General features: G+C 39.5%; 3 protein-coding genes across 6 annotated transcripts in view; 2 read left to right on the top strand and 1 right to left on the bottom strand.

Annotated features, from left to right (window-relative positions):
* The window catches only part of NPHP3 (nephrocystin 3), a 25,941-nt gene extending 15,992 nt beyond the window's left edge, over positions 1-9,949 (bottom strand). Inside the window, exons 1-10 of the mRNA XM_039708180.1 lie at positions 9,220-9,949; positions 8,548-8,673; positions 7,168-7,318; positions 6,252-6,404; positions 4,791-4,924; positions 4,379-4,539; positions 2,817-2,964; positions 2,210-2,284; positions 1,513-1,692; positions 35-138 (exon numbers count right to left, since the gene is read on the bottom strand). Coding sequence (XP_039564114.1) covers positions 35-138; positions 1,513-1,692; positions 2,210-2,284; positions 2,817-2,964; positions 4,379-4,539; positions 4,791-4,924; positions 6,252-6,404; positions 7,168-7,318; positions 8,548-8,673; positions 9,220-9,567 — 1,580 coding nt within the window. The 5' untranslated portion in view covers positions 9,568-9,949. The remainder of the gene's footprint in view (positions 1-34; positions 139-1,512; positions 1,693-2,209; positions 2,285-2,816; positions 2,965-4,378; positions 4,540-4,790; positions 4,925-6,251; positions 6,405-7,167; positions 7,319-8,547; positions 8,674-9,219) is intronic.
* Positions 9,950-93,439: 83,490 nt separating this feature from the next.
* TMEM108 (transmembrane protein 108) lies at positions 93,440-258,377 on the top strand. 4 transcript variants are annotated; one of them, XM_039713503.1, is made up of 6 exons: positions 93,440-93,544; positions 101,246-101,376; positions 172,742-172,823; positions 247,040-248,152; positions 256,471-256,625; positions 258,032-258,375. In XM_039713503.1, the coding sequence occupies exons 3-6, from the start codon at positions 172,784-172,786 to the stop codon at positions 258,152-258,154; spliced, it is 1,431 nt and encodes a 476-aa protein (XP_039569437.1). In that variant the 5' UTR covers positions 93,440-93,544; positions 101,246-101,376; positions 172,742-172,783; the 3' UTR covers positions 258,155-258,375. The 4 variants fall into 4 exon arrangements, with proteins under 4 accessions (XP_039569437.1, XP_039569419.1, XP_039569428.1 ...); XM_039713485.1 differs by lacking the exon at positions 93,440-93,544 and adding an exon at positions 93,566-93,636 and having other exon boundaries at positions 258,032-258,377; XM_039713494.1 differs by lacking the exon at positions 93,440-93,544 and adding an exon at positions 93,663-93,893.
* A 2,993-nt stretch (positions 258,378-261,370) lies between these two features.
* BFSP2 (beaded filament structural protein 2) lies at positions 261,371-282,186 on the top strand. Its single transcript, XM_039709783.1, has 6 exons — positions 261,371-261,886; positions 269,383-269,465; positions 271,338-271,494; positions 275,166-275,327; positions 280,631-280,762; positions 281,240-282,186. The coding sequence occupies exons 1-6, from the start codon at positions 261,431-261,433 to the stop codon at positions 281,567-281,569; spliced, it is 1,320 nt and encodes a 439-aa protein (XP_039565717.1). The 5' UTR covers positions 261,371-261,430; the 3' UTR covers positions 281,570-282,186.
* The last annotated feature ends 6,172 nt before the right edge of the window (positions 282,187-288,358 follow it).

Below are 288,358 nucleotides of genomic sequence, written 5' to 3'. Positions count from 1 at the left end.
ATTAACATTAAAAAAAAAATAAAAATTTAACTACCATTTAGATAGAAGAAGAGATTTCCCAGAGCCTGGTCCTCCTGATACAAGCAATGGTGGAATTGGTGCTGGTGCTGCTACTAGGTCATTCAGACGTTCAAAATACTATAAAAAAGAAGCAATCATTATAAACAGTCCAGTGTTTAAGGAAGAAATATAGTGCCTGGTATTGTAAACCATGTCAATTCCAAATGCAAGTACCAATTTATTCAGGTAAAGGAGAAACTGCTGAAATACAATACAAGTGTAAATAGATCGCAAGGAAACACTTAAACCACAGAATTCATTATCTCTTTTTTAAAAAGTGTAAAATTAATTAACACTTTCTTCAAAATTCTATTTAAAATGGAATCTTCAGTGCTAATAAATGGAATGAGTGTTATTACAGTAAAGCAACAGTGTTCTGTTTTTGTTCAGGCTTCCTTGCCCTTCCTTTCCCCAAACTACTCCACTGCACTGGATATGGCTGCCAGGAAGAAGTTGGCATCTGTCATGAATGACTATTTTGAGCATACAAAAATAAACTAAAGAAGGCTTTCTTACAGCATATGAATGTCCAAAACTATTGCAGCAGATGACAAAATAAACCAAAGCAACACACCCTTCACCTTCTTGGGAGAAATATTTTATCTTCAAAGTAAGAGGTGCCTTTAGATATACATTTGTATTTTTTCTTTAATGTTCTATTATTCTATTGCTCTAGATTGTAGTAACGATGGTACAACCCTCCAAACCATTACCAATATAGGAGTGGTGAAGTAAAAGAATATATTGTGCTACTAAAATAGGGGTACTAAGAATTTAAATGCAGTAACACAAAATGCATGCTTATGTTACATTGCCAAAATAAACTACTGCACCACATTCTGTGATGACTTTAATGTTTATCTTCCTACATTCATTGTATTTTCCCAACATATTCCTGACACTCACAACTTGAAGAGTTTTAAAAAATTATTTCCAGTAATGAGTAAGTACTGAGGTATTCAGCAGCTTTCCACTATAAAGTTTCCTTTGTTCTTCCTTTACAGCTGCATGATGAGATGAAATCTTTTCATTAACCATCTCCTAAAGACCTAACTCCAGGTGTCAAGAAAGAGATTGGATTTCCCCAGGGAAAAATAAAAGAGAAATTTAAAAAATAGTAGAAGAAAAAATAGATACTCAGAGTGTTTTCTATTGATGACCAAAGTCTAAGAGGACGCTCTGCTTCTGGCACACTGTTATATTGCTTTTCTCCAGTGCAGGCAAAACAACTACTTCTTCATCAATGCCATTCAACAACACATCAACTGGCATCTCTCCCAGAAAATAAATATGCCACCTATATCAGACATATGTCTTCTTCCAGCATAAGGAGTGATAGCCTAAAGGATGCTCTCATACACAGCTTCTTCTGTAGAAATGCATCTTGCCCAACAAGGGATGAAAGTAAGTGATGACTTTCACTTGATCCATATACTTTTATAAGGTACTCACTTTCTCAAATCCCAGCTCACATGTTGAATTAGAGGCCTGCTGAAAAGCTTCCATCTGTTCTTGTTCATCATGTGCATCCCACAATACATCACCAAAAACTTCTTCTTCAGGAGCAGTGGAGTCTTCCTTATTACCCAAATCCTTGCCTTCTAGGTCTGTCATTTCACATCCCAATATATCCTAAGTAAAAAGAAATTACATGGAGAAAACTGCAACTGTAGTGCAAGCACATGTGATCTTAGTCTCAGCATGAGTGTGGCTCCACTAACACCAATATGCTCATTTCCTTGCAGGGTAGCAAAGATCTAAGCAATAAGTAAATAAGCAATTAAATGAAACTAAGTTAACTCTGAATGCACAGGTCTCAAGACACTGATTTTAAATACCTCACAGTAGAAACAACTCACCACAAGAACAAGAAGAGGACATATCTATGATATGGAGAAAGACAAATTAAAAGGTAATTTTGGCCCATAAATAGAACCCTTTCCCATGGTCCAGTGCTTCTGTCCATAAAAGCACTGCTCAGTTTGGGGTTTTATTTTCCACCTGCACATTCCTTGTTTGCCAGATACTACCAATAAAACAAAGAGACACTTTGAATCACACTTACGTACCACATAGTAATCACACTGACATCATTTAAGATCATAAATCAACATGTAAATAAAAATCTAAAATGCATGATGTAATTTACCTGTTTAATTATTTTTTCCACACAGTTATAGATTTCATATGCTCCTTCCTCCATACCTCCAACATGGTCAATCATCTGAAAAAGTAAATGGAAAAGCAGGACACAACTCTGAATCCAACTGAGAACAATATTTAGGATTTCCAACAAAACCATTCTGGAACACATTTAAATTCCATTCTGTTGCCTTCCTTAGGTAAGATTCACTTTGCCTAAGAACTTTAAAAGTTGGGCATCTAGTTTCAGCTGTTCTCAACCATTGTCTCTGTAGAGGAAAATACATCATAACTGATCAATTTTTAGGCAGCAGGAATCTTTCTAGAGGTACACTTCACTCCCTTCAGAGGGACCTCAGACAAACAACTTTGCCATTTGAATGCCTAAATACAGGTAAGAAATTCTAACCTTACAGCATAGCCATTTTTTTTAGTGAAAATAAGGTGGTTTTTTTTCTCCCCTGCTAATGAAAATTTCATAATATTCATAAATTTCAGCTTCATCAATGTGCTCACAGAATGAGCAGCCAGAGCAATGAGTGCAATGCAATTTCTTCTAAAATCTGGGACTATTAGCATGCAGTGTTGTTTATAGCAATTTGTAAATGCCATACCTTTGCTTTGTTCATGCAAGAAATTTGCTCAATTAACTGTTGCACTGAGACTGAACTGACTTTGCCGTCCTCCCTTCTGTGGTAAATTAACCGGGGTTTTTCTTCTGGATTTCTCAAGAAGGCTTCTTTGCAGTCCTCCAACAAACAACTAGATTGGAAATCAGCATTCTTGTGCTATATTACACTGCTGTAGTAAACAGTTCAATCAACACAAGCTCCGAAGATGGGTTTCACTGCAAAATCTAATTCAAAAGTCATATCTATTTATAGCAAAAAGCAATCAAATACTTCAACAGAGAATTTGAGAAAAATTCTGAAGCAAGAAAATGCTAAGAGAGAGATTTATGCTACTTGTACCAAAACCAGTAAAACCATGTATTAATTTTTATGATTATTGATTTGTAAATTTAAAGCTGTTTTTCCTGTCATAGCAGTATGCAGAGTGAAAGCTAATTGCCTTGCATGGAAAGAACATGGTTTCACATATGATTAATAAGCATCATATATATGCTTTGCTATCAGTTATCTGAGGGCTCTGTTCTATCTTTCATCTTTTTAGGAAGAATCCCTAAGTATTTGTCAGATGTCTTGGGTGACAGTCTTTCAATTTATAGTGTTTAAAAAGGAGAATTTGACACCTAGAAATTCAAAAGCACTTTGCATTTATATATGTGAATGATATCCATGGATATCTATTGCTGTTCCAGAGAAGGAACTATACTGCTTGGGGACGCTGACAGGATTGCTCAAACATTACCATGCTTACACAAGAACTACTATTTTCATCAGAGTTTTTCTAAGACAAATTCTCTAAATTAATACTTTTGGGGTTTTTTTTCCCCTGAATATTTTGTTCTTACACATTTTTGCTCCACATACATAAAACTGGGTTATTTGGCAACAGCATACAATGCATAACAGTAACATTCCTAACACAACTCAAAAGTATCCCTCTTTTGGTATATTTTCTTTAGTGAATCATGCTTCTTCTTCTAGAAGGTTAAGAAATTACTCACTGAACAAACAGACCACATTCCATCACTATTTGTCATGAAACATCATGACTTCACTAAATCAAAGCTGTCAAAAGACAGCATACAGTAACACACAGGAGAGCCATGAAATTAGTCTGAAAGACAGCCAAAACCAGGAACTTATATGTGATAGAATAAACCCCAAATACTATGGACAGGTGTAAGGCTAGATAAGCAAATGAAGAATACTGAGGACATTCACATCAGCCATCTTTAATTCTTAAAAGACATAGCCACATGCACAACAGAGAGCTGCTCTTGGAAAGCAAAACATTTCTGTATGTTACTAAGGCATTGTTCAAGCTGTATTTTAAGAGAATTTGTAGCTACAAGAAAAAGAAAATGGTACAAAGCTGATATATTCTTTTAAGTGTCTGCACTAGCAAACCTAAAGTTTGAAGGAGTATCACTTTGAAGTTGCTAGCTTAGGAAACATACTGAGCAAAGCATCCCATACATTTTAATAAGATATGCACTCAGCATAAATTACCAGTTGCCATTTGTTTCACTAGCCTGGAAAATACTCACCTTGGCAAAGTTAAATGCAGGAGCAAAATTACTAATGAACTTTTTTCAATTTCCCATTTTCTTACATGCTGAAGAGGCCTTTCATTCTCTGTTGAAAAATTAACAACTTGAAAGAAGTACCCCATTGTTTCACAGACTCTCTGAAGTTTTGGGGAGTAGCTCTGAAAGCAAATGTGAGCAACAGTGCTTTATTACTAACCATGCATAGCACTAAGGATCTACCAAACAAATCTCAGTTTCTCTTATCCAAGCAGTTTTGTTCCCCTGAAGCCATTGACAATACTTTCACTGATTTCACTGAAATCAGACTACTCCTACTAAAGCTTTCAAGAAGCATTAGACAAATTTCTGAACCAGATTCACATTGGAAACAAGACAGCACATAAGTGAGCACAGGCTTGGGGGTACTCACTCTAATGAAGATGGTCACTTCTGGCTGAGTCTCATCAGTACTGATAATATAACATCTTACTGTGTTACTCCACAGAGAGTGGGAAAACAGAGGAGTAACCTGCAATAAACTGGCAACAGCAGCATCCCAATCATCTGCCAATGGAAAAAAACCCCAAAATGAAGTCTTAGACATCTTCACATGTTACCACACAGCATAACAGTTAAGTCATCACCTCTTAACATCATGAATACTACATTTTATTTAGAACAGTAGCAGTGTTTTTACTCAATTATTTAAATTTTAGAAAATTAGAGAACTTATACCATTTGATAATGTCACACAATTTGATAATATGGCACAATAAAAGTGTTAAATATATTATTATCACAATGACATCTCCTTTAAAGAGGATGGATGAAATGTTTCCACAAGATGAAGCTTATAGTTGTAAAATAAGCACCAATATGCAGGAGTAATAAATTCACTCATAACCAAACACTTTTTTTTCCCTTCAGATCAACAGGTATTTCAATTAGACCATGTGAATAAATGACAGCAAAACACTGTGGGAACCTCCTCTTTTGGAGAAAAAAAAAATCTATTGTTTTCTGTAGCATTGCATGTTTATTCCCTACAGAAACAATGAGTTTTAAAACTTTGATTCTTCATTTTGTGGCTGGCCATTCTTCCAAGACAGGATTAAGTTCTCTTCTCAGGACCACACAGGTTGATGAAAAGCTTAGTGTATGAAGCTGGAGCCATCACAGGGAAGGTCCACTCCCCCCACTTTGCAGGCACAGATTTCTGATTTAGACAGAGCCTGAAGGATTGAACTAAAAAGGGAGAAACTGCCAGCAAAGTCAACTATATGCAGGAGAGGTTCCAGAGCCAGGACAACAGTGAAGGAAACCAGAGTATCAGAAGCCAATTTACAAGAGGCCACTTGTGAAACAAAGTTCAAATGCAGTAACTATTGACAAGAAAATATCAAGCACTGATTTACATAACAACTGTGCATCCTGGTCTTACAATCAGATTTCCATAAGTGTTCTCCTAGGCAAAGTCAAAATCCATGCAAAATCAATGAACAAAACAGCAGTATAATTTATTCTAATACAAATGTGATGCTCATACTCAGGAAGTAGAGAATCTGAATACAAATGGAAAAAAAGAACACCAGCAGATGTTGAAAGAAGGAGCCACTATCTTCCATTGTCAACACAAGGAGCATACTCACAACAAAGCACTGGTAACTGCTGTTTGGTAAAATCACTGCTGCACATACCACAGTCATCACATATATTAAACATAACTTAGCTACATTTCCTTCTATTTTTACAAAGAATTCCAAATATTCCTTTAGTCAAATTACCCAAAAGTGGACAGAAAAGGACCTAAGAAGGAACACAATTACTTTAGCATAGCTGAAAAAGTTCCATAGACCCCTACAATCCCAGCAAATTAATTACCATTACTTACCTCTGTTTATATTTGCAAATGGTCCCTCAACATCTATGGAGCTATGTGCAAATTCAGGCCCTCTGAAAGACTGCTGAAGTTGCATCATACTACCCATGGATGGCTCACTTCCCAACACTCCTCCGTTCCAGTATTCAGATTGTGCCCCAGCAGCTAAGAATTGGACAACAACAGAAAACCCTCTTCTTTGTCACTACACAAGGTAAATTGTCAGTCCTAAATACTCTAGCCACATGCCACTGACCATAATTTTTTTTTTTCCTTCAGCAGATTTCCTCACGCCTTTGTGTGCTGTAGTTCTAAATGGTTGCTTGTCCAAAATTAACGAGAATCCATGACACCAAAGGCTGAGGGTATTTCCTAATATTTGCTATTACATAGATTGCTCACATACCCATCAGAACCCTTTCCATGTTAGTAAATTCCTCATATAGCATATACAAGGTTTTGTACCTACATTTTCTTTGTTAAAGATCTAACTCTGCTGTTCTGGAACACACAGCAGCTGACACTGGCATATGCCATCATCCAAAGTGTCTAAGACTCCCTCTAGTTTCTGGTGTGATTTTTGGATATGCTGGAGCATCATCTCTCAGATACAGAATAAGAGAACACAGAAAAGACTAGAAAGCTCAGAACAGCTAATGGAACAACTTTTAAAAAGTGTTCAAGTAACTGTGTCTAGACAGTACTCTGTCTTCATTCATTCACTTGTAACACCAGAAATGTGAGGTTCCCACAATCTAAACCAAGTTTGGAAGATTTGTTTCTTTTACCCTTCAAACTACTTTAAGTTGCTTCTCATCTGGATTAATAAAACTTTTTTTTCAAAACAACATAAATATCTGTCTTCTGCTTTACTATTTGGAGACTTCAGTCAGGGTCCAACACAAAGTGTTGGGAATTAAATTCTCACCTGTAACATCTGTACAATTATCATCAGAATCAGACTCTTCAGGATCAAACACTTGGATTCCCTGGGCCTGCAGTCTCTGGAGTTTTGCTTCCAGCTCTCGTTTGGCCCTCAGTAAGTCCTGAATCTCATTTTCTTTAGTTTCTCTAAAAATCTATCAGCAGGAAGGAAAAAAATATCAGTATCTTTTCCTCAGATCATGTTATCCACTTTCAATAGGAAAAGTAAGTTTTTAACATCCATTTACCAGGCAAAGGCGTGAAAATGTGAATCTGAAGCCATCATGAGTCAGAAATGAGCAGGAAACCAGAGTTTAAAATTATCTGGTTTTAAAATTTTACCATTATAAACCTTAGCGTACCATTCTGAAAGATGTCTGCATTAACATTTTCATTAAAAATTAAAACAACTATTTTTATTTTTAACTTTGTCTTCTAAAATTGCTACATGTAACAATTCTTTTAAAGGTTCCTTTTTATTCTCCCATGTATTTATTTATAATTATACATGATCTTGTATTTACATTTTATTGTTGCAGAAATTTAAATCTCCTATGACAAAAATTGATCAAGCATCTCCAGCTGTCCTGTCTGTAACTCATTACCGTCATGTGGGAAAGAAAACATGAATCTAGTTTTAAATTCAAATAAATGAAGTAGTCTTCAAGTCTCATTTTCTTAATTAAGCCAGAACCAATCCTCTTTTTATATATCTGACAAACATGAACGACATGTACCTACAGACAACTAAAACTAAGGACATGAAGAATCTTGAAAATAGGGAAAAACTAGGACCTACTGCCCTGTTTTGGGTGGCAAAAGTATCATCTGCAGCAAAGGAAAAGCAGAAACATCTGCCTAGCCTTTCAAGTCATCCCTGCAAACTGTCTCCAACTACCATATTTTTGCAGCAAAAGAGATGCACCAACACACAGTTTTAAAAAAAATGTAAGGTAGAGGTGTTACACCATACAATACAAGATATAAAATTTATTCAGAAAGAATGGAACTCTGTGTTTATACATTCATTAGGCATGTGTCAATTTACAGCTCATGTTTTCTTGTCATTCTCAAATATTAATTTGAATATGAACACAATATCCTGTGTTCAAATTCAATGCAGGAATTTAGTTTATGATGTATCACTTCATATTCTCCTTTTAATAATTACAAATTTATTTCATATTTTTTTCCTCTTAGTCTTACAAAGAGGTTTCTGTAGGATTATTTTAATGGATATGGGCAGCTACAGCTATGACACTCTAAGGTTAAGAAGGAGAGGCTCGCATGCAAGCTATTGGAGAAGGGTTAATTTGGGGAATGTGAACAAGTGACATCCATCTTTTCTGGTCATCTTCCCAAGAATAGAAAAGTCAAATCATACCTTGAATTGCCTTTTGACCTTGTCTCGATCATGTTCAAAAGTAGCAGCTCTCTCCATGGCTTGGTATTTAGCTTCTAATGCACTTTCTTTCTCTCTAAGTATTTTCTGGTATGTTTTCTGAAGTGCCTGAAAACATTTAGTATTTCATATTTTATTGCCCATAAGAGGTTTTAGATTACTTTTCAGGTCTGACTACAGTATTATCTCAACACCCCACATCTCTCCTTACTGTAGCGCAGCCAGAATCAGAGAATATCCTGAGTTGCAGGGGAACCACAAGGACCATCGAGTCCAGATGCTGGTCCTGCACAGACACTCACTCCAACAATCACACCATGTGCCCGACAGCACTGTCCAAACACTTCTTGAACTCTGTCAGGCCTGTGGTGTGACCTCTTCCCTGAGGAGCCTTTTCCAGTGCCCAACAGCCTCTGAATGAGGAACCTTTATTAATATCCTGCCTAAGGTCGCCACAGCCGCGCAGGGCGCGGTCCCCATCCCCAGACGCGCACTTTGAGGGCATCCCGGTGGCTCAGCAGGAGAGCACCGGGGCACCGCTTCCCCAGCACCCTGCCTTCCCTCGCACCCATCACCTCCCTGCCACAGCTTTCCCCAGGAAGCGGGACGAGTCCTTGGCAGCCCCAGCTCAGTGCCCTCACCCGCGGGCGCTACCTGCAGCTCGGCGCGCAGCCGCTTGTTCTCCCTGTCCAGCTTGGCCTCCTTCTTCACCATGGAGGCCACCTCGTTGTTCTTGCTGACGCGGAAGATCTCGTACTCCTTCCTCAGGCGCTCGTACTCGGCCACGCACTCCAGCTCCTGCACCGAGGCCGTCGACTTGAAGCTGGCCCCGATGAGGCCGCCGGGCCGGGAGCCGCCGACGCGCCGCAGGGACCCGCGCAGCAGCCGCGCCTTGGGCTTCACCTCCACCGGGATCTCGCAGGCCTCGCCGCCGCCGTACGTGTCCTCGATCACCTCCCCGACCGCGCCCGCCGGGCTCACCAGCGACGACGCCGTGCCCATGGCCCCGCGCCCGCCCGGGCGAGGCTCTAACGCCGAGCCCAGGGCCCGGTGCCCCCGGGGGGACCTGGCGGCGGGGCCGTGCCCGGCGCGGAGCCTTCCCGGCGGCGGCTGCGGGCCATGGTCCGCTCCTTGCGGCCGCCGGACGAGGAAGGGAGAGCGGGAGGAAGCGGCCCCGCGGGCCGCCTCTCTCCCTCCCTCTCCCTGCCGCTCCCGCCCCGTCCCGGCCCGTCCCGCGGCGGCTCCCGGCTCGGGAGGGGGAGTGCCAGCCGCCGCTGCAGGCTGGGGAAAAGCCCAGAGGGAGAGCCGGGGGGCTGGCGGCGAGAATCTGCCGCTCTCAGCTAAAAGTGACTGCGTTTTAGGGTTTTGCTGCTAAAAAGGAGCCGATGTGAGGTCATGGCAAACTTTCCCATTCCCGCTTCCTCCATCTCAGCCTGACCGGGGATGCTTTATCAAAAAGAAAAAAAAAGTGCCCATTTTCTCTTCGCCGCGCCTATTTCTCCTCAAGTGTCCATTTCTACTCTCTCTGTCACCTGCCCCGGAGCCCTCAGGTTGCACCGCATCGCTGGCTGGTTTACACGATTATATCGCACTGTTCTCCTTGGCCAAACAGGGGCACGCAGGTTGTGCCACCAGCTTTGGTGTTGAGGAGACCTTGGAGGGGGAATTGGGGGAATTACCCCTCACTGGTCAGCAGCTGTGACCTCTGAGACCAGCTGGCACTCTGCAGGAAAAACTGAGAAGAGCCACTGATGGCACCAGCAAGAAATGAGCGCTGGGCAACGGTGCCATGTCGTGCCCGAGGTCAGTGCTTGCACCTTGTGCGCCTCATATGAAATTGGGAATTCCGTTTGAAGATTTTCCCTGCCAAGAATAAGAAAACCGTGGATTATCGGCCCTGTAAATTATCCTCATGACATTTCCTTCTCTGTCTCTCAAAAAAACCCTGTTTTGTTCCTTCACTTGTCATAGGGAATTCAGTGTAACAGATCCCCATAGCTGAGGAGAACATCCATTTGTTCCCACATCTCAGAACCTGCCCTACCTTTGGCGTAAATGACAAAAACGTCACTACTTCAAAACAGATTTTGCCTCCTGTATGTGACAGGTTTGTTAGCCATGACCAAGGAGCCATTTCTTCTTAAAAATTACGAAAAAAATAATCTTAGAGATGTCTTTCCAATGAGACAATCCTGATTTCAAAATCTACCGGAGGGGGAAGTTACTTTTGTGTACAGTAGTAGAAATAGAACAAAAGATGTTGCTTTATTTCCCTGAGTAAAAACTTTGGGTTTGGAGAACATGTGCATTTTCCCCCTCCTAATTGTACCTAATTGTTTTCATGAGGAAAAACGACCTCATTGTCTGAATATAATTTAAGGATCAGTCACATTGGTGACGTATTTCACTTAAACCCTGCTTCACTAAAAGAGACATACAAAATATGTGACAATTGAGGGAAGAGGAAGGGTGCTGCTATGTTTTCTCTAATATTGACAGTAACATAGCTTGCACAGTATTAGGTGATTCAGCAAGTCTGCAGTTCTGTAACAAAGCAAAGCTCTTGGTTTCATTTGTGTGTTGGTATCCGGCAGTTTCTCCACTTCACTGCTGTCTGAGCTCTGGGAACAATTGAAAATACATTCATGCTGGTGCTTGAGCTGAATTATTTTCATATTCTGGGGTTTTGAATATCAAAATCTGCAAGCTTTAAGCCTAGAATAAAAAGTGTGGTATTGTAAGAGCTCTTGGATTCCTTCTAATAATCCACTTGACATTAACAAATAGATTGGAATAACTGTAAATGCTGTTTCTCTAATGCTGCCCCTGGGTGCATTATGGAATTTTCATGGATAATAAAGATCATATTAACACAGCCCTTTCTAAATGGAAAAATTACACTGCTTCCCTATTGCTTCATGAATTGGTTTTCCTAATGTTTAGAGATTAGAAAAGCTTACTTCAATATCTAATTTGTAAACTAACAAAGTTTGTTTTAAATCACTGATTAGGACTATTCAGAAAGCAATCCAACTATTCATTGCACAAATGTTGGAAACAGTGTCTGAAGATGAGCTGTCTTAGCTTTCAGAAATTAATTGCCCCACAAAATCATTTGCTGGAGAAAACACCTTATCAAGTTCTTAAAAAATTTCACTTCATGTTATGCTACTTTTTAAAGTGTCAATTGGACCAGCCGAATCTTTATTGTGTCATAAAGTTCTTCACTGGTCAGTGTAGATATTTGGGGTAATTGAGAAGCTTCCTATTTACCATTTCCATTATTTACATAATTTAGACAGTTTATGAAAACATTCATTATTATTGAAACATGATATGCCATTATTATTAAAACATGAAATGTGCTGGGTTAACTTTGGCCAGCTCTTATTACTACATGATGTATTTTTTATGTTTCTTACTACTGACTTAATTTCATTTTAGGAGTTGTTGGTGACTGTTGACACGCAAGTTCTATGGATCTAAGGATCTGTCCCATAAAGAAAAGTACAACTGCAGGAATTAGACCTTTGCAAGAAGGTTTGGTTTTATATATGTATTATTAAGTTCAGCTCCGAGTTAGCAGATGTTCATTTTATAAAATAATTTACCTGATATCTATGCATTCCAGTAAAATTTAGTGTATAAGGTCAAGATATGACAAAATAAGGGGAAGATTAGGAAGGCTGAAGATGGTGAGTTGCCACAGATTGATTAACCCCTAAAAATGAGAGTTGGTTTGTTTAGAACGAATGGTGATCATGACCTGAAAACAGAAGGTGCTTTAAAGGAAAGACAAATGACCAAACTTCTTCTCAATTTCCTTTCTGTTAACTCAGAGGCTGGACTGACTTTTAAGGCTGTATACTACAGGCATAAGCAAAGTGTGTTAAAAATCCTTCACAAATCAATATTAAAGTGTTTTTGCCTACACTGAAGGGAGTTGAAAATATTTCAATATCTTATTCATTCTTCAAAAATGTCTGTGTCTGATGGAACATGATAAGGGAATTCTAGTGAGGACATAGAGTTAAAATATGTAGAATGTAATTAAAAGGTTGTTGTTGTCCTGGATTATACAGGCTTTTTACAAGGGCATGGAGTGATAGTACATGGGATAATGACTTTAAACTGAATGTGGGTATATTTGGATTAGATACAACAAAGTATCTCCCTTTACTGTGAGGGTGGTATGGCACTGAAAGAGGTTGCCCAGAGAAGTTGTGGATGGCCCATCCCTGGCGGTGTTCAAGGCCAAGATGGATGGGGCTTTGAGCAACCAGATCTAATGGAAAGTGTCCCTGCCCATGGTGGGGGGGTTGGAATTAGATAATTTTTAAGGTCCCTTCCAACCTAAACCCTTTCATGAGTCTATGGTTCTATGGTATAAGCTCTAAAAGGAGACTCTAAAAGTCTGAATAAGCCAAATGTCTGATCTGCTTACTCAGCTTCTTTGTTTTATATAACGAGGCCTGATGATTTTCAATTGAGAAGATCCCTTTTGAATCTGGTACACTAGTTGTTCCATAAAAGCCTGAAACTGCCCAATCTTAGAATTACTTGTTGGTTTTTTGCCCTGTTGTAACATCTGCATTTTGTTCATCTGCATGAAAGACATCTGGACATCTGTCTCTGTCCTCCTTGGAGACCTTCATGCTAAGCATCTGCAGTTCCATGATTCACCAGCCACTTTGGCTGAGATGTAGGGTTCTGGAGCCGTGTGCAGCTGAGCTGATGGCTGCTGGATGGTGGAGAGGTAGATGTCTTCTTCCCTTTTTCATGTGTCACAGCATGGCTGAGGCTACGTCCATCCTTATGACCAGCTTACACCTTGCAGTCTTTCTGTGACCCGACATGAAATTGCATAACTGGGATTTGAGTCATTTGAGGTGTTACGAGTCTAGAAGACAGGGTTACTAAGAAATTGAGAGCAGTTCATCATTAGCTCAACAAGTTAGAAATTAACATTCATAAGCAAGGCTTTGTCATAAATTTTTTAGAAGTAGTACTGTACAATTGAAGTCTGAAGAAATGTGCTGAAAATCCCATCTAAAGTCTTAAGACAATTTATTTCAATAGGCATGTTTATAAGAGTCTCTAATACATCTGCTTTTTATTTTCAAACTAAAAGTAATTAAACATACCTGTGGTTAATTGTAGGCTGCTTAACAAATTCAAACTTGGGGCATAGTTCTAAGTTCAAATAGCTACTGAACTTGCTGTGTTTCACTCAGTAACTTTTTTACAGTCTGGCAAGTTGAAATCATCAGCTTCTTTCAAGAACCCATTTGCTGGGAGTCCTGAAAGTTACCTGGAGCAGAGATGATGAAAATCATAATGAAGGAGAGGACATCTGCTTTCAAATGCTCCCACAACTTTTACAAGTCATAGCCCTTTGCCACTAGAGGACAGCAAGACCTCAGGAAAAGGGGGTTGTGTGAGGAGGTGAGAGAAAAGGAGAGAAACTGCTTACACAAAAGTTAAGAAATCCTTAGTTCAGAAGTTACGTGCTTCTAAGTATAATCAATCTTGTTAAAGGTTGAGTCCATTTTGGAAGATATTTCAAGACAAAATATGGAGGAGGCAGATAAAAGGTGAAGTTTTAATGTAGTGCTTTGTCTATCAGTTATAGATAATGTTATTTGAAAAGTACAATACTAATTAGCTTTAAGAGCTGTATGCTGTTTCCATTTAATTAATATATAGTTTTGTATTGATTTCAGCCAGAATAGAGCTTTGCTTTGAAATCTTAAATAACCTGTAGGTGTTCTGATTTTTGATGAATGAATTAGATACCCTTATGTAGAAAGGTTCTTACAGTCTGTTATTTAGAATGAAAATAATAGACTGAACACACCAAAAAGGAATCTTCTGTCTCTACACTTTTAACCATATTTATATCTGTGACTTCTAATGCAAAGATCCATTAAAGTTTTCAACATAAACTATAGGAAATGCATTCAGAACAGTGCAATTCATAACCAAAATCAAACTTTTCACTTTCATGACTTTAGAATGTCAGACAAGAAAAACTTTTTTAATCTTTATGGTAAGTCACTTGGTGATATTTCTCCATTAAGGGTTCAAAAGCCTCTTTGAAGTGACCTTCGTTTGTCATAAATCTGAATTGAGTTTTAACTGAAAATTACACAATGAGTTATAGTCCTAGAAAGAAGAGCTCTTGAACATCTATTTTATCATCACTGAATCATCACTGAACTGAGAAGGACATACCAGATTTTGCAGTCTCATGGTCATGCTATTCCAGGCCAATTGGATTAATGTATATGATCACAAGGCTGAAGAACAACTAATCTTGTTCACCAGAAAGATGGGGTGAAAGTGAAGGAAATATCCAAACAAACAGCAAAACAAAGACACACTAATGACAAGCAATTGCTGTTGCCATGCTCTTTATTGCTTCAGCTTAGAGCCAGAAAACAACTCTGGTGCATGGTGCATAACAAGGAATGAATACAGAGAAATATGCTGAAAATTGCACCTAATAATTTTGATGATCACTTAGGAGTGCTCTTTAAAAAATCTTCTTGTGTTAGTGGGAATGTGAAATTCAATAGGACCCATGTGAAATTTTGTGAGTACTTCCTTGCTGCATGGTTCATCCCCAGAACATCTGCCTTCTTGGCAGAGCTGAGTGTCCCAATAATTTATCCTGTTCTGGATTTGCAAATTAGGTATCTTAAATCTGAACAAATTTTTTCTTTGCAAACACATGGAAATGGCACTGCCAATAGGAAAGTTTGGTACCTGAGTGAGTTTTTTAGCTTTTTTAGCCTGGAGCAATTAGATTCTGCATCTTTTGTTTCCCAGAAGGTTCCCTTGACCAAGGAGCTGTAGGCAGGACTGGGCTCAGACTTTGTGCAGCTGTGTGGGGAGAACTAGTATGTCATACAGCAGAGAGTGCATGTTTTATGGAACCGGAATGAACTATAGGAGTCATGATTCTCTAGATGCCTCTTCTCTTCCATCAAGACAAAATAAGATGTATTCTCTCTCCAGATGTACTCAGCTATACCCAGATGAGAATGAAATGAACTCTTGCTTCATTTTAGATGCCTCATTTTGGGAAGCACCAGAGATCTCAAGAGTGATCAGGTATAAACCACAGTCATTCTTCATCATTCCTATAGGTCGCTATTGTCTTTGTCATTCTGTATTCTGTCTGTCATCAAGTGTGACTCTGCCCTTGTAGTCTCTAGAGAAGTCAGACATTTAAAGCTACAGAGTGCACTGTCAGGGCAAGAGGCTTAAAATTTGGTGTTACAGTGCTAGAAGATGTCATATTTAACTCTCTTTCTAAGGTACCAATTTAGCAGTGTCCTTAATCATGCCTAATCTGTAATCATGTCAGTATTTACTTTGAAATCCAAGGGGCTAATTCCTTCCTGACATTTTTTCCTGCAGTTGGTGTCATCCTTATCTTCAACAGAAGCAATTTTGGTTTTAGGAGTCATAAGGACAGCCACAGAGATTTTTTTTTTCCAACTTGATCAAATGTAAAAGAAATTATGTTGAAATACTGTGAGAAGTTTCTTCAGAAATCCCTGCATTGTTAGGCTAGGGTAGAAATACCAGCAGAGGCATGGCATGTGGAATGTTGAATCCATCTTTTAAGAAAATAAATACTAGAAAGCTGCCCAGAAGTTCTTAGTGCATTTGAAACTTTGATCTCAGGTCTGAATGAGGCCCATCAAAGGATTATGTGCTCTGAACTTCCAGAGGCAGGTCCTTTCTGTGTAGCTGGAAATTAAATAATAAGTTCCTTTAGTTTTTCATTGATCCCCCCAGTTTTAATTATGTAGAGTGAAGTGCTTATTACAGGGGTGCTGCTATATTTTATTATGTGTACTGCTAAACAGGATACAATTTCAAGAAATTAATTGGATAGTGTGGAAATTGCTGAAATTAATGAAGAGTGTTAGATATTTTCCATGGAGTTCATGTTATTAGCTAGAAAATGTAGTTACTTGTGTGCTACATTAGTTCTACATTTATGAGCTGAAACTGGCAACTGCATGATGTAGAATTTTCTCTCCAAACCATTATGTGGCGTATTTTTGAGTCAGTTTATGTAGTTTCCTAAAAATTTTCTCATGCTACTGGGATAGCAGTTCTTTTTAGTACTTCATTTTCTATTGTGTTTAAATTCTCTATATGAGACCTGTATTGAAACCAAATTACGTTTCTCTTTTTATAACTGCAGCAGATTCTGAATATCCTGAGGCTATACCTGACTGGCATACAGAAAGATTAGAAAACCATTGCATAATAGGAGTGGCTGGAGAACACTGGAGCTTCAAATACTCTTTTAAACATATGGAATTTTAAAAATGTGACTCAAATGAAGAAGGGTTTCGGTGTCAGATACATTAAGTTAAAGCTTATGCCTTGAAGACATCAAAAGAAAGGACATACAACTTCATTTATAGAAAGTTATTTGCCCAGTTGTCCTCTACAAACTTATTTTTTCTCCCTTCCAGTCTTCATTCCCATGTCACCTTTCACCATCTTTCAGTACATGCTGGAGGAATAGTCAGACAACCAGACAGACACTAGTAGGGCCTCTTCACTCCTGATACTCAAGTATGAGTGCTGCAATGGCCAGACACTTCTCTTCACTCTTTTAGGTATTGCTCTGCACCACGAATATGATTTCATCCCATCAGATCCTAATTTATTATTTTAAAAAAAAAAAAAAAAAAACCAAAAAAAAACCCAAAAAAAACCACCAAAAAAACCCACCTTCAACAACTGCTGTTTGAAGAGGCATCACATGATGAAGGAAAGGGAAAAATATGAGAGGTATCTTTTTGATTTGGGGTCAACATAGATGAAAGCATATTCTGGCAACCAGTAGACTGCAGTTCCTTCCTACCCTCTCAGTGGTGGGAAGCAGAGCACAGGTGTTTCAAATAATGGAGAAAAGGCCAAGTGCTTGGTGTGAGATACCATCTTTAATACTTGTTAGTATCTCAAGTGCATTAGAAAACAATCTTTGCAGTCATGAGGACTAAACTTCTTTTTGAAAGTTTCTGCTCTGCACAAAGAAAATAAGCAGTAATGAGAAGAGAGACCTAACTCCCCAGGGCAGTTTCTAAGAACAAACAAAGCAGACTTTTTCTATGTGTTTTAAAGACTTCTTAATGTCCATTTAAGACCTTTAAAGACCCTAATTAATTGCAAGGGAAACCAGGCTATAAAACATCTTTTCAATGTATTTATAAACAGTAAAATATCCTTTTATTCTCAAGCAAAGTAAATAAAGCCATGAAATACGTAGCTCAGACCTGTCAAAAACATACTGCCTTTGAATCAGAAGAAGTATTTCCCAGTATATCTTCAGAATAATTTCAAAACTTTGTCTGGCAATGAGACTAGTCTTCAAAACAGTAACCCTACCTAGCTTTAAACTGTTAAATGTCAGAGCTGAGCTTATGTTCACAATGGAACTAAATGATGAACAGCACCAATTGAATGACCTTTATTGAGTAAACAATTTGTTGCAGTCTCTGGTGAAGCCTTTCCATCGACATGCCTTTAGAGTAGAGGATACGTTAGAATAAACAGTACTGATAGCTAACAGTAAAGGAAACGTTCAAAATACTATTTTATTTCCCCATCCTCCCTAAAGCCTGTCACTTCATTCTCATGTACCTGCTAAAGAAATGCCCAAGGCTGCTTGAAACATCCAGATTTCTTTGAAAATTAAGCTGCATGGAAAGGAAATTGAGAGCAAGGGCAACCTTCTTCCTGCTACACAGGTGATGGGAAATAACTGTAATTTTTGGGTCAAGGGCCATCTTGTGTCAGAAAGTCATGTAGCAATGAGCTTTTCTTTTCCCTCACAACACTGGAATAGCTTGGAAATTAACTGGGCACAAGTGAAGTACCTTTGCTTTGAGGTATCATGGCAGTGTTTCCTCAGGGAATCAGGAGTACCAGGGTGGAACATTCATATCTAGTAAATAGCAAATTCGTGTGCTGGGTTTCTGAACCAAACATCTCCAAAGTCCTTCTGCTGGCAATGTTGCAATGCCTTTTTGGAATTGCATTCCAGAGTCCGTTCCCTGCAGAATGTGCTATGAAAATAAGGTCATGTCTCTGTACTCTGCTTGTTGCAGTTTAGTGCATGGTATTAACAGAGTAATGTCACAGAATTACAGAATAGGCTGAGTTGGAAGGAAACCACAAGGATTATTGAGCCCATGTCCTGGCTCTGCACAGGACCCTCCCCAAGAGTCATACCTTGTGCCTGAGAGGATTCTCCAAATGCTTCTTGAACTCTGTCAGGCTTGGTGTTGTGACCACTTCCCAGGGGAGCCTGTTCCAATGCCCAAACACCCTCAGGGTGAAGAACCTTTTTCTAGTGTTTAACCTAAACCTCTCCTGAATCAGCTTCAGGCCATTCCCTCGTGTCCTGTCACTGATCAACAGAGAGAAGAGATCAGTGCCTGCCCCTCCTCCTCCCTTCATGAAGAGGTTGCAACTGCCATGAGGTCTCCCCTCAATCTCCTCTACTCCAGGCTGAACAAACCAAGTGGCCTCAGCCACTCCTCGCCAGGCTTCCCTTCCAGACCCTTCAAGTTCCTTTTTACCTTCCTCTGGGCACTCTCTAATAATGTCTTTATGTTGTGTAATCTCCTCTACTCCAGGCTGAACAAACCAAGTGGCCTCAGCCACTCCTCGCCAGGCTTCCAGACCCTTCAAGTTCCTTTTTGCCTTCCTCTGGGCACCCTCTAATAATGTCTTTATGTTGTGTCTCGCAAAACCGCCCCCAGCACTTGAGGTGAGGCTGCCCCAGCACAGAGCAGAGCAGGACAGGACAATCCCCTCCCTTGCCTGGCTGCTGATGCTGTCCCTGATGCCCTTCAGGACACACTTGGCCCTCCTGGCTGTCAGGGCACTGCTGACTCATGTTCAACTTGTCATTGACCAGGACCTACCCTGGAGAGGATATTGCAGTGTTTGGATACAGCTTTTCAAAGGCCAATGTGTGCCTTTGGTTGGCCTGAAACATAGAATGGTATTTAAGTGATTATGGTTTGTTTTTCTGAGCACAGGCAAATACATGTTCCATATGAAGTGTCTCCTTAGGCACCAGGCACTTTTCAGAAGAGTGTGAAAGCAGAATACCAGGCTAAGAACGCAGCTCACAGACAAATGTTGAGAGCACAGATGGGTTGCCGTGCCTGAAGCCCACAGGGAATGAGCAACAGAGTTGAGCATGTGTTTTCTTCTGTGATGGTTGGGTAGAGACTGTATTTGATTGTGGGTTCTGATTTTGTATTTCAGTGCAGTCATGAATTTACATGAGGTTCAAGAAGATACCTATTCAGTTAGTCACACTGTAGGGAAATTTTGCTGAATGTATGAGTATCTTGCTTTCTTATAGCATGTTGTCATTGGGGGAGAAGAATTGGGGTCTTCTTTTGTCAGTTATTTAAAACAAATTGGTGAAAAACAAGTGTAATAAGGAATCAGGTCAGTGCTAAAAAGTTCCCTCTCCAATTCTGTGCTAATTAATGAGGAATTAACTTAGATCTGTGGCAAATTCAACTAAGAAAGTAATCAGTCTTTCTGTATGATAAATAAATTATTTGTCAACTTGAAACCTACCAGTAAGTTCATCAGGTAAAGACAATTGTTCTGTGCGTGTTCATGCTTCTGATATTAATTCAGCTGTTCATCTCCTTTTGTGTGTTTTCTTCTCATTAGCTGTCACATGCATAATTTATGGTTTAATTTTTCATAGCATAGATTTCTGTACATTGGTTCCTATATATCTTCTTGTAAAGTTTGGCTGTCAAAAACTTAAAAACTAGAGTATCATATCATGTTAATGTATAAACCTGTTCAGAGTGACTGAAAGAAGCAGCATATATCCCCTGCAAACTGATATTGTCTCTTTGCAGAGTTCCAGCTATATGGAAAGGACATGAAACTGTTTGATTGATTTTTTCCAGTAAGTTATGCATGTATATTTGATTACCTGAGACATCTAAAGTTCATCTAAAACAAGTTGTGCAGAATTTGGAGTATTTGGTAGGGTGCTTGGCAGTGTTCAAGGTCATGTGGCTGAGTGACCTGCAAGAGCTCTTGGAACAGCTGAGGTATTACAGCAGGACAAAAGGATGGGAAGAGTAGGAGGCTGCAGGGGTGCAAAGGTGGAAGCAGGAGCCTGCCCCAGGGCAACACGTTTGGATGTAAGTGGGGAGGTGAGAAGTGGATATTAACAGAGCTACAAGCAGCTACCCTTCCATATGGTTAAACAGCTGTGTTCTTGCTGCTCTCAAAAACATGTTTTCCTATTACAGCTTGGAGCTGATTAATTCAGAGACACACTCCAGACCATAGCATAATGAGGCAGAGCCTTGCTTTCTATCTGGGTTATGATATTTAATTAAATACCAGGTAAAATATTAAAAAGACCTCTAGGTGACTTAGAAATCTAACTTTTTCATCAGATTGGTGTTGAATTGGTCTTAAACTCCGTTTGAACCACTGTAAAAATGAAGCCTAAATGCCAGTGTCTAATGTGCGTCCGTAATTATTTACTTTAAAGAATCTTAGTGTTTATTAGGAAATGTAGAAAATTAGAAATATTATTGTTGCACTTTTCCTTTAAATCACTTAGGCCAGATTGTGAGAATGAAGAGTAAGCAGTGATATTGGCACAACAAAGTGACAATTTTACTAAAAATGTAAAGGAAAAACCAAAGGTGAAAGAAATTGAGTGCCCTGAAGAATTGTTTTTCTTATTACATGATTCTTTTCTAGACCAATAACACCTCTGAACAGATTATTCTATTCTTAATTTTTGTATCTTAAAAGTCTACATTATTATTTATTCAGACTGTGGAACTTTGCATTTTAAAACTTCACTAATGTCTGTTGTAAATACCATGTTTGCATTGATGAAAGAAATTATCTTTTGGGGGAGGTAATCTTTTTCTTCAATCCCTCTTGCTTAACTGTGTTAAAATTCTTTAGGTAAGTATTTTAAATAATACATATTAAAGAGAACTGAGATATGGAATAAATTTGGAAGATTTTAGGAAGGTAGCAAAATCTTAAATGCAGTTGAGATATTTGCTGACACATCTTTGTGACAAAATATACTGTATAACAAAGCTATAAAGAATGGTTGGATTGCATAATATTTGGATTTGAGTTGTTCCTCTGGGCTTTTGGTCCTGAAATAAAGTACGTCTATTTCAGATGTAGTTTCAACAGCTCTTGTTTTTGTCCATTTTTAGTGCAAATATTACTGAAGCATCTGTGTACAGGCATAGGTAAGAGTCACTCATCCATGTCTTTTCTGCAAAGCTGGTGCAGTTAACAGGGCTGCCAATCCACAGCCTTCACTCTTTAGATCTTCATTCTTCTTCCTGTAGAAGTAATTCCTGCAGATCCAAATTAGCCTGAAATCAGTGAAGACAGAACAGAACCCAAACAGTTCCATAAATTACATATCATCTTGAGGTGAGGCTGTGACAGGAAAGAACTTTCTTCAGTTTGTTTCTATTTCTGCAGAGGAAAAGTTCAGCCTGGATGTAAAAGTTCAGTTTACATATTCTGTGGCCTGATGAAAATTGTAGTATAGTGTCACATGGCACCATTTTCATCACATTCCATAGTTTTGTAGAAAACCGCCTACTTTATTTGTCCACTTCTTTGAAGAAAAACTGTGTTAAAATACTTGAATTGTGATAGCTCAATGTCCATATTGCTTATTCATATTTTGACTCAAGCCCCCTGAACTTTATGGAAAAATAGGTACTGCATTCCATTTTTAAACTACCTATTCATGGAGCCCCATATCCAAAAGAAGTTGACTCTTAAAGAAGTGACTCCTAAGTGTTCCTCTCAAATACATACCCACTTTGCAAGCAAATATGTGCTTCTGAACAAAACAGATTAAAAACTTAAAGGTGCTTGGGAAAAACTAGAGCTTTTCACAAAAACATAAAGAATCACTAGCAACATCACTGAATATGATAAAATATGTAGACAGAGAACTGCTTTCCCTTAAAAACAGAAGTGAAAGATTCTCTCCTAAGAAAACCTTCAAAAAGAAAAAGTAGGATTATTTCAATTACAAGAAAGTTCATGTCATAAATTTTCTAAAGAAAGTGTAATCCTGTTAATGCAGCTTCTTTAACGTGAATGTACAAGGTTGTGTTTGAACCCAAAAACCTCTTCAGGAGTTTTATTATCTCTCTGAAAACTCTAGAAAAAGAGTGAGATTCTACAAATGAGACATTGCACTAGTTATTTTAAGTCTTTCAAAATGAGATTTTGCAATTTTTATACATCAGTGGGGTTATTTTTTTTTTGTGTTTGCAGAAGCTCAGTCTTTTAATATGTCTTTCTTTTTTTCATCACTTTGAGCATATAGGGTTATAAATCTCTTTTAGAGTGACTAATGATAAAATTCTTGCAAACACAAATGTAAATACATCAGAACTGTATTTTCTCAGGTGGCAATTCTGCATCACTCTGAATTTTTCAGTCAGCATTAGATTTCTTTAAATCAATTAATTTCCTTCAACTACAATGTTCAACTAGATTCAAGGACTGAACGAACACTTTCTTTTTTTTTTTTTAAATCTTGGTGTCAGGTGACATGATTGTTAAATCTTTTTGTGGATATAGGATCTTGAAAAGGGGGAGGGGATTGAGAAGGCAGCGTGGGCATGGAAGTTAAAAACCACTAAATGAAGGCAGAGGACAAAATGGCATGAAAGGAGAAAAGTCTAAAATAAATGAGATAAAGAAGGATATAGATGAGAATTCACTTTCAGAAAGTCAGAAGAATGTATCTGACAGACCACAAAAGCAAGTGCAAGGGGCAGAGTTGATTGAAAAAGAATTTGCTACATTGCACATTCTCATCAGAACCAAGCTTTGCACTTAGTTGCCCAAGCCTTCAACTTCTCAGGTACACTGGTTCCATCAAATGGAGCTGAATTGATCCCATCTTTCTTTTGCCTGATACCAATCAAAATACAAGAAAATGAAGAAATTCCTAGGGCCCAGCAGGCTATGAAATGCATTTTGAATAATGCAGCTACTTCTACAATAGCAAATTAAATTTATCAGCTTAGTTACTATGCCAATTAGCTATAAATAGATCTTGTCATTAGATAACACAACAGCTGTATATTTGATATGATTTACTTTGCTTCTGATGGCAAACACTGCTACATCGTAGTGCCAGATTGATTTTCTTAAAGGGATTTCTAGCTGATATAAAATATCTTCATTCCACTGGCTTAAATCCATCCAAGTCTCAGTTTAGGTTGGGTCTTTGGCCAAGTATTTAATAGCTGATGCCAAGAAAGGTAACAGTAACGCAGCAGAAAAAAAAAAAGTGAGCAATGAGAGATCTTCATTTTACAAAAAGCTTATCTGATTTCTGACTGAAAAAGTTATGAATTATAGCTGCAAGCTCCCTTCTTACTGAGCAGCTCATTTACTTTTATGTATGCTGATCATGGAGTCCTGTAAACAGAACATATGACTGCATGCCTTAATTCTACCAGGGGAAAAAATACTTTTACACACTCATTTGCTTTGTTTTACATCAAAGAATGGCAATTAATTTAATTGTCCAGTGAATGAGAACAACAATATGCTGGCTTGTTTTGTAATATTGACAATTTTACAATATTCAATTACTCAGATTCCCATCCTATTGTAAAAGATATGTATTAATTTAATAGAGAGACGTTATTTGAACTTATTATTTTGGATCCATATCAACTTGTTTTTTCTCAAAGTTTCTAGTAAATTGGAATCCGATGTTTGTATGATTTCTAGATAGTATCAAAAGGCTTTTGATTATTTGTGCTGCAATTGGATATGAATTTCTCCAGACATTTCTGAGGTTGGAATCAAATCCTCCTTGGAGAGGATCTATGAACTATCACTGATCATAAAAGAATTAACAGACTGAAATGAGTTAAACTGCTACAAAGTATATCAGATTTGCAATGAATGCCCTGGGTTACTACATTGGCTAAGAAGAATGGCATAGTCCTAAAATTGCATGAATAGTGAGAGCTTTTCTTTACTGATAAAGTAGATGCAATGAATGCCCTGGGTTACTACATTGGCTAAGAAGAATGGTATAAAGTCCTAAAATTGCATGAATGGTGAGAGCTTTTCTTTACTGATAAAGTAGGTAAAAATGCAGTTTCCTGATTTGCATTTACTCTTAAAATTAATGGTGTCCACAGAACCAAGTGCTAGCAATTTAAAAAAAAAACAATCCCAAGCCCAAAACCCCACGTATGTTTGAGGTTTCCTCTTTACAAATTTACGATTAATTGTGTTTGACTATATCAACTTCAGTGTGATTTTCAAACCTTGCTAATTTTACTTAAAGGAATATTGAAACATTTCCATGGATTCTAATTTATATTTATGCCTAACCATATCAGAGTTTTGACAGTTGCATTTTTCCCCTGCTGATTTTATGCATTTTGAAAAATTTCCCCTCCATCACGTCTGTACAGAACAAAAGCAATCTCTGGGGCTGATTGTCATGGTACTTTATTTCCATACTTTTAACTGAGTGAAAAGAAAGAGTCCAGCTACATAAAGCTTTCCAGAGCAAAGTCACTCAGTGAACTTGTTCAATAGTAAGCATTTAACAGAAGGGACAAGGGCACTGTTACACTTTGGGCTTACATAGGCACATAAATAACTCCCCAGCAGGCAGAAACAGTTGAAGCATAGATTGTTCATAGTGTCTAAAATGAAATATATGCAGTAAGCCTTTGAAGGAAAAAGGCCTAATTTCACTGGTTTTTAATGTCAGTGAAGAAGAACCCAACCTAATGTTTTAGACAGCTGTCACCTCCTTAAATGCCATACATCAGTGGATAATGCAAAATTAAAAGCACTTTTGTTTAAAGGCAAAAATAACAGAAAGCTGTGCCCTATTAAGTGTTCTGCAGACCTCTGTATGTTCTAAAATGCAATGAACTTTGCTGATGCTATCTTCAAACGGAAAAGTGAATTTGAGTGGTTCACAGAACATCAAACGTATAGTGCTGTTTATGAGAAGATGTTGAAAGACTTTGGGGAACTTTTACAACTCTTACAATGACCCATCTTCTGTTTGAGTACTTTGCTGTGAAAGTTGTGGCACTGTACAGTGAGAAAGATGTGAATGCCAAATAATGTTTACTGAAATAAAAATTCTTATGCATTCCATCATGCTAAATCTTTTTACACAGTTTTAAATTATTGTGCTGCATGTACTGAAGCAGTGTGTTTAGATATGACAGTGATATTTCACTACACAGTATTTTAGTTAAATAATTTAACACTTAAACAGTGTTATTTAATACTTTAAGCAGTATTTTCTAAATATGGAAAAGGACACTATGTTATATATGTCTCCTTGATATATGGATATGAAGTATTTAAATAAAGTACCTTTTTAATTAAATAAAGAAGAAATATCAGCTTTAAAATATTTAAAAATTCTGAGTTCTTTTCAATAGTGGTATAAATTAGATGGAGTAACAACCATTTCATTGTAGTGCCTTCAGTTTTCTTAAAAATAATTTGATTTCAGGAGGGAGCCTCAATACATGTAGAGCACAGGAGAGAGAAAATAAACCCTTTTCAGTGCCTTTCCAGTAAGTCGAGTAATGTTCATGCACAGTTTGTTCAGCATCCCAATGGAATTCCAGCAGTGAGGCCTTGACCCTCCACTGGGATGTGATAGCTCAGATTTCTGTATCTATGAAGAATCCTTTTTAAGTCATTGGTGTACACCTGAGTGGTTTTTTTTTCACAGTTTATCATCTGTTCTATTTGTTTTAGAAGACCACAAGTACCTAACTATATAAAAATAGGCTTAATATGATTCAAAAAGATAGGGGAAGCTTAAGAAAAGGTTGATACCATAAAAATTGCCCTTTTAACAAAATAAGGTCAGTGTCAAACAGAGTTTTAAATCTTGTTTCAGGAAGTAATGAAATGAAAACAATGCTGTTCTTGATTTCAGGTTCACCATTCATAACACGGCTTTTTCTCCTTGAAGAAAGAGAGGGGGAAAAAATAATCCTTATCACACTCTCTCTTCATCATCATAAGTAGGCAATTGCACCTGCAGGCAGATGAAATCTACCAGCTGTAACTGGTAAAACCAGATTTTCATCACTTTTCTTTGAAGGAAGACATTGGCCACTTTGCTATATGCCTACAAAAAAGGGGGTTTTTTGGCTTTTCTGTGCTCAGGTAGTTCAGCCAGGTGTCTTGTTTATCTATGCTTGCTTTTTATGTCCTTATGAAAAAGGTCTGCAAATAGCTTAAGTAACTCATCAATGAGCTACAATACCAAAGCTTAAAGAAACATTGAATTACCTTTGTTGAACACCATAACTTGTACAGAAGATTGTAATTGTCTGCAAAGGGGAGATGGAGAGTCCGTAGCTTCCGCATTTAGAAAGGACCATTTAAGAAATCATTTGCCTTATGTTTATTGTATGACGTTAAATGCTAGGAAAAGCAACAATAGATTTTTCAGATCCACATCCTCAGATGGAAAAGTATGTTTGAGAAACGAGATTCTAATAGCAAGAGTGTTGTTATGCTATGGGTCTCAATTTGTTGAGAACTGTGCACATACAAAAAAAATTGCTTTTAGCCTATAAATTAAATCTTAAATATAAGTCTACATATTATAAAATATGTGTAAATGAAGACCAAAAAGGGCGGACAAGGTTTCAGTGGGCTAGTTTTGCTCAATCTGATAGTCCATTGTGTTAGCACACCAGCACAGCAAAGAGAGATGAAAGGAGAATAACAGGGCAGCTATGCAGATGTGAAGGTTAACATATACCCAAAGTATCATTGACAAGAGGAAGGAAAGCATAAATTATGTTGCTGTTCACTTTCTTACCCGTTCATTTAGTTAGCCTAAAATGAATTCGGCATTGATATGTGAAGGTTAACATATACCCAAAGTATCATTGACAAGAGGAAGGAAAGCATAAATTATGTTACTGTTTATTTCTTGCCCGTTCATTTAGTAAGCCTAAAATGAATTCTGCATTGACAGATCACCATGTTAGTAAATTTGTTTGATAGGTAGAGATACATGTACACACTCTGAAAATGCATACCAGGCTTTTCTGATTTCTTGTAATAAGAGAGCCAGTGAAAGGATGCAAAGACACAGCAGTTAAAATATGAACTAGGAAAATTACTTTTTCAGCATCTTTCTGGATATGTATGAGCAGAGCCAGCTTGCACTGATCAGGACCAAGAGAAAGGAGCTTGCAGTACTTCAAGGTAATGAGATGCAGATCCTATGGTTTGATAGCATGCACAGAATCTTAGAGGCAGAGTGGAAGTTTCTAACTTTATTGAGATTCAGATGCAATGTGGGTGTGAGGATTTTAGAGGGAAGTCTAACTCCAAAGTAGTGATCAGCTGCTGTAATGAATACTGATGAGAGAGATTTGGTGACTGGCAAAGGAAATAGCAGGGAGAGATTAAAAGAAAATGTAAGAATGTCTTATGTCTGATGTTGATGAATCTGTGAGACGGGAGACAGTTGAGTCATTCAGTTTTACTCATATTAGTGACTCTTACTGGGTGAGTACATGGCTGTCCAATATATTCTTAAACACTCCAAAGTTGTGGCTTCTGCAACTTATCTACTTCTGCTACTTGCCTATCTTTTAGTGATTCATTTCCCTTATCACTAAAATATTGTTTCTAATGCCTAATCTAAATTGATTTTGCTGCAGGTTGTGTGTCTCCTTCAGCCCTTTTTTTGCCATATTAACTATCTTTCATATTCCTCATGCAAAAATAGCATAGTCACTTCATTTGGTTCTTAAGTTCCTGAGGTTCGGTTTCAGTGTATATTCACATTTCTTCTTTCCCTTCTGAGAACCAAGAACACTGCCATTTCATGTAGGATCATAGAATCAAGGAAAGGATAAAACTTGTATGGAACTTTTGGATGACCTCCCTGGTTCAAACCCTAGTTCAAAACAATGCCATCCAAGATCAGGTTGCTAGCAGCTTTGTCCAGTCTTTAATATCTCAAAGAATTGAGATGTTACAGTCTCTTTGAACATCTTTTAGTAGTTGACTGTCTTCATGGGAACAATTTTTTTTCTCTATAAGTTCCTATGAAGTCATTGAAGACCAAGATGCATCTACTTCAGTGTTCTCCAGTAGCTGCTTTTTATTATCAGAAATAAATATTGAGGAATATTTGTGCATAGTTCTTTTTGACCAGTGCATTTCAAGAGCTGACTAGACAAAACATTTTCCTTCCCCATGAGATATCTGAGCAAGTTAACACTTCTATTCCCACCACTCAAGTTTATTTTGAATTATTTTGCAAAAGGCCTGCAGAAATTTTGGTTTATCTGATTTTGATGATTTGGCTTCATGAGTTACCTTTCCAAAACAGATCCCCTCCTTTTTTTTTTTTTTTCCTTTTTCCTTTTTGTTCTTATGCTTGCAATGAGTTCATCCACATTCCAGCCTTCAGAGCAAATTCTTTATGTGCAAGCTAATGTCACCGTCTCTTTCTCTCTCCTGTCTTCCTGAAACAAACTGGGTTAAATGTGAGGCAACTGAGTTACACATTTGCATCTCTTATTTCACACCTCTGGTCTTCTGCCACCTGATTTTTACCACCTTGTATTTTTTTCTTTAGTATACAGACATCTAAGTTGATCAGTGATTTGCAACAACTCTTCCTTTTGTCCTTCTCATTTCATCTTCAGCCATTTGCTCAGACAATATTTCTTTGGCCCATAATATTGGATTACTATTAGTCAAACTGGATTACAATCGAATTTTGAAAATTGAAATAAAGCAACTCTTTTCTCACAGTAATGTGTAGAAAACAAACTGTTTCCACAGAGTGGGCTTTCTTCTGAAGTTACCTGTAAGCACATCAAGTGCTGACTCTGTAATGTAAAGAAAGACTACAAGAGAAGTTAAGTGTAACTTAATGGAAAGTGTAAGTTAATGGAAAGTCATGGTGAAAACTGATATCTTATGTTCTGAAAGGATGATCACAAAGAATACAACACTTTTAAGATCTTATTACTCTATAAACTACACCCAGAATTTTAAATGAAGGGCTATAATCCTGTGAGATTGCAACATATAGGATGGGTAAATTGAGTTTATATATATTTCCAAACATAACGTAAGCAATAAAACAGTTAATATGTGCTATGCAGTAAGAATTGCACTAGCATTTTTATTACATAGTTAAGGGCAAGAAACATGCCAAAGGAAGGAAAATAGCATAACTTTTCAGTTTAAAATAACTTCTAGAAGCAGGGGAAGTAGTCTAAACCAAAAAAATCCTTACTTTGCAAAGTATTCTTTTCTATGAATAAATGTGCTAAATGTGAAGGTCAACTGACTGTGTGGCCTCAACTTTTGTTTTGTAGTGTAATGTGGGCTTTGTTGGCTCTGATATGCAAGGTTTCTGTGATCAGAAAACATAATTATAGAAAAACAGAATTTGGGTATTGAAGGTTAATGACCTTAGTGTATTCAATTTCATGCTGTCCAAAGACAATTACACTGAGTTTATTATAAGGCTATTTTTAATCAGTCCTGGACGTTTTCCATTTAAGAGAGCACTTCCTGTACTTATAGAGCATGAGAAACCTAAACAGCTTTAAGAAAGTTAACCCTTTTTATTGCATCTGAGTTCATTGCTGATTAAATAATCTGACTCCTAGATGTCAAAGTTATGTGAAGTTTGTCAGGAAACAAATCCCTGTGGGTGCAGTGAACAGGCTGCTGAGGTGTCTGTGCTCTCATTGAACTCCAGTAGGAGGATGTTCTTATCATGACTAAGAAACCTCTGGACAAAGTATTCAGTGAGTGTTTTTAGGCCATTGCAGCACAAGGTGTCTGTTTTCTGACTCACCTTTCCTTCTGCAAAGAAAGTGCTCTTCAGATGAGATTTCAGATTAACCTTCATTTTTGCTTTCATTCAAATCTACAATAACAGTATTCTAGATAAATAATGCCCTTGTAGTTAATGTTATTGACTATATTCAGGAACCTTGGTATATACTAATGATACTAATTAAATGGCTCAAGGCATCTGTCAATGACTGTCAAGGAAAACTCCATCCTTGTTACTCCCCTTGACTTTCACATTCTTAATGCTTTTCCTGATGGTCTTCTACTGAGTTTGACTATCCTGTATTCCTGTATAGGGCAACTTACATATATATATATATATATATATATATATATATATATATATATACACACCCCTAATTAGGCTTCACAATGGAAAAACACTTTCTTATTTTAATAGTTTAAGAAAGACAATTTGTTCTCCTTCAACTGCAGAAGTAGTCTTTTTAGTTCTAGCTTCTTATTTGATTCTCTATAAATATTTTCTGAACTGTTCTAGATTAATCACACATCTTTCTTTCAGCTACCAATACCCATTAATCACAGATCTATGAGTCTTCTAATTTCGGTGGGAAGACAGAGTGGTGGCTGTTGTCTATCTGTGCAGAATGCATGTCTTGTGAGAGCATCGCTCCCTTACAGTCAGTCCTTCAGGTTCTCTGCTGTTGTTTTTCCCCAAGTTTAGTGATGAACAAAATTCTGCAGCAGCAGCAAATTATTTCCTGAAGAATTCAGTGGATTGCTAGCATCAGATCCTAATATAATACTGTAATATTTCCTATAAATAAAGTGTCCATGTCTTTCAATGTCTACAACACCTACCAAGTGTTCTTTTTTTTGCATCTTACATATCTTACATCTTTTGATCTGACATCCTGATTGCTCATTTAACTGTAACTGACAGTAAGTTCTAACAGATATATAAATGTACTATACCTGTCCTGTAATTGGTATTCCATTACCTTATTTGTTTGCAACAAATCTAATTTTACATATTTGTTATATATATTCTTTCTTTTCCCCCATGTATTTATAGATATGGTGATGTAGTTCAAATGTTTTAGGGAAAAAGCAAATGGGTTAGAAATATAATGTGATATACCAGTGTCATAAAAAGAGTTTATTTACCTTGGCAAACTATTTATTTCTTGTCATTCCTGTATATTCTTACACAGTAACTAATGGAATAAAGGAAATACTAGGTTTGCCTTACTTTGGATTTTTGGAGTGTTTTGCCTTTCAGCTTTACTTTTGTTCTTCCTCGTTCCACCTCATCTTTCCAGTTTGGGGCAATATTTGGTCTTTGTGGCCTAAGACACTATATTTTCTTGAAAGATTGTATCTATAAGGCAGTAGCTTGGAAGGATGTAGTTCCTCACACAGCTGTCCATTTTTCACACGCATATTAATATATGTGACCCTTTATGTTTCCTGTGAGCAAGGGAATTAATTGCTTTATTTCTAGTTTCAGAGTTACATTGGTAAAGGACAGGAAAGTTTTCCTTTTTTCTGTAAGATGTCAGGAAATCATTTGTATGGTCATTTCAGTTTTACTACAAAATGAATCATTTGAGATAAAAGGTTTCACTCTTCTTATAATTAGTATAATTGGATGTGAGTAAGAGACTGTAACTTCATTGACTTGGGAAGTTGCAATGCTGATCCTGTGTCTGACAGTGATCCATAACTGCTGTATGCTCAATTATTTATAGAAAATTTTCTGTGTTAGGTCAGTTTATTCCTCAGTTTAATTCCAGGCCTTTCAAAGGCAATTTAAATAATGACACTGTTTACAGGCAGAATCCTGTGTTCTGGTTCCTGGTCCAACTATACACTTGATTTAATTCTCTCATGGAATGGCAGTTTTCACTTACACAGTAATTGTGTTTGGGCAGTCTGCAGCTTTACAAACACAGTGGATGCAAGGCCTTGTTTTTCAGGGTGTGGCAAATCATCACTGGATTGTAAATTTATGGTGGGTGCTGCCATCAATGTCAGCTGCTTCCCTGGTTACCAATCTGCAGCAACAATGTAAAGGGGAAAAATTAGATCCTAATGACAACAGTTAAATTAAAGTAGTCTATTAATTACAAGGGAAAACCCCCTCAGCTTTGTTAGTTTTTTCTTGTGGGGTGGAAAGGTCAATATCACTTCTCATTTATGAGACTTCTTACAAGCATAGAAAAATGAATCCTCTACGTCACTTTGGTTTATATTATATTTCTAGGCTGACTCCTATTTGCTCCTTTAAATATTGTGAATGCAAACCCATTATTGCTTTGTTTCTGCAACTCTGTTCATCACCATTTTGTTTCTTGAAAGGAAGCAGACACAAAAATAATTTTCCAGAAGCTTGTGACTTTCTAATTTTAACACTTTGAGATTTAAAAATCAAATCTCTCAGCAAGAAAGCAGAATAGGAAAATTTAGTTTCTACTTTCCATCAGTTAATGCTCTAAAACAGACTTCATTACTGAGCACTAAAACCAAAATTGCTTGTTGTAGTCTGAATAAACAAGCTATTCTTCTAAACAAGAATATATTTTGGAAGTGAGTGCAACTTTGAAGACAATAGAGACAAATTCAGTAAAACAAATTCTGACCATCTGCAGGTAAGATGAGTAAAAAATAACCATGCATATTTCAGAGTGACCTTAGAAATATAGTAGTCTAGATATGGGCTATAGCTATGGCTCAAGTATTGCATTGTAAAATTTAAGACATTAACATGAGCTAAAACTTTAATTTTGAATTCCTATTTAACTCATTATATACTTTATGGCTGCAGTAATTGAATTCTAGAATAAATTAAACCTGTAATTTTTTCTGATGATCTTTAGATGAGTCTTTGCAATTCTCCCAGTTTATGGAAATAAATTACTTACGACAGACCATGGGATGAAATACAAAATGCTTTTTCCCTTCTCATTTGTAGGTAGATGTTAGGCAGGACAACAGCTAATAACTTTATTTTCAGCAATATTTTGACTCATATAATTTTTGAAAGGTGAGTTAAAAGTCTTAACTGTGCATGGGTCTAAGTAGCAATTATTTTTAACCTAGGGTGATTGAATATTAATAGTAAGATGCTTCTTTGCTTGAAGAAAAGTTAATGCAAGAAGAAACTGCCATGAATAAAATTAGATGGTATAAAGCACCATTTGTTTTCATATCTTCAAATCAATTGGTACACCTCAGGGCTTCCACAATGCAAATAATGGGGAATGTAGAAATTATTACTTCACTTGCTTTTAACTGAAAAAATTATTAGATTCACATTCAGAAATGTTTTTGCAATATTTTTATTAATTAATGGCTGTTAAGAAGAACTCAGAGACTTAAAAGTATGAGATAAATCTAGTCACCATGTAATTACTTTTAAATTAGATTAGCAATAAAGACTTCATTAAAATTTTTGTGATATAAACCGACACAAAATATTTAGATATTTAAGAGCTCAGTCTCTAAAATTATTTAGATCTCACTTATAAGATTAGAGCCTTTAGCTTCTCTCTGTTTGAGATAAACTCTTCTTCTGTCTACTTTGAAATAAATCTCTGTAAGTTGGAAATCTTGAAATTATTCTGCTGGAACTTGCTTGATTGCCATTAAAATATATAGAGGGTAATTTTCTTTGTATCCCACTCACTTGTACCAGTAACTGTAATTTTACATTGTAATTCCACTCTGTCTCCTAGTACGGGCATCTCTTTACTTTGTGTGAAACATTATTCTGCATACTTATTCTACTTATTCTGTGTACTTAGTGTTAATACAGGAAATAGTGTTAACAGAGGAAATTAGTGTGTATTAGCTATTGAATTTCAAATTCGCCTGTTAACTTCCTCATCTAAACAGGGCTATAGAGGAACAAAGCACCATATTCAGGCTCATTTTAAAATAGAATTTACTAGTCAATAGAGTCTTGCATCTCCTTCCCATAATTCCATGCATTTTTACATAAATAAAGGCAAGGGTGGATACTCCCATTAAATCACCTCTGTTCATGCAAACGTTATTATTATATTGAAAGTTCTGACCATTTTCACATACATTATATACCATATACACCAACACCATATCTATAGGGCATATAAATATGCACCAGTACATGACTTTATATGTACCTAAAGTATGATCTATAACAAGAAGATCTGTTTTAAAACTTTATGTTTGCTCCTGAATCTCAAAATGTAAAAAGACCTTCTGCCTACTCATTATTACAAAATCCATTATACTCTACATGCATACATAGCTGTTACTGAATTTTTAATTTCAAAGCTAACTTCACTTATCTTCATTCTCTCACAAAAATGGTTGCAAAAACAGGCTGGTCTAAACTGCTATCAATGTCTAGCTGTTTAAAAATCCAATAGGATTTTTAAATGCATCATGCATCTTCAATCTAATCTTGTTTCTAGTGTGCCCTGGATTACAGTTTTCAGTAATCCATAACAAATTCTTCTCCAGGAATGTTTATTGAGTTGACAATAGAAAAATGTGAAGTCTCTCATAAATGTGTGTTTGCCTTGTACTCACCTGAAATTATTATTGGAAAAATTCTGGTTTTTGAAGAAAAGGCTGTGGGTTTTAAAGTCTTGTCTTTACTGACATACTGAATATCTAAAGCATAAAAATGACAATCTCTATTATGTATATTCTACACAATACAGAAGTTCTATTTTTTCTGCTTCCACCCATATCTTGATTATTTCTTTTATAAGAGCAATCAAGAGTGAGTGTGCTATGGAAGGGTATAAAACAACTGCAGTCCATTCATCACTCTTACTGTTTTGATTTTGATAATTCATGTACTCTTTCAGAAAGAAAAGACAAAGGGTAAGAATAAAACTTTTTGTTTGTGTTTTTTTAGAACAAAGAATGTTTTTATCTCTTTGCAACAGAAATAAAGAATGGAGGATTCTCTACTTCTTGCAGCCCCGGCAGCTGCTTCAGGTTGAGGTGACAGGAGGGCTTACAGAGGATGGTGATGGTGGCATGAAGTTTAGTGGGGGTTTGCACTGCTCCTTCAGAGGGGAAGCAGTAGCTCACACTGAGACAATGTGTGCCATATGCGCTCATGAACATACAAAGTAAAATGCAGCAGTATGTGAAGTCCTGTTGAGTCTATAACACCTTCTGTTCATCCAGCCCATTAGTTTAATTTATAAAACTGACTGAAGGACAATGTCAGGAGTTAACAAATACAGCTCTATTCAGAAAAGGAAATGCAGTTTTAGCTGTGTTTACTGAAGCACAATGGCAATCTTATAGAAAGATCTGCATAAGGAGCTGTTGTTTGTACACCAAATTAGGCAGATCATGGCATACAAAGCTGCTTTGTTTCAAAGTGATACAAAAAAAGCTCTGCCTGTTTTCATATTGCCCTTATGAATGTTGGTACTTAGCTATTTTTCATTCATTCCCCTTTAGTTCAGAGGAGTTCCTAAAATATAAAAGGACTGCTCAGAAAAGGAGAATATGCTCTAAACAGAGTTATAACAGGAGGAAGCCTGGTGCATAAAATCCTAGTAATTAATAGAAAATAATTGGTAAATGCCTTAGGCAAGGAGATATCCTGAACTCCTCCTGGAAAAGAAGAAAATTATCTTATTCTGTTGTATTTCACTCTTCTGAAACCTCTGTAGAACTTGAGAAATCTCCTGAAATTAAAATGCATCAGTCAGAATCCAAATGCTTCAATATTAAGCTTGAGAGCCATGAGTCTATGTGGTCCTTAGTGAATACCAATAGGTAGAGATACAATTAGAAAATATAATATTCAAAGTATATGAAAGGCACAATGTATATAATATATAGCTATATACAATATATAGATCTACAATCTTTAATTGTAAATATGGAATTAGCTGAACCCAGCAGTGTGATTTTAGGTCTCAGCTGAATTCTCTTCATTCAAAGAGATTGTGAAGGGGGTGAGATATGCCTCTTTCCTCATATCTGTGGAAACAATGTACTCACTTCAGGCAAGAGCCATTTGTACTAATTTCTGTGCCTCTGTGTTCACTGAGTGATCCCTTCCTTTCAGTCATGCCCCTTCTCCCGTGGTTTCATGAAAACCTTGCTGCCAATTTGCATGGAACTTGTAGCTGCATGGGAAAAGGACCTGGATGGAAGAACTACACTTATATTGAAAATAGACATCATCACAGCTACAGCTGGAACAGAGCACATCACCATCCTTAAAGGGCCTGGACCCTGGTACCATGGTCAGTATCTCAGGCAGGGCTATTCTAGGATCATAGTTGTTGCCAACTGCTCTAAAAAATTGTCAGAGGATTTACCTGTTCTGGTGTTAGGCTAGAAGGACAGAGTTAGACACATGCTCTGTGGCAGTTAGGCTTGACTATTCAAAGCTTAAGGTGCAAAGTTGACAGTTTGGATCAGAAACTGTTAAGAATTTCCTTAGTATGTATCAAAGTATTTAAAAGGAGTGGCTAATTTTGCATCGATTGCAAGCAAAATGCCAAGTAAAACACAAAATAATTGCTTTGGGAATTGGAGACCAAACTGTATTGTCAAATGGGAGTTTTGACCCAGGAAGAGCTATGATTCTGTGCCCAAGTACTTAAGTAAATAAATTGGTTTTTTTCTTTATTTCCTTTAGTTTTGGATTTTTAATACACAGAAAAGGCCAGTATAGTGCTTTTGAAAGTAACCAAACTTCAGAGCAATATTTTTTTTGCTGTGGGAAATATTACACAATTTTCTGCTCCGTTTGGGGAATATTACACTGAAAAACTGAGGATTAAAACAACTTAATGGAGAACAATCTAGGTCTACTGGTGGGTGATGGGTAGGGGTAGAATATTTTGCAGATTTCTTCTTTACCTGGGATCATGAAGGCTGGTAAACACAGGATTGAAGAGGGAATGGTAGAAGAAAGTACAAAAAATTATAATCTAACATGCTTGGGTGCAAAAACAAAACTTAGGAGGGTAAAGAGATGATGCTGAAGATGTTTTGTTTGTTTTCAAAACAGAGAGGATAAGAATGGTGGCAGGTGAGTAGAAGAGATTGTGTGTGGCCCACAAATCCAGAAGACTTAAAAAAATTAATATAATTGAGCAATTTAAAAAGTTCTTATCTAAAAAATAAATAATCTACATTGAGTATCCTCTGTTTGCTGGGGAAATTAATCCATGACTCTCAGGGCATATAATAAATCCAAATGTTGTCCATGAAACCGGCTGTTGCATCTGGGTTCCAGTCTGACTGACAGATATGTAAAATCTCATGAAGACAGACAGCTCCCCACTGGCTCTGCATCTGAGGAAGGTTCCTGTGCAATGTTTTAATTAAGGTTATTTATTTCTTTATTATAATGATTGCATTTTAATTGCTCATGAAGCACCCCAGGGGTGGAGGTGGAGGTGCCTTATAAATATTATATGACAGTATGTAAGGGAAAGTGTTGCAGATTTAGAAAATACTTCTGATGCAATCTAAGAGCAGAAATGCTTCTTTAAACCCTTTCATAGATTTTGAATAAATAACATTAACTTATTATTCTTCTCCATTTAACACAACTTATTATTCTTCTCCATTTAACACAGGTTACTGGCAATGTAACTCATAGTTGTGTCCAAGTCATAGCTACATGAAAGATCTCTTATGTACATCTCCACTTCCAGAACTCAGTGGGACCTTTTGGACAGGGTCAGGGTAGATATTTATATTTCCAGTGAAAGCGCTGCCTGAATAAATCTCTACTGGGGCAGTAGAATGGGAAAAATAGCAAAAGAAGGAAAAAAGTCCTCTTTTATGACTAGTCCATGACCTTTTCCAGGCAGTCGGGGTACAGCTTCGTACCAGGTTAATCAGTCTAAACAACTATCACCAGAGTCTAATTAAGAAATCACTCTTCAGTAAACAATTTCTATAACACATTCTACATGTGCTAAACAACAGGAGTAGTGAGTAGAGATAAGAATTGTTTTCTCTTCTCTCCTTGAGCTTTCTCACTGCCTTCTCCAGGAAAAATCTTGGTAGAGAGGATTATGTCTCTCTGTGTTCAAAGAGTATGTGAATACCACACTGGTCTCTTAGTTGTTTCCTCTTCAAGTGTTGCTTGGGACTGTGTTTCACAGATGGACAAGGTGGAGGTGAGATTCACATTGTACAAAGGTATGCTCTGCTTCTGTGACTTTTTAAAAGCCTTAGGATTTCTTTGTCTCATCCAAGGAATGGTTTTGAGTTCAGGAATTAAAGCTCCTTGTTTATATTTCTATATACTGCTCTTCACATTCATAGATTCTTGCAGTTACAAGTTTGTGGTAGAAGCTTGTGTTATACATTGAAAAATATTTGCACCCATCTGAAGCTGGGTGTTGTTTTTTTTCTCTTAGCTATTTGTACAATTTAATTCTTGAGTCATAAAAGTGCTTATGCATGGACAAAGGTATTTTTTCCTTCTACCCCATATTTATTTTCAGTGTATAATTTATAAATTCAGAAAGTGGTATTTTTCAAGATGTTTTTTTTATCCAGCCAAACTAAAATGCCTTCTTTTTGCCTTCTTTCAATGCTGAAAATTGTTCCTTACAGAAAAAATTAAATCTGAAGTGTTTCATTAGTCTTGAATTATTTGACGTTGTACAACAATTTGGAATTTATTTGAGCATTTCAGGCTTGAATATACACTTTAATTAGGAAGAGATTTGGGATTTTTTTCACACAAACACTGAAATAGATATCTCACTGGGTTTATAAACAAGAACTCTAGTACTATCTATCAAAGGATACTTTTATTCAGCAGTAAACACAAGATCATATGTATATCTCTCATTTTCTCCATCTTATTATTTAAAAATTGTCATATACAATAAAGCACAAGAGCCTGGTGTACTGTCCAAATTGAAGTTTGTGTACCAGGACAGTAGAGGTTAAAGAGTTCTGGTGCTTTTCACACCTCTTCAGCCACGTAAAACGTTGATTTAAACAATGGTTATCTTCAGGAATAAGGTATCCTAATTTGTGGCTGGATAGTTCCATGTAGTATCTGTATTTATCAATAATACTGTGGGTTGATATTAATCCCCTTAGAAACTGGATGCTTTATAACTGCTACTTTTCCAGAGTTAATTCCCTTATCTCAAATAAAATAGAATTCTGCATGTGAGAATGTCCTGTTGTAGCCTTGCTGCTAAAAATAGTAACACTATTAATAATGGCTAAAGCTTGCTGTACATACGTGGGTGGTTTTCATGTGCAGAAATCAAAACTACAACTTCTGAAACATTCTTTAGATCTTCTCTGTCTTTATTTCATCTGCCTCTGCTTTATTTTGCTGGCAGTATGTCAGAAAGGATGTTTTGCTGGTCCTTTGACAGTAAAGAAACATGTCAGTCTCTAAAGAAAATAAAAATACGGTGGTGAGGGATATTTTATGTGCCAAATATCCATGCTAATGATTCAGTTGCCAGAAATGCATACACTGATGTCCCTTCCTTAGCCACTCACTATTACATGAAGTTGTGGTAAGCCAGCTCTTCACCACTGGGAATTTCCTTCTGTAGGTTCTGTCCTTTGAGGGCTACAGGGTCAGGGTAGCAGAGCCTTCGTAAATAATTTCTCTATCACATTGTGGTAATTTGATCATTGCACACAAATCATTTGCATATGAAATCTGACAAAAATTGCTCAGTTGTTCCCTCTTTACTTTCTTTGCTCTCCCTTACCTGCTTCCCTTTTTGTCTTTATACCCCTCAGTTTATTTCTGCCTTTCCTCAGGTCTCTCTTCATTTTCCGTTTCCTCCTACCAGTTCCATTTCCATCCCAAACAATGCTATCTGATGCACACAGCTACAGCACACATAGACATACATGAGCCAGCTTTGTACTTACTCATTTTGATATTGATAGCACACTTTCTATTTTTGTCTAAAATTCCAAATATGTGCCTCTGCACATGCAGCCCCTGTTGGTGTCTGAACAAATTCCCAAATGTGCAGGCACAGTGACAGCATTTTAGGTACACCCTGAGAGTAAGGCACAAAAGGTTCAGTGCATTCACTGCCTCTAGTTTTCAGCTGCTTAGTTATTGTTTAGAGTAAAAAAGGCATCTAATTTATTGGGGAGCTACTGGCTTTAATCACTTACATATATGCAAGACCTGTTTATTCTGCAGGAAGCTGGTCTTAAACTCTACAGAAACCATGGCATCTGCAAGGCCCTGTCTATGCTTTTCTCCATTGTCTGAATATTTTTAAAGTGTGTTAGAAGCATCAGAAAGGGTACAACTAGAGATTTTTTTAAGGAGATTTGAGGGTTTTTTATTGATTGATAATTTATGAAAATTATTTCTGAGCCTGAAAAAAATTAATTCCCTAATTATTTTAGATTTATCAGAGATTTAATTTTTTTTTTTCATTATCACCTCTCTTGCATCTCAAGCTGAGTTAAATATTAAAGCATCTTTATTTGATTTATTGGTTTGTGCACCTGCATCATCAAAAGCTTCAAAATCTCTTTGAGAAGAATGTTCTGTGTTTGCTGAATACACAGGACGAAGGCATTGCTTAGGTCAAATCTACAACAGACTACATTTTAATGGGACTAGATGACATGAGTGAAAAAGTCAACCAGTCAACCACTTTACAAATCTGGAATAAACTGACTCAAAGCAGGCAAGGACAGAGGTTGTACCTAAAAGAATTTATGCAATTACTTTACATAATGATGATGTGGACACAATCATCCAGAGCAGTGGCTTACTCATGACTCTAGACAAAGAATGCAAGATGCTTAGAGAAAAAAGCCTCTAAAAAAGTGTTGTGGTTGATCAGGACATTTCCCTTCAATCATGTTAATCTCCTTGCAGCTGTATGTTCCACGTACAGCAGTGTGTCATTCCCTTGCTTATTAGCAAATCTCTGACTAAGGATGGCTTAGTTATGTCAATGAATGCATTTCTCTTTCTTCCTGGTCTTGGCTGCTTCCACATGATTGGAATAGTTTAAGAATTCAGAACATGCAGAGGATAGTACAGCATATAAAATATATGGATTGCCAAATGTCTGAAAGTTTTTTTTTTCCCAAGAAGGCAATTTTAAATGAGTTATGTAAGACTAGGTTTGTGAGATATTAAGCTCTGTAGCACTCTGGGACAGTGCCAGGTTCCTTAAGCCTGGTACCATTTGTTAGCTACATGTCATTTGTGTCTGTCTCTGCTTGGATGGAAGTGCTGTCTCTGTTTTGTCTTAGCCAGTATCCCACTCAGGTTTTCAGGATTTTTTACAACTGTATTTTTATTAATTGCTGTAATTATTTCATTGCATTGGTAGTAAATCTATTTCATGTTGGAATTCAAGTAACGTGTATTGTAATATATTAGAAATGCCATGGTAAACCACATTAGCTCCTAGTGCATTTAGCAAATGATGATATAGTCTGACTTCAGAAAGACCTTGAAGGGTCAGATGCATTCAACATATATACTCAAGGCTGAAATTCTCTTAAAAAAACATATTTAACCCAGTTTAACAGCAGTTCAGCTCAAAAAGAATATAAAAGGCATATTCTGTATGTGGAATGAGTACAGATTATATCTGATTTTTTGTTATCATTCTAGGTTTTTTAGAAATCTATCTGCAGCCGTCCATTCAGTGCTCTGGGCACTCTATATGATGGATTAAGAATTACAATATGAGCTTTGACAATACTTGATACAACTGTATCTCCATTTTCTGAAAACTTCCTCAAAAGCTGTAGAAAACAAGGCGAAAAATAGGGGCTGGGAGAAAATTAGTCCATTTGGTGTCCAGGAAGTAGTAGCCAAGAAGGTAACTGCTCACAGTTACCATGATCCTGTTGAAATAGTGCCATTATAACTGAAATACTCTTAGATGGAAGGTCAGAGCCTGTCTATGTTTTGACGGAAGAGGCTTGTTATGAACAATTTAAATGGCATAACAAAACATCCAAAGATGCTTGGTATAATTTGTTCAGACTGTCTGAAAAAAATTTTTTGAAAGATCTTCTGAGGCCTGATAGAATATTACATTTTTTCCATAATCTACACTGAGTTACCTACTTCAGTGGAGAATCTGAAGATTCTTCTACAGAGATACACTTAAAACAGAGGTTTCCAGCTGTGTGTATCTTTAAGCTGTGGAACCTTTGTTACTGCTTTTCAATCATAATATTTGAAATATGAAGAAATACTTTAAATCTTTATGGGTACAAATACCTAGTCTTCAGCTTTCATACTTCAATCATAGTATGACTGTTAACAGAAACAAATTTTGCGAATGTCAGAACAGCTTTATTTCTTGGACACACATTTCACTTTGTTCTTAAATGCTGCATTTAAATCGTCTAAAGTCCATTTTATCTCATCCATTTTCTTAGCATATTAACATGTTTGTTTAAAGAGAGCAGAATCTATTTTAGTTCAATGCATTTAGTTCAATATTATTTTGGGCTAGGCTTCTTTTTGCCTAGTTTTTTCTTTGTGTGCTATTGTCCTGTTTAGTAATGTCTTTACAAAAGATATTATTCTGTTTATGCAGTCTTCAAGTCTCTCATTGATATAACTGACTATTTTAAATGCAAGGCAACAAGAAAGCCTGCTCTTTCTTAGATTCCAGTTCCCAAAGCTAAAAGATTTTCCTTCTTTGTTTCTCAAGCTAAAAGACTTTCCTTTTTATGTTTTGTATCTTTCTAATATCCATAGGCTGAAAATTCAGCCTATGGATGTTAGAAGGAGATGACGGGAAGGAAGATTTTGTAACTACTGATTTGATGATCAGAAAGGTCTTTTCCAGTCTAAATGATTCTGTGATCCTACTCAGAACATTCTATTCCAAGGTGCAGGAGACCTATTTCTAATATCTTTTTAATTGCCCCAGTCAGGGATTGTTTATGATTGACACAACTCACACCACACAAAAACATAAAAGTCTTTCAGGGTCCACAGATGTTCCTTTCTAAACATTTGATAAGTAGGTGCAACACATACCCAAGTCATCATGAAATAATGTCAATGGGGGGATGAACATGAAGAATGCCAGCTACTCATTAACTCTCAAAGAATTTGTAGGAAACCAGATATGAATATACTGCCATCATGGTATTCATTTTCATTTCTGTGCATTGTTTCTCCAAGTAGTTTCTTGGCTGGAAAACCAAGACAGTTTTGAGTTTCCCCACTCTTTGTTCCAGAAAAGTCAGATACTTAAAATATCTTGTGCATCATCTTGCCATCTATATTTTCATAAGCCTGAAGGTATAATTTTATTTCTAGATGAAATTAGCTGTAATTCTTTTTTATTGGTTCACAATTATTTTATTTAGCAGGCTTTGCTGAAGAATATTGTCAGGGGGAAAACCTGTGTATCTTTTCATTTAGCCTTTATTTAGATGAGATCACTTTTGACTGATTAAACTAAAGACCCTGCCAGGTGAAGATGTAGTTGAGATTTCTTGAAAAGTTTGACAATGAAGCTTGTTTGAGGTTTTGTCTTTTCCAGCTCTCCTTGCTTCTGCATTGCAATTTGCTTTGGGGAAATCAGATTTCTTTGAGCCAGACAAGTTGTTTTTAGTTTTTGTGCAACTGGCTTGAGGGTATTTTCAGTTTCTGTCTTCTGTGTGAGACTGTCATTTTAATTTTCTGATGTTGGACTAATCTGAAGGTGTTTTGCTTTTTATGGTTTCTGTTATATCCTCCCAGTATCTGCTTTCCAAAAATAAAATTTATGAACAGAGATTTATGATTGCTATATACTTAGAATTGCTGTAACAGACTGCTGAAGTTCTTTAGTTGATTTCTGCAGCTCCTGCTCGTCTTCAAATGCAGAGATGTTTTCCAAAATACTGAAAATTATAGTAGGTGTTGTAGCTGAGATATACTGTCATTCTGAGACATGATCAAGTGGTAGAAGTCTACTTAAAGTTATTTATTTATATTAGCCATCACAGAACTGGTATTTAGTAAGAAAACTGGATCTCCTTGAATGTTGAAAACATTAGCTGTATTTTAATTGTGAAAGATTCAATGTTTGTATGCTTTTTCAATTCAGTCTAACTTGGCCAGCTGGTTATATATTCTTTCCAAAATCAAATGTATAGCTATTGATATATGTCTTTATGAACCAGCCAAATATATGACACACTAAGTATTACCAGTATTTTAAAATTTCTGTAAGGGGCCTGAAGATTTTGGCCTATATTTTCCATAACTTCTATTTTACTGTTTAAAAAATAAGAACTATATGGCTATATTCAAAACATAATCTTCTTATGTGAATGTTTTTGAAATGTGAGAAGTGCAATCTATGTACCTGAAATAACAGCAAATTTGCCTCTCACGACTGTTGGGTAAGAAGATGACACTTTGAAGATTGTAATAATTTTACCAGAAGCTATTCTGTTGAGAAACATCACAGTGTATGGAAATGCTACATGCTGTTATGTGGTGGTGTTAATTTGCATTAACAATGAATGCATTATAAACCTCTTACATTCTTTTTAAGTACAGTCATGCTATGTTTTTGGTGGTGGATGTATTTAGAAGTTTAAATAGACAAGCTTTGAAGAACTTCAAAGTGCTTTTGGATTGAACCCCATCTAACAATGATGTGTAACTTACCTGAATTAAATTAGCAACCAAGAAAATAGCTTTTCCATCCTGCCTTCATTAGATAGTTCTATTAGAATTATTTTTGAAGTAGCATTTGCCCACGGTTGTTTTGGGGAGAAGGAGGGATGCACGCTAAGTAATAAGGATGATAATTTTCTTATTCATTTCTACAAATCACTTTTTAGAGTCCTATTGGTGTTGATAGTTTTTATTCTGCCTGGCTCTTCTGCCATGCAGGATTGGTCTCTGGTGAAATCCACATTGCGCAGAATGGATCACACAGTATAAATTCATACTTGCATGTTGCTCTTTATATTGACTTTTTATAACTTTACCTCTTAATACAGAAAAATATCATTAGTAGAAGCCATGTGTCCTATATAACACATAGCTAAAGTGTTATACAGTATCCCAATGCTAGAAGCAAGGCTTTGATGGAATTATTATAAATAAGAGCATATGCTTATGCAAATTCTGACAATGGTGACTGCTTAATTCCATCAGTTGTCTATCAGTTCCAAAATATAGTATGTACAAAATACATGTTCTAAAGGATTTTAAAAAAGAAAACTTTAAAGGAAATGTATGTGTGTGTAAAAAAAAAGTCTTATTTACAGTTCGAGTTGAAGGTGTTATACAAAGCAGCTTCCTTTCAATTCATTGTAAACAAAGGAACATTTAATTCACTTTTGTTCAGCCATAGCAAAAATAGGAAAAGCACAACACAGGGCCAGGTAAGAGTGAACAGAAACCGTTTTGGCTAATGCCTTTTCTTGGGAAATGATAAAACATGCAGGATGTAGGGTTGACGGGAGAAAGGAGAGAAGGAAAAGGAATGCAGACAAATTAAAACCAAAGAAGCTGAAGTCACAATGACCTTTAAAAATATAAGGGAGATGCAGTGTTGGGCTGAGTACTGACTGCAGTAAGGCATGGAATTACTCCCTAGGCTTCAGGGAAACAGGAGTTTACACTCCTTTGGATACAAATAAGGATAGCACTAAAGCTGCTTGTGCTTCCATTATCAGTTATTCCTCCCCAAGGAATAAATTTGAAAGATGCCAAATTCTGGTGACCAAGTAGGTATTCCAAGACAGTCTTCTATTAGTAGCTCAGCTAGTCTGGTCATCAAGAATATCAAAGCATAAGCATAATAAGAATAATAAGAATACTAAAGCATAAGAAGACATTTGAAAATTACATGCAAGGGTGTATTGGAAATACATGTAACTACTTGTTGGCTTGCTTCCAGGATTGGCTGCTTAGACTGTGGAATCAAAATGAGCATTTGGATGATCTAATAGTTCTTACTGCAGAGCACAGATAATAAATCTGCAATTAGTAATTTGCTCACTAAATACATTCAGGATGCCAGATATTTGTAGTTATAACTCGTAATGGCAGGGAACTTCTCATATCTCTAGGCTTCTCTGCATTTATTCAGCAAGCAAGGGGTGGGGAAATCAACCCAGTCTTAATTTTCTAGCCTTGTTTTTCAGCTGTCAGAAGAAGTTATAGTTTTCTCCTACAAACTGAAAAATGCTGACAATAGAAATGGATGGATCAGATTTGCTATTCTTGTAAGTGGGTACAATTCCATTGCAATTAATAAAGTGCCATTGAATTTGCATGAAAGTACCATTATACTCCTAAGGTTTTGATATGGAGTTCAGAAATATGATATTACCATTAGGTTCATGTGCATGGTCACTTTTATTTGCATCTCTTCCAGCTTTTTGCCACTTCATTCTTGTAACTGCAACTGAATCTGTCTATAAAAATATTTGTATGTCTAAGATGGCAATTTACCAGCTTGAGGAAAGCTTATTGCAGTTAAACTAATTAAAGTTGAGTGAAGATTTTTTTTTTATCCTATGCTAGCCAACACTCAGAATTTTAATACCTTGAAAAATAATGATGCTAGAAGATTGAGGCAGTCATTGATTGATAGCAAAACCATGGTTGCAATAGCATCAGTTTCCCACAGAAACAAAGGGAAAGGGGTTTTGAAAATATGTTCCAGCTTAGCCTTTCAAGTCAGCTTTCCTGTCAACACAGATGACTGACTGCTTTCTGAGCTAATCCTGATGTTTCTTTCCCTGGTCAGCCAAGTAGTAGAGCTATTGAAAGTCCTCTTTGGCTTCACACAGATCAAATGTACTCTGTAAGTTTTGACATAATAGAAGTTGAGGAGAGCATTCTCTGTCAGCATTATACTAGCCTAGAGGCAAGCACAAACGATTTGCTAGCAATGCCAGGTTGACAGCAAATAAGAATTAAGATAGTTTTTTTGGGAAATATTGAAAGCTGTATTATTAAATACCAAGAGGCTGCTTTGTCAAAATAAATGGACTGTATAAAGCAAAATTTAAACTTCAGGGATGTTGTTTTCACTTCTCCACACAGTACTATTTTACTTTCTTTACCTCTTCAAGTTATGATTTCAGGAAAACTTGAGATAAAGTGACTTGATGAAAGGTTCCCAAAAGTAAATGTGTGCAAAGTAGAAAGAAATCAACAGATGCTATCTATGTGACATCTGCATCTTTCAGAGGCAGCTTCCCCTAGATGCTGTTTCTGCCCTGGCAATAGAATAAGGATAGTGCCACCACAGTTAATATTTTCTTTGTTTATGGTTTCTTTTGCCTGTATGAACTTTGGTTCTTATGTTCCCTCGTTTATTCATATTTACTTCAGTGAAGTAGATCCTTTTGAACATGAAACCTGCAAACAAAGGAAATGAGAGAATGAAGAATCCTGGGAAAATAATTATAAAGTAGTAGTTGTAGTAGTAGTAGTAATAGTAGTAGCAATTGAAGTACAGAAGTGGCTGGAGCCCCAAGCTGCAATTCTCAGAAATCCATTGATGCAAGACCATAATTGCAACAGAGGAGAGGTCGTGCATAATTTTCCCAGCAAACATTTCTTATTGTGGTTGTTGTGTTTGGAGTTTTTAAAATCCAATATTGATAAAATTTGCATGAGTCTGACATTTGCTGCTTATTTTTCCTTATAAACCAGATCAACTACCCATCTGTCTACATAGGAAGGAAATATTGTACCAACTGTGAGTCTGTATCCAGACAGGAAAATAATCACATCCTTTCATCTTCAGTGTATGCAGAGATGTCTGGAGTTGAAACAGACACAGAAGAAAAGAGACAGTGACTAAGTAATTCCTGCCTTTCTATTGTTAGGATTCAGACAGCTTGGTCAGCAGTCAAAACAAATAAATTCCAGAAGGGAATTACAATCAAGACACTCATGGTCTCCCATACAGCCCAAAAGAACATGGAACACTGTTACTTCCAAGATGTTACTGCAGAAATGACCGGTAACAGAAATGAAGAACCATAATAAAGAAGTCAAGATGAGAATAACTAGCTGCATCTACCTTTATTTTCAAATCTCAGTTTTGTTTATAAAACGGTACTGGTTGTGATCTGTTATAATTCTGTTGTTTTCTTTGGAAGGGATTGAGCAGAAATTATTTTTATCGCTTTCTTTAGGTGATTGTGAAAATAATTCATGATAGAAAAGGACCTATTTTTGGTTAGTCTAATCTTCTGAGGCTTTTATGATGTACCTGTCACTGTAGTTTCTTAAGAGTGCCTCAAAAAGTGAGTATGGAAATTTCACTCTTGGATAGAATTTTTTTTACTGGCTCTGAAGCATGCTACAGTGCATACTGAAACATGCTGTGTTTTATTTCCTGTAATGTGTTGCTTTGCCTAGGAAGAAGATGCCATTTGTGTGAGAAGTGGCTTGTGGGACAGGATGTACTGATCCAAAGTAGTGCAGAAGTTGCTGTTCCTAATTACTTATTGGTTCACCATGGTTGTTTTCTAAAGCTTTGCAGGACTCTGCTTTTGCAGTATCTTGTAGTGCTAGTTAACATTGTATACAAGTTTTTAAAATATTGGGAAGTACCTGCTATTTATTTGGACATTGTGCAGTACACTAACTGGACCTTTTTCTAAGGTTTGATAACTTAATACACTGCCTGTGGTCAAATTTTATCTGAATGTCATGGGTTTTAGATGCCCAAATCATGGCCTTACCCAAAGGCGTTGGATTCTGCAGAACTAGGAGCATGGAATCTTCTCTCTTTGTTGGCTTTGGTGGGAGGGCTGAACATCTCTGGCCTAAATCACCACTGGCATCATGTTAATGCACTGGGATAGCAGTACAGTACAAGTCTTGGGCAAGGATGAAATATAGACCATCATTTTAGGGGCTGAGGAATGGATTCAGTATTTTTTGATTTTTAAGATCTGAGGGGTAGCCTAGAAGGTCTGATGACGTTCCTTCATGTGTGTTTTTCTGGCATAGTCTCTTATATGGTTTTTTTCCTCCCTACGCAGGTTCTTAACACATAATGATGTGTGTTAAGACACCTCTTTGGTTTTTTATTGTGTGTTAGGAATGGTGCTCCCCAATTCAGTGCCCCCACCAAGACTTTTCAAAACCACATTGCTGCTTTCTCTCAGTCCCATGTTTCCTGCCCCCGTACACTGCAGTGGGATGCAGTTGAGAACTGGAGGCACAAAAGGCAAAGATCACAGGTTGAATTTACTGGAAATAGCAATGAGATAAGAAAATGAACAGTAAGAGCCACAATATTAATAATAAAAATGTACAGAAGAGAAAGTGTTTCACATGCAAAATTCTCCATGAGCCCAACCTGACCCAGCTACACCCAGAGCCACTCCACTGCTCTCTCCAGCTGGGACAGCACCCTGCTAACCCGATCCCCCCATCTATCCATGACTTTCTTGACTGGAAGGAACCCCTTCTACCTGGAAGAGAGTTCCTTCCCCCCACCCCCAGCAATGACATGAGGTGGTATAGAATAGTCTCAGTGTCCTAGTCATGGCTCACTCCTGGCTACTGTAAATTTAACCATGCCAATTCACCCAGAATCAAACACTTCCATTCTAATATTCCTATAAATCTTGGGAAACACTTTGGAAACAGTCTTATTTTTCTCTACCTCTACTTTTATTTTCTTTTTAAGTTCTTACTTTTGAGAAAGGTCCTGTGACAGTCTTTACCTCTCTATGAGGCATAGTAATTTTTTTTTTAAAAATTCTCTTTCTAGTATATTGGGGTTTTTGGGGATGATATTCTACACCTTCATGTAATATTAGAAGTAAGGATACACCAGTGATTTTGATATTAACATTGCATCTTTAAATCTGTATTTCCTTCCTAAAGTAACCTAATGTGATAGCATGATTTTTAGGTACTGACTGAATACTGAACAAATGTACTCAGTTCTCCTTGATGACTCCTTTTTTCTTTTTTTTTTTCCACCAGTATCTTATGACTAATTCAGAAGTTATCAGTGCATATGAGTAGTTTAAATTGTTCTTTCCAAGGTGCACCGCCGTGCACTTTTTCTGCCTTCAATTTAATATTATCATCATAACATCCAATTGCTTTGGTATAATAGGTCCTGGTGGAGCTCTTCAGAATGGCTCACTCAAAGGTTCCTGAGCATTTTATCCTGCTGCCTTCTTTGGCAGTACAGCAGCATGCAGCACTTTGGCAGGAGTTAGGAGATCAATATGATACCCCAACGGGGAAGCCTTGTGCAAGCTAACAGAAATAAAACCTCCACATACGTTATTATTGAAAGCGTGTTTCTCTTATTAAAAATTGACCTTTTTTTCCCCTATGGGCTTTTAAATTATGCCTAATGTAACCCTTTATTTTTAGATGAACTTTAGTTGGAAATGCAAGAGGATAAGATACCATGGAAAATTAATGTTTTTCTAAATGGCATTGTAAAAATCTCTTCCATAAGGGGAAGCACTAAAATATAATGATGTATTTGAATAACAAGATGTACTTTCAAGGAGAAAATAAATGATAAAATGTTCATAAATTTTAGAAAGCCCCTTTAAATAGGCCCTATAAATAGAGAGAAACAGACACAAAACATTCCTAAAATATGATAGTATTGCATGATTTCTGGCTTAGTGGATGCCATTTTAATCTTGAGTCATTTGCAGTATATGTGTACCCCTACATTTGAAATATCTTTAGTACTGTACCAAATCCTTTATTGACCTTGGCAATTTGATGGTTTTCTAACTAAAACTGGAAGACTACAGTTAGGAAACCTGACCTTTTAAAATTTTACTTATTTGCACTTACTAGGCTTTTAATTAATGATATAAAAATATTCTATTTTGAAGTTTTGAATAAAATAATTTCCCAAGGTATTGGGGTTTTTTCTCCAGGCAAGTGTTTGGTTTTCATTGTAAATTGAATCTGATCCTCTTTTTTTGTACTTCCTTATCCCATATTTCAATCTGTTTGTTGATATATTCAGGAGGATCTTGAAAAGTTATTAAACAATTCCTGAAAATAATGTATGTCGCTATATTCAGGGTAAATTATTCTGACATGAAAAATAAAATTCACCCAAACTAAAGGTTATATTGAAATACTGGTTTTAAGTTAAGATTCCAGTAAATTTACTTCTTTCCATGCAAGACCAACTATAGTTTAATAAAATTATCACCTAGTAAACTGGTTAGATGAATGCTGGATTAATGAACTTTCTGGGATTTTGTGGTCATGGGACCTCCATGTGTCAATAAGGCTATTGTTACTCTTTCCCTTCTTGTGCATCTAACGTTAGATTAGTAATGAAATTTTATGCTTGATTTTAGTAATATTTTCATTACCTAATTATACATAAAATCAAATCTCAGAGGATTTTTTGTCTATGGAGTCATGAACCTCCCATCACATCCATATTTATCATTTTCATGAGAAGATTAAGTTCAAATGCTTGTGTGGTACATGTTGCATATGTAAGAAGGAATAGAAGAAGCTAGAAATTAAATCAAAATGGTGTTAATTGCTAATAAATGCAGGATGCACAGCTGGAATGAAATTTTGTTGTTGTAGGTAGAGTCAAGATTCATGTTATTTAGGTGTTTAGCAGTATCTGGAAACTTGGTCTCCTTTATATATTTATTCTATTTTCAGTGTTTCAAAATGTGGACTTGGAAAATGAGAAATCCACACTCATGCCCAATCCTCCCTATCCTCACTCTGGAGATAGCAATAACATAAACCTCTGGGAGAATACTGTATTTGACAGAAAATTGCTGTTTATATAAGCCATTCATTTGCTTCCATTACATGTGAGGGATATTATATGGAAAGGTTCTTTCTTTCTTACTCCAAATACTCAATATTTCCTTACAAATAATACCAAGATATAGACTCAGAACAATATAATTTTTCAGATTATTATAAATATGAGGATTTCACAGGGCACAAATACACTCCCTCTCAAAAAACCATGCAAAATGCAAGTCAGTTCCTTCAATAAAATAAACATCTGCTTTCCTGTTGTAAACAAAGCACCAAGCCATATTTCACAATTGCATAATAGATGGAAATATTTTTCTTTAGTATTTTAAATAACAGCCCCACGAGAACTCCATTCTGTCTTTCACGATTAAAACATTTCTACAGAGGGAGTTAGAGATTAAAATCTATTCATTATGGAAACTATTTTCATGTTGTTGGAGCTTTTATGAAAGATTCCAAGTTTCCACACCATTTATTAGGCAATAACATCACAAGAGAGAACCCCCAGGAATATTTTAGATTGGAGAAAATCTAATAAGGACTTTCAGAACTGGGTGAACATGATTTGAAAATATTTCAAAGAAATCTTATCATTGCTTCAGTGATATGGAATCACCTCCCTGCCCCACCCTCCCATACTATCCATTTGGACCAAAGTCATATCTTTGCAATTAAATCCAAGTTATTATGAGTCATATGGTGACTTTTCATTCAGTAATGGCAAACAAGGATGTTGGAGCAATAGTCATCAAAAGGATTCACTGAACTGGAAAATGCAGTTTTGACGATAAAATCCAAATAATTTAAAACCTATGGAGATGTGATGATGGGCTTTGCTGGCTTTTTATGGAGAAACATTTAAAACTGTCATCTGTTTAACAGTAATTTTGCTGGAGAATACAGCAACTGAACATTGTAAAAACATCCAAGGGGAAAAAGAGATAAAAGTCTGGTTTTGTATTTGATTGCCCTGTAAAAAGGTCAGATGTAGACCTGTGACCCACAGGGTGAAAGCCCACCTCTCTCCAGGGGAAAGTTATGGATTTTTCTTTGTATTACTAACATACCAAAATCCAGAAAGATAGCTGTGCTCTTCTTTTTCTTTTTATCTGGAAGTTTTTCGAGGGTTTTGTGGATTTTTTCTTATACTATAACCTTAGAACTTACAGAAGAAAAGAACTGGAAATCTTTTGTGCCCAGAACCAATGCAGCATAGGACTGCTGTTTTGACCATTATAATGCACTTTAGTTTGAGTCTCAGTATGCTTGTGAAACATGCCAGATAGAAGGGATTTTCTGATGGTAGCAGCTGTCTATGCAGAACTAGTGCAAGACAACAAATTCCCTGTAACTGCTCAATGTACAAAAGAGGTACTGATGTAACCTTAATACATGGTGAATACAGCATCCTTAGCTGTGTTACTACAGCTGCCTTGTCCAAGCAGGTGTTGTTTCTTTATCAGTTTTATTTGTTCTATTTTAATCTATTACTTTAAAATATTGTTCAGTTCTGGCCCTGTAGGACACCCCAAGAATCACACCATGTGCCTGACAGCACTGCCCAAATGCTGCTGGAACTCTGCCAGATTTGGTGCTGTGACCGCTTCCCTGGGGATCCTGTTCCAATGCCCAACACCCTCTGGGTGAGGAACCTTTTCCTAATATCTAACCTAAACCTCCCCTGACTCAGCTTCAGACCATTCCCTCCGATCCTGTCACCGATCAGCAGAGAGAAGACATCACTGCCTGCCCCTCTTCCTCCCCACAGAAAGAAGTAACTGCAGTGAGGTCTCGCCTCAGTGTCCTCTTCTCCAAGCTGAACAGACCAAGTGACCTCAGCAGCTCCTCATGTGGATTCCCCTCAAGGCCCTTCACCATCTTTGTAGCCCTCCTCTGGACACTTTTGAAAAAAATATTTCATTTTATTTTAATGCTATTTTTAAACAGTTACTGTTTAAAGGCTTCAGATTTTCAAGGACACAGTAAGAAAGCACCAGCACTTCTTTAATCTATTACCTTTGGCTTTACCTCCTGGAGCTGCTAATCTATATTTATTTGCTTTTATATTTAGCATGTGGTCAGAAAGATCTCTGTGAAATGATTTTGAAAAGCTTTTCATGTGTGAGTGTGTATATGTCTTTGCACATGTGTCTATATAGGGGAGCATACAATGGGTCATTATTAATCCATACATTACAATTTCATTTCTCTTCTGTGGTATTTTTCTTTCAGTATACATTCATCCTGCTCTGGATGCTTTTATCCTTATTACAGTCTCACATAAGTAATAAATTTCAGAGTCATCTGGAAACTGTAGTGTGTGATAAAAAGATTCAGCATTTGTCCAGGCCAGAAGGCTGCAGCTATCCAGCAACACTGTGCAGGGATATCTGCACTAAAATACTAGAAATTATGTAGTTGTATTTACCTAAAAGATGAGTTGTCCTAATTGCCATTGTTGAGAACACATCTCTAGCATGAGGCCAATAAAAATGTCAATAGAAGCTGCTGCAAAATTAATCCAGTCAGGAGCCTGCCATTAGCAGCCAGAGTTCCCCTTCTATGGAAACTGGTAAGTTCCTGGAATTGATCAGTAATTACACAAATTGACAATCTGTTTCTTCATAAGACAAAACAGTGCAAGACAGTCTCAAAGATAATGAAGAGACCTATTCTTTCAGTGTGCATCTTTTTGTGTCATAGAAATCATACTTCTTACTTCAATATTTCCTAGCACTATATTTTTGTAGCATTGTTTATTTTCATTTCACCATATTTTTTTTTATGCTTTCTCAAATAATATAAATTATACTTCAGAAAAGGAGAATAATTTACTTGGATCATTCTCTGACATGAGACAGAGGTGGAAATACCTTATTGGATGAGCCAGTTTACGCCTTTCCAGACACAAATATTTTTTATGATATATAATGGCTGCAACCAGTATTTTAATTTGAATTACTTATTACTTTTATCTTTTTGCTGGATAAACTATTCCATGCTCTGGGAGAGCCCATGAACTAAATGTATGTTCACTTCAGGGCAGACAAGCCTGGACATACAGCAGGATGGTCATTAATTGAAAGCTGTGTCAAAGTAAGATTTGTGAGATTATGATTTTGATTTGGATGTAGAAAAATTTAAATTCACTGAGCTGAATGGAGTTACTAGGTATTCATAACAATGAAGAAGAGGAAAAAACCCAGAAAAATAAAGGGAAAATACAGGATGAAAAAAAAAAAAAAGTAAGGGAGGAGGGTTTTAAAACAGATTTTGCAACTGTTAATATCTGGGCCCAGGTAGAGATCATATACAGACAAATTATAAAGAGGAGGTCATTAAACCCAGTAAACATCTAGGAGTTTGTAGATCCAGAAATAAAAATCAAGGTGAATTGTAGAATGTGTAACAAGTTTCATAGTGCTCCCTACTGTAATGGCTTTTGAACATTGGACAGAGTCCAGCTACTTAGTGCCTGATGGTTCAGAATGTTCTTCAAAACTTGATAATAAAACTGTAGAAAACATGGCCATAAGTAAATGAAAACAAAAGCCAGGGCATAGAGAGAACATTTTCTTGCAAAACCCTTTAATTCTGAAACCCATCAGAGGCTGAGATGAGCTGGAAAGTTGACAGAAAGCTCAAAGCAACATAAATTATGCTCTTCATAATTAAGAATTAAAACTCTGCAGCTTCTTCTTCAAGGAAGAGACCAAATAGTTCTAAATAGGTAATTTTATTCCACATTAAGTCAGCAAGCACCCTTCTGACTAGTCTTTCCCCCACTGACAACAGTGAGTGTTCAAGCCAGGAGCTCTGATTGCAACTCCTTTGTAGTTCCTTAGCTGCTTCTGTAGTAACTTTCCAAGAATGTTCTAGGTCAGAGACTGCTTTCATCTTGAACACCTAATTCTGATGTTGTTCTTCCCAGTGGGGCACACAAAGAGTTTGGGAAAGTCAGTAAGAGTTTTTAAACCAGAACCAAATTTATAGCTTAGGGTGCAGGGCTTAAAAGAATGGAATATTTCATTTTTAGAATATTGTGTTATGGCCCAGTTACATTAACTGGGAAGATCCATGCTGCTTCTCTAGCTTCTTAAGTCCTTCTGAAATGGGAACAATCTGTTTATAAAATGCAGGCTTCATTTAGAGAAATGACTCTTTGTGAAGTTGTTTCCTAGACATCAGCAACTTCTCTGTAGCGGTTTAATTATGGAACAGCATTCTTTATATATTCTAGTTATAACTAATTTCTTATTTAAGAATGAGGTCAGAGAATAAAGTCACAATAAAATAAAGATAACCTGAACCTGGCTCATTTTGTTCACAAGGGATAAAAATTCACAGTCTAACTAATAAATTTTATTAGAAATTCATTTTTTATTGCTAGAAAAGACAAAGTACTGCAAATGACTAACAGGAAAGTAGCATGTTGAGTTATTTGTCTCCATAGCACAAACCACATTTAAATATGCAGTCTTTCAGCAAAGCCCTCAATGAGCTAAATTATAATGCCTTATGCTGTAGGTGGACAGAAAGACCAGAAATTAAATTAGGGTTTTCTCATGGAAGAGCAGAATTTGCAAATACGCTCAGTGCCCTCATCCCCTAAACTCAAAACAGGTGAATATACTCATGTCTTTCTGAAGAGCTGGTCTGCCCTCTAAGCTATGAATTCAGTTCCAGTTAGAAATTCATAGTGACTTTCCAAAAGTCTTTGTGTGCCCCATTGGGAAGATAAAGAGCAGAATAAGGGATTCAAGACAGAAGCAGTCTCCAACCTAGAACATTCACAGAAAGTTACCAGAGAAGTAGCTGAGGATGTACAAACTATTTACATTCAGGCCTCCGGGCTTTTAAAATAGGTACATCATTAGTTACTGCTCTGTGGTAGGGTTAGTCAGAGTCAGTTGTAATCTTCCACTGTCATCTCTGAGTCTTCCCAGATGCATCAATTAATAGATCATAATTGGCTTAAAGCCAGGCATTTTGTTTTTCTGAAATTCTATTTTCAAGCAGGAGCCAGAGAGACAGATCTGTCATCACTAATCCACAGAATACAAGAATCTATGAAGAACCTTTTCCCTTCCCCTTTGGATGGTACCTTGTAATCATGGGTGATGCAGTTCTCAGAACACTGTGATGGTAATTGATGATTTAAGTTTTAGTTGCAGAGTAGACACTACAGAGAACTGACAGCTAAGTGAAATTTGGCCCAAAATCCCAATGGAAAATAAGTGTATACCAATGGTTTCAAATTGATTATTTGCGATTAGACATATAGGTTTTCTTCCTTTTAATGATATAATTCTGAAATCCAAGTATGTCCAAATGAGTTCCAAACATAGACTTTCATTTTCTGAGACTTAGAATTCTGTATCTAAATTCTGCTGCTGAGCCCATTTCTAGTGCAGACCCTGATCACCTCTCAGTTGCCTTTCTGAGTGCTTAGAAACGTAACTTCCAGGCATTAAATGTTGATATCCTGGAGGTTTTTTATGTGTCACTGTATCTAGTAGCATGTTGTTTTCTGTCAGAACTTGGCTGGCCTTAAAATAAAATCCTAAAATATTTACTGTTAGAAGAGTCTGGGAGGGCATCTGGTCCAACACATCCCACACCAACAGCTTTCTTAAAGCTGGGGGTGACTTGCTAACAGAAAAGACCTTGGGTGAAAAACAGTTTATATAGAAAATTTTTATTTAAAAAAAACATTTTGGGAACAGCCCTTAAGAAAAAACAGTGCTCAGCATTTTATACCTTTGTATCTAGAACTGTTACAGAAAGTGAAATTTATTTCAGGTGCACATGTTCACAATATCCCAGGGAAAGTGACTTTGCTCTTACATTCAAAATGTCATTGTTTTCTGTCAATCTTTGATGCTGGGTTTCAAATAAATATTATAAAAATAAACCAGTAAGCCTGGCAGTCAAGCACATCTTGTGAATATACATAAAAGAGATCCCTAATTTTTAAATCTGTCATTATATTTTAAAAATTGTGTATCTGCAAGTTTCTGAGCTACAGATTAATTAAATAAAATATAAATATGAACAAGAACAATTATCCAGCATAAAAAAATATTAGCTATTTCATTTTCTCCCTTTGATATGTTTATTAAAATTATCCAAGATGCAGAAATTGCTGCTGTGTAACACTAAAATTCTCAGCAAGATATCAGTATTTTGTTATTAGTTCATTAAATCTTTATGCAGTTCATTTTTAAAATGTTTTAAAATAGAATACAAATAAACCCTGATTCCAGTTCCCCTTTCTAGACTTTCAGAAAACTCAATAATGGCCCCAAACCAAAAAGTTGATACAAATGGAAAAGACTATTCATGGTATTATCACATGAGCAGATTGGGAGTTCAGGGTCTTCACATTTTCATTAGAACTGGAAGAGAGTGAGTTGTTTAAAAAAACATAAACCTGTTTATAAGAAAAACCTGTACAAGGTCTATTTTACCCTCAGATTATATCTCAAATTAGGCAGCCAAACACAAAACTATTTTCCCTCCCCTCTCTGCACCAGCATGAATCTTGGGGTAGCTTAAATACCTAAGATGAAGTTAAAATCTTGGCTATAGAGCTAGCTGGGCCCCTAGAAGGGAGTGCTTGCTCAGATGCAGATTTCTTACCAGCATGAACTTTTGCTAAATGCACACAGAACTTGAAGTGTCCATAACATTCTGCTTGCTTGCTCAGGTGGGCATTTACCATGCAGAAGTTGTGTGGGTTTTGTTGCAGCAGTGATGGTCTTGTGAACACAATGAAATTAGTCGTAAATTATATAGTTTAGCTGTTGCTTCCAGGCTCAACACAGAATGACCCTTTAGGCCTTTATTTCACATCCTGGGTGCTTTTTGTGACACCAAATGAGCTCCATGTCATTACAGCTTTGCTATTTGAAATTTCCTATGCAGCTTAAAGTTAACAAACTGATTAAACTGTAATTTAATTACATACCTAAGCTGTCATCACTGTCATGGCAGTGCAGACACGTCCTCCTGCTTTTACACAGAGCTTCCTTTGATGGGTTGATGAGATGGTGCAGAGACCTTGATATAATCTAGAATCATGCCATGGGGTTTCCTAGGAGTTATTTGCCCCAACACTTGGCTCATTCTGTACTGCACAGAGGCCTGGCTTTGAAGTAGGCAGAGTGGAACACGTGCCTTTGATTTTGAGGGTACTTAAACATTTTGATTAATGATGCTGTGGATCTATATCCCTTTCTGGGAGCTGTGTCTGGGAAAGTGTTCTTCCCTGAATAGATCTTATCCAGCAGAGGGTTATTGTGAAATAAGTCTTCTGTAAAGTTGCAGAAATCTCACCTTTTGGTACTGTTTTGCAGATCTGAAGATCACCTGGGGATATTACATTTTATTCTAGATGGGTTATGAGGTTTTCACCATTGTGTGCAATCCTGCCTGTCTAAATTACATATTCAGATAAGAAAGAAATTATCTTTCTTTTCTCCTTGGTAAAAACTATCATAAAATGGGTTTTGGATGTAGGAAATGTTCTCACATTAATATTTTAAGCCTAAGAAAATTACTGCAAAACATTGGTTAAGCAGTAGGGATTCAAAACGTGCTTGACTGCAACTCTAAGTGATTGATTCACAGAAAAATTGATAGTGGTTTTTGAAAATTTCAGAGTTGCTCTTATGTTAATAATCTTTCTATCTGAATTTTCAAAGTGTAATTCTTTTCAAAGTCTTTACATGAAGAGTGGAAAGTGACTTCTGATATAATTTTAAGAGAATTATATCAGAAAGTCATTAAGTAGCATTTAAAACCTATAGTTCAGACTGCAGTGCTATACATCTCAAAATTTAATATGGTTCTAATTAGGGTTTTATTTTCAGAACATACATAATTCTTTTTTGCAAATTAGTCATTATTAGTGAATCATTCTAGACATGGTATGCATTATAAATCCTGATTTTTGAGAATGGGTGATCTTGACTTTCTGGCTGCAATTTTTCCACCTTCCACTGTGTTTGCTTATTCCTGTGGGATGCTGAGAACTCTCAGCTCTCTCTGTCTTTCACACAACCAAGCTCTGAGCCTACTTAGATCCTTTGATTAAAAGTTTGTTCCTTCGTTTGCTTTGTGCTCCCAAAGGCTTTTCTTCCAGGCAGCCCACATTCATTAAAGACTCTGTGGAAAACACATGGGACATACTTAATTGAGCACTGACAGTCCAGAATAGCAATGCATGTTCAGTGAGAACAAGGTGCAAGACAGTTGGCACCTTGGGAATTGTAAACCATCACCAAGGTCTTCAGAGACAGGTGCGTTTGCTGGAGACAGCGCAGTGTGTGTCAGGGGATATTGCATCTCTCTTCTGTAGAAACAGGGATTTTAAAGGTTACTGTGTATTTTTCCCCATTACCAAATATCAGACTACTCTTGAACTATATAAAGATTACACTGTAGTCTTCATCCCATTTCTTATTCCAGATAGTTTGGGGGATTTTTTTCTATTGTATGTAGCAGAAATGGACTTTAGTCATGTTTCTGCATTTAGTGAGATACATGAAGCATGCCATCCACTTAAGCAGAGGCCAGATTGAATTAAAAAACTCCAACACTGTGTTACTTGGTGTATTGAGTAGTCTGTGTACTACCTTCAGTATTAAAACCTCATTGATAGCTAGCAAGTACTTTTACATGTAAATTAGGAATGAAGTATAATGCAAATTATTATTCTCTGATCTAAAATATTTACATTCTTAATTGAAATACAAGTGTGATTTGCAAAGTTACCATAAATAATACTTAATTTAAAAAAATACCAAGTAGACATGGTTTCCCAATAAGGTGATTCAGCAAAGAATATTTGATCATGGTGAAACAAATCCTGCATCTATTTCCCAAGTGACTTTAAGGAACTACAGAATTAGGATATTTATTTTTAAACATAAATGTTATTAAAGTTCTGGGTTTTCCCCTAAGGACTAGAATTTTTTCCCATTGTCAAAAAGTAATAGAACATGACATATTTTATAAAAATGATGTTCTAAGTAGTTACAGTAGAAACTGCAAAGCTATTTTTTATGAACATAGCTTTTTATGAACATAGCATACGTTAAAAACATACACAATATACATAAAAAAGGGGAAATTAGACGTCCATATACAGATGTGTCAGATTTTGATGCATCTTTTCTGTGTTTCCAGATAAAGAGATTTTTGCAGTTTGTGTAGGAGTCCAGACTCATGAGGCAACCATCAGCAAATAGAACCCCAAGTCAAAGAAAAGATTGAAGCATCCTGAATGCAAAATAATCCTCCTGATAATCACCTGTGCTACTGGGGATGCAGTCAGGTCACTGGTTTTTTTCCTAGATATATTTTTACCTGTTTTCTGAAAAAAGGTGAATTGAGAGACTGCTTTTCCTTTTTCCCACAGAAAGGAGAGGTGATGGGAAAGGTTGTTTGCAGCTGTTTTTGAAAGAGAAGAAACTAAAGTTTGATGTGTTTTAGACCAAAAGGATGAAGTATGAAGCTAAAGGCCCTTATGGAGCCAAAAGGTCTTGTTTAATTTTTCATCTTATGATATGTGTTCAACATTTAAAAAAAACCCTATTAGATAGTGCTCTCCCGACTACATAAGCTCATCTTTGGAAATTCCAGCATCTACACAAAAATGAAAATTAGCAATTAAAAGCACAATTATCACACCATTTCTATTTTGTAAAGCGTTTCAGTATCTGTAGGAGCCATCTCTCCTCCTGATATTATTGAATGAGTCACTGATATTTGGTGGGTTAGGCATATTCTGAAGCTTTTTCCTGCTGCTTTACTTGTAAATCTTGCTTGTAAGCCTATTCTATTTTTTAACTGGATTCCACAGTCATTAAAGCAATTTTTTTTGTATTTAATTGGATGTTGTATCACCATTCTGGTGGTTTTTAAGAACAGAAATAGCAAAAGCTTGATTGGGTGGCCGTGCTTGAGAAGGATCCAAACCCAATCTTTGTGAAGGCAGTGCTGGATGAGTTTGGTTGCAGGTAAAGAATGAATATGCCACTGAGCATTTCACTTTTAACTCCTTATTCTACTATCATGAGCCCAAAACTTCAGAAATAGGTCACAGAAATTTTTTATGTGTTGTCAGTGAAACTGACACTGTGCTGCCTCGCAGGAATGATTGGTATGGCAAATTAAATCATGGCATGTTATATGCAGCTGATATTTTTGAAATATTTCTGTGCAGTCCCACATTTTTCCTGTTTTGAAGAACAAACTTATAACTCCCATGTTCTTGGACATGATATAAATAAAAGGAGAGAGTGAGATTGTAGGGGGAGTTGAAAGTAAACCAAATAAGTTTGCAATGTATCCTACATGGAAAAATCGCACAGAATTTTAGACAGGTGAAGACATTAATAATCTTAGTGTTTAATTGTTTCATTCATTTCTGAGTGTTGAATGACAGACTTTGAATAAATCACCAACAAATCTTTTTCTTGGATGCAAAGCAAGAATATAACTTTTCACTAGGGAAATGTCAGAACCTTCAGAATTTACAGTTTCTTTGATCAACACGCGTACAATTTAAGAATATATTTTCATCAAAAGTACCCTTAGTAGCAAGGCAGAGTAAGATTTATGTACCTTACAGCTCAATCATTTAATAGCCTTCTCAGAGCTATTATTTAATATGGAAGAGAGTACATCAGGAGTCCTAAAAACCTGCTTTTAACAGTTGGTTGTTCTCTACATTATTAATTTCTTTTAGAAATTTCACATGGTTTTGCCATTCAATTGTGTTTGAGGATGAGAACTTACTGTGTTCTGTGGGCATAACTTGCCTAAGTGAAAGGTTCTTCTTCCATGCCAGGAACCTGTTTTTAATCATAGAATCACAGAATGGATTGAGCTGGAAATTAAGATAATGTTTGATTTTGTTGAGTCCCAATGTCAGGATATACCAGAGGCCAGTAGTCTGATGGAAATCCTTATGCAGAGTGTAGGTTATAAAGCAGTACACAGAAATGTTTCTGCAGCACAAGTGTGTTGTTGGATACTTCAATGACCAAATCTTCAATCTTTCTGGCCAAAGATTCACTCTGTTGAAAGTTTCCAAATGCAGTTGGATTGTAATTGCCATCTACATTTGCTGTTTTCTCATCTTTCAACATCTGTTCTGCTAGAAAAGCATTGTCTTCTCTGAAAGCATTGACTTCAGTCTCCCATGGCTGGTCATTTGATGAAACAGGTTTATTATGTGGGTTTCTGAGTGAGAAAACAAAAACAGCAATAAAAAGAAAGCAGATTGGCAGTTGCTATGGCAATTCCATCCTTTGCTAGGGCTTGATATAAGTCTTAGGAGCTAGGGGATATGCTCAGAAATGATAATTATTCTTTTTTCAAGGGAATGTAATTTTCGATTGTGAACAAAGATTATAAAGTCAACAATTTAACTGGTGCAACTGGACTCTAAATTTTATATTATCCATTTCTTAAGGAGGGACAAGGGACATTTTCTTTAAAATAGTTATATTGTTACCTGCATTTCCAATTATGTACTGTCAAATTCTAGTTCAGATTATTGGGTTTTTTTACAAGTGTATATTGGTGACAATGGTTAATAATGTTTCTTTAAAATAGTTATATTGTTACCTGCATTTCCAATTATGTACTGTCAAATTCTGTTTCAGATTATTGGTTTTTTTTTACAAGTGTATGTTGGTGATAATAGTTAATAATATTTGAGCAAACACAAACCCAGTAAAGTGTGCTATTTGTTGCAAAGAGATTCATTAATTTTGATATAAAACATGGTGCTAAAATAACTTTGTTTTTTCCCAGAACCTGAGAGGAAATCATTAAGTGAGTTTTGGGACATAACTTTGAGGGATGATCTCTGTGGATTTCCTGAAAATGATATAAACTTGCAATTATGTGGTATTTATCCATATTGTACATTTAGTAGATTACAAAAGACTTCCAGATTGGAAGTTTGATACCAACCCATTTTTTTCCAGAGAAGAAAATTCTAGTGACAATGTACATACTACTGCTACTAAACTTATGAAATAACTCTGGGGTAAGGATAGACTAAAAGAATATACAATAATACTCTTCCCCATTTATCATTCCATTTCCACAGACATCTAAAGGCTCTTATTTATATATTGCTTTCTTATTCTGAGACTCTCCTTATATTAGTATTTATTAAATATTTTGCAGGGATGGATTTTTTATATTTCTAAGGATGGATATTGAATTAGTTTAGTGGTTATTTTGGAAGTATAATTCTCAAAATTCTCTGTAGGAACTGCAGCACAACCACAGGATATCAGTTGTGTATCTTTTGATATTTATTTACAACAGAGTTGAATTTGTAAGACATAATATTTGTTGTCACGAAGAACAATTGATTCCTACTCTCTCTTTTTAAATCAGTGTACTTATAAGAAAAATTAAACTTTTATCTTTTGGGAATAGTTGTATCCAATACCCTGTATTTTATAACACAGATGTAACACAGGGGAACATACAATTAAATGTTCTCTGGAAAGACAAAGGAGACATTCTAGGAAAATGAGCTAAGAATGGAGAAGAAGTCGTTCAAAATAACAACAGATGAAAATATGGAGTCTAGCTAACAGCTGAGTCACTGTATATGCTGAAATAAGTCTGTAAATTCAACCAAGTAATTGTCTGGGGTTCCTTTTTTTCTCTCGGGTTTTCTGCAAGGAGATTTTTCCTCAAAGTACATTGGCAAGGCAAGATATTAGTAATTTTTAGAGCTTCATTTTATTTAAATTGTCATTGCATTTTAAAAGATGTTTTTTTAAGTATATGACAGCAGAACACAGTCAGATTTTGAATTCTGTTTCCCACCAGAAGTTGTATTTTAAAAAGAGCTTCAAAGGAGGGGGGATACTATAAGTCACTATTTTCCTATTTTGATCCAAGAGATTATGATTTACAAAACAAAATAAAACGAAACCAACAATCAAACCACAACACAAAAGGGGTGAATTAATTGCAAGGAGGAACACTTCAAAGGCTGAACATGATGTCTTTCTCTCTGGTTAGTACTAGCTGCTTCTGATGCACACAAATGAAAGAAAAAGCAACATTCTTGTGTGCTTCAGCTCTGAGGTACACAGGAGTGTTGGACACCTCTGTGGAGAGAAGACTCTTCATGCATATGGATGCATTCTACCTCTGAGAACATCTGCTCCTCAGTGTCACCAAGTGTATAAGGAGTCCTTTAAGTGAAATTATTTTTAAAAAGCAGGGTAAATAACCTCTGTGTACTTCAGAAAGATGTATTTCAGAAATTAAGGGATATTATCCTAAAATCTTTATATACTTGCAGTATCTTGGGAGGTTTTTAGAGCTGACTAAATAACATTCTTGGGACAGCTGGTACTCACTTTTTATTTGTTATAGGACATGAATTAGCTTTGGAGATGACCCAAAGTTGTGCATAACCTACCTGCACAAATTTTCATACCCTGGTGTGCTCTGTAGGGAATGCCCAGGCATGACTGAGGGCTGCACTTGTCCAGTAAGTGACCCCAAATGTAAAAGATCAGATTAATGCCCTCCTAGGAACTGTGGGCTGGCAGCAACAAAGGTGCTACATAGCACTTTGCAGCTCTGAGAATCCATTAGGAGATCCCACAAAGAATATTTTCCCAAGAGAGATCATCTGACCAGAAGCTTGCAGAAGAGCTCTTAGAGGGGAATTACTTTGCATGCTAATATTTCTAGGCTTTTTGAATAATTTGTGTTGTAGAGAGCTGCTCCAAAAAGAGACCAGGAAAGTATTTTCTCAGGACTCTGAGAAGGGAAGTTAATTAAATTGTGCTGATTAGCATTTTATATTTTCTTGTATTACCATCCAGGCTGGAATTTCCTGTTGGTTTTATGCCATAATCCAATGAAACAGTTTAATACAGTGAAGCACACAAGGGCCGGTGCTGGTGAGAGCACTTTGTCCTCTGGCTGTCTGCATTACAGATTCCTCAACAATGGGAATACACATACAATAATTTGTATATATATTCCCATTGTTTTCTTTCCCTGTAATGGTCACAGACATGGATGTGCTGGACAGAGTTGGAAAAGGTCTGCAATATTCAAGACAGACACAGAAGGGCATCTCTAAGTCTATACAGTTGTTGCAGTGTTCTTTGTCATCTGTGTCACCTGGAGATGCAGAGGTGAGGGAGGCTGGACTGTTCTAACAAGAAGGTTATACAAGTAACTGTAATATTGGAGAGTGATTCCACTTCTGCAGGCTCTGGCTCTACACAGAGATGACCCTGAGCACTAACACGGAGCCCAGTGCTCTGCAGAGGTACTCTGGTTGAGGTCTTAAGAAAGTGTTGAGTCTTCTCAGTCAATTGCAATTGGCTGCAGAGGTGTGGAACAATTATTCCAATCAGAAACACAGCACACACATTGTCTCCTTTCTTCTCAGTCAATTGCAATTGGCTGCAGAGGTGTGAAACACAGCACACACATTGTCTCCTTCCCTAGCATCCTAAAATCTGGCAAAGCAAAGATTGCTCGAGCTCACCCTTGTGTGCCGTGCCTAGGGAGGGAAACATTTTGAGTTGTAGCCTGCATAAGCAAAGAGGCTCAAATCCTTAGGCACCCTCTGTAATGAAGAAAGAGAAGTAACAGTGGGGGAAGTGAAAAAGCCAGTAAGTGGAAGAAAACAAAGCAGTGGGAGGTGTTCTGGAGCCTCTAATATCTGGGTGCAAGAGCACCAGCTCAATGGCGTTATCTTTCCTGCCTTGGGGAATGGAGGTTGCCAAAGTGAAGCATGGATTCTAGCAGCTTTGGGAGAAATGCAGTAGGAATAGGAAGGATTTGCACACAGGCAGATACTTTCTGAGCAATTAAATCTTTTTTTGTTCTGCAGGTTTCTCCGTGGTAATGTAATTCTGATACACTTTTACAATGTGATAAGCTTGAAGAGAACAGATATTTCACAGTAAATGGAGGTACAGTGAAAGTGTCTTGTAAGGTTCACACCCCATATATCAATGTATTTAAAAACCCAAGTAATTTTGTATGATATCTTACATTTTAATGTATTAAAGTATGGTTCATGGTCTAAAATTAAACAGCCTAGGGTGATCATATGGTAATGGATAAAATATTCATCTCATTATAATTACAGAACTTAAATATAAAATATTTAAACCTAGTGAGGTTGCATTTTGAAAAAATATTGTATTGCAATTCTGGGATATTTCGTGAGCAACATCCACTCTAGGATTTTAAAATATTATTTTCTAGCTTTAATAAATGCATTTTCTGTAGGATTCAACTTCTTTCCTCTGTAAAACAAGCAAATTAACATTGTTCTTTGCACTAAGTGGCATAGAGAATCATGGTACAGAGAATTTCCATATCAAAATGTATATTTGCGATAATACCACATAAGTAATGGAAGCAACGGCTTCCCTCCCTGCCAAAAATATACACACAGCAGAAAAATCTCCTTGAAGTCTGCACAAGGAGGATGTGAAAAATAGCCTAGAGAAGAGTAATCAGAGGCAATACCAGTTTTCACACAGGAAAAAGGTTGTTTAAGAAGAGATATTCTGGGTCCATCCACTCTGTTATTCTAAATGTAGCACCCTCAGAGGACATAAAAAGGCAGTAATTTGGACCAAGGAACAGCAATCCACCTTCATTATGTACTCCCTCCCCTGCTTATTGGACATCTTAGGCACAGCAATTATGGCGAGACTACATGGCTGGGAGCTATCATGGAAAAAACATTGTTATGAGAGAATTAGAGAACCTGCTTAACTTGAAATGAGGACAGCTCCCATTCCAGCTGTGATTTACTATTAACTGCAATGACACCAAGGTTTCCTGACTCAATAGCTTTTGAAGCACAACTTTCTGGCCTCTCTATGGTCATAAAGTCATAACAACATTATAATGGGATTTTAGATTGGAGAAAGGGATACAGGATGCAAATTCAAATAGTACTGGGCAGGTTTGTCATAAAAATATATGGCTACAGACAAAATATCAGCAAATCAAAATATTTGTAGTTATAAACTTAACTCAGATGTCAAAAAATGCTTGTAAAGGATACAGTTAGATACACATGATGAAAACTATTGCCATCACCTCGGCCTTTTGCTACTTTTTCAAAGTCCACAAGGAATGGTTTAAGCAACAGGTCCAGTAAATAAATGCAAATTATACATGGTATTAGATGTATATCCTTTTCCTCATTTTATCTTTGGCTTATTGCAGATAGATGCTGTTCACCTGGAGCATGCTTGTGTAATTGTGCAGCATTTATGATTCTTCCTTTGAGTTTTTTTTTTTCATGTGAGCAACTCCTTCAGTAAGAACATAAGCTTCTGGCTCTGTTTTATAACCCTGAATCTCATTAAGCAAGTGACACATAGCTGTCTGGGAGGTCCAGATCAGTGCCCACTCATTAATGTCTCATTATTTTAATGGTTCTTTCACTTTGCAGTGCTGTTGTTTCATGGTTATAACACCCAGCAGTGCTAAAGAGCAGCCAAGAACAAGGCCCTGTCAGGGAGAGGTATCTTTTTTAAAAAAAGGCAAAAGAGTACACTTTTTTTTTCAGTTTTTTGAATGTTTGATATTGACTGTCAATCAGGTTATTGTCAAATATAGTCAAACATGATGATCTTTCCTTCAGTCTTGTCAACAAAGGAAATGCCATTCTGTTCTTCATTGTTTCTCTAGTTTTCTGTTCAAAATGCTGTACATTTCATGAAATTGAACATATTCATTTTATCAAGACTGATTTTTTCTGTTTTTGTAATTGGATACTTGATAAGCCTCCAGCACTTTGACTCTATTCTCCTTTTCTCCCTTTATAAATTAGCAGAATTAAATGGAAACTTATAATTGTGTCACAGGCTGGTATTGAAGTTTCTAAGCTGTGCTTTTCTGGTGTCATGAGGATGGGAGAGTTTGAGCAGCTCTTTCCTAAGATAAATAATAATTCTTCTGGCAATAGATTGCTTGCTAGATAAGGTTAAGTGAGCATGCTCTGACCCGACTACCCGTTCATTTTGTGCAAAAGATTTAAACTATTTGCATTTTTTGAAATCAGAAAAAAGTATTAATTGCACAGAGCAACTTGTGTATGGCGGATTTCTGGAGCATATGTGCAGATGTGTCAATATTCCCCCTTCACAGCCTCCTCCATAACAGTTGAGGTAAAACTTTGATCTTCTGTACAAGTAAAGACATTTTGACCAAAAAAATGGCATTCTCAGGGCTGCATCCAAAGCTGTAGCAACAGCAGCAAGAAGAGGGGAAAGACTATAATCTCTATTTATGAACAGTCCTTTGGCTTTCTCCCATCCACATACCAAAGTGAGTAAACTGCTGTTAATCTTAACATCAGCAATCTGAACCGGAAATTAGACCATGTCCATTATTTATGAGGAGGGGTGGAAAGTAAATAATATTTTTTAGCATTATATTGCAAATTTGGAGAGATATATGCAGGTTTTGGGTGATATGACACAGAGAAATAAATCTTACTGCTCTCCCAATGTAACACATCAGATTCTAAAGACATAAAAGTGCAGCTTTTATTTGCTGCATCCTATTTGACTGCTTCCTTCTTTTTGTCCTACATCTTAATGCATTTACTCTGTTGTTTTGCAAGAGACCAAAGCGTAAAGCTTGGGTATACTATCAAGATGGAATAAGGAAAGTATGGGACCTAAGCCTCCTTTCAATTACACCAATGTAAAGGAAAAATTTAATTGAAATTACATTTCCTTGGTGCAAGACCTGCTGACATCAATATTCCCACTACTATGAATCCAGTAAAGTAAAAAATAGTTGATGGATTTGTTGTTCATTGTGGGCAATGGCAGCACCTGCTTTTCCATTGACCACACCTGAACATCAGGCTACAATAAAATTTTGCTGCTTGTTAATCTGTCATTGCAAATCTGGTGCTTTGATATAAAGGAGAAAACAAAATAGTACAATAAAGTTGCTGTTTGCCAGTGGCAAGTTTTAAGGAGTTCTTATTTAACAGGAAGAGACATTCTTTCCCCATTCCTTCATGGTGGTTGTTTTTCCCTCCTACACCCAGTGTTCCCTTTAAAGTCTTGTTTCTTGAGTGATGGTGGAAAAATAAATCCTTTTGCAAAGAAATAATGACAACTTCTTTTAATTCTGTTCCAGGTTGTTTTCTTTGTTGCTGTCACTCTGCAGCCACTTGGTATGAAACAGTCTGTATTTACAATCCAGAAAGGTAACTTTTGGAATGTGTTGGAGGCCATTGACCCTACAAAAATAAGCTAGTATTTCCATTTAACTTCTGCCCTGAAGCTTCTCACTTGCATGCTATGATTCATTGTCTACACCGAAAATCAAGCTTAAAAAAACAAGCAAAAGGGCTGGATACACAAGTGTAGAGCAAAAGAATTTCTTCCATATCACAGCATTTCTTGCATATCTCAAAGTGCTTTCTGGGGATGCTGATGTAAATTCAAACAGAAAGTGCAATTTTCTTAATGTCAGGGATATAGCAAACTCCTAGCTATGCCTTCAATTTTTGTAAGTAATGTTGTTTTTCTTCTCCCTCCACCACCCCCTTCCTACTGCCATCCCTCCCACCCCCTTGCTGTTTTCTGTCCTGCCATATTTACTCTTGATTCGTTAGCTTTTTAACTCAGTATTTTCCCTTCTAACTTTCCTCGAGGAAGATACACTCAAGAGTGTAGCCTGGAGTCATTTAGTTCTTCTTTGCAAGATGTTGCCTGTTAGAGTATATTACTATCAGGCAGATATTTTTCTACTCCATTGAGTGCTTTTCCCTATGCACTCCTTGCATTATGGAAGAATTCATTAGCAGATTGACTTCTATCTCTTCCCCCACAGTGGCTGGTAATGTTATCTATGAGCATTCCATTTAAATCCCAGTGCAACTCAATGCTGTGTGGTCATGAAAGAGCAGGGTAAGGCTGTGTCTGTACTGAAGGATAGTGAGATCAAGCAGGAGAAAACTGGGTCTTTGTACAGCAACTACAAATTCCTTATGTGCAGCACTATGTCCTTTTGAGAAAAGAAGTTTACATCTTCCTCACACATGCAATAGGGCTTATCTTCTGGTAATGGAAATGGACATGGATCCACTGACATTACCAGAGCTATTTGGATCAAAAACAATTAAGGACTTGCCACCCTAATCCTGCTTTCCCATGCTTTTTCCCCAGGAGAGGTTTCCAATTAGAACACACCAGCAGCAGTGATGGTTTATCATCACTGTTCAAAATGGAGACATCTCTGTGAGGAGCACCAAAGAGAGCAGGGCACACCTGAGCTGCAAAGACCATTGTTATGGGCTTGAGCAGCCTCACTGCACATGTGCATCAGCTTAGACATAGCACAGGGCCAGGTTAAGCCGCTGTGTGTTTTCAGAAGTCAGCTCCTATGTCCACATGAGGCTGGAGCATATGGAACTGCCATCCCAGTTGGAGTTGTTGTGGGAAACAGTCAGACTAGGGGTTTACATGGCTGAGATCTATTCTGCTGCTATCTAGCACTGAAGTATGGTGGAGGTGCATCAAGGAGGGAGTTGTCTTTGCTGGTGTCATCTGACTGCTGCTCTGAAGCAGCAATGAAAAAATACCTGGTAAGAGGATTTTTTAGGCAAACTGCATTTAATTTCTCATATAAATAACGGTGATTTCATTAGTCCTTCAAAGACATGAGGATGAAAGGACAGATTAAAAGTAAATAATGCAGATTTCTTAGGACTAAGCTTTTTCTGCATCCTTTGCAGTGTTCTGCCCTCTAAAGACAACTAGGAGTGCCATACAGAAGGAAAGGTAAGGCTCAGTTGCTTGCTCAGCAGGAACGTTTGTTTGACTCCATTCTAGTGGGATTTTTTTGCCCCATGGCTTGGGACTCTTCACCAATAAAATCTCTGAAGTTCCAGAAATGCGATTGCCACATTCATCTTCTATCCAGTCTTCCAGGATCAATAAAAGATTTGCATTTGAAATGTTAGTAAATTCTTAGTTCATCTGTTCATCTGTATAATTTTAGACTGGCTGTAAGGTTACCAACAGGAACCTTTGGTCAGCATTTGGGCATCAGACCTATGTTGTCAGTGTCATTCCTTCTCCAGATGTATGCAAGCTACTTTACTTAAATATTTCCATCAATTTAATAACAAAAACCAGGTTTTATGTGGCTATCATAGATTTGCAGATGATGACACAGAAAATATTAGCTGAACCCTTGTTTATATCTACTGTTTACCAAATATATTTTGCTGCAGATTGGAAATGTCCTTTTAGTGTAACCAGAACAGATATTGGCAGATAAACATAAAAGGCAGGCTGCAGGATGTTAAAAGGTCTTGAAATAAATTCGGGCACATAAAATTATGTCACAACTATCACAAATAAGATGCCATGCATCCATTTTTTACTCAACTAGCTTGAGTTTCATGCTTATAATGTTGTGTAGATAAAAGTTTTGAAAGAAAAAGCCTAAAATCTGACACGTACAACTGTATTCAAGCACATAAATAGAAGTCCATGGCTAAATTGATAATAAAGGTACCTGGCTTGCTATTTCTTTTAGACTTGCAGCTTACGTGATGACCGGTGATTTTGTAAATAACATTTCTTGCACAGAAGAGCTACAACAGGTCAGACCAGAAGGTGACCTTCCCTGGCATCTTTGGCAATGTCCAACAGCAGATGCTTTAGAGAGAAGATTGAAAATTACAAACATACAGTGACATATCTATCAGTATGTCCTCCTAACTTCTGTCTATTTTAAACAGACATCTCTTAGAGGCCCCTCTTAGATTGGAGTTTGCATCCATAATTGCAATCTATAATACTATTTGATTCCCATTTAAGGGTTGTTCTTGCATGAATTTGCCTAGCAATCTTTTGAATCTCCTAATACATTTGTTCTACTCTGGCCATTAGTTCCGCTGGTGAATTATTTTCATTTGTTAAATTGTTCTTCTCTTTTGTTTCTTATTTATGTCCCTGCATTTAAAAATAGTGTGGCAAGCTCAGTCTCTTCTGGTCTCTAATTATTGCTTCAATATTTTAAGAATTATTTGAAAGCACAATTTTCACTTGTTCCTCACGGTTCTCTTGTTTTTAGTGTTCTTTGGTGTTAACTAGGCTAAACTTTCCTCTCATGTAGATAGTCTCTGCTAGTTTCCAGGAGGCAGACAATGACAGTACCATATGTCAGTTTGTGATGTTCCCAGGTGGTAGGCAAGTGATTTCCAAACACGGGAACAGATTGGTGATGTTTTAGACTCCTCTCTCTCTAAGGAAAAACACTCCAATATATCTCACTGTTGTAAAAGCAAATACATTTCTTCAAATATTCTTAAACATTCTAAAATTAGCACACACCTGAACATTTCCAATAAATCAGAATAAAGAGATGAATTCCCAGTAGGAGAATGTGTTGTGGAACCTCATAGATCTCTTCCCTTTCTAACTTATGTTATACTGTCATTCACATTTTTAAAAATTTATGTTTCTGACAAACAGAAACCCTCTGGAACCTATTAGAGAGATGTAAGCAGCCTCTTAAAATGAGGGTGGTGTTCACTAATGGTACACCAGTACCTCTGAATGTTTGCAAAGATTACCTGTCCAATATGCCCAGCAAATCTGAGGGCTAGGTGAGAAATACATTTGCTGCTGAACATAGGGTGCCAAATGTACTATTTATTCCTCCCTAATGCATCTCCTTCACATTTCTGCTACTATTTCAAACTGGTTGTTAAGAAAAAGATGGCACAAGTATGACCTAAAATTCTGACTTTTTGAGAAAGAAACAGTGAAATAGAAATGTACCAAATTTGATAGAAAATATTAGAAGTTTTTTGGATTCAGGATACAGACTGCTGAAAAAGGGCCATATGAGGAAAAGAAAGATTCCCAGAGCAGCTAATAGCCACTAACCAAGACATTAATTTGGGTTAAAAATAGATCTGGTCAAATCAGTATGTTGAATATGGAGCAAGGGCTCAAACAAGTGCCATTGTATCTGATGAATGCCTTACACTAAAATTATTGGCTTTTCCAGGATGGAAGTCTCTCAGACTCTTTGGATTCAGTTCCTGTGCTTTGTGTAAGAACTCCACCTCTCTTGGCAGCAGAGAAATTAACCCTTGTAATGGATGGTTAGCTGTCTCTACTGTCTAGAATATGGGAGATTCAAGAAAGGCAGGACAGTGGACCTGTGCCTCTCGTGTGTAAGGAGTTCTTGGTTGCCTTGATTTAAATAATCTCTGTTCAGCATGTCTCTCATTATTCCCGAGAAAATATTGGCAATTCTTTATAAAAAGAGCAGCCAATGACTGAAATCTCGGAATTTTTAATGCATTCTCATTTTCCAACAAATTGTACAAAAGCATTCATCAAAGGTCCTAAATTACAGCTCCTTTGTAAGGGCAGTAGGTCTTAATTATACAGTACTTTTAAGAATGTGTAAAACACTAGCTTCCAGCAGTTTGTTGGAGAATAAGACTCGAGCCTTGTCCTCATAGTTACTGCTCCATCTAGCTAGAAATGCTTTACTCCCAAAAAAAGGTTTCTAAACAATTCATTGAACATATAGAAATATTTTCTGTAAATTATGTGGCATATGGAATATGCAGCATGGTATAGATGTTCAAGTGGTTCAGTATGGGATGATACTCATGACTTCAGCACCCCAAGGTAACTAATCCTTCCACTGTTCCTTCTGCTTCTTGTCTCATTGCCAAACACATATTCTTTCTTCTGTGAGGGCAATACACTAAGACTTTTTATCTTTTTCTATCATTCTCCTTCAAACAGAATATAAACTCAAGGCAGTTAGTCACATTTTCAATCCATTTTATTATTGGGTTACAATTGCTCAGCACAGACTCTGCTTCTTTCTCCATAACTGAAAATAATTCTTAAGGGAAATCCAGAATAAATTTGTATCTTCTGTAGAATGCCAGTCATGTCTGCACAATGATACCACAAGAAATTTAAAAACATTATACATAATAGTCTTCTAAAAGCAGCACTTGGCATTGCTCAAAATTAACTGCTGACTGTTCAGGTCTCATAATTTTTAGTGGGTACAGTAGTGGAGGTCATTGCATTTTTCACTGGTGTCTGCATGGCCATGAGAAGAGAGATGTGTAATTTAGCATCATTTCATCAGAAGGATGTCTGTTCTGGCTTACAGCTATTATTTCTGTCTTGTGATATATTTTTGAGCTTTAATGTAATCAGATTTTACTCACCATGTAGACTAAGGGAAAACTGGCAACCTATAGGCAGTACATGAAACACTTGTCACATACTGAGAAAGAAGTAAAAATCAATCTAATTTTTTCACTGCTAGTCTGCAGATGAAATAATTTTTTAAGTATTTCTGTGTAATAAAATTCTGAGATTCTATTTGATTATTTATCTTTATTATTTTACTTATAATGCATGTGAGACTTAGTCTGTATAGATAGTTAAAATAGGTAAAATGAATGAAGTTTTACCAGCCATGCACTGGGGTTTGGGCTGAGTCAAAAAATCTGAATCTGGTTTCACATTTAACTCTCCTTGTGAGCCAAAGACATATGACAGCACTGAAATCACGAATTCTGGAACAGCAAACTCTGTAAATAAAAGGCAAGTATGGATATGCATGTCAAATTTAGATTCGGAGTTCAGATCTGATATTTTGGTTTGAGTTAAGCTCCCTTTATCTCTTTCAGCTTTCAATTCAAAAAGGTAGACATTGTCTACCCTGTTGTTAGATTCCCAGAAACTAGTCAGTGCCTGCCAGCTGCATTCCATTTTTTCATGCTGTGCTTCCCATCATCATTTTCAATAAATCTGCTATGCAAACTGACCTTGATATTTAATGAAGGGATAAACTTGTTGCTACCGAGATATTGAATTTATAGCATGGGAAATCATGTAGTCTCACTTCAGTGCATTTTGTCACTGACGGTGTCTCTCAGTTTACTCCTTAAAATCTGGTGGTTGCTAAAAGCTGGATCAGAACCTCAAGTCACTTCTCTTTTTCATCCTTACCTAGGCAACCTTTTCTGGAAAAAAAAAGTGACGTGTAGTACCAAAAGGCTGTGCTGGTTTCTCTTAGCTGGTCCTGGCAAAGCTACTCCAAGGGATGACACATCTCTGTTATTCTCATGCAAAGCCAGTGGAAATGCTGTATGTTGGATAAAGCAGTGAAGAGATAGATGATAACAGAACTGCAAAATAAAGAAGTAGGCCAGGTGCTGAGAAAATAGTCTGGTTTTGCTCCATTTGAGGATAAATCTGACTGAGTTTAATCATTTCACTTGTGCTAGGAATTAATTAGGACCTTAAGGCTTGACCAGTACAAAATAATCACTCTAATAATCTAGCATGTGCAACCTATTTATGTCATGGAAAGGGCAGGGATAATTACAGGTTATAAATAACTTGGTAGACAAAACATGAAGGCAGAAACCTTTCATTGTGGTTTTATATGAAATCAGTACCTTTTGATCCCTTTTCCCTTTGATTTCTTATTGAAGAAAAGATAGTAATCTCACATTGAAATGCTACTTTTCACCTCAAAGCACATCAAAAAGGTATACACACATAGTAGCACACATGTGTAATGTCTTACATAAATATGAGGCCTCCTATTTGATAGGAAATACCAAGGAGATGGAGACTTAGAACAAGGAGTGGGAATATAACCCAAATAACCACTTAAAATTTTTTGGCCACTTAAGTCTCCAGAACAGACTTATCCAAGTTGGTCTGATTCTGGGAAAGGGATTCCTGAACTTTTTAGGCCTTGTAGCATCCAGCATTTCAGGTTCATCAATGCACAAAACCACCAGCTTCATGACCATATGGCTGCACAAATTTAACACAAATCACTGACCTCCATGACACCAAAAGTGTTGCATATAGGTAAATACTTTCTACAATTAAGGGCCTTGTTACCTTTGTAAAATCCTGGCTCAGGCCTGCTACTTCAGCTAAGTAGAAGAGGACTATGGGAAAGTGACTCAGCTGGATTAGAGGTAGAAAACCAAGTTAAATAACCATTAGCTGTTTACATCATAGTGTAGGGTGGTTGGTTGGATTACATTTGTTATGATTTAAAACTATATAACTGATAAAGCCCTGACTGTTTCAAAAGGCCTGGCTTTTGCAATAAAGGGGCTCTCCTTTGCACCTGCCTGGGGACTCTGCGTCACTATGGACCCTCACCCACATGAAATCAATTTCATGAAAGCAGTTGAGAATTTCAGTGATTTGCAAAGGTCAAAAGGATTAGTTTTGTTTCATCATGTGGATTACAGTCATGCCCATGGCTGTGGTGATGAAGGACTGTGTAGGTGCTGATTTGGTGCAGTAACTGTTGACAGTCCTCTGGCTTTAGGCTAATGCTGGCCTGATCCTCCTGAACTTTGGGAAACAAAAGTCATAGCCTCAGGTTTTCCATAGGAGAGTGAGCTAGAGAATGAATCTTCGTCCCTCCCTAGAGCTGGTTGCTCTGTGGCAGAGGACATAACATTTAGGAACAATTTTTTCATTCCTTAGCTGCAGTAAGATCTACATGGGCCAACCAAAGTAGAGGAGGATCAGCTCAGTATGACTGCTCTGAGAAACACAGGCTAATGGACAGGAAAAAAACAGCATTTGTGTTCCTCATGGTCAGAATAGAAGCAACAGTGTATGATCACTTTAATAAACACATCAGAATACAGAAACGTTGTGTCGTATATATTAGGTTTCATTCTTAATTTTCTTTGTGTATCAGAAACACATGGAAAGGAGGCAGTCATGTGGGAATGATATATGGAGAACTTGCAAATGTCAATGCATAGAGTTAGCAACTAAATTTAGTAATGGAAGATCATGGAGTCACATATTGTGTTGTGATGCAGGGTTAGGCAGGAAAGGGACCTTAAAAGTCATCTAGTTCCAACTCTCTGCACCATGGACAGGGACACTTTCACTGTCCCATTCAGCCTGGCCTTGAATACTCCCAGGGATGGGACATTCACACCTTTGTGCAACCTCTGCCAGTGTCTCACCACCAAGACAGCAAAGAATTTCTTCTTAATATCTAATCTAACCTTTCTTTCAGTTTAAAGCCACCACCCTTTCTCCTATCACTACATGCCTGTGTAAAAAGTCTCTCTCCAGCTCTCCTGTAAGATTCTGTGTAAAAAGTCTCTCTCCAGCTCTCCTGCAGGATCCTCCAGGTACTGAATGATGCAATATGGTCACCCTGGAACCTTCTCTTTTCCAGGCTCATCAACCCAACCCCCAATTCTCTCAACCCTTCCTCGTAAGGTTCTAATGATGTAGCAGAATCTTAGGCAAAAGGAAGAAGGCAGAGTATGAGTATGCTTTGGAAACAATGGAAGAAACACCTTTCAGGCTCTGCTCAGAACCTGTAGGAGTGATTTGAAAGCAGCACTGGCATGTATGGAAACATAGGCAGGAAGTTTACATTTTGATGAAATCTGTCCAAGCCTTTCTTCCCCCTCAGTACTTCAAACAAACCACCATGTGTTACTCTAATGAATAATGGGGCCAGAAATGTAAGCAGTAAATAGCATTTTCTATTGTCCCATAGAGTAAATTATGCTTTACATATCCTTTTAATCTTGGCACTGTCCACAGCATTATTGTGGTATGGTATAAGTCCTGCTAATGTTAGCCTTGGTTAAAAAAGCATTGAATTTCTCAGATGTGCTATTTCCTTTTGGAACAGCAACAGTTGAGACAGACTGGTTTCCCCAGGGCCCAGAGTAACTTTTCTTTGAAGTACTTTTTCCAGTTGATAATTTGGCCTGATCCTATGATTATAATAGCCAAGTTGTTTGGAGTTTTTTCATTGTTCTTTTTTGTTTTGCTTTGTTTTTTTACCATTAGCAGCATGAGTATCTCTCTCTGTTCTATAATGCCATCAGCCTGAGACCTACTTTGGAATCACCAGTTCAGTGGCACAGCAACTTAATGGTCAGTCATAGTCTGCTGTATACCAATTTTCTTCTTCTTTTGGTAGAACCTCTGCTTTAATCTCCATGGTAGACATAATATTGATATAGCACACACTCTGCCTCAGACTGACACATAAAAAAACCCACTTCACTGTATTGTCACTTACTTGGACAAGTATTTCTTGATTACACCAAGATAAATCATTATCAAAAGCAATAGTCTTTAGCAGTGACAACTTCTGTGATGACTGTCAGGGTAAGGACATAATAAACAAATTTCTTGATTTTTTTACTAGTCAGATTCCTCTGTTGATGGTAAATCATGGGGATTGAGATCCTAGTCAGGGGCAAAAAACTGTGGGGAAATATCTGCAGAAGCCATCTGTAGCACTTATTTTCATTCTGTGTTCCCAAATACTTGTGTGATTTCATTCAGATGTGATATGCTGCATTAAATTTTGCCTTTGCATAGTTACATATCATTTCTTGGCTGGTTGCTCCAATGTGACACTTTTCTTTGTCAGAAAGAACCTTGGATTTTGTCCTCTTCTTACAGGTGTTTCCTTTTCCCAGACTAGTTTCTTAACATTTCCAACACTTCCCCTTTATTTCTCCCCAGCTGTCACGCCATACCAATAAATTAATGCAGTAAACATCTCAACCACAGAATAACCCAATAGAATGTAAATCAGCACAGAGCAGCTCAAAATCTGGCATGATACAAATTTATGAAGCTTAGAGGTCTATAGAGTTGAACCTCAATCACAGTTATCTCACAAAGAAATTTGCAGCCAGTTGTGTGCACCAATACCTATTCTATAATAATCTTCATAAGCAATAAAATCTATTGTTCAGTTTCAGGGGAGTTCAATCTTCTCTCTTAACTCTTTATCTTACATATTTTCCTCCCCTCCTTTTCCTTGACAAAATCTGGAAATCAGGCCTTATCAATAACCCCTCCTTTGAAATTAATGTGCAAGGCACAAATAAGTAGCCTGTGTGTGTGATGTTTGTGAGTGTGTGCATGACAAAGAGACAAAGCTTATGAAGAATGGCATTAAACCAGCTGATACAGTTGAGACACACAATTAGGCTTCAGATGCTTGTGCCTGGAAACATGTCCATTTTTCCTGCCTGAATCATTTGAACTAGTAAGAGGATGTGCCCATCCTACAAACCTTGCTTTATCAGATCTGTAACAATAGTTTTTTATGCATCATAGCTTCCTCAACTCATGACTTGATAGCAAAGCAAAGTCATATACAGTAATTAATCTGGCCCTGCAATCCTGTCAGCACAGGATAAATCTGAGTGAGGGATCAAACACTGAAACATCCAAAAGGTTCACTGAAAACTAAATGAAGGTTTAAGAATACACCTGTTCATCAACCCTGAGACAGCAATGAATAAATGTGTTTCAATAATGATCCAAAGAAACAACAAGGCATAGCCCTCTATTACTGGGACTGACAGGAATAACAGCATGGGAAAAGTATTAATTGTTTGCTGTCTGTATTGGATTAAGAAGTGAGTTATCCAAACAAAGATGGAGAACATAAAGTGAACTGATATTTCTTTTTATGCCTGATGGGGTAAAATCTGCATGCTTGACTTAAGCTGAGGACAACCTATTTATAACCATGCTCCTGCAGACTTAGTGGAATTTTTCCTGCAATCAGATGTTCGTTGCAGCATCAATGAACCTTCAGTCAGGACCATGCTTTTCTGTTCTTCAGCAGAGCAGCACCTGCAGATGGGTACTTGCAATGGGAATAAATGTGTCAGAATCGTCATCTTTTATTTTTAGCAAAGTGGATAAAAAATTAGGAATTGAGCTATAGCAACCTCTTTCTCTCTGAAATATTTTGTGCAGTTGGAGGTCATTATAGTTGCTCTCCAATTTTATAAAGGCTTACGTAAATTAAAATTAGGATTACATAATTCTCTGCATTGAAATCCACTACTACTGTTTTCATGCTGGACAGCTAGCAAATTGATAATAGCACTGTGTATGCAGTAATTAATTCAGAATTACTATCACATTCAATGACTGATATCACTATCTTCCTTCTTAATACAAATTCCTGAAAATTATTTCCCTTTAAAAATATCAATTCTTTTTGTAGAATTACTCATTCCCATTTCTCTATATTATTACTAATATTTTCCTCCAGACCTTTTAAAGATATGACAAATAGGCAGCATTCTCAGAAGCAAATTTTAAATCAAGCAAATTATTTCTGAGGAACAGTTTTTAAACAATGCAAACAAGGCAGAATGGAGGGGCAGAATTGTATTTTAACAACCAGGATACAGAGGTTGACAAAGTTAAAATGAGATAGATGGACTTGCACTGCTTCTGGCTAGTGAAGTGAATGGTAACTGACCTGTACTTTTCTGTTAAAGAAATGCATGGAGAATGCCTCACCTTATCAGCATATTGATGCTATTTCCAGTGGCATTTACTGTACATTCAATTAGGCAGCACATCACAAAGAAACTCTGAGCTTCTAGACTCCCCTGTGTTGTCTTACTGTACCACACACAGCCTTCAAAATTTACTTCATTCATATCAAATTTGTAAACTTTTTTTCACATTTTGAACAAACTTAGGTTTGTTTTTAAATTGTATCTTCCCTCACATTTTCCATTCAAACAAGAGTAGTGTGCAGAAAATTACAAGTGTACTCATTCATATTTTAGTGAACTTGGGCAGCTCTTTCAGTGAACGAGCAGAATCTTTCTAGCAGAAACTGTAGCTTGCTGAACAGGAAATCCCTCCCAGGTCATCCCCTTGAATCATCCCAGTTGCTAAAAAGAGTGGTGATAAGACCAGGAAACTTAGTATGACTTGTGCCTTATCTATTTTCTTTTGTAATCAAGGGTGTTTGATGAAAATGAATAAGCATTGCCAGACCATATTCTAGGTGTGTTTTCTTAAGCAACTTCTTTTTCACTAAAATTGACTATACACAAAGATTCACGTTTTAATATTTCACAATCATTTGCTGCTTTAGAAATCATTCTTGAAAGTAAAATTTGATTTTAAACAAAATGCAAGGAAAATTAATTCTGCAAGAAGAAACTGTCTGCTTCAAAGCCAGTACCAAAACCACTACACAAACACACAGGGGTTTTTGCAAGGGCATAATGTCCTTCCAGACGAAAAAAGTCTGATACCTTACAAAACATTTGGGAATTTGCATCTTATAAAGGAATTATTTCTTACTCTTTCTGTACAACATTTAGCACTTTTGTTGGTCCCATGACTGACTGGCGCAGTTTCCTGCTATTTTTAGTATTTCCATAGACCTTCATTGCTCAGTACTCTTTAATTTTTTTCACATTATGGACAAAAATATCCCCTTACTATTTGTCTGCTATAAAGTTATTAACCAAGAATGTTTGTGTCAGGCAAACAGATTTCATTTCAAAGTGAGATGTAGGTTGCTTGTAGGATTTCACTTGCTTTTAATTCTTATGTCATTCCTAACCTTCAGTCACAAAGCTGACCAATTACAATTACACTTCAGAGAGATTATCCTGAACAGATTTTGAACTAATGCAAAAGATTTCTCCATTTTCTTTTCATTTCCCCTTGTATTCAGGGGCATTAGTTATTTATAACCTGGTAATTATTTTTAGTCATTCAACTGAACAAGATAGGAAGAAAGCAACAGGTAAAGAGAAGGTAAAACCACTTTTGAAGCTAGCAAAAAATACATTGTTTCAAAAGCAAAATCCTGACTTGCATCTAAAATAAAGTTTTTTATCCTTGGAGTCAACTGCAGGGCTTATATTGACATCAGCTGGACAGTACCACTGCCAGTCTTGTGATGCCACTACAAATGTGCAAAAGGATGAGAGAGCCAGTAGCAGTAATTGAAGTACAAAAGTAGGTAGGTCAGCATTATGTAAACCATGACTGTATATTTAACTTTTCAATTTTTCTTTAATAATTTCTGGTGTTGTTCAGGCAGACTTATAAGCAAGTTTGTCTCTTTAGACTATATTTTCTTTTGCCTGGGTGTATTGTGTTCCCCATATGATCTTTCTTGCCATGGCTAGGACAGAAAGGAAATAAAAATCAAGATGAAATAAGAGAATCAGTTCTAGTTTGCTTTAATAGTGATGGAGTCAAAGCTGATATTAATATAGATAATGTAAGAACACCAACTTTTCCTGGCAGACAGAGAAACTTTCGTGATTGGAAAAACCTGTAGTGAACAATAAAAAAAAAATATATGTATATATATGTGCTTATAACTATGTGCATGCAGCTGACAAAGAAAAACAGGTTGTTCACTGCTTACTTTGAGAAATGGAGAATTACAACTCTCCATTAGGTAAAGCCTTTCCTGGAAGAGATAAATAAGTGAGTCCCTAGCAAGACATTGGTGAAGGTTGAATAGGGCTGAGATGAGGCAGATGCCACACTAAATGACATTATAAATCAAAAGGCACCAAATAAATAAAACCACTGGCTGGAAGAAGTTGATTATGGATTGTCTGAAGTTTGATTTGAGTCTGTGGTGATGCTGGAGGGGTAAAGGAAGAATGAGTTTAGAGATTTCTTATTGAAGGAGGATAACTCTGAAGATTTAGCTGTCTGACACAGGTGCTAAATAATTAAAGCTGTAAGTTGTCTAGGATAAAAATGGTTACATCAAAGCTGAATTGTGGCCACTGTCTCCCGAAAAAAAAAATCAGAGAAAGAGAAATTTAAATGTTTGTTTGAATTCAAACATATGTTGCATGAGTGCTAAAATTTCACAGTCAAATTATATTAGTTTTACAAATGCCCTTTGTTTCCTGTTAATTTCTTCATTTTTTCCTTTCATCATTCCAACAATAACTGTTGTGGGAAAAAACTACTCATGGTCCTCCTCTAAGACAAAACAAATTAAAAAAAAAAAACAGCACTAAAACATACTCATTCTTTTTGACAGAATACAGAGTTGCCTTTACATTTTCTCTAATTAATTTTATCTTTGAAGGGCAGCTTAGGAAAAATAAATTATACACTGAGGTACTACTCACACAAGTGCAAAATTCAGTAAACTGTTAATATTGTAAATCTGTTACAATTTTCTCTGGTCCATTACATGCGCATGACTTAAGTTGAAGCTCAGCACATTTGAAAACTCGGACCTAATTTTGAGTCCTGAGGGAGCAAGGCTTAATAAGTACTCACACTTCTTCCCACTTCATTATTACTAGATTATTGCTTTCTTATTCCACTACCTTAACTTGTATGACTTGACTGTTCAAATAGAAACTCATTGACTTGAAAATGAGCCCTCTTGAGTTGGCTCTATAACTTTTGCCTTAGAGAAGAATTTTTAATGATGTAAACGTTGTGAAACTGCAGATACTTGCATAGGAAGAGAAAAAAATGAGGCAAATATTTCCACTTTGTCTTCAAGAGAGAAAGGGGTATGCAGAGAACATTGTATTTTTTGTTCCTGCGTCTGCATTTCTTAACCAAGAGCCTGAACATTTTGGAACTCCTTATTCAAGCAAAATTATTAACTTCAAAGTCTCAGAATATGGCCACGGGCCTGTAAAACCATTAGGATCATCTTGGTTGATGTGCATTGGACCGTGAGCTGCTAGAGGGTTAATAACAAAGTTGGATTAAGCAAACAGAACCAGACAGAGAGATTGGAAACCTCCATTTTCCATGTACAGTGAGGAAATTACAGGACAGATAGAAGAAATGTAAATTTTTCAATGGCTTAAGAAAACTCCTTTGCTTTTGAGCTGAAAAGCTTGATGCTAATGCTGATAAAACAGTTTATTTGGGAACATTGATGAAAGAGGACATGGATGCTGTGTTGGAATTGAGCTGCAAACCACAACATTTATTTACTGCAGCACACATATGCACATTCACTCTCAGACATAGTTTGCTGTCTATTCTGTGAATTTAGAGCATGGCATGACAGCCCTAGTGAGGGATTCCCAAATCCCCTTGGGCTGGTTGTTTCAGATGAAAGAAGCCCTACAACAACTCAGCAGCTACCAGCCTAATTCCTTACACTGCTTCCAAGGGCTGGGTGAATTACTACAAATTTCACAGGTGAAATACACCGTGGAAATCCCTCCCTGCAGATCCCCCTCATGGGGAGACTCTAAAAAGTTCTGATCCAGGATTGATTGAGATGAGCTGGACTTTCAGTTTTTCAGTCTTCAGCTAGTTGTTTATTTTTCTTATCAAAAGTTCAGCCCACTGTCTACATAGCAGACTTAGTGTAGAAAGAGAAGGCACCAAAAGTTACAAGACAGGTTCAAGGTCTTTTAAAGCTATTTTGGCCAATTAACTCTTAGAACTTACTTTATTTCCACCTTTCTACCAATAACTAATTGTCTGTCTGTCCACACAACATCTGCATTGCAGTTCTTTCTAACCAAGCACTCTGTGCCACCAACACTGCAGAAAATGGAGTAGATGAAGAACAAGGCGATCAGACAATGCCCAAAATCCTCCATCTTGCCTTCTATCTACCTCCATACTAAAAACCCCAAACCTCTAAGTTTTTCACCCTGTGACAAACTATACTACTATCTATTTAAAACACTCATAGAGATTCCAATTCATCCCAAAGTCTTGGAAGTTTTCTCCATGGGCAAAGGTTAAAAGCAGTATTCTCCTAGGGATCAGGACTTCTCAGGATAGGCAGAGAAATGTTCCCTGTGCCCTGGGTTCCAACAGTACAGCTATTTTCTTTCCAAGGATTGGCCTGTTGGTACACCAATGCATTGGATACTGTTCATTTCAGAGTGTGACCAATGCTCAGCCAAACACCTTGAAGTGTGACACGTCATGAACAAATTCACCCACATTTGGGACCCTCGTTTTTACTGAACGTAAGTAAGAAGCCAAAATGTTTGCTGACCCATCCTTTCCAGGGAAATCCCTACATGATCCATGCAAATATCAGCAATTGTGCTACCTGTACTGAGTAACTTGTAATTGCTTTAAAACCTAGACAAAGTGGATGGTGTGCTTGCTTTATTGGCTGTTCAGAGATGATTGAGCTTGCCAATAGACTAAAGACCTGCTTACAGACAGCTGCAGACCTGTCAGTCTCTGGCTGCATCTGGTTGACAGTGGGAGGGTTATTATGAGTCCCTGAGGAATGTCCTGACAGTGCATCACCTGAGCCCAGCACTCTCCCCAAAAGGAAACTAGGGAATGGCACTCTTTAAGACTCATCTCTCCGATTGTAGTGCTGTGTCTGACAATTAATGTCAAAGTTGATTAATATAGCTAATTCACATTGTGAGATAAATATCCAAAGAATATCATCAGGTCTGATGTGGCAAATGTAGAATTTGGAGATTTGTACTGCAAAAACATTGTGAGATAAATATCCAAAGAATATCATCAGATCTCCAAATGTAGAATTTGGAGATTTGTATTGCAAAGCTATAGGCTGGTCTTTCCAGAATTTTGGAAGAATCAAACACCTAAATCCACAGGAAATTAATGCACAGAGATTTTTTAAAATGTTGGCCCTATGAAAATGACTGAGAACCTTTTACAAACAGGGATGAAGGCAACAAATGGTAGAAATGGTAGGCACAAGGAGGATGGCAATGTGGGAAGAAAACAAAGCATTTTTTTTGCCCTGGCATATACTAAAAGAAAGGAGAGCATTCTCTGAAAATAATTTTATTTTTCCTGCCTGTCAAGTAAACAAAAATACCACACTCTGAATAAAAACAATGAAAAGAAATCAATATACTAGAACAGAATTCACCAGTTTTCCATGTAATACATATTTTTACTATTTTATTTTTTATTTTTTCACAGAAAACAGCCATATTTTATTTGTTTTGTCAACGCTCTACATTTATTTTAATAATAAACAAAAGGCAGATACTTGGCTATATCTTCTATTTGGCTGAAATACTTTCACACTTTCATTGGAAGTCGTATTTAGACAAAATACCTTCTTTTTCTTGAGAAAGTGATAAAAAATACTGTTTTCAGAACATGGATGCTGTTTTAGAACCCATCTGGAAAGCTGCACTGACTGGGGCATTTCCAGGAGTCACACCATCAGACAAGTAATGCACCACTGAATCAAAATCCAGCAGCATGTTTTGTGTCCAAATGCACTAAAAATCTCTACAAAATGCTAATAATTACATGGCTAAATTAATAGCCCCTGAAAAAGACTTATAAAACTGTTTTGGTAATGCAGTTGCTCAATTGCTTTCATCCAGCTATAAAGAAGAGATCCACTAGGCTTTATATGGTTATATTTTCAAAAAACCCAGAAGTAACAGTGTCATGATGGCAGAGGGATAGTTTTCAAATTGGATCAGGGACAGTGCAAACAATTTTAATCAGACATCTGTTTCGGAGGTCTCGTTTCCTAGACTTGTAAGTTATGTGACAATTAATTTTCAGTATAAAGTATCCCAAACCTTGAGGTTAGAAACATGAATTTTCTATTCTTTATCTAGTCCTTCTCTCCTTGAATGCACAGAAGAATGTCAGAAAAAGACAAATAGCTCATCTTATTTTAGTCTTCTCAATTTGGAGAACTGTAATAATGAATTAATCCAACACCTTGCTAATTGGAATGTAATCATAGTTTTAGAGATTTTTACATTTAGGAATAAGAACTGCACTGTCTTTTCAGGGGCACTTTCAGCTTAATATAATCCTTTGCAACTTACTTAAAGTCCTTACTGTATATATAATATCTGCTTCTCAAAAGTTATTTTGCAAATAAATGCATCCAATTGCTGGTGATACTATAAATCTGGACACAACAACTCCATAGGAAAAAAAGATGCAATTTAGGAAGAAATAGCAAGGAAAATTTTACTTTACCTGTGTTTGCATGACAGATGGTGAGCACAATCTTGAATAATTTGTTAATCCTTGTGACTGAAATCAATTAAGTTTAGAAAATCTATTTATTGCCAAGGAGATTAAAAAGTAATTAGCAATCATAAAGAAATCTGTAAAGGTCCTAATTATAATGAAGCAATGAATTTAGTTTCTGAACAGGAGAGAGGTTCTAAATACACAGGAAATTTGTATTTTATCTGTTGTTCATTAAGAGAATAGCGAGCCAAATCTTTTTCGTGTTTTGTTGATGATGTCTGGAAAGGCCACTTGATTTTTTTTTATCACAATGCTGACACAATAGCAACATCCTTAATACCAGTATATTAAAATCCAACAGCAGGATTAAGTACTTAGTTAAGAGCATTTTGCAACAGATAGGAAAATAATCTTAGAATTTTTTTTTTAAAATTTTCATATTCTTTCATCTTTTCCTGCAGTTGCTTTTAGTTTTATTTAGCCTTTCACTTGCACCATTAAAACTATATATTTTTTTCTTTTTCTAAGAGCTGGGCATAAGAAGAATAATTTAATTTCCACAATAAGTTTCCATGGGATGTACATCACCTGAGGTTTTTGCTGGAAAAAACCATATCAAACCCCAGCCTAAAGTTGGTGGTGGAACATTTCTGTTGACCATACAGACATGAACTGGGGAAACACCTGAAATGAAGAGAAAATCAGCAACAACAAATCCCTGGAGTTTAACGGACATGTGAAGATATGTGGTTTGTTGAAGAGACTTAGGTATGCTGTGGGGGGAGGTCTTATTGGTCACCTGCTGTCCAGATTGCCTCAGCTTCTTCCCTGCTGTGCCCCTGTTGTTAATACTGACTCTGACAGACACATGGCAAAATGGAACTTAAGCCTCCACTGCTCTGCTTTGGTGTGGTGACCTTTCAGGAACACAGCTCCCACCAGTAGTGATTGTTCAAGCACTGCTAGGAATTCTCTGTGGGTGAGGCAACTTTAAACTAGTTTTCTTTGTTGATGTGTTTTTAAAATTTCTTTTATGTTTGTGAATTACTCTTTTTGCTCTGAACAAAAAAAAAAAGAAAAAGAAAAACCACCCCAAGTTTGCCTTTGAATTTCTTTTTTTGCCCTAAAAAAAAAAAAAAAAAAAAAAAGAAAAACCACCCCAAGTTTGCATTCAGCTACCAGTGCTCTTCCTCAAAAGCATGTTTCATTAAGGTATGGGTGAGTTATACACACATCCTCAACACCTCTGGTTTGAAGAGTATATTCAGCACATTTACAAGAGAAGCATCCCCATTCCAAAGCCTGATATGTAATATTTAGATACAGATCTAAAACAATTGTGGAAAGCTTTGAAAATGCTGTATTTTAGTTTACTCTTTTCAGTGATATACTCCATGCTCTTCTGCAAAATCCCTAAACAGCTACAATCCTACTCAATGAAAAGAACCCTCAAAGTCTTTTGAATTCTCCTATAAACCCTAAGGCTTTTCCTTCGCTCTAGGAGAACTTTTAAAGCATTAGTAGGTTTTTTCATTTTGTTGAAGATTTTGTATTTTTAGTATATTGCTTCTTTTCCATCTTGCTTAATTAACTGCTTGGAGACTTCTGTTATGTTCATGCAACCAGTACAAGAACAACTTTCCCCTAGTAACAGCTGCCTTTTTGAGAGCCCATGTTAATCAATATGCATCAAACCGAAATCTCTGAGCACTTTCCTGAAACATTCAATATATGAGCATGCCTTATGTGTAAATGACTTTGGCATTCATAGCTGACCATCTTTTCCTTCTTCAGTCCTTTCCTTTCTCTTTACAAATTCTGGGGAGCTATGTGATGCTTCTGAGAAACAAAAGAGGATAGAAAACCACAGATATGAAATTTAAGGTTTTTGAAGTCTGTAGGCTTAACCTTGGATTTCCAGGACCATGCATAAACATTTAATAAAACAGTGCTCATTCCTAGAGCTGCGAGGTATTTATAGCTTCTATAGGCAGGTAGACATTTAAGATGCCTGAAAACCAGACTACGTAATTAAATATTTTATCATGGATTCAGGGACCCAGTGTTAAGTGTAGACATAAATACAAAATTACAGTACTAAAAGAACACTCCACTGCCTGCTGTTATCTGAATTCACAATCAAAATTAATCCAGTGGATGGAAAATTAGTAACATTATTTTTAAAGCTTGCTAAAATGGCTCAGACCAATATTGTGGTCCTGAATGAATGAAACTCCAATATTTTCCTTACTCTTCCCAATATTTTTATCATTACTTTTATCGAATCTTTGTGAGGTTTTTTCCTTCTTTCATTCTAACTCATCGTTCTTAGCACATGCATAATTTCATGACTTTCTAAAGATCTAGAGATGAATTAAATTTGAGATGAAAGGAAAAGAGATTAATAGTAAAAAGGAAAAAGCTTTCTTCTTTAAAAAAGTGACTCAAATACTACAGATTCGCTGCCAGTGCTTTTCTGAGAAGTACTTATGATCACAGATGTTTATAAGCCAAGTCATTTTTGTAAAAAAACCTGCATATTTCAGGGATAGTTTTATGTATTTAAGGAACATATTCTTAACAACTCATCTCCAGGTTTTATTTTTAGAGCAGTGCCACAATATTTTAGTATGATTTATTAAAAATGTATTATGCTGTTAGCTCTCAAGTTGTAAATGAAGCTTGTAGGAGGAGAAGGATTACTACTGTACAGCTTCTACAACTGGGAATAATTATAGTCCTTCTAGAATAAGAAGGGGGTGGAAAAATATTGTGTAATAAGTTGTGTATAGTTTTTCCTTTCAGTTACAGACAGATTCATTTTTAAAATCTGCAAATCTCTCAGCTCCTGCTGGGTGTTGGTTACCCACCATGCGACTGACCTACAGAGAGAAGAAATGGATATGGTCAGAGGACTCACCTGGTGCTCCTCATGGCTGTAGCTCTGAGAGCTGACAGCCCAGTGTTGCTTGTGCACCTCATCCTGATCCTTTGAGGCTGATGGGCATCTATCAGGCTTCAGTTCTCTTGAGTGCTAAGGAATTCTTCAAGGACAAAGAATTCTTGTATAGACCCTTCCTTGTTCAGCCTGTTTTACGACTTCCATTCATTTTGCAAAGATAAATTTTACTTTATATCTAAATCAGTTCAATTTTGATTCTCTATACACCAAAAATTTACATTCATTTTGGTTTGACACTCCTTTTTTTTTATTTTTCATTAGGTAGAAGATGAATAATGTCATGTGTTTTTACAAGTCCCATGAGGATTTTGAAAATTTCTTGTAACTATAGTTATAACATCAAAAATAATTTTGTTCCAATGAGAAAAGGATTTTGAAAATTTCTTGTAACTATAGTTACAGCATCAAAATAATTTTGTTCCAGTGAGAAGGAATCTCCAATCTTTTTCATTTGTCCTTTATAATTACTTATTAATTACAGTCCCTCAAAGGAGCCAAGCTTCCTGGCTTTTGACCAGAGACAAGTCATAACCTCTCTTCAAAGCATAGATCTCTGAAGTGGCTGAACTTTAGTTTTCTTCAGAAAACATCTTTTAACCTGTAAATATCTATTGCTGGCTAGCTAAATAAACTGCCTTAAAATGGTTAACCTCGGTATGTAAAACATAGGCAGACAAGTGATTTCTCTGGAACATGGTTTCTATATGTGGTTTGTGTGAACCCTAGGATAATGTTTTCTTAGCAGCTGAAATTTCCTCCCAAACTGTGCTAAACAACTATGGAAGAAAAAGCTTTTACAGAAAAAAAATATTTTTAAAGTTTAGCAGAGTTGATGAACATTCTGCCAAACAAACCCTCTCTGTATGGAGCAAAGGGGTCTATTTAACTTCAGGCTGTTACTTTATTCTGTAAAAGGCAGCAGGGAGACAAGGCAGACTGATGCTCCTTCTCTCTTTGGCTATGAACCAGAGTATCCACAGACTGGCAGACATAACTGAGGCTGCAAACCTGGGGAACTCTCCCCATATCTATTTGCTCATCATACAGGAAGGTGAAAATCTTACATTTCCTAGTCACCAATAGGTTACTCTGTTATTGCAGCTTCATTAGCATATTTAGCCTATTTATTTAATATTTGTACTCTGATTGGAAACAACTAACAGCAGATGTTGTTAGTTGTTGGTGTATGACATGGACTCAGCCATTCCGGCAGCAACTTGAAGTATTGGGCAAAAGAAGAAATGAGAAAGGAAAGCCAGAAAAACATGGCAGTGGTTGGTTTTGCACTGACAAAGTAAAATCTCACTGAATAATCCATAGTTTCAATGTTGCTGATATTTCACCAGCAGCAACTCTTTTCTTTAATTGGAAGGAAGTCAGCAAAGATTGTAAAGCCTGTTGAATGAAGTGCTAAGCAACTAGGCAGATGGGGAGATCTTGTTTGGCCTTTAGTGTCTAAAAGGGGGCTTATAAGAAAGATAAGAACAAAGTTTTTAATCGGGCCAGTTGGGATAGGACAAGGTGTAGTGTTTTTAATTTAAAAGAGGGTAGGTTCAGAGGGTGGTAAAACACTGACACAGGTCCCCCAGAGAGGTGCTGGACATCCCATTCCTGGTAACATTCAAGGCTGGGCTGGACAGAGCTTGGAACAACCTGATCTATTTGAAGTTGTCCCTGATCATTGCATGGAGGTTGGACTAAAGGACCTTTAAAGGTCCTTTCCAACCCAAACCATTCTGTGATTGTTCTATACACCAGAAGCTTTGTGTACCACTTTGCACTCTTAAGTCCTAAATTCCTGATACACCCAACATTTCCATGGAAGTAATAAGAAATAAAAAGATAGCCTACACTGTCAGAAGACAAATATAGCAGGTTTGTATTGGCTGATAATAATTATGTAGCAATAGAATATCTAAGGAAAAAAGAGCCTTTGGTTACAAAAAAAGGTAGGGTTTTCCTCTCTATTGGTTAACACAGAAAAATGCTAACTAATGGTGATTGTGGCTAATGAGGGGAGAGGAAGGATGGCTTAAAATTTTGAGGAAGAAGCAGTGCTTTGGGTGAGACATTGAACTGGAACAGCCCCGGGCTTGGAGCTGCCGCTGTTTCTAGATCTGCAGTTCCGAGGCTCAGGTTCCCTTGGAGCAGCCACACCAACGTCCCTACACACGTTCCCTTGCCTACGGGATAAATCCTAACTCATCACAAGCAAATTTCCTCTGGAGGTCTCTTCCAGCCAGGCTCAAACCTGTAAGAGTTGCTCTGACAGCACACGAGCCCCGGTGTAAATGAGCGGTAAAACACTGCCAGAATGTCGAACAACCCAGTGCTCGCAGCGGAAGGGGCTGTGTGGAGCGAAGCGCTGCGGCCGCCACCTGTAATGTCACCGTAACACCGTATTGCTGCCAACAGCTCCTGCCGTACATTTAACCTCTCCAGCCCGGGCCGGGCTTCCCAGTCGGCGCAATGACGGCTACCCCCCCGGTAAGACCCTGCCCCTCATCCGGGTGCCCGGCAGCAGCAGCAGCAGCAGCAGCAGCGGCGGCGGCGGCGCTCGCTCCGCAGCGCAAGGGGAGGTGAGCGGCAGCGGGAAGCGGCTCCTGCTCGCCGGGGCGGGGGCTGCGCGGCTCGGCTCGGCTCGGCTCCGCTCCGCTCCGGAGTGAGGGGTGCGAGAGGGATGGGGCTCCGCTTGTGAGACGCGCTCGCTCCTCGGTTTGTCTTCTTGATGGTCTGAAGTGGCGGCTGGCTGATAGTTTAAGGAGCATTGCGCTGTGACTGTCCTTCTGCGGCGCGGTGGGCTCGGTTGTATGTGAATAAGCAGTTTCAGGGGCAGGTAGGTAGTGAAAATAGCGTGTGGATTATTCCCACTCTTTTCGAATGGGTGGGAGCTGCGGGGGAAGGTGACATTAGTATCTATCATTGCGTGAAAAGCATCATATCTCGGGTAGAAGGCAGGATTTTTTTTTATTATTATTATTTTTTAAATTTTTATTTTTGCTTTTCAAAGACGAATGACCAGGTGCTTGTCACGACCAGTTTGCAGAGATGTGTATTGGTAATATTCAGCCGAAGGCACGAGACTGCTCCACAGAAAAATGAACTGGGAGCCTGTGGCTTGCATGTTATATTTAAAGTAGAACACTGCATGTTAGACGGCATCCTTTTTTAAAGATGTCTCGGAGTGTAACCACAGAAAAAGCCTGTTGTAGTAGTGATAGTCAGTTTACTAGAGATAGCCTTCATATATTTATCTCATATAGTAGGAGGGGCCAGGCGACTGTTTCAGTAAAATATTTTAAAGCACAGATTGCATGGATGGTTGTAACAGAGATAAAACAACTATGAGTAAGTAATTAAGGATTGAATGCACTTATACGGGAAAAACTGGGAAGGAAATTGAACTGTGCTATGAATAAATGGCCATACTTGTGCAGCAGTACTACAAAATATATACTGTATCAGAGAAAATTCACCTCTGTTAACTGCAGAAAGCAGTCAGGCATTCAAGGTCTGTGGAGGGAGTCCTTTATATGGAGAGGCTGCTGTGGAAAAAGCTGCTAATTAAAGCAAGTAGGATCAGTTCGTCTTTATCCTATTGACAATTTAATGTTTAAAAATGACCCTTTGACTGCCTGGGAAGGTAAATCAGCAATGAGAACGTGCTTTTGATGAATGAGGGTGTCGTTTTACACCTGGCCTTTATTTTTGGGGGGGATGGGGGAAGAAGGGAAAATGTGCAAATGAGTAGATTGAGAATGCAATTCAAAAGAAAAAGAAAATTTAAGCAAACATTTTCTACTAATGCTTTGCAGCACTACCCCTGGAAGGCAGATTCAACTGTTCAAATCTATGTTATGTTTGTCAGAGTGAGCTCTGATGTTTGCAGAGTGATTTTAACCAGATAATTTGTAGGAATAGATAATACTATAGTAAGAGTGGCACTACCTGTCTCTGAAGATATTCTAGAGACTTAAAAACTTAACTAGACAAAAAAAACTACACATGCAAGCAATTGGCTGTTGCTTACTATGTTGTTGTCCCAGAGTGACCTATTCCCCTCAGTTTATGCCAGACTTACTGCAAGTCAGAACCATAAAGTAATATTTCAAGCAGATGCAGTGAAATTATTCTGCTAAATTTCTTACCAGCTATTCTGGTTGTGGTGGACCATGCTAATCAACTGTGTGCACAGCAGTTATTCCTTTTAAAAGAATGTGTTACTTCTGAGGCTTTGAAAACTGCAGAAACACCTTTAATCCTATTAGAACTGATGGAATTTGCTCTACCCTTCTAAACTGATGTTCTCTAGACTAATGCCAGGTATGGAATAGTTTGAACTTTTGTCTTTCCACTGAAGAGATTAAAGAAAGAGGGAAGCCAATTACAGGTGTTACAATGGTAGAGATGCAATTATGAGATTGCACCCAAGATCTGCAGTTACAACAGCCTAATGCAGAATAAAACAAAACACAAGGTTATTATTGACAAAATCTTTTATTTCTAATTGATAATAAAATAAAATGGATGTGTCAGTATAGTGCTGACATATCTGCAATTTTGTGCATACATTAAAGAGATTTTATGTGTTGTCACTGCCTTTAAAAGTTTGAAAACACTGGGCAATCTTTCCTCTCCTGGCAACAGCAGGCAATATTCCTAAGTGCTTATGCCATAGCATCTCCTCTGGTGCTGCCTTCCACTGGAGGTCTTGCCAGGGCTGAGTTTTGCCTTAGCAGATAAGCTGAATCAGCACAGATTACATTTCTTCACAGCCTGCAGTTCCCCCAAAGCAAGAGTTCAGCTGAGCTGAACCTCTCGGTGGCCATGCAACGGATCTCAGTTGCATCAATGAAAACCAACCAACTCATGCTCCAGTCTAGCTCATTGGATTATAGGTAGACCATAAGTTTTGGCCATGCTATAGATTGGAATAATTGACTGCCAGGTAAATAGGGGCAATTAATTGAATAAATTCTAGTGTATGTGTTTGCAAATTATATATTCTTGTCAAAGTTAGTGGATAAGTGTAGAAAACTTTCCCTGACTTGTTCCCTGACATCCTTGCTTGAGCAAAATATGAACTGGTATGCTTAGCTGTGCTTACTAAATTGATTAATAAGCAACCTATGATTTTTTATGAATAGGTATTAAGTTTTTGTATCCAAAGCTCAGCTGTGTTGTGGAGCACAACTAAAGACAATATGGTGTCTACGACAGATCTCCTTTGAGCAATAGGGAGCAATTTTATGACTATGATACTGAAGATATTTAAAGTTTATAATCAGTAGAAATTAAAGTGAACCAAAAATCTTGTTATTCCCTGATTTATTTCAAGGAAACCATTAGGCACAGTTACTGTGGGGTAACTACGAGTGACTTATCTGGAGGCATGTGCTGGCCACACTAAATACACAAAATAGGAAGAAGGAAAATCTCTGTTAAGTTTTTGACTTAACATCCACAAAGAGAAAGCTTCATTGTCAGCTCTCCTGTCCGATGGAAGACTGAGTTATTCTTCAAAAGAAACAGGAGTGAGCCCAGGTTATACCTTTGGATCTGCTTTGGAGTCTGTTAGAAATAAAGCTTTTCAGACTTTAGATACTAGGACTCAGAATGGTGAGATTAGAGATGTTACCAACAGATCGTTAGTAACAGGAGTGTGGTAACTGTTGAAATAAGGAGTGATGGGTGTAGGAAGAATGACCTATCTCTTACTCCTGGCTGATGGAAGAAATGAATTATGCAGAACACTTAGCCACCTCTTTGGGCAAGAACATGATATATCTCTTCTTGGTACTGAGTAATCCTTGCCACTGATGATGATATATGTAATCCATAGGTAAAACCTTCATTATGACCTTTGCTTTGCTGATAGCATTACCTGAAAAGCTGAGAATGGCTTGCCAGTTTTCCTTTGAAAAACTCTCTGGAGCTGGGTAAGGGTCCAACTTGTTCTTTATTATGGCAATGAGTTCTCTATGCTTTCTCTTCATTCTTCTACATAAGAAAAGCAGGTTTTATTCAGTGGGCTGGGAGGCTGAGGGAAAGATTTGCTAAAAATTGCCTCAGCAGTCGCCATTTGGGAGCATGATATAAAGGGGAGACATAAATGTAATTTTACAAGTGGCTAATGCATTAAATGCTGAAAGTAGGAGTACTGATCTTGCTGCAGGCAGCAGTGACCACTGGAGCTTTTCTCCTCAGAGAAGCATAAAAGGAGCCACATGATTCTTAGAGCAAGAAGCATCTCTAACATCTGGGTACATTTTCAAAGTCATTTTTGCATCAGTCCATTCCCTCTGTGAAATGCAGAGACCTCAACTGAAATTCTTGTACCACTGTTCAGGATCAACTTTGCAATTTGTCCAGGTCAAAACATACTATGATGAACCTGTTTTAAAAAAAAGAGTTAAGTAAATTTGGGAACAGGGCTCTGTTTACAGGGTCGTAGAACTGCTGAGTTTGCAGGGGCCTCTGGAGGTTGTGTAGCCAACCCTTTGCTCAAAACATCTAGAGCAGGTTGCACAGGACAGTGTGCAGCTGAGTTTTGAATGTCTCCAGTCTCTGCGGTTGGAGACTCCACTGCCTCTTTGCGTCACCCGTATGTGTGTTGGACTAACCTCACAGAGAGAGTTTTCTTCTGTTTAAATGCAGTTTCTTGTGTTTTCAGTTGTGCCTGTTTCATATTGTTCTTTCAGTGAGCCCCTGAGGAGAGCTTGGCTTCCTCTTCTTTGCTGTCCCTTCTTTGTCACATGGGCATGCTCCTTGCCTGTGGTCAGCTTGTCCACTGAGAGTCCCAGGTCTGCTCTGCAAATCCATTTTGCTAGCCAGTTGCCCTTCAGCCTCTGCTAGCACAAAAGGAAAGGGAGAGCTAAACAGAAAGGCGGGAAGAAGAGAAAATGACAAAGGGAAAAGAGTAGGAGATGCGATGGGAGGTGGGTGGGAGCATGCACAGGAATGCAGGCATCTGGAGACATTATGCTCTTTGCAGCAGGCTGGTTTACCTCGGCCCCATTATAGTGTTATTGAGGCAAGACCACATGTCAATCCACAAGTGCTTTTATGCCTGGTAATTGAAGCAGGATTTAATGCATCCTGTCGTTGTAAACAATGACATTAGTATGAATCAACAAGGATGTTGATTTTTTCCTCTGAGGTTGGTACATACGCTTCCAGGGCAGCAAGGAATTTCCAACAGTCTTTGCAATGGCATAAATTCAGGCAGTTTTGGTGTGATTTAATAAAAGGTTTGGCTGGGCAGCTCACTTTGCCTTATTAAGCTTATTAAGGCAGACTTTTCCAGGAATGGCCTTTCAGTAAAACATCATGATTCCTAAAGGAATAGCAATAGTTTTATGACAAACCACCGGTACCTTATGTTAGTTACGGAAGACATGGGTGAGATAAGCCTTCTGTGGTCACTTAAAGAATCACTGGCATTCATATTTTAATCCAGTGGGAGTCCTCTAGTGTAGATGGTGCAGGACTAGATTTAGGAGTCCTTTACATTGGCTATAAAATGGAGGTTGTGCAATAAGGTTGATTCTGGTGTTTCATAACACATGTACACTGGAGCGTAGAATATCTTGGTGTTTGGAAATCACACAGGCATACTGGGAGTCTTTCCTAGCTCAGAAGCAGTTGCAGCTTGGACTTATCATCAGTACATATGCACATCCACTATAAATAGGTGACTCAAAGTCAATGGAGCAGTATCTGTCTACCCTTTGTACTTTTTTTTTTCCTCCAGAAGACTGAAAATTACCCCAGAAACAAAAAATATGGTTTTCCTTTTCAAAGTCACCACAGAGCACATGCCAAAGCCTGTGTCACAGGTGTCCCTTTTCTTAACCTGCTGCCTCTTTCTGCCAAGTCAAGTTGTCCTAGTCCATGTTTCAGTGAAGCTCCTCTTTGACCCGCCATTCAGAGGACAGCAGCCACTCATCTCTGTCTGAACCCTGCTTGCTTTAGGACTCCTTGGTGTTACAGGGAAATAGAGATTGATCACAAAAAAATTGCTGGCTACCTCTCCTGACCTACCCTGGTCCATCCAGCAGGTCTGAGATGGCAGGAGGGTGTCATGTGCTAAGACTAGATTTACTTATTTGAAGTACAAAGTATAAGTATTAAGTACAGGTATTTACTTATATTGTATTTGACATTATGTTGGATTTGTATTCTGAAAGAGTAACACAGTATTATGCCAAAATCCCAGCACATGCATGCTGCAGCAATTGTAATATATAGTGAAATTGCAATGCAAGCTGCTTCCTCATGCCCAGTCTCTGCATGATCCACTGCCATGAAGAAGGTGGATTTCTTCTAATTAGAGAGGTCCAAAACCACGGGTTGAATACAAATATAGCCTGCAAGTGTTCAGATAACCTGAATAGTATGGCATTTTCAGGTTTTTTTCTTAGCAGTTTGCATTGTGGTGTTTAATTTGCAAGAGTGTGTCTTGTATTTTTTCCCCATGTTAGGTCATGGCTGTTATTTTATCCAGTACTTCTGAAGGACAAACCTTTTACTTCACAGGAACCAAGTCCTGAAACTTGTTGGGAGTGAAATGTTGTGTAATGTTGTTATTTTTTGGAGATTGAAAATCAAGGATTCTCTGGTAATTGTGTGTGACCTTTCCAATCTGAGATCCGTCTGCGTCAAGGCAGAGGCCCAGATCCCTTGAAACATGTCCCAGAATCAAGGCTTTTTCTGGCTCCATCAAGAGTTTCAGGTTTGAATAGCAATCAAACCAGATGTAACATGTGCCATCAGTGTGTGACGTGGAGGGACAGTGTGGCTTTGTGTGCCACCCTTCATGGTAAGAATTTACATCAGTCTGTAAGGCTACAAGTGGTTCATATAGTATAAAGTGTCACCACTTAGATTTTTAGTCATTCTGACTGAAGTGAATTAATTTTCAATTTTCCATAATAAAAAAGGGAGGGAGAGAGCAGCCTACAGAGGATGTGTATACTGCAAACCTCATATACACAAGGCTATACTAACCTTTGAAATATTCATAAACAATTTCTGTGGAGAGCAGGGACAGCTTCTAAGCAGCAGGAGCCAAAATGTGGAAAGCAGCAAATATGCATCCCATTTTCTGTGCCATGATGCTGGAGCCAGGGGTGTCTGGTGAAATCTCATAATGAAACAGTTGTTTGAGCAGTTGAATACAGCCCAGCAAAGCAGCTCTTGAACTAACACAGGCTGCCTGTCTGCCAGTAAACAGATAATTACACTCCGTTGTTTAACTGATCTTTCATGAAAACTGCAATATGTTTTTTTGTAAAATCCACCATGAAAATGTGTCTTGCTTGTGGATCCTGCATATAGGGATCAAGATGTTGGGGAAGGGTGTCAGGTACAGAGGTAGTGCTCTATATGCTGAACAATCTGCTGTGGGGAGTCAAGCATATATAAGTGACTCCTTCATTGCTTTCACAGAGGAAAACTGTATGAGCAGAGAACCTGTTGCTTGGTTTTCACAAGTTCATTTGATTCAGATGACCAAATTTAAATACCTGGAAGGTACTGCAGCTCTGGATACATTTGAGGAATTTCACTGTGACTCCCTGAGTAGTAAAAAAAAATAAATGTTTGACTGAATTTTCCTACTGCTCCACTAATTCATTTTGTTCCTAAGAACCATTGAACACTGGCCAGGGTCACTTCTTGTGAAGGTTTTTTCTTTTTTATTACCTTGATTGATGAATATAAATCTTGTCCACTCTGCCAATCTCCAGTTTCTCAGATTAGTAGCATTCTTATTCTGAAACTAGTATTTAAATTTAATTTAGTCTCTTTCCACAAGAATAAACCTTTAACAGATAAATTAACAAAGAAATTGACGATTCAGAGATGCAAGTTGTGTCATTTGTTTTTGTTAAGTGTTTGAATTTCATAAAATAAGGAGCATGTTGGGAAATCTGTAGGATATACACATATGGAATGTGACAGTCTGGAAAGTCTGAGTCTGCAAAGAAATCCTAAACAGTCTGCTACTTATACACCCAAAAATCAATAACCTACAGAAACAATGTGGTCTGTAATCCATTACATTGAAAGCTCTGGAGAGCAATAGGAGCCACATGGCACAGAGCCATATGTATTTAAATTGAATGCCTTATAAAATGAGATGAATAAACACCTTGGAATAACACACCCACTTCTGTAAATTTATAGGTTGCACCAGCTGGCAGATTAAAAAATAAGGAAGCAAGAAGCTGGAAGAATTTTGATCACTGGTAAGATCTGGACCAATGGACTGTATGGATATAGATATGTTTGAAAGCATCTGCTCTTCCCGTTACAAGGTAAGGCACAAATGGATTTCTGTTCTGCTTTGTGTCTCTTCAGTGTGGTGCAGCTCCCTTTTGTGGCACTCCCCAAGATGGTAGTGGAGTTGTTCTCCAAAGCTTGTTCAACCTAGTAGCTGACTACTAATAACTGTGGCTAGTTATTAATAACATAAATGGATGATATACAGACCCAAAAAAGCCTAATGTTTTAAAACCCAATGATAAATTTGGATCCTTGGGTCCTGTAAAATTCAAAGTTTTATTATAGGAAGTACCTGCTCAGATAGCTCTACAGGTTGTCTATTTTAGCATGTGCCAATAGAAGACCTTCCTGCTCACCTAAGGCATCTTTTTTATGTGCTCATTAATTGCTGTAGATTGAAGTAGACTTGAAACATGTACATAGTGTAGCAGCTAATCAGGAGAAAAGTCTCTAAACTGGATGCCAGAGAATGTCTCTGACTGGAGACGCAAGCTGTGCCATTTTCTTTATACAGTTTTAGTGTTTCACTTTCAGGATTGTTATGTGGTTTGTTTACAGAACCTGCTTAATTTTCCTTTTTCTCCCTACCGGTAAAAATAGTCACTTACTAGTCTAAGCTGAAGGTGGTGGAGAGCTTGATAGATTTGCTGGGCATCTTTTCCTGATGCCCAGATATACTCTCATTTACTCTGAATGTTTCCTTTACTGAGCTGTTTTCAAGGAAGGTACAAAACACAGAATTTCAAAAAGCTACTTGAAGCCATTAGAAACACTTGAGAAATACGTGAACTGAACTTGTTTTGAAGTAAAATTTCTAATTTTTGAGATGATGTAGTTCTGCACGTCTGGGGAGCGGCTATGTGGGACTTAATATTTTTACAGTTTGGATCAACACAAGTTTGCTACAAAGCCAATGCAAAACCATACCAGCTCTGTGTTACTCAAGAGCTCAAATCAGGCAGCTGAGCAGTTGGAAAAAGGCATCTGCAATTTGGCTTAGCTGGTCTCTGCTTTAACCCAGAGAGGCTGAAGAGAGGACTTAAGTGCAACACTTAATTTCTCCATTTTCCCCAGCCATTTTACTCTGAATGTTTCCTTTACTGAGCTGTTTTCAAGGAAGGTACAAAACACAGAATTTCAAAAAGCTACTTGAAGCCAGTAGAAACACTTGAGAAATACGTGAACTGAACTTGTTTTGAAGTAAAATTTCTAATTTTTGAGATGATGTAGTTCTGCACGTCTGGGGAGCGGCTATGTGGGACTTAATATTTTTACAGTTTGGATCAACACAAGTTTGCTACAAAGCCAATGCAAAACCATACCAGCTCTGTGTTACTCAAGAGCTCAAATCAGGCAGCTGAGCAGTTGGAAAAAGGCATCTGCAATTTGGCTTAGCTGGTCTCTGCTTTAACCCAGAGAGGCTGAAGAGAGGACTTTCAGCTCAAGTCAGTGCAACACTTAATTTCTCCATTTCCCCCAGCCAGTGTTACATGATAAAGGAACAATCCTGTGCAGTGCTCTGCCATTGCTTCTAGACTGTATATGACCACCAGTGTTATCAGTCTGCCATTTCCACAAGTGTGAGATAACCAATCTCCTTCTTTTGTGGAAGAATTAAATTGAAGAGATCCTTAGGTGGGGAATGTAACAGACTGTGGCACTGCATCCTGTAGATATGGGTGGGGGGGACTCCCTTGTATGCTGAAATAACAGGAATGACATGTATAAAGTATTCAGAAATGCAAAGATAAGCATTAGTAGATACAACTTAAAAGGAAAAGCACATTCAAACTCCTGAGCTCTTGGGACATTCCAGTAATTTTCCACAACTCTTGTTAGGAAGGAATGCACATGGATCATAAAAAACTGTAGGATCTTGTCTAGATACCAGGCATTTCTCTAGAGAGTTTTGTTTCATCTACCAGATGGTTGTGTAACCTCTGGTGTCCACACTCAAGTGCCCCAGTGGAATCTGTTCTGCCACCAGTTGTTGCCAGCTCCCAGAAGTACAAATGCCTGCTGGTCTGTGCTTTCTTGTTTGAACACCTTTACACAAGGTGTATGCAGGGGGCGGGGAGTGGCAGCTTTGGTTCTGCCTATGTGAAGGGACAATGCCACTTCCTGCGCCACCTTGCCTGCTCTAATCAGGTTCTTCTCTGGATCAGAGCTTCCTGAGTTTGCTTCTTGGCACAGCAGGGAGCCCAGCCTTGGACAGGGCCTCTGGCTGTTGCGTGGCAAGTAATCCTTCCAAATAGGATTTGCATTCTTGCAGCAGGCATTCTGGGGATAGGGGCTGAATACATGGAGGCAAATTGTGCTTACACAGACATAGCTCAAGCCCAGCCATTCAGAACACCAGTCAATGACAGAGTTACACACAAATTGAGTATCTGAAGAGAACTTGTACTAGTGGCTAAGAAAAATGTACGGGGTCAGAGTATTCTGCAGTGTCTTAGTTAACTGGATTTGTTGGTGCTGCTTCACAGCAGAAATGTTGTTAGAGCCCCAGAGTTGCTTTGTTACTTTCCATTTGCCAAAGGCTGTTGTTCCTGCTGTGCTGCTGTGTGGAAATGTGAGCTTGCAGCTCTGTGGACCATCTTGGTCTTCACCTAAAACTTCATTGCTCTTTGAGTGCTGCGCATGTCCTGCTCTAAAGCACCTGAGATGATCTACTACAGTGACTCTTGGAAATGGTATAGTGTATATAGTATAGTTTATATAGTATGTGTTGTATAGTGATTCTTGATGGTAGCCTGCAGCTGTTGTATAGAAAACTTAACTGGATGTAATAGTGGCTTAAATTGAAGCCAGACTTTGAATTCCTGAGCTTTTAAATTGTGATTTATTCATGGTCATTATTCTTGATGGCCTTTTGGCCGTGTTTATACAGTTTTGGCTGAGAAATGATTGAAAAACCAGGCAAAGCTTAGGAACTGAAGGAACAAATGACTTTCTGGTTTATACCCAATACAGATACTCCAATATTACAAGAAGCTATGTGATTTTCAGTTAATATTCATGTCATGAAAATGAAGGCCTGAAAACCTCTGAAAACCCTAGATTAGAAAAGTTAAAAATGGAATAAACATTTTCTTCAACTCATCCAAATGTTTTGTAGCTCTAGTTTTGTTGTGGGTTTTTTGTTTGTTTGTTTATTTCCTCTGTAGAACATAAGGACATGTTTTTTTCTCCATATTGAAGCACTAGCAATTTTTAATTGAAACATTTATTTTTAAACTAAGGATAACTGAATCAAAATGAGTTCACTTTGCTAGGAGTTTGCAGTCCAGCGAAAGACTTCCTTATACTTTAATTAAAAAAAAAAAGGTTTTGCTAATGACTTAGTCCTGTCTTTCTCCTTTCTGGTGCACTGAATTTTATGTTCCACTTTTCTAGTAATGCCCAGGCCTTGATAAGGATCCAGTTGTTCTGCATACCGTGTTGGGTCTCACATAAATTGCAAATGCATCTTTCTGCAAAGAATATATGATCAAAGAGACAAGAAAGATTAGAATGGGTATGAGCCAGGAGCATGGGGACAGTGAGACATTTTTCATTGGTACAGTAAGCAGTGCCTTGAGGAACTTGCAGGCAGCCATTTACATATACAACTCCATAGCCTTGAGGTGACGGTGTTTTAAGGTGGTGGAGAATCAAAGCCTTTCATCCATGGAAGTGGGGAAGGATCTGAAGAACTGCACATCATGTCACTGTAGTACTCCATCTATGACTGTAGTACTCCATCTATGATGTTTTGATTTGAATAAGAACAATTTGATTTAAATCAACTTGGAAATGGGAGCAGGTTCTTGGCAGTGGGGGGAAGCCTTTTCGTTTTGCAAGTGAATGTGACATACAGCTCGCCTGTCCTGCTGTGTAATTTGTCCTGACATTTGCTGGCACAGTAAGTTCTTACTAACTGCAGTGACATTTGTCCCGTGTGATGTAATTCAGAACACTTTTTCATAATGCTTCCACTTGAAATGAAAGCAGCCAAACTGTCTTTTCTAATTTCAGCCCTCTTGATCCTTCATCCGCAGTGATAAATTCTGCCTTGCAGTGTTTCCCATTGCTGCCTGAAGTAAAAAAAAAAATGAGATAGCAGCTAGCAGCACCAGGTTTTTCCCTTGTTGTTACTCTAGAGCATGCTAGAAGTCACTGATCCTTTATGACCTAAATCCTGAAGGAGTTAGCTTCACAAGTCAGCCCTCCCAAAGCAGACATTAAGACACAGAAGTAACAACTGAGCCACCTAATAATCAGGTGTGTTTGTTCTTGCCTCTATTACTACTAACACTGGTCACTAGTCACAGAATATTATATTCAAAACCCATCAAAAGGAAAATGGTATGAACAAAGGTCACAGTCTAAACATGCAGAAATAATTATTTTTTTGTGATGGGGAATTGTTTCAACTTTGTTTTCAATTTGTTTCTAAAATAAAAGTATTCAGTATTCTTTTGTAAAGAATACCAAAACACTTATTGCTACTTATTTATCTACTCAAGCTGTGTGTGAGATGCAGCATTTATTTCTTGATGATTAGGTGGAAAATAAAGTTGTTTTGATAGCATTTTGTTCATGTTGGTGACATTGAATGTACATAATTCACTCCACTTTGTGATCTGGCCCTGACAAGTTTGATTACTATTTCTATCACTAGTAAGTGATAGTGTATCTTTTGGGGTGGTAGGAGACAGTGGGGATGAAAAGTCTTCTGGGTGCAGTTAAATGTTGTCAGGTGTGGTGGGGAATTCCCAATTAAGTGGAGGCAGTTTGGGATTATGGTCTCTTGCTCAGTATCTGGTATAGAAAATACACTGGTATATTGTGTAAAATCAGACTGTGAAATCTGATAAAAAAATAAACTTGCTATGAGACTAATCTAAGAGGGCCCATCAGTACTGGCAGAAACAAAGAAGCAGGAACCTGACTGTGCAGGATGTCATAGTGCTCGCTCTGGTTTCTCACCAAGCATAGAATTGAAAGCTGGGAGACTTTTAGGTATTTAATTATTTAGCCTCAGGTTCCTCACAATCCATAATGAGCCATAGTTTTGAGGACAACCTTGTATCAGCTCTGTGGGGTGGGGAAATGCCCTTATCCCACCTCCTCCATACAGATGGCCACTGAGATTAGCCCAGGATCATGCAAAACAGAGAACTAAATTCCACTTCTAAAACTGAACACCAGACCTGGCTATACTCTTAGATCCATAGGCTGATCTTTCTGCAGAATGAGTGGGCCATACCATACATGTCCTCAGATTAAGGATCAGTCTGTTAAATTTCATCCGTGCATTTCTAGGTCAGATTTAAAGTGAGTAAAAAGGTCACATTCAGTTCTTTGCTCTTCAGGAAGAGAACTGAAAATAGTAAATGGAGTACAGAGAGCTACAGAAATTCAAGAGACTCAGTTTTTAAGAAGCAGGCCACACTGAACTTTTATACTCTAATCTGTCTGCAAAGGTGAAATTGCAGCTGAGATAGAAGCATCACTTTGTGCTAAAGAGGTCCCTGTAAATGAAGATCCTCATACAAGAAATTAAATTGGTATAGAAAATCTATACAGGGTGACTTGTGTATTTGTTTCTGTATCTGTGCTATTAATTGCATGTTAGATTACCAGAAGTGAATTTTTAATACTCTGTTTGTGATTTAACTTTTTCTTTTTTGTTTATGTTTTCCTCTTGTTTTTTATTCCTCCTTTGTGATTTAACTTTTTCTTTTTTGTTTATGTTTTCCTCTTGTTTTTTATCCCTCATATGGAGCATGTGGTGATTGCTTAGATTTAGTTAGATATTAAACTGCTTAAAAACAAGCCTTTGCAAAAGCAAATGCAAAGTAACATTCTTTTTAAAAACCTGTCTTTCGGCACTTAGCGTGCCAACAGCAGTGCTGAGAAGTCAAGGGAATGCCTGTAAGTAGGAAGGGAAAAGCACTTGAAGTGAAATTTCACAAGTGAAAGCCAGCATCATCTTTTGCAACTAGTTGGGGATGTTTATGGCTGTGAAAAGCTTGCTGACTGCCGAGTTGTTGAATCAAAGTGCTTAAAAAGTCGGGAAAGATTTTGACTTCTAAATTTTCTGTAAAAGCCTGTTTTCATGCATTTCAGTGTGGGATTCAAAGCTAAAGTGTTGCCTTCTTTCTAAATGTGTACAGACATGGGAAACTGATAGATACGATACACTATGTCAGAAGAAAGCACAGTGGTGGTTTTTTGCCAGAAAGTGAGATGAAAGATGATCTGAACATGGTCTTACCTGCAGGATCTGATTGGGGTTTTTTGGCCTGTCTTCACCTAATTTCCTAATTATCCACTTTAAATATTTCCTTTGATTGAATGGAGTAATAGCTTGACTTTGGGAATGAAATGAGGGGGTGGATATATATGTGCAGTTGCTGAAGCTCCAGATTGTTAAAAATGCAGACTGCTGGTATAATACAACTTTGGTCTCATTTGAACAACGTGATCACCAGGCAGAATTGTCTAGGCATCCTAGTGAACTACCAAATAAGTATTTAATTCCCTAAATCCTCTATTGTGGTTGTCTTTTGTATGAATCGATGTCATAACTTATGTTCTCTTTTATAGCTATTCAAAGAAAAGGCTGGTCCTTTTTTTAAAATTATGTTCTTTGTCCTAATCCTTTTTTGGGAATACTCTGAAGAATTGTACTTCTTGCTCATTTAGCTGCATCCAGTGCTGACTTTCCTTGCTCAGCTTAGTCAAATTTTGGAGATAGGATATATTGTCTATAAACTTGAGATAGTTCAGCTGCTCTGCCTTTTATGTTGAATCTTTTTTAATTTTCCACACCATTGTCTGGAAGAGACTTTCAAAGCTAAGAATGAGATCAGAGAGTCACCTTGTTCTGTTCTTTCTGATTTGGTGTTATTAGCTGCTTATGCCTTATCTTACGGTAAAGTCAACTCCAAAAATGATGCATGTAAAGTCTTATTCTCAGAGCTTTTCTTTAAATTGAAAGATGTTTTACCTATCATTATAAAGATGCTAACTTGCAATTGTTTCTTTCTCTTTTGAAATGTCATCTTCATGCCCTTGAGTACAATCTCTCTTAACATGATGTCTTATGCAGACAATATTTATTTTATTTCCTCATTCTGTCACACAACTTAATAGCTTTCAGAATGGAAGCTGTCAGGTACCAATTGGCAGGAACCACCACACTTTAACTTTGTACTTTCTTTGGCAATTTAATAATACTGTATTCTTCAGTTTTCTGTTTCTCAGTAGTAGTCTGCATCTTTCTTCATCTTTCATTAAGGCAAGGCATCATTTATGTCTTGCCTTGACTTTCCCCTTTTGGAGGATGTGGGATGTGACATCTTTCTTCCTTCCTCTTAGGCTGTTAAAATTCTTCTTTGATCTTCTTGCACCTTTCCAGGTTAATTTTAGTTGTCTGCTTACAGGTGATCAATCTGTTTTTATCCAGCTTTACACTAAGTGCAATCTTCTTTGTGTTTCCCTCCTGGGACTGTCTCATCCCTTGAACTTTTGCTCTGTGGAAAAGTAGAAATATTCTGCTTCTCGATCACAAAAATATCAAACACATTTTCATGCTAGTAGGTAGGAGCTTTTTTGTGTCTTACTTAGGTAAGATACATATCAAAGAGAAAGAAATTCACATGGTGTTTCTTAATCTAATGCTAACATTGCTACAGTCCTGTGTTAAACTTACTAGGCATGGCTAACATCATGTCTGTCTCTTGCAGCATCAATTTTATGTGTATATGTATATGAAACCTGTGCTTTGCACACTTCACACACTTGTATAAAACTTCCCAGTGAATTTCAGCTGGGTATCTGCTGAGTTTCCAGTCTTGTTCCATACAGAATCTTTTCTAATTTAATGTTGCGGATCTCATGGTTCAAATTGCAGAACACCTGACTTCCAGGCTTGGAAGAGTGAAGGAAACCTGGAATTTATAAAAAAAAAATTGGCAAGAAGGGGAGGTGGTAATTTTTAACAACCCAGCCAGAAACAGATTGAGAAAACTTAATGCCTGGTTTCTCTCTGATGTAACTGGTACCATGTATTTTAAAGTAAGCTCAGAAATAAAAGACCGAAATTCATATGCTGTACACATGGCAGATCAGAGCAAAACAGTCCTAATGAAATAGCAGTCCTTTCTTCACATTAACAGCTGCTGGGACAGAAGTGCTGTGATTTTCTCCTGCACAGGTAGAAAAGGCACAGAAAAGTGATGTAAGGGAAATATTCCTGAAAAATTTCCCTAGAGTGTTTGCTTTCAAGTACAAAAACTGTCTAGACTGATCAGTAGATCAGTTCATGCATAGAATAAGCCATTCCGCAGATCTTTCCCTGCAAAACTGCAGAAAATTTCTAACTACCTGAGATATTAGAGGCACCAGATCATCTAAGGTGTGCATCTGTTTCAGTGAAGCAAAAATGAAATAATTGGCTACTTTCCCAAATGTGTGTTTAGTTTTTAAGCACCATAGGGTACAGAGTAGCAGCAGAGCTCCCTACGAATTAGGTTTGGCTAGATGGCTGCTAGCAGTGACTTCTTAAAAGGAAAGGTGATTTTAGTTATCAGCAGCTAATAGTACAAAACCAGTCTAGCACTCAGTCTGATAGCACAGCCGTGGAAGTTTGGTGCCGAGGCGGGAGCTTGGGAGAAACAGTCAGGGAAGGCGTTGAGGGGGTGGGAAGATAATTTTCACACTCTGCACAAGTAACATAAGCTCTGTGTTTAATCTAATATCCTGAAATCTGACATGGATATCCCTCGGGGGATATTCACAGACTAATTGTAAGTTCTTCTTTGACGAGAGGAGAACTCACTGAAACATTGCAGGAAGGATAGCTGTGAAAATTTTTTCCACACACTTTTTTTTTAGTGCTTCTTATCTCCAGTTTAACCCTTTGTGCTACTGAATTGCCTTCATTATCCCTGTCTGATATAGAATACATTAGTGGGTTATGACAAATACTCAGACCCAATGCAACAATACGATCTTCAGTCTTCCAGTAATATTGTTCAGTGGCTGTGGCACACAACCTTGCAGTGATCCAGTGACCTAGCCTCAGGCTTTCCCAGTGTTTTGTGTGCAATAATTAAACTTTGCAATACCCTTCTGAGGCAGGATCTGTGACAGCCTACCTGTGTTAGGCAGTGCTTGGTGAGTCGTTATATTGTAATTATTTTAGCTGTTAATGAGTGGAAATATGGTGTTGGGTGAAATCATGGAAGCTGGCCCTGTCACACACCGTACACCCTCTTCCCAAGGTCTTAATACTATGATGACAGGAGTGACAAAAATAGAAACTATGAGTCTCAACTCCTGGGAGAGTGATCTCATCATTGGGCAGTGTCTCCTCCCTTAGGACCGTCTGTGTATATGCTTTAACCCACCTTCTTTCTACCTTTGTTGCAAAGTAGTCTGACTCTAAATAAAATGTTAAATCAAGTTACTTGCAATAATACATCTCTTCCATGGGGGGTTGCATTGTCTTTCTTTTTAAGTTAGATATATTAGGAGTTATAATGAACTCCTTGCTGTGTAGTCAATACTACATGAAAATTGAAAACATTCAAGCACCTTTTTGGAATGGAATGCCCTTACTGATGTTGCAAAGCAATTGAGTTATGTTAGTTTTGTTTGTTGAAAATCAACCAAAACACAACACCATTTTTTGTTTCCCTCATCCCTGTGTCACAACCCTCAAATTTTTTTATAGATGTTAGAAGCTAAGATTCTCATTCTTTGGAGAGCCTGCACAACTTCACTCCACTATCATTTAGATTATCGCGTGAGGTGTAACCAGATTTTTTTATACTGTATAATAATTATTACATCCTAAATGCAACAAAACTTGCAAAACATGATCACCAAAGGACTGTTAAAGCTGATTTCTTGTCACTGGAGCTTACAAGCTGTAGCTGACAGCTGGGAATACATGTAACTAGGTAAAGGTCAGAAGTAATCCACCTCTTTGCATTCTGGCACTGCAGACCCATTCTAAATACAGTAACTAGCTGCAGAAGTGGGCTCTGTTCAGATCTCCCTCCTGGCATGCACAATGTGATGAGAAAAGGAGCTAATGGAAGCTTAAGTTTTTCATTTGAGATTCCTTTTACTAAGGACCACGCTGCCCACTGGCTTGCTTTAACATCACCATCATCCAAAATAACATGCTGACTACTCCAGAATAATACACTGACCACAAATCCTGGTCAGGAACAGTAAAAGTAGCTGATACCATAGTGCTGAATGGGAAGGGCAGGAGCTGTTACAGCTGTAATTTATTTATTTAGTTTTGAGTTGTAATTTGGTTTTGGTTTTGTTTGATTTGGAGAGTTTTTTGGGGGTTTTTTTTGGTGGTTTTTTTTTTTTTTTTTTTTTTTATTTATTTCTGTTTGGTTTGCTTTTTTAACTTGGTATTGGAGATGCCACCTCAAGGGGATCCTCCACAGGGGCATTTTCTCAATTTTGCAGCATTTTCTATCTTCTATTTTGAAGATAATCAAGTCCCTACTTAGTATGAGGCAATCTCTAGTAATTTATGCCTGTATCTTGGCTGCAGATTACAGACTACATCATGCATATTTTTGGAAAAGTACAGGAGATCTCTTATGGAAATTAAAAGTAAACTTAACATTGACTTAATGGTTAAAATTAGCTTTGGTGGTTTTGTGCAGTTGTTTTCAATGATTTTGACAGGACTAATAATAGGAGAATGATGGAGATCTAACAAGAAGAAAATAGGGTCAATTAGGAACTGTGGGGTGCTGCAATGACCCTAGAGATCACTGAAGTAGGCATGACTTTTGTTGAACATGAGACTGATATCTTGTCTCCATAACAGTTACAACCCAAAGTGTGGATGAAGCTTTTGTAAAATGTGCTTCTCCAGAAGGTGTCATTCATTGAGATAAAGAAAGTTATTTTTTGTTTGTTTCTGTTTTGGAACTATTTAAATAGACATGAATCAGTTACTCTTTCTCCCATTGACTTATGAGTCAATATGAGGGATTTTGAACCTATGCTATTAATGTTCATAGTTTTAACTGCAATGTTTTTATGCAGTGCTTTTAGTTGGACTCCTCTCAGTGTTTATTTTTGTTACTTTATGTACTACAGTATTGCTTAGCACATTTCAAAATTATTTTTTGCTCAAACTCAGAATTTCTTCTGTCATTTTGCAGTAAAATAATGTTATGTTGCCATATTTTAAAACCTTCGTAAGAACACCATCACTTGAGTCCAGTATCATTTCTGTTTATTTAAAAGACTGATACATTATAGTTTACTTCAGATCAGAAAAGTTAATTAACACTCCAAGAACATCAGGGATGATGAGTATTAGTTAGTCAACTCCACAGCTTTTCTCTTTACTCCTTTTCCTTCATAGGAAGGAAAAATTCAACTATTAATATTTTTATTCTTCTTTTTTCAGTGACGTTATAATTCAAAATGTATTAATAGCTAACTGCAGAGTGCCATGGAAGTCTAATAAGATAACAAATTACCTTAAAAACTAGGCAGCTTTCTGTACTTACTCTTGATTCTGGACCATGTACTTTCAAGGCTATGTACTTAAGCCATTGTTGTCTCAGATAATCTCTCCCAGTTATTAAAGAAGGTCATTGTTTGGTATGAACAGGAGTATGGACTCAGGTTTCAAAATAATTTATCTATTCTGATCTGTGAAATGAAATACCAGTAGTTTAATGTATTCTTTAAATTAATAATTACTGTGTATTTATACTGTCTTTCAATTTACATAATTCAACAGGAGATGATGAAAAAGATCATAGATAACTTGATTTGTTGTTGTGCCAAAGCAGGATTGTTCCTGGTGTCATATTTTCCATTGCATTGCCTAGTACACTTTTTGGTAACTTTTTGGTAACTTGAAAGACAGATTGCCCCTAATTTCCTCCTCCTGTCTAGGTAAGGTTGAGATTCTTAAATGAGTTTCATTAAGAGGCTCATTCTTTGTTGCAGTCAGAAGTTCATCAATGTAAAATGACATTTGCTGAGATGAATCCATGGTCCATTGTGGTTTGGACTGGTTTATAAACCTTAATGACTGGATGGTGCAACTGGAAGAGAAAGCATGTGACCCCTTGACTTCGAAGGGTCTGAAAAGGTAGAAGTGTTGCTTCTTGAAGGTCTCCTCACATGGTTTATTAAGTGATTGGTTTATAGACTCTGCATTAAACATTGGGCTTTTATTCCAGCCTTTTGGGAGAATTCAGTGGCAAGTAGGTTTTCTAGTTAGCCAGGAAAAGTTGGGAATTCAGTCTGTCATCATAGAAATGCATGTATTTCTTAAACAGAATTAATTACCTTGTAATCTAGAGGGAGAGACTGATCTGTAGTATGAGTCTTTTCCCATTTTGTAACTATCTATGTGAAAGATTGGCAGTCCCTCCTACTCATATAAAGTCACCTTAACCCAGGTAAAACTTTTTTTCTCCTCTCTTCTTTACCACAGCCCACCAGACTTACTCCTCAACTAAACCTTTAGTTGTATTTAAAAAATTGCTTTAAAAATGTTTCCTTAACTTTTTGCAAAATAACACTCAGTCTCTTCCAGAAATAATTTCCAGTGTGAAACTGCTTTAAGTGAGCCCTTTCTTCAAGCAGAAAGTTTTTGTACTGTCTTCTTTTATTTACTAGAGGAAAACATTGAAGAAGCTATAAAACTTGAACCTCTGTGGCTTGTGTTGTCACTTAAACCAGCTACCATAAGTGATGGCTGAAGGATGTACAGTCCAGAATTTATCTTGCTTGATGCAGATCCATCCACTGAATTTTGTTCTTACTGACACTGAGGCTGTGAAGCTGCTTGCCCAGCCTTCTCAATTCTGTCCAGCTAATTATCTCTGTAGGATTAAATGCAAACAAACCAAAAAAGGCAGGCATGCAAAAAACATGGTTTATGCTTGGTTTTGAAAAGAGACGTTAGATATTCATCCCTATTTGTTCTCATTGTTAAGGAATTGTGCTGACAAAAGCACTTTGCTCATGAAATAAGAGGAATGGAAGGAGAGGGCAAGGCAACATTAATTTGACTGAGGGATGTGCATGTGACTTGGCAAATTGAGCAAGTGGAAAAAGTGGGGTCAGGGTTCCTGACTTCTTAGCTGATAGACTGATTTTCTCAGTTTAACTGATTTACTCTGTGACACAGAGTACCTTGGCTCTTCAGTACGCCCATCCATAAGAAGGTTATGTTACTTGATTTAATAAAGGGTTCTGCAGATTAGTTTGTAAAATGCTTCAGGAAATTTGAATGAGAAGATTTATAGCTAGATAGGTACAGATGTAGAAATAAATACAGATATGCATCTTAGCCTACTGCAGTTACAGAGCACAGCATTACAGCCACCAGAGGGGAAAGGACTGAAAGAAATCCTCTGGAAGCAGTTAAGTAATTCCTTGACTCTTTTCGTACATGTACTAGATGTTGCTTTTGTTTAGCAACCACTGTGTGGTGATATGCAACTTAGTGCATGGATAGAGGCAGAAGTGTGGGGAGAAAGGATCATTTGTTGAGGTTTTTAAATTCCTTTGTAACTTGTCATTAGAGCCATAATTCATTCTTTCTCTCCTCTAGAGCTCTAGAGTGTTAAGTCACTGGCATTTAAAATGAAAGAATTTCAATACCAAGAATTATATCCTGAGGAGAAATAAAAAGGCTTTTTCAAAAAAGCTTTTCTTGAAGAGAGGGTACTCGGTAGATGGTTCCCTGCTCACTTCAGGATGACAATTTTTACATGATTATAGCAGCTCTTCTCTGAACACTTGCTTCTCCTATGGCTCATCAGTTCCATTTGCAAATCACTCAATTTTTAAACCATTTAACTGGTAAACACATTTTAAGACTCTGTCTTTAAAACTATTTAAAGCTGTAGTGATCTGCCAAAAATAATACCAACCTGTTCTTCTACAGAACGGTAGGATTCATTCCCATTGCTTTGTATCTTCCATGTATTTTTCCTTTAGATTCCTCTTCCTCTTTCTTCGGTTTCTGCTGTCCTTGTGGCAGCGGTGTTCAGATGGAGTAGAAAGCAAGAAGGGAGAGCTCCCTGAAAGCAATTTTGCTACACCATTGAGAGAGAAGCCTATTGGTGTGTGTCAGCAGGGACACAGGCAAGATGTAACAAACAGGTGGCATGAAAGGAAAGGTAAGAAGCCATGAAGGTACAAGGGAACAGCAGTTGTCAAAGACAGAAAGTAATGTCAAAGCAATGTGCAGGGAAAGGAGACAGCTGGGGACCTAAGGCAAAGGTGGTCAGAGCTTGAAAGTGGACAAATACCATTCTTCCCAGACAGAGCCTTTTGGTGAATGAGTGGCCCATGGTGACCTGCTGACTACTGGGGAAAAAGCTTTGGCCTCTTCACACTGAGCTGAAAGACCCTGGTTTTTTTAGATCAAAGGGCAAACAGACCTCTCAAGTACTTTGGTTTATGTTCCTTCTTGAAAGTGTCCTGTGCCATGACTACATGGGTACAGACTGAAAGAGGGGAAATGTAGGTTCAATATTAGGAAGAAATTCTTTACCGTGAGGGTGGTGAGACTGGAACAGGTTGCTTAGGGAAGTTGTGGATGCCCCAACCTTGGAATTGTTCAAGGCCAGATTAGACAAGGCTGTGAGCAACCCGGAAGGTGTCTCTGCCCATCTTGGGATTAGATATCTTTAAGGTCCCTTCCAATCCCTTAACATTCTGTGATTCTATGATTAAGCCATGCAGTAAGGGAAAAAGCTGCAGGGCTGCAGCTGGGAAATGTTTATTTTGCCTAACCCATATGGCTGTATCAACTTTAATAAATGTGGCCAGCATACCCAGGGTCACTCAAGCCCTGAACACAGCTAGCTACATGCAGCTCAGCTCTATATAATCAAACATGTTTTTTAGTTTTTAGATGATAGCCACCTGTAAACCTCTTGCTTGGTGTAGTATCTGTAGATTGCTGACTCCCAAAGTGTGTCTGGGAATTGTCAAATCCAGGACAGTGACCCTTTGAGTGATCTAACAGCATTGGTGATTGATTTCCAGCACCCATGGTGCCATAGGTTGGCTTTTTCTGAAGAGTATAGAAGGGGGTGGAAAACTGATATTATAATAATAATGGAAGGTCAGAGATGGGCAGTGAGGTTGCACAATGAATCACATTGATCTTGACATTCTTGACAAGCCGAAGCATTTTGGGGTTGACTTTACTCCACCTTCAGGAAGTTAGAGAAGATTTTGAACAAGTTTTGCTTTTGAATGTCTGAAGTTCATTTGAGCCTGAGGAGCTCAGTTGGAAAAGTGAACAGGGACAGATTGCAAGTTTTCTTCCACAGAACTGCTTCAGTTTTTTTTCAGAACTCCCTGCACAAAGAGAACAAGATTATTGGGACTTTATTCTGTGAGGACCAACTATGAAACAAGGCTAAAAAAGGCATTCCTTGTTGACTGCACAAGGAATTACACTTGCCAATGCCGTTATGTGGATGTCATCCTAATGCCCATTTGCAGCAATGCTGTAAGCAAACTTATACCATGGTTTATTTCTAACTAATTAAAGTCTTAGGAATGAGTAATCTGTACACCAGAATGATTTATTTATTTAAAATCAGAGAGGCAGGCATTTCATACTGAGGTCTACTGCCTCTGTAGTGCAACTTATTATCCCAAAAATGATCTGGAGTAATCTGTACACCAGAATGATTTATTTATTTAAAATCAGAGAGGCAGGCATTTCAAATGAGGTCTGCTGCCTCTGTAGTGCAACTTGTTATCCCAAAAATGATCTGGGGTTGCTTCTCTCTGAATTCAAGCATCTGTGACGTTAATGTTACTGCATTTTATAATTGGTACTTGATAGTTTAAGTGGATAATCAGCTAAGACATAAATGCAGCTTACCAGGAAACAATTGAGAATTTAGGATAATAAGACTGATTAGACACTGTGTTATGCCAGTCTCATGCTAAGATAATTCTACTGAGTTGAAGTTGTACAAATAATGCTGAAAGATGCACAGTGGTCAGGCAGACCCCCTTCACATATGCTTAACTGCCTATCTTTGAGCAGACACTGTCTAAAAGGTAGTAAGCTCTTGTTAGTGAGAAAGATTATATGCTCCTCAAATCTAGGATCATAGCCATTGCTTTCCTATGATCTTTTGCCACTTCTTTCACAGAGGAGTTTGAAAAACAGTTAATAACATCTCAAAGCAGTCATCATTTCAAATACTTTTGTCCTGTTATCTAGGCTCTTTATTTTAGACTAAAATATAAAGGGAGAAGTGTCTTGTCTGGCATTACATAAGCCTGGTGGCTTCCAGCATTCATTGGGAATGCTTGTGTGCTGCTAAGGCAGGTGTTAATGCTCTGTGGAGGAGGGAACCGAGGGCATTTTTCTGATGGACAAGCACAAAACTGGCAGCACATAATTTGTACAGGCTCTTAAATCAGGGCCCAAGCAGCAGAAGGAGCCACGTGGTTCACTTGAGCTGTTAGGTAAAGGTGAACAAAGAAAGCTTTATGTTACCTTTGGTACAAGGCTTCATGAGAACCAGTTCAGTCTATGTCACAAAAGATATCAGCCTTATTGTCTTGGTATCAAAAGAAGATGACACAGCCTTGTGTGGAAGATGTTGCTGGATATAGCAGCACAGGAAGGAGACCATTATTTGTAGCACAGGAAGGAGACCACTCACTCTTTTGTCCCAAGGGCTCATTCTGGCCATGATTCCCATGGTCTAGGAATGGAGAGCAAATGGAGAGAGTTCAGTGATAGTAATTACAAGCTGGTTTTTTGGTTTTTTTTTCCTAGAGTGTGCTTCCCTGACAGCAGGAAGTACTTCTGCTAAGAAGATTGACCTGTCAGTATCTTGCACTGCTCTGAGACTCACATAACCTGAATCATTTGGATCCGTTTCTCAGATTCCTCTGTACTTATTAGGCTCATGAAATCCATGCCCTCTGATGAGCATTTAATGCTCTCTTCAAAAGTGCTGGCTAATCCCCAAGTGCCTGTTTGGCACGCCCTTGACAACTTCAATGTCAGAGGAGCAGCAGCTGGAGCTGTGTGTTCAGTGAGGTTGGTTGGGGTGTGCTAGGCATATGCTGTGTGTTCAGGGCTGTTCAAAGGATTAATTTACATGAGCCATGCAACTGTACTTACTGAAGCTAGTGGTCTTCAGTCTGTGCTCATTACTCTGTCATGCTTAAGCACAACAAACTATTCATCTTATTCCCAGTTTACTTTTCCCTCCAAAAATTCAGCAAAGAGAAAAAAAAAAAACCATGAAAATAACAGAACAGCTTCCATGACTGGTTGGAAGGGAAAGAATTAATTAATTTTCCTAGCTTTCCTCTTCTAGGCTCAAGCCAGCTGCCCAGTCTGTCTGGTTCATATATGTGAGTGAGCCACAGTACCAAGGAAAGACACTGGGATGCATGGGTGGGGAGCTTTTCTGAGATTATTAAGGTAGAGGGAAAAGAAAATTACTGTTTAGGACACAGGCAACCAGTGAAATGATTGCTTTTTTTAAGCAATTTGGTAGAATGACTGCTTTTTGAGCTAATAGTCCCAGATTTCTTCTTTAGTTACTGACTATATATTGGTTGATTCTTTCAGGTCTTTACAACAGACTTTTTTTTTTTTCCATAATGATACTTTTTTATTTTCTGTACAATAAGGGTTATCTCACTGCCTTCCAAGCACAGGAAGCTTCACTTTTTATTCTTTCTTTGAAGTTAATAAATGTACTTTGTTGTTCCTGGGCTGAGAATTTTTAAATTATTACTTTGTAGAAGTATGGCAAAAGTCCTGAAAATTGTTGTCTGAAAGGAACTGGCTCCTGTTTGAATTTTTGCTTTGATGCCAAAGGAATTTCTGTGAAGGAAGGGAAAACTCGGGTCTCTTTGTCACTGACAACATATCTGAATTGATTTCAGTAGAATCTGGTAAAATTGGCATCACCTTAACCACTGAAAAAAAGACACTTTGCATTATTGTCTTACTTGTTAATAACAGTACAGTACCATTTCCATCAAGGTTAGACAATTCTGAAGTGTGCTAGTAAATATCTAATGGCAACTGTGCCAGTGGATAAGCATGGCTCTGAGTCAGGAAAACTCAGATTCTGATTTCTGTTCATTATTTGAAGTACCAACTCTCCATTGACCTGTCCTATCCAGCTGCTATTGCCAAGCTATACATTCACTTTCTAATAGACAACTTTTTCCTTTTGCCCCACATATTTCTGGAATGCTTGTTTTATTTGTTTATGCATACATTTATTCATTTATTGTGTATCCAGCAAGATGAATCTGTACAAAGAGCTGACTGTAATTCAGCCGTGTCATCACAACAGATTTTTCCAAGGAGAATTGGAAAATCCCACTGTGACAGTCACAGCCCAGCTGCACATCTTAAAACTTATTGCAGCTCTAAACAAAAAATTGTACAATTTAAATAATGAAGTGGATATCAAATGTTTTTATTGTAACCAAACAAACAGACACACAATGAACATGGCCCTGCCACTGTTGACTGACATAAAATTAGGAAATGTCATATTTCATGGTGCAGTTAAACACCCAACAGCCCTATCTCAGCATGGATGTCACATTTATATTGTAACAGTGCTTTATGATGGCCATGATTTTTATTGATGACCCTTGCTACCCGTATAAAATGTTTTCTTCTTGCAACTGTGTTGTCAAACTGACATCACCCCTCTTCTTTCCTATTCCACATCCACAGCAGATGGATTCAGGCATTTCACCTGTTGAGCTGCTTTAACAAAATGCATCACTCATAGGTTAAAACTGCAAGATGAAATTACAACATTTCTTACAGTTCCCCTCACAAAAGTGTATGTAGCATGAAACTTTATGGGAAGTATCCAAATCTTACACAGCGAGAAAAACTACTCCATCTCTTGCTAAAGATGCTGAGTTGTGACTGAATGTGATTTGAAACTGATGTGATTTGAAATCACAAAGTTGTGATTTGAGCTTAATACAAATCACTTGAAACATATGAGCATTTGCCTTGTTCCTTTAGAGGAATTACACTAAATTTATGGTTAAATAGCCATTTCCACTATGGTCAGCCAAAGGCAGTGTTAAAGAAAGTTTGTTGAATTTCAGAGAAGCCAAATCACCTCTCTCAAACAGTCAGTAGGAATAAGGGGGTTTTTTTATTATTTTGGCACCTTTTACATCTTTATTCTTGCAAAGCTGGAAATACTGTGTGAATAGTGTTCCTCTGGGAAAAAAAGTCATATTTTATTTGCAGCCTGACAGGAATGGAGAGATCTGAAAGCTGGTTAAAATGAAAACCAAAGAAAATTGTTTGGATTGGGCTGCTGCCTGAAGAAAGCTTGCTCTGAATACTGAGCTATGTATTACTTCATGTTAAAAATGCCCCCATTGTTCAATCTGTGTCTTAGCTAGTGGATTGAATTTTTTTAGAGAAGTCAGCTGAAGGTGCATTCGATGTTGGAATGGGAAGATATTTTTGTGTTTTGTGGAAAGAAACCTGATTTGGATAGGGAAATTACTTATAAATGCCAGGTTCATTTCATGGCTGGAATTTTCGTCTAGTAACCTACTGAATTTACAGTCAGAATTTTGTTTTAGGTGGGATGCAAAATAGAGCAGGTTAGATAATCTTTCTAGGTAGATGGGGGAGCACATTTTCTAGGAATAAACTGACTGATTTTTTCCTTTTCAAAGTAGTTAATGTTCTCCGTGGTCTCTTCCTCAACCTTTATAAGCAGAGCATAAACAGCAAGGGATGAATGTTCAGTGCATCAGTTTTACATCAGCCAGTAAGAAGCATTCTGCCTCAAAATGGTGCTGAGCCCTCACTGCACAGCAAGGCATTCATTGCCTGCACATGTGCAGCAGTTCTGCTTCTTTCTAGTTGTGTTGAACACACTGCACTTTGGAAGGTTTAATCTACAGGGCAGGTCTTGTACAGTTGTCAAATGCATTTTTGTTATGAGGTAGTCCTCTGACCGGGGGTGTTTAGTGTCCCAGAAATTCCAGAAAAAAGGGTTGAAACTTTCTTCTTTTCCTGGTCTGCAAAATTCCTCAAGCAGTAAAAAAACCCAGTGACATGAAGAGGAAAACAGAGCAGTCTTAATCACAGTTATCTGCTGTAATAGGCTTGGAATTCAAAGAAAGGCTAATAATCTTGAGGTTTCTGATGTTCTTTACTGCAAAAAAAGGGCTCAGTCACACTGGCTGCAGGCCCTGTCCCTTTGCTTGTCTTCCTGCATGGGCTGTGCCACTCATAAATAGGTCTCCCTTGCTGAGTTCTGTGCAAGCCTGGTGTGGGTTCACTTGGAAAACTGAAAATAAAAAAACAGATGTAGAAAATAGAATTATGTGTTCTCACCTGTTTTGTCTGAGGTAAAGCAAGTTGTTTACTGACCTTTTCTTGCTTTAATGATCTCTGTGTTCCATCTCTTATTCCAGGAAGCTTTGCTTATCTGCTTGTACCTATGACTAGAAAGCATTAATTTGGACACCTGGATGACAAAGAATTGTTTATTTACACTTGAGCAGCTGCAGTGTTAGAGTGCATCCTTTGAGGATAAGAGCACATGATGGACACTAATTGGAAGACTTTGAAAACTGTGCAGTATCTGCCTTGAATTATAACCTTGTGCTGTGCTCTGCACAAGATCTGTAAGATCAAGGCAGAAAGTCTCACTGAGAACTAGCACAGTTTCAGAGACTGCAAAATAAAAAAGCATTGACAGTCCTAGAAAAGCCTCACTCAGGGCTGAATGGTAGACATGTGTCTCAACTGCATGGGCCTGAAGGAGAGGAAAAAATTCTGATGTGCTGTTGGGGAATTCCAAGCTGTGTTGTGTTAGTTCTATATTAATTGTAATCTTTGTTAATTTAAGAGAGGGCTAAGCCTCAAGACCTGAACAGGATGATTTTCATGTGCAGAGTTCTGCACTGCTTTGTAGATTGGTTTTTTAGATATCTCTGAGCTTTACAAGCCGCTGTACAATAGGCACAATGAAAAGTATATAACCCAGAAGTACAGATAGTGAAAACTATTATCTCACCAGGAAGTGTAAAAAGGGAACACCGCTGAGGCAAGCAGCTTAGTGAAAAACTTTAACAAATGGTAACTTTTTCTCTTTGGAGCGTTTCTGGATTTGCAAGGCTGTGGGTAGGGGATCAGCTCCCCAGCTGATAGAAACCAAGTATCAATTTTAGTGGGACATTCGTGATAGCAATGACTGTCATGTGAGACGAGACAGAAGTGAGGCAGCAGCTCGATGGAGAATTATCTTGTCATTCACCTAACATGGCAGCATCTGAGAAAGGGGAGCTAGAAGAAATGCAGTTGTATCTCACAAGGTGCAGTGTTGTTTTAAGGGGTAAGTGCAGTGATGTTTGCCATTTTCCTTTGCAGGACCGCCTGGCAGCCAGGCTGCTCTCAGGGGCAATATGTTGATTTCCAACAGAGAAATGCTTGCTGTATCTTGGTCACTTGGGGTAGTTTCTGTAGTCAACACAACTTCAGTGAAAAGATCCTCTGTTTTTTGTGTGTCCCCTAGAAAGGAATCACTGCCCCTGCTCACCCTTTATTTTGTAGATGTACAGTAGCCTGTGATGAAATGTGAATTTAGACTATTGTATTTTCTGTTCCAAAAATCTGTTCAATGTTTTCACAATGCAGCTAGAGTGATATTAGGCATATGTTTCTTTTCTTTAACTTGCTTGCCAGTCATGTTTATGCCTTACAGAGCATATTGTTCAGGGTACTGTTTGGCCATCTTTGTGAAACCCTTTCTCAATTGTGTTGTTGGTTTTTGTCTAAAGATGGAAAGCTTTTTAGTCTTAGTCCTTCACAGAGGCACTTCAGTAGAGATAAACACTCAGTATATAAAGTACAAGGCTAGATGTAATAAAAGAGTTGTTTGCTTGACTTATTTGGGTGCAGTGATTTTTACATGGATGCAGCTGGTGCTGGTTTCCCATGTAGACCCCTTTAGCAGGGGGTGTTCACTTGCAGGGCTGTTTTGGGGATTTGTTATATGCATCTCATATCATATAGGGAAAATATTGTGTTTTTTTTAAAAAATAACTTCTACATGACAGCTTTACTGACCCAGGTTATCTGAAATGCAGGTCTCACTTTTGTGGAGATTCGAGGATTAGAGGTTCACATGCTCCTGTACTACAAAAAGCCCTTCATTGCTCTGTGTGTCTCATCTCGGTATGAAATGCTGACCTAAAGCCTTGCTTGTGTTTCTCTTTGTATATCCTGGCAGCAGAGTAGCTGGTGTTGCTGCTGTAGGAGTAACAAAAGCTTCCAATTACCATCTGTCATGTCATATTTATAATTTTCAGGATCCAACCATGGCTCTCCTGGTGTGATTGACTACGAGTCATGATTGACGTTAATAGCTATTTTTAAAAGTCAGAACCTAGGTTTTATTTCTGACAAGAGGAGCATGTTTGATTGATACTGAACTCATTACAATAATATAGTCGAGTCCAGGAGTCCTGCAGTGACATTTATAACAGCTTTGTTTCACATGCACATGTACAATTACGTCCTAGTTGTGCAGGGCCTGCTCCAGCAGTTTGAATTTAATGCCATGTTTGGGGGGTTCAAAGAAGGAAGAAGAAGGGAAGAGACACCTTTAGAGGCAGTGAACATCCTTTTCAGAGAATTGTCCTATTGCTGAGTGGAGGAAAATAAATAAAATGTAACTCTTATGTATTGACTTTAGCCATATTTTTGTTTGAAGAGTTGCATATCCCTTTTTTAAACTGTGGCATGCTGGCATCAAAAAATGCTCTGTAAGGGCAGTAAATCCCTACTATTTGGAACAGGCTCATTATATGCTTGAGAAATGCAGGCTTTTGATTATCCTTACTTTCATCATTCACACTTGATTGCTTTTTATTTTATATACAGTAAGTAGTTATGAGAGATACAGGCAAAAGTTTTGATTCATCTTTGAAGCCAGGCTAAGAATGTTTTTGCCAATGAAAAAAATAAAAAGGCAACCAGACTCATGTGAACTAAGTTGGCAAAAGTAAATACTGCACTAGCTTTTGTGGTATTGATTACAAGAAAAAGAAGAGACAGCTGTGAATGAAGTCCAAAGGACAACACTTGTGGCCTGAAAAAATCAATATATTAGAATAAATTGTGTAAAATATTGGCTGTAGTTGAAAAGCATGTTCTGTTGAGAAAATCTTTAGAAGTAGGTATTGTACTTCAGAACTTTGCCTTGTATTCTGTGGTTTTTCTGCTTCTGTATATTTTTAATTATTTGTGAATAAATGAAAATGAAATTCTGAAGGGTTTTTTTCTTTTTTGTGGCATAGTTCTAGACATTTCAGTGCTCAAACACTTAACTTTAAGTGGTAACACAGCAGCATCTAAGTCTGCCACCAAAACTAGACCTATAATTTCTGTGCATTTTTAAAGTGTTTTTGAGGATTAAGAGCCTGTTTCTGTCCTGTACAATGAAGTTTTTAAAGGGTTTCCTTCCAGGTCTCTGCCTCATTTTTTGTGTTGTGAGTTTGAAGAGCTGGGCTGGCACCAAATTAAACAGAGCTCTCATGTCTGCTTTCTCTGCCTCCCCGAGACATGGAATAAGTAATAATAAATGGTAAAGACTAGATGAGATTAGAAAATCTGCATAAATAAATAGTGGGATAAAATTCAAGTTTTACAGAATCAGGGGCAATTTTTTTCTTAAAGCCAAGTGTCATAATTTTTAGAGAAACACCTTACAAATACATAAGTTATATAATAATTTGTAAAAATGGCAAGCCATGAAAGGCGGGAGTTCTAATAAGGCGGGAGTTCTAATAGGACTATATAGCAAAATGATATATGAGTAGAATTAATTATATCTAATTGTATCCAGTGAATTTCTAAAATAAGGCAAACTTCAAACAGGCATTTGTCATTACCTCTGTCAAAAGGTGGGCTAGAGCATGCTTATCTTGTTGTCCCTGGGAGCAGCAGTAGTATTTGGCTGGAAAACAATAAAGGTTTTCTTGTGAAATCGTGCTCATGGCTGCAAGACGACAAACTCACATTTGAACAAGTACATTGGATTGTGGTGCCTACAAGCAGATAGCAGCCCTCAGGGTGCACAGCCAAATGCTTGCTTGTCTACGTACAAGACATTTTTGTTCTGTAAAGCAGTGCATGAGCACTTCTGCAGGTAGTTATTGGACATAGCTGTGAAAACTAGATCTTTCATTTGATAGCCTAATGGACTGATACTGTATTTTCATTTTCATTAGTACACATAAACTTGAATTGATTTTGCATGAATGTCACTGAAGAAAGGATGTAACTTGTGTGCAGAGCTATTAAATTTTTTCCTTATCTTTTTCTAAGCTGTGCTTTAAAAAAAGAAATTCTTAAATTTAAAGTGTTTCTTGGCATGAACTTCAAATGTCTTCTGAAGCAAACTTCCTATTTTAAGCTGACTTAGCAAAGTACCCTGTCTGCTCTATAGCACTCATGCTGTGAACACAAATTTGAATGCAAAGAAGGTGTCTGTTTTAATACCACTGGCCAGGGGCAGTAAAAGGAGTGCAGTTTTCTTACCTTCAACATAATTCAGTGCCCCCAGTGTTCTGGGGAAAGACTATTGAAAGAAGAGTCCTCAGTTTGGAAACAACTAATGATTTGTCTTTGACTGGGTTTGATTTCAGATCCTTGACCAGGTGAGACACCTGACCAGGATATAATGAGAGGATCATATTTGAATTAAAAAAAACCTAAGTAGAAATAACTGGGGCAAAAGCTTTTAAGTACTTCTGCACATAATAGAGAATATTTTTCAAGTACATGAGTGAATGTTTTATGTGAAATTTGTAATGAACCTTATGTTCTTTTTGAGTCTCGTAACATATTAAAAAGCTGAGACATGAGATATACAATAAGGCAGATAAATTTAATCTTAAGTTGGTTTTCTTATGTTTGAAAAAAACCCGAAAACTAAGAGATATGAGACTTAGTACTATCCTCAGTATCTGGGAGGTGTGATAAGGAAGCCTTGTGAAATTGTTTCCACTAGGAAAACAGATTTCAAGTACTAGTTGTAGTTTCTCTGCTCAAGAGCATGCCCATGCCAGTATGAGAAGGCTCATGGAGGCAGCACTGTGGTCCTGGAGCCCAGTCTACACATGCTGGGTAATACTGAGCTTACTGAGCTACTCTTCTACAGCACAGAGCAAAGTAAAGTTTACTTCAGGAAGTTTAAAATTGATTGAAACACAGGCTCGCCTACGTTGAAAAACACCTAGGGGAATTCTGCAAATGGAGAAAGATTGAAAATCACTAGACTACACAATTACATATGTATGATTATTACAGGGAGCTAATCTAACTGCAGGTAAAAGCTCTCAATATGGGTTGCTTTAACAATTGGCATTGTGTATGTACTGGAAAAGAAATTGCTGTTGTTTTGATTTCTTCAGATGAAAAATGTTTAAGTGTTAAAGCACACTTGTCCCATCTGGTGGGACCAAAAACCCACACACTCTCACAAGTGTCTGGTCTGTTTGGAGGTATTTTAGCCAACAAACAGAATGCTTCTATGGTCAGCCATCAACTAACAAGATTTTCAAATCAATTCTTTAGATATCAAATGCTACCTTGGCACAACTGTTGTCTTCAAGCAATGACTTTTAAAGTAGATTGTTCTCCAGAGAAAAATGAAAGTGTCTCTCTGCTGTTAGTGTGATTTATGCTTCAAGTAATGTGCATACCTTGAACAATAATACTTGCATACTCAATTCTATTTACAAGTAAAGGGGTTTTTTTTGTAATTTCTAGTAAGTTTTGCTTACATGATGGGTGGAATGATTAACACAGACAAAATTCTAATGGGTGGGACTAGTTACTACAATGTGGATGCTTTTTTGAGCAGCCTTTATGTAGTTGAGGTGAGTTTCATGCATAAATTCATGTTTAGAATTAGTGTGATTTATGCTTCAAGTAATGTGCATACCTTGAACAATAATACTTGCATACTCAATTCTATTTACAAGTAAAGGGTGGGATTTTTTTGTAATTTCTAGTAAGTTTTGCTTACATGATGGGTGGAATGATTAACATAGACAAAATTCTAATGGGTGGAATTACTACAGTATGGATGCTTTTTTGAGCAGACTTTATGTAGTTGAGATGAGTTTCATGCATAAATTCATGTTTAGATATTTCATGCTTACTTTTGTCTAGAGATTGATGTACATGTGTAGATATTTGTAGATTAAGTGAATATTTAGTTCTAAACCATAAGATAGACTACAACTTGATAGCCTAGAATTTTTGGAAGATACAAATATGGTGAACAATCTCTTCTTCTAGCTTGGCTTCAATGTATTTGAGGTACCTCTTGTCATTTTTTAGCAAATGTATATTGGTGTTCTGGGGTGATTTGTAAAATTGGATTATTTTATATTTATGTTTGAGTCTGAATGCAGAGCGTTTCCATTTCTGATTATCACTGCAGGCTCTCCATTGAGAGAGGAATGCTCTAGAAATAGCTGTTCCAGAAGCAGTGCCTTCTACATATAAACCACTGACCAAATACAAAGTCACAGAACCATGTAAGTTGGTGATAAGCAGGCATCTCTGGAGGTCACCTGGTCTGGCCTTCAGCTCAAAGGGAGCTACTGTCAGCAGTAGATCAGCTGAAATGTGGCTTTGCCTTGCTGAGTCCTGCAAACCTCCAAAAGAGGTTTTGCAACCTCTTTGAGTGAAGTAGAGCTCCATCATGGTCATTTTGCCCTTGGGCATGAGGTTCAGCTAGTAATCAGTTGGTGTTTCTTGAGCACACAGTTCTAGGTGGAAGAAGGAGGAATTAATCTCTCAAACTGTAAGACCTACACTGTAAATCAAAACACTTTCCATAAGTAGGTTTGCTGAAGAAAGAATAAAGGGGAAATTCTATGCTGGTTTCCTTTAATTACTTCAAAGCTCAACAGAGGAACTTGAAAATGTTATACAGACATGACTGCATGCCAACACATCTCTTTCGGAAACAGCAGAATTGCTACTCCTCGTTTTGCTGATGATGTCATGAGGAATCTGAAGCAGCAGTCTGAACACACTGCAGCTTAGGCAATGCTTTATCAGCAAAACAGTTATGGATTTGTGGTTAGCAGCATATCGACCATGTATTTCAGTGCATTTGGCAGTTTTATCCTTTAATCTGCTTGTAAACCCTTTTCGCCGGCTTGTAAGATTGGCTTTCTCAAAATAAGTAAACTGCAGAGGTGATTGTATGTGATGTTACGCTGAGATGAGCATCTCTCATGGTTAATATGATGCCATTTTTTTCTTATTGGGACTATGGGAACAATTTGATAAATAATGTAGTTATACATTTCAATAAAAAAGGGAAAGAACAGAGTAGGTCAAGCTGGGCACAACTAGATACCACAGTAGTTGGTTTGAAAATATTTTTTAAAGTTGGAATGAACCCCATGAAGTCTGAATTGGGGTAAGGAAATGTACTCACTTTCAGAAGTAATTTTTGATTTCTGTGAGACTGACTGTGTGGAAATAACAGTGATAGAGATCCTTTGACCCTTGGGTTTGCAATGTGTAGAAATTCTTCAAGATTCTTTCAAACTATTTCCCACTGGAAATTTTGTGGGCAGTTTGCAAACAAATTTGCCCATGTCCTTGCATTTCAAGAACAAGCAATCAGTTTAAGTGACAACTCCTGAATGATGGAATACACCTGAAAATTTGCAATATTTGTTCCAACAGTCCAGCAAGATTTCATATCTAGTTGTCAAGAATTCACCTGACAGAGATGAGTGCCTGAGGACAGGCCTTGCTTTGGGTGCCACTTCCCTGCTGAGCCCTGCTGCTTAGGTCAGCCTATCCAGACATGGACTTGCTGCAGTTGAGTTTGCAGGTTGCCATGGGCATTAAGTAGTTCAAAATATGTTCTCACATTTTAATAACAGCCAGTTCCTGCCCTTCTGGGGCCGGATGATAATAAAATTACTGTGTGGAAATGGATAGAGGACAAATGAAGTGCTGCTGAAAAGCTAGATGTGACAAGCAATATGAAGGAATAAGACATTTCCAGGGCTTTCATTTGTGCTGCATTATGTGAAATGGATGAGAAATGGTTTCTTTGTTCAGTCAAGATTTTGTTATGAGGCAGCTAGGTCACCGAGGTTGACTTACAGTGAAAACAGGAGGAGAATATTGATGACTCCTGATTACTAGCCAAAAGCAGGAGAGGGAACAGCAGTTCATTTTAAAATTGAGAAGCGTAAAATGTCACAGAACACAAGTTGTTTCTGTTTCAGGAGGGAACCTGGGTAGAGAAGTTTTTGTTCTGTTTGTGAATAGGCATCAGACTTGATTGTGTGGGCAGTCACAGATATGCCAGGCCTTAAAACTGTACAGATGCCATTATCAATGGCCTTCCCTTGCAATCCATGTTGCATCCACTTATTGCGTTGAAACATAATGACCGAGAAGTTTGTTTTTCTTTCCTTCCCCTAATAGGTTAAATATTTTCTGACTCTGTAAGAAGTGAATAAATAAAAATGGCTGAAACCCTTTGAAATGTACATGATAGTTTTTTTCAGTTAAAGGGGTTATTTTTGATGACAGCACTTCAGGTCTATTATGTAGTTAAGAATCCTAGCATTCCACTTCCCCAGTGCTGCTGGGTCCTGACATAATAATATGCACATCAAATTTGCAGGTAGTCACACAAGTGAACAAGAGCGCTGTTTTCTGTATTTCCTGACTGTTTCCTTATGCCTGTCATAGGCCAATCATTTAATCAGCACCATTTGCTAATATTTTTGTTAACTCAGGTTTTCTGAGTACTCTGTCAGAGATACACTGAGAATGTCATGAATTGCTAGCAAAAGGGCAAGAGTCAACTTCACTAAACCACTTCCTGAGGCCTTTCCTTCATTGGGTACTGATTCCTCTGCAGCATGTACCAAAGAATAGCTGATTTCTTGGTACAGTAAGTCTTACCTGTGGTGGAATGGGATGGAATTTTCAAAGGGTTGAAATAGTTATCTGTGCCTAGGAGAGCTCCTTTTAAGTATGTTTGTTTACACCTTTTTAGATTGTCTCCATTGATCATTGTTCAATGCCTTGTTTTTTCTTTTACTGTTTAAAAGTTACTTTGTTTTTTCTGCAAACAAGGCAAAAAGAGTTTGTACATAAAGAACACTGTGGAATATTACCTCTCTGTGTTCAGAAAAATATGGAAACAAATCCAAACAACTAAGTGTACAAATTTTGAAAAAGAAAAATACTGTGCATATATCTAAGCATACTATTATACCTGCATACATAAGTAAAGATAAAACCCATGCATGGCTTTGCTAAATCACTACAGCTGCTCAAGATGCATCTTGTTCACAATTGTATTTATGAAATTGCCAACTCATATACATCAACATTTATTTTTCCTGTGTCAGGGAAAAAATGGTTTGAGATAAAGTTGACATTGTATGATAGGTCCAGAAAAGAAGGAGTACTTGTTTTATGGCTGAATGGTGGCATAAGGTCCTCCTAGCTTGTAATTTTTCCCAGTTTCTCTGAGCTGGAACTGTAGGAATTAAGTCCCTACAGCACTCTGACCAAAAAAAAAAAAAAAAAAAAAAAAAGAGACGAAAATGTCACAGACCTTGATAAATACATCAGAAGATCTACTGATCCAGAAGTATTAAAATTGCTTGGTGTTTGATATGAGGAAAGTATCCAATTTGTGTAGGTTTAGTTGGACAGCAGCTCAAAGTCAGTCCAGATGATTGACTGAAAATAGTACATTAATATGTGCTATTTTCCCCCATGTGGGCATGGATAGGTGCCTTGAACCCTCGATATAATAATGCCTTTTTGTCTGGCCAGTGAAGATAGATAGGGCATTTAGAGATACATTAATTCTGATGCATATTTGCTTTTTGCATTAAAAATTGGGCATGGAATGTTGCTGTTGGTCCAGACAACTCATGTCTGACACTGGTTGATCTCTGCTAGGTAGCCAAGGCATGCATAAAGTAGCAGAAAATTTCGATCTCCTATCTGCTCAGGACTGCTTTTTTGCAGACTCAAGAAAATGATAAATTGTACAAGGTTGTAAGTGAAATTGTTCTGCTTCTCTCCCTTCTGAATGCAGTCACAACTTAGTCATCTCTTATCTGTTTACTATGAGAAAGATTCAACACTGAAACTCAAAAATCCATACTTCACTGTTACTCTTGTGATCTCTACTGCCCATCTGACACTGTCTTCAGTGGCTTGTACAGAGAAATTCTGGTCTCATATGTACAGATCATTTTTCATAAGCTGAGCAATCTCTGGGCAGGAGATGGGAGACCACAAGAGTGTGGCTTTGAAATTATGAGAGAATGTCCACAGGCTGGCAAATGGCATTTCTCAGTGGAACATTGCCAATTGGTCATGATCTACCAAATGTACCTTGGAGTTTTTTTCAGCCTGGTACCTGATTTTTGCACCTCTGACAGATGGCACCCCAGGCCTTTCATATCACATTTGTTTGTCTCCTCAGTCTTGACTCTGAGGTAAGACTGCCATCTATTGAATCCTCAACATTATCTCCTGCAAAATTTAGCTTTCCACCTAAATACTGACCAGTCGTAGTCCTCCTTTGTTTATGAGATCTGACAAGATTGGAGGCCTCCCTGGCATGCCTTCAGGCTAGATCACCTTGCAAGCAGAGATCAAAATGTCAGAAGGCAGCAGCTGAGCAAGAGCTCTTAACTTGCTGCACTGATTCTCTTTGCACTGAAAGAAGCCATTACAGATGCATCTTTCCAGAGTGGGGTTGTCAGATGCATTTTTCCAGGGCCTGTCAATTGCAGTAGGATGCAGCTGTCTTCCATCAAAGGGAATTTCAGGCACTTGAGGATAATAGAAAGAAAGAGATAAGAATAACTTTCAGAAAACACAAAATTGGAACATGATTATAAGAAAAAAACCTCTTCCATTCAGAACATTGATTCCTCTCAATGATTTCTCTCTGCTTTCATTTATATGCAGGAATATTCTCAAGTGTAATAAGATTCATACCCTGCACAGTAGTAGCAGAAATTTTTAAAAGCACTGGCAGGATGCAATTCTGAAATTCTGCCTTCTCCCTAGACACCACTTCACCTTAATAGTTTGATAATGTGGAAATCCCATAAGCACAATATTTGAAATTTTAAATTTCTTTTTTTGCATTTCAAGATTTATTAAGAGAGTCTGCTGAATGCAGTGGACTTTTAAATAAGACTCCCTCATTTAAAGAAGTTAACTGACCACAGTCCAAAGTTGTTTGAAGCCATGTGGCTCAGTGGTCTTTTCTGGATGCCAGTGCAGTGGGACTCTTAACAGTTCAGCCAAGTTGAGAGGGCTTGAACATTCTTTGTTAATCTCCAGGGACTTCTCTTGCACAGTCAACAAAGGTCTGTTCAGGAGGCTGTGAGGAGGCTGACTCTCTCAAAACACACAAGGATCACTACCAACCTAGCATCTGTTGGGTTTTCAGACATTCCTTCTCCAGGCACTGAAAAAGCCAAAGGTGCATGGCTAAAAGCTTCATTTCATTTGACATATTCTGCACATCTGTCTAGAAGATCTCTGTAAGGCTTTCCTTTCTTAGCAGTTTTCCTTGGAATATCTCCTCTGTATAATAATTTCCAATGGTATCACCTGTTTCAAGCAAAATCCTAAATATCATGCACTGCAGGATCAAGCTAAGCATCAAAGATGTCTAAGTAGTGAATGCTCAGAATATTAAGGATTATTATTATTTTCTGTTGCCTGCAATGGAAATGTTTGCAGCTATGCCAGCTGAAAAATAAGGTAGATCACAGGCCCAGTTGTTCTTTGCTCTCCCAAAAGCTGATGTGAATTACTGGGAGCACTCAATTCCAAAGTGTGGTATATTCCCCTTCATTGATAAAGCAGCAAAGTTGCTTGTGCCTGCAAATCCTTCCCTTTGGGTTTAGGAAGGATAATGCTTTCCTGTTCAGGCACCATAAATGAGGTAACCCATTGCCATCAGAAGGCAATGGAAAAAACAAGGACCAAAGGTTAGCATACATCTTTGGCATTGCCTGGACATTGGCAATCCCCTGTCCCCTGCTCACTTCCTGCAGCCCAGGATGCAGAGGCCTCATCTTGCTCTGCATGCAGTAGTCACTTGTGGCCCTTCTCCCAAGGCTGCATGAGCACTGAACTCCTAATGGAGCCAGAATTGCTTGGCCATTGTAAGGTGCAGCATAAGAGATAGAAATGTTCTCATCCCTTAGGGGGATAAATTGGATAGGCACAGGAATGAGAACAAAAGGTTTTGGAGTGGATTGAGCAAATAATACATTTTACCATAAAGGGTATCAGTGCATGCTGGGTGAACATATTGCTTAAGAGGGCATGTTAAAGTGCATAACTGTTGATGTGTGGGCTTGTATGCTCCAGTGTTCTTTTATAGGGGTTCTTGTCACCCACTTTTCTCACTTATGTACAGGCAAAAATTGGGCTTTGCCCAGCCTAGTCCTGCACAGTGATCCTGTACGAGGCCTTTCAACACAATAAAAGCACCTGTGCAACAACCTCAATCTGAACTGCATCTCACAAGGGCAGGACAGACAGAAAATTACCTCAGAACTGAAACATTATCTTCTTACTTGAAAAATCTCCATTTTCTCTCAGTCATCCTTGGGGCTTTTCATTCAGACATCAATAGATTCTTCCTTGACTGCTGGGCACCCAGAGAATGGTGATGGCCCAGGAGCTTTTTGTGTGCTCCAAAAGGCAGCATCTTGTCCAATTCTTGACTTCAAAGACTAAGGGAGATTTGGTTCCCCTGAACACATTGCGTAAGACAAAAACAGGAAGTAGATGGGCATTTACAAAAATAAATTTCCCCACACTTTCTGTGAATTATTAACCAGAAAAAACAAATAATGAGTTAATGTATGTGTTTTATTCCTCCTGAGGGAAATATGAATATGGATCATCATTTATGCTGGACAGGAAATCTGCATAACTTTAATAGGGCTTTCTATTAGTTTGTGACAAATAACAAAATGCCAATATATTCACCATTCCAAACCCATTAAACCTGTCAGCTTTCAAATGATTGATAAAATGCTCTGATTTAGACTTGCACATTTCATCCACATTTTACTAGAACCACTGCTTCATGTATGAGGCACAGCATTCTCACCAGTTCCTCATCAGGGATAAGTAATTGGCCAATTAAATCATAGGCATGATATCTTGTAGAGTGGAGTTAAATCAGTGATAGTCTATCTCTGAACACTTTGAATCTTAATGTTGGATAAATTAAGCTCCCTTCTTTGCAGTTCCCTTCATATGGAATCCTCTGCTGTGAATAATGGAAAACCTGAATTTGTCAGTCAGGCAGGGCTTTACACTCCTTTTTTGTCACAGATTTGTTTCCAGACTGGGTTCCACCTCTACATTTATTACTGAGAAGGCATTACCAGCTTGGTTGATAAAATTATGCCTCCCTTATTTATGGCTGAAGCCTGACTTGTTGGTAGCAGGAAGTGTTTTGTCAGGATGAGGACTCCAGGACTTGATTTTGGAGCTTTCACTCCAAGATTACTTTCCTCCAGTAATTTTGGCTTCTTAGTGCTACAAGTTGAATTAATTTTAGTAGTTCAGTAGTGTCTAGAACTGTTGAGCTGTACCAGAGGTCCATTGTGTCACAGACTCTATATAAACCATAGTGGGGAAAAGTCCCAATCCTGCAGACACTGCAGTATAATCAGGCAAGAAGATGGGTAACAAAAAGGAAATGGTATCTCTCTTTTTCAGATGGGATTTCACTATTCACACAGGATAACAGAATAGTAATGCTGTTTTCAGAAGTGTGGAGAAATAAAGCATTTTGCCAAATGTCAAAAAGGGAATTTTTGTTAAAGCGGGGAGTGAGCTGAGATTTCTTGAGTCCCAGTACACTACTCTGATAAAAAGGCAATCCTCCTGCTTTGTGATTTTTAAACAAAATTCAAGCATATCTCCCATAGGCTGGAAGCTAAGTAACATTCTACTGGTAGATGACAAAAAGCACCGTAGCATGTGGGAAAGGCACAAAAAGTAAACAGAGATCATAAAAATAAATTAGCTTTTCTTCCCCCCCCCAAATAATTTACAGATATCTTAGCAACAGAACTAAAAATGTAATAATTGCTTCTATTTGACTCTGAGCTCTACCTCATAGTGGGAATATCTCCTTTTAGCACCCAGGGTTAATCTGGATGCTTGGATGAGAAGGAACAAAAAAGGTGAAGTTTAAGTTCCTAGTAACAAAAGTTGTGACCAAGGTTTGCTGTTTACACTCCTGGATCACTTTTCTGCACTCCTGTGCTGGCAGTGACTGTTCCCTAACAGGACTAAATGTTTTAAGCAAAATCCCTTCCTGAAATATGCAGCAAACTCAAATCCTTATTTTTAAATTGAGCACAAGCCTAGGTATTTTTCCATAGATGCAGGGACTCCAGCAGGGAAGGTACAAAAGCACTGTTAAACCCGTAAGTTCTCTTAAAAAAACAGAATCATAGAATCATTGACATGGGAAAAGACCTTTAAGACGTTCGAGCCTAACCAGAAAAAAAAAAATAAACCCAAGAAACCAAACACAAAAAAACCCCCAAGAAATCAAACACAAACCTTTTTTGTTTTGAAGAAGATGATAAAACATGGTTTATTTATTCTTAACCCATTCTTTGGTTATGAGTCAGACAATGCATATGTAGAAGCAGTTGCAGGACCATGAAAAGTCTTGATTTGGACTACATTTTCCACTGAATCTGTGGAGCTGCACCCAGTTTCCAGTACTGAGGAACTTGGTGTGATGTCATGTCAGGGGCTGATGAGGAGGACAGTAATGTGGCCTCTGCTTCACCGGAAAAATTTCCTGATGACAAAAGCAGAACATAAGCCCTGATTGTGGGGTTTTCCCAGCCCAGCATGGAAAAATGAGTTTTTGATCTTTTCTTTTTGGTGCTCCATGTACTTTTTGTAGGTGGATCATGTTCATACACTGAGGAAGGAACAGACTTGGCTTTTCACACCACATCAGAAGGGCTTGATTGCTTTTTTGGAGGGAATGTGCCCAGACACCATCAGGGGATAAGTAGTAACCAGCTGGTGAGAGGTATTTAGAGCAGAGACACATTTGGTGATTAAGTTCTGACTGTTGCACTGATGGCCTTCAGCCTCGTTTCCTTAATGGGGCAGACTTGGCAGCACGGAGGAGTGGGAACACCTGTCTGTTGGCTTCCCCCGCTCCAGCCTGAGCATCCTATCATTTGAAACACTGGGCATCTGCTGCTAGACCCTGTCTTTGTGAGCACTTGCACACATTTTCAAATACTTGCACATGAGATAAATGCCAAATTCAGCTGGGGCAGGTTGTCAGGAGTCAGAAACTGAAGCTGAGCACCTTCACCTCTGGAGTGATCAGTGGGCTTGTTTAAAAAGAGTTGCAGAACAGAAATGCAGTGAGTCTCAGCTGTGATGCATGGTAGGCTTGTGCATACACTGAAAACCAGATGTAAAAAGCACCTGCATTTAATCAGTCTGGAGAGAGTTGTCTCTGAGCTTTATCAAGACTTCTGATCAATTGCTGGTGCCTAACAACACCCAGGGAGGCACTGGGAGTTGTTATGTCACTGGCAAGATATAATACTGTTATTAATTTAATGCTCTTTAGATTGTTTAATTTGGAAATTCAGATTTAATCAAATGTCAAACTCACCGTCCAAATTCCTAAATTAAACATGAATTGTTTGGAAGCTTCTCCAGAACTGCTGTTTGTTGCATCAGTCCCACAGTCACTTTTTTGGTTGCAGAAGCAACCATTTTGTACCAAGGTAATTTGGCCCTTACTACAGGAGTCAGAATAGCTGCCTTGAGACATACTGAGCCCATTTTCTGTAAGAACTTGTGATTTTTAATAACATCATCGAAGTCATTTTGGTGGAGGCTGAGCAGGAGTGGAATAAAAACCCACAAAAGGAAGAGTAATTCCCATTCTCATTAAGGCATTCTTTTTGTCTGTGTATCTTGATGTATGTCTGCTTAATGACTGTCATGTCCCCGATCCTCCCGAGGGTATTCATGTTTGTCTGCTTTTATAAGAAATGAGTCATGGAGTTTGGGCATCTCTGTCACATAAAAGCATCTACAAAGATCTGAGTGTAAACACTAGGGTTTTGTTCTGCTGGTTAAAATCATGCTCTGCAAACACTGTGCTGGCAAGTTGCATGTAGTATCTTTGTGAAAAGGGGAAAGACCAGACTTGGAATGTAAATATGTATGAATATTTGTTAACAGATGAAGCTCTGGAGCAACTTTTTAACTTGATACTGGAGTTTTTGGTGTAGTGTTGTAGCTGTCTGATTCCTACAACACTGCAGCCTGGTTCCTTGTTAACAGCAGGGCTTGTGTGAGCTGAGTGCTGCTGAAAAGCCTGTCCCGCTTCTGCCTGTGAACGGTTCACAGCAGAAATATGGGTCCATCTGGTTTTTATCGACTTCCTTCCACACTGGCACTTCATAATGGCATTGAGGATGGGCTGTGAGACAGCAGCTATTCTAGGTTAGAGTACACATGCCAAGTGTCTCCCCACGTTGTCCTTGTGCAGAGTTGAAGGATTTGGAGCAAGGGTTTCGCATGAGCCTGTTATTGCATAAACGCATGTGCTATCAGAACAATTTTCAGAACAGTATGGTTTCTGATCTTTTGTAAATCCAGAACAAATGATACAGTTTTATTTCATATTTTCCTTAAGCTAATTGAAAGCATAATTTAATCCTTAATGCAGAGTATCAGAAATAAAATGGTCATTTAGCTAAGTCTCTTAAAATAGTGACATTGCACTCAGTCTAGGAGGGCTTACTGAAACACACTCTGCTGCTCCTCCTTTCTCAGGATCACAAACAATGCAAACACCCTTGCTCCAAAAATAGACTTGATCAATACCACTTGTATTTAGATTTTCATTGCATTTATGATTGTTTTTCAACTTTTCTTAATAAAACCAGCTAGCTGTAGTTCACTAATTCTGTTCTTGGTGCTACTGGCAGAAAGGCAGTTACAAATGTGTTCTGTTAGTGCAGAATGGATTTTCAAAATGCCCCTAAATTTCAGCCTGACTCTTTTACACTAAGAACACTGAAACTCATGTCCCATATCTATTCAGGGATTGTCAGTGGTACCAAAAAACTTGCATTCTGGTCAGTGTAAAAAGAGGTGAATCTTCCCTGAAATGCTCCAGAGAGATACTGGGGGTGCTTTGTTGAGGCAGTTGTAACATTTGATATTGATGGGACCCTTTACCTTGCCAGATCCATTGGAGCAGGATGTGACTGAAAACTTCTTAGCCTAGATGAGTAAAAGTGTGTGTGTTTGTACGATGTGACTTTCCTCAGTTCAGCTAGGTTGTTGAATATTTTCAGAAGCCAGCAAACAGCTGCTGCTTACCTTTTCCTCACTCACTTTGTAATTTTTGACCTGTTACTTTAATTTTGTTTCAGCCTTGTTTTTACCCAAATGTGACTCGGACTTGTCACTGGTGCCTGCAGTACATGGAGCAGGAAAGGAAAAACAGGAGGGAGAAAGGGACAGGAAAGAATCTGGCAGTGTGGTCAAAGCCAGATGGTATAAGGGTATGTTTGGGGAAAGATATCTGGCTTCTGAGAATATTTTCTACCCTTGTTATTTAATTTTTTTAAAATGACATAAGAGTCTGTGGTTAATATTGCTTTGTCACCAATGTGTAACAGCTAAAATGTGTTCTTCCTAGCCTGCAGAAAGCTGTGTCCCAACTTAAGTGTGAAGCAACATGTCAGAAAAGCAAAGTGACATACTGAGTCCTGAGCAAGACTTTTATTTTTTTTTGCTGAAGGGTAACGAAATCTGAAAAATGGGGAAAGCTGTTTTGGTTTAATAGATCTTGCTTTAATGCAAGACTGGTAAAGGGCAATATGAGTGTGCTGTGAAGTGGACGTACAGAATGGGTAATTTAATTTTGTTGCTGTTGTAATCTGCTGGGCATTTTTCCAAAACAAGAGTAGGGAGTAACTGGCATATTTCATTACAACTGCCCAGATGACTAAGAGGAGATTAAGCCTTTAATTACAAGATTGAGCATCCTCAACCAGCATTACAGCTTGTCACAGTCAATCCTGGAAAAATCTAGAGGGTCTCAAACAGATGACCTGTATTTACCTGCTAAAGATTTTATGTCTTGCCTATTTACATATTTATTTTATTGAAATTATACAAATGTATGTATAAGAGGATTAATATTTTCCATGAATTGGAAATATTCTCATGCATCTGGTCTCCCAGCCATGTGGCACTGAAGCAAGCTGACAGCCAGTTCTTTTCTTCTAAGTTTTCATATCAGCAACATAATTTTTAAAATGTGCTACCCTGTGTGGATAGAACCTTTAAACATCATATTTAAACGCCTTGTCTCCTTTTTGACTTTTCCCTTCAAATTAGCAAGGCTGGTTGCCGTCAGCACTGGTGAATGGTTAACATTCTTGCTGATTTTACTTGCTATCACACTGTCAAGTTAGGAGATGACACGCAATGCTCATGTAAAAGTGGCAGAGAAAAGATTTTTGGTATTTTTTTCCCTTGTAAAATAGGTAAAAAGTCAAATGGAGGGATCTCAAGTACAAAGAAGGGCTGTCTTTTGAAAATATTTCATTAAACCAACCTGTATGAAGGACCCAGAATTTTTATAAAGAATAATGATCTATCATTTGAATATTTTGGTTTTTGGGGAGCTCCTTCAATTCAATTTGACTGTAATGGGAGTTGGAATGGCTCAACTTATTGTAGGAAAAGAGCCTGAAATCTATGCCTTTATGCACAAGACTTAGCTGATTAAATTTGAGACCTTTTCAGTAAATTATGCTGGAATAGTAGCCAGAGCAGAGTGAAAAAATTTCTAGTGCTAGTTCATATGTGCTAGGTTGAAGATTTGACATGGAATGCTGTATTGTGCCAGTGTTAGATGGTTTGCCAGAGAGGAGCATTCCCTGGCATAATGCTTGGGTACTGCAGGCAGTACCTGGCTGTGAACAGCAGTCATTCTCTCTCAGCTGCACAAAGTTGCAGGATGTGGGTGATTTTGTTACTCTGATTCCTTAGGTCCTGGAGCAGCATTCAAGTTAATAAAGCCCTGGTGCTGTGGACATTTCTGTTCTCTGGCACAGGGAGCAGGATGTATTAAAGGGGCAGCTGAAAACAGCCATCAAGTTGGACTTTTAACACACACTGAATCTGCTTTCGTCACAACGTGTCTGACTCTGGTTGGCATGAGGTGGTTTCTTCCTGACAGAGGTCTCTAAGAAGAAAGCAAAGTGCAGTTTTTTAAGACATTACAGTGTGTTTGTCTGAGACAGCACGAACTAAGTGGTTGCAGGCATGCCAGCTGTAGTTGAATGACTGAAATACGGTGACCATCAGGAAAGACCTAAAAAGGAGCACAAAATTCAGCTTTAATGGGATTACTGTGGAAAATGGTGTCCTGTGAGCATGCAGTTTTTGATGTCGCTACTCAGAAATCCTCTGGATGACAAAAAGTATTATGGAGAAACTGTAATTTTACAGGGGATAAGTGCACTTTCTCTCTTGAAATGTAGCATATGCGGGCAGTGGCCTAGTGAGTTGATACTCTTCAGCATCTCAGTTCAGGCAACACCACTGTTACATCAGCGGGATTTTTCTGCAACTTAATTGTCACTTAATAAGAGGAGAGAATATTTTCAAAAGTGAAAATATCCCTGCTAGCTTCTTTGAAAGGAGCTTTACCTTTGAGAGCTGTGAAGTTAACATGAGAGAAGTCAGTAAACTAGCAAGCATTTCGATACGTAAAGGTCAAGGATAACTATTAGATAGAGTGGCTGGCAGGGAAAATCCAGGCATTTAGCAGTGGATTCATGCCACAGTGAGTTATGATCAGGCAGTTAAATAGCAGGGTTATTTGCATCATCCATGTGGCTCCACTGTGCTATTAACCATTTCTCCTAGTGTCCTCTGCAACAATGCTTTTGAAAGTTTGTATTTAATTGCACATATATCCTGAGGCCCAGACTTCTTATTCTTGTGTTAGTGGCTTTAGCAGGGATATCAAGAGCTGCAGGATAGGGCATATTGCTTTAGTGTAAGAAATTCAAAGACTACATTAAAGTAGCTCTTCCCCTTATTTGTTCTTATGTATGCTGCTTTTCATCCTTTGAACATGACAGGAATGTATTTTCTTGTCCCCGGTAGTAGAATGCATTGTGAGCACTGTATATGTCCCTCAGCTATGACTGAAAAATAAAGGAGAGAAACAGCTGCAGCTATTCCGTAGCCAGCGGCAGCAATCACTGCATGCTGGGTCGCCTGCTTGGCAGGCTCTACAGCTCTCTGCCCAGTAGCTAGTACAATTACCTCAGTTTATTTATGGTTATGGGGGGACATAACAAGTAAATTTGAGGAAAATTTCCATTTTCATGGTATACCTGGAAGCCTCAGTCAATGCACAAACTTAGCAACCTTACTTCTGTAGAGGCAGAAGCTGAAAACCCATTCTAACCCAGCTATAATCACCTTCCTTGGGTGTGCTTCTGTTGTGACCTCACATCTGTGTTTTCAGTGGTCAGCCCCATTGAAAAAGAAAGGTAGACAGCGGAGGGTACATCTGCACTAGTGTTTGAGTTTGGTTTAGGAATCTCATTTTGATGAGAATCCCTCCTGTTGTCTGCACTTCTTTCATTCACAGCAGTCCTTGGTGCTTGTGAGCTGGACTACTTTTGGATGAAAATAAAACAGAAGCTGCAGCTCTACCCTTGCTAAAGTTTGCAAATTTCTCTTTTTCAATCCATGGGAGACCAAAGCAAAGCTGGTCCCAAGTAAGCTGCCCTGAAATATATAGGATGTGGTTGCTGGATCTGTAGCAGTACGGTTATAAGAAACTACTCCAGCTGGGCTACACTCCTTGCCCAACTTGCCTTCATGCATCTCTACTCCCATGTAGGAGACTCCATATTCAAAACCTCTCTTGATGGAGGTGGTGATGGTGATTTTCTCATCAGCCCTGAGTACTCACAGCAGAGCAGGATGAGATGACTTCAGGCACCAGCAGATTCCCAGCTGCCCAGGGAGGAATGCCTCCTTTATCCTGCAATAACTCTGGTCCTTTGAAGATGGATGATCCATATGAACTCCACTTTCACATAACTTTCTCGGTGCCATAATGAAATGCCACTACCAGGACTCCAGATCTGTTGAGGAATAGAAGAACAGTTGTGACTGCTTCATTTTACAAGCTGTTAATTAAAAGTTGCTGAATACAGCACAGGATACAAATACTTCCTGTGTAGTAATGTTTATTACTATTACTGTCTGGATGAAACAGGACAGATTATTTCATTTATATAGTTGTTAAATGATCAACAGAACACCCTTTGTATGGAGGCTGTGGAAGTTCAGAAGATGCCCCACAGCAGCTGAATAAAAGACTGGAGTTGCAGCTTATTCCCACGATGTGGGCTGGGTGGTAACCAGTCCAGTTCACTCTTGCCAGGACAACTGTGTGGGCCTGTTTTCTTTCATGCTGTACCAGAAAACTGTCTGTGGTAGCCAAACAATGCCAATGTTTTCAGTATTACATTACCATAATTGAAAATACTACTGAATTGCTAGAAAACTGCCAAATCAAATGTTCCAAATAACCGTGGTGCCATTTGTCTGACAGATAATGTTTGATTTTCTGAAGAACCATACAGCATGTAGAATTAGGCGAGGGGAAATACACTGCATGGTTATTAATTCTTTAATACTTGAAACTACTTAGCAAAGAACATGTAGATCAAAGCTTTTGCATGAGGAGATTGAGCTTCCGAGACAGGAGATAGCGGGAGCAGTCTGGAGCAATATAACAGAATCCTGGAGGATAAAAAAAAGAACTGATTACATTTCCATTAGTTTTTAAATCTCCTTTGTGTTCAGTTTAGACATTTTCATGGCTCTTGAATTTCAGGTTAAATGTAACCTGTTAAACACTTGATCTGTTTTCTGAAATTGACAGATGCTAGCTTTCCATTTCTAATAAATATGCTTGGAATTTTTGTAGCCATCCTTCAAGAAGAAGGCTAAGGTGCTTGTTGATTTCTGATTATCTCCTTAGATTTTGAAAGAAAGAGGTGGGTTGTAATAATCCATTCTTTATTGAAACCACCCCCAAAAGACATATTTCAGACAGGTCAGATTTTCATGACCTCAGTTGCTATTACTCATAGAATGGAAAAAGGAGGGATAATCCTTTTTTTCTTGTTGTGATGTGCATTGAATGATCTGATTCATATTTAAAGCCCAAGTCTACCATAAGTACATTCCCTATTGATTTCATTGGAAAGAGAAATAGTTTTTTATACACAAAAATCCTGTAAATCCAAAAGCTGACCCTCCTGAAGTCAATGACAATTATTCCAGAGATCTTGTAAGTGCCAAAATTTAACCTCAAGCTCCTCTGGATATATATGGGAGCATCGCAGAAATTATTTGGAGCATGACTCCAGTTCAATGAAAAAGAAAATAAAACATTAAGGGTCATTTTCATCTATTCCTAGCTTTTTAGCATTTAATGTACTCAGTAATTTGATAGTGTCAAACCTTCTGAGACTCTATGCTAGTGTATATTGCAGTTTAGTGTTACTGAAAAGGATCAGTTAAGCAAAATACTGATTTTCATTGAAAACCCATCATATTTCATGAGAAGGAATTACATTTCTCCTTGTATAAGTTGTTGAATAACCTGAATTTCGTCTGAAGTATCTCTGAATCCATTGAAGCAAATTAAGACTCCTACAAATCCTGTATTAGTAAGGAAAAAGTTGATACACTACATTCTTTATATTTCCCTGACATATAATTGTGTTTATTTCTGTAATTAGCGCAAGTGTGAAAAACAGCACAGATTAAGACAGCAAACAGTCCAGTTTACAGAGCTGTGACTTTGAGTCACTGGGAGGAGAGTGCTGATCACTGGCTTAGTTTAACACACAAGCCAAGGAGTAAATCATCAGACCACAAAAGTAGGCTTTAGGAGATGTTAATGCTGCTTATGTTAATAACCCTCCATGTGATACAAGAAAGTGTATAAATGGTTCTTTCACCATTGGTGTTTTTACCCTTTTGGTACTAACTGGCAAAGCTTCAATTTAGAAAAGGTCACCAAAAGGTTAAGTTCTTAGTGGAATTTTTTCAGCTCTTTAAATAAAAAACACTTGTGGATCTTCCTTCTTCTCTCCTTTCCACCCCTTTCCTGACCCCTTTTTAATGGGTATAAGTAATACTGGGGAGGATTTCCTGGATGTTTAGGAGTCACTTTGGCCTCACTGACCTCAGTAGACATATGTTGATTTTGACCAAACACCTGGTATTTTATTTTACTGTGTCTTTTCTTGCAAAGAGAAGCCTGAAACTTGACCACTTGGTTGGTTTGGTTTTGGAGGTTTTTTGTCTTACAAAAAGTTGATATCAACTGGCTGTTTTAAAACAGTGGTCTTTTCTTGCAAAGAGAAGCCTGAAACTTGACCGCTTGGTTGGTTTGGTTTTGGAGGTTTTTTTATTTGGAGTAAATAAATATTGACAGAAAGTATAACATGCTGTAACAAATATAACTCTATCTTGAGTAAATAAATATTGACAGAAAGTATAACATGCTGTAGCTGTAACAAATATAACTCTATCCTACTGCTAATTAAAAGTTGAAAGTCAGATTTTTACATATAATTTGTGGGTGAATAGAGCAGGTCTTTGTAATTGAAGGCTGTCAAAAGAGGAGACTTCTAACAGCTGTCTTTTACTTTATAAGGGTTTTGTTTGTTAGCTGATTCTTGGCTGCCTCAATTTTGGGTGTATCTGGGTGTGGGCACCCACCATGCTGGTCTGTGTTTTAGCTGTCTGCCTCTCCCCTGGAGGCACCATCACACTGGAGACTGTTGTCTTAGGGATGAAGTACTGCAGGGTATGTAAAATATACAACATCACACAGCAACTTGGCTCTTGGTGTGCATCACAGCCCACTGAACACACCTGAGGCATGGTGTGAAGCACCTCAGAAAGGCTAAATCATTTTTACAAACCCAAGTTTGCTTATGTGCTCAGTTCATTGGTGCTGAAGTATTGAACTCTTTTATCAAGAGGCAAATGTGTAAAATTCAAAATGAAAGCATTTTATGTGCAGCAGGCTGGATTGAACCTTGAGGCGTGGTATGAGTCAGAGCAGAAAGAAAATCTTCTGGCTGGTAGTAGCAGGTGTATTGAACTTTTCATAGGTGTGATTTATGCTTCTCTCTGCTTTCTAGCCATTTTTGTTGGGCTGAAGGTGAGACAAAACAATTTATCCCATGCCTTTAAAGAACAAGTCAAAGTAAGTTAAAATCTACTAAATTTTCTTCCCTACTTCCTTCTTTTTTGACCTTGCATCCAGTGTGATGGTAGCATGGTAGCTACTGCTGGTAGCAGCAGCACAGACAGCATTGAAAACAGAGAGAAAATCCTCAGGTCGTGCCACTAGCTAGAAGAGATGAAGCACTACTTAACAGGGCCTGGCTATGTTCTCTTGAATTTTAGACATGTTTTGTTTGGTTTTGTCCATATTTTGTTAGTGTAGCATTATGGTTTGCATACATTTACTTCATGGCAGTGAATTTGTCACTGATGTAATTTTGTCTGTCCGTGTGAGTGTTGTGCAGTCAGTGCTCCTGTTGGCACCGAGCTTGAACCTCTTAGATATGAATTACAGCAAGCCTTGATGTTCAAAATGCAATATATTTTGTCAGAAAATACTTTTGCATTGAAAGGAAAGTGTTGTTTTACTAAAATACACAGCCATTTCACCTAATCTCTGTTTGTCAAGTCCAATGTTAGACAAAGAGTGTCCTTTGCCAGGGTATGTCCCTCCTGATGTAGACACTCATGTGAGAAGCTGGAGCTATGGATTCAAGTCCCTGGCTGAATCAGACAAAGCAACAATTTGAGCTTGTACATTTCTAGATCCTAGGTGAGGTTTTGTTTAGGGCTTTTGGTTTTGTGTTGGTTTTTTTTTTTGGTTTGTTTGGGGTTTTTGTTGTTGTTTTGGGGTGTTTTTTTTTTTTTTTTTTTTTTTTTTTTTTTGTTTGGGTTTTTTTTGTTTTTGGGTTTTTTTTTTTTGTTTTTTTTTTTTTTTTTTTTTTTTTTTTTTTTGTTGTTGTTTTTGTTGTTGTTTTCGTTTTTTGTTTTGGGGTTTTTTTTTTGTTTGTTTGTTTGGTTTGGGTTTTTTTTCCTTTTTTGCCCACTACAATTTTAAGTGTAAATTCCTTACCCCAGCATGGAACAGAAAAATATTCAAAATGTTTGCAATTTTCTTAACAGAAAAAAAAAAATCTTGCCCTTTTTGATAGACTGCAAGGAACTCTTTATTTAAGTGATGTGTCATTCAGGAGGAAAACAGGATGGGTTAGTTTGGATTCTGTAATATGTGCTGGTCTGGAACCCCATCTCACCGGCGAGCCCTGAAAAGTGAGAAATAAAGTCTCTAAACATTCCCTATTTCCACAAGAGAGCTTTGGCATTAGCACAGAGGTTTTGGGAGCTGCTATGTCCACATTTTTGTAAAGATAAAGGAATGTGGGAACAGAAGCTGCTCTCTGCATTGTCTCCACTCCTGGGGAGTGGAGTTTGCAGTTTGGGACAGAGGGTGGTTCTTTTGTTGTCTGGAGGACAAGGACATAGATTCTTCCTGGCCATTGTGGAGCTCTTGGGTGGGTGGGAAAGGCGCTTGGGGCTTCGGTAGAACTCTTATTGTCTTCTGTTAGAGACAGAAGAAAGCCTTTGTTTTGTCCTCCTCCATCTTTCTCTCCATCCCCCACATAAGAGATGTGAAAATCTCCCCTTAAAAATACTCGTCAGATACATGTCTGTATGTTTAGGCACACACACGCTCACGTGTGAGGGCATGTGGGTATTCCTTGCCTTGTCCTGGGGACATGCAGGTGGTCAGCAGGTGGAGAGCACTAGCACACAGCAAATGACCCGATTAGTTTTCCCCTGTTAGTCCAAACAATGCCAGCCCTGCGAGTTATTTCTGGAATGTGTTAGAGCACAGCCATGTTCAGCAGACTAGCTTTGTTGCTAAGGAATAGTGGCAACCACGGGGGGGGAAAAAAAAAAAAAACCAAGCTGATTTCTAAGCTTTTAGAAACAATGTCTGGAGGGATTTCCCTCTGGACTTAAAGAACATTAATCTTTCTATCTCTTGTCAGAATTACAGTGTATTTGTGTTCAGGTATCATAGCTTGGCTGGGGCCTTATTTGTAAACACAGACAATTGTGTCTTCTCTGAGTATTAAGGGTCTTTTTATTTCAGGAAAGCAATTTGGCCACTTCAAATAAATTCTTTACATCTTGTGATTTCAGCACTTGGGAATAGCTTCGGCTTGACAACCTCAGGTATACCGGGCTTTTGTTTTGCTAAACAGCTTTTCCTTAAAAAAGGGAGAAAGATATTGTTTTTTGTGATGTCTGATGAGCAGATCAGCACCTGGTCCACAGAGAAGGAAACCTAAGCAGTATGGCAGCAGTGTAGAGTTCTTCACATCTGTGTCTGTCCATATGGGCAGAGAAATTCTGTGGCACTCTTAATAACTCGGTAGAATTGATCCCAGTGGTAGTTGTAGAGGAGAACATGAGTTTGTCTGCTGTTGCTAATGGATGGTAATATCTGTTTAGTTGCACAAACGGGTGCATTTTGGTGCTAAATCCCATTTTCTGTAGGTGGTCTGTGGTCATTCTACATGAACTCTTAACTGTAGATTTCTTAACTGCTGTTCAGTAAATTGAATTGGAGATTGCGTCTTTCTTGAAAAAGCAGCAAGAAATAAACCTGCAAATAAATAAGAAAATTGTGAGGGAGCAAAGTAAATCTGTGTATGTATCCCATCAGTTGTATGCATCGCCTCTACACTGATATCTGGCTTAAAGCATCTACAAGAGCCAGGTACAATTTACTCCTGTAATAGAAGGGGGTCAGGTACTTTTCCATGTGTGCTCATGGCTAATGGTCAGAAAACTGGGGTAAGTATGATATTAATACATAAATGGAGTAATAAGTATGAATTGTTACTCAGTATAGCTCCCTGTTTGCCCTTCAGATACGTGCTATAAAATTCAGTCTGTTTCACTAAAGAATGAAATAATAGGAAGATTGGTCAAGAAACTGTTTCCTGCTTCAAGAGCTTCTCTGCAGCTAAAACATTTTTTGTACCAGCAAAATTATAAAGCTGAACGTAGATTGTGCAAGTTTTATTTTCTTGAGTATTACTGTCAAATAAATCCATAAAGATGATTAAAAGCTGGCTTCCTCTCGGCCCTTTCATTTGTAAGGAAACAAATGTGCCAGTCTCAGCAAACAGATGTCCACATCATAACAACCATCATCACAGTTGGCTTGAAACCTTGCCTGTCTCATAAATGCATCGAAGGACTGAAGAGACAAGGAGTTTTACACCTCTTGGTCTCTCTAGGTCAGGTCTGAGAGAATAGCAAAGGAGAGTAAAGAAATCTGCTTTGTTACTTGGATGTTATACTGTATGGGTTTTGAAATCCCTTGATTCCTGTTGCTGTCCTCTAGGGATATATTGTTATTAAAAGAGACTTATAACCAAAAATATGTAAACAATGTTGTTGTGTGATTGTTACTTTATTCACACCATGCTGAGCCTGGGAGGGGGATGCATTAAGGATTTAATGCAAAAGGAGTGGGGGAAGGAATTGAGTTTTATCCCCAGTCCTGGCACAAGCACTTGGATCACTGCGAAGGAGAGAATTTACCAGAACAGGGAGCTGATCTTAGTGCTGTGGGTAATTTTGGGGAGTGTTGTTTGCAAATTCTTTTACTGACTCCTATAAGAGTGTAAGTCAAACTCGTTGGATATGCCTGGGATCTGGCTGTATGTTTTTCAGATTCAAAGATTGCATGAAATGCAATTTCCTGAATCCTGTTTTTTTATTCTTTCTCTGCATAACAACAACTCTTAAGACCCAAGAATAAATTTACAAACAAAATAATGTGTTTAGACCAATACTTTACTGAGGAATGACTTCAGATTTGCTGTGGGTGCTATAGCTTATCAGCCACCAGCACATGCAAGGCATAAGAGCAGGATGCTTTGGGGGTGCCTTTGTTCCTGAGTGGCTTTGTGGATTTACTAAAGCCTGAGATGCCTGCCAGTCAGCGTTGGTAAGTAGTGTTTCACTGCAGGATGAGTGGGGAGATTGCTGAAACACTGAGTCCCACTTCACAGATTACGGTGCTGTTCAGTGCCTATGCAAAGAACAAAGAGGCTGTATCTCAAAGTGCTTTTAATAATCTCAAATTGAGTTTTTGGGAAAAGGAGTGGGTGATTTTAGATTACTGCCTTGTAGGGTAAGGTCCTGTAATGCCAAACTACCATGAACTACTGTCTCTAGTTTTATATCAGAAGTGCATGGTGCCACAAATGAAGTCTACTGAGGCGCTGGGATGGGATGGATCATTCCTTGCAGTTCTAAAAGTACTGTGAGTCTGACCTGTATGGGGAATCTTGCTGTACATGGCATGTGTGTCTTCTGCTTCTTGTGCTGTGACCTGTCTTGTGTGTAGGATGGTGGGGGTAGGGAGAGGTGTCTGGAAAACATCTGTCTTTCAAAAGGACTGCATCTTGCCTGCCTATACAGAAATGATAATGCTGAATTTCTTATATCGTCAATTTCCATGGCAACGAAAATAATCTCGTAAGTGTGGGATTATTGCTTTAGGATCAAAGCGGGGAGAACCTGGGCTGTGAAAGTACACCCCTTACTTTATTTAAATATCTTAGCAGAAGAAGGAGGAAGAAAACAACTTGAGATTTGAGCATACTTTGCTTTTACTTCTTGATCACCTAAAACCCAAGCCTTAAATATTAAGCAAATAAAAGCAAGAATGTTCAGCTCTCTTACTCTATTATCTTGTCAGCATTGTTCATTGCTTCAGAGTGCTCAGCAGATGATAAAATAATTGTAGTGGAGCAGTAAAGTATGTCTAAAAGAAATCCTTTCCTTCTTTCAGCAGTGCCTTTGCAGCAACTGGCTGGAAGGTTAGACCCCAAAAAAGAACATGATACTGTCCATGTTGTGGTATGTCACTCATCCCAAATAGCTCTTAATGGGGACTCCAGTGGAAATATTTCTCCTGAGCAGGCTGGTTGGAGAGCAGCAGAAACATTCATGGGCTTTCTGAAGAATTCTAGATGGAGTCCACTGCAGTTTTCACCATGAGAAGACTGTTGCAAGCATCTCAGTGTCCTCTGCTTCTTTTTATCACATGTCATTTTGAACCTGTTTGTCTCTCTCATACCTACTTACATATTGAGAAGCTACAGAGGAAATGTAGGTTTATAGAAAGGGGCTCATCAGCTGCCATTTTTCCTAAAAGAAAAGCTGCAATTTAACATTAACCTAGCAATTAAGCAAAAATTTACGCTAACATGCTGCTTTCTTGCATAAAAATCCCTCTCAGCAGCTCAGAAAATTATCTATGAGAAAGGTAATAGAATAATTCCCAGCATCTTTGATTTGGAAAAGCCATTTTCTGGCATGATTGATATTTCCTTTGTGTTAGCATGGGAGGCCATAGAAAGAGGAGTAATCTCTGTAATGGGTGTACTCCATGCTGGTGCCTGGGGTCCATGATACATTTGTCAGGCTTTAATTAAAGCTCTGGAGTTGAATTTCCACAGTAATTAACTTTTATTTTCAGTTATACTATGTCTCTCATTTTTGACACTGACACTTTCCTGTTAGAAATAGGGGCAGCAACTGGCACAAAAAAGAAAGAATGTGGAAATGAGGAATAATTTAAGAAATGATATTGCATTTGCCATGACTTCTGACAGCAGACAAAATCACATTTTCCTTCAAAGCTGTGTTGTTGTTAGCTACCTAATATGTTTTCTGCATAAACACATATCCCCTTACCTTGGTTACTCATCCTTATGAAAGGTCCAGTAGTAAAAAAGCAACTTTTGTTCAGTGGTATTGCACAATGCTGTTACAACAGGCCTTTCCTGTTATGCCTCGCAGAAATGTTTCACTACCTTTTGGCAAATCTCGACTTTTAAGCATAAATGTGTGCTAGGGAGGCTATTCAACCGTTATTTCTGGTATTTCTGCAACTTCTAGTTCAGTTCTGAGTTGGATTTTTAAGAGTAAATACGACAAGAATCTACATTCTATTGTCAAGTCCACGTTCTATTGTCAGTGATGGGTTTGGGTTGCAGGAGTCTCTGTCTCATTGAACATACACACTGCTTTTATTAATAGAAGTTAGGCCCTTGTATCTTTCTCTTCCATTTTTAATTCATATAGTTTTCACACATACTGTGAGGTACTGTTTAGTAGGAGCACAAATAGCGAAATCACAGAGTCATTGTCATTTGGCTTGGCCTTAACAAAACAGCCTTTCCAAGAGCAGAGGATTGCAGACCTGGAATCCAGTCCCCTTCTGTCTGAACTGCTGCGTCAATTACCCTTTGATAGACACACTGAACTTAATTTTAAAAATTAAAGGTTCTTATTTGTTTGGGTTTTTTTTCACTACCATGGCCTAAAATCTCTGCTATTTATTGTCTGTCCTCTGATTTCCACTTTGAATGTGTTCCCAGGTGGCTGTCACCATGTCCTCACCTGTGCCAGTCTGCATGTGCCCGTGCTCCTAGGTGGGCTAGGTGAAAGCCTCCTTGCAGGATGCTGTAATTGAGTTAAGAACCCTCAGAAAATATTCATTTCCCAGATGTCTGAATGTTGTCTTGTCTCACCCCCAAGAATAATCTTCCAGAGAGGAGGCGACTGCTTTCTAGCTTTACTTTTCTCAGGCCTGTTGGTGTAAACTAACTTAGGAATTTGCTTTCTGTAATTTGCAGCAGCTTTTTCTTTCCCAAATACTTTCAGGGTATCTCTTTTTTCTAAACTGCAAGCTTTTCTAAGGTTTGAAGCAGGTGATGGAATGGGCCCTCCAAATGCAATACTACCAGTAAAGAAACAGCTAAGAATAGTATCGCTTCTGAAATAAAGCACTAGAGATAATTAGGCAGAACAGTGCAGTAAATCAGTGTGGCACTTAAGGGCATGGCAAAGGCCACGAAAAGAAAGGTAATAAATTGTATGGTGAGAGATGCTAATTGATCATTGTTTGCAATTTCAAGCTGCGTCTCCAGATTTCATTTTAATATTTCTTGTGGACTGAAAAGAAAGTGCAGAGCTGAACTGATTGTGATCAAATAGAACAATGGAAGCAGCAGAGACACATGGGCTGTTCAGGCACCAAATTCCTGTGAAATAATTCTGACTGGCAATATGTTTCCAAATGTTTTGCCTATCTGTTTTATAATGTGCTGGCTCTACTCATCCCACTTGTCTTACAATACTTTTCCATAACAGAATGTATCTGGGTGCTGTGAAATTCTGTACGATATTTTCTCTATTCTTTCTTTTTTTAAATTTGGCTTGATTCTTCCTCAATTCCACCATCTCTATACTTCGTGCATCCATAAATTGTTTATCCAGTGTCTAGTAAAACTGTTCATTGTAGATAATTTTACCAGCTCTTTGATCAGCTTTATCGCTGAATGTACTTCAGTGCTGTGTAAAGGACTGAGTGGCATTATTTTACATGCAGTTGTTCTAGAGATGTCATGGGGAGGAATCTCATCCATGTGTTCCGCTGCAGTACTTGCTTGGAAGAGAAACTTGGGGTTTGCTTGATTTCTGACCCAGATCTGATTTTGGACTAACCTGTTTTAATACCTAACTTTGTCCCAGCTTATTTAAGATTAAAAAGCTTGGAAGAGAAACTTGGGGTTTGCTTGATTTCTGACCCAGATCTGATTTTGTCCCAGCTGACCTTGTCCCAGCTTATTTAAGATTAAAAAAGAGCTTATGTAAATGGCTTACAGGAGATTCCCAAAGATGGACCTTGCCTCAAATCTGCCATTAAACAGAGTAATATTTCTTCCAGACATGTGAAGGAAATATCTGGAGTCTTGCAAAGCAAGAATTAATGTGGGGTATCCTGCATTGCTAGAGAGGAATAGCCACTGATGAGGTCACAACTCTATAAACTATATTTGCAGCATTGCTTGGAAACTTGTGTGTGATACATTGTGTTTTATATCATTACTATTGATCTTTTTTGTTATAAGTACATTTCCAAATTTTCCTTCTTCATCTGCAGAACATTTCATGCTATAAATGTATAGTGTAATTCTTCCAGGATCTGTTTTGCACATGGAGCTATTACTTCATGTTTTACAGAGAAATCTCTTAGCAGGAGTAGTTTCCTGCCTATTCATTGTCCTTTGATGGAGTTTTTCAGACCAGTCTAAGTTCACTTTGATCCTGACTTCCCCAATGAATAGGAAGCCCTGTAGCTACCTTAGCTGTGCTTGATCCAATAAGCTCTCTCAGGAGGCTGGATTTATTCCCTAGAGCATAGTGCCACACTGTGTGGCTTTTGCCTTCAGCCTGCTCGCATCATCAGTAAAATATGTCTGTGCTTATCTGCAAAATGCTGTGTAGCTGTAGCACTGATGTGTGGAGTGAATGTGTCTTGCCAGCTCTTGGCTCCTTGGGGAGGTACTTCTTTATATGTAGATGGTATCTTGGAGCAACAGTTGCTGCCATTCCCAAACCTTTAGGATATTTGAAACCCTGCCCTGCATGTGGAGAAACAGACTGAATGCACATTCAGGATGCTTTTATGGCATATATTAAAAGTGAAAGCACACTGTTACATTGACTGGAATCATCCCATCACACAGGGAAGCTTTCAAGGCACCTGCTAATCATTTACAGTGTCTGTGGTCTTTCCTGACTCTTACTGTTACCAAAATATTGTCAACACAAGTTAGCTCAGCTGCTTTGCATACCTGTGTTTAATATCTCTGATAAAATGAGCATACATTAGGAACAGGATTTAATATTGATCACAAATCTCAGGCTGTTAATGTTGATGCATAGAGGTCTCAGTCAAGAAACAGAGAGAGGAAAAAACTCTCTGAGCTTTAAATCTATGTGTGCAATTTTATTCTTTTTCACCTAAATTTTAAATTAACAGGCTGCAGTCAGTCTGTGCATCTTAGTCCTGCTATAGGTGTTTTGTCTCAAATAAACAGTTCAGTGTTCATGGCCAGCAAGAGAGAGACAAAGAAACTCATCATTCCGTTTAGTGGAGATTTTAGGGCATCCTCATTACAGAAAGGAGACTTAGGTTTTGTGTCTTATTTATACAAAATGAAAAAATAGCTCTAGAAGGGCAGGGAAGGAAGCTTTATGTTAATCAGCAAAATGATGGTTAAAGTACTTATCTAGGCTGTGGATAACTAGGTTGACCACCAAACTGGAAGGAGCCTTATTTTTCTGAGAAAAGAGTTAAAAGGCCATTTTTCCATCCAAGAAGAGTGGTCAAATATCTGAAACCTCAATAAAAGAGAAAAAAAAAATTGGCATGGGAAAAATATCTAACTCATCTCACTGAACATCACTTTCAGTTGTACACACCATCAGAAAGTGTCAACATCATATGTCACTCCTCAGCTTAATATTTCCACAGTTGACAAATCGGAGGCTGGGGCAACACTGCATCAACTCTGCTATCACTGCAGTATTCTAGGCCTGTGAGCTGACACAGTGAAAAAAAACAAGCCAAAACTTTAACTCCTGTGTAGCAATGATTCTCCAAAATGCACAAGTAGATGAAACTGGAGTAAGACATCACATTACTCCTTGAATTTGCAGTTTGTGGCTAGTGCAGTTCCAAAGTGTAAATACAAGGAACTTGCATGTATGTTAAACTCACATATGTGAATTGTCCTCCTACTGACATCTGTAGTGCTGCTTGCATGGCCAGCCTGCTTTCAGAGCAGATGTCAGTAAAAACATCACAAACTCTAGGTAAGATAAATCTGAATATATGGGTTTCATCTGCATTCATAGCACAATGGAAAAGACTTGACAGAATGATGAAGATTTAAGAAATAGAAGCTTGCACAATTCAGGTGCTGCGTGCTAAGTTACTTAGGCATTCTAACATAAAGATACGTCCTGTTTTTTCCCTGAATCTGTGATAAGAAGGATTATTCAAAGCTGCAATTGATTCATGGATAATGCAGATGTCATATGTTTTCACTGGAATGAAGAGAGAACTGGTTCATACAGATAAGTTCTTAGAGAGGAATGGCACAAGGTTTTCTTTCCAAGTGAATAATCAAACATCTGCATTGCCCTCAAAATGTCTAATATTGACTTTTTCCAGCAAAAGAACATCAGATTCAGTGGACCACTGCTTTTGTGACTGTGCCTGGTTTATAGATCCAGGATCACTATGACAAATCCCACTGTTCTTTGGTGTGAGGCGCTGTTTTCTCAAGAAAACATTAAATGGTTTATATAAAGTCAATCTCACTCCCAGCCCTAACAAACTACTCCAGAATTGCTCTTTGTTTGCATTGTTCCATGTGCATTTAGCCTTCTGGTGAATAGCAAGTGAAAGTTTTGTTCTGCTGTGTTACAGAATGCTCAGTTGTACTCCTACCTGGTGGGAACAGATGTATCTACTTCTCCTTCTTCAGAAATGCCTTGCAGGGCTTTGAGACTTGAAATGGCCTATTATCTACCAAATAACAGATGTCTTCACAGATTAGCCTCTTGGAGTAAAAACACAGGCACACCACACAAAAGATGATGATTAGCTAGTTGAATAACAATAGACAAACTCCAATGCAGATGTACAGGAAACAAGGAAAGGATCAGGCAGTTATATTTCTATTTTCCTGAGTTCATTATATACATTCATTTTTACAATGACATCTTAATGTTAAAGCTGCTATTATGCAGCTTTCTGTTTCAAAGCTTCTAACTTATGATTTTTTCAAATTAAAATAATGTATTAATATTTCTCCCAATTACATGCTAATAAAAGACTTAATTCAGTTTGCATACAATTAATGCATTTGTTGCAAAAGTATTCCATATGTTATTTTACTTAATTTTTTAAAATATATTTCAGTTAAAGATTTGCGTTTATATCTTTCAATATGAAGGAGATTGAAGAATGCTTCAGTAATAATTCCTGCACATCATAATACACCTCTCTGTATATGGTCCAGCAGAAGCCAGAAAGTTTGCTCACATAATTTGGAGTGAAGCATATGAAGAATCAGACACATTTATCTACAGGACTTTCCCTTCTTGATGGTTTGATTGTCTCCTTGCAAAGATTTGAGTGCCTGCTGATTTGGTGGGTCAGAGTCTTCCTGAATGCAGAAAAATATAGACAAGGACTCTGTTGATTGTGAGTCGGTAAAGGTTGCCTGATCCCTCTTTTAGTCTGTAATTTCTTTCATTTTAGTAAGAATAATTTAGTCTTGTAGAGAAAAAGAAATTAACAAAACAGGGGGATGGGCAATCTTATTTGATCTCATTACAGTTCCTTTTATTATTATGTGGGATTTCCATATCACAGATCAGGAGGTTGAAATCTGCTGGGGAGAGAGGACCATGCAGGACAAAAACTAAGAGGGATTTCTGGAGTGGAACTCAAGGTTAGAGCTTTTCTCGTATTAGTGGAAAACTGCCACATTAGACTGCCTTCTGGTCTGAAAAATCCTTATCAGTGTGTGTTTACTCCTACCTGGTGGGAACAGATGTATCTACTTCTCCTTCTTCAGAAATGCCTTGCAGGGCTTTGAGACTTGAAATGGCCTATTATCTACCAAATAACAGATGTCTTCACAGATTAGCCTCTTGGAGTAAAAACACAGGCACACCACACAAAAGATGATGATTAGCTAGTTGAATAACAATAGACAAACTCCAATGCAGATGTACAGGAAACAAGGAAAGGATCAGGCAGTTATATTTCTATTTTCCTGAGTTCATTATATACATTCATTTTTACAATGACATCTTAATGTTAAAGCTGCTATTATGCAGCTTTCTGTTTCAAAGCTTCTAACTTATGATTTTTTCAAATTAAAATAATGTATTAATATTTCTCCCAATTACATGCTAATAAAAGACTTAATTCAGTTTGCATACAATTAATGCATTTGTTGCAAAAGTATTCCATATGTTATTTTACTTAATTTTTTAAAATATATTTCAGTTAAAGATTTGCGTTTATATCTTTCAATATGAAGGAGATTGAAGAATGCTTCAGTAATAATTCCTGCAAGTCATAATACACCTCTCTGTATATGGTCCAGCAGAAGCCAGAAAGTTTGCTCACATAATTTGGAGTGAAGCATATGAAGAATCAGACACATTTATCTACAGGGCTTTCCCTTGATGGTCTGATTGTCTCCTTGCAAAGATTTGAGTGCCTGCTGATTTGGTGGGTCAGAGTCTTCCTGAATGCAGAAAAATATAGACAAGGACTCTGTTGATTGTGAGTCGGTAAAGGTTGCCTGATCCCTCTTTTAGTCTGTAATTTCTTTCATTTTAGTAAGAATAATTTAGTCTTGTAGAGAAAAAGAAATTAACAAAACAGGGGGATGGGCAATCTTATTTGATCTCATTACAGTTCCTTTTATTATTATGTGGGATTTCCATATCACAGATCAGGAAGTTGAAATCTGCTGGGGAGAGAGGACCATGCAGGACAAAAACTAAGAGGGATTTCCGGAGTGGAACTCAAGGTTAGAGCTTTTCTCGTATTAGTGGAAAACTGCCACATTAGACTGCCTTCTGGTCTGAAAAATCCTTATCAGTGTGTGTTTCTTCAAATTTTGCAGCTCAGCTGTCCTAGGATTTTGTCAGTAGGGAGCATGCTTCAGATGAGAGAGATACAAAGGTTGTGGCTATGGCCTAAGTGGTTGCCTTGGGTATTGAAATGACTAAGAAAGGACAGGGCTGGGGTATGGTCCCCATGGAATGGAAACTAGGAAAGGGACAAAAAGATTATTAATATGTGGACATAACATGGTGAGACAAAGAGAGAAGGCACAGAGGGGTGCTGAGGAGGAGAGGATGAAAGGTTTAAGAAAGGATGAAACCAACAAACAGGAGAAAGAGAGAAAAGTGGGCAGGATTTCGGCAGTAGGGACCAGATTAGCAATAAGACAAGGTCAGGTGTTAGTCAGCTCAAGAGTTAAAGTCTGGGCTTAGAACAGAAAAGGCTCCAGTTCTCTGGAGGATTGTTTTTATTTTAATTTTTTTAATTTACTATTTTCTTTTTGTGTTTTTAAACTGTGCAAGTTACACTTAAAAGCCCTTTTAGGGGTACAAAGCAAAGCTCTCTGAAATATGGAGAGATTTCAGTCAACACTGCTCAGATGAATCAATATTTTATTTTATCATAGTAGTTCATTATGTCACCTCTTCTTCCCGTAACTGTACATCATTCAAAGCCAGCTTTGAAGCCAGAGTTATTAATTTCCTGGGGAGCACTTCTGTGGCTCTCATTATTGCGGCATCCGAGTGCTTTAAAAACATTAATGAATTTATCTGCACAATGTGCCGATAAGGTGAAATGGCATTATGCACCAGGGAAAATTATGCACAGAATCATAATGTCAACAAAGGACATTTAATTTAGATGCTCAACTTGAGATGTTCATGCCCTGACTTTCAAGAAACATCATTGGAAATACCTCTCTTTGTTTTGGAGTTGGCTTCTGCTGAGTCCATCACAGCTGGAATTGCTCCATGCTTCCACAGTTCAGAGCGCAGGTGTTCCATGCTCTGCTCTAAGCAAACAAAGAAAATGCAATTAATGACTGCCTGCATGAAGTTTGGGTTTTGTGACTCCCTTGGCATTAGGCACTGAGGCAGAGACAGAATCCAGTTCCCCAGGGCAGCTTTCCACTGCCCTAGGCACAACCATGGTGGTTTTCCAAGCCCTTACCTCAGTCTTGTTGGACTGTCCAGTGCCATTAGTGGTGGGGCAGAGATGCAGCAAACAGCAAGTTCCTTCTTGTTGTGACCTTGACTTGCTGAATGTGTGCAGTCAGTCCTTGCTCTTGCACCGAGTGAGGCTGGATATTAGACTAAAAACCAAGTTATGTGAGTTTATTATTTGCATTGTCACAGTGTGTACAGGCTGGAGCCAGTGTAGATTTCTTGCACTGCCAGGATAGATGCACCAAAAGAGCTCTCACTCCTTCATATTGATTCATATCTTCTGTAGCTCTTTTGTGACAATCTTAGCACCCAGGAGCTGGGGCTTCTGAAGCAAGAGAAGCTGCAATTTTATTTGAAACGGATCCTTCATTGTGTCCCTGGGTGGCCTCAAATTGTGTGAGCTGATTTGGGGATAAGGTGGGAACTGTGTCACACAATCCACCTGTGGCTGGACATCTCCTCTCTTTGTCTTTGCGAGGTTGAACTCATGGCTCAGAAGAGCATTGCACCCAAAAGACACAACATGTTTTCCCCGACTTTATACAGCCTGTGGAAGCAAAGCCATGGTGATATTAAGCAGGACATGGAAGAGACAGTCTCTGTTTCACTGAATTTTTTTTCTTTAGTAGGAAAAAAGGATAGAAAGGTACAGAGGATGTTTTTTAGATGCACAAATAGAAGATAGTCTGTATTAGGTTTTACAATGAGAAGGGAGTCTCACTGAAGTCTGCACCTGCAAAAATCCTGCTGTAATAATCTGGTCTGTCCCACATCCTCTCCTGTTTTGTTCAAGACCATTCTTCCCCATTTTCTTTCATCAATTCATTTTCATATTGAATCCCATTGTGGTGGGATAGAGTCACTGCAATTACTCTGGGTTTGCAGTCAGCAGCTCAGAATGTGGCTTAGTCCATCTCAGTTGCAGTGTAGCAGAAAGTATCGGACACACCTGAAATGGTCCTCACATTTTATCTGCAATCAGCTATTCAGGCACATGTATATTTATTAAATCCACCTATCAGTCCTTCTCCTTAGCTGTCCTGTTCTTTCCCTGTCTAGGTGCTTCCTTACCCCTGTCAGGAATAAAAAAAAAATAATCTTCAAATTGTGGCATTTGCTTGCACTGCTTTATGAAGCTTGAGCCAGGTGCTGTGTCTATACTGAAATCTCCTGTCAGGGTTAGTGGGCTTCACCTGAGGAAGAACTTTACAGTCCCAGGCAGTAAATAGAGTTTTCACTAACCTATTAGAATAAGCTATGCATCAGAGTATAATCTTACTTGACAGGATAATATGTTTTTAGATGCTGGTGTTTTGAGATTTCCCTTTTTTTTTCATATACTTTTCCTTCTGGCTTACTTGTACCTCTGTACATGCCAATGAACCTTTTGAAGGAGGGAAGATGAGCTGTTTAGCCAGTAGCAGTCTTGCTGGCTGCACAAACTGAAAAGGAAGAAAATAAGACACACAGTGATCTGCATGCTAAATCCTCTCTAAAGCTTCAGACCTGTCATGTAGAGCTAAATCTCTGTCAGTGCCAGGTTAGCATCTTGCCCAATCATCTTACCCTACTTCTCCTTCTTTTGCCTTCAGTCCCTCTCTCCAAAGCCTCAAGTTGTAGACATCACGTTGACACAGACTAGGGCATTATTATTATTCAGAGTTGCATAAAAAGTGAATTTACATTGAGTAAAACCAATAAGCCGTGCTGCTCTGACATTTAATTTTCTTGGAAATTCTTCCTATTGAATCAGACAGCACTACATGCATTTTCAAATGAAATTCAATGTTTGCACCACAGTAACCTTGTAGGCAGAAGAATGAATAATTTGGAAATTACCAAGAGCCTATTTCCTGCCACCTTCCTTCAAACCTAAATTTTTTGTGGCTATGTTTCTGAGTGATGCCTTGTGAATTTATTTTTTTTTATTTCCACCCACTCTCTCAAAATGGTGTGCAAAATAGTCTTCTATAAAAACGGTTGCTATTAATGTCTGTGTCACTGGTTGGTATGTTTGCACTACAGTAACCTTGTAGGCAGAAGAATGAATAATTTGGAAATTACCAAGAGCCTATTTCCTGCCACCTTCCTTCAAACCTAAATTTTTTTGTGGCTATGTTTCTGAGTGATGCCCTGTGAATTTATTTTTTTTTTATTTCCACCCACTCTCTCAAAATGGTATGCAAAATAGTCTTCTATAAAAATGGTTGCTATTAATGTCTGTGTCACTGGTCTCCTATTTTTTTCTGTGGCCATTTCTTCCTTTGACATCAAACCCTGGGAAAGTTGAGGATAGATAAATAAATGGTGTCCCTTGAACTAGACATGGTTATGATAAACTCTGAGATGAAATGTCAAGTCTGAGCAGGTGTACTATTCTACTTTCCAGTGTATGTTGATCAGCCCGCCAAAGCAGTGCAGTCATATTTCAGAGCTCACTTTATCTCCCTTCTCTTCTTACCATATTGAATGTCTGATTATAAAGGAGGTAGTAAATGGCTCTGTTAAAAGGAGGTTTAGCCAGAGACGTAGGTCAAGACATCGTCTTACTTTCTGTGTCAAATGATTATGCATTTATGCATCCATCCATCCAGATCTGCCAAAGATGTTCCTATTCTTAGAGCTGAAGTTGTTATAATTTCATAGAAGAAGCTAGTTCAGACAGACTTTGTCTTTCAAGTGATAGATTTCATTTCAAGATGAATGTGTGCTCTAAAATAGCTGAGCAAAGGAAACCAGCAAACACTTCAGTTGGGCTTGCCCCTGAACTAACACCCTGTCATTGCGGCAAGAGGATCTGGCAGAGCACACAAGAAGGTCTTAGAAATGCCCAAACTTTCACATCTGTTTACCATACTAATATTTTTACTAAAAATATAATTATAAACCATGTTGGGTTTTCTTGGGATTTGTGGTCTGTTAAAAAAGCTAGCAATATAGATTAGTATTAAATACATCAATACACCGTTGAGACTGAATGGTTAAGAATTCAAAAGGTGGTTATGCTTTCCTACCATGCTTTTTTCAATCATAATAAAATGTTTCTTTCAATCTTAGGTACTTGTGTATGTCTATTATAACCTGTCATTGTGAAATTAGATCCTTATGCTGTACTTACACATTATGATTAGAGCTGGTTCAAAACATTCAATCTGAAACTGACATGGAAATAATCTTGAACATGTATTTTGATGGGAAACTTAATATGATTCTCTTTTGACTGAAAAGAAAAAGGGGGTATGTTGTACAGGTTTATTAATTTTTTTTCCTTTCTTCTTTTTTTTTTTACCTTTTCTCACTGAGAGAGGCATGCTAGTATAAATAGGGAAGGAAAGACAAACAGAAAACATAGCTTTCATCTATACATATATCCACAAACAAATATATATATGCAATTCAAAATTGCAATAATGAATGCATCATATTTGTTTAATTTTTTTGGCAACTGAAGTGGTTATATTTTCCTTAACTGTGGGATGGTCCACAACCAAAATATACAGGCAGGGCACTCTGACCTGACTCAAAGTTCTTGTATTTCACCCATCTTCAGTTCTCAGAAATGCTGGGTCTGTGGAATGGTCTCAGCATCTGATGGAGCCAGAAGAGCACTACACTGCCATCCTTCACTGGTGATTATTTCCTCTGTGCTTTGTAGATGTAAACCAGCCTCGGGAGTAGAGAGGCAAGGCAGAGTGGATGGGTCTTGGACTCAGGTCTGCTGTGCTTATCTTACAGCAGGTCAGTTGAAGTTCCCCTAGAGATGGTCCAAAACTTAATTATCCTATCTTGATCTTTTTCTTCTTTCATATTCCTCAAACTTGTTAATCTTTACAGTCTCTTGAGGAAAGTTAGTACAAGGGACCTTTTTTACAGATGAAGTTTTCAAAGACAAAACCCAGTATGTGAGATTTTTGTCAAAACAATGAGGCACTTTCATTTCCTAGCTTGTCTCTTTAGTTCTTTGTAAATCAGATATTGCTGATGCACAATATTGAGCCTCCTTTGTGGTGGTGTCTTAAGGATTATTTGTTTGGCTGGGTAATTATGACGTTCACTAAAGGGAAGATGATCTTGCAGTTAAAATGTAATATTGAGATGTTTCCATCTCTACTATAGATTTCCTTTGAAGCCACCTGGGCCCTGTGTAACAGTGTTTTCGGGACTCCAATACAGCTATGTTTGACAGCACAGGACTTGCTTTCATTTTGGAGAATTTTAGCATCTTTATGAAACTGATATTTTGGCCTGAATTTCAGACACACGGAGCATTCATACTCCTCTTTGTGTACAGCTGATGCTTTCATCTGCTTGATGATGAAAATTTGACCCAGTCAATCCACCTTAGGAATACAGTACCATATGATAAAAGAAGGAAAATAGTATCTTCTGTTGTTGGTGCTTTTTTTATCTCCTTGTAATACTTGCATTTAATCAAGCTGAATAATGTGAAAAGCATGATTTCAGCTGCTTCACAAAGGTAAACCCTTTTTCTACTCTCCTGTGTTTATTACAAGGCAGGCAAAGCTATTTGCTTGCCTGTCCTTTACATTAAGTCTTTTTTTATTGTATATCCTACACAATGGGAACAAGAGAATAGTTTAACACAGCTGCAGAGAAGTTAACCCCATAAGCCTTGAAATCCCTGTAGCTAGAGAAAGCTCTGGTGAGATTCCTTTTACAGATGTTGGCATCCTCATTTTCAGTGTTACAGGCTGAAATCAATTGCTTGACCTTCAGCCCTTTGAAACTCAGTGGAGAAAAACAGCCCCACAGAAGGAATGGGCCTCTTCCTCCCAAGAGAGGCATTTTGAACAGGGCACAGGCATCAGGCTTCAGAGGAGCCAATCCACCTGCTCATTGCAGATGGAGTTTCAGTGTGTAAATCAAATGTCACATCCACAGCGTGGACACCCTGAGGCCCATGAGATTCCACAGGAGATCTTCCAGGGAAAACTCACCATCACAAGAGTGGTGTGGAAGCAGAGCTTTTTTCTACATCCATTCCCTGCTGTGAGTGAGAAAGACAAACAGGCTGTATTTTCTTTATTTTTCCAGAAGTTCTAGAGACATCTTTACTAACATAGTCTTGTGTGCCAGAAAAGTCTGTTAGCAGAAGAGCTTCCAGTGGTTATAAAGTTTTTCTATCAAAGAGCAGGCAATTTACACTGCTGAATGCTTCCTTAGTGTAGTGCAGCCAGTGAAATTTTCATCATAAGCTTGAAATGAATATTAAAAGATTTTCTTTGCTTTGGCTGCCATAAGACCCACAAAGAAAATTTTGAAAAATTGCACAGCTTAGTGTTAAATTTGTCATATTTCATTTTTTTTAAAACGTATTTTCAAGAGGACAGTGAAAAGTGCTTTTCACTATGGACTTTTTCTGTACAACTTTCTTGACTCAGTTGTTCACTTTCTTTTTTCATGTTGCATTGTGAAGGATTATTCTCCCAAAAACTCAGAGAAGTTGGACTTTTTTCCTTCAGCTATCCAAAACAGCATGTCTCAAGGTGTATTTCCATTTCATATTTCAATGAAATAAAATTTCATTATCAAAGTTTCAAATGCCCATATATTCTCATGTAATGAAGGGATTGCGTACTGGGAAAGAGAATATTGCTAGGTGTCCACAGGGATTTCACAAAAGTATTTCACCATTTCATCATTGGATATTTTATATTCAGCCATATACAAGTTTTGAAATGAAGTCTTCCCCTGCCCACCCCTAATATGTATTAATGACCAAATTCTAATTATCTCTACTGCTAGGGACAATTAGAATTTGGCTGCTAAGTCAGTTTGATCTTTAGGAAGATGCTAGCTTCTCAGGGCTCCACAGACATGAATGATGTAAAGGAAGGGCTTCTTTTCTTATTCTAAAACTGGACAGACAGACACACACAGTCATGCCTTTGCACCATTGAGAACAAGAAGCAATCAGAACAACTGTCCAGACTTTTCTTCCACTGGAGCTTCCATAAGAAGTATTTGCTAATGGTAGGTAATTAGAAACAAAGAAATAGTCAAGAAATAGTCCCTTGATGTATTGTGAAGGACATTTAGCAGCCTCGTGCTTTAGAGTTTTTCTGCTCTCCATCTCTGGGATCTCCCAGTTATAATCAGCCAAGAGTGTGACCCTGGCCATCACAGCTTTTCCAGAATGGTCATGTCTCTTGTGAAATGACATTTCATTTCCACCCTCTCAGTTTTCCCTACCCTTTGAATGATTGCCTTTTGCTATTCAGTGATTGCTCATGAGATGACTGTAGATGCCAAGACACTAAATAGCCAAAGGCAGAAGTAGTTTTACCCAGCCTTTTCTGACCTAGTCCTTCCCCTGGCTATGGTCACATAGACATGAGGTTCTTCATGCCCATCTATTTTTATGACAGTGAACCCCAAGAGTTTCTTCCTTCCTTCTCCCTTTCATCAGCATGCTCCAGTTCTGACATGTGAATAAAGGAAGATGGTGAAGGGTGAGCTAGCTGGCAATGGGCTCCACTTGCCACAGGGATGACAGTAGTCTTTAAGTGATCATCTTGCCTAGAGTTCTTCATGGAAACACTGTCACAGCTGGGGGGAGGGCTGTAGGAATGTAGGAATTAGAACTGTTATGTTTAAGAGATGAGGGATGGGGACTTCAAGAGTTAATGATGAAGTAGGGAAGCTGAGGAAGGAGGAACAATTGCTGTAAGGGTTTCCCTTGTATATTGACACTGCTTTCTCTGTGTGTTTTCCTCTACTGGTGTTTGTCTTTGTGCTAATGCAGAGGTATGGATCCAGACACCAATACAAGAAAAACCACAGCCATCCTCAGGCTCAGTGGGGGTTGTAGATGCTGTGCATCTGAATTCAGGGGGGAGAAGCTTTGGGAAGATTGTTTGGTTTTGTTTTGTTCTGGATGCTCTGACATTCTCTGCTTCCAAGTTCGTATCACATAGGACACAAGAAAAGCATGGTAGTAGCTCAAGTTCAGAGCCCACCTGACTATTCCTTATACACATATGACAGGCCTGCACTCCACCACCAAGACTGGTTTTGATCAGCTGTGATATTCTGAGGGTAGACCCTACACTTTGGAGACCTTAGGAAAGCAAAGGGTGTATGCTTCTCTGGGTGATAGTGGAAGTAAATGTGAATTACTCATTCTTAAATCTGCAAAGAGGAAATTACTTCAAAAAGTGCTGAAAGGTCTGAGCATAAAATGGGCATAAATATAAAAAAATCTGCACTCAGAATGTTATGAAGAAAGATGGTAACAGTGGTTTGCATGTTCCAAGCAGTGGGAAATAAATCACAGCAAACGATGTGGCACATGTTGAACAAGAACAGAGAATTCCTGCTCGGAGGAATCTTATTGCTGCAAGTGAATCATCTTTTTATTAGCATGCCCTGAAGCTTTTTTGGATATAAATTTTGCAAAATAACATCTGGATTGTGGAAGCAGGCCATAAAATTAAGAAACAAACACAAAGAAACACAGAGTTGTGCTTGAGCTGTGTGTAGTCAAGAAGAGGACACCTGCTTCCTTTTATGAGGCACACCGGAACACCCACTGGGACTAACCTGTGGGATGCAGTGGATGAAGACCATGGTGGTGGAATTTACACTGGGGGAGTAACTCCTGGGGGTAGTCTCAGCTCTCTTGAGTTTTAAGTGAGGAGCCTCTGCTGTTGATGTCTTATAAGAAATTCATTGAACATCCTGGGGCAATATTATACTGAAAGGATCAAGGCTGGGTTTTCTTGAGAGGGGAGTCAAAAAAGATGGGAAATGGAAGTACTGAGTCTGTCTGCTCTTCCTCTTTCATTTTCTGGAGAAATACTGTTGTTGAAAACTATCTGTGATGCAGCATTTTCTTCTTTCCAGAATGATCCACGGCAGAGACAAGGCAGTCAGAAATAACACAATAAGGTTTATGTGCTTCATGGATGGGAGCGGCATTTCTTTTGCCTGTCTCCTCTTTTCATCACTGTTTTTCAGCTTCTTTATTTTAGTCTCCTGGTTTTCATTTGGCAGACAACAAAAAAGAGTTCTTCACTGACTGTTAACTTTGCCTCAATGTGCATCTTCTCTTCCTTCTCCTCTATTTCTTTTTAATTTAAGGCCTGGTTGGCATTTTTTTCCCATCAGACATAATGAATGGCTGGGAGCTGTCTGCTCTTTTGGACTCTTTTGTCTTCAATCCATCATTATGTCTTCATTGTCCTCTTTAATTTAACTGAGATGTTGAGGGGATCACTTACTGTGAAAGACAATATTGCTAGCTGTCCACAGGGATTTCACACATCTATTCATCATCTTGGTAAGATAAACTATATGTGAAATATTGTGTACTAAGAAATGCAAAATACATAAGTCCATTTCAAACACCAAGTGCTTAACCACTAGCACCTTTTAAACACAGGTGTCTACGGCTAGGCGTATGACACCTTTTCTGGATACAAATTTTGTCTAATTTCACTATGGAAGATGAATATTTCAAAGTTGACATTGATTTGACTACAAACTTGCACAAACTTTATTGCTTTGTTTCAAAGTATGTCAGTAGGTCCACCAATATGAACTGCAATGCAGAACTGAAATGAAATTCATAATTACACCTTTATTTCCTGGTTTTCAGAGGGAGTTCAGAGGAATTGAGAATATACCCTTTCATTTGGAGACCAAAATCTAGGAAATTAACTTTACAGTACTTTAAAAAAAAATCTCAGGGATTAGGTATAGTTGTATCAGATAATTCCCTCAAATACTCAGACTGACTTCTCAAACATTAAAGCCCAGTATGTTTCAAAATTACTATTTTGGAGGAGTCTACTCCCAAAAAACCTCAGGGAGGTGTTGAAGAAATGATTGAGGAGTATAAAATGGATACAAAACTCAGAGACTCACATTGGATTTTGGATTATTGAAGTTTAGCACACATTTTCCAACTAATTTTTTTCCAAGACCACTTCTATTTCTGCTCATTCTTCATAATTTTTTTTTTTTTTGTGACAGTTTTCAAAGTATGTCAGTAGGTCCACCAATATGAACTGCAATGCAGAACTGAAATGAAATTCATAATTATACCTTTATTTCCTGGTTTTCAGAGGGAGTTCAGAGGAATTGAGAATATGCCCTTTCATTTGGAGACCAAAATCTAGGAAATTAACTTTACAGTACTTTAAAAAAAAATCTCAGGGATCAGGTATAGTTGTATCAGATAATTCCCTCAAATACTCAGAATGACTTCTCAAACATTAAAGCCCAGGATGTTTCAAAATTAGTATTTTGGAGGAGTCTACTCCCAAAAAACCTCAGGGAGGTGTTGAAGAAATGATTGAGGAGTATAAAATGGATACAAAACTCAGAGACTCACATTGGATTTTGGATTATTGAAGTTTATTCAAACTAATTTTTTTCCAAGACCACTTCTATTTCTGCTCATTCTTCATAATTTTTTTTTTTTGGTGACAGTTTGTGTATTTAAAACAGGTGGTGGTACTCTGGTTTTAAATTAAACTGTCCAAAGTCAGGAACTGGCTGTGTGTCTGCATTTTCCGTCTGCATATGCACAAAATCTATTAGTGCCTAAAATTACATTCTCAAATACCTAAGAGAACATGGGTTGGTGAACTAGAGCACTCTCAGCTACCAGCCACTCAGTCTGTAACCTTCCTTGACTGTGATAAATAAATGTACCTAAATGGCCCTGAGAAGAGTACTGTGATGTCTGGACATGGCTTGATCCTCAGAAAGGAGATTTCTTCTACAGCTATTGAAATGTCTGACCATGAGATTTTCCTTTGTCTTCTTTGTTGTACAGAAGAACTTCCATGATTAGAAGGTATTATTGTAGAAACTGTGGCAGCTTCAGAAGTCCTTATATATGATAGGTATTTATTTGTAGTATAATAATAATAACAATAGTAATTCAGCCCTTCAGTGCCATCTCTCAGAAAAGTCAAGGTAGTAAATGATTGCATGGCAAAAATGGCAGATGAAATTCTGTGGTGATAATTGTAAAGTCACCTCCACAGGCAAAAATTAGTCCAAGATCTAACTACCTGAGGAAAGGCTTCAGAGGAGTTGTTGTTACTTAGCAGGCAGCTCTATAAAACAGTGGAGTAGAGCTCGGGAGCAGTGATGAAGACAAAGAGAATGACAGGCACAACTGGGAAGAGACTAGAGGAAATATCACTATGCAGTCTGCTGCATACAATTTTGTTCCCTTCTCCTCAGATCTGAACTGCAATGGATAAGTACATGTCAATTATCAGACATTAGGTATATATAAGGCATGACAATTATCAGACATAATTTCTTTATGAAAAAGAAAAAAGAAATTCCTCAGCTTGAAAAAGATATTCTAAATGATCTAATGAAAGACTAAAATTGTATGATGTGGAGAAGATAAGTAAGGAATAATTATTCTCAAGTTAAAAAGATATGATACCTTAGGTAATTTATTTCACTCAGGCTTGCTGGACATAGAGCAGAAAGATTACCTTGCACTGAGGTTGTTTCACAAGTCATTTCCCTGCTCTCCTGCTGGCAGCTCATGTTTAAGTCAAGGTAATGGACTTGCTGGAGCTTTCACCTGGGTGGGTGCAGCAGTGGTTCCTCTGTTGTCATATCAGGTCTTGATTCAGGGACTTGATGGGCTGGTTCATCTGCCTCAACTTTGTGCAGCCTCGATAGTCATTGCAGGCAGTCTCTGCCTTTGGAAAACCATCACTGATGTTCCTGGGATGCCAAAGCTGTACCAATAAATCTTACTAGATGTCTCTTGCCTCACAATAAAATAAATCCTTGTTTCGCGCACATTTCCTGTACACAAGAAATAAGGTATTAAAAACTGTGGAAAGTTCAATTGCAATATTTTCCACATAAATCAGTTGAACTAGATGATCATTGTGGGTCCCTTCTGACTGAAATGTTCTCTTCTATTAATCCCAAGCCACACTAAGGACTTTGAAGAAATTGAGACATTGTAAATTCGAGGCAACATTTCATTTATGTATGTTCATTGAGTTCTCCATGTATAATTTCATGGCAATATGGTCAAAAGAATAAATCTTCTAACTGAGACCAACAGAAGAACATAGTAAAGTTTTTCAGTGATAACCTTTGTTTCTTTGCCCAAATCACACTACTTCATATTTCTTATCACAGGGTAAATTCCTGGTCTAAATAAATATATACACAAAAGCATGCAGTTTGTTTCAACCAAAATGCCAGAATTTATGAGCAAATGCCTTTATTTATTATGGGCAGCATTAATGTGGAGAAGAAAATACAAAGAGAAAGAAGAAGAAGATAACTTCTCTTGTGGAAGAGAAATACAGAAAAAATTGTGATTCACAGCCAAAAACTTCATCACATCAACATTGCCAAGCATAGTTAAAATTATACAAAGTCAATAATGTGGATTTAGGGTTGTAATTTCAGAATCTCCCCTTTTTTCCACTGTAATTTTATGACTTCACATGGGTCAGTGCTTGTAAATCCTGTTTTGATACAAACTTCATTGATTTGTACTTTTTAAGAGTACTTGAGTATACAGTTTCTACACTGTCAGTGGCTTATCTGGTTCTTGTCTTTCCCTGCAAATATTTTTATTAATATCTTAGTGGCTGCTAAACACAGACATATTGTATATGCATCTTTGAAGAGTGCTGTAATAGATTATATGATGTCTGTTTATACATGAAGACTGAGGTTTTTTTGCTCTATCAGTTTCATTATTTGGTAAGCCCTAGGGAAAAAAGGGGCAAACAGAAGTCCCTTAGCAAGTTTCCATGATAAAACTATAGCACAAATCTAACACTGATTCTGATTAAAAATGAGGCTAATTCACGGGTGATTGCTTCCATTTAGGAGAAAAGACCTTGCAAATACTGACATTTCTGCAAGTTATAGAATGTTTTTAAGGTCCAGTGTTAAATGGAAAGTGTGGGGGAATCCAAACACCCAGCATTTGTGTGCATAAATTTCTGTGTGGAATAACTTAACAAAACCCAAGCATCTTTTGTTACAGGCAAGAAAAGTCATGATCCTTTTGAGTTTTCCACATATAAGTCAAATATAGCTCTGTTTTCACAAGCTCTGCAGCATTTATGCAGTTCAAAGGTGTTACTCATTGGTTTGACTTGTTTATCTTACGTCTTCAAGACTGCATTTTAAATAAGCTCTGAAAGATTTATATGCATGTTAAAATGACTCAGAAATGTCCCTAGGAGTTCAGAAGATGAAAATGTGTTGAACTGAAAGCTAGAGAATACTACATGCTTTTTAATATTGACCAAGGGACTTTCAAGGAGGTGATCTCAGGGTCCTGCTTTTCACAGTTGGTTCTGAATGTTTAGCAAATTATTTTTTCTGGAAAAAAAAGAGCTTGAATGTTGTGTTGTCTTTGGGTACTTGGTGAGACATTACTCACAGCAGTGCTTTGGGACCACATTTGCTTTTCATTTCTGATTTATGCATTTATTTCCCTCACAGTATAAATAATTAATATCAGCATGATTGGGATTTATTTTTTCATAATATCTTTTAAACCAAGGTGAAAAATATCCATGTCAAGTATTTAAAAATACCATCTGAGAACTCATAAAATATTATTAGTTGCTCCCCAAGTGGGCAAAGGCAGGGAGGTAAGGTGGTCACATGTTTTTGCCACATCACATTTTCAGACAGCAGGCACAAGAATTATGAGATCCCCTTCTGCACCAAGACAGTTCAATTTAGAAGAAACAGAAGATGTTTAGAGACACAGAGAAGGTTCTCCAGCCCAGATAGCCAATGGGGTATATCAGGAAGGAATATGACATACAGCAGCTGACTAAAATGAATCTAAAAATGCCTGGACAAAGCTGCCCTCTGTGCAGAGATTTCAGCACAGTTTGGGATCTCCTCAGCTTTGGCACCCTGAAATTTTTATTGGGAAAGGAGTGGGTGGGATTTCCCTGTGTTGTACTTCTTGAGGGATGTGAAAAGGGGAGGCTCAGAGAGAAAACTACAGCCCCATGTGCCCAGCACAGCTGCCTGGTAGTGTCTGCCTCTTGTGTTTGCTTCTCCACTGAGGACCCTTCCTCCAAACTAAAAAGACTCGTATGAAATTAATTTTATCAAGACATAAGCATGACATGAATTTGCAGGGTGTTTATTTCACATACTCTTGAGAAATTTTTCCCTGTTTGGCCATAACTCTATCCTTCCCTGCCCAGCTGTTGGAAAGCATGGCTAAAGAAAGCAAAGGGCAGCCAGGCAATTTCCCAATCCTTATCAATAAAATTTTCCTGTGAAGCTTCATCTGACTTTGGTAATGTACAGGTATAACAAAGCAGCCTATATTTTTCAAACATAATTTTCTCCTTCTCTTGACTTTTTTTTGACAGAATCATGAATAAACTGGCAGACCAGCAGGACCACATGATACCATGAAGAGAAGCTTACAGGTCCTCTATTGCCAACTGTTTAGTAAGTAATTTTTTTTTTTTAATTCTGTAGAAAGAAACTATTCAAATCCTTATGTAAGGTAGTAATATTTATTCAGGGCACAATTCAGGGAAGTACTTAACCACATGTCTTGCTTCAGGTACCTGGAGGAGCCATATGGAAGTTAAATTACCCTGTTGTCTGAGATATTTAGAGATGTATTAAAAAATTAGTTGAAGGATCAGCTGATTCTGCGGAATTTTGTACAAGAATAGAATTAATTTACTGTGTCTTGCAACTGAGGCAGATTTCACCCTCAGAAAAATGAAATTAAGATACAGAGGATTGTGGCTGGAAGAAATAATGCAACATTTTTTGGAAGAGGGATCCATCCCACTTTGCATTTCTGGTGGTTGCTACTCAGTAAAAGATGGCAGTGAGGAAGAGTCAGGGCTCAACAGACCTAAATTCTGTATCACTTCCTGAGATGACAAGTTTCTTTCTAAGTTTTGGCTTTCAGAAGAGTCCATCCAATATGAAAGCCCAGCAAAAACATCAGGTGGAATTTGTACTGTGTGGACAGGCGTGGCTCCCCTGTTCATGGAAGTAAGGGAAGGTTTTAGGTGTAAAACAGTATTGACACTGTTGGGGCATTTTTTTAAACTGACAATTTTCAGTACAAGCATCGTAAGCAACAACTTTTCTTCAAAATCATAGAGATTAAGTTAAGTAGAACTAGATAAAATGCAAGCATAACCACTTGCTGCCATGTTTTACAAGGAAAATTGCTGATTTCCAGTAAAAATGAAAAAAAAACCCCATTTTTTTAATGTTGTCACTTCAATTTAGCAGAATGTCTTACTCCAGTACACATATTTTCATAGACAATTTTGTAAGGGTTTCTCTTATTCTGGCCAAAGTAAGAGAAAAACCAGAAAATCATGCTTAGTATGCTTGGAACGAGCAATGGAAGGACTGTTATTTTATTGCATGTGTGAAAATTAAATCTGAGGAATATTTTGTGGTCTGTTACAGAAATCTGGTTACTATCATATCTTTGCTTTACTCATGATCATCAGGGTATAGAGTGAGAGATTTTGTTTTGCTTTGCTGTATTGGTTGCTGTTCTCATAATGTGTATTTTTACCACAGCTAAGGACCCAGGATATGTCACTGCATTTTGCCACGTTGAAATGTGATTTAACTCTAAAACTAACTTGGTTTCTGGACCAACATTAGGTTCATTGGAAAGAAAATATGAAGCAGGGCTGTATAAATACATTTCTACCAATATGTAGGGAAAAGAAGGAAGGTATACTGTTCATACAACCTGTCACAGTGTTGAGTCTTTCTGTAACTACTTTTATTTTTTTTTAATACCATGCTTCCCTGCTTGGCAGCATTCTCTTTTGTTACCCCTGCTGCTCTAAACTGTATTTTTCAGGGTCATATGTTGACAAGATAGGTGGCAAATAAAGGAATACTGAATATAAAAAGGGAAAAACCCAAGAAAACCATATATATCTATATACACACACACACATATATATAGTATGACTATGCAGCAATATTGTCAACTCTGTGATGTAATTTTAAAACATGGATTTTGAACTTACTACTTCTAATGACAGGACAGAAAACTGCTTCATTTCTCTGAGTGCAGCAAAAAATTGTAATAAATGTCGTTTTCATTAACAAATGCAGCAGCAAGTATAGCTATATCAGAAGTATTTTGGGCATCTGGAATGAATTTTTTTCAATGGTTGGTTTATAAAAAGCCTATGGCAAGTTACTTAATTTCTATTGTATCAGCTTGATTTTAGATGCACTGAGGTGTGTTACCTAAGCTCACTTTTTCCCCAGTTACATCACAGTGCTAAAAACAAACTCCAAAAGAGTGCATTCTGTCCAAGGAAAAGGAAATTACTTTAATGTGTTTCCTGTTACTGTTCTTTATGGTATAAGAAGGGCCTGCAGTATGGTCTTATTTGTTTCATTTGGACAAAAGAGGAAAATTGCAGCTACTCTACAACTGAAGAAAAAGCAAACTTTCGGAGAAAGTATCCAAAGAGGATATTCTGCTTTGGGCTGATTCACCAATGTCTTCCACCTGCCTGCCTTCCTCATCTGCAGCTGCAACAAGTGGGTCTGTGGTGCTGCTTTGATAACTGGCAGTGTTTTCATCTTGTCTGCTGTGGCATGAGTGAGTGACTGAGGCTCAAGCCTATAGAGAGAAGGGCCCTGTGTGTGCATTCTTGCAAAGCGGAACATAGGGCATGCATGAACGTAGAAAACCGAGGATAGCTGGAACAAAGTGTTGGTGGGTTTTGTAGAAACAGTGATCAGCTGGAGAAACGAGACTCTGTGTGTGCTTTTGGATGTGCCTGTGGCAAAGAAATGTAGGAAGAAGCAGTTTTATCTCCAAACTGGCGTGTTGTTATGAGGCTTGCAACATTTTGCTTGTGTCCCAGCTGTGCTGCTGGGCCTGTAGTGGCTACACTCATCTGTGAATTCTTTTGCACCTCTGTTCATTTGTGCTGTGTTCAGCTGTGTTCGTGCAGTGTCTGAGACAGTAGGACTCAGTACTCTAGAAGCCTTCTTGGCTTTGGGGTTGGAAGAAAAGACTTGTGTAGATATTGGTTTGATTGTCAAACAGTGGGATTTGTTAGCTGTATTTTTAAAATCAGACCCATAGATAAATAAGATTTTGATTGTAGCTTATGTCTGACGTTTTTGTTGTATTTCACAAGAGTTATGTAAGCATTCTATTGCCATCCATACTCTTTTGCTTTCCAAAAAGAGCACATTCCATCCATTCATGCTGATCAAGAATAGCATGTGAAAATGGCACTGGCAACAGCTGCTCTTTTGAATAGAGTTGTAGCTGGCTTGAATCTGATCCCAGCTGTCAAGGGGTAGATTCTGTGAAAATTGTAGCACTACACTTGGCCCAGGACAGGGGCTCCAGGCGATGCTACTTTACCTCTAGTCATTCATAATTTATGAATAAGTAATTAAACACATGATGTAAAACTATGAAGTAGTGCTTTCATATTCTATCTTCAGAGATTCTATTTAATTTGAAATTTCTTAAGACATTAAAAGAAAAAAAAAAAGATTGAAACAAAAAATTTGGAAGAGGTTTCTTAGTATGAGCTCTTTGAAGTCACTAGCTAGATTGAGTTGATGAGGACCAATTAAAGCAAAACATGTGTCCACAATTTGCTGCCATTTGTTCAAGGCACATCTTTATGGATGAAGTTTGTTGCCTCTGTAATGATGAAGATGCAAATGTCTTTCCCATGAGGCTGAGCGATCTCAATTTTTTATAAGGACCTAATGTGATGATTTAAGCCCTACAGCATGAGCCACAATATGTCTGCATTTTCTGTAGTAAAACATGCACATGATAATTTGCCATGCATGCACTGTTCACTCAGGGCTTCTAAGTTGCATATAAGCTAGAAAAAAATGTGGGGACAGGTAACTGGTGAAGCTCTTGGTGCACAATCTCTATATGGGACTTTCTTCCTCAGGCATTTATTTTCCTGAAAAAATGCAAGGACGTTTATTTCTTGTTTACTTACAGCACTAAGGTCTGTGTGAGGACCTGTCACCACAGCATCTGAAATAAATGGCCATCTGAGTGCTTCTTCATGTCATTATCACTTAGTGTGTTCCCAAGTATCACGCTTTCATCTCGGAAGCCTGGCACAATGCCCAGTAATATCAATAGAAAGAGTTTCCTATTTGTAAGTATGTACCACTCTCTGTAGTAAAAGGAGCAAAAATGGCTTTGAGTGGCTGTGCCTTGTAAGACAGGCTGTCACAAGTCTCCTATCCCCTTGCTGTGGATGCCGCTCGCCTTCCCCAGTGTTAACTGGCAGCCTGGCTGCCTCTCAGTCAAGTCTTTGCAGTGAAGTTCACCCTGTAGAAAGGGTTAGCACAAGCCTGCTCTCCATTCCACTCTGAAGCAAGTCCAGGGGCTCATCCCTCTTCTCGTAAATATTTGATAAGCATGTTAAATTCCTGTATTAGAGAAGCCCCAGTCCTAAGTATCTTCTGAAAAGTGTTGAGCAGCCTCTTGCCTCTGGTAGGAACCCACACCTACCAACTTTTCTTTCGATTGCCAAGTGCTGTCTGTGAATAATTACGTGTTATTAATAAGATGGTATGCACTGGTGGCTCGTTTATACAATTACACATGGCTCGTTTAGTGCAAGTGAAGAGGCCTGGTAACAGTACAAGAAGGACTGCTGCCAGATGCAGGGGAATAACCTGTTCTCTGCCCAGAGTAGTAGATGAGACGTGAAGAAATGGATTTATAGAGCAGGTAGCTTGACATTAGGTGTCAGGCAAAAATGCTTTATCAGGTTAAGGTATTGAAACCCTAGAACAGGCTAGTCAGGAGGATTTAAGTCTGCCACTGAAGCACCAAATGGAAAAAAACCACCATCTCTCAGGGGAGACAGAGGTCATCTAGGTTATTTCAAAAGCTCTCATCAAACCCTCTGTTCCTGTGACCACTAGGTACTGTGTCCTTAGTGCAAATGAGCCTGCTTGCTTCCACAGAGAGCTCTCAGCTTGCACTAGCCATGTATAATTAATCCATTTGCTAGAGATGCACAGCTGACATGGGCTTAAAAGTACTGGGGATCACTTGATACACATCAGCAGAGAGTGTCTTCCATCATTCACAAGGACCCACAGAGAGGAAGAAAACAGCATTGTTGTTGTGCTCTGTTAGATTGGCAGGTATTAGCTTGAGCAAAGACAGCAGCAGGGAGTGGTTATCCAGCAACAGATTCCATCTGGTTTGCTTAAAAATTAGAAAGGTAAACAGCCTTTGGCTATGCAGTGTATCATGTACAAAGCTTTTTGGGATGCTCACTGGGCTGAGGCATTTGTATTGGAGAGTCACGTGGCTTGGTAACAGCCTGCCCATCGGGCAGCTCACAGCAAGCAGTCCCTCAACACTTTCTTTTCCCAGAATTCAATTAAAGGTTGTTGCTTCAGTTTCTCAGCAAAAACTGCCTTCTTGAAAAAAGCTGCAACCTTCCATTTTGCGATCCTGTCCTGAAAAACAGACCTTATAAAAGGGGACTTTAAAAGCAAACCAATGCACCTTATAAAGAAACGAAATAGAATTTACATTTTCTTATCAGATGTAGTCTCCAGTGTCCTTGATGTGCCCTTTAGTGAGATTTCAGCCTAAAAGCACATACACCCACACCAGAGGGAGGGCTTCTTCTTGCTGCCTGAATAAGCAAAACTGTGAATTGGATGGCTCTTGCCATTCCAAAATTGAGATTGTTCCCATGAATAGCTTGCAGTATTTATTCTAAATTTGCTGGTTCCATGAACTGTGCCATTAAAGGCATTACAGAGGCAAACTCTTTAATGAGTTTGAGGTACATCTGTGGGGTGAGGATCTTCTACCTTGTTTTGCCAAGAGCGGATACAAATTCAGGACATAGCAACACAAGAAACTAACATATTGTGTAAAGTTCACTTTTCTTGCAGATTTGCTATACACAGAAAGATGTGGAATAGGCCTGGGGCTGTAGAATTTCAGGTCATGGTTTAGATCCTTGACACTGAATTTGGGATAAAAAGCCAATCGCAGTTACATTATTATATTTGCTCTTTCTATTTGCAAACAAGCAATTCATGCCTTTGCATATATCATTTGATAGTCTGAGTATGTTCTTGTTATTAAACACCTTCAATTTTATGCTTATACCGGTGCTATTTGCACTAGAACCCTGTAGATTTTTCAAAATTAATGAACACGGATTCTTCACAGTGTTTATATTCATCAAGCATTCACTCACCAGTTGTGTGACATTCTGGTAACAATGTCCATGATTAGTATGCTAGAAAACCAAGAGATATTAAGTAAATACATATAAATATGTCTGCTTAGCCAAATTTGAAAATGCTGCAAGGATTTGGTTTTAAAATTCCTTACTACCTTGTTAAAACAATAATTTGAAATAAACTCACAATATTGCTTCCATCTTACATTTTGAATTATTTGTGTTTTGGACCTGAAGTGATCCCCATTGTATGACACCATATCTGTCTAATCTGTTTTAGATTCGTGGCTGTTTGCCTCAAGCCCTGAGAGAGATGTTTTAGAGGGAGGGTGAATAGGCAGGAGTACAAATGTGACTTTCCTCTATTTTCCCTTTAAAAAGTCTATTGATCCATCTCTAACAGAAATGAAACTTCAGGAACAAAGGCTTAGCAGCCTGTGCAAATTCATATGTGTGTTTTGAGACCCAGTGTCAAGTGGAGGAAGAAATGTTGCTCTTGTGCAGGCCTAGCAACCATGAAATATTGGTCCTATTGAGTTCAATGGCAAAACTCCCATTGACATTAGTAGGATTGGGATTTTATTCCCAGCCTTCATGTTTGCAGCTTGCTTTGATATGTTGCAATATAAAATGAAAATATCCTGTCAAACATCTCTATTTCTTTCCTCAAAGCCTTATTCTCTTTCTGGCTGTGCCTAAGAAACATTGTTATGGTTTTTGATAATATTGCAATCAAGGCCTAATTCAGCAAAGACAGTTAAATATGTAAATTGAGCTGTTAGCCCCAGCCAGGCTGCTCCTACAGCAGCCACTAGCCTTGGGCTTGAATCACCATTAAACTGTGTTCCAAGAATTTGAAATAAGAACATTTATATGTCAACATGCACACTGGTGTATCACGTCTGTGAATTATCCAATGCCTGGGACAGTGTTCCTGTGGGAAAGACAGAAAAATTGCTGTTAGATACTCTGGTACATTGTTATCTGATATTCCCCATGTGAGAACTGCCCTGCACAAGGATTTTTACCACTGGTATCAGTACTAAAGCAATATTTAGACCCCCATGTTTAGGTGCTGAAACTTTTATATGTTAAAAGTGTCTGACTACTTCCAATGCCTTTGAACTTTTCTCCCTCCAGCCACCCCATGGCATACTACGTTCTGTTATTTTTGAGCAGGAAAGACATAACTGTGGATGTTATGGCAGCTTTCATTGCTCAGTTGTGTATTCATTGTAACTCACTGCGGGCTGTGTAAATAATTTACTTGTAAAACCAGGCTTGTTGCAGGCAGTGGAAACAGTTTGGAAGAAATACACAAACACCAAAGTGTCATCTAATTTGGCAGCATGTTATGGTTATTGTCCCTGTCCTTTCTCTAAACAGAAAATATATGGACGCCCTCTGTGGATCTACAAAAATTCTCCAAAGAATTTGAGCATATACCACAACTTAAGCACATTTGACTCAATGGAAGACTTCAAAAGTCCACCTGCAAAAAAACTTGGTGTGAGACATCATCCAAGTTAGCCTTTGGAACAAAGCGTTTGCTTCTAGAAGCAGTGCGTCCATCTGGTCTTTATTTGAAAAGAGGCATCTACAAAACTTCCTTGACAAATCAGGGCCCTGTACATAATTGGTGTGAATGTATTGTTTTGTAGTGCATTATTGGCTTAAACTGCGTGTATCCTCTAATGTCTGAAACATCAAGGGCAGGATGTGCTCCCAAGGTCTGGGAAAAGCCACAGTCTCCTTTCACATGAAGTTGTTCCCCATATTATTTTTGGATAAGGGGAAGATGTTTGTTATATGTCCTACACAAAATGCTTGAAAAGTGATCTTAGCAGGAAAAATACTCTACCCCTGCTCTGGTAACTTAAAGCTGTCCCTCTACTGTCTTCACGAAAGGTTTCTGGAAATGAGGAGAAAAAGTTTATAGCAGCTCACAGACATTCAGCAGAGAAGGCAAGGGAACCACAACAGTGAGGCCATATTTCCTTGGGGTTGAGGTGCTGGTGGATACATACCTCCACTCTGGCTGATGTGTATCTTATAATGTGTGTTACGAATGCCCAGGAGGAGCCACCACTTCAGGTTTTGGAGGATTAGTGCAGTGTAGCCTGGTCAGCTTTCCCATTACTGAACTATTCCTACTGCTCAAGACCAGACTCCTGATCATATTCAGGGCCAAGGACAGGCTTTCTGGGGCCAGGTTTTCCATATCAGCAAGTGCTTAATAACTGATTTTGGCATTCAGGGAGTTTTCCTAAGTACCTAAGCAGATTAACCTGCTTTCTTCCTAGTGGCTGGAGCCACCAGACTCCAGGAAAAGAAGGAAACTTCTGCAGGTGCCTTGAAAAAGTGCATGAGGCACATCTCTCTATATAAAGTGCCATCATATTTTGGAAAATCTGGTCCCTTTCCCTCAAATTTAAGGGAGCAGACTTCGTTTCAAAAGTATGTGATACTATGCAGAACAAAAATATTTTTTCTCAATATTATATAAGTAATATTCAGTGCTTGCTAAAACCAAGTTATAAGGAAGGGGGGAAAACAAAAAAAGAAGGCACATTGAAGGAAGTAAAACAGTGTGTAAAGAGGTGGCTGTATATTCCTCATAAAAAAGTAAATATAGTAATAACAAAGTAAATATATCCATTTCTTATTGCAGGTTTAATTGTGATCTTTAGGTGTACTCCACATACCCATTTGAAACACTTGTGCCAATTGGATTTATTGTGAGCCTATTCTGTATTCATTGGACTGTTTTCTCTAACTGTCTGTTGCAGCAACATATACATATCTTTCTAGCCATCATCAGTAGAAATGTGTGTGCTGTGGCAGAATAAAGCTTGCTCTGTGTGGAAACCTAAAATATTGCTTAGAGTGAAATGTTCAGACCACACAATAAACTCTATATCTCATGAGGTAAACCCATAGACCTTCCTTATTGCTAGAAAAGGAACCAGCAATTCTCTCTCATCCCTGAGGAATATTGCTCTTAAATAAGTTGATGACCAATGCCATCAGTTGTTATGAGTCATTGCAGGAGACTCTGAAAGAGTCTGAAATTTTTGTGCATGCTTAGGTGGCTTCACATCACATTTTATTGTGACTTTCAGAGTGAACCAGTGAGTATTATGGACAGTACTTTGATGTAAAACTGTGAAAAGCAGCATGATTTCTGGCCACATTATAAATCTGTTTTGTAAAACCCATGGCTTTGTTGCTACTGGAATTCCCATGCAGCCAGCCTGTGAGGGGTGCTCAGTTTTCTAATATGAACTTTCTCCTTCTTTATGCATTTGGAAAAGGCACTGCTTCCTTAAGTTAGCATTGCATGGGAAGGATGATGACTTTGCACTATCTTCTAAAGCACTGGATTTCACTGGCTCCTGTAGAAGCTACAAATTCATTAGGCTATTGCACGTTCTCATTGCTGAGGGCATGAACAATTAACATACAAACACCACAATGAAGATGTCAAAGAGAGGAAAGATAACAAACAAGGAGAGAACCTGATAAATTAATGACAGCATGCTTGCAGGGCAAAACACTTGTGTTTGTATAGACAGATTTACTTTTGCCTTAAAGCAAAAGGGAGAGAAAAAAAAGTGGCTTAAAATTCTGTGAACTTTCAGCCTTGTCTTGGAGGTAGAATGGATCAATTATCTCCCATTTTTTGTTGTTCACTTCAACAGTGCTGAGGTTTGACACTATTTTTCCTTAGAGAACCTGGCCATTTCACCTAGTTGAAAGCTGTTTTGTTGTGCCATTTCAGGAAGGAAGAGCTGTTTTTCTGATCAAGGTTCCGTACATGCCTGAAAGCCTCACGTTAAATCCCTGCCCCGGGACCTACTTCTTAATGCTGAGGTTGTGAAGCATAAAGTTAATCACATTACAGTCTGTACTGCACAGAGGTGCCCTGAAAGTTATTAAGGATGAAGCTTGTGCTGGAGAAAGGGCAATGGGTACTTAGGGAAGGAGGATCCTCCAAGGCTGATTCCCAGGAGCAGACAAGGAGGATGTGCAGGAATGGAGTAATGTTTACAGCTGATTAGGAACGGACAGTAGCAGCTCTTTTTTTTTCTTTTCTTTTCTTTTCTTTTCTTTTCTTTTCTTTTCTTTTCTTTTCTTTTCTTTTCTTTTTTCTTTTTTTTTCTTTCTTTTTCTTTTTTTTTCTTTTTCATGCAGATCAATCCCTTATGGGAGAGATCATCTACAAGATAGGAGTTGTAGAACCCTGGGCCTCAGCAATGCACACTGCAGTGCATCTGTTCTTGCCCTTGGGACATTTATGACTGGGACCATTAGTTTCAAAGTCACAGCTGAGCATGTATGTGACTGACAGGGAATCAGATATAAATCCTGTAGCCTCTGAGGTGGAAGTGAATGAACTGAAGACAGGATAAGACAGAGAATGCTTAGTGTGCATTGTCAAAGAAAGGGCTTCTACAGGAAAAAGGAAGGTCCTCTTTCCTTGTAATTTACAGAGCTGCAGAAAACCTGGGTGAGTGGGGTGCAGTGTGCATAGACTTGACTAGTGCTTCTTTCAAGGAAAATTTGTTTCAGAAATGAAAGGCTGTTCTAAAGAAAAGTCTTGGTCTGAATAGTTGTTGGGAATATCTCATAATGCTCCTAGCTACAAGCTTCTCTCAGTTCCAGGGCACCTGTCCTCACCAGTATTTTCCAACATGAAAACAATCCCTCTTTCTTGCAGAAGGTGGTGACACCATTTAATGTCAGCTCTTTTGTCAGCTCTTCTCAGCCCTGAGCAAGCTGCTGTCTCCACCTGTGAATGCTCCCTGCTCCTGGACCTTCAGTTCTACCAGAACAATGTGCCTTTTCCGCAGTGGTTTTCACTGCTGCATCAAAATTTTCAGCTTCATTCCCCAGGTTCCTCTGTGGCAACCCAGATCTGCAGAGCAGAGCTCAGGACAGCAGCCTGTGCTTCTGGGGACCATGGGCTGGCTGTGCTCCAGAGCAGCCCCATCACAGAAAGAACAGCTTGAGGGTTACAGCCAATTAGCATAAATTGCTAAGGGCCCAAAATATGTTGCAGAGCCAGTGTGGATTGTTAAGCCTCAAAACACATTCTCTTTTTCTTGCTTCTTTTTTCTCGCTTCTTTTTTCTCTTCTGACTCTGTGGAGGAGACAAAGCTTGGATCCCATTTTTGTCATTCTCAGAGGAGGGATGTAGCTGATGCAGCTGGAAGACTTAGGACCAAAAGCACCTCCTAATATCCAGGAGACCTTGGGCTGTTGTTTTTGTCACTGAATTTCTCAGTATCTCCTGTTCCTGCATGTCTTATCTAGTGAACTGTAAGCATTTGAGGCTAGGGGTTGACAGTATTTGGATGTGTTATACACTGCTGAGCATACTTTTGGCTCTTATTTAGTAATTATAACAATTAATAAAAAATACCATATGGCTAAAAATATTGTAACTCTCAAAAGAATTCTTGGGCCATTTATTTTTTGTGCATATGAGTGTGTGCCTCATTTAAGCCAATTATTTTTGTATTAACAGGCATTGGTTATGCCATCCTTCTGCTTTTATTTTTAGTAATATTCAGATTATTACAAGAAGTGTGAAGAGCAAAAGAATAAAAGAAATCGGTTTCCTAGTACTTGTCTTCTAAAATTAAATTTTCTGGTTGAATAATCCTACATTTAATCCTCAAAGGGATGTGTCCCCCAAGGGAAACATTCTCTGCACCCTCAGGTGCCTGCTGTCAAAATGCCAGAGGATGGGAGATGAATCCAAATGAACTAATGAATCCAAATCCTTGTTTGGAAGTCAGGTGATGTTTGATTATGGCTTTACCATCTTTAACCACAAATGTGAAATTTATGGACCTGAGACATGTTACTCTCAAAATTCAATTCCCAAGTTGTGTTCTGCTTTTCATACAATGCAGCAAAATGTTATAGAGTCCCTCTTACTCCCCATCTTGTCAATTATGGGAGACTGGGAAATCTCAGTCTCCAGTGTTTCAAGATGGAATTTTTAGGTCTGGCAGAGATGATCCTTTTTAGCATGGCACAGACAAGTGTAAAGCCTCTTTTGTCTATGGATTGAAGGGATTCAAGCTTTATATCCATGGAGGAACGGAGATCACACATGATCCTGCTGCATCTCCAGACTGCCTGTGTGTGTCCCACTTTTTGAACTGGAGGCCTGTTGTCACAGGCTGTGACAAAAGCTTCTGTTCCTGTTCAGTGATATTTTGACAGCAGAGTGCTGTAACTGAGCCTGTGGTCTGGTGCAAAGGACGCATCCATGTGGGTTTGCAGTGGGCAGCAGCATCCACAGGGGAACAGGAAACACAGACCAAGGACTTGGGGCACCATGGTACCTAAATCGTCCAAGTAGCAGATTTTTAAAGTTGTGAATGAGTTCACAGAAGTGTATTTCTTTAAAATTCAGCTGTGAGTAGAGTATGATGCGTATTCCTGTTAAGAAAAGACTACCATAGTGTGGCCATCTCACTGATAGTTTCAGAACTATTTCTTATGTTTAAATATTAAGTAGAATTATTGAAAAGCTTTGACTACTGCCTTTTTGAGAACAAAAGCACAGGTAAGTATATTTTTAAAGTGTGATCTGATATGCTGAGGGGGGACATGGGAGAGATATGCACAAGAAAGCAGGTTTGTGTTAGTATTTTTTAAAAAACAGCTGAGATGTTATTTTGCAAAGTAAAGTTGTTTTGTGGTGGCAGATGTATAAAGACATTGGTTGTTTCAATGTCAAGTGTCACTGGCAGATGAAAACAAGATTGTGTGAAGAACTGCAGTTAGATCAGCAAGGCTGATTCCTACTAGTCAGAGAGCTTCTGGAGATTACAGTGTAGCATGGAGAATTTATTGAGGTGATTTATCCACAGTGCTTGTGAATACATTGCATTCATACTCTGTCTCAACTAGTGTAGAGTGGTTCTCAATACCTACAAACGTATTATTAATGTTACTGTAGAAAACAGTATGTTTTTGAATAATTTCAATATCCTTCATGTTCATGGATTTTGAACATAACTCTAAAACTCGCAGTAAATCTTCTGCTGTTGAAACAAATAAATTTTGGGAAAACATAAAAAATACTTCTAAAAATTACATTTGATAAAAAATACTCAGTCAGCCTTTCTGCTGCCAAGAACACCTAACAACCAGAAATGGAAATTTCTATAAAAGAGCCTTCTGAAAGGAGCAAAGGGGGAAAACTGAATATTCTGGTTTTGCCTGTGGGGCTGTCTTCTTGTTTTGGAAGCTTCTGTCAGTAGGTGCAATTGGTAGAAAAAAACAGGTGAAGAAAAGCAAACTAATAAAAAAAGAAACAGACAAAACATAATTTCATGTTAAGTACTCTGTTTTCCTCTGCATGCATAAGTTCTTGTGCTATGATGGAAACAAAACCAAAAAGACTTGTTAGAGGAGGAGACCAAGAGCTTTTGTTTTTACAGTCAGCAGTAAGACAATCATGTAAGAAAAGTCTCTTTGTTTTGTGTGGTTTCCTCTGTCATGGTGTCAGAGAGGGAGAGATCTTCTCTCTGCTTTGCAGTGCCAAGCCATTCCTCAGCTGTTCCCCTCATGCTCACAAGATCCACTAGCTGACCATGCTGGCATTGCCTCCTGCCCAGGCTTGCAGATCCATATATTTTGTTGCTCAGCATCTGCAGCCAGGGATGAGTTACCAAAAGAAGCAACTCCTTTACAGCCACCAAAGAACGACCCATACCTAGAATTTTTTACTGCATCATTTCTGAACAGTCCTTGTGAGGTGCAGAGGAAGGAGTCTGGCAGAGCTTTTGGAACCCTTTGGAAACTATCACTGGAGAATAGTGGTGTGGGCAGGGCTAGCTTCCCCAGCAAGAGTTTTGGGAGGGGGAAGATTGCTCTCAGATCAGTGTGGCACCCTGCTCCTCAAAGCTGTAGTGAGAAAGAAAATGAAGCTGTTCCGGGAGGTCAGTCATCTGTGGCTGATCTTCCACAGCAAAACTTGTTTTCTACAGTGTATTCATACAAGAGTAGGAAGCAGTCATGAATTTGGCAGCGAGAAAATTTTGTCTTTATAAAGTTATTAGCTGCAATGGTTTCATTTGGCAGCCCTGAAATACACAAGACACTGAACTGAGAGCGTCTCAGTTTTGCAAAATTCAAAACTGCTGGTTTTGCACTGAGTTATGGCAGGACACTGTGGTAGCCTCTGGTGAATGAGCTTCAGAGATTTACATCTTTATATTTGCTTTTCTAAGCCAATATATATTCGTGCAGAGGCAGTATTTTTTTGTGCAGGTAAGAAAGGATGCCAATAATGTTAAGTTTGTCATTATATAAGATCAAAAATGTGTTCATTTATAATATGCATTCCAATCTCAAGACCCTGTTAATTTCAATGAATTTCAGGGTCTGGTTTGAGGGACAGTGTTTTAATGAAGACATAAATCACCAGTCATAAGCACATCTTGCTAGTTTCATATGTAAAATGAGTAGCTGTATTAAAGGTTCACTGATATTCATAGTGCTTTTGGTCACTATGGAAGAAGTATTTTTCTGACAGGTCTGGGACTTTGTAATTTATAATAAACTGTGACAATAACGGACTCAGAACTATATGTGTCTGAGGGAGGGAGGTACCTCATAGTCTACTGAATTTGACACATATTTCAGTGTTTTTAAATATTAATTTGTTTTTATTCCATTTTCTAATCTATTTGTCCTTTGTTCAACATAAGAGAATTTCAGCCTGTGTACATGCATTAAGCACATATCCTACCCTGTGGTTCACTCATCAGGTTCTGTAGATTGTTAAGGTAAAGCCTCTAGGGCAAGTTTGGATATGAACTGAATCAATCTTGTGCTTTCTTCCCCTTCTCCTACCCCATTTTCATTTGCAGAGGAACCTTGGCACTGCTGGTTGTCATAGGAATGTGGTAGGATTGTTGAACAGGAAAAGGGGAGATGCATAGCTCTGCCCATAATACATTCAGGCTGCTACTTCCAAGAGCTGCAACAGCAAGGGGCACAGCTTGGAGAGTCGCCAGTGACTTTGGAGTTGCAATAATGTTTTGGTGAGGGCAGGAGAATTTCAGTATTCCTGTTTTGAGCCCAAAGCCTTTACAACTCCCAGCAAGGGCTGGGAACATGTTTAAGTGCTCTACAAACCTAGAGGTGATAGATATGTGTGAGTGAAGTGTATACCCTGCTGCTCCATGGTCTCGAGAAGATATCGCTGTAATGCATTTCACAAAAATGTTGCAGAACTTCTCAAATATTTCATGAGGAGACACTAAAGTTACCAAACTATATCTCCTACAGCCTTCACAGAAGAGGCAGAAGCTAAACTGTTTTATGGATGGCTAGTCTTCACCCCAGAACTGTGCTTAGTGGCACAGTTTGGAGATGAGGTAAAGGAGACACCTTGGAAATGTACTTCTGACTGCTATGCTTCTATAGTGTTCGTGTCAGCAGCCTTCTAGCTATTTACTCAGCTTTGAATGGAATTATATTTGTGATGGCTCCTTTCTAAAGCCAGTTTTTGTGATGGAGGGGATTAATGGGTCTCTTTTTTAAAGAATCTTTGCTTAGTTCTAAGTCAGTGTGCTAAAAGCATCCTTAGGCTGTTTTTAATGTATTTTGGGATTGCAATACTCTAAAACATTGCTGGCAGTGATGGAGCGCCTGCAGTTTTCATTCTTTTAATTTTATTTCCTAGCATTTGAACATGAATTAATCAGACTGTGGGGAGACTGCTGCAAGGTTTAGGTAGAGTTGTGGCTGCCCAAGCTGCTTCCCTCAAAAAAAAAAAAGAATATTTGTCTATTTCTCTGTGACCGTGTCTATGCTGGCAGTCACTGCATCAAATACTTAGCCTGAACAAGAGAATGGAAGGTCCAACTGTAGAGAAGATCCAGAATATTTGAAGAAGGAAAAAAAATAGTCCTGAACTTCTCTAAAGGTCGTTGTTAAAATTAAGATTAAAATCATTAACCTGCTTTGGTAAAGAGGAGGCTCAGCAAGTACAGGTCAGTCAACAAGGCAGCACTATGATGCATAATGGGAGTGTGGATGCGTTGGAAATTAGGATTGTGGATGCATTGGCGGATTAGTTCTTAGTATTGTTTAAGAAATACCTCACAAAAGTGAATAAGAATGCAAGAGCCTGAAACATGCTGCCTTTACTCCACAACAACAAGAAATACGTCACCAGAGGGAAACCCTGGGATCTCTGCTGCTCTGAGTACCACCTTCAGGTTTCTTTCTAAATTTTCATCTTTTTGTATATGAGCTTCAAATTGCTTCATTGTCATAAGGAACAAATAAAAGTAGTTTATTATTAATGCTTCTATCAAGTCTAAAGATCATACTCTACATTTCCAGCAGTGTCAGACCAGTGGAATTTCTTTAATTCACTGAACCAGATTCTTAATAGACAGAAAGAAGGTCATGATTAGCTTGGTTTAAGTCATTATTGCTCCATGGAAATAAATCACAAGGCAAGTATGAGAGTTTTGTCTGGCTTTCTTGTGTCCTTCTGCTAGAGTTCATGTTACCTAGCACACTGTTTATTCTTCAGGAGTTGGTCAGGTAATGCTCATCTTTTAGGCACAGCTTTACTGCAATTAATAAAATACTGATACTGTATTTCAAACCCATAGATTTAGTAGAACATTTTTTTTTGCAAAACCTAAATCTAGTAGGTATTTATTAAAGCATATTTTTAAAGATGTTCCTACATTTTCCACATTAGTGTAGTCTCAGATAAATATATATGTAAGGTCTGTGCAAGCCCTTTTTACATGCAGGTATTCACACAAATGCTGTAAATGAAACCCATCAAGCATCTCTTAATTTATTTTCTGGTTCTTGTAAATTCTTTCTTTTGCTAGTACAGCATTTAAGCATTGTCAGAACACAGCTTCAGATTCTCATCTTGATTGCTCTGATAATTTAATTTTGAAAAAATTAATTCAACAGATCATCTTTGGATTTATACTGAAGTTAAATGTGATCTGGTTCTCTTGGCATCTGTTCCAATGAGAAAGCCAATCTATTGAACTATGTTAATATTTTCATATCCCTTCTTTGCTGCAGTTGCTGTAAGGTTTGCCTATTTATGACAGCCCTAGATAGTATTCAGCCATCTAGGTTGGTTGATTGCCATGTGAGGGACCAATAGTGGACATCTGGCTGAGGTAGGATGCTCTGTAAGAAGATGATCCCCTGAAGTGTACCGATTTTGCAGCTATGCACAGCGCAAAGGGGAAAAGAGTGACAGATGGATGCCTCTGGTTAACCTCGCTGTAGGTGCAGGAGGAGCAGATGGCAGGCAGGGTAATGTCCAGACATATGATTTTAGGTACCTTTGACCCTCAGCATAGCTGTGTACATTAGCAAGTAACACTGGAGTCTTCTGAGTCACTTTTATGTGGTGCAATGTGCTCCTCTGGTACTTCAGACACAGTTACAAACAGGTAAACAAGAATAATGCTGTCCATTATTTTTTCTTCTGAGTGTCTTGTGGTGTCTTGCATGGATAAACTGAAGAACTCATTAGTGAGATCCACAAATTAATCATCCATAACTGCTTCTGTGCTCTGTGTGCTATAAATATATGTTGTAGGTAGAAATAGGTACTGTGAGCATGTGCATAATTAGCTTCTCTGGCTGTTTTGCAGGTGAGAAGCCAAATCTATTCAGGGGTACTATACAGGTTATTAATTGAGATCACTTACTATGTAAATTATGTGAAGACCGTCAGCAAGTCAGTGGTAGAACAGAGCTGGAGTGCTGTCTTTTCTGTGTAAATGCTGGTTGTGGTAGATTTTTGGTGAACATGGCCCAGATTCTGAAGTTTTCCTCAAAACATTTGCTTTTCCTAGACTGGTCTTAGTTCAGAGGGTGACTTGATCAAAGCAGGAGAGTGATGATTTGACCTGAGATTGCTTTTATTTCTCTGAGTGATGGCAGAATAGTTCTCCATCTTTCTTGGATGAAGTAATGCTTGTTCATGAACAGACATTAATCTCTACTGAGAACATTTCATATAATGGGAAAATGGAAAGAAAATGAATCCAGGCTTTTATGCAGTACTTGGCTTTCTTCTTCTGTAGCAAAAAGAGCTGAGTGGTTTATAGGAAGGGTCCCAATTCTTCCTTTTTTGGCCCCAGCCAGCAAGCAGCTAAAAGTTAGATACAGCAAAGTGACTGCACAGCCAGGGTGTAAGGACCAGGCTAATCTCTGATGTGACAGAGCCCACTGACCACTGAGGAGCCCTTCAGTCACCACAGCAGTGGTCTTGCCCACAGTAATGGAATCATATAAGTAAACCTTAATTTTGGGAAGCTTCTTCCTCTCACCTATGAACAGATCCATCAATCTCTCTCTTACACCTTTCAGGAGCTACTGGAAATCAGTATGTAGAGATAAATGAGGCTATTTAAGTTGAGGATGGTGAAGTTACTGCTAGCAGCAGACTTTCTCTCAAATACAGCCATTATCAGAGTTGTGCTCCTCAAATGTCAGGGACAAAGGCACAAAAGTTGAGGAAAATTTTCTGCAGCTTATTATTTCTGATTATAATAATCGTCTTTTTGTGTTCAAGAGGGAGAAGGGCTCATTTTTCAAACCCTGTGAATATATGAGTGATACCATCCTGGATCCTAATGCATTTGAAATCTGAACTGAGAGAAGATGAGCAAAAGCATTATTTTAGCATTGGAAGACTGAAACAACATAGGAACTGGCTTCTTCAAGATTGGAGGGAGATTTGCTAGTTCTAAACTCTACCCTCAAGCCCACTTGGTGCTTTAGTGCACGTTCTTCACTCAGTTTGTCTACCAGTCTAGCTCACTGAATTAGGGGGAAAATTGATCCTGTGTTAATTTCTCTTCTTTCTGGTCTTCAGTATTGCAGAAATTAAAAATAAGCAGCAAAGAGTAAATAACATGATTTTTATTTTTCTCGGAAGTGTATAGTAATTGTAAATCCTGCAGATAGTTGCTGTGTGATAAGCACTCTGCTCAGATAGGGAGCTTATTTTTAGGAGAGGCAGAAGTCCCCTATTTCCCCATAATCACTGTGTTTTGTGAGGGAGAAAAGCAACATGTGGGTTGTATGTATAAAGGGAGTCTTTATCCCCAAGACGGATAAACTACAGTGAAATGGTAGTGCTATGGAGCACATGGTAGGACATAATTTCTTGCCACAAGGCAATGAAATAGGTGTATTTCTTTCCCTTTTTATTGCATATTGAAACCTTTGTCCCTTCTCTTTGCTTGGCATCTTTGTTAGAAGCTGACCAAGAATGGTCTCATTGCATCTCATATCATGTCATAGTACTCAATGGGTAGACTGAGCACACACTGAAATGTTTGTGTGCACCTATTCCTTACTCACTTTCCCTGGGAGAGGTGAAATTGCACATTCTATTAAGATCACAGACTCAAATATTCTTTATTTATGTTGGGTGGTTTCAGCTATGTTGGGTTTTCTTACTGTCTCATGTACTTTTTTTTTTTTTTGACAGTTTCCTTATTTGTCATGTATTTTTGTATTCTTTGTGCAGCTTCTCTTGGTCTCTTACCCAGCTTGCTGATCAAGGCCAGTGGCATTACCCTGCTGAGTAATGCCCAGCTAGGAGCCGTGTCTTGTCTCAAACATGGCATAGCAGGGCTGAGATCTTGCTCTGAATAACTGGCTCCACTGCCACCTTCTGTGTTTAAATCTCCCATTTGACCTTGAAAGACTTGCTCCATCTTTTGCCTTGTTTCCCCATCCCTGCACCCTGCCTAGCCCATGTCCTCTGCAGAGACTGGGACGCGCAAACATGGCAGGATTCGTGGCCATAAGTAATGTGGTGATTTAATGTCATCTTGTGGGTTTTCTTTTTAAATTGAAGCCAACTGCCTTCAGCAGCAGTGACAGATGAAAAGGTCTTTAAGTGCTGCTGAGCTTTAGCAGGAAAGGAACCACTTATTCTGTGTGAGCCTGAGTGTGCCTTGGAGGCTTCTCAGAAAGAACATTTGAAAAAAACAAGAGCTGGTTTGAAGTCCAGTCAGACCATCCTCTACAAAACAGACTCAGCCCTGCCCTGTTTCTCTTGTTCATATTGGTTTGCAAATTGCAATTAAACAAGCTTTCACACTGATCCTTTGGAATCACCTTATAAACCATAGACTTTTGTTTTTTTCTTCCATGTGTGCATAGAGTTAGTGGCATGGTTAAGACTTTGCATGTATATAGAGAGAGATTTAGGGAAACAGGAGCTGGCTTTTCAGCTCAGGAGGGGTGTCCTGCTCTGGCTGTGGCTTCTGGGGGCATGCTTAGCATGGTGAATATGCGAGTGTAAAGTGTTTGTCTGGGGATGAGCATGTACTGTACCTGTGAGGGAAGGGGTGTTGCTCTTTACCTTGTTCCTATAAAGCCTCCGGTGCCATGTGCCAAGCCCAGTCACACTCATACACTTGATATTCTGCTATTAAAAGCTGATTTTATAAAACTGCTTGTTTAGCACAAAATCACAGACACTGGAAACAGAAAAAAAATTAGTTTATTTATACAGTTTATTTTTACACCCTCCCAATTATCTCCAGATGTTCCCACTTCATACTTTCCAGCCCTGATACAGTTCTCTCTTAAGTCACACCTTTCGAATAGAAATTACCAAGGAATAACAATTAAGGTCTATTTTTATTTCTCCCAATACCTCATGACTACACAGGACATGAAACCTAATTTGTATGACACAGAGCTAGAATTATGTGGTAAAGGCCACAAAATTTTTCCTTGTCTCCTTTTCTTGTCTGTCTACCTTTGGTTTTGGTTGAGCTTGATTTATTTCCCATTAATCCACATGTTCCACTCCCGGTGCATTGTTCTTGTTTGGATGTAAAATGCAATGGACAAATACTCCTGTGCATTGCAGAAATTGTCCTAGGAAAGTTAAAGGTTCCAGTAAATAGACTGCATATTTTGGAGCTTTGGCTCTGTCTGGCAGTCTCTCCCGACACTGATCAGAAACCTGATTAGGAGTGAATCTCCCCTTTTATTCTTAACACAAAGCTGGAGGTGGCTTGGAAAGTATGCTTGAGGAACCTTTCACAATAACAAATCACTATATTGCTTAATATATAATCATAATTACTGCTGCCTACTGCCAGGGAAAAAGAACATTGCACTTCTTCGTGCTGATGAGACCACGAACATGGTAGAATGAAGATATTTAACTTGATAGCATTAGTATTCAGAGTGAACAGAGCTTTATAATAAGTCATAAGATACCACTTCCAGATCTGGAACTGCTACTTATGCATTGTACTGGTTGATATTGGGGGGGTGTTTGTTTACATGTTTTAAATTTTCTGTACTTGAAGCAGTAGCAATTTTAAATCAAATGTCGGAAGAGTATGAATCTATGGTTTGAACTTTAAAAATGAGACTTTTCTATGGCTCTTTCCATTCTTTCATAGCCCTATATTCAGAGGAATTTGATTATTTTATCTCCTTGCACTCTTTATGATCAGACTTGCACTCTTTATGATCAGTGAAATCCCACTAATGGATTCAGTGCTGTCTAATGTGCTGTGTGTACCTGCCAAAATGACCACGGTGCCCCTTTACAGGCCAAGCAAGAGCAGAGTCCCTGGCACCACGTGTTGGCTCTACAGTGAGAAATAGGTTGTCTGTATGCCCATCCAAATACCCTCACCTTCCATCTTGCTAGACGTTTCAAGGAAATAATCTTGGAATTTGGCAAGGGAACGGGGGATCATACATGGCCAGATTCCCCTGCACAGATAGCAAAGCAATTACGGCCAATTTAAGACAACAGTCATCCAAGCTGTTCTGTGTGGAGCCAAATTGAAGTATGCCCAAAGCAAATTGCAGGATATGAGCCTAAATTCTTAGAACTTTTCTTTTATATTTAATTATTATTTACTATTTATTTTGTAGCAGTTCTCCCCTCCTTCATCAAGCAGAGCACTTCCATAAAAATCAGCCAGTTGATTTCTGTAAACGTGTCAGAATCAAGCTTTCCTTATGAGTCATAAAAAATACATTTTATGGGAGGTTTCTTTTCCACAACGTAGTGCCAGCTCTTCTTTCCACCAGGAGAGGCTGTCTGTTCCATGGCAACTGGAATAGAAATATGATTTTTCAGTTGAAATATCCTAAAGAGGCTCATAACAATGAGGCCCACCTAAGACTGATGGGAGGGAATTGGTGATTTTGAATAAAGTGCTCTGGCCATTTTAGACAGAGATATTTTCTGAAACAGTCGGGCAGAAAGTCTCTGAAAGCACAAACACTATCCGGCAAAGAATTAACTTCTTCTTTATAGCTGCTGAATTGAATTATCACTGGAAGGGAAAAAAGCTCCTTAATGTTTTACCCAGATATTGATTCTCTGTTGTTGTCAAACCCCAGCTGTTCTGTGGAAAGAAATCGTGGGGTCAAAATATAACCCTTGTTCCACACCATGGAGGATCAATACCTGCAGTATAATTCAGGTAGTTGTAATTACAAGGTCTTGACAGCTTTGCCTGTAGGTTAAATGACAGTCAATACCAAGTTGGTAGATTTCTTTTCCCTGAAAGCCCCTAAACATGTGGGTTTTGCTTCTTTTCTAACAAGAAGGAATCTTTGAGTCCTGGCACTTCTAAATTGTGTGCTCTGCAGACTGGCATGTCTACTGAGCATGGGTGTGTAGGATAAACCCTGGCTTATTTACCCCAAGGAATCCCATTACTTTGCTTTCCATGCAGCCTGCAAATCATCCTATTTTATAACGTTAAGATTTTTTGGGTCATGGTGGGCAGGGGGAAAGGTATTTCCAATGACCAGGACCAGCTTCCCTTTCACATGAAGGACAAGGCTGAGGTTTCCAAAGCAGCAGCATGTGGTGGTGGGAGGGATGGCAGCTCTGGAGTCAAATCACCAGCACTCCGGAAGATATGGTGGAGAGCTTTTTGGATGGATCCCTGCTGCTCCTGGATTTCAAGTGCTGTCTTGAAATTCTCATCCACATCTGCTGTCACTGTGGATTAAATTATTTGTGTTCTTACCACACAGCAAGACAAACCATAAGGCTCCTTGTGTACTTGTGTGCATGCAGGCACTCATGCCTACCCAATACTCCTCTTGTCAGCTAGCCACAGGCTTTACAAGAGACATTCTGCACAGCTCACCACTGCTGCTCAGCTCTTAGTGCCTTCCACCAGTGGCAGGAAGAGGATGGTGCCCAACACGGCAAGAGCTCAGTGGGACCAGTCACCATTGCATTGACAGGACCTGCTTGGCTGCCCCTACCTGTGAAATAATGCAGGCAGTACGTCATTGAAACGATGCAGGTGCAGCTCTGTACATAAAAAAATGATGGCGTGGTGCTAATCAGCATTAAAACAAAAGCAGCATGGTCTGCTGTCCTAAAAAACCCCAGTGCTGGAGCACTTGGAGCCCAGCTGAGCACAGCCCAGCTCTGCATGCTGAGTCCCAAAAGCCCAGAAATCACATGGGTAAGGGCTGTGGTACTATTTGTGCACCAGTTTGATATTTTTGGGTGCTGCTGAGTGGTCCAACTTACATAGCATCAGGGAGGGGGAAAAACCCAACTGAGTTACATCAGTTTATGAATGTTGAATGCTTTTCCTGACATTCTGTACAGTCTGAGGCACTGGAAGAGTTTATAGACTGATCTTCTATGTAGTTCCTGGGAGTATGTTCATGTTGAAAATTTTAGATTGCCAGCCTGCATTACAAAGAAGAACAAGTAGTTTTTTGTCTTGATCTTCCCATCCAGAACCTCTCAAAAAATATAGTATTCACCCAATAGTTGGTAGGCCCTTCCAACAGAGTTTTCTGTGTTTTCGGAACAATCCAAAAGCTCAAAAATTGTAGTTGTCTGTTGTGACAGTTCCCCCATCTGGAGGGACTTAAAACACAAGTAGATATGAAGACAAAAAATCCTGAACTTCAAACAAAGATATATTGTTTATTATAACTGCTGATGGAAACTGAAAGGAAATCCTTGTCTTGCCCTTTCAAATCATATTTATTCTCCTGCTTTTTATTTCATCTGAAAAAAATATCTCCTTAGTAGCATCTAGGAGTCACACTGAAGTGACAGAGAGGGAAGTATGCCACCTATGAATAACAAATAAACTGGCAGCAGTACCCATAACCTATGGTTTTTTACAGGTCTGTTATCTTAGAATTCACTAGGCTAAACCATACTTAGCTGGTTAGACCAGATGAGATAATACACGAGTTACAGACTGTTCCTGCTGTGGACAGCTGGTAAAGTAATTTAATTTTTAGCTGGAGATTTATCTGCAGACTTTCACTTAAACGTCCCTGAATACAGAAGCACAGAAAAGGATTATATCTGTCTGTCTAGAAGTATGTATATAGTTCTTACATATTTTAATGAATGAGAGCTTACTTCTGAGTCAAGATGTAAGTTTTCAAGCTTAAGTTGTTCTAATAAATAAAAATTGCAGTCCACCAAAAAAAAATAAATTGAAGAACAATGTGAGCAACATAACCTCATATTTTTCCATATGGATTTGAAATGAAGCTGTTTAACAAAATGGAGACATCTTTCAGTTTGAAATTTCTATAATCTCTCTGCAATTATGGGATAGACCGGTAATCGATTGGATTTTGATTTTTTACTTATACTGAAAATCCACCCTGATCCTTGTTTTCACTGAAACATTTGATGTTAAAGTATTTTGGATCTCCTTTAGATTGGAATGCCTAGAACGGGATTTAGGACTAATATATGCAACGAATGAGGAAGCAATGTTTACAGGCATCCCCTGGGTCTCAATCAAGGCATTAGCAATGGTTATTGTAATAACAAAGGAAGGTGCATCCCCTCTTGGCAAATTCCTGTTGTTTGCTTATCTCATGTGCAGCTCTCTGGTGTTTTATTTGAAGAACATTTATTGATTGTTCCTCATTAACAATCATGTTGTATTGAATGAAAAGAGTCAAGTCATGTGTGATATACTGCCCTCAAACCCTCAGGCTTAGCACATCCGTCCTGGTTCCATTTTTTTCCCTGACTGCTTCTATTCATTATTTTTAACGGTCACTTTGAAAACAGCATGATTAGGAGTTGATTGTGCTTAATTATTTTATTTTTCTTTTATTTTCTTTTTTTTTTCTTTTTCTTTTTTTTTTTTTTTTTTTAAATGAGGCAACAGGTCTTATGTTGTAGGGACATACCAGCTCATTCAATTTGGCACATCCAACTCCTAGATATGGGCATATCTAATCTGATAATATCTTACTGAGAATGGCAAATATGTTGGACCAGAGTACAGGAGGCTCCCTAGAGAACAGCTGCTAGTTTAACTTTGCTTATGACTGACTTTTGTCCTGAAACAAAAGAGCTTATTGTTCCATTTTAAGCTAGCTAGACTAGCAGTGTGCTGTTCTTTTTGTTTTTTCCTTAGGTAGAGATAGATTGGTTCTTGATGATTCTGATTAAATTCCTTTTTTTCTACAAGAATAACACAGACCAATTTATGTTCTTCTCTCCTGTTCAGAACCATAGAGCAAACTAGTTCTATTTCTACAGCTTCTGTTTTCACACATCTCGCTATTCTACAAATCTGGACACTATTGGATTTCCAGACAGAGTAAATGGACACATCAGATTTACCTTTTATCATTATTTGAGTGCAGAACTGTCTCAGCATCCCTTTTGTGCATGTCATCTCTAAGCCTTAAATCTTCATCTCTTCAACTTATCCATAAGGATAATCCTGAACAATTTTAATTATTTTTAACATCATTCATATTTTGCTCCTGCCAGAAAAAGTATTAACAATTTTGGGGCTCAGCATAATACTTTTTGTCTGATTGTATCTATTCTTGAACTGTGTGTCTATACTTTTGCTTCATCCTATTTAGCAGAATATTGGCTACATAATTAAAAAAGAGAACAAAGCATGTTGTTACTTGATAATTATATCAACAAACCATAACTCCAAGAAGTGACATTTTAACAATCATCAGCTAATTGAACTTAAACTTATAAATAACTGGGGATGTATAACCTGTGTTTGAAGAATGTAGTCCTGCTCCTTCAGCATAACCATAATTCTGCTTTCTGAGTCACCAGTTCCCAAGCTCCCTGTTTTTCTCTGGATGGCAGTGCTGTACACATGCATCATGCAGCACTGACACAAACACAGTTTATTAAGCCACTTTCATCTCTGGTGAAATGCTACTGCTGATGCCTGCTGCAAATTCACCAATATCAGCTGAAAAAGTTCTGCTATTGTTGTCATTTTATAGGCCATAATCCTTCAGAGCTCTGGAAAAAGAAAACAGTGCCAGCTACTGGTTGAATTGAAAAAACAGATTATTTTTGGGGTGCCTAATATGCATTTTGGCATTTTTTTATCTAATCCTCAGTGAAGTCTGTTTTACACCAATAAAATTTAAGCATATATTCCCATCTTCTTGGCAGCTAATGCACAGATTTATATCAAAATGCTGCCTGAACAGCAGTCAGGTCCAGCTAGATGCCCTGCAACCCATGCCAAGTCAGTTCTTTGTTCCCAAACCATTAAACAGATACATCTTGTGGAATGATTATCCTCTCCAAACTAGCTGCAAACTAATTTCATTTTACTCTCTACTCTCAGGTGATTTATTTCTTTTTTTATTTTAGTTGGAAGTGCAAAAGGAACAGGTGATATCTGACAATGGACAGGGTAGTGAGATTTTGTCCAAACATCCATGTCTGAGCAGGCATTTTTTTTATGACCTTAGCATGCATTTCAGTTAGCAAATTCAACACCAGCTGCATTTCCCCTCACTGACAAATAATTATCCTTCTGGGGCTCAGCTTAGCTTTCCAAGAAACTTTCTAACCTTAAAAATTGTGGGAAAAGCTCAAGAATGTGACCTCAGTGTCACAGGACACCTCATTGTGGACAAGCCTTTTAGGTGGTTGGTCTCTTGCTCCGTTTTGGAATGTTTTGAAGCACTCCCAGTTTGCATGCTGACTTTACTTGCAGCCTCCCAAAAGCCCATGCAAATGCTTTCTAGCAGACACATACAGGTGTGCATTTTGCTCACTAGACTTTACCAGGGAGGTTTCCTGGCTCACTGCTCTCACCAACCGGTCTTTGTCTTTCTCACTTTCACAAGATCTCACCTCTGGGAGTCGCAGCTGTTTCCAGTTTCTATCCCTCTTTGAATTCCCAAGTTACCACAGGCTAAGAGACAGCTCCTGTCACAAAATCCAGACCCCTCAGAATCAGGATATCATGGCAGACACCATGGTGTGCTGTGCTCATGTTGTGCTCATCTGGAGTTGAGTGCTTCCAGCAGCCACCAAGGTGCCCAGCTTCTCCTGGGGCCCCGAGCCCTAAGCCAAGAGAGCTGAGCTGTGATTCACTGCTCATCACACATTAAGAACCAGATATCAAGGTCCTCCCAAGCCAGTCTGATGTACGTTTTGGAAGCCAGTGAGAAAAGTGGCTCTGGAACGCCTAAGATGATGTGTGCTGATGTAGCTCTGCTCTAGCACCCTTCAGCTCCTTGTTAGATGTCAGCTAAAATGTACAACTGAGACAACTCAAAAACTGACTCCAGGGTCTGTGTAGTGGGCTTTATCTCTGCTTAAATTTGCAAATAGCCTGAAATACTGGTTTTGAGCAAATAGCCCACCTTACTGAGATATTTGGAAACAAAAAGCACAAAATGAAGCACTGAAAAAAAATGCAGTACAGTACAAATAAAAGCAGATTGTCTCTTAAAAAAAACAACAATAATGATGATTATTTTTCCTACTTTGTCCAACAGTCATATATTTTAAAATCAAAAAATGCAGTACAGTACAAATAAAAGCAGATTGTCTCTTAAAAAAAAAACAATAATGATGATTATTGTTCCTACTTTGTCCAACAGTCATGTATTTTAAAATAATGTAGCTCTGTCCCACAAATGTTGTAATATCTAGGTACTTTGGAAAAGAGTTTGAGGCATGCCACCACTGAATTGTTGCAGTCAAGGCTGTAACATATATGTCTATGGTGAGATGTATGGAGAGGAATTTGAGTGTATGTGAGTATTTGAAAATCAGAGTTTGATTTTGTGGTGGGTTGGAAACCAGGTGCCCCCCCCAAAGCTGCTTTGTCACTCTACTCCGCAGCTGGATAGGGGAGAAAAAAATACAGCATAAGATTTGTGGGTTGAGATAAGGACAGAGAGAGATCACTCACCAGTCACTGTCACTGGCAAAACAGACCTGACTTGGGAAATGAGTTTAATTTACTAGCAATCAAATCAGAGTAGGAACAGGAACAGACTGCTCCAGCATTAGTCCTGCACAGGGTCACAAATCTTGCCAGCAAACCTGCTCCAGTGCAGGTATCCCCTGGCATCACAGCATCCTTCAGCATTTACCTGCTCTGGTGTGGGTCCCTCCATGGGCTGCAGGTGGATCTCTGCTGTACAGTGGAACCTTCACAGGCTGCAGGGCACAGCTGCCTCACTGTCAATGTGTTTGCGGGTCCCAGGATGAGGAAACACATGAATCTGGCTCCATATTTCTTAGAAGGCTGGTTTATTATATTATGATATTATATTAAAAAGTGCTATACTAAGCTATAGAGAGAAAGGAATCCATCAGAAGGCTAGGAAAGGAAATCAATAACAAAAACTCATAGCAGACAGAGAGTCTGACATAGCTGGCTGTGATTGGTCATTAAGTAAAAACAACTCACATGAGCCCAATCAAAGATGCACCTGTTGGTAAACCATCTCCAGACCACATTCCAAAACAATCAAATAGTTGATTGTTTACATTTCTTTTCTCAGGCTTCTCAGCTTCTCAGGAGAAGAATCCTAGCGAAAGGATTTTTCAGAAAATATGATAATGACAGCCTCACCATGATCTTCATCACAGGCTACAGGGGAATCTCTGTTCTGGCACCTGAAGCACCTCCAGCCCTTCCTTCTCTGCTGACCTTTGTGTCTGCAGAGCTGTTTTCACTCACACGCTCTCACTCCTCTCTTCTTTGACTACAGTTTCTGTTGTGCCTTTTATTCCCACCTTGAATGTGTTCTCCCAGAAGCACTGCCACTGTCACTGATGTGTTCAACCTTGGCCAGCAGTGGGTTTGTCTTGGAGCCAGCTGGCATTGGCTCTGCCAGACACAGGGGAAACCTCCAGCAGCTCCTCACAGAAGCCCCTTCTGTAGACCTCCTGCTACCAAAACCTTGCCATGCAAACCCAAGGCAGACTTACAAGAATATAACCATCTCAGAGGAGCCAAATCCCTTGACAGAATGTTGAGCAATGCTGATGTGCTCAAACATCAAACAAAACAGAGGCTAACTGAATGGAACCCCAGACTTGATTCTTCAAGACCCTGCTCATATCAGTATTTTGTGGAGGATACCTGTTTTTCATCTCTGCAGAAGGAGGTCCTCTCCTGACCTTTACAGTGAAAAGCTCCCAGGCAGTGATGCACAGTCCCCTGACACTGTTAATCTCAATAGCAAGCTAGAAGTTGTGCTGTGGAGACAGGTAGACCACTCATCACCCAGTGTCACCTTGGCTTCTTTCAAAATTAGAAAACAAAACAAAAAAACAACTCAAGCAGTTCTTCGTAGCAAAACTGACAGGTTTTTTTCTGTTACTTGTGCTGATTGTTATCTATTTGGATTGCCAGAAACTTGGAGTGCTTCTGAATATTGGTCTCTGCTTCACCAGATGTCCACAGCTGCCAGCTGTATGTTCTTCATGTAGACCATGCTGTATCATCAGATAAAATTGCAATATTGCCTCCAAATAACAATCCATTTAGCACTATGTCCTGGTCAGGCCCATATCAAAACATTTTGAAACTTACTGATAGATGGTGAGTTTTTTATATGGGGCTGGTATCAGAGCACTGGAGCCAGCTTTGAGGCTTTTGTCCCTGAGTATTTCCTCCCTAACCCAGGACAGTTTATTCTATGGTCATGTGTAAACCGTAGCACACTGATGGATAAACACTGTTCCTGCTGTGTCCTGTTTGGGAGCTGTAATTATTACTCAACAAATTACTGGGTACCCTGCTGAGACATTATTTAATGCTACTTCAGGTGCACAGGAACTGATTAATTGAATGCCCCTGTAAGCAGCCATTACTGCTGTTTCAGTAGGATTTTATTGTTTTCCCTCTCCTCCATTGGGTATTTAGAGGACTTTTTCATTGCTTAACTACCCCGTATCACAAGCATTTGGATCCAAGGATAAGGGAGGAGATCTAGCCCTTCCAGGTCTGTCAGGGACTAGGACTCTGCCTCTGTAAGAGTTGCACCACATGAATTAGCACAGAACGTGGTGGTTGGTTCTTAAGCTGATATGACAGAAGGTTTGTCTCCCCATCTAACACATCCACTGGATTAGCAAAACCATTTAACATGACTCTTGGTCACAAAAGAGAGCATTAATCATGGAACTTTTGCCTCCAAATCCAAATGAGTATGTCTGAGATGGAGCTCACCCCCTGTATGGCCGTCAGGATTGGGCTAATCAAGATGGGTTAATGGAAAGATGGGTTTGGGCTGGGTTTGGGAGTTAATCCACAGCAAAATTCTAAATTAGCTGTCTGGATACAGAGAGAATTATGATCTTTTATAAACCTTTAAACTGTTCACAGATCATGTATTATTCTGCATTTTAAATCAGTCTCATGCAAATCAGCCCTATGGGAGGAAAAAGGGTTAGTTAGATACTGATTTCTAACCTGCAGTTTTGCTTAAATTATGTTTTTCCGGCACTGATTTACAGACATGAAATATAATTCTATAATCAGAACCTCAGATGGACTAAAACTACATGATTACTATGGCTAGGGGAATGCTGTAAATTCGGATCTGTCTCTGTTTATGCTGCAGTAAAGAACTATTTTGTTCTTTCATTTTCCTTTATTTGGTAGACTTCATCCTGCAGAGAAAGTAGATCTGCAGATAGCAAAGGATAGTTTGCACTTCCATGAATATATTTCTGTTAAAACACAAGTTCTTACTTTCAAAGTGGTTTTTGGTGTCCGTCTGCCTGACACAGAGACATCCAGTGGTTTTCATCACTGTGTCTGTGAGCCTTGTTACTAATGCCTTGATGATTTCTCAGCTCTAATTTCTCTCCCAGGTAACCAGCATTGTTAGCTGCATAGATACCTTAAGCTCACTGGTTAGATGGGTACCAGCACATGTGCATGATGACTCCTCAGTTTATCTCAGCCACAAGTAAAAATCAGCCACACATACATGGAAAAACTGACCTGATGAACAAGTCCTCTTTCTTCTTCTCCCTTGTACTCCTTAAAGACTCTAATTCATCTCAGTGGAGAAAAAATAATAATCAACACTTAAACAGTGAGTTTTTGCCTGAAACCCTGGGCAGTGGTTTTTAAGCAGCTCACAGCGGTTCAGTCATGTGCAACTCATTTGAACTCAGTGAGTGCTGCATGCCTGAAACTACGCAAAGCAGTTTGAAACTTGTACATAGAGCAGTGTATAAACAGTAAGGATGAAAGCTGTCTGCTTTCAGGTAGCTTTTCATCCCACATCTTCTACATGAAGAGGCACCAATTCTGCTGACATTTTTATGTGGGAAGAGGAAATAACAGTTTTCCTGCTGTCACCTTCCCAGACAATACACAAAGCTGGTAGTTTCTGTGAAAATTCTACATCGTATTCAGTATCTTTTCCTCTGTCTATTTTTCTTTAGTCTACCTATAAAGTCTTCTAACTCTAAGCAAGTAGTGTTGTCAATTTCTTGGGTGCCTGAAGCATAAGTGACTGCATTAATGTGGCCTCAAAGTACTGTATTTAATTTGTGTTCTCTTATTTTGCCCAAGAGAACTATGGATTTCAGCAGCTGAATCTCATTTAGGCTGCCAGTGTAGGCTAGGCTAGGTCAGCATTTTTGCTCAGATTAGAATGATACTTTTGAAGTGAGTCTCCTGCCTGTCCTGTTCGCTGCACTTTGGTTTACATCAGGGAGCTTTAACAGCATGCAGCAGTTTGATCCCCGTGGGTGAAACCAGGCTGAAGTCCTCACCTGGGAGCACACTGTTGTGCCCCAGGTGCTGATGCATGCTAGAGATCTTCAGAAGGAACCCCCTGAAACACATCCACAGTGTAGGTGTTGGGTCTTCAACAGCTCCAGCTCCACTCCAGAGCTTCCCACCAGTTTCTCCACACTACTTGCTAACGTGGATGTTGGTGCTTGTTTCTGGAGTCCTCTGCTGCTCTGAGTCACATTGGGTTGAGTGTGCTCTCTGGTCTGAGCAGCATTTCTGGGTGAGCCAGGTGACTCCAAACAAGTCAGTCCCTATCTTCCTCTCTACACCAAACACATTATCATTCCATAGCAAGAGCATTGCTGCTGTGAGATTTATTACATATATGTGCATAAGGTGAAATGAAGATTACCACTTTTTCTTTCAAAGCAGGTTGACAAGATAATGAATGAATGAACGTGCAGCTCTTACTGACACACTGGATGCCTAATTCAAAAGTCAGCCTGCCCATGTTAAAGTCATAATTACCACCAAGTGGGAAAAACATTCATTTACCCCATGTAACATTTATTTTTAATTGCTTCTTTCTCAGATTTCACATTCTGTCAGATTTGAGTCCCCTATTGTCAGGTGTCATTGCTTCAGAAGGTTCGGTCAGAAGAACCAAATCACAACATTTTCAATATCCCTCTTGATACAGTACTTCAAATCCCTTTGCCCATGACAGGAAAAGCAGTACAACTGACTTGGTAAATGCTTGAAATAATTGAATAAAATCCTCTCTTGAGTACAGAATACAGAGGTTCAAAGCAAATGGTTTCAAATCCCAAGATCAAAATAGAAATGCAACATAATGGGTGTTGAAAGATCAGGGGGAAAAATTTCCTTTCATTGTGATGAACTTTTGGGTTCTTTCAGCTTCCCTTGCAGCAATTCTGATTTTTTCATCATTCTATGTTTTAAACCACAATTGAGATTTAATACTGTGCCAAATGAGATAATTTATCTTCATCTGACTGCATATTTCTACTTAATCTACTTAGCAGATTTCTACTAGCTCTGTCAACCATAAACACAACTCTACCCTTATACAGATTTGTTTCAGTGCTTGTGGCTGTGTGATTACCTCTCCCATCTTTGCTTCTGTAAGCTTTCTTTCATGCATAATGGCTTACAGCTCAGTTGTGACTTGTCAAAAAAAAAAATGTTTTGTATGCATGTGGTTATGCTGTTGGGAATATAGCATCCCTTCTTAATCAGGAAATGCATTTGGAGTATACAGCAAAACTGCTACCCTGCCATACTTTTCACTGATACTGCATTTAAGTCTCTTGCAACACAGAGTGCCCAGTTCTCAGTTATCTTTTTGTGCTACAAATAAACAAGTGTAGTATTTTGCATACTCTCAAGTTGTGTAAACAGTTGTGAAATTGATTTCTCAGGCAGGTCCTGCGTTCCCCAGCCTTGCTCCCACTCAGCATGTGGTTAACCTTGCACCTCTGGAAGTAGTTCCAGCTGGTGTTAATCTTATTCCACATCTCTCATGGGCCCTTCAAACTGTTTATGCTGGTACCTGCACTAGTAAATTACGTGTTCCCAAGAACAGTCCTGACAGCTGATGCCAACTGGTGAGAATCAGTGGGCTGCTGGGGTTTACTGACATCCCTAGACTGGGAAACTCTTCCAGCCTGCACAAGAGGGTGGCTGGGTCCCCACTGCACTTTGCAGCATTTTGGGTGCCCCACTGGAGCAGCCCCAGTACTGTGTCTGAGAAACCTTTTGCTTTTGGATGACACAACTGCAACCCAGAACCAGGGGGTCTTCCCAATTCTTACTTAATTAACTAATGCAGGCATAGCTTTATTCAAGGCTTGTGTGCTGTCTTCCAAAGAAGTTAGGAAGTACAAATCCCTAAGTCAGATTTGCAGTTTAAGCTTCATGTTTTTCTGAGATGGGGAGATTTCGCAGCACTTCTAAAAGAAACATTTAAAATTATTCATGCTGCCTGGTTGTCATGCAAGTGAAAAAGTGCTAATGGTGTGAAGGGGTTTGAAGTGAGATGAGGTTTTGCATGGCTGTTCTGTGGAGCACTCTAGTACTGAGCAAAATCAGAAACGTTAGACTTGGAGATGAGTATCAGTGCTGCATTGTAGAAGATGGGTGTTGAATTACTCCTTCTAGCTAATTTGTAGTCCCAATTTCTGTGATAATGAGCTACACTATGACCCAGCAAAAATTTCTGTCTTTGTTCCAGAATAAAGGAATGAAGAGAAATCAAGATACAACAAACCTCACTGATTTCTGTTAGGGAGCTCTCTTTGCTGTCTTCTATTGCAGTAGTATGATCAGCTTTGATATTGAATTTATGTGTGGTAAGAGAGCTCCACGTAACAATTTATGTCTCTTGGATGGGGAGTTTGCACAGAGATAATGAGAAAAAGGTTGCATTCATTCAGTCTGCTTGAGTAATGCTTTTAGTTGCCAAATCATTCTTATTTTCAGTAGAGAAAGGAAAAAAAAGTTTTTAAATGTAAATCAGGGTATATGGCAAATAGTTCTCCCTTTCACCTATTTTAACACAGTGCACTTTTTAGAAATAGATTGCACTGATGAAAGAGTACATTGTAAGCCAGAAAGTTCTGACTCCTTTTTTTTTTTTTTATTTTTGCATTATGTATTGTAATAAAGCGCACTCCTGTTTGAAGTTAATATATGTCAACTGATATTTATTTAATCTGGGCAAAAGAATTGCAAGAACAGCAATAGATCATATTCTGTTGCATTGCATTTTGGTCTGCTGAAATAGATGGTAACAGGAGCTGGTAGGGGTTTTTGCCGAATAAAGAAAAAGAAAGCTGATCTGATCAGTTACTGACTGGCTCATCTCTTTTGGATGTTGTCACTTATGTCACCTGTTCTTCATCTTTCCATAATAAACAAGATCAGCTGAGAAAGGTAGAGAATTTTTCTGCAATGAAATAAAAATGAGGAGATCATTAATGCTCTGGTGTTAAACATCCTCTCAATAGGGAGCTTCTGTCTCAGTTCAAGATAATAGACAATGAAGCTCTAAGACAGGAGCAATTTAAATTACATTTTAATCAACTCTCAGGAGGGAAGGCAGCATTATGTGAAATTGTTAATAGAAAAACAGCAATGTTTCTTACTTTATCATTTGTGTGCATTATGCCTGAACAATCCGATGAATTAACAGATTATCTCCTAATTCAGTCAAACAGTTCTGTGATGCTTTAAAAAAAATCCCATCATACCTTCCTGACACTCTTTCAGAACAATAACATCAGATAATCAGAGTCTCTTATCTAATTTCATTGCATTTAAAGTCTGAGGGGTGAAGGCAGTGTGAATGTTAGAGGCAATGTTGTTATCACTGCTGCATTGTGACTTGGAATGGAAATATTTTTTCTTCCTTTGACTTTTATGCACCCTGTCAATGTTCCTGGAACAACCTATAATCTGTGTAATAAATGCTAGAGATTTGGCCTAGAGTCCAGTGAGTGGGCTGAGTTTTCATGTAGCTTGTTCTTCCAGAAGGCAAACTCAATCAGCAAAATGTACCAATTGTAACAATTATTTAGTGTGAGGTGTCACTGACAGAGATGAAATGGCAAGTGTGCTGTGCTAATCCCACTTCCCAGGCTGGAAATGGAAACTGCTGATTAAGAGCAGCAAATCAATTTGTTAACTATAGTTCTAAAAATAAGGTGTGCTGCAAATAGAAAATTAATGGGAAATGGATAATGTTGAATGGATTGATCAATGGAAATGTAAGAGAAGACAAATGATGTGTAACTTTACTTTTCCCTTGGCTAATCAACTTCATGCCCATATGTAACCAATGAAAGAAGAGGGAGAGAAGACATTAGTAAAAATTAACCAACGACACTGAACAATGCTCCTCCACAGCCCTGAGGAATTAGTGCAGGCAAGAGGAAAAATGTTTTACATGAAAAAATCTTTTCTTTCTCAGAGTCTTGGTTTAGCTGAAATAGATCCATTGTGTGCCTTATATTATCCCTGAATCCACCAGTCTGTAAGAAGGGGGTACTGGAAAGGGGCATAAATGGAGGCAGGGGCATTAGTGGAGGGAGAAGGAGTAATGTCTAAGGAACTTGCACTGGGCTAGAAGAAATATTACAGTTCAACTGCTCATTGCCATTACTGGGTTTAACTTGCAATGGTGACTGGGGTTGTGGTTTCACCTCACATGCCATCCCAATGACTGATTTGGGATTACTTAGGGTAAAATAAAGTGGAGAACTTTTCCTCTTAAGGCTGAGCAAACTTAGTGAAATTTGGAGGAAACAAAGGAAAAGTAGAATTCTGCAGCTCAGAGATGTAGCTGTGCTGCAACCCAGATTAATCTGATTACCTGCAGTTGTGCTGTGATTGGAATTCCCTCCTTTAAGAGAAAAAACATGGATTCATGACCTCTTCTGGGAGTCGCACAAATCTGTCTGCATGAGGCTCCGCTACTGATCTTGTGCTTTTTGGGAGCACATATCCCTGTGTTACTCTATGTTGTATCTTGATTTCTCCTCAAGGATCACCACTCCTCCAGCCAAGCATGGAATGGTGAACAGAGAATCTAGTTTTGGTGCAAAGGCCTATATTTCAAATAGCTTTCTTTCATAACAATGGGGGTTTTGAACATATTTTTAATAGAAAATATTGATTTAGTTCAAAAACATGTACTAATATCTACAAAACTGAAAATACTGAAAACATCCTGATTTTTGAAAAAATAGAGAAATCTGGAGGATTTCTGTCTTCAAGAAAACCAAAACTAAATTGATTTTTGTTGTGATGTTTGAAGATCCCCAAAATCTAATTGCTTTTTTACTGTTAAAATTCAAACAAACAAACAAAAGCACTGAAAACCCCACATTCCATGCAGTGACAATTCAAAGTCAATCCCCCAATTCTTTTAGGAATTATTTGCCAACTTCTGATCAGGAGTTCCTGTGATCAGGAAGCCCAGGATTAAATCCAGCAAAGAGCAAGGTCCTGATGATGTGGATGCCAGCACTGTGTTCTGGGCAGTTGGCTGCATTTTGGCAGACCAGAGATTTCAGCAGCCTGCACTGCAAAGCAGGCACGTCCTGGTGAGGGTTTGTTGGCTTTTTGCTGCTGACTGCAATCATCACAGCATAGCTTCATGTTAAAATCAGGAAGCAGGCCCAAACCCAATGCCATCATAGCTTTGCACAGGCTTTCCACAGCCAGGTATATTCCTCAGTGGCTGGAATATTTTGTCAGATCAACGTTTCTTCCCCATGTTTGATCCTTCTGCTTGTGGCAGTAATAAGATTTATGAGACTTGAGGAACAGTAGTTACCTTTTCAAACTTGTGTTTTCTACATGCAAAACTAGTTTGTGATTACCCCATAATTATTTTGGGGTGCTGAGATATGCTCTGAGATGAGCTGTGTTTCTATTTAATTAATCAATTTCCTGAACATGGATGAATATAATAAGCACAGTTGCAAGTCTGGAACAGGCCAATGTTGATACCCAGCACAGTGAGACATCTAGCTAAGATCAAATCCAGCTTGAATCTGTGCCATAAGCTATCACAGGGCTTTGCTTGATTACTTTGGGAAAAGAAGAACTGGAAAAGGGAAGGTCTGAGGTGGAGATCCAGGTATGTTTATGAAATGAGTGGATGACCTTATAGATGGCATGAGCAGTTGAACAAACTAGACAGCACTTTAACAAAAAAACTGGATTCTTTTGGAAACTCTCACAAGAAATGGTGCTTTGAGAGAGCATATAAGTCAAATGATGGTACTCCTTATTTGGCTCCACAAGCTGAGCCACCTCAAGATTCCTATACTAGGATGTGACCATACTAATCCAGCATTTGTGGTGCATGAAGTGTCCATTTTGTTGCCAGTGCCTCGATATATGGGGAGCTTTTAATCCGGCATTGCATGTCATCCCAAGGAGAACACTGTGCCTGATCTTCAAAGATGATCTTGTCTCATTGGCTTCCAGTTGTGTTTACTGGCAACCTGCAGCGTGTTGCCATGCAGCTGGTGTGCAAGCTGAGGAGAACATAAACAGCACAGTTGGGAGACAACACATGCTGTTTCAAAAAAAAAAAAAAGTCTGAAATACAGCAGCACATTTTTATGAGAATTCCATATGGAAACAAAGCACAATAGAGAATCAATCTCACAAATTATTATTTTTGTGGAAAACCTTCCCTTTTCCCTGAAGCTTTCTCTTCAGCAATCTTCCACTGTAATTCCTTACCATTGACAAAAGTTTTTGGCAGGCTATGGATACGGGTCTAGCCTGCAGCTGGCCTTTTTGGATGCTGCCATCCTGTAGGAAAGGGGTGCCAGGACCACCTTATCTTTGCTTTGCCATTATGAAGAGTCAGCTCTGGCAGTGCAATAGCTCTAAGGCAGCAGCATCCATCAGCTCAGGGCTGTGGCCAGGACACGCAGCCGTGCTCTGCATGCACAGCAATGGATGCTGGAACACAGGCTGCTGCTGTTGCCAGCAATGGCAAAGTATGCTGCTGTAAGGCACATCCTTCTAGGCTGTTAAGCTGGCAGGACAGCTTAACCTCCTGGTTGGCTTTCCTTCCTGGATCCCCTGCTCTTCCACCTAGCAGTGGCTTTTTGCACAACATCCAGGTCTCACAGTGCATTTCTGTTTCCTAGGTGTCATGACAATAGCTCCTGAGAGCTGGGGCTAACTCCAGCAGATGCAACCTGCTGACACTGAAAGCACTGCCTCTTTCCTCCCACTAATTGCATGCAAACTACTCAAACTGCTTTAGTCCCCTGCTTCCCTCTGTCTGCTAAGGACTGCAGATCAGCAGCATGCCAGGAAAATAGGCAGAGGTCATGTATGGATTTCATCTTTCCAGCATGTCAGAAAAGAACAGGCAGTCAAAGGCGCCAGTGTGCTTCAAGATCTTTGACTTCAGAGCTGGCTTTTCTCACCACTGCTTGGCCTTTCCTTCACTCTGTCAGTGTCTTCCTACCCTGGACCAAGTGTGCCTTACAGTCATCTTAAACTGTGCTTTTTGAAGGCAGGGTATTGTCAGTGCTCTGTGTCCAGATTGGAAAAATAGCTGCAGAGGGCCAGGCTGAAGTGAGTGCCACAGCTTTCCCACTGCAATGGGCTTTGGCTCTGCTTTTGTAAAACAGATGTCAAGGATCAGACACGTGAAAAGGCGAGTGGTTGTTAGAAAGTAATTTAGTAAATAAAATAAGTGGATATCACATCCCCAGCTGGAGTTATTGCAGTCCTAAGTGCTTGAAAATCATTAGTCAGGCTCCAAGAAATCCTGAAATTGGCTTAAATAATATGAGATTAGAAAGTGGTTTTGGGGTTCATGTAGTTGGTTTTCAATATTGAAGCATTAAGGGCTCACATGGGTTAGAAACATATTTTTATTAAAAAATGAAGCAGGGATTTTCACTTAGGCTGCTTCCATGTTTGAAGAAATTCACAAAATGTGGAAGAACTCACTGAAATGGTTTCCTCAGCTTTTGATCTGGGGAGGACAGCAGCATCAGCTTTCAGTGGGTAAGCACTTGGTTCCTCTAACTCCATTGGTGCCAAGGCAGATGCTCCAGATTTACACTTGAGTGTCTGAGACCAGAGATAAAGTAGACTTCAGCTGACAAAAAAATGATACAATAAATTTATGATTAGTCTTTTCTTTGGTTGCCTTCTAATTACCTCAGGTACATCTTGATTTTCTGTGTCAGGCAGCAAAGCACAGGACAAAAAATGTGGACTATTTGTATAATGAACATGACCTTCATATACTCAGGGTCATGTGTTTTACAGTAAAGGTGGTTATTTCTAGCCAATCCATTTGTATGCTGACATAAAAATCCCATATGAAAATGAGGAATTTCTTTTGAGATATTCATGTATCTTCAAGAAAGATGAAATCTTTTAATTGATGTAATCTCTTAGTAGCAGCACCAAGGTACATTTTCATAAAAGCAGGCTAAGAATTAAAAAAATTCTGTATCTTTCTTATTGATACAAACTGAATTCATAGCACTTTTAATTAAGTTGTCAATGTGGTGACAGTGACATTGAGAAGGTAGTTGCACAGTCATTCCTTTTTAATTATGTCTCTTCTTGGTAATTAGGGTAATTCCAGATTTATGAGGATTAAAAGAGCCATATACCTTAAATTTGTTCTTGGAGACTGAAAGTATTGTGTCAATGTAGTAAAACTAGAGGCAAGGTAATGACAGATGATTCTCCCTTTCTGAAATCATGTCCTTTGTCTTCTGGAACATTTTTATATCTATTGTATGCATAGCTGGAGAGAGAGCACAGGCTGCCCACGGACACAGAGACTGCATTGACATGAAGGAATGATGGAGGAGTGTTTCTGAAGCAAGAAAGGGATGCTGTTTACTGTGGTGAAAGTCTCCTACAGTAAAATATTACCTGCTTTTTAAATGGGAATAATTATTTAGGACACTTCAATCTGAAGCAGTATAAATGTTGGGGAGTAATTTCTTAGAGGACAGGTAGTAGCAGCCTGTTCAAAATCAGAGTGCTCTGATGTTTCTGACATTGATGCTTGGAAATTGAGGCATCCATATCCCGATAAGGGGTTGGTGGATGTGCCTGTCAAGTTAATTTCCTTTTATTCCCCACATTTTTTCTTCACACACTGCAGTCTCTTTATGTGCAGAGTTTCTGTTCAGCATGTAGACTTGGGCAGGGTAGTGGAGGAGGTCAGGTGGTGGCAATGCCATGTGTTCCTGCCTTCAGCCCCCTGCCAGGGCCTACCACAGGCAGAGTTAGCTCAGTGCCACCATTCCACACATGCCAAGCTCTGTGCTGCCCACCCAGCATAACTTCCATCATCAGTGCTTCTCCCTGAAACAGCAGTGTGTAAGTAAAGCTGGCGGAAAAGAGGCCTCTACACAAGAGCTGAGAAATGAGGTCTCTGGGCAGGATGCAAGGGACTGTCACAGTCATGTTTTCTGGAAAAATCCCTTCGCCCAGGATTTTGCTCCTGGGAAGCTGAGAAGCATCAGAGGAATAGGAAAACAATAATTATCTGATTTGCTTTTCCTGTCTTTTGCTCCTTTGGAATGTGTTTGGAGATTGTTTACCAACAGGTGGTTGTTTCATTGGTTTCATGTGAATTGCTTTGACTTACTGGCTAATCAAGGTCAAGCTGTGTTGGGACTCTGGAAAGAGTCACGAGTTTCCATTATTATCTTTTTAGCCTTCTCTAAGTATCCTTTCTGTATTCTGCAGTATAGCTTAGTATAGTATAGTTTAAGTATTCTTTAATATAATATAGTATCATAAAATAATAAATTAGCCTTCAAGAACATGGAGTCAGATTCATCATTCCTTCCTTTGTCTGGGAACCCAACAAATACAATACTGCCTTGCATGGAAGGGGGCACCATGCACTTCAGCCAAGCCCTGATGTCTCCTGCCCTGATGTCTCCTTCCCATATGTCTGGTTTGAATATCAGCCTTTTCATGGGTCAGAACTAAGGTGCAAGGTATCCCTGTACAGACACCATTCCTGTTCCTCGAGTGCTTGTCTCTCCTGCATGGGAGGATAGATCACCAAGCACTCTCTGCAGCATATACTCAATAACTCTTTAACTACTGCCTGCCTTTTCACGTGTCTTGATTCTTGACAACTGTTTTTACAAAGCCAGACAAAGTCACGCCTTATCTATCTGGATGGTGAGGCATTCACATGCTGAAATATTCAGCTGAGGTAAAACTGCTACTGATCCCAATGCAACTCTTATTTGAGGAATTGAAAGTTTAATTTCTTAACATAATAAACAGCTGCCACAGTGGGTGGCAGCCAGGAGAGCCAGTGCTGGGAAGCCCTGGGTTGCAGGCAATGGTGGCACAGCTGTTTCCAGCCACACTGGGGCTGAGGCTGCATCCAGGGTGTCTGGAGCCGAGCAGGAGCACAGTTATTTTTCTCTTTCCCTGAACTGGGGCATGTTTTACCCACTGGGCCAGTTGGCTTATGGGTGCAGACATGCTTTAAATGAAAATCTTACTCACTCAAGAATGCCTCATGATTCTAAAGGAAAGTGCACAAATGAAAATACAAACAGTGAGCAGAAAGTGGTAATTAATGTCCAGTGCACATGTGCAGCATCGCTGATAATGTTGCCTGGTAACAGAGGAAGGGGTGGCAGAGCCTCACCAGGAGGCAGGGAGTCCTTTTCAAGTCTGAGGTTTTGCCCAGGGGAGAGAGAGAGCCCCACTGACAGCTCTCTCCTCCTTATTGACCCCCATTTACAGATGTACATGCATGCATACATGCATACTTACATTTCTTTTGGGGCTGCAAAATGCCATTCTGAATAAATAAATACATGAGCTCTCTCTTTTCATCTCAAACCAGACACTTGTGTTTTGCTCTGAGGTGCCTACAAAGGGCTTTGAATAGCAGCATGTTCAGTGGGGGAAATTTTTGCATCCTGTTCCTTTGATCATGATAGCATGGTGAGAAGGAAGCAGACTGTCTTCATTTCTGTAACTAGGTAGGGTGCCCAACTTGACAAGGAAAAACAGTTCTTACCCTACCAATTTGCTTTTTATGACCTAGAGAGCATTAAAACAATTTATGCATTTGTAAGTGCATTAGAAAAAGCTTAAAAAGAAAATTGGAAAATTCCTCAGGAATCAGCATTCTTTTTCAGTCCTTAACATATTCTGTTCTATGAAATTATAATCTGTTTTCCTTGGGGTTTTTTACTATGTTTTCCACAACTGCAAGTGTCCTTTTGTGTTCCTGCTGCAGTACATGAGACTGTTAACTAAAATTTGCAATCCGTGAATAAGCAAAAATATTTTATTGTTGCAGCAGCTACCAGGGCCACAAAAAGACACTCCTGAATTTACACTCCCAGCAGGCTGCAGCAAAGATTTTTGATTCATCCACTCTTAAGTCCCACCTGGTGCTGAGAACTCGAGGCCCAGGATGGAGTCCACCCAGAAACAGCATGCACTGTCGAGTCAAACGTGCTCTCACAAACAAAATTTCCATCTTGTAAGGATGGAACTAATTGTATCAGGTGTTTCAGTGCCGATGCAAGTCAGGCAGATTATTAATGGTTCTCACCAGCTCTCACAGAAGTCAGAATAGTTTTTATCTGCAGCTGAGAAGTATCCCAAAAGGATGTGCTTTTTTTTTTCATTCAAAACTACCTTGTGAATTCAAATAAATTCCTTCCTACCAGAGGTGTGGCAGAAATTGCTGGTGGCCAGCACGAGCTTCTGGGAGACATCTACATCTTTATTAACTGAGTTTTGCAATTCATTCGAGAAATAGTTTGTTGCTCTCAGTAATGTGTAAATGTTTTATTAAAATGTTGATGGTATTGACTGGAAATGAAATAAAAGGATTTTTAATTTCTAAAAAGCCTGTAAGTAATTACCAGTTCATGCCTAGGAAACCATTCAACTGCCGTAGAGCCTCAGACCTTTTTTAGCATCTACCTCTAGCTATTTTTTAGAGTGTAGAAGATTAGAATTGAAAAAACCTATTAAACAATTGAACGCCAGCTTTTACAATAACTGTAATCTAATAAAAGATTAATGCATCTCAGCAGATCTGTGTATGTTGCCAGTGGAAGGGTTTTTGACTGAGCTGTTGGAGGTGTCACTTTCATCACAGGCTAATGACTAGATAAATAAAACAACCTCACAATAGAAGAGTTTCAGAAGGCTTTTTTATGGTAATAAAAATGCATTGCCTACAATCAAAAGTGAAAATACGATTACACAAGGGAGATCCATTGTTTGAAGGGAATCATAAAACTTGTTAGGAGAATTTAAAAGTTACAACAATGTGATTTCTGTCACCACAATCTTAGTATGCAATAAAAAGCAGAGTTACCAGCTTTGTTTTGAAATTATAGCAGCACTGATTGAGGACAATAAAGAATAAAAAAGTCTTCTCTTTCAAAGGCACTTTTCATTTATGGACTGCATTATTCAGAGACCAAGTGCTGAATCCACCAAAAACCATTTCATGTTTAAAATCATGACTGGAACAACTTTGCAGGGGTGATTTGCAGCCACAGGTCTAATTACTTGCAGTACACAGGATAGATGTATTTTCTGTTCACTCGGAATTGTCACAGCAGCAATGAACTGGGTGTTACTGAGTGAGAGACTTAGTGAAATATTACCTAGCACATTGAGTAGCCATGAGATTGGAGGGAAGGTTAGACACCCTGAAAGGTGTTTTTCTGCAACTCTGAAGCCATGAAATTGAACAGCAGCCAACCCCTTTAAAAGACCACTCAGTAATGAGCTGTAAAAAGCAGGGTAGTTCAGTGAGATGCTGCTTTATAAACAGTAGGAGAGATTTTGGCTAGCAGACAAACTCCTTCCAGCATCTTGATGAAGCAAGCATCGTTTTCCTGCTGGGATGCTGCCCATTAGCATCAATCCAGACCACCATGCTTTGGGTCTTCCAAAGGAGTATTTTACACTAATGACATTAACAAATATAAATTCAGATAGCACCTTTTAGCCTTACTCTGTGTGGTTTATCATTACTAAACACAACAGTAATCACAATAACAGCATATCTGAAGTAAAGTTAGGACACAGAAATACAGTAACACCACCACAGCCTCATTGATCATCTGAGCTTAGTGGGAGCTTCAAGCCATGGCAGTTGGGCTGCTGTTCAGTAATGCAAAATACAGCTTCATGACTCCCTACACTGAAGAAGAGAACATAGCCAGCAAAGGCTGTTTATTTGCCTTTTCTCTATGTGCTGTTATCCAACTGCATTGGGTTTTTTCCAAAGATCTGCTATTGCCACGCAAAGTGCATGGCAGTGTCGATAGCTGTAAGGAAGAGTCACTGGAATTGCTGGGAATGATGTCCTCTCATTCTCGGGGTAGAGCACCACCTGGTTTGGTGGGGTTCCTCCCTAACCACCTGCTCACTTCAAATATTTTCTGATGACAGTCTAGCAGGATAAATGCCAGCCATCAAAACTTTAGTTTAGTGCTGTAATATGAAGCTAATTGAGCCCCAGCAGCCATGGGGGAGTGACAGAGAAAAACAGGTAAGCACAGCAGGATGGATTTGGGTACCATCTGGCTTCAGGAGTTCTTCATTACCTGGGTTTTCTCATTTTCTCCAAATTACTTCTGCTAGGGAGAGGCTACCTACCCCCTGGAAATGAGCTCACTTTTGTTAAGTACTAGAATACATATTAACATACTTAAATTTACGTGTTCACATTTGGTGATCTGTGTCTAGGAACGCACAGTTTGAATGAATGTGGGAGAAAACTCACAAAGTTCATTTTTCTCTCACATAAAATCGAATACATTTATAATTTTGGACATTTTTTTAGAGCTGCGGTCTTTGGACCAGTTTTTTTCATCAATGTACTTCAATGCATTAGTTCCTAGGAGATGAATTTGGTTCAGAAAAGGAGTTAGCAAATAAAAAAGTAGGGGTTTTTTCTTGCAAATAAAAAAGTAGGGTTTTTTTCTTGTAATTTCATTCTGGACTTTGAGAAGTGAGTAACCTTCATAATGTCAAATTGAGAAGAACACAGGCTCTGTTTGCCTTCCTCTTACCCATGGTTGAGCCAGCATATTTTGATTAGCCAGGGATCATTCAGATAATCTTTTTTAAACTGGCCAGTTTCATCAGTCTTTGTGAGCCTACTGCACCCACCTAGTTCTTTTGGAAAACACCAAAATCAGATCCTTATGATGTTTTTGTCTCTCAGAAGCTAAAAATTCTCATAAACAGAAGGGTTTATCTACTGGTGGCAAAGATGTGGTTTCATCTTTGTGCAATATTTGAAACAGTGTATTGGCTAATCCTGTTATTCCTAGATGCTGTGGTCTGCTGTACCACTGAAATATAAACCTGATGGTGACCTTCTATGCAACTATGCATTTCTTACTAGCCCCTGCACTCTCAAATGCCTGTGACTTTATGGTGTATTAGAGGAAGAAATGGCTCATGAGGATCTTAGGTATCCAAATCTTTGTGTTCACTTGTGTGTCAAAGCTGTTGAAACTGGAAGGATTCTCACATGCCATATGCATCCATGTTGGATATACCTCCACCATCTATGGCACAATAATAAGAACAAGACACGGGCCTAGAAACTGACAAAAAATGCAAACCTCAAAGCTGCCAAATTAAGTAAATTTGTCAGGGAAGCAGTGAAAGCATCTGCAGGCTGCATCTCATGAATTTCATAAGGAAGAGAATTCCACCAAATTTGGGCCAGGCATATTCCAGATGGCACAGATGGTTTAGCAAGTGACAGATTGGAAACAGAACCCAAATTATGAGCAAGTACATAAACAGAAATCAAAATTTCTACAATAGGTAGGAATCAAAGCCTGAAGGGTCTTCAGAGACAATAATAACGTTAATTTTAAGCCTTAAGAAGTAGCCAAGTTGAATGCCTGAATAAGGATGGAAGATGACAAGTTGTGAGAAGAGCGCACAGATTTTCAGTAGCTGCCAAGTTTGGAGTAGATTCTTAACAAAACTGAGAGGCAGAAAATGGCCCCACAAATGTAGCTATAGTCCAACCTGTAAACTACAGAAAAGCAAGTCAAGATTTTGTTAACTGGCTCATTGCAAAACCAGTCTGAATACTGGATGGAAAAAAATACATTGTTATGTCTTTTTAAATCAAAATCCAAATCAGACTGGCTTTTATGACAGCCAATTTATAGATGGGTGAAAATGTGCAAATTAGAAAAACAGTAAGTACCAGTGTACATGTGAAGAAAGTGTGTGAAAACAATAGGAGCAACGAAAGAAGAATCAGAAGTAAGAATATTTCAATATCAATAAATGAGGGAAGGAAATCACAGCAAAGTTAATCCTCAAAGTGGCATGTGGGGAAAAGTGAGAGGAATTTTAGCTCTGACTTAAACAAAGACTGATTATTTTATTCTCCAGTAATACAGGCCACCTTAAATTTTAAGACAGCAAAACATTGTAATTTGAATAATAATTACATTGTAGGGTCAGTATAAGAACCTTTGAGTGTGAAAATACCAATTATAGGTTTGTGTGTACATGAATGTACATATGTGCACACATAGACATGTAAAATGCATGGATAAAATTTTACAGCTGCCAGTGTCTCCTACTCCCTTTAAGCCAATGGTAATAAGGCTTCCAAACAGCCATCCCTCTTTTGGCAGTGCTGTTCATTTTTGCTGATTAATCCCTAGGTGTTAGACATGGGCCATGGGCCTTATTCATGTGTGAGAGTTGGTTTTGTGGCCCAGGGAAGGATTTCTACAGAATCAGAGTGATTGGGAAGATGCTGTGGAGCTGGCATGCTCTCTCTTACTACCTCCCTGGCTTTTCCTGGCATTATGGACAACAAGTATTTTCCTGGTTAAAGGTCAAAATAATAAAAGCAGTGGTGATTTGTTATTTCAGGCATGGCTAGCTCTTCTGTGTGGTTCTTTTGCAGAGAGGCTGTGGACATTTTTTTCCTGCTCTTTTTTAAGGAGCTGAATATGTTCCACTTCCTATAGCCACACAAAGGAGGCTGGAGAGTCTCAGTAGCTCTGCTCTGTCCCACCATGCACACATACACTCCCCTCCGGTTTTCAGGGTGGCAGAGGGCCATTCAATCTGGTAGGTTTTGTTTATGCTTTTATTTGGCCAAGTGCACTAAATGCTCATCCCCAGGATCGAGGTCAAGCTCTGGATTTATTCTAATGTGCATCAAGGGACTGCCTTAAGCAGTGCTTTGTCCATAGTACTTTGGTGTAAAACTGTATCATGGCCCTTCTATCACCCACTGTCAGAAAACAAAAAAAAAAAAAAAGAGAGCCCATGTCGCCTATCAACAACCCATAAAGTATCTGAGAAAATTATGTGGGAAAAAAACCCCTGTATTTATGTTGAGTGTTTTTTCCTGGTGGCCAGGGAGGTCATCTCTTTTTTTAGTCTTTTAATCTGGTTTATCTGCAATATCATCTTTGTACTGCCTTCCTGGTTTCTTTATTTTCCTGTCAGTCTCTGCCCTACTCCTTGCCCCACTGTCTTTCTGAATTTGTTTGATATTCAGATTTACTCAAATATGCTCTCAGATCAAGCAGCGGAAAAAAAGCAGTAATTTAAGCCACATTATAAATCCCAGATAGGCACTAGAGGTTTCTTTCCATATCTGCCTCCCTCCCCTCTAAACATCACCAGACTGTTTTCAGGGTCTGATACTGCCTGCTTCCTTTATCTTTCCTGAACAAGGGAGAAAAATCCCCTGTGGGTGGAGAGCACGGAGACCCTAAAGCCTCTTGTCTGCTCTGATGTGCAGCGTGTGCCGATGGCGCGGGAAGGAAAGGAGGGATCACTGCCGGGGGGAAATGCATTCTGTGCTCCTTGGGTAAAGGCAGCAAGCCTGGAGCTTAATGAATCAGCAGCTTTCATCTGAAGAGGGGCTTGCACAACGTCCCTAATTGGATTTCTCTGAAGAGCTGCAGGTCCTAGATCATCACCTGGAAGGGGAAGGTGGTAACAAATGTGGACAGACAAGGTGTGGTGTTGCTTAAAGGAAAGGGAAGCTACTGGGTTGGAGACAGTGTCAGCACTGGCCTCATGTGGCTGCTGTGATAGGATGGGGCTGACATCAGTGACCGCATCTCAGGCACAGCAGGAGGCCCTATTAAAAACAGGAGAAAACTGCCTGTCTTCCTGTGACAATTTATCCAACCCTAGAGGGATGCCAGCATCCCTGGGGGACATCTACATTCCCACTTCACTCCCCCATCCCTCACCCTCACTGAAGTTGTGCCATCCATCTTTAGGCTCACCCCACTGACTCCACTGCCTCTGTGGAGTGTCTGATGTGGATGCTGGGGGCACTGGCAGGTGGTCCCTTGGGAGATCCTGGTCAGGAAGTAGGAGCCTGCATTAGGGCTGTGCCAGAGAGCAAAAAACTGACAGCTAATTAAACATGGCTTTAGGCTGTGGTCACTACACCTTTGAGAAGAGGATTAAAGGAAAAATGCATTAGTGTGTTCTCATTTAGAAAAAAAGGGTTTAAAGTCTCCATGTCTGTCCCACCACATGTGGAGGTGGAGATGTTCTTTCAATGGAGGCCTGTGACAACATGTGATGGGCTCTCATAAGCAAAGAAGATGCAGCTACCAAGAAATTTTCCAAATGATTGGGAATTCCCCTGCAGTTCCTTGGATGTTCACATTTTGCACCTGCTGGAGTTGCTGTTGACTTCAAAGGAAGCATAGAGACAAACTGGGTTTCTGTGTGTATAAGAGGGTGTATTCACTGGTGACAGCTTTGTCAGAAACGAAACAGAGTCTTCAAGCTAGGAGTAGATTATCTGTTCTGTCTTCTATTTTTCTTACTCCCTTTATTATGACAGTTAATTTTTCTAAGTAATTTTGTTCTTTCCCTTTCAGAGTTCCACTTCAGATGCTTGATCCAGCCTAGTACTTTCTCTCTGACCTCACAGGCTGTTGCCATGGAAATTCAGCTTGGTAACTTCAGTGATGGATTAGTCAAAAGACAAAAGATAGTCTAGATAGAAAACTGTTGCCAAAATCCATAAAATAAAACTTCTTAACATCAACATGGCATTAAGAAGCAAGCATTCTTTATTTGGTGCCAGATGTGTACCAAATAATATGCACATCCCCAGATGTGCAGGGGGATATTTCCACCAAAATGTTGCCCATGCTGAGTACAGAAAAGGCTCTTGTTTGCATACTACAGTTTACATACATATTCATTGATTTCCCAGAAGAAACATACATATGATAATCATTTCCTCGAAGTCATCAGTGTATTTCCTCCCTCATCAGTGCATGTGTTCTCTCATCCCAGGGGTCTCTCTGGTGGGCTTTGGTGGTCACCAGCCCTGAAGCTGTACTTCACTGCCTGATGAACATGAAATTGCTTCCAAATACGGAGCTGAGGTGACACAACTGGTCTAGTTCATTACTTTGGGGATCCTTGATGAACAAAATGTATTCTCCCATCCCTCTCCTTGGTTAACATTTAACATGATCCTCCTCACTGTGTGGTTTCAGAGTCTAATGGTTTTACAAAATAATCATTCTCTTTTCCCTACCAGCAAATAGTTCTTCATCTGGCAGCCAAATGAACTTCCATTTGCTAAAAGGGCAAGACCAGTTGTGGCTGTGCTGCTACCAAGTCTGAGGAAGCTGCTGAAAGCAAAGTCCTGACTCTGGATTTGTTACACTGGGAATGAGCTCCTGACCAGCTCATATGTGACTGCACCAGGAAAGTGGTATATCTGGCACTCAGTGCTGGAGGAGGGGGTTCAGTCTGTGCCTTTACCCACTAGAGGTGGGTCACATCTCTGTAACTTGCAGACAGGTGCCAGAATTTCATCAGCATTTCATCAGCCGCTGCTGGGAACCAGGGCTACTAGATATCCAGTGGTCTATATGGCTGCAAATCCTTCCTTTACCAAGACAAAGCACACAAGGCTCCATGAAATACTTGCTTTTCTGTAGAAGGCCATGTAGAAATCCCCAATAAGAAGCTCTTTTTAGCAAGGCAAGGCCAGATATCCATTTAATGTTTTTTCTCATTGCACCTAATCTCTGCTGAAGAAGGTTGTGAAGGGTATGTTTGCCCCCATGGTTCAGTGGGTTTCCAAGAGGGAAGGTGAGCAGTGCTGCTGCCCCCATGCAGTGCTGCATGTGTTGCTGCGGGTGCATGGGTAGGGCCAGATGTGCAGCACTTTTCTGATCAGCTCCTGAGAACCCCACAGCTTCCAGGGCTCTGCTTGACGTTTTGGTACAATCTGATGCCTTGCAGCACGTGCCCAGAGCACTGTATTGATGTCACTCTGCTGGATGTGGGCCAAGCATCCAAAGGGCAGTGAGTTGGTTAACATGATTATCACGTTGCATCCTCGTCTCTCCATATGACAGAACTTTCCATTCCTGTTCATGTCTCTGCCACATTTTTCTCTAAGGGTAAATGTGACTTAAGCAAAGTGGCAGAAGGGAAAGAGGCCAGTCAGCATTCATCAGGGAAAAGAGGTGTCTGTGATGTAAAACAGTAATATTTGGAATTATAAACATCAGGAACAACTCCCACCAGTGCTGGATACTGTCTGTTTCGTCTGATAAATCTTGGGGAACTGGAAGCCCACCAAAAGCAACAGGAGTACTGGAAAAATAATAACCCAGTGAGGATCAAGAAGCCTGGGGGTGGCAGGGACTTCTGTGTCCAATCCAGAAAAAGGAAGGGGGAGCTGACATATCTCGGAAGAGTTAGTGCCTCTTCTCTGAGGGATGAGAGTTGCAACAGCTGGAGAGTGTGCAGCTGGCTGCAGGCAGTGTTTAACAGCTGGCTTAACATCCCTCCAAAGGGCAGAGCTGCCCTCACATTGTGGGAGTTATTTGGGTTCCCAGAGTGATTTTATGCTCATGCCAAGGATTAGATCAGTGCAGGGCCTCTTCCATTCTCTGGGGACAGAGTAGGGCACAGGAGCTTGTACAAAATGAGAGCCAAGCTAAAGGTTTTGGCTAAAGCCATTTTAGATTGGTGGAAATCCTCCCTCTGATTGCAGTGGTCCCAGGATCGGGCCCTGAATCTTTGCATCTTGCCTTGAACAAACACGAATCTTTCTTAATGTGGGTTTATTTAATCCTAAGAATTTGCCAGCATTCCCAGCCCTGAACTGTACTCTGGAGTCTCCAGCTGCACCTGCTTCTTCTGGGTTTGTGCAGGCTGAATTTGGTGGAATTGCTTTGAGCTCCCTGGGACAAGGGCTTTCAGTTGCTGTGTGCTGGTATTGGGTTTAGGCTCATGGAAGCTTGCTTCTGGCTGCTTTTTGCAATTTCTTGGGCACAGCTTGGCCACATAAACAAGCAGAACATAGGCAGAGCACAGGGAAGGAAGAGGGCTGTGATGAACCCATCCGATTTCTTCTTTATGGCAAGGATGACATGAACCAGCAATCCTTTGCTATTGAGTTTGGTATTTTAATGGACAATGTAGAAACATTTTTCATGCAATGCGTTGCTCATGCCATACATTTCCCACCATCAGTCTGAAATAGAATAAGGATTGATGTGATCAATATTTGACCAGCAAAGCTCTAATATCACCAGATGAACCAGAAGAACTTTCAGCTCAGTGGCAGAATCTTTTCCTAATGTATCTGTACAATACTTCAAAATATTTGCAATGGATTTATTTCCAGTTGGGTCTAAATCCTCCAGCAAACTCCAAATTTATTACCTCTGTTATGTGCAAAATACCTTTTTTGTACCTCATATCAGCTTCCTTTCAAACCAGAAGGTACTTAGAGTTTATGGCATACTACATTATAGTCACTTACCGTCATACATATTGTGTTCTTCCATGGCTCTAAATGTTAAAGGACACCTTTTTGCCCTATTTGAAAGGAGGGGGAGAGCTGAAAACACATGTATTAGCAAAATTGCTGTCATTTATTTCATCACATCAAGGCTGAAATAACCAATCCATTAAAAGGGAGGTAATACATCATACATTATCTGCTGCTTGCTATGGCAAGCCACTGGCTCAGCACATGCAGACTTATGGATTTGGTATGTGGAAAACGGTAATGAATGGGCAGTTGTGATGAGCAAAATTAATGCTAATATTTACTGCTCTACACAATTGCTATATATCAACAGCTTCCCCCTCCCTTCCTGTTTGCCTCCCTCTGTACATGCAGGCAAATGTTCCAGCTATTTAATTTCCATCCCAGCTATCACTCAGTAGCAAGCTTGTCAGCAGGGGCTCCAACCCTTCAGAGGACAGAAACGGAGCAGAGGCCTCAGGGAGGTTGGTTTGCCATGCCACTGTGACCTCCTCTTTGGCTGCCATTGTGCCTGTGTGTGAAAAGAAGTTCCAGAAAGATGCTGCCTGAAAACTTCTCTCTCTACAAAATAGTTTAATCAAAATGTTTTGGGTCAGCTGGAGGATGTCTGTCTATGCAAAGCACTGTGAAATTTGGCATCAAATGTTTTGAACTACTGTAACAACATAATACCTTATAGTGGTGTATATATATTATACTTACTATTTTTATATCTAGAAAGACATAAGAAAGTATATGTTATAGATAGATGATAGATAGATAGATAGATAGATAGATAGATAGATAGATAGATAGATAGACAGACAGACAAATAGATCTGTTATTATATTCTTACAAAGCCACCTGGTTGCAACACCCCATAATAAGACCCTTTATTTAAGCCCCTGCTCTGCTGATGGTAGGGTCAGAGTGAGGCATAAGCAGGCTGGATCAGGTGTGTCCTGTCCCAGTTGCAGTGGGAAGAGGACAGGACACTGTGGGGACACAACGGGCTCTGTCCTTGTGCTCCCAGCAGCTGAGGACAGCCCTTCTGCAGCTTCATAAGAGGGTTCCTTTGGCACCTCCTGGAAAGGCAGGGATGGGCAGGGCAGCATGACTGATGTCAAGACTTGGGTGACTTTCCATGTGTTCCCTGATATTCTTTGCATGCAGCCTTGAGTTTCCTTTTGAAGTGAAGCAGAAACATCCACGTGTCCAAGCCTGGCTCTTCACAGTCACCTGTCTATCGATGCAACAGGGCGTGCTTGAGGCATGGTGCTTATAGTTTCTGGACTCATTAACTACATGTTCAGGAAGTGGATCCATAAAATTCATTAATCCTGGATGATGCATCAGTACTCCCTATGGTGCAGACATCAGCCCTGTACTCTTATTTGTACAGTATGGACAGCACAAGAGCACACTCCAGGATTAGTTCTGGCCAGAACACAGCTGCTCCACATGCACATCCCAGGCAGCTGAGCCTGTGCTAAATCACCTCTCCTTTGGAAAGGCAGGGAAAAACACTGGCTCACCTGACCACCAGTTAATTTGTTTCACATGCAGTACAACAAAATCATTGCTACAATCACAGTGTACCATTACTTTCAGGGTCTGAAATGTTTTTCTAATCAAATTTTTACTGCTTTCCTCAATGCTGAGTTGCAGATGGTTTGTAACTGCCACTATCCTATTATTTTTAAATAAGAATGCTGTATTCTCACTGAAAGGCTGAGTGGCAAACCTCCTATTAATTTGTTTCTCCACCTTTCAGCATTCCCATGTCATCCACTTTAGCTAAATGGGAGTTGTGTGATGCACCTTGGGGAGCAAATCCCCATAAACATGAAAACATGGTAACCTATTTCTAAAGAGGAACAGCTGCACTATTAAACTTGTTTTCTCAAAACAGCCAGAAGATAATGGGTCCAGATTTGTCCTCAGCACTGTTTCTGTAAGCCCTGTGATTTCAGTGCATTGCAGGTGCCTCATGGATGGGCAGATCTTTGTGTCTTTTTTTGCCCTGATCATTGTCAGAGCACCATGGTGAGATTGAACCTGGTGGGAAGCCTGGGGGCACAGGTGCACTGTGCAGGCTTTTTGTCTTAGAAGCATGGAGAAAAATGGCAGAGCAGGTAGCTGGGTCCTCAAGAAATAGCTGTCTTTTGCCCACAGCACTTGCCCTTTATCACCATAAAAAAAGTATTTCAGCATCTCAATGACCCTTCCTTCTGGTGATCAAGATATGGGCATTTCTCTCTCAGTATTTTTGTATTTGCCAGGAGAGCTTGAAAAGGAGCAAAACAAGTAATTCATGGCTCACTAGAGCAGTGAGTGGTTGCAGCTTTTGACAGGGTGACAACTGAGTAATAACATGTTTTCACATGGTGGCCCCGCGTGATGTCCTCAGCGTCTTCATGCTGTACTAGAGATTCCCTGTCCCAGGGAAGGACATGTGAAACAGGGTAGTTACATGGTGTTTCATAACCCCTGCCTGTGGCTAAGGATGTGCAGTTAGGCTGGTCAGAAGTTTTCAAGTGAAAATAATTTTTAGCTAAAAGGGACTAGCAGTAAACGAGCTTTTTCTTTTTTTTTTTTTTGTTTGTTTTTGTTTTTGTTTTTGTCTGTGTATCTCACATGCAAGAAAAGAAGTTGGTTTGTAAGCACCCAACTCAAATTTCTCCTTGAACCCTCCAATATGAGCATTTGGAGCTGTGGGGTTTACTTCCAGTGGCTCAGACTTTAAAAAATCTCATTTGATCCTATCAAAGCTGCAGAAGGCAAACATGGGTACAAGTGTTCCTCAGAGAATGATGGGATGACTACAATGTCCCTGGGATGCCTAACGTGGAGCAGGCTCCTCATCCGACCAACGTGTCTTGATGTGAAAGGCAGAAATATATCAGATTATGCTAAAACCCCTGGGCAGGCCTTGTGAGTGTGGTTCTGGCTGTGGTCTGGGCTCCCAGGTTCAGCTTGAAAGATGGGGTTGCCAAAGCAGGCAGTGAGCAAGGATCTGGGGGAAGTCTTACACATGTTCCTGGTAGTCATCATGGCAGGGTTCCTGTCTGTGAGACATAAGGGACAGATTCAAATTTCCCCAAACAGCCTGTAATTATCAGATGCTAAGAGCAAAAATGTCTCTTCTAGGAAAGAAGAAAGCCACAGTCCCACTCAGGAGCATGTGGGCTCTTCCAAAGCTAATTTGTGGTGGAGGTGTGGGAATTGTAAATTACTTCTGTGGAAACAAAACCACTGTTGCTGCTTCTTATGGGTTTCTTTTTCCAGGCTCTTCCCCGGTTTTCACTTGTTCCTAATTTTCTCAAGAAAGTTCCTTGAGGAGTAGCAATGTACCTTTCAGACTTGGCTCAGTCTAAAGGTGAATATTTTGAGAACTCTCAGCAAAAGCAGCCTGGCTGTTTTTATGATATGTGGGCGTGAAGAGAAACCAGCTATTCCTATTTGTTCCGGTTGCAGCTTCTCTGACCTCATAACTCAAGAAGAGCTGACGCTAGGAAATTTGAACCCAGCTTGTTTTATAGACCTCAGTGATGAAGGAGAAAACAGTTCATGTCTGAAGAAAATCAATTCAATATTTCTAGAGTTGGAAGCAATTAGTATTGAAGGCCAAATTTTGCTTTGAAGTACGGCAGCACAGCCCTCCTGAAATGCCAGTCTGAGGGCAGAGCTCATCCTGGCACAGTTTGTACATATTGATGAAGAATTTAATTTTTCCTAGAATGTTAAGCAGTGGTTGAAGGTAGGAATGTCAGATTTATTCTGCATGAAAGATCCAGTTCCAGCTCTGATGCCAAACTCTGGGCCAAAGTATAAATAATGTTCATTCAGCAAGAAGTAAATATCTCAGCCATGTCAATGGGAGGTTTGTGTAATGATCAGAAAGAGGATTTTGCCATATACAAGCAATTAGCTTTTTCAGACAACATTATTTATTCTGAACGTAGTTCTTACATCCAGTATTGCTTGGTAAGAAAATATGCCATCTTCCATTCTTACTTCATTCTGTTCCCTTTTTTCCTTCGTCTGTCTTTCTCCCTGCTCCCTTTCTTGGGGTATCTCCTTTGTTCTTCCTTACCTTCCTTAGAGCAATTTTCTAATGCTGCTATCATCAGAGGTTTCCCTAATATCTTACCCATTTCAGGTAGCAGTAAAGAGTTCATTCTGGAATTCAAGTGTTGTTTTGGGGCTTTGACTTGACATGTTGGTGGCAATAGAGAGAGACAAACTTTCCATTTTTACAAACCCAGAACACAGGTACGGATAACATCTCATCAAAATATTGAGGGATTGGTCACATAAATCCATTGAGTAAGTTTGAATCAGGCTTAGACATGGGTTTTTCATTGGATGAATTTTGTTGTTTCTGTCAAGCTGAAGACTTGTGTGAAATTCCACATAAAATTCCACCAGAACTGCCCCCTTCATCTTCAAATAAGCTTCTTGACCTAAGCAAAACCACTGCAGAGTGCAAATCATTAAAGGGAACAGACATATTAAAACCCCTTAAACCCATAACGTATTTACAGAAAGTGGATTTTTCCAGCTCCTGCCTTTATTGAATTGTCACCTGCTGTATCAGGCAAGCTGCAAATGAACAGCTGTTATGAAATCAAGTCTTCCTAAACCATCAAAAGACACCTCCACAAATGACCCAGCCATCCTCTGACATCTTGTGACAAAAATCTCTGCTTAGTGTGACAGAGGTGTCCCTCAGCAAAGCCTTCCAGGTCTAGCTGAGGTCAATTTGTCACTGAGGGCTCTGTTCCACCCAGTTCTAAAGGATTCTACCTCTTGTGGTTTGGAGGCAGAGCACTCCATTCTTACACCTCAGCCGAGTGTCAGTTGTCATGACATATACTTGGGGTTAAGCAAATATTGTGTCTTCACTTTGCATTAGGAGGCATCCTTTTAAATTGATTTTATATTCATAGGCTGCATGCTGTGTGTACATAGCAGAAGATTTTGCCATATGTAGAGATAATGCCTCTAAATGAGTAATTTTGCTCAAAATTTTTTTTAGCTGTAATAGAGACTGACAAGGAGACTCAAATGCCTGTTTTTTCATCTTCTCTCCTATTGGAGATGATTATGTGTTGGCATTTCAGACCCACCTCAGGATGCTCCATCTGATTCACAGTAATGCCTTCCTTGTGCAGCCTGTGTCAGTAGCTCTTTCTAACTTACAACAAATGAAAGACCTTGATATGTATACTGGAAAAGGTGGTAAGACCTAAACTACAAGAGATTGCATTTTTTCCTGATTTGATTTTTGATAAAAAACATGAACAAAATATAAAAATGAAATATAAATTTTTGTGTTAATTATAACAAACACTGTTATGCCCAGACTTCTTCCCTCACAACTGCTGCTATAACATACCTGTGCCTGTGGGTGCTCAGGAGGGGCAGAAAAAAATTTTCAGCATAATCATACGCACATCACAAAAAGAGACGTAAATGCATCCCACAAGGTGCCTGCTAGGAATGGATTTGCATAGCTGCCACCAGCCAGTCCTAGTCTCTGCAGGGTAAATTTGATCATATTCATGCCTGTGAATGAATGAATGAATGAATGAATGAGAGAGTCTTTGTTTTTAAACAGAGATTACAATTGGTTATTTTGTCCTACAATCTAAAAATAATAAAAAAAAATAAAAATTTAAGGAGAATGAGAGAGTCTTTGTTTTTAAACAGAGATTACAATTGGTTATTTTGTTCTACAATCTAAAAATATTATTCACTTTCTGCTGTCTGCTTGTGTTGTCCCTTTCCTTTCTTCCCCCTTGCAATCAGTCAATTGTTTGAGGCTGGTGGCAGCACTGTCTCAGGAGGGAGGTGCAGGGAGAAGCATGCACTGACATGATCCTGTTAATGGACTGTGCCACCAAGAAAAGAGTGGAGCTCTGGAGGGGTCAGTCTGCACTGCTGGCTCTTGGGGTGTGGTAATGACAGAGTGCTCTTGGCCTTGCAGCTGTGCAGCTACAGAGCCAGCCCCTGGGTGGCTCCAGCTTGGCAGTGCTCTTTGGCTTTCAGTAGGGCCAGATGTCTCACACGAGCTCAGGGTCAGGTCTGCTGCTCTACAGAGCCTGCAAGACAGTTGATATGTGTGTTGCCTGGGCTGGGAACTGAAAATGAAGGGTTAGGTGGGACCTGCTCATCCCACAGGTCCTGCTGCTGGGAAAGCCAAATGAACCACTTCCATCCATCCATCCATCCATCCATCCATCCATCCACCCATCCTGTGGCTGGAGAGCTGTGTTCCACTAGCTCTTTACCTCCACCTCTTGTGAATAATTAACACCCTCTAGAGTTAGATAGCCTTCATGGAATAACACAGGAGAAGTTTTAGCCTGCTTTAGAGAAAGATCTGAATCTTCATTAAAACTTAAAGGATTTTAAAGAATAATTTGTGCTTCAACCTGCTGGTTTCATCCCTGCTAAGCTTTCCCCATGACTTTGTCCCATATGGGCTGCATGGCAGCAAGCAGGAAAGCCTGGATGCAATCTGCAGCTGGCACCAGAGCTTGTGATGCCCTCCCTTTCTCACCAGACTGTTGTTTGGGAGCCACAAAGGGAGCAAGATTTAAAATGTTTCCCTTTCAAGCAGCAGTGAAGCACAGCAGCACTCTGCAAAGTGACTCAGCCTGCCCTTGGGCACATCTCTTTTGCTGCCATTCCAGAAACAATGCAGCAGAGCTCTCCAGCTGCATCCTCTCCCCTTCCTCCCCATCCCTGTCCTACACTCACATCAAGGTCCATCACAGGCAGCAAGGTAGAGCTGTTCAGATAATTCAGTGCTACACAGACAGTCCTCTTATATCAGAGGGGTTTTGTGGAGGGAGGCTGTGCTTCTCCTGTGCCTCCAGGGATGCTGTACAGGTGACTGGCCAGTAAAGAATCAGCTGAAGTCTCCTGCTCAGATAAAAGCTTGGTGTCAGATATTTTGCTTTCCAGTAACTCCATATTAAAAAAAGAAATCTTTCTTTTGTTTTCAGGGATGATTTTTAAACTAGCTTGTAAGAATTGTTATCATATTCCCCTTTTAATCATGCTTTGCCAAGAGCAGCTGCACCAGAGGTGAAAGGGTGTTTGTGTCCTTCTGCTCCCAAGACCCAGTGAGTGAGCAGAGACAGCACTGACTCTGTTTCAGCTCAGGGTTGGACCTTACATTGCTCCCTCTCTTCCTCTCTTCTGGAAATATCACCTCTGGACTGACTCCAAACCTGAAATGTTTTAGCCCTGTTAAATAATTATTGTGACAGTTATATGTCTCTTGAAACCACAAACTTATTAGGGAACCATAATTTTGGTCTGTGCCTTAGGTACATTCTTCCCTTTTACCCTCCTTTCAGTCCTTCCTAAACTATTCCACACACATTTTTAAGATGTGCCAAAGATTTTACATAGGAAAAGAGGGAAAGTTTGGAAGCAGCACTGGATAAGTTAGGTAATATGATGTAATTTCAGGGAATAACTGGATATTTTTTTCCTCCTGCATGGTATGTGCCACGTAGCTTGGAAGATCAGTTAGTGCCTTGGACACGTGCGTGGTAGCTTGATGATTTTTCAAGGGATGTGCTGAAAAAATGGAGTTAGCCAAGCCTGAACCCAGTGCAGAGTTACACAGCCTTTGAGCTTCAATTAGTAACTAAACCCAAAGATGAATCTGACTGTAGAAATTAAAAATATGTCAGAAAAAAAGCCTGTAAAGTGCCCAAGGCGCTGCTGATAAATATGGAACATTTGTGTCTTACAAAATGTATTTTTTCATAATTACCAGTATATGGATTTGTACTTTTCAAAGCCCAAACAGTGAATGTTCTGTGATGGATGCACAATAAAACAGGACTAATTGGAAGCATTAATTTACACAGAGGCAGAAGTTGACATGGGGCTCTGAGTAAGAGATGCTTTCTATTACCATAGCAAGTACAAAGTGCTTGCCTGTAATTTGCAAGTTCAAATCACACCACCTTCACAAACAAATCATTGCAAACTGTTGCTGTGTCATTTTTTTCCTCTTTCTGTTTTATTACACGTCAGATAAATATCTTGGACCCAAGGTCATCTTCAGGAAATAGTTGTAATGCAATGGAAACGTTGCTGTAGGTGCTGCTGTGTTTCTGGCAATGTAATTGACAGTGAGTGAGCATGCAGGAGCAGCTCCCAGCAGGGGCACTTTTGAATAAATATACAATAAAGAAGCACAGAGGAATGGGAGAGTAATGTAGCTCCATAGAGAGCTGTATTCTCTACATCCCCCCAAAGCCTCTTCTTTAGGCCTGTAAGAGCAGAGGTATGTGTCAATTTTGCTGCTCCCCCTGCTTTATCTGCCTGCTCCCACCCCAGTCCCAGTTCAGGAAAGTGTGACCATGCGTGACGTGTCTGGCACGTGGCTGATGCCACCGACATCAGATGGAAGCAGGTCTCTCTCCAGTGCCCTTCTGAGGCAGTGCTCAGAAAAAGAAGTCAGATTCTGATTGCATGAAGATACAGCCTTAGGCAGGTTTCTGGTTATCTTAGGGATTTCAGCCACTGACCTTGGTTCATGCCAGATCACTTGTTTTTAGCCACTATATACAAATTACTGTTTGTGAGTAATCTTGGGCTGAGCAGCTGTTTTACATGTCTTATTTAAATCTCTCATTTGACTGAAACAGTGATTTCCAACAAACAAGGTAAAGGAGAAAATTAAGCACCCAAGCTTAATTTTAATTAACCCATCCAAGGTTGCGCTAAGCTATCACAATGGCTTCAGATGGTCCACCCAGCACCCAGTTTTGAAGAGAAGATGAGCCTTTTCACTCCTTTGACTACTTCTTGCAATTCTTAATTGCCCTTAATCTTCATATTATTTCTTGCTCCTAATTTGGTCACTGGTCTTCAACTCTCAGCTGTATTTTACTTCTTCAGGTCCATTTACTGTTTCCTCTGTTCTCCTCTTAGAGTCATTTGTATGTTGAATAATCTTCCTAATTGCACAGGAGTTGTCCTGGATTTACACTGCTGCAGCAGAAGCCAGCACCAGTCCCAGAGGACTTTTTCTGACACTGCTCTCTGTGGTCCTGGAATTGGGTACCTCAAGCAAGCCTTCTGTTATTTATTTCCATCCAGTCCTTTGAACCCATACTGAACAGGGCTGAAACTCTGCACTTAAAATCATGCACTTTGTATAATGCTTCTTGATATTCCTTCCTCTTGGTGTGCTGACCTTGGCTGAGGCCAGTGCATTCTCTTAGCCATGATAGTTAATGCTAATGCAAGGACTAATGCTCTCCTGCAGCTTTAACGCTGATGTGCCACACTTAGTGCTCTGTCTCCAAACAGAATTGCATCCTGATGCTGCACTTTACTGTGGGAGTGATTTTGCTGTTCGGGTACAATGACAGCTGAGAATGCTTAAAAAGAGAGAGAGGGAGAAAATGTAATAAGGCAAAATTGTGACAAGACACTTTTGTCAGTATTATCGTTGCATTTCATGGGAATGTAATATCTGACTGCCACACAGCTCTTCCAGCATCTGTCTGGTGAAGACTCAGAGTGATGTTTAATTGTAGTTCATTCAAAGTGCTTGAACAGAAAGTTCTTTGTTTGTCAACAGCTCCACTGCGCCCTAGTTTCAAGATTATGTTTTGCATATTAATAAATTAAGTCCAGACCAAGGAAAGCCTGGAAAAGAGCAGTGTAGGCAGTAAAAACATGTTATTATCTATTTCAGAGATGAATTTGTCTTTCCAAACACACCTCTGGGTATGTTTGCACTTGCACTGTTTCTAAGGAAACAACTCACAGCTGTGTTGGAAGTTTGTTGCCAATGCACCAGCAAATCTCAAGCCCTCTCTGAGGCCCAAGCAGTCACACATATTAAGGGCAATGCAGTGGAGCCAGGTGCTGCCACTGAGGTAGGCACTGACACTACCAGAAATCGAGTGTCCCTGTTCCGTGGCTGGTATTTTTGCATTCCCACCAGAAAAAAAAATCAATAGCCTTCAGGAGCAGAGCAGCTGGGTCACGGGGCAGAGGCACATCTCCCTGCAAAGCATTAGGACAAGCACCTCAGCACTTGGCTCCTGCAGTGCCATCTCAGCGTGGGACACCCATGTACTGTGAAGGTGGAGGTGTCTGAGCCTTGGTGCTCTCAGAAGCCACCCAAGGGTGCTGCACAGCTTTGCACAGCCACCGTGCTCTTGGAGGGGAGATGGTGCAGGAGAGAGATAGAGAGCAGCTGCCCTCTATTTTGCCTTCTGATGCCAGCTCACATCAGCAGCAGCTGAAAAATAAGCACTGTGCTTTGGGAACTATGTTATAGCCTGACTGAAATGAAATGAGGCTCCCAGTGTAGTTTCTGGAGGGGGAAGGAGAGAGATAAGATGTCCACGTCATATCACCAACAACATAACTGGTATTAAGGAAACAGAAGTCAAGGATGAGTGAGCATTGGGGCTGAACTAACTTTCACATCAAGAGAAGATCCCTGAAGGGCTGTGTGCTGACAGGGCAACATGGAAAATCTGGTAGACTTAATCTCTTCACAAGGGCTGTTCTGTGAATAATCAGAAGTTGTTAGGGTTGTCAGTCCAATTTCCTTCCAAAATAAAATTAAGTGTGGAGGTGATGACACTTCAGAAATGGGTAAATTCTTTCCTGAATATAAATAGAGGCAGGTTTAACCAGAAAGGATAGACAAATAAAATATTTTACCTGTAAAATACTGTGTGAACAATGCTGCAGTAGGGGGCCTGCACATCATTATTGCTGTAATTCCAAAGAGTTGGAATTATAAACTATTATCTAAACGATGTTGATGGTGTCAAATGCCAGCCTGTCATGAGTAAGGCAGGATGACTTTGTTCCACTATGAACACTTAAATCATTGAAGGTAAATGATGCTTCAGACATGCAATATATTCCTGTGAAAAGACAACACCAACACGTGTTCAAAATTGCATTCCAAAGCAGCACACATGTAGTTGGTAGTGGATCATTTATTTCTTTTTAATGCAAATGGAGATGTAAAAAGAGGCCACCAACACAGAGAAGTGAAACATTTTACTTTGTTGTGTAACTGCATTCATGCTGAATTGCAAATACGAATTGCAAAGTGAATGAACTGCAGAGTTGATAGAGCAGATTTTTATAAAGTAAGATCCTCTTCCTAGCTTCACATGTATTTCCATTTACATTACTCATCCCCTGACTAATCAAATACTTTGTGTCATTGTGTCATCTCACCCTTCTGTTCCTTGTGTATGATATTGAGTATCTCCACCTCTTGAATCGAATTCAGAAGCAATAACACTGAGTGAAATACAAGCAGTGGAGGCCTGCTCTCATTAGCAGAAATTATATCCAGCTCCTGCTGTGACCTTACTTATAAGTACATATGATTTACTACACCAGCTTGAACCATCATTCATTCCAGACCAATACCCAGCTCCAAAGCATGGCAAAAAATCCATATCTCAATACCTGCGCAATCTTGCAATTCACCTAATGGAGCAAAAACCCCATTCTTCATCTCTGCAGCCAGCAGCTGATCTTTTGAAGGAGGGAATTTGGTCTTTCCCTTTTATCTTAGTATGTTGGAATGCAACATGCACCTCTGACATTCTGGAGTTCCAGGCATGCACCTCTGTTTTTTGCTGTGCTGACCCCCTCCGGCCACAAGCAGAGCTCCTTGGAGAGTAACTCACAGGGCATCCCTGTGGCTCAGTGTGGATGGACCATGATGAACATCCAGACTATTCTGAAAGCAGCTTTAGCTGAAGCCAGGTTCAATTCAAGACTGCAAAGAGGCAATACAAATTTTTGTCCCAGAAGCCAAAGGAATGTTGTCTCTAGTCTATAGGAAGGATGAATAGAAATGAAAAGCAAGAGCTCACTTCTTTCCCTAGCAACCTTACATCCACTCCAGAGGCCTTGCTAGCCTGTATAATCCAGCAGATAATAAAATCAGATAATAAAACCAGCACATTACAGCCTTTCTGGCAGATTTATGTGCAACCTTACATCCTTGTGCTGTTCTCACAGGAGAAAATCTGGACATGGAAACATTCACTCCCTATTATATCCAAAGTCCATCTTGGGAATAATTTCCATTTACATCTGACCTTTTGTATCCCCAAACCTGTCCCCAGTCCCCCATACCAGAAATGCTGACTCCCTTGGTCCTGACCTGGTTTGCTTTTCACTTGCCCAGATAGTAACCTGGGAATATAAATAATTTGCACAATCATCCCCTGTCCCCGGCCCATTTACTCACTCTGAGGCAGTGTCCCTTTTCCTTCAACTGGAAATGATCAAAAAATCAGAATAAAACTTTCCTGCAGGTAAATATAGTAATTCCTTTCTAATTGTTTCTTACCTGCTCATATAACAAATCAGTGCAAGCTCCTCATCACCAGCTCTCATTGGAGATCAAGCACAAGGATAACCAGGCACTTGGAGGTAATAATGTGTTTGAAGAGGGCATAAGTAATAAATCATCCAAATTACTTTCAGTGAGCAGATGAAATGACAGAAATACCTTCAGGGTTTATAGAAGTTAGCCTGTGCATTACTACAGCGTTCCTCCTGGCTGCCAATATCAGTTTCTGTACTTGCAGCTGGAGAATTTAAGCACAGCTTTTGCAAGTAGAGGAGAAGAAGGTCTGCACTGTCGAAGTAGAGGTGGGTGCTCTGCTCTGCCTCACCAGTTGTGATACAGTGTGTTACAATATTTGAAATCAGGGTCAGGAGTTAATGGGAAAGTTTGCCACAGGGTAGATAGAGGATAGATAGACAGGGTCTGTTCCTTTAAATGTTTCCTTAGGAAAAAAACAAGTTGAAATGACTGTGCTGTAATGAAAGAGTAACTTGAGTCCAGAAAAAGCACCCTTGATTGGTAGGTAAGTCAGTGTAAATTACTTAGAGCTGAAGAAATTAGGTTTGGAAAAGAGGTATCATCTGGTGCTGGAATCAAATGCTTCGGACTTAGTTGCCTCCAACAGCAAGTGGAAGGATTTTGAAAGGAGTGCAGCAGGTACTAGAACTGTGTGTTTTTGAAAAAAGGTTTATGCATGAAGAAGTGGCTCCTACTTCCTCATGCTACCCACCACTTTCCAGTTCAGCAGGCACCAGACATCTTGCCTGGCAGGGGCCAGGAGCAGCTGATCCATAGCGTGCTGTTTCTTTGAGAGGAAGCAGCTCCAGTTTCAGCTGAATTAGTGTTTGACCACTTATCCTCTAATATGTGAAAGAAAAATGCTTCCTCATGCATCACCATGGAAAAGCTGTCAGGCCCTGTTCTAGTCCATCTTTATGCCAATGTAATGTTGCTCTATAGAGCTTGTTGTTAACTTGGTGCTCTGTGAAAACTGGTTCTGAATGTCCAAAGCAGTGGGATTTAATCTCCTGGAAAATATCACAATAGAGGGACTGCATTTCACCTTTGTAAACATCACTTCTATTTATCCCTTTATGGTTTGCTTTCTGATGATGCAATCTAAATAGGTAGAGGGATATGAGGTGGGATTCCTCTCATCTATTTTTCATCACCTGAAGGATGGACATCAAGTTAAAACTCATCATCCTCAATGTGACCTCTTTTGCTAATGCAGGAAAGGTGCCTCTCTGAAGTACAAGTCAGCCTCTGGGTGGAGTGAGTTTCCTGCCAGAGCCATGGCTACCTTTGACCAAGCACACAGCTTTTACATATGTGAAGTTACTCATAGTTTGGGGAGCTTTCAGAAATCTTTTTAGGATGTCTTTGAATCCTCCTTTCTCCTTTCTTATCAGTGCTTGGGAAATGGACACCCTGGCTTGAGTTAGCATCAGTGACACCAACTACATCCTCTCTTTGGCAAGGTCCTATTTTAAGCTTTTCATCAGAGGCCACAGCTATTTGTGTCATTGTCAAAACTCTTCAAAAGGTCCAGTGACATTGATGGTGGGTCTCTTAGAAGCCAAAGGTTCTGCAGTAACATAAATAGGATCAGCAGCACTAAGTGCAGGTGAAAGAAAAGCCAGCTGCACATCCTTTCTGTCTCCCTTGGCAACAGCATCCTGCCAACAAAAACTGCTGCCAAGTCAAGGCTGGAGAGGAAGGGATGTGCATTTGCAAAGCTGGGACTGGACAAGCTTTGTGTGAGGGGGGAGCTATCAGACCAAGGAATGCTCATGTGCTTTTAAAAATATTTTTTGTTTGTTCCATGTGTTTTTGGACAAGGGAATGCACAGAGCCTCTGTCCTTATGAAGAGTTTTTATCTGAAATACCAAACGACAGTCTTTGCAGTTTTGGACCATATGTTTCCATCCATGACAGCACTCAGGGAAGAAATCTGTGGTGAATTACTACTTACAGATGTGGCAAATCCCCCAGTAAAGGTTAAAATACGTGGCATGGTTCTCTTGTTACGCCAGCTGCAGCTTCATGCTAAATCATTGTTTCAGCAGCAAGCTCTTAATCAGCCCCGAGTTCTAGAAACTGCTAAACAAGCTGATATTTTTTAAGAACCTTTTCTTTTTTTATAATGCACTAAATATCTTTATTTAGAAAAACCTTCAGACTGGAAACAGTAAGAGAAAAAAGTGAACTGCAAGTGGCAGGGAGAAAAGAAGCATCATCACAAAAGCACAGAAATGCAAAACAGACCTAAGATTACTATTCGTACTGTTTTTCCACATCCTTCATGAAATTGTCAAACCTGTGAAGACAGAATTTGTGTAACTGTGGGTGAAATATGTTTGTGATATTTGTACCTGCCTACTCTCCTGATTTTTGTCCCCAAAAATCAGCATTGGCATCTCTATCAGAGTCCCCATAGCTGCTAGTGCTGCCACATCTCAAACCTATTGTCACAACATCACTTCTTACAGATTTGGCCACGGCATCAAAAAAGAAATCTGGTGGCAACATACTTATTTCCAAGGCCTGGAAAAAAATAAGATGTTCTCACCTGGTATGGTAGGAGAGAAGAAAGAACTGGCTTTTCTCCCTAGAAGAATTTATTTTGTGAGAAGCCCATGTTACAAACTGCTTGGGCTGCTACAGCGCCCTTGGGTGCAACAGGAAGTCTGAGTCACAAACTGTCAAGAAGTCCCCAGCTTATTGCTCTCTTAAAATTTTCCTGTGCCTTTTGAGGGATTGGTATTTTGCTGCCCAGGACACATTTTTGTGCTCTCCAGGCAGCGTGTTCTTCCAGACAGCCAGCTGTGCCAAAGAGACAGGGAGAAACTAAAAAAAAGAAAAAAAGAAATGGAAGAAGGGGCTGTGCCAAAGAGACAGGGAGAAATTAAAAAAAAAAAAAAAAAAAAAAGAAATGGAAGAAGGAAGGCAGGATTATGACTTCAGTAATCACAGGATCTGTGAACTCCTTTATGGTTGCAAGTTGAAATTGCTCATTCACCACTGAGGAGTGAAGAAATAAAATACAGAGTGAGCATTTTGATGCCAGGGAAGGAGAAGGAGAGAGGTTGATCACTATTTCATTCCCTGTATTTTCCTCTGACAGGAATATTAATATCATTAGAGATAATTGAATAAGTGGATAGTCTGGTGGAGGTGCAGAAGCAGGAGGCAGAGCTGTAAAATCTATCCATACACAAAAAGCTAAGCACTGCTCTGGAGGGAGGGCACTGTGCCTTGGAATAGGGACTGAACAGCCTCACAAGGGCATGCAGCTGGGGTGCTTGTTGCTGTTTTGTTCCCGGAAAACGGGAACTGCCAGCAATCCTCTGGCATCTGAATAGACTCGTGTCAGACAAACTGTATCTGGACTTGATGGGAAACCAAGCTGGAATACCAAGCAGCCCTTCGATCTGCTGGCAGCGAGGGGGACTGGCTCAGTAAGTAATCTTGCCTTGCAGTTGCAAAGGTACTCCATAAAGGAGTGAGCCCTCTCGCTGCACAGCCCTGCAAGACACGCCTGCCTGGGCTGTCTCTGTCCTCATTCCTTCAAACCAGCTCCAACAATAACAGCAACTCCTGCGTGCAACTGCCTCATTAGAGAGATGTATTTTTCCTTTTTCCACTGAGAGATGAAGCTTCCAAATCCTTGTGATGTGAGCAGGTGAGGATGTCTGCTGACAAGTCCAAATGATATTTTCAGGTAAGTGCTTACCTTGAATGAGCAGCTAGAGTCAGGCTCTTTCTTTTTATTACCTTCCTCTCAGTAATTACTGTTGTCCTGGTTGTCAGTGAGCCTTTTCACAAGCTTGAACAGCTCCAATATCTGTATGTATTTAGTGGAGTAGGGGATCTAAATAATTTCTAAAGCACCTATCCCTGTATTATCTGTGAGTCTCTAGTGCAGTGTGAGAACGAATTGGGAACTGCTTGCTCTGTGAGTACATGACACTGTTCTTTTTGTATCACCTATTGTTTAACTCTCTGGAGGGCCAGAAATTAATTTTGATTCACAGGCTCACTCTCTCAAAGTCTGTGGTGTAAGTGCATTTTAAAGCAGTAATAGTGGTCCACAATGTTTTTATACCTTTAAAGCACTGTGAATTCTTGCCACATGAAAACCATAACTGCTGTTACTGTTGTTGCACAGGGAGTGTCAGCAAGAGCTGCTTAATTTGTGTTTGTACATGTGATTTCCAGAGCTTCTGCTGATGCTGTTTAATGTTACTGTAAATAGAGCTGTTACTCTGTGTGTCTCATTCCCTGTGTGTTACCAAATGCTTGTGTGCTGAATTTCAGGTTGATCACTCATCTAATACCAGGGAAAACAGACAATAACTTTAATATCTGGGATTTCTGGCATGACAGATAGACTTTCAGAGTAGATAAATTTTCTATGCAGAGTAACCTACTTTTTTTCCCCTCAGTTCTGCAACCAATCACAGAGATTGAATTTGCTTAACTCTTTGTTTGTACAAAGGCTGCTTTATTGTGAGTGAAAATTGTATTGCTTAGACAGACCACAAACAAATGACCATAACAGAAGCAATAATACATACTTTGTACACAGTTTCCACCTATTAAAGATTCATTTTGCTCCTTGTAACATTTTAGGTTTGTTGAGGGACACATAAGAAGTTATTAATTTTGAGAAGAAAGCTTTTGTTGCATACAGCTTTTGTTGTTGTTGTTTAAAGAGGTTTTGCACGCCGTTCTCTCACTATTACTAAGAGCACGGAGAGCTTCAGCATCCCTCACTGTGGCCATGTGCACCCAAGCCCTGGGTCTGTAGATAATGGGTCCTTTGTAGGACAGCTCCCGTTCCTTTCCTTGCCCACGGCAGTCTGAAATAATGAGTCCAGCAGTAGGTCTCTGCACAAAAAGCTCTTCCTGACTTCCTAGAGCAAAAATGTTTGCCAAGTACTGCTCAGGCTGGCTGTTTGTCTTGCTGCAAGGTCTGAGGTAGCAGAGGCCAGAAGGGGTCAAACACCAGACTGAGCTCATTGTGCATTTTCATTTGCTGTAGAAAATGTAAATGTGCAGCTCAGAAGTTTCCACTGTATCTCTGGCAATTAGGACCTGATCCAGAGCTCACTAAAGTCATTGGGAACCTTTCCACAGGCTTTAGAACAGGAGTTACATAAGTTTGTGTTGTTTGAAGGGGGTGCCCCAGGGAGGCTGAACGCATGAGCTGACTCGACAGCCACATGCCTGCTCTGCCATGTCAGGCAAAAAGGCTGTTCTCAAAGTGCCCATGAAGTGTCCTGTGCAGCACCAGGCAGAATTAACTCCTGAGTGGACAAACCTTCTAATGCTGTCCTGTGCCAGGACACTGGCTCCTCGTGGAGCCTCCCAAAGTCCAGAGATAAAACAAAGAGCATAAGCTGCTGAGGCCTGAATTGCTTATTTTTTCTGTTAAGGAGGGACACAGTTCTGTTGCTTGTGTGCAAATAAAAGGGTCACAAGGAAGTTTCCAAGTGGTAGAACCTGAGGATTTCATAGTCTAGGAAAGCCAAGCACTCCTAACCTCAGACTTTTCTGAGACTCATTGAAGACCTTAACCATAGTCTTTTAAAACACTACTGTAAAGGAACTACTTCATTTCCTTCACATACACAACTATACACACCATTTCCAGGCTCCTTATGTGAGTGTGCAGTGGAAAGAAGCACTGCAGGGAGATCCTGTTGAGATTTGAACCATTGCACTGTGTTGTCAGGAAGTTTTTATGGCTAAATGCACATCCACACCCTCTGTGTATATTCTGCTGTCACTCTGCTGTGTTTCATCCTTGAGTTAATTCATTTTGTACCTAATATGCCCTTCCTGGTGCATTGTGCACTATGCAAGACCACAGTTCACACCACAGAGATGTCAGGTCAATCAGCCTTCTTATTTGGGTTGAATGGATTTAATGTAGCCATAAAATTAGGTTCCAAAAGCATGAATTTGACACATAGCATTTAAAACAAAAACCAGTTTGATCTGTTCCGACCCTGAGCTCCTGTACCTTAGAAACAGCCCCTAATGAAAAAGCTTAATGGTGCGAGCTGACCTTTGAAAATATTATTATTTGCTATAATGTGCTTGCATCAGTCTGTCTTAGTGTTGTGCCAGCAGATTGTAAGGACTGCCAGTCCTTACTCCAAAGGGCTCATGCTCTAAGTAAAATCAGCCAAAAATGAAGGCAAAGACTGCAGGACTGCACTTTGAACTAAACAAGAACATTTGCTATCTCACCTGGAATGTCAAAGTTTGGCAAGGAGAGCTTGATGGCAACCAGAAGGCATGCTTTCAGTGGTAGTAGAATTGCAGGTAAGCTGAGGCACCAGGGAACAACTGGCATTGTACCCCCCATGGTCCTTTATTTAGTACGGGTGCATTTGTAGAGCACAGAGGGACGAAAAGGAAAGAGCATCACGGGTGCTGGATAAGTCCAGTTCTGGGACAAATGCCTCCTGTGCCTGAGTACAGAAATTCAGAATATCATTTTCCCAGGCTTAAGCCAAAGTTGCAGTATCAGAGAATTCAGTAAGACCTCCACTTTGTAAGACTTTGCCTATACTCAATGATAGAAAAGTAAGTGAGAGCTCTGGGCAATCAAGTCACTGAAAATCCAGACAGAGCCTGCTTGGGTGATGATGCAGAGCATCTAAAAATACCAATTCCAGCTTTACTTTTGCTTTCCAGCAAATTAATTCTACTTAAAAGGGCCAACAAAACTCACTGTGAAGTCCTTATCATCAGCTGCTCCTCTCTAAATATACAGCACTGGCTATTTTTACAATTATCTGCTTAGCTGAATATTATTCCAGTAGTTAGGGGCACAGATTAGCTCTGGTGGTTCCTGAAGGAATTAGTGTAGGCCATCCAACCAGCAGAAAAAATGTCCTAAAAAGCTGTAGCTTATAGGGCCACAGTGGCTCTGCAGAGGCTTTTAAAGCAAGAGTGGCAGATGAGCAAAACCTGACTGCCACAACCTGGGACGGCCAAATGTCATGGGAGTTATTGTTTATTGTCAGATAAATTACTTCTGATGTAGTATTTCCTATAAATATTTATTCATACTTTACAAGCCACCTAAATGTACGAGCTAAATGCATCTGGTTTCCCATGCCTGATGTGCAGTGACCTGCTACCACAACAGACTGCTCCAGAGAGACTATAAATGTTTATAGGGGCAAGCCTCAGATTTACCAGTATTTCAAGAAAAGGAGATGGATACTAGGTGGGTTTTCAGCAAAAGATCAGGGTTTCTAACCCCAGGGTACATTATGCAGAAAAGCTGACAACTTCTTTATTCCTTCAGGAGTATCTTGGACAAAAACATTGATCCAACAGTGATGGGTTTTTTGTGTGTGAGGTGTGAGGGAAGGTAGTTACACAAAGAACATCCGAAAATTCTAACAGGCATTACAATCATTATAATCTAATATCTCATAGTATCTGCCAACACACTTTATCTTGTGTGCTCAGAACAGCAGGCCCAAAGTTTCCTGGACCATTATCTCCACACTCCAAATCCAAAATAAATCGTCATCCCTTCCTCTTTGAATTTGTTCTGTGGCAGCAACTTGTCTTGGCATGAAATATTAGCCATATGGACACTAGCATATCTGCTTTGACCTTGACCTCAGAATAAGCCCTGCCAAATATGTGAGGATAACTCCTGCCTTTTATTTCCAAGAATGATGCTCCATGGGTACAGCCCAATCTGCTCTCCTGGTTGCATCTCAGTGTAGAGAATTCATGGGTTTTAATTTGAATAGGTGTTCTGCTAAGAGCATATTGTCTGTGGCTGGCTAGGAACTGGGAAGCAGTATCCCAGATGATGGTTTATTTGGCAGAGATATTTATTCCAGAAATTAAAAAAAAAAAGAGAGAGAGAGAGAGAGCTAATTTTAGCATCAGGCAGAGGAAAGTGCATTACTTGTAATTGGCTCTCACCATGTTATTTAGTCACTGTTTCCATCTTCTGGATAGTCTTCCAAGTAACAGGAGGCTGCTGGGGGCAAGATGAGCTGAATTTTTTTGGTTGCAGAGCTCTGCACTTCTCTGGTTCAGAAATGATGGGTAGTGATGACAGTAGAACATTTAGCTGGGTAAGAAGAACAGATACTGCTCCTTTGGTGAGTTCTTGCTACATGTATTGCAATGATCATGCATGGTTGTGACGATACTCAGGATTCAGAATAAACTCATTTCATCACATTTGCATTTGCCCAACATGAAACAGAAACCAGGCCAGCAGACACCTAATCAGAGATCTTCTTTCATTTTCCCAAGTCCCTGTCTTCCTTTGGCATTCCCAAAGAGTGTAGAACTAAATGGCATAATAACAGTCATGGAGAAAGCTGGCCAACTAGGAAGGGTAGAGCAGGGGCAGGAAGGCACTCCACAGTCCTGGCTGGAAGTTGATCATCACCCAGTTTGGAGACCTGCAGTTTTGACGAACTCATCTCCCTGATTTGTTAAGACCATGACAACATTTTTCGCCTCAACACTGCTGGTTGAAATTCACACTAGCTCAGTGCTAATGGTGCCATCTGATGATGCTCAGTGGACTGTGCAAAATGGATTTATTCCATGTGCTTCCTGGTAGGCAGAGATCCACATTACACTCGACAGCTTCAACATATGGAAATGGTGACATATGATTGATGTGGTCCCTGCAGGTCACGCTAACTCACGGCGTATTAGCCCTGCGTCCTGGGGAGGCTTATGCTACTGCAGCTGCCCACCTCCATTATCTGAACTAGGAATAAATGAAAGAATTGATGTTCCCAGCAGTGTGGATCTGGCACCTCCTGAAATTATGTGCAGCGTTGAGGGAGGTGGGAGGGAAAATTCATACAATTCAACCCCACAGCACATGTAAGCACAGAACAGGTTACAACCAAACTTTGGTTATGGGTGTGAAGGGCAGTTGTGTTAAATCACAATAATCACAATGGTTTTTTTAAATGGCTGGGATAGCTGTGTTTTCTTGTTAATTTTTGACATTTGGAGTGACTAGATTTTCCAAAGTAGCTAAGTAAAGCACAGCATGTATAACCCAGGTAACCATCTCATCAGACATCCCTTCTTGACCTAATTTTCAGCAAGGCCTAAGCAGCTGCTCTTTCAAAAAACAGATTGCTTAATGGCAGCCAAGACTGGAGGCAGCCAAATTTAGGATTTTTCAGCCAAAGGAGTGAGCAGACTAAGGTTTCCCATAATGATATGGACATTCATCTGGACACCTCCTAGTCGCGATGAAAATGAGAACGTCTGTTGTTTCTGCCCCTGCAATGTAGGATGCTTTTTAGCTTCTCCAGGGAAATCACCTGCCTATGGCATTTTAAAGCTTCACATTAGTCGATACTGCAAGGTCCTCTCTTTCTTTGCCACAGAAATTCCTTGTAATCTTGCTCATCACTCTCATGGCTAAGGGGTCACCACAGCTCCTGCAGATTTGTCTTTCTTTTCCTACTTTTGCAGAGAAGCAGACAAAGTTGGATGTTAACTCTTCTGTCCTTCTGCAGAACATGGAAGGTATTCCTTCCTGCCAGATACACAAGCCATGCTGTCCCCATCCACTGCTTCCTCCCCAGTATCTCACCCTCTTTTTGTGTTTTTTCCTCAGGTGTTCTACTGATCTTGGCACTGACAGAAGAGCTGGTGTTTTCTGTTCAGGTACTGTCTCCCACTGTCTCCTCCTCTCAGGGCTTCCCGATGAACACTACAACTATCACAGCCATGGGAACAACACCTCACCACAAAGACCACCACACGGCAGAGCCCCTTCCCACGTCTGCTCAAGCCATGTCCCACCCCATCAGCCTGGTGGAGAAAGCCCCTTCCACCGGGCAAGAGCAAGAGAGCGGCCCTCGCATCGGCGAGAAGGAAACTTACCATTTGTACAACCAGAGTGCTTTGTACTCAGGACAGTCCCGCCCCAAGGGGAAAATATTCCAGGTTTTCAAAGGCAACTTCTCAGAGTCGACAGAGCCTTACCTAAAGACAACCCTGCACTCCCCCTTCCCTACCCTGAGGAGCCCTTTCACAGACCACCCATTTCAGTCCCAGACCACAGCATCCAGCGATCCAAATGGAACGGGGCTGGCAAGAACTACACACTCAGACCCTTCTTCCCACCACACCACCTCGGGAAGCCTTAGGGAAGCAGAGCGAGGGGATGGGACCGAGGTAGTAGTGCAGGAGGCAGATTTTGCCACCACAACTGCTGGACCATCAACTGATCCTGAAGCAGTGTCGGTGCCTTTTAAACCCACCCGCTATGGCATGTGGGATATGCTGAACAAAAACAGCTCTTGGGTAACCTTGAATCTCAGTACAAATGTCCCTCTGTTTCCTGGCTCTGGATCTGCTACAGCAGCAGCTGGTCACTCAGTTCAGACCAGTTTTGACGTCAGCATCTCATCCGCATCAGCGGGAGACCCCGAGGGACTCACTCCGACGCAGCACGGCGCGGTGACCAATGCCACGTCGCCGGGCAGTGCTCTCTCCTCAGTGCCTGCCACCAGGTTGTCCAGCTCCACCTCCACAGCTGGCTCCACCGCCACCGGGAACTTCCTGAACAGACTGGTTCCTGCTGGGACCTGGAAACCAGGTGTGCAAGGAAACATCTCCCATGTCACCGAGGGGGACAAGCCCCAGCACAGAGCAACCATCTGTCTCAGCAAGATGGACATTGCTTGGATCATTCTGGCTATCAGCGTCCCTATATCCTCATGTTGTAAGTTAATTGCCACTTTATTTTGCTTTCTCTTTCCTTAATATTCAGATTTCAGCCCACGATTCAAGGACTAGCTGGAGGCCTAACAGAGGCAGGTCAGCTTGGGATGGATGAGAGGTACAGGCATCGTACTCATGAATCAGAGTGTTTAACTTCAAAATGCAGGACTAAAATGTTACAGTCAAAGCATACTCACTCTATTGCTGTTCAAAATCTTATGGGGTAACTCTCCACTTGAGGGTGTAACACTAGTCTGAACAATTCTGTAATGTGAAGGAGCTTTACTCCAAACTGTTTAAGACAGTGATCAAAAACTTGATCAAAGACAGTGATCCTTTTAGACAACAATTCTTTTATCTAGGAAATAGTATTTGCTGTCCTGAAACTGGAGTTAAAAAACCCACCGCTAACCCAAAGGATTAATAACATCTGTAATGACTAATAATTCAGGAAACACCAGTTTTCCAGTGCAATAAAATATTTCATTGCAGGTAGTGCATGGACTATCCGATTTAAAAACCTGATAACCAAAGTGCTGGTTTCCTCAATTTTAATTCCAATTTACAGTTGCCAAAGGGAAGAGAAAGAAACCTTGGCCTTCAGACACCTGGAGTCAGCCACCTGCAGGACCAGGGCAGGTTGGGTTTCCAGAGCTGGCTCAGGGTCTTGTTGTTTGACTCAATTACAAAAAACACATGGGAAATTATGAGCAAGCTTGTGAGTGCTTGCCAGGATGTCCCGTGCCCAGCTGGATTGTAGCAGCTTGGTGGGACAACATATTCTCTGGGGTCTCACTGTCATGGGGTATGACTATTCTGATCTGTCTGGAATGAAACAAAACCAAACATTTCCCAGCCTTTGCTGCCTGAGGAAACACAAAGGGGTAGCAGCCAACAACACCGAGTATTAATGTTGTTATTTATGGCTATGAGCTGCACTGAGGACAAGGCTAGGTGAGCTGCCTGAGCCAGTCCCACACACAGCTTACTCCAGCCAGAAGGGACAGTGCTGCTCTCTCCTGCTCTTTCTGATGTGCAGGCACCTGATCCTGCCCCTCTCCTTCAGCCTGGGCCTGACTTTTCACCTTTTCACGAGACACTTTCAGATTGTTGAAGTGGCCAAAAAATATTCACATTTTGGTACTTTCTGTCCACCCAGTGAGCTGAATCAGCTCCCCACAGAGTCAGATGAGTATGAGATCCAGAAAGGATGAGGCTGCAGGAATGCAGACCTGGAGAGGGGACCATACTAATCCTTTCAGCAGCTGCAAATTATTGGATTGGGTCAGCATATTTGTTAGATTCACACCTCTGGGACCATCAATTCTGCTATTGCCAATGTGGTTAATACCACAAGTGAGAACAAAGCTTAAGGCTAAAAGATAGGCAAAGAGGAACCAAAGCAGAATTTGCATGTGCATTTCTGTGTAAGATGGAGAAGAGAAACTGGGATTTAGCAAGCACATGGTCAGAAGCAGCAATATTTGATGATTTGATGAACTATGCCTTGTCTGTCCATCAACAGAACTAGAGGATCAAACAAATTTTGGGCTAATATCCAGAAAGAAAGCTGAGCTGGATGGAAAGCATCTAAATACAAAATAAGAAGTGCAAAACCATACAACACAAGCATTGGAAGTTTAGCCAGTGGTTAAACTGGTCTGTGTGTGCAGAGTGTCATATATGAGGTAAATAATAATAACAGTAACAATAACAATAGTAAGAATAAAATGAGAAGTCTGATAGCAGGAGTGCTAATGCATTGTTCATTAAATAGAGGTGTTAGCACTTTTCCTCTTTTCATTTGTGCCATGTGTTCATGTGACTCTTCTGGTTCTTGTACTCAGAAGCTACATTTAAAAAAAAAATTCAAATGCTATTTTGAAAGTTATCTGTATCAGCTCTAATACAATTGAGTGTTTAAACGATTCAAGTACTTCAGTCCTGCTTTCAAGACCAGATTCCTGACGATGGCCTTCACTGGGATTCACCTTTTAAAGTCCGGGGATCCTCGAATGTATTTCAGAGCTGAAATGAATGGCAGGAAGGCATTTAAATGGTATATTTTGGGGGCGATCTGGCTTTTTTTTTTTCCCTAGATCTAGTAAACTGCTTCCATCCCGAGTGTGGCTGCGGGAGGCGCGCTGCGCGCCGCAGGGTCGCTGCCTTGGTGTGCGCGGTGCGCGGCGCAGGGGGAAGGCGCGCGGTGGCGAAGGGGACTGTCGCCACCTCCCGGGCACCAGCGCTGGCACATGCTCCTCTCCTGTGGCCTAGAGCGGGCTGATGCCGGGACGAGGATGAAGAGCAGATATTTGGGGTTCATTTCTTCTTCAAACAGGGAAGAAGTTTTCTAAGAGAGGCTCTCATGGTTGTTGCGGGCGCGGATTGAGAAAAAAATATTGTCGTGCTCCTGCCTTGGGATGTTGAAAGGCTATAGAGACACAATCCTGTGCTGTTAGATATCTGAGCTGCCTTAGGAGGGATCAAGCCACGGGGGAAGTCACAGAGGTCCCCTGACATGGGAGGTTACAGCTGGGGGCTGGCACCTTCAGCACCAGGCAGAGAGACAGCCTCGAGGCAGGGAAGTTAGCCACACACCCTGGAAAAACATGGAAAGAGGTGAACAGAGGCAACCCAGAGCCTTAAAAATGAGGTGAACAGAGGCAACCCAGTGCATGAGGCTGCAGAGCTGCAGGAATCCAATTAACTCAGCTCCCTTGTCCTGCTAATGAGGGGTGCCCTGAGCCCAGCCAGCTCGCTGACCTCCGGGCTGTTTTCCCAGAGCCTCTGAAGAGCTGTGCAGTGACCAGAGCATCTCTCCTCTGCCAGGAGCCCTTGTGTCTTTCCATATAATCTCTCCTCTGTGTAAGGAGTTACAAGGAGGCTGGAAAAGCTTTCTTTGGAGGGCTTCTGGGCACAGCTTGTGCTACCCAAAAATCTTTGGAAAGTATCTTGTGATACTGCAGAGATGTTTCTGTCCCTCTCTGATCCCTCCATGCTGCTTGCTGTCACACCTTCTAGTGACAGGCACCTGTTACATGAAAACCTGTGGGCATTTGAGCTTCTATAGCAGAGGAAGTGACTTGCTGGAGGACAACCAGAGGAGCCTTTGGCTCCTCATCCCCACTGGAAGAAGTTGCTGCACTTGCTGCACTTCTCCTCACAGAGGACACACCCTGCAAGGTTTCCTTGCTGGCCCATCCCTGCTGTGGGGATTTGCACCAAAGAGCAGGAAGCAGCAGAGTGTTTGTTCAGCATCACTGTGCCCTGACATCCGAGCTCCACTGAGGACTGGCAGATCCCCCCCGAGCTGTGCTGATGGCACAGCTCAGGGGCTGTAACACAGGCCTGAAATCTGCTACTCAAGAACTCACCTGCTTAAATAGGAGCTGGGATTTAGCCTCCCACCCTTACAATTCATACTTCTTTACAGATGCACAGAATTCTGAGTCCCACTGAAACCCCTGAAACTGCTAGCCAGAAGAGTAATGCTTTGAGTAGGAATGCACAAGCCATCTCTGCTGCAAGAACCTAGGGAAATCATTTCATCTTTTGGCAGCTCAGTTTCATGGTATAAATAATGACAATAATGTTGCTAATGCCATGGGAGCGCTGCAAAAATGAAGGATTCTGCATCATTCCCTTTCTCAGAACAGCAAAATCATATATAACAGTGATGTGACTATTTTCTTCATGTCACAGCTTGAGTTGGTTTTGCAGTGTCCTTCAGGCAGCCTTGAACATTTTTGTGCACGTGCTGTTGTACATGTGTAGGTGCCTCTCTCTGCAATGCAGAACAAGAACAATATAAGCTCATTTTAAAACCCACCATTCCAGTCCTTGGGCTCCTGGCGTTTGCGTCACTGTAACTACAGTATGACACAATAAAATGTGGAAGAACAGGAACTTGCAAATCAGATGCACACAAGTCAATTTATCCAGCCAGTTCTGCTGACACAGAAGAACATGAGAGGAAGGCTGAGCCTCTCAACACAGGCATCAGCAGAACCCAGAGAATATGTGAAGAATTGCCTTGGGCCTAACCTCACTTAGCTCACATTTCATGCACTGGAACACTTTCCAAAATTACCTCACCTTCTCCATCACAAAACCTATGCTTGCTTTCTGGTTCTGAAGGGAGAGATCCCAAGCTCTGAGCCTAATCTCAAGTGTGAACTCAGGCTGAGCTGGAGTGACTCCTGTCTCCAGATGTCAGCAGCTATAGTCAATAACCAAATCCATCCTGATACCTTTATCACAGCTAAGTATGTGCTGCTACATATAGGAAACCAGGGAAATTGAAAGAAATACAGAAAAAGCACTCTTGGTCATTGAGAGAAGGGTTCTTTAAACTTAGATTATGTTGGGACCTGCAAGTGTAGGGAGAAGTAAATGAAGCAAATCCTTCACTGTGAATATTGCATGACTTTTAAGTGCTTACAGTTTCAGGTCTGTTAACACTGTGTTTTTTGTGGGGGCTGGAGAGTGGGGGAAGGGAGTATGCAGCTGTGTAAGATTGGTAAAATATTTTAGTGAGTTGAAGGGAAAGACTGTCAGAAAACTGTAGGGAATTGGTATGATCTCATTACACTGCATTAATGAAGCTGGATTGAATGTGGTATATAGTCATAGTGGTTATATTTAAAAAGAAAAAATCACCGGAAGATTAGAAAAGAAAAATGGAATTACTCAGGGATGGAAAAATGCAACATAATTCCACTTGCGCCAAGATGTAGCACAAAAAGAGGCTGCAGCCTAAATATATAGGAGAGATTTCTGACAGCATAGTAGAAGTTTTGAATTTTAAAAAAGCAAAAGAACATGGAGGAAGTGATGGTTGAAGGTGAAGGCATTTATACAAGAGTAATGTAAGCATGTCCCCACAATGGGAATCAAACATTGAAACAAAATTTGTGGGAATGGGATCGACATCTGGTCACTCTGTATCCTTAAATAAAGCTGAGTATTTTTCTATGAGATGTACTGTATCTTAAATACAGATTATGTTAATGGTAACAGATGAAAGTCTCCTGGTGTGAAGGTGCTAGGTGGGTGACAGTAGGTGATGGGAACTTGTAAATCTGTGAGAATCTTGTTTCTCCCATTTGTGGGATGTTTTATGTCCTGTGTCATGGCTGGGGGGACAGATAATGCAGATGTAACTTGACCTAGGGCCAAAGAATGTCCAGCGTCAGGGCTGGAGCTCAGCAGCAGCTCAGCCCCTTAACATGTGAAAAGACATCGGTTAGAAATGATTCCAGAATCTCTGAACCTCCAGAGACCCCTGATATTTCCTAACACGTGTCACAGTCTCTGTACAAGGGACTTCAGGCTGACACAGGGACAACACTGACATGTCCTTCTCATGGCATTCTCTGTTGACTTAAATATTGAGCAGGCAGAGGGAAGTTAGTTGAGCTTTTCTGACTCCCAGAAAGCGACCAGATGATTGCTTGAAATCTAGGGAAGTGTTAACCACATAATACACCAGGATAGATAAGCAGGGTGGTGCAGCTACTAGCCCTCTCTTCAGCCCTGTTGTTGTCATTACTGCCATTTGTGCCTTCCAAACCATCTCTGCCCTCTGTGTATTTCATCCACCTAATACGGACTCCCTGGCCATCAGAGTTGTTGTCTGAAAGAGTTTTTTGTGATACATATAATTCTAATTATGAGAACAAAAGGATATCTAGGAATATAAAAGCTGTACCCTGGTCCTAGTGTTCTGGAAGGGAGGTCCTATGTTGGCTACATTAATTTCACTAAAATATGCCCCAAATATGGCGTGTTATGTGGTAGATGTGGCACTTTGTGCTGTCATTTAGTGGTGAATCTGGCAGTATTAAGTTAATGGTTGGACTCAACATTCCTAAAGGTCTTTTCCAACCTAAATGATTCTATGATTCTGTAAAAATGGCAGTTAATGTAAGATGAAGAGGGACTAGCCCCATTCCAGCCCTGCTGTCCTCACTCATCCTCTTAAATGAGGTCTCCTCTGCTTTGAATTGGGGCAGCTTAGATAGACATCCTTCTGCTGAAATACACATTTGTGGAGGCTCAGGAACCCATTTTCCATGCTCTTCCTTCCATCTTCTTGTGTGTGAACCACAGTTGGAGGCCAAGAGTGTAGTTAAGAGAGGGAGAATTATTGCTGTGTGTATCTACAGATGGCAAGGCCATTTCCTGCTGGGAGAAGCGGGGATCTCTCTCAACTCAGTGTCACTGACTTTCCAGCCCCTAAACCCCAAATCCTCTGTCAGCAGCCACTATATTTCATAAGATATAAAACCTTTGCCTTTCAAAAAAATATTTGCAGAGTTGACTTTACCCGGCCTCTCATATCCTCAGGCATCTTCAGAAATGCTCTGTGCCTGTGGGATGGATCTCTTGCTGCTGGAGTGCCTCTCACCAGCAGTGGTGAGGACTAAATGCAAGTCCTGCATCACTTTCTAATCTTCCCAAGCCTGCAAGCTGGGCTGGGACATGGAGAGGGCAGCAGCCAAAGTAGGGATAAAAGGTGCAGCCCTTCAGGAGGACAGGCATTTCCCCAGGCAGGGAGAGAAGTTCTGGGGGCTATGAGGTGCAGCAGAAGGATTCACACTATTGGGCTGTCAGCAAATGAAGTTGTTAGTGGCGGAACTGCCTGAACTGAAAGACGCTGATTTATTTATTTTTTTTTATTATTCTTAGTTGTTTATCCTCTTTTTTTTTTTTTAAATAGAGCTCTAGCCTTGCACTTTTGTGTTGCTATTTTTATGTGGTAGATGGGATAAGGAATTAGATCCATGGCACATGGGTAGCTGCAATGTTTGGTTTGTCAAAACATACATAGCAGCAGTGATCTCTTTGCAGTCTTTTCTTTCCTCTGAGTTATCATTCTAATACATAATTTTACCTGTAGCTGAGGGAATAACATATTTTTCTTCTTCATGAATATTTTCTCTCTTCTACCATGAGGGATTTAGAAATGATAGAGGGAATTTACAGCCGGGCATTTCCTATTTCACAGGTACAAATCAAAGCAAGTACATGTGCAGCTACCTGCCTGTATAAATCAGGTAGATTACAAACACAACTGGCCAATGAATTCCACAGGTGTAAGGGAAGCAGACAGAGCTCACACATTACAGCTCTGAGCAAACACTTGCACACATCCCAGCTTCTGCCTGAGCAAGTCTGCTGCTGTGGGTTTGCCTGTCTCTTGTAATGTTGCCAAGATTACCCATCTGAATGGCAACAGAGATGAATAAACTGAAAGCAATTCCAGAAAATAACACTCAGCCAGCTTTTTGTTCAGCTGCCTGCTGGGAGAGAATTACCTGGGCATTTCTGGGGCCCAGGGATTCCTGTGGCCCTGGGACCAGACAGACTCCTGACCATCAGGAGTTTCACTTGCTGGTCATTTTGTCTTGCCTAACTGCTCTACTTTAAGTTCAGATATTTCAGATTGTAAAATCTTTAGTGTGTTCTACAGGTGAGGAAAAAAAAAAACCACTCTCAGACATTACCCAATGCCCAGGCAAGTGTGGGGGAACAGGTTACCCTTATCAGTAGATTCCACATCCCAAGGCTGATGGAGACAGGCAGGAAAACTCCAGCTCTGGCATTAACACTATCTTGGAAGTGTAAGGTATGTGAGACTGGTGCCACAGGGGATCTCCACACCAGCTTACCCCTCTCTCATCCTGCTCAGGAGCCCATCTGTTCCTCTGGCTGGTTGCTGATGTGTTGGAACATGGTCACAAACTAAAATCCAAGTTACAAATATCAGGCAACAGAGGCAGAGGGCAGTGGCACTTCAGAAGCTTTTGGTATTGAAGCCACACAGCTGTGGCATTTATGAATTTGCTATTTGAAATAGGACAGGTATCTCTCACTGCCCCCTTGCTAATGTGCTCATCACTGCAACCTCTGAACACAGCAGATGCAGAAAAGATCCCCACAGAAGCATCTTAGTCCCTGAGGAATGCCCTCTCTCCTAGAGGGTCTATAAATCCCTGTTTAGGTATTAAATTGCCATCAGTTACAACAACAAAGCTTTTCATTAATCAGACACCCACATCTTGAAGATTATACACTCACATCAATAAGGAAGCAAAAACTGCATATGCTGCCAAGCCCAAAGCCTCATCTGCTTGGCCCAGATTCTGACATTATTGTGTAGGGTTTATTAGCAGAGAGCTGGGACTGACTGAGACTGAAGGGTATGAAAGCAGCTCACCAGCCCTCTCCTTAAGTAACATAAAGTACAAATCCATGGTACTGATGAGTCCTTATTGAAAGGAAATAACCAGATTGTTGGCATGTTTCTATTGACAGCAGTTCTGCTGACCGTTTGCTGCATGAGAAGGAAGAAGAAGACATCTAACCCAGAGAACAACCTGAGCTATTGGAATAATGCTATTACCATGGACTACTTCAACAGGCATGCTGTAGAGTTACCAAGAGAGATCCAGTCACTGGAGACTTCAGAGGTACCTCACTTGCAGAGCTGGTGTCTGAAACCTGTAAATGATGCCATGCTGGGAGAAGGGGAGAGCAAGTCATATGAATAAAGCCTTGAAATCCCTACATATGTTCAGGGGAACAGATTTTAGGGAAAGACTCACTCCCACACACATATTAGATGGGATAAACATCTCAGCAAAACTGGATTGCCATCCTATTCCCAGCCACTGCAGATGTGTTCCATATTGCTGCTTGGTGATGGGCTTTAACCATCTCTTGGTGAACTTGTTCCTGTGCTTCTCTTCCTTGTGAGCCTACAGCCAATGTCAAGCCATGCCATGATGGCTTAAGGAGAGCCCTTTGGTTCCCTCTTGAGAGTTCTTTGGGTTTGGCTCATTACTGACAGCCAGCCTACTGTGCATGTGCCACACACAGTAAAAAAAGGAGGCTGGTGGGAGTTAATAAAACAAAGAAATTTTCTATGTTTATGTCTCAGGAGCTGCCTGTGACTTCTCAAATACCAGTTCAGGGAATGAGTGCTCCCACTACAAAAGTAATCAGAACATTAGTATGTGGGGGAGGTTGGTGGTGTGGTGTACACTCACCAGCCTTTACTTAAGGGATCTGACTGGTTTGGTGGGATTATTCACACATGAGCAGGTGATCCTACTGATAGAAATCTATTCTCTGGCCTCAGAGACAGAGAATAATTCAGTTTAGTTCAAAGATAATTAAATCCTAGAAACAGTGAAGAGTCTGAGTTTATGCTAAAATGACTTTCAGATCAGCTAGCTGACTAGCTCATGTGACTAAATTAAAAAAAAAATAGAAAGGAACCTCTAAGATGTGATTAGACAAACAGTCACAGTCACTTCATTAACCCCACTTTGCTGGCAATCATGTTGCTCAAGCTAAGGCAGGACCTGGTCTAGCCTGCCCAGAATCAAATGTCAGGCCTATTCACATACAGGGTGGTCTTCAAAAGCTGTCTCATTTAAACCTGATCAGACTATGACTGGACTGTGGCATGCTCGGCTGGCTTGAACCCATATATGTGGCTTTCTAACCTTAAAAAGAAGTTGAAAATGCTTCTTTGAGGAGTCAAGCCCAGCTGAGAGACAGTAAACAATTGCAATGAGTCAATAAAGTGGAAAAAAATCAACCAAGAAATGTGAAAGCTCCAAATGGATTGGAAGTTTGGTGCAGCTGACTTCTGGGTCCCCAGGCTGAGAAAGAATCAGCAGACCCTCAGAGGAACTTTTCACTCACAGCTCCTCCTGCCTGACAAAGGGAGAAACCAGCTGACCAAACCCAGCTCTCCAGAGGCACAGCCCACAACACTCAGGCACCTTTGGGGGATTGGGAGGAATGCCCTGTGTGCCCATGGAGAAGGGTGTGAAGTGCTCAGTCTGCTTCTTTGTTTTTCCCCTAGGACCACCTGTCCGAGCCGCGCTCCCCGGCCAACGGCGACTACCGCGACAGCGGGATGGTCCTGGTGAACCCCTTCTGTCAGGAAACGCTCTTTGTGGGACACGAGCAAGTCTCTGAAATATGACCCCACAGCCGCCCCCATACTGCAGTTTCATCTCTACTGTCTCCAAATTATAAATAAATATATATATATTATAAATATAACCTTTGTGTAACCCTGAACTACGAGAAATGTTTTCAGCTTTTCTTTTGTCCCTCAGAATTGTCAGCCCCTTTTTTATAAGTGTGGTAAAACTTTACAGAACAAACTGTGGCTTTATAAAATAAAGGTATTTCTAAGCAAAACATCTGTCAAGTGGACTGTATCCTTTCTGTGATTCCAGTACTGCCTGAGCAGCAACTGGAGTGAGCCCTTTACTGTCCCACTTCCAGTCTGACCTCCAAAACTCTTTTATATGAGCAAGGACAAGAATGGCTCTTTTTTCCTGCATAAGTGTTTTAACCACACTACACATTGGACCTACTGCTGCTACACTTCAGCCCAATAAGCCTAGAATTATTTCCTGAAGATCAAAGAGCCTCAAAAGAAGGAATGTAGAGTGCTCCCTTCAAAGGAACAGAAAATTCCTTTCAATTTATAAAAAAATTTTGCAATCTGGTGACTAGGGACTCCCACCAATTGAATGCTGTGGCTTTGACCACATTTCCACTTCCCCACTGTTTTATTTATCTTGTGTGTTTAGACTACTGCTGCCACTGAATCAAGTCTCCTCATACCCTCTTCTCTTCTCTGGGGCTTTTCTCCCTTCGGAAGAAAACACAGAATTTTGGAGCAAAATGGCAATTCTTTCCTACCCTGTTAAGTGCTAGATTGCAGACTCTAACAGTGTTAGGGGAATAGTAAGGGTGAACAAAGCTTAAAGGATGGATTAAAAATAGATTGCTGCAAGGTGAGATTAATATGGAACATGGAATGACTTGGCCCATATTGATGCTCTCTCTTTGAGTAACCCAGAACTGTTACTGTGGGACCAATTCTCAGTTTTGCTTCTCAAATTGATTTTTTATATCATTCAGCAAGTGAAATGCTTCTGTCCTTCGAAGTCTTGTCCTCCTTCTCCCCACCTCTGGCCACCAGTTCTGCTAGACAAAGTTCTGCTTTCACTCCTCACTTCATCAGGAGCAGGCTGTGAGGGGCACTTTAGCCCCTGCTCCAGCTGGCTGCTCCCTGCCACTGCCTGCTCAGGTTTAATGCTTGGCTGCATGAAAGGGAAGTTCCAGCAGGACAGGGTTAGTGTAGCATCATTAACCATATGCCTTGTTCAAGATGAGCCACAGCTGGTACTAGAAAAGAGACTTACAGCAGTGGCACATCTCGTCCAGCTGTTCCCACTTGCTGACAGTGTCCCAGTGGCTCCTGTTGCTTGGGGCAGCATGACAACTTCACTAAATGATGGCTGGAGTCAGACCCAGACTTGGCTCAAGGGGCCACATTGCTCCTCCTTTCTCCCCATGCCACACGTGCACTTCTGCTGTGCCGAGGCACAAACCTGAATGTGGACTACAGGCTTCTGGAAGATTGTAATGTTACAGGGACTCTACTGGATATTTGTTTCTCTGCTCAGCATCAGAGAGCAATGCAGGGCTTTCTCATGAGGTGATGGGGCAGGCAGGATGACAAGGCTCTGTGTGGACACGGATGGACACTTTGGGAATAGACCTTTTCACCATGGGATAAATGCTATGCAATATGATACCTGTGATCCTCATGATCAGTTACTAAACAACCTCCTAGAAACCACTGTTTGATAAAAGAGTGAAAATTCCCTGAGGGTATTGCCAAGAGCAAAAGCAATCCCACAAGGATCTTTGCTTTTATTTACAGAGGGAGGTGGACAGAGGGAACAAGGTTACAGAAAACTAAATTCAGATATTTGGAAAAAGAGCCCATATTATTACATTTGTTTTCTGTACATGGTATTGCTTTTGCAAGGGAGATTTTCTAATTTGATACAGAGCAACTACACTGAAAACACTGTGTGAGAAACACTGTAGAATGCTTCCCATTTAACCAGTACAGTTTGCTTGGTAATCTAAAGGCAGAATACCTAAACTAGCCAAAAGTATTTGCAAAGCTGAGAGTCCTCACACAACCTGGAAATGGTGACCTGACTTTAAGCAGTCTTGCAATTCTCCAACTTAAAAAAACAAGTGAAACAAACTCCAGCCATCAACCCAGTGAGCCAGGATTAGGCACCAGTGGAAGACAGGGATTTCTGATTGTATCCTGTCTCGCCAAAGACTCACCACTGCCCCTGCACAAACCTACACTGCACTAGGGCAATGCCCAACATCAGCACATTGCAATCGTGCCTACAAAGATGCACACGGTGATCCTACACTGGAACAGCATCCTGGCTGTGAACTATCCCTGTGTGTAGGTAGAAAAAGCCAGACCTAATATTGTGTTGTGAAGGATTGCACTGTACCAGGAACACATCCTACTTATTACTTATTATTACCTATAAACTACCCACCTGATTACTAGTAGCTAAAGAATAGTGACATAAAGGAATTGCAGGGGAAATCTTCCCCTTTCCCTGCAATAAATCTCTTGGATTGCTTTGCCCTTTTCTTTTAATTCACAGTTGCCTCACTTTGTCACCACATTATGCAGGCAAAGAAGGCCTTGCTGAGCAGACAAAGTGCAATTGATAACGTGAAGTTAAACTGACTGAGAAGGGCTGGACATGAGGGTGCTTGTCCCTATAAAATCTGCTGGGCTTGTGTCAATATCCCTTGAGTGGGTAGTGAAGCCAAATTGCAGAGAAACCCAGAAGCTGCAGCAGACCTAAGGGAGCATTTGATGCTCTGCAGGGGCAAAAGGCTGGCTCGGCTCTGCTCAGCTGTGGCCCAGGTGACTCCACAGAGGTTTGGGTTTTGCTAAGTTAGGAAATGTCTTGCTGACGTAGACTATGCCTGGAGCGAGCACTGGTGTGAGAAGCAGATGTATTTGCAGTATATAACGGGATACCTGCGGCTATAAGGGTAGGAAATCATCCGGGAGTCAGCGTAGAAAACAGTGCTGGTATTTTAACACGAGCATTGTACTGAATCCCCGTCCCGCTGTCCCCGTAAACACCATTGTGCTTTTCATCTGCCACATTTGCAGCAGCAGCAGCAGGGAGATTTCCCCTGCAATGGGACTGCTGACCCAGCGGCCGCCCGGACAATGCGACGGGCGCTCCCAGGCAGCACAAAGCCCCCCTTCCAGAAAGCCGTCGCACAAAGCCGAAATCCCAGGCGAGCCCCATCCTGCTGGGCTCGGCACATCCCTGCCGCCAGTGCGGGGCCAGGCGGCCGGGCTGAGCGGCGGTGCTCGGCAGGCTGGAGCGACAACATGCCCTTGCCGAGGCGCCGGTCGTCCTTCCTGGGGCAGCAGCCCTCCACCTCGGCGGCGGAGAGCTCGGGGCCGCCCGGCCGCCGGGTGAGCGTCGGAGGCGGGGCGAGCCTGTCGAGACCCCCCGGCGTCTACGTGGGCACCGTTCCCACCGGCGGCGTGAGCAGCCTGGGCACCCGAGTGTCCCGTAGAGCCCTGGGCATCAGCAGCGTCTTCCTCCAGGGTCTCCGCAGCTCGGCCGCCGCCGTGCCCCTGGCCCCGGGGCTGGATAAGGGCAGGGGTCTCTCCTACGAAAGCCTGAATGGCTGCTTGGTGGAGTACATCGAGAAGGTGCGAGCTCTCGAGCAGGTCAACCAGGAGCTGGAGGAGCACATCAGAGTGTACCTGGACAAGAAGGCGGCCAGCGTGAGCAGCTGGGGAGCGCTGCGGGAGAACTGGGAGGCGATTTACCACCAGGTGAGCGCCGCAGCGGGACGCAGTGCGCGGGTCTTCGGCGGCTCCGGGCGGCCAGGGACCAGGCTGCTCATGAATGCCTCTGATTTCAAGGCGAGGAGCCCTAGACAGAGAGTTTAAAACCTATCTTCATGATAATTAGCATTATTATGCCTATTAATTGCCTCAGGCATCGTGCGCATGGGAGCTATTGAAGTGCACCCCAAGGCGCCGAAGTCTGGGCCGATCAGGACGGGTGGGTTTTTTTTTCCTTTATTTTTATTCTTATTTTACGTCTGTGGTTATTGCAGTGAGTATCAAAATTATTGAAAGAAATCTGCTAGGACTGAATTAGGTTGTCTTTCAACATGATATTGCAAGCACATTGAGGGGTTGTTTTTTTTTTTAATCAGCAATTCATATTTTTACATCATTCCCTTGTTGGCTTAATAACATTTTCAAAAGCTCTATTATTTTAAAATAATAATTACATGGCTACAAATTAGTGTCTCCCTTCCTTTTCTTTGCCATCACCCCAGCATCCCTTATTCCCACTTTCTCCATACGGCACAGTTATTTATTGTAGAGGTGTGAAATGGTGTCTGCATTGACCTCATGGACAGGAAGGATTTGCTTTTGTTGAGGGGTTGTTTTTTTTTTTAATCAGCAATTCATATTTTTACATCATTCCCTTGTTGGCTTAATAACATTTTCAAAAGCTCTATTATTTTAAAATAATAATTACATGGCTACAAATGAGTGGCTCCCTTCCTTTTCTTTGCCATCACCCCAGCATCCTTTATTCCCACCTTCTCCATACGACACAGTTATTTATTGTAGGGGTGTGAAATGTGTCTGCAGTGACCCCATGGACAGGAAGGATTTGCTTTTTCTGGCCAGTAAGGCCTTGCAGGCTGATGTCTTGCTTGCAGCAGACACAGGGCTCTGTCTGCTGAGGTCTTGGTGCACCACACTAGCCTGGCTTCCCAGCTCCCAGCCAGTGGCAGCAGACAGGATTCCAAGTCTGGCATCTCGCACACCTCTTCCCAGCAGTGCTTGTGCAGGCACAGAAAATGCCACCACTGGGTCTTCAGAAAGCTTGAAAACCATCTTTAAGTCGCCTGGGACAAATGTGTGTTTTAACTTGGGCTGGCCAGTTTTGCTTTGCATTTTTAGGGCAGGTGTTGTCCCAGAGCACTACAAACGTTGCTTCAACCCTGAACGTGTTGACATAAGCTGTTGTGCAAAGATCGTGTCAGCAGAAACGCCCAGTCAAGCACCAGCTTTTAAAGTTGCTACCTTTTAGTACTAATAAAGGATGTTATTGCTTCCTGAAGGAAGAAACTACTGAAGTAAAGGGGTGCTCTGAATCTGGGGAACAAAAAGCCATCTCCTTGAACCTATTATCTCACTGGGGATGATGGGGACTTTGATAGGGGACAGGGAGTTAATCCTTTGCAGCCGCCATCCGTGTTCTCCACACCAGTGTCGCATTTCGTAGTTGTAGACTTCATCTGTAAATCCTACAAGGATTTATGGTTAAGCCCAAAAATGTGGGACCATAGGAAAGGACCATTTAGAAAGGCCTGCTTGATTTTTCATTATATAAACCCCCAACATTACAGTGCAGATGAACCTGCAAATGTGATAATTTTTCATCCAAATTGCTTTCCTTTCAACCTTCCTTTGTAGTCATCCTTGCCTCTACCTCTTTTTTTGTGAATGAATAAGAGCATCTTATAATGAAATCTAGCCTGAATATCAGGCTCTTCCTATATGAAAATCGGAAAAATAAAGCCATATAGTAACAGCATTTGTGAGTATCAGAGAAGAGAAAAAGATTAGCATCATCCGTATCTATTTAACTATCAAAACACATCAGAGAACACATAAAATCTTCTGAATTGCTTCAATTAAATCAATAAAAGAGGCATCACTTAGTGGGTTTTGTCTTTCACGGATGTGATCCAAGCTGTTATGTTCAATTCTGATTAATAGATTTCTTTGCTTCTTTTTATTAAGCATTTAACCAAAAATGAAAGTAGGACCCTATCCAGCCCAAACACCAATTAGCTCATTCGTCCTGGAGCTAATTGGTAAAATTATGCCAGCATCTACATCAAAACCACCACATTTATTAAAATAATGTCAAAATCAGTTGCTGCAGAAACAGCTGAAATCACATGAAGTCAGAACCCTCTTGCCACAACACATCCCAAACAGAAAAGGAAACAGCATTGAGGAGCAAGGTGAAGCAGAAATGAGAGACACCTGGCAGATACACCCCTAAATGTAATCTTTGGAAATATATTCAGATTTTCTGCAGATCTCCACACCCACCTTGATTTCTTTAAAAGTGGCATACCCCATTTTCAGCTTCTTGTAAAATCTGAGCACTCATTTCAATTCCCAGCCAGGCCCATGGGCTCGGTGGGGAGAAATGCCTGGCAGCTGTAAAGCCCCTCAATGCCATTTGCATAAAAGAGCTATGAAAGTTTTAGGAGGAAAAACACTCAGGTAGGCACCTGGATTAGCCCAAGCTCTCACGATAGGAGCAGTTTTTGAACAAGAAACAGCAAAGAAAAATACAGAATTGAGAGGGCTTCTAAGCAGGAGCCCTTTCCTCTTGCCCTGCTACTGAAAAGACATGGACATGGCCACAAAGGGCTCTCCTGGTCTCAAAATCACAAATGTGACAGGCCCATCCTTGCCGTGGCACAGGAGAGACCCCAGCAGACCTGAAGTCCTATTTCCCTTCTGCCCTCCCTGGGATGTGCTCCAGCATCCCAAATTTTGGGTAGTTGCACTGCCAGCAAAAACAGCTTGGTGCCAGCATATCTCCCAAACACAGAGCTAAGGGAAAAAACGAGTCAACGAGTGACTCAGAGGGTGTGTGTGAGCACAGGATCCCTCAGGAAAAACCACTCGTGTTTCCTTGCAGCTGTCAGAGCCATGGCTGCAGCAGGGGATCACTGGTGGGAGCTGAATGGTGGAAAGCCACTATCCAGCTCACAAGGTTAATTACCCGCCTGGGCAGCTGGCTTTTAGCAGAGCAGGTGGACGCACACTAATTGGGACAAAGTGAGAGGATTTTTGCAGGAAAAGAGGGAAATGAGAAATCCTTGCCAGGAGGAATTCATATGACAGAATTACAATTTCATGACAGAAATATAAATTTTACCCTACGCATACTCTTCTCCAGACTTCATCCTGGTCTTCTTGTGGAAAATTCTATCTCTAATCAAATGTGTCTCTTCTGCAGAATAGGAGACTGTTTGCAATGGCAATTCCTTCCCAGGGAACAGGGCAGCACCTGGCAGAAGTGGATGCTTGAAACAATCTGAGTGAGTTTACAGAGAGAAGAGGGTAGCTCAGCCTCTATGACTGCTCAATTACAGCTGCATGGGAAACACAGAGATTTATTTTGTCTATGAGATGACACATAGTGCAGTTCAGATCACAGGCGTAAACACAAAAGCAGAAGAAGGAATCAACATCCTGGACTAATTTTATCATGGCTGTGACTGATCATGACATCCTGTGTGTGATTGGGAGCATTTGAAAGGCCTCCAGGGTTTTCCTATGGAGCTACTTGTATTTGCACTTGGCCTTTCTATCATTTAATCAGTGTGAATATTAAGCCTGGAGAACTCGCAGGTCTAACAGCCTGAGGAATTGCCACATTTGGACTCACACCCACTAATTTATTTGCTTTAGGGTCAGAAGAGCCTCTGAGTGTTACTGGTGACACACTCTAGCACAACACGGTGCGTGATCAGTGTCTGTAAATGGGTGAAATAGCGCTCTGCTACTCATCTAAGGGTACAACAAACTCCCACAAAATGGCACAAAGCTTCATCAACTGCCCTATAGACGATGGCAGTGAATTAGTTTTAATCATGTTCTCTCAGCCACCTCCAACAGCATAAATTTGGGCTGCCTTCATAGGCAGCTGTGAGGGGGTGCGAGGTTTTCTCCTTGTGCTTGGGCAACATCACAGTTTTACAGATAATTTCTTGAAGAGTTTTCTCCTTGAAACCTCTTTGAGAGGTTTGAGAACCAGGCATTCTTTGATGCTGTCCTGTGTACTTATAAAGTATTTGATGTATATACAAAATTGAATTTCCCTGGATGCAGCAGGAATCAGGAAAGGAGCCATCAGTCTCAGCCTCTCTCCAGGTATTACTTTCCTGAGGCCATGCAACAAATGCTGCCCTTGCCACCTTTGAGGTTTTCTCCTTCAGGCTCCGAGAAAGGGGTCAACATGGAAAGTATGACCAAGACCATTAAGAGTTTATTGCTTGGCAGTAGCCTGCAGGCTTTTAGCCTGATTTTAGTTGTGAATTAAAACCTGTTGGAGGCAATGGTCTCGTATCAACTATTTTCTTGTGGGTGTGGAAGGAAAGACTAGATCAACATCTTCTGATCTTTCCCCATGGAGGCCTTTGCTTTACTGAACTGAACTTAAAAGCTAGAGAAGTTTCCATTACATGAATAATTAAACCATGAGATTCATTATCACAGGCCACACCTGAGGACATGAATTTAGTAGCAGTCAGAAAGGATTTAGACTTTTGTAAGAATAGCAAAAGTACACAAAGCTACAGATAAAGCACAGCTAAGTATTTGAAAGGCATAGTAAATCTTGCCATGCCAAACTTGGCCAAATCTCTGTTAAAAATCAGAAGTTGCTAGTCACCAGGGACAAGGAGTAAATTCTCTCTGTAAATGTCTGTATGACATCAGTCTGGCATTTGCCCACTCTGTTGAAGCAGCTGTTTTATCCTTGATGCCAATTGTAACCCAGCAAATGGGCCAGATATTGATGCAGATTTTTAGGACACTTTTCTTCCAAAAAATTAACATTGCATTTTCATGTCCACAAAATCACAATGAAGTCAAAGAAAATTGTTGCTGCTTTGTAGTTAAGATGTTTAGTACCATGAATATTCACTGTTAATTCAAGAGCTGGAAAAAAATTGTGATCAAAAGGTGTATGTGCATCACAGAACTGAGTGTTGAAAGACAACGTGTGACTGAAAGGAGCTATTGTTAGCAATAATATTTGCATTTTTTGAACTCTTTCCATTTTGGCTCTTTGAATGTCACATGAGCATCAGTGACTTAAATCTCCCAGAAGCTCTGTGAAGCAGGACAGCACTGCCTTCTGCTTTACAAGCAGAGGAGGCAATGTCCAAGTGCTTGCAGCAAGGCCTCTCATTCCCAATGGACACAAAGAAGGGGTTTTCTAAACTGCTGCGTCATGTGTTTTAGTATACATGTCAGCAAAGTGGCTACAAATCTGTCTCACTAATGCTGTATGTTTGCATCCAGCTGTTGATTAATAGGAGAATTAAATCAAACAAAAGAACCCCTAGATGGAAGACTTAGATCTCTTCTTCTGAAAGCCTAGGAAAGGACTTTCACGACTCATCCAAATCAGAGGGAACCAAGACTTCAGAACTTGTGTCAGAGGTCTCTCTACTTCTGTGCTGACTAAATGCCAATTTTCCATCCTTCAGGAGAAACTCAGGTGTCCTGGTGCAAGGGAACCTGAGGACAGAAGAGCAGCATGTCCCCAAAGCCCCAGCTCTGCTCAGCTGCTCTGAAATGCCAGACATGGACAACCCAGGGTCGGGGGAGTTAGGATAATGCTGGTAAAGTGAGGCTGCAAAAAGATCAGGGAGAAGGAAATAAGGGGTTGAACAATGAAGAGCAGCCAGTTTGCATACAGAATTCTTCTGTACTTGTGTGCTGTTCAGTAGAGCTGGCTGGTGTGTGGTGAGGGACCATCTCTTTGCCCACACCTGTGGCTTTCATGACATCTCTGAGTCCTGTGCTTTTGCTGCACTCCCCAACTTTCCCATGCCAAAATTTGGGCAGTTTTTTCACCCCAAGTGGCAGTATTTACAGAACCTCTCTCCACTGTCCAGATGCTTTTTTCATGAAATGTGTCTGAGATGGCCTATCCCTCTATTATATTGTTGCAATTGGACAAGAAATCCCATATTTATTGAAGAAAAATACGTTCCCCATGCAATGGTGTGAAACAAGCTTCAGCCCCAACCACCTTCCTTGTTTTTTCCTAACAGTAGGTGAGAATGAAGAAAACCACTTTTTAACTTTTGTTCATCATCAGATTGACAAGATGTAGAGTGCTTTTAACTTCCTGATCCATTATAGACATAATGGATAATGAAGAACAGGTTATTTATCCACATTTCTCCTTATCAGATGCCTTCAGGTATTACATATTTGTTGGTCCAAACATTTGTAAGACATTTGGAGCAGTAAGCCACGGTCCATGAGGGTAAATGTTAATTACCACCTAGAAATGCTTCATCCTTGCATGCCCACCTTCACCCCATCACCAAGCAGCCTCAGGGCAGGTGGGAACATAGGGCAACAATCCCATGTGAGATAACTTGTCTGGATGCAGCCTTGATGTTTCCATATTGAATGGTGTGTTTCACCTTGGAGAAGCAGAATGCTTTGGGTGATTTGCAATCTTAGTTACAGACTTAATTATCTAAGGAAAGATTTTTCTGCTTCAAGAACTCTCTTGGCCAGCTTAAAAATCTGATCTTTTTCATGAGGTGATTTAGTTTTAACTGCAAATCTTCATGGGTGTCTCCTGAAAAAGACCAAAGAAATATTTAGTTCAGCTCTTCCAGAGTGACAGCATGGATCATGGGGTTACTGGAGCTCCCAGATACTTACTTGCAGAGGTGATCACTCCAAGCCTGGTACTGAATTCTGCATGGTCACCTCCATAGCTCAGTACACATGTGACTCCAGGGCAGGCAGTGGTCTTTTTTTCTTTTTTTATCATTTTATATAACCTTCCTGAATCACAACAAGCTGCCAAGTCACAAGCCTTTCTGGTTTACTTACCCCTCAAGTACCTCTTGAAACGTTAGAGATACACCCCAGAGCCATTGCAGTGATGCCACAATCTGATTTGCACAATCTTTCCAATCAGTGTAATAATCTTTGAAGGCTTCTCAGGTCTCATATCTATCGCAAGAGCCTAGAGGATCCCATAGGAGAAGGAAAACGACGCTCTGGGAGCTGAGGAGGGCTCGCAGGCGGCAGGAGCAACAAGTACTCCGTGGCTCCCTGAGGAGGACGACCCTGAAGAGGACTGCTAATATGGGAAGTAGAATAGGAACTGCATAAGTGCTGCTTAAATTGTATCTAGAAAGTATAAGTGGGACTTAAATGATGAAAGTACCTTGAGCGCAGCAATGAATTTTGCCCCTTGCAAAGAGCTGGTGATCAGAATAAATGTGTTACTACAAGATGAGGACTTAGGAGAAGTTTGATGACAAATTACAGCTTATTTGCCGAGAATTTGTGAACTTATATGTACAGAAATAATTTATTAAGTTATCTGGAATGAGCCACTTGAACAGCCCTAGGATGAAGGATTATTTTCAGAATCAAAGCTGTACATCTGTTGTACATCCACATGTGCTGAAGCTGATCATTGCTTCAGCTCTGTTGTATCTTTCTTCTAGGTGGGTGAAGCAGTCCTTGAAAATGCTCGTCTTATGCTGCACACCGAGAATATTCAAGCCTGTGCTGAAGATTTCAAAGACAGGTAGTCCTGTGGTGCCACCCAGCTGGCCACTTTCTTCAAACTTTGCCTTAGTGAACACTTAATTTGTAAGGATGTAATGCTATGGAGTAGAATGGGCTTGTTTTCAAAGTTGCATATTCATATTCAACACCCTGATTTGGGAGAAAAATAGCAATGGTGCTAACATTATTTTGGAAGATTTTGAAGATTCATAGTAACGAAAATGTGCACAAGCACAACCAAAATGACCTAAGCTAGTCTTAACACAGACATTGGTCTCTCAGTGAGAGGCCAGTATTCATTCAAAATTGAGTTGGGATTTTATAAAGGCAAAATTCCATGTGCTTTTTAGTTGTAATTTTTAGTACTTCTGTGCCAAAACCAAGTGGTTTTGGAAGTAACAATCATTCTGCTACAGCCGCAAAGTAAAACTGCACCACTACAGACATGGGTGGAAATGTTAGACACAACAACAGAAATGGGCTGTGCTGATTTCCCTTTACTGAGAAAAATAAGAAACAAAAGAAGATGTTAAACATTGGCAAACTACTTTTTTTATTGTCTTTCTGTTTGAAAAGCCTGATAGTCATGTGTATGAGTGCATGAACCTCTTTAGATTTTACTCAGGAGATGTGATCCTTCTAGCTTTTTATACTCATAATGGTCTCATTCATTTACAAATAACTTTTTTGCAAGCTCTGACACAAAAAACACACTTCAAATTAATTTATTTTTATCTCCTATGGCTTATCATCCCTTAAACTTTTTTTTTCTCTCTCTCTGGCATTATTTTATTTAATCATAAAACCAAAATGTGTTAATCATTCTTAAGTTTGCCTTTTATTTCAGAAAGGTACAACTCTGAGATACTCATTTGGCTTTACATCCAGCAAGTTACATTCATATTTTATGTAGTTTTAAAAAATACTTTTTAGAAGTGTCAGCTGATTTGGATGAGCAGTCTACATAACAAAAACAATGTTGAATCAATCTACTGCATAGTGAAAGCTCCTGGGATCACTCTCCCAAGCTTTAAACTCCCAGCATTGAAGGTGGTTATCAAGGAGCAAAGTGTTTATGAAGCAGGTTCCCAACTAACCTGCCAGCCCCTCCAGGCCCCCAGGTTGGACGGGTTTGGCACAAATGTCTCCCACCCAAGGAAATTCACAATGCAATCCAATTTCAATGGAAAGCCTAAACCAAAAAGTTACAAACAAGAGCAATGCAGCAAGCAGTGCTCTGGAATAGAAAGTTCTTGCCAAAATCCCCCTACCATTACAGCCATAGTTTGGAAATGAGCCGTTTGTTCCAATAGCAATTTTAGCTGACAAACCAACCACAGAAATTTCCTTTTTATTTTGATAGTGCTGGGATTTGGTCTTAGGAATGGGCCAGGACCCTGGAACATCGGCCAGACTTCCATCAGCTTGTCTGTTAGTAAAAATAATGCTTGATGTTTTTTCTTTAACCATTACTCTAAAAGGTTTTTGTGTAGACAAGTGAGTAGGTATTCTCATTTTACAGCCAAGACTGTAAATGCCAACTGAGAAAAAGCCACCCATGGTGATACTGTAGATAAATATCAGATCTAGCAAGAAACCATGAGCCTCTCCCTGCTTTTTCTGGAATCCTATCAGGTTGATAACCACCATAGCACATACTGCTAACTTGGCCTGTTTTCTTACACTCTGAATTAATGACAGGGCACTCCAGGCAGTTAACTTCAAGTACAAAGAGATAAGGTGAGAGCAAAGTATACTGTCTGTGTTTCTGTGCCTCTGTCTGGGACATGTTCGCTAATTAGCAGAAATAGTATTCAGAAAAAAAAGGGACAGGTTTTACTTGCTGAGTTGTGCTGTGTTGAAGTTTGGCTTTTTTTTTTTTCCATTGCAGGTATGAAAATGAGCAGCCATTCAGAAAGGCAGTGGAAGATGAAATTAATTCCCTATATAAAGTGATTGATGATGCTAATTTAACTAAAATGGATCTGGAGAGTCAGATAGAAAGCATGAAGGAAGAACTAGCTTTGCTGTCAAAGAATCATGAAGAAGTAAGTGCAGACTCGGGATACTGCAAAGCCAATGTGTGCCTGTTTCATCTGGTTGGTATCACATATCTAGTGCAAAGCAAACATTAAAAACTCCACCTGTGTCTGTGCAGGGGGGGGGATTTTCCTGAAACCTACTCCTATTTCTTCCTTCTCTTTTAACTCAGAGGACTAACCTGTGTGGCCTTATCAAATTACTTACATGTAGGTGTTAACCCTTTCTTGTTTGATAAATGTGATGTGGAAGAGATGCCATCCCTTCATTTCTTGTCAGACACCAATGATGGTCAAGGGGCTGCACAGTCACACACATGGGTATCTCAGCAAGAGATCTGATGGAAGGAGAAAGTGCATGTGCTGTGTACCAGCTCTGGTCCTGCTGCACTAATGTTGAGCATTTACCAGGTTCTTATGAAAATAAGCTGCTTGGCTTAGCAAGGCACTCAGTTCCCAAAACTGAATTTCTCTTGAAAAGCACTGAAGAAAGTCACAGGGTCAGCAAGAGATCTGATGGAAGGAGAAAGTGCATGTGCTGGGCACCAGCTCTGGTCCTGCTGCACTAATGTTGAGCATTAACCAGGTTCTTATGAAAACACCCTGCTTGGCTTAGCAAGGCACTCAGTTCCTAAAACTGAATCTCTCGTGAGAAGCACAATACTGAAGAAAGTCACAGGTACAGTGGCATGAAGGAATGACTCTAAAGAATCATCATCAAAGGTGCTGGCAAAATCAGGTTTCATATGAGATGTGAAAGTGCAATTTAACTTTGATGGCAAGGTTCATTTTATTACTTACTATATAATGAAGCTCACAAAGGAAAATTGGATTAGAATCAATCTAGAATAATTTACCTGGAAATCGGGGATGTAGAGGGTAAAGGTGCTAAAGAATAAAGGTTCAAAAGGGTTAGGGGAGGCCCTCCCATTGAGTCATGAGGCTAAGAGCAGACCTCCTTTCTTTCTAAACTCCTGATGGAGATTAGATGCAGCTGAGCCCAAACTCGACCTCAGACTTGGCCAATGGTTTATAACTATAGGATTTGTCAGCACCTGATCACTGACTAATTTAACATTTACAAAATGATCCAATAGGTTTTCCTGTAAGTGCAGCAGTAACTTAACGGTAGATCTGGGATGGCAGTATTCATACTATTCTTGCTATAGGGTATTTAAACCAATTCACACACTCACACAAACAGACATGAAGAGGTTTGTTCAAAGGTGCCTGTTAAAAATTTCCTTCAAGTTCAGTGCAGTACTCAAGGTGGATGCTTCTGCATCTCAGAAGCACCAAGTCAGATGCTTCTGCATCTCTCAACAGGTGAGGGCTGAGCCTTGAGGGGTAGTGGGGATACCCCATCAGCATTTGGCAACAAGTATTGAATATTGCAAACTTGAGAGCTTGGTAGCTCTGAGAGGTGTCCCAGTCAGAGGGAGATTGCTGCTCACAACCCACTGCAGTCCAGTTCTCAAGGGCCTCACTCAGGACTACTGTTTATAGAGTGCCAAGATGATTGGCTCCAGTCATTTGTCAATCTCCATCCTGGCTGTAATCCAAGACGGTAATTACTGGAGATTTCCTCAGAAGTCTGGTAACAAAAATATTGTTCCACTTGAGCTCTGATTCAGACAACTAATATTCCAAGTTTATGCTAGGATAGCTGACTATCTCTCCCCCTTCCTTAGTTAGGCACCAGAAGCTCCTAGGAACAGACAGTGTTTCTGATAAACACAAGGGAAACTTAATTGTCCAAAAGCCATTGATTGACCAAGGGTGAGGTCTATAAAGAATTCCTGAATCCACAGAGAGGCCCCAGTGGGTGGGGACGATGCACCACCACAGACAGGCAGCCAGAAGAGAAGCTCATACTACCCATTTTTGCAATACTTTCCCACTTACTCACTGCATTCACCAACACTATTTGCATGAAGGTGGTTTGCTTCCTTCAGCAGGGATTTCAGGATTGAATACAAATCAGCATCTTTATTCATGGGGACTTGAATATGGAGCTGTTACTAATCCCTCATAAGGGAGAGCAAGCAACTGTGCTGATGCCTCAAAAGTAAGATAGAGCTTGAATTGTGATGGCTCATGAAAGCAAGGTACTATCCTACCTTAAATTTCTTACCAGTTGTTCCTCCAACCACAAGATTTCAGCAACACTGGCTTGCCAAGATGAGGTTGCATCACCAGCTCCCCACTTGCATCAGTCTAATTCCAAGGCTGGCATTTTGCAGAAAATAACCATTGGCTTCATTACCAGGAAGAGAGAAGAAGATTGAAATTGTTTCATATAAGAGGGTAAAGAGAAAAATTGTAGAAATAAACAAGATCTTCTTTAAACCTCCAAGTAAAGCAATGACTGTTGTGAAACCAGAAAAACTGGTGCTGATGCTGTTCTCTGTCTGTAGCTATGGCATAACGAGAAAACCACCTTGATCCATCTTGATCCTCATGTAGCCAGCAAGGAGCCCTTGCAGAGTGGAAAGATGCTTTTTTCTTTACCTTTTGGGAGTACCTGAGCATTTGCAGAACCACTTCAGCACACGCCTGGTTTTCCCATGGCAGCAGGACCTGGGGAAGCTGCTTAAGAGAAGTCACAGAATAAAGGCTAGAAGTAACTATTGCTGAGCTCTGGCAAAATAAAGTCCCAAAGACTTTCCTGAACTAACTCAAACCTTTCTTTCCATTGGTGCTCTCACTAGCAAATCCATGCCAAGTCCTTTTGAAGGTTTTGTGAACTTGGAGTGGGCACATTTTGAGGTTTGCATTTTTGCAGGTTCATAATTCACATAATTCCCATCCATTTTTTCCAGTATTGTCACTGTCAGGGGCCATTTCTACAAATACAATTCCCAGATGCTTTTACACTACCTTTTTCTGTTCCAGTAACACAAACAGGCTGATATAAAAGGATTGCAGTGCCAGACAGTTAAGATACATGTGAAAATCTCATTAATTCTTTTGTTCCTGAACACGATGTACAGCTGATGTGCTACCTTTAAGTAATTCTAAACCTGCTAATTCTCTAATGGTTACATATTTTTGGAGCACTTAAATTTAAAAAAGAAACAGAATGCTGCCACAGAGGAGAATCCTCTTGATCTAACATGCACATGCATAAAACACAGATTTGTCTCACACAAGCTGCGAGGCTGTAGAGCTCCTGCTGCTTTGCACATCTTGTATCTTCCAGTAGATGCTGGAAGGCCCATGCTCCTGCATGGTGCAGCAGCAAGTTTTTGATATCCTGTAAGCTGTTAGTTCCTTGGCCCAAACTCCACACTGCAGCTTTACTGGCAATGCTTGTAGTGATTTCAGATCCCAGCTGTGCAGAGTGCACGTCTCAAGCACTGGCTGCTGGAGAAACTTGCCACTGTTGAGAGGCTGCTCCAGGCACTGCTTTGGTGCAGGGCTTCAGTCTCCTTCCACCAAGGGGAAAACTCTTCCAGCACCCTAGATCTGCAGGAAGAGACCCCATGCAGAAGCAAGGCAAATCCACATCTGAAAAATAAACCCGTCAGTGCACTAAATCATCAATTTAGAGATAGCTTTTGGGACCAAATTTAATTACTCTCTGTTTGTGGCACCAAAAGAGCTCTTCCTTGAGCTTCTCTGAAGATACCATTCACTTGTCCAGTTCACTTTCTTTATGTTTGTTATTTTTGTTCAAGGATGTGAAGGTATTATACAAGCAGCTTGCTGGATCTCAGCTGGAAGAACTTGATGTTCCTCTGGGAAGTGGCCTCGATGACATTCTGGAAAAAATCAGAATCCACTGGGAGAGAGACATTGAAAAGAATCGTGCTGAGACAGGTGCCCTGCTCCGTACCAAGGTCAGCACTCTGTAACCCACTCCAACATCACAGGATATCAAGCAAACACAAAATCTCTCTAATATTCTGCAATATCTTAGAGGGTTGGGTGTTTTTTGGGTTGTTTTCTTTTTGAAACAGAAAAGATGTTAAAAATCTAAAGTATTTTGGTCCAAGTCCAAAGGAGAATGCACTTATAAATATAAAGGCCTTCTTGGGATGCACAGAGTTAAGCACTGGTGGAAATGGCCCTGCTCATATCACAGGTATCTGTGGGAGCCTTTCAAGGGCTCTGAAATGTCGGCTAAGGAAAACAAACTTAATCAGTTGATACCTTCTGTATAGGATAAGCCACTGTTATTACCCTTCTTACTAGGGCTGTTCGTCCACTTAATAATTTACAGGGGTCTATAAATAAGAATATAGACATTGCCCTCTACACTACGGACTCCTTGGTTTCTCCCTGATACTGTTTCCTCTGGCAGCAGTGGGAAACCTAGATATTAACTTAGAAATGAAAAGTGATGATGATAACCATTCCCTTTAAATAGGGGTTCTCCTCTCCTGATGCTGAGTCTGAAACAGCCTTTTAATGCAGCTTTTTCTCTGTCATGAAGGATCACTCACTTTCCAAAGTTTCTGGCTGAAGTAAGTATTTTTGCACAGCTGAGACATTAAGTTCAGTGGATGATCCTGTATGTTAGAAGCCATCTCATTCTGAGCCAGCTCTTACAGCAGAGCATGACAGGGTAAATCAGGAGAGCAACAAAGATGGTGAAGGGCCTTGAGGGGAACCCTGGTGAGGAGTGGCTGAGGTCACTTTGTTTGTTCAGTCTGGAGAAGAGGAGGCTGAGGGGAGACCTCATTGCAGTTTGCAACTTCCTCGTGAGGGGAGAAGGAGGGGCAGGCACTGATCTTTTCTCTCTGTTGATCAGTGACAGGACCTGAGGGAATGGTCTGAAGCTGTGTCAGGGGAGGTTTAGATTGGATGTTAGAAAAAGGTTCCTCATCCAGAGGGTGGTTGAGCACTAGAAAAGGCTCCCTATGGGAAGTGGTCACAACAGAAACCTGACAGAGCTCAAGAAGCGTTTGGACAATGCTCTCGAGCACGTGGTGTAGCTCTTGGGTATGGATCCTGTGCAGAGCCAGGAGTTGGACTCGATGATCCTTGTGGGTTTCTTCCAACTCAGCATATTCTGTAATTCTGTGAAATCATAACTGCAGCAGTGCTGTTGAAGTACTTAGTAAAACCATATAAAAGTATGCCCCCTGTTCCAAGGTAAAGAGCTGCCATGAGAGATGTAGGGGGTATTGAAGGCAAACAGTGAGAAAAAACAACAAAACCAAGAAATATGTTTGCAAACACATGTGCAAGCTCTGAGTTAATTTTCAAAATAAAGAAGAAAAATCCTGTGACAACAGTGATACCAAAACTGCTAGGAAATATACAAGAAGCCAAGCAGAGGGGTTTATTCCAGAGGTCCCATCAAGTTTGTCAGAATGCCAGACTTATTAAGCAAATTTTTCATAAAGTTAGTCTGTGGGGTCTGATTTTCAGCTCATGCAGTCCAAAGGAAGTGAGTGACACAGTAATAAACTACATGAGCCTGGACAGTGCCTCCATAGAAAGCACATGCAGCCCTGAAAAGCCAGGGCATCCTCAGTGGCCTCTTGAGCTTTCCCCAGAAAAATCTGTTCCTGACCCACTGCCAGGTTGCTGCAAAATGAGCATCACTCTGATGGCACCATATTCTTCAGTGCTCCCACTTCCCTGTCCTTCTTGTTCCTCCTCCTTCTTCTCCTGTGCAAAAACACCCTAATAACTTCTTTCTTCCTATTTCTTTCATACCTTCAATATCTGGTCTTTTAGCTCCTCAAAGATATCATTTGGGGAGAAAATTGACAGCTCCTAGTACATTGCTCTATCATGTCTTTGATACCCAGCCTACCCCTACTCAGCCATCTTAGCCTAAGCTCTTACTAGTTTCAGTTTTGGTTTGGTTTTTTAATTGAATAAAGAAACAAAAAACATCACAGATTTCTGGAACAATTAGTTCTGGTTCTGCATAGATTCTGGTAAGACATTCTAGGGTTTTTTCCTATCATGTCTTTGATACCCAGCCTACCCCTACTCAGCCATCTTAGCCTAAGCTCTTACTAGTTTCAGTTTTGGTTTGGTTTTTTAATTGAATAAAGAAACAAAACATCACAGATTTCTGGAACAATCAGTTCTGGTTCTGCATAGGTTCTGGTAAGACATTCTAGGGTTTTTTTCCCCCACAAATTAAACCCAGATGATCCGGTTTTGTGTCCCTTGTCTCCTACAGACACAGATCAATTCAGATTACTGCTATGGATACAGATGACAAGAGTTTAGCTTTTATCAACTAAACTTATGGTTTTAAATTGTCTTTTGTGGTTAAGTTGTACCACTTGGTTGTCCACACAGTGAAAAACTTGCTCTTGCTCTTTTGTGACATCACAGGAGGGAGAGCAGTTCCCCGCAACCTTTTGCTCTTCATTACCAATTTTTTCAGTGTGTCTCTGTGAGGTTTTCCTTGGCCCCTAATATTTTAATTTCCTTTTTCTGCACCTACTCTCTGGTGTGCCTGTGACCAGCTCAGACCAAGATGTTTCAAATTATGTCCTAGCACTGACTTAGACATGAGGGCAGTAGTTTAGTATTTTTGTTATTTTCTGACTAATTACCTTGCCTTATTTGCTTTGTCTTGTGATGAGATTTGCAGTGTTGGCTCAATTTTTCAAGGACATTTGGGCACCAAAACACACCAATTTAAATTCATACCTAATGGGGTTTCACTTGGGCCTTTTTTAGATGAGTAACCTCAAAACTCAAGTCCATTGTTTTCACCTGTGCACTTTTTTGTCTGTAGTGGTCAAAATCTTTCCCCAAATTGACACAAGTAATTCAAACCCTTGCAAGACATGCATGCTATTTAATATTTTTCCCTGGAAAGATACTTCACTTACTGATGTGCAAGACATGCATGCTATTTAATATTTTTCCCTGGAAAGATACTTTACTTACTGATGTGCTGTTCTTTCATGTAATTTGATTCCAAACATCCACCCCTGCTCATTGCTGATCTGTATGGTTTTCTGTCATCCATAAATCCTTCTAATTCATGCTTTATTCCCAATGCAGTAGACCTTGAGGCATCAAGCTGTTAAGTTTCTGTCTTAATGGAGCTAGACCTTCATGTTCTGTCTCTTGAACAGCTGTTGATCCATGGAAAAGTTCTGCCCTGAGCACACAAATACACAGCTTTCTCTGTTGTCCTCATAAAAGGTTCTGACAAAAATTTGTGAATTATGCCAGTTGTTTCTCCCTTTTTTGCTACTTTGCTAAAACTGTCCCAGAACACTCAAGAGCTTTTCAAAGTAACTTTCATTCTTTAGATACCACCCTGGTCAACTCTGTGTGGTGGTGTTCCATTCCTAACCATTCTTTCATTATCTGGATTCCATGAAAAACAGACTAATGAGGGATCCTGCACTCATGTACAATGCTTGGCTCGAGATTGTACAGAGGTCTGAAATCCACAGACTCCTAGAAAACTCAAGCACCAACATGATAAAGACTTAGGAATATGATTTCATCTTCTCCCTCCATTAATCCAGTTGTTTGTAGTCACCACATGCATAGCCTTTCCCTTATAGAGCATCTCAGAAATAGGAAAAATCCCCAGAAAACATGAATTGCCTAGTGAAAAGGACACACAGACTACTTCTGCACTTCTCCACAGAAGGAGCCCCAAAGCTGAGGCCAAGTGTCATGCCCAGCAGCACCCCACACACGGACACTTGGGGCTGGTAACCCTGTGAGGAGGGTGGGGAAACCTCGTGTGTCCCACAAGCTTTAGAGCGCATTTGGCGTGTGCTCACTTGCTGTGTCCTCCTCGGTGTTCAGGACCTGATGCAGCCATCTCCATCTACTCCATCCGCCTGTTCTCTTGTTCACAGCACTATGGTCAGGTTCACAGCTTAGGGTAGCTCCTGGAAGGGTTTCAATGCCACCTGTGTTGAGGGCAAGCTGGATTTACAGGTAGCATTTGGGCCACCAGCAGGGTAAACGTCAAAGCCAGGCTTCAGGTAATGGGTGTAGGCCATAAATGTAAATGCAAAGGCACCTTCCCTTCCCTGTGTATCTCTTTAAAAAGAGGCATTTACAGTCCTCGTAGCCCAAGAAGGTGTGAGACACAATTTACTGAAGAGTGGCAGGTCCTTGATCACTGGTTCACCAGGAACAGTAAGGCAGAATTATGTCCCTCTGAAGCACAAGCCCCAAAAAAGCATTTCCAGAAAACACAGGATCTGTGCAATTTGCTGGAAAGGACAGGTTTGGTGCTTGGATTGAAAATCAGCCCTCTGCAACAGAGGTTCTTAAATCTAAATTTCTGTTTGAGACTTAATTGGTATTTAAATGACCTTTTCCCACTGAGGCTATTTCATTCACAATATGCAAGGTGTGGGCTTCACATGGTAATACAAAAAAATACCTATTTTTGGTGCATGGTCCTAGATTTTTAAAAATTCAGTCTTACTTTTAAAATTAAAAAAAAAAACAGAGCAGGGTCAAGATGAAGTTTCAGAGTAGGATGGAAGTATTTTGCATAGTATAATTTTAGCATCAACCACAAGAAATGTAGGTTTTGACTGAAGAACTGGGTTTTCTAGAGAGCCCAGAGCTCTGGGCTGAAAAACCTTGATCTCAGCCCCTATTAAAAAGTATAGAAATTCTATTTTTACTAAGGTAATTTTTCCTCCACCTATTTTCAAGGAACCTGAACTAAACACATATAAACCCCCCCAAGCCGTAAGAGCAGGAAACAGCATAATTAACTTAGGACTTAATTAACAGGAATTTTTTTTTACCCCTGTGATATGACTTGCTATCTGACTCACAGACTCTTATGTGCAAAATTAAGGTGTGATTACTTCTGAAGACACATAACTTTTTAAGAAATCTTACAGTATGGCTATAAAATGAACAATTACAGCCATGTTTTCTCTTTAGAGATAATTTTAAACATACAAGTATGAATTCTGAACAGCTGTTGTTGACACAGATAACATAAATATGCTTATATGCATAAGCCATTTTGCAGTAAATGCCTAGAAATATGATAATTTTGACACTAAGAAGTATCCAGAATTATTCAGCCGAGGGATTTAATGCACAGGAATCAAACTTAAGAGTCAGAATTGCCACAAACTGTGAAAACATTACTGTCAGTTTGGTCTGTGAGGAAGCTAAACCATAACTTGCGTAGGTTGTGATGACAGTCGCCTTCTTTCACCAGCAACAGGCTGAGACGACGGCTGCCGTGCGAACCCAGGAGGAAGAGCTGGTGGAGGGCCTCAGAACCGAGTTCCATGAAACTGCCTGCAAAATACAGAGCTTGCAAGCAGAAACCGAATCTTTGAGAACCTTGGTAAGGGATGCTGGGTTTTCAGTGGGTGTATTCTCTGTGAACTCAACGCACCTCCTGAGGGGAACATTCCTGTCTTGAGACGCAGAGTTAGGAATGAATCCCATTTTCCACCAGATACTGTTTCCAGAGATGCCAGACATTTCTGGGCTCCTCTTGAATGAAATGGTGCTCTAAGTGTACCACATTTGACAGCCAGGCTCCAAATTTCCATCTTCACTGTATTTGTACCCAAGATTGCTTGGTAGTGTAGTGCTAGACAATGTGAGGAATATCTGCACCTTATAAAAGTGCAGCTATTCAACTTTTGTAATGATAATACCTAATACCAAGGTAGCTAAAGAAAGGAATTTTCAGAGTATATATGTAGGATATATATATTATATGTATATAATAGAGATATTGGCCAAAACGGAATAAAAATCACTATGAAGCATATGAAAAGTGATTGATTTATTGTTTGCTGTCCTGTCCTTGCAGAAGAGGGGTCTGGAGAACTCTTTATATGACGCCAAGCACTGGCATGACATCGAATTGCAGAACCTAGGCTCTGTCATTTCCAAGCTGGAGGCAGAGATGGGAGAAATCAAAGTAGAAACCGAGCAGCAGCAGAGGGATCGTGAAAACCTGCTGACTAGCAAACAACAGCTGGAGAAAGACATTGCTGCATATCACTGCCTCCTGGATGGAGAGCAAAGCAGGTACTTATCCTTAAAAGGATGGAGAACATGCTCCTCAGGAAGGGATTGTGAGGTTGCTGGAAGCAGGAGGACTGGGGTGCTTCTCACATTTCATAAGGCTGGCTGGTAGATGGCGAGGTTTGGAGAAGCTGCCAGAGGGGGAGAACACACCAAATCCCATCAGAGATTCCTAATGTATTGGAGATGGGTGGTTTCCAGCACTACCACAGAAGGACATGGTTTGGGAACATGCCATGGATTTCACTTCTCTGAAGGTTTGAGATGTGACATTACTACCAGGGGCTACATTAGTGGCTGCAAAGCAGATATGTTGTTGTTTCCTGATTTGAATACATTATGCCATCCTTCCTCCTCCCTCAATACAGTCCAAATATTATACTGTGATCCTGGGAAATCTCCCTGTCTAAGCTTGTAAGTTTGTCCTGAAGTCCAAGGACAGGATCTGGACCACTGACTGTACCTTTTTGAAAAAATGTTTTGACTCTTAAGATTTTTCCTCCGGGAATAACCTGTAAACACCTTTACAGTGGTTGGGTTGGGTTGCCTGGTTGGGCATTTCTAAGATACTTTATCACCCTTAGCCATGGAAACCTTTGAATCTGATCCACAGATTTTGATTTGCTCTTCTGTTCAAGACAGGGAGAATTTTACAATAATGAAATCTTGCTGAAGCTGGTGAGATTTCACCTGCTGAACTGAGGATAGGACTTGGTTCAGCAATTTTCATGTTTGTAGTAGTGACCAATTTTTATCTTTTTTTTTTTTTTTTTAAACTTTCAGCTGATTATGACTCCCAGCTCACAGAAGACCATTGCCATTAAAGCAAAAGATATCACTGCCAATTATGTTCGTGGAAGCTAAAAACCCATCAAAGCAGCCTGCTTTATTCAGTTTGATTCAACAATCAAAGTAGGTTGTAGCTTGAACAACTTTATTAGACCCTCTTCACGTAATTGCTTTGCTTACAGATTTCAATTTACTCATGTTGTTAAAATTATAATAAAAATAAAGAATATCAGGCTTTTGTTTGATTTTTTTATTTCCTTCCAGTATTTTTCATGATAGCTGGCGGGGGGTGGATTCAGAATATTGGCTCTCCACTTCCGACCAAGTTAACTCTTTCTTTTCACAGTACAAATTTATCAAGACTGAGCTACCCCTCCACTGTGCACACAGCACCCACATGGAAATAATGAGTGCTCTGTTGTGTCAGAAGACCATCAGCTCAGTAGTGGGAAATCTAATTCAAATAATGCCAAAGGAGTTTAAGTGCACCACTAACTCAATATGATTAATTTTGCAACATGTAAACCAGCAGAAGCATTAATCTAAGCATCCCAAAAGTACCTTAGAAACACATTTTTCAGTCTAGACTAAACTTCTGGAAAAGCTGAAGGTGCAGGAGAGCAACAGCAGTTCTGCCTACATCCAGGCTACATCCGTTTACTGTATACTGAAAGTCCAAGCCAGGGTATCAGTTTGTGAAAATTTGATACTTCTTGATATATTGATATATTTTTATATTTGTTTTTATATGGTTGCTCTTTCTTAAAATCAACATCTCTCCAAGGCAGGTTGGCCACACTTCTTTTGAACAGGAATCCACACAGCATCAACCTGATGGCTGACCTTAGGTTGTTTCCTGTATTTTGATGGCATCACAAGGAAAAAGATTTCTCCATCTTTCACTTTTGACTTTCTTTTACATTTTAAACATTGACAACCTCATTGTATTGCATGTGCAGTATGGTCACATAAAATGCCAAGATGGGGCTTGCCTTTTCAGAGAAACATAATGCACCTTAGCTCCTATCACAAAAAATTTTAGGCAGGTGGCTGCAGGTGGTTTCCTTCACAAGTTTCTGCACAGCGATGAAGTTAACCATGCATGTGTTTGTTGGATTGCAACACCAGGTGACAACACAGTTCATTAAATGGACTCAAACACTACTGAGAAATGGCATATATTAGAGAATACAGTGGCATACAGGACATATGAGAAGTAGACTTCAGATATTTTGATTTTTAATTGAAACATTAGCTAAGAAAGCTACTTAGATTTTAATGACTGATAAAATCAAATACTCTCTGAATCCACTAAATGTGATCCACCAGTGAATTACAGGAATAGGGACACAAGTGTTGTCATGCCTTTCCTTGTACATTCCCCCACACAGGAAAAATCCTTCCTGATGCAGCTGCTTGACAAATTATCCTTCATTTAATCTCTGCAAAAAGTCCATCTGGCATATACCACCTGCAAGGTTTTGATAAAAAATTACTGGATTAAAAGATTACCCAACAACAAAAAAAAAAACAAAGGCAGATGATGGAAGATTCTGGTGGGTTTTTTGTTTGTTTGTTTTTTTTTTCTTTCTCATATAATGTAGGCTCCTCAGAGCAGCAATAATACCTTGCAGCAATAATACCTTCTTATACATCAGGGCAGACAGAACTTACCAAGCTGAGTCTCCATCAAGAGCAGCGATGATGAGATAAAATACACACAAACAGTGAGACAAGAAATTAGATGGCACACACCCTTGGGTTGGGGATAACTGGTTGGTGTCTAGATATTATCACTTTTTGGCATGAACAGAATATAACCTCCCACTCATTCCTGACACAGAAGAGAACAATCTCCCTATGATTTGAAAGTGAAGAGGGAATTTAAAAAACATAACAATATACAATCTGGATTCAGATCCATTTGCTATCTTCTAGTGATGCTTCAGGTATGAAAAGCACCTGACTATCCCACTGTGAAACTATTCTTTATAAATGTCACTTATGGAAATAAACCTGATGAAATTCTAAGACTACAGTTATACTCAGATATGAAAGAAACATTTTTTTAAAAGTTTTTTATATGCCATGATCCATTATACCCCATTAAAAAATTAAATTAGGTTAATACTAAGATGTTTATTCATTGGAATGGAAACAGTTTCTTTCAAAATCATCAAGGTATTTCAGCACAGAGATGTTTCTGGAAAAGGAGGAAGAATCTAAGCATAAATAATGAATTTCCAGCAGCTTTTCTATCTATTCCTAGCAAAGACCGAAAAACCACAGAAATTATTATTTTTGTGAATAGTCCATCAAAAGTCAAATGCAGCACTTCTGACCCTTCTAAATCAAAGTGCTTTCATATTGAGTGCTAAAGCTCTTGTGAAGAAACCTCTCTGCACTTTTACACAGACTCCTCTGGGTGCCTAGCTGGTTGTGCAGCCCCTCCAGGATGTTTGAATGCTGTCTAAGCACTGACAGTCTTCACTGTGCGAGATGGGATATTGAGAGTGTGAGAGACTAAAGGCTTTCACAACTATTTGTAAGCACTAAGGTTCATAAACTGATTTAGCTTTATATTTATGCTCTAGTCTAGCAGTTGCTTTATTAAATACACATGAACACATTTCCAAATGGTTTTCCACAGAAAATCAGCACCAGAAAACAGCTTTTATTAGCTCCCACTGCAGTATCTCTCACACCTATATTCCTGTGAAGGAATTTGTGGCATTTTCTGTTATGAACACTCAGGATGCAGTCAGAGAGCACAGATAATACAATCTAACAGCCAGCTGCTGCACAAAAATACACCTCTGCTCCCCATCATGTGCTATGTATTCCCATTGCATAGTCTTGTGTTAGCACCAACATCTGTCCAATGTCTCAAGAGACAGCTCAAGACTCAAAATCAGCAGAAAAATAGCTCTGCAAAATGCTGGAAAACTTTCCTGACACTTGGTTTCCTGGATCCAGCCACTGCAGGGACAGACACATACCAATGACTGCACAGGGATGGGAGGGGGAGAGGAACTAGTCCAGACTGTAAAGCACAGCCACCCCCTTGGTGACAGCCAGTCACTAGGTCAGACGAGCCGTGCTCTCAAACCAGATGTGTACTTCACACTCCTCCCAGCCAGGCACAGCTTCTTCTGCACCGCAGCCTGAACCATGCTGCTGCATCCTTGGGGGAAGGAGAGGGTGCCAGCTCTATGTGAGCCCCTGCCTCATTTAAGATTGCACACTGAGCAGCAACATAACACACCAGCTAGAAACTGGTATTCTAGCCTATCATTCTGCTGTTTCTATTTTAGTATCAGAACTATCACACTGATTCTGTGGTTAAAAGATTGTTTTAAGGTCACTTTCACTCTGGCATTGTCTAAAATTCAACAGTTTAACAAACCACCATGCACTGCTGGCACCAGTGCCCACATTCAGATGGCAATCAATGGTGGAGCAATGGTGGTGGATAAAACTTCTCCCTTCTGGTTGTAGAGGTCTGAAACTACACCAGACTTGGGCTTAGACAAAGGCTAGGCTCCTACAAAGAAGTGGGCGCATGATGTGACAAGGGCTCCACCAGAACCTTTCTGCAAGCTGCTCTGCACCTAAGGGCACCTTCTCCAATCTCCAATTTTCAAGCAGGCATCTGCCCAGGAGTTACTGAATGTTCTTCTGCTTGTGCTCCGCAAATGTGAATGCAGTATGCAGTGCTGTCACCTTCATGTTACAGAATGGAGATAATTTGGTACAAAGGAAGATGAAACACTGGGAGATTGGAAATGGAAGTCTGCTCCTAACTCCTGCATCACCCACAACTCACTTCAAATTCCCTTCCTTCAATTTCTCCAAGCCAACAGTGGCTGCTGTACCACTTTCACTTTCCCTACATGCAGTAGTTCTTCACGCTTCAGGCTTTATAAAACACACCAGGACGCACAGGGAGCAGTGCCATGGCAGGACTTGTCATAGCTACAGAATGGAGAAGAGCCAGGCAAGCACCACTGTATGGGGAGGAGACAAAGTCCTCGGAGTCCTGGGGGTAAATCTGTACCTGAGCAGAGGCACTCAGAGCGCTGTGTCTTGCCAAAGGCAGGTCACACAGGTCAGTGATGCACAGTGCAGCAGGCAGCTGTGTGCTGAGCTCATGCTCCCGGCACAGCAATGTGGCATTCTGGATATGTTCCTTGCATTACAAACATCACTTCTGCCAGTCCGTGCCTGCGAGCCATTCTTCAGCCAAGTGTCCTCTATGCAAGTGTTGAGGGATGTTGAATTTGAGAAAGGAAAAGAAAAACACAAAAAATGACCTTTTTCCTGCATCTAACTTTTTACACAATAAGAATCTTAATGGTAAAAGCCGAAGCAATGCATTCACACAGAAATACAAATGCCATGCATCAGCACATTTTCACAGCTTTACATAAAAATAAAACTAGAGGTGGGAGGTAAATCCAAGCATAACTGCATAACTAATGCTTCCTTCAAGGCACTGAGACATATCTTTAAATCGGGATCTAAGCCTTCTGAGGCACAAAACATTGCTGTTGTTTTCCATGATTTCTGCTGAGTCTGTTCCAGGTTTAACAGCTGAAATGTTTCTTGGTGCACTGCTGCTGACAGGTATTAAGTTTTTAATCCAGAGCTGGGCATTCCAGTCTTACAGTACTGTGTTTGCAAGAGACAAGTGACACACATGCTAAAAGCTGCAAAAAGGCATCAGGTTCACATTCTCCAGGCTGATAATGGGACTACCTGTAATAATACAATGAAAATATTTTACCACTTGCTGAAATTCAAGAGATGATTGGCTTAGAATCAGGCACAGCACTGTGCTTAGTACATTATCTACCACAAAAGCTGAGGGACACAAACTGTCTGCTCAGTTGAATGGTATTACCAGTGCTGAGCCTGCAAGTCCCAGCATGGGGCAGTGCTGGAGTTATGTTGGTTTCCCAGGAAATAAAGGAGCACAAACAGAAGGGAATGCGGCCTTTGACAACAGGAATGTCAAAGACTCTTCCACACCCAGCTGTTCCCTGTCACACCTTCCCCATGACCTTCCATCAGCTGAAGGGGACAGTAGGAAGGGAGTACCCAGGAGTAAAATGAGATTTGCGACCAAGTTTGCTCCCTGCTTCAGTAATGATTCCTATCACAAATGGAAAGTGTCACTGATCATGTGGCATTCTTGATGTTACCAAATGAATTGTTATGCTTGCAGCTTTTGGCTCTCCAGGGCCTGCTCTGTGCAGGCTCAAATCCTCTAAGTACACAGGTAGTAAAAATATGAGGACATCAGGTGACGCATACAAAGAGGATTGTAACACATTTCCCAAAGGCAGAATGCTTGACTACAGTGACTCAGTTACTCACAGCTACGAAACACTTCACGAAGACATCGTGTATTTAACCTCTTTCTTCAACGCCAATGGCACCTTGCCTGCTTTTTCAAACAGCCTGAGAAATATGGATGGAAAAACTAAATAACAGCATTGTCATGGACTTAAGTTGAGACTGTCAACCTCCAAAGGGTGGGAAAACTTTTAATTTATATGCTAATACACACATACATAGTTATTTCAAGTGAAAATACGACATGCACAATATTATACTAAATAACTCCAGAATACAAACATGCCTACTTTTATATAATTGTAATACAAAGCAATACATATTTGATGGGTAATTCTCATTTGGGCTCACACTTCACCAATAGGAACTTCTATCTCCTTTAGATGGCTGATGAAAGAAGTAATTGGAAACAGTGTTTCATGTAATTATTTATGAGTCATGACAGGCTGAGGATGTTTTTCCAAATGTCCTGCCTCAAAGCTTTTGACGTGATTTGAAGCCAGTGAACTTTTTAAACGCCCATGTTTTTTTCCAGAGTTAAAGGTCACCACAGTACCCAAAGTGAGAGGTAACAATCTGCAGACACCCAGCTGTGAAGTTTGTTCTCCAGCATATATTCCCTGGGCTTCAACCCAGTCAGAAAAGCAGCTAGGAAGCTCAGGCCAACGCATCCAGACATCCTAGACAGAGTGGTGTTTCAAGACTTACTCACTTAACCACGCAGACCCAAGATGAAAGCTAAGTGACTTCCTTG

Source organism: Passer montanus, unplaced genomic scaffold, assembly GCF_014805655.1.
Source record: "Passer montanus isolate IOZ18808 unplaced genomic scaffold, ASM1480565v1 scaffold10, whole genome shotgun sequence".
Lineage (NCBI taxonomy): Eukaryota > Metazoa > Chordata > Aves > Passeriformes > Passeridae > Passer > Passer montanus.
The sequence above is the reverse complement of the archived record's forward strand: the minus strand, read 5'-3'. Positions and strand labels throughout refer to the sequence as shown.

Excerpts from the sequence above, each read along its gene's own strand:
- TMEM108 (XM_039713485.1), top strand. The coding sequence starts at position 172,784 with ATGAAGAGAAGCTTACAGGTCCTCTATTGCCAACTGTTTA. Across the intron at positions 172,824-247,039 it reads CCTCTATTGCCAACTGTTTA|GTGTTCTACTGATCTTGGCA; the intron begins GTAAGTAATTTT and ends TTTTTTCCTCAG. Across the intron at positions 256,626-258,031 it reads AGTCACTGGAGACTTCAGAG|GACCACCTGTCCGAGCCGCG; the intron begins GTACCTCACTTG and ends TTTTTCCCCTAG.
- BFSP2 (XM_039709783.1), top strand. The coding sequence starts at position 261,431 with ATGCCCTTGCCGAGGCGCCGGTCGTCCTTCCTGGGGCAGCAGCCCTCC. Across the intron at positions 261,887-269,382 it reads GGGAGGCGATTTACCACCAG|GTGGGTGAAGCAGTCCTTGA; the intron begins GTGAGCGCCGCA and ends TCTTTCTTCTAG. Across the intron at positions 271,495-275,165 it reads TGTCAAAGAATCATGAAGAA|GATGTGAAGGTATTATACAA; the intron begins GTAAGTGCAGAC and ends TTTTTGTTCAAG.